The sequence below is a fragment of the Colossoma macropomum genome, unplaced genomic scaffold, assembly GCF_904425465.1.
Source record: "Colossoma macropomum unplaced genomic scaffold, Colossoma_macropomum, whole genome shotgun sequence".
NCBI classification, from domain to species: domain Eukaryota; kingdom Metazoa; phylum Chordata; class Actinopteri; order Characiformes; family Serrasalmidae; genus Colossoma; species Colossoma macropomum.
The window spans coordinates 19,830,309-20,118,666 of NW_023494808.1; the positions used below are offsets into that span (position 1 = coordinate 19,830,309).

General features: G+C 38.9%; 13 protein-coding genes, 1 long non-coding RNA gene and 1 pseudogene across 19 annotated transcripts; 5 read left to right on the plus strand and 10 right to left on the minus strand.

The window, feature by feature from the left end:
• Positions 1 to 8,626: 8,626 nt before the first annotated feature.
• On the minus strand, positions 8,627 to 11,174 carry LOC118797910 (thymosin beta-11-like). The gene is made up of 3 exons (XM_036557209.1): positions 11,045 to 11,174; positions 9,747 to 9,859; positions 8,627 to 9,563 (listed from the first exon to the last, which is right to left on the minus strand). Exons 2-3 carry the CDS (start codon positions 9,844 to 9,846, stop codon positions 9,532 to 9,534), a joined length of 132 nt encoding a protein of 43 aa, XP_036413102.1. The 5' UTR covers positions 9,847 to 9,859; positions 11,045 to 11,174; the 3' UTR covers positions 8,627 to 9,531.
• A 1,517-nt stretch (positions 11,175 to 12,691) lies between these two features.
• On the plus strand, positions 12,692 to 31,257 carry pwp2h (PWP2 small subunit processome component). The gene is made up of 21 exons (XM_036557138.1): positions 12,692 to 12,817; positions 13,005 to 13,117; positions 14,270 to 14,364; positions 14,512 to 14,611; positions 14,706 to 14,849; positions 16,098 to 16,233; positions 18,069 to 18,331; positions 19,188 to 19,331; positions 20,351 to 20,421; positions 20,594 to 20,730; positions 22,138 to 22,286; positions 23,017 to 23,164; positions 23,513 to 23,663; positions 24,704 to 24,884; positions 25,663 to 25,810; positions 26,093 to 26,201; positions 26,564 to 26,629; positions 28,209 to 28,427; positions 29,200 to 29,350; positions 29,562 to 29,636; positions 30,767 to 31,257. The coding sequence occupies exons 1-21, from the start codon at positions 12,800 to 12,802 to the stop codon at positions 30,945 to 30,947; spliced, it is 2,799 nt and encodes a 932-aa protein (XP_036413031.1). The 5' UTR covers positions 12,692 to 12,799; the 3' UTR covers positions 30,948 to 31,257.
• Positions 31,258 to 32,637: 1,380 nt separating this feature from the next.
• Positions 32,638 to 35,586, minus strand: LOC118797860 (indolethylamine N-methyltransferase-like). Its single transcript, XM_036557141.1, has 3 exons — positions 35,257 to 35,586; positions 34,974 to 35,181; positions 32,638 to 33,802 (listed from the first exon to the last, which is right to left on the minus strand). Exons 1-3 carry the CDS (start codon positions 35,408 to 35,410, stop codon positions 33,373 to 33,375), a joined length of 792 nt encoding a protein of 263 aa, XP_036413034.1. The 5' UTR covers positions 35,411 to 35,586; the 3' UTR covers positions 32,638 to 33,372.
• LOC118797861 lies at positions 35,175 to 38,090 on the plus strand. Its single transcript, XR_005005969.1, has 3 exons — positions 35,175 to 35,350; positions 36,241 to 36,391; positions 36,603 to 38,090. It is a non-coding gene; the product is annotated as an uncharacterized LOC118797861 (long non-coding RNA).
• Positions 38,091 to 38,394: 304 nt separating this feature from the next.
• On the minus strand, positions 38,395 to 42,386 carry LOC118797859 (indolethylamine N-methyltransferase-like). Its single transcript, XM_036557139.1, has 3 exons — positions 42,105 to 42,386; positions 41,822 to 42,029; positions 38,395 to 40,044 (listed from the first exon to the last, which is right to left on the minus strand). The coding sequence occupies exons 1-3, from the start codon at positions 42,256 to 42,258 to the stop codon at positions 39,615 to 39,617; spliced, it is 792 nt and encodes a 263-aa protein (XP_036413032.1). The 5' UTR covers positions 42,259 to 42,386; the 3' UTR covers positions 38,395 to 39,614.
• A 3,170-nt stretch (positions 42,387 to 45,556) lies between these two features.
• Positions 45,557 to 66,754, minus strand: gk (glycerol kinase). Of its 3 annotated transcripts, XM_036557429.1 has the most exons (21): positions 66,600 to 66,754; positions 63,256 to 63,329; positions 62,806 to 62,912; positions 61,416 to 61,493; positions 61,120 to 61,199; positions 60,616 to 60,753; positions 59,554 to 59,663; positions 57,673 to 57,739; positions 57,362 to 57,379; positions 56,199 to 56,234; positions 56,024 to 56,091; positions 54,635 to 54,677; positions 54,446 to 54,526; positions 53,975 to 54,053; positions 53,599 to 53,695; positions 52,451 to 52,535; positions 51,822 to 51,942; positions 51,293 to 51,436; positions 50,259 to 50,345; positions 49,703 to 49,789; positions 45,557 to 47,446 (listed from the first exon to the last, which is right to left on the minus strand). In XM_036557429.1, the coding sequence occupies exons 1-21, from the start codon at positions 66,690 to 66,692 to the stop codon at positions 47,436 to 47,438; spliced, it is 1,704 nt and encodes a 567-aa protein (XP_036413322.1). In that variant the 5' UTR covers positions 66,693 to 66,754; the 3' UTR covers positions 45,557 to 47,435. The 3 variants fall into 3 exon arrangements, with proteins under 3 accessions (XP_036413322.1, XP_036413323.1, XP_036413324.1); XM_036557430.1 differs by lacking the exon at positions 57,362 to 57,379; XM_036557431.1 differs by lacking the exon at positions 49,703 to 49,789.
• Positions 66,755 to 69,839: 3,085 nt separating this feature from the next.
• timmdc1 (translocase of inner mitochondrial membrane domain containing 1) lies at positions 69,840 to 79,126 on the minus strand. The gene is made up of 8 exons (XM_036557745.1): positions 79,063 to 79,126; positions 77,105 to 77,371; positions 76,582 to 76,747; positions 75,256 to 75,344; positions 75,095 to 75,162; positions 74,665 to 74,743; positions 70,960 to 71,070; positions 69,840 to 70,245 (listed from the first exon to the last, which is right to left on the minus strand). Exons 2-8 carry the CDS (start codon positions 77,344 to 77,346, stop codon positions 70,101 to 70,103), a joined length of 900 nt encoding a protein of 299 aa, XP_036413638.1. The 5' UTR covers positions 77,347 to 77,371; positions 79,063 to 79,126; the 3' UTR covers positions 69,840 to 70,100.
• A 3,092-nt stretch (positions 79,127 to 82,218) lies between these two features.
• On the minus strand, positions 82,219 to 93,643 carry poglut1 (protein O-glucosyltransferase 1). The gene is made up of 11 exons (XM_036557659.1): positions 93,540 to 93,643; positions 91,959 to 92,049; positions 91,654 to 91,797; positions 91,434 to 91,569; positions 89,003 to 89,124; positions 88,784 to 88,843; positions 88,526 to 88,625; positions 88,159 to 88,217; positions 85,739 to 85,906; positions 85,180 to 85,236; positions 82,219 to 85,080 (listed from the first exon to the last, which is right to left on the minus strand). The coding sequence occupies exons 1-11, from the start codon at positions 93,613 to 93,615 to the stop codon at positions 84,924 to 84,926; spliced, it is 1,170 nt and encodes a 389-aa protein (XP_036413552.1). The 5' UTR covers positions 93,616 to 93,643; the 3' UTR covers positions 82,219 to 84,923.
• Positions 93,118 to 109,257, plus strand: LOC118798257 (calsequestrin-2-like). The gene is made up of 12 exons (XM_036557658.1): positions 93,118 to 93,182; positions 95,950 to 96,193; positions 99,703 to 99,787; positions 100,988 to 101,088; positions 102,267 to 102,378; positions 103,473 to 103,546; positions 104,374 to 104,504; positions 104,578 to 104,623; positions 105,724 to 105,778; positions 105,911 to 106,011; positions 106,095 to 106,169; positions 108,736 to 109,257. Exons 2-12 carry the CDS (start codon positions 95,957 to 95,959, stop codon positions 108,952 to 108,954), a joined length of 1,236 nt encoding a protein of 411 aa, XP_036413551.1. The 5' UTR covers positions 93,118 to 93,182; positions 95,950 to 95,956; the 3' UTR covers positions 108,955 to 109,257.
• A 5,176-nt stretch (positions 109,258 to 114,433) lies between these two features.
• LOC118798038 (vang-like protein 1) lies at positions 114,434 to 196,140 on the minus strand. Of its 2 annotated transcripts, none has more exons than XM_036557348.1 (9): positions 195,959 to 196,140; positions 180,023 to 180,294; positions 161,982 to 162,111; positions 143,960 to 144,391; positions 142,350 to 142,525; positions 132,117 to 132,250; positions 122,562 to 122,712; positions 119,897 to 120,131; positions 114,434 to 118,623 (listed from the first exon to the last, which is right to left on the minus strand). In XM_036557348.1, the coding sequence occupies exons 2-9, from the start codon at positions 180,091 to 180,093 to the stop codon at positions 118,363 to 118,365; spliced, it is 1,590 nt and encodes a 529-aa protein (XP_036413241.1). In that variant the 5' UTR covers positions 180,094 to 180,294; positions 195,959 to 196,140; the 3' UTR covers positions 114,434 to 118,362. The 2 variants fall into 2 exon arrangements, with proteins under 2 accessions (XP_036413241.1, XP_036413242.1); XM_036557349.1 differs by lacking the exon at positions 195,959 to 196,140 and adding an exon at positions 194,762 to 195,676.
• An 11,946-nt stretch (positions 196,141 to 208,086) lies between these two features.
• On the minus strand, positions 208,087 to 212,332 carry LOC118798177 (helix-loop-helix protein 2-like). Its single transcript, XM_036557544.1, has 2 exons — positions 211,824 to 212,332; positions 208,087 to 208,593 (listed from the first exon to the last, which is right to left on the minus strand). Exon 2 carries the CDS (start codon positions 208,499 to 208,501, stop codon positions 208,133 to 208,135), a length of 369 nt encoding a protein of 122 aa, XP_036413437.1. The 5' UTR covers positions 208,502 to 208,593; positions 211,824 to 212,332; the 3' UTR covers positions 208,087 to 208,132.
• Positions 212,333 to 257,159: 44,827 nt separating this feature from the next.
• Positions 257,160 to 263,285, plus strand: LOC118798000. Its single transcript, XM_036557295.1, has 2 exons — positions 257,160 to 257,170; positions 260,666 to 263,285. The coding sequence occupies exon 2, from the start codon at positions 260,724 to 260,726 to the stop codon at positions 263,283 to 263,285; it is 2,562 nt and encodes an 853-aa protein (XP_036413188.1). The 5' UTR covers positions 257,160 to 257,170; positions 260,666 to 260,723.
• Positions 263,286 to 264,223: 938 nt separating this feature from the next.
• On the minus strand, positions 264,224 to 275,411 carry LOC118798275 (toll-like receptor 13). 3 transcript variants are annotated; one of them, XM_036557685.1, is made up of 4 exons: positions 275,297 to 275,411; positions 274,868 to 275,050; positions 272,645 to 272,709; positions 264,224 to 269,482 (listed from the first exon to the last, which is right to left on the minus strand). In XM_036557685.1, exon 4 carries the CDS (start codon positions 269,355 to 269,357, stop codon positions 266,505 to 266,507), a length of 2,853 nt encoding a protein of 950 aa, XP_036413578.1. In that variant the 5' UTR covers positions 269,358 to 269,482; positions 272,645 to 272,709; positions 274,868 to 275,050; positions 275,297 to 275,411; the 3' UTR covers positions 264,224 to 266,504. The 3 variants fall into 3 exon arrangements, with proteins under 3 accessions (XP_036413578.1, XP_036413580.1, XP_036413577.1); XM_036557687.1 differs by lacking the exon at positions 274,868 to 275,050; XM_036557684.1 differs by having other exon boundaries at positions 272,645 to 275,050.
• Positions 275,412 to 277,822: 2,411 nt separating this feature from the next.
• hpxb (hemopexin b) lies at positions 277,823 to 286,567 on the plus strand. Its single transcript, XM_036557688.1, has 10 exons — positions 277,823 to 278,028; positions 278,485 to 278,507; positions 279,350 to 279,463; positions 280,292 to 280,455; positions 280,580 to 280,733; positions 281,849 to 282,061; positions 282,163 to 282,246; positions 282,341 to 282,471; positions 283,816 to 283,963; positions 286,007 to 286,567. The coding sequence occupies exons 1-10, from the start codon at positions 277,964 to 277,966 to the stop codon at positions 286,234 to 286,236; spliced, it is 1,326 nt and encodes a 441-aa protein (XP_036413581.1). The 5' UTR covers positions 277,823 to 277,963; the 3' UTR covers positions 286,237 to 286,567.
• Positions 286,568 to 287,480: 913 nt separating this feature from the next.
• Positions 287,481 to 288,358, minus strand: part of LOC118798001 — a 1,075-nt pseudogene continuing 197 nt past the window's right edge.

Here is a 288,358-nt window from a genome sequence, read left to right on the forward strand (position 1 = left end):
AAAAGCAAACTGCTGGAATGTAGATCAGAAAGGTTATGGAGGGAAGCCAAGGAAACATCAGAGTATTTTATTGCAGTTAATGTCTGATTTAGGTTGGGAGTATTGCAATTTAGCTCTGGGGTGTCTTGAGCAATTCTTCATTAGAAACTTATTTGCTCACTATGGAATTCATAGTTTCAGATGCAACATGTTTAAAGAGCCCTCTACCTCTATTTTTATCAGCGATAAAGTGACACTTTTTAGGCAATAAAAGTGATATTTGGACATTTGCTCCAATATTGCCAAGGCATGCTTGGTGTTGGAAATTTGCTTCTGTAGCTTTGCATTAGAGCTATGAAACTAATGTAGCTAACAAGTAGCAGAAGATTATGACCACCAGTTAGCACTGTGCAAACTATATGCCTAAGTCATTACATATTTGCCTCAAGTGCTTTGAGCTGTTAAAGGGGAAATCCACTGATTTTTCAAAATCTCTGCATAAATAAACTGCCAAGATGCACACCAAGGCATTCAGAGTGGTCTGATGTGAAATGCTCCATTCTAGAGAAACTTGCCAACTCAGAATTGATACAGTGGTGATGATAGGAACCAGACGTCTGAAGAGTTTAATGCGTCTAAAAGCTACATCACAGCAAGTTATTACAAGAAATGATTACAGATGCACTGCCTAATGTCTCAGATATTGATTCATCATAATTTCAAGAAATTTTTGACCTAAAATTTAATTCCATGTTGGTGGAGTATATGCAGAGTGTTGGGAAGCGAAACAGTCCCACAAAGAACAACTTTTTTTTGCTGATTTATCACTATTGTACCATTATCAACATTCCAAATAAAGATACAGAAGACACCACCAGAAAACCATTGAATTATGCAGAAACTTTGAAAAATCATTGGATCCCTTTAACGACTTAAAGCAGTTGAGGCAGGTATATGAAGATTTAGTAATCTCAAATAGACTTGCTTATGTGGTTTCTGACACGGCATCAGTATCATACTGGTATATATAAAAATAGACAAAAATACATTGCATGGCTAAAACAGCGGTAGATGTCATCTTTAAGCCTGAATTTTGTGCATGCTTTTATCTTTATGGTAAGAGGCCATCAGGTTTTCTGCTAGACAATTTTCTGCTAATAATTAATTTGCCAGACAAATAGTAAATTTCCATTGACATCTATGTTGTATTATCAGTCATCAGTCAAATGCAAGTTTTCCCCAAAAATTCTCCTTCTCCTTCAGCACTAATGGCTGTTTTAAACAGGTGTGCTGTTTTAAACTGAAGAGTTTTAAATAGCAATGCTGGGGCTCAACCTGCAAACATGAATGAATTTCAGTGCATATTTCTGTGGACTTCTTATCACAACAGATAATGTCTTTAGGGATGATTAGATCAGTATAAACACGTGTTACCACCTCTAACGATCAGATAAAGTTTATCTGTTAGCTGTGAAATAGTCATTTGAGAGTCAGAAGCATCAGATTGGATTTTACACGGCTTTTTCAGACCACGTCATACGTCTTTACGTGCACAAGCACAGACTCAAAAAGAAGGTCCACCTTGATGTTTAGGCCTTAAAGGCAAAATCAACATTATATTGATGAAGATATTATGACCATAGAAGATTCACTCACATCCCCCCCGCTCATGAAGACACGTCCTTCACCCAGTTTTGTCTAAGTTCTCTTTGAATTCATTTTCAACTCGCTCACAATCATTAGATTCATCTGCTCAGGGAGGGGGTCCAAAGCACAACCAACATCACAAAATGTTCTTCTACATGCTGCATGCAATTACACATTTCCACCAGTAAGGTCTCCAAATCCCCAAATCTTTCATAGTGTTGCTTTAGACAACATTATTTGCTTCGTCATATACTCTTCCATTCATGATGAAAGACATGTGATTTTGAAGTTGTGGAAATGCAGTATTGGTAAAAGCTTTATTTGTGTTCAATGTCCAAGCGTGCAGGGCAGCAGAGTTTAGACTCACTGAACTTAAGCAAAGCTCCATCCTCCATTAAACGGTAGTAGTCCAGGGGGTGGTCTCTTCTCAGAACAGTGGAGGGGAGCATCACCACAGGATTATATTTACAGATTTATATATTGTAAGAATGGAAAGGGAAGTACCCATTAAGAAACGTGAAATGCATATAACTAAACCATACATATACTGTATTTTACCACTGCTGTTGTTAATTTACACAACAGAATGTAAATTCACAAAAATATTATCACCTTTTTTCATAGAAACTGTTGAATTACAGTAAAAGACAGCATTTCTAAGAAATTAAATGACTGTAATTTTACAGATTTTTACCATGAGAAACATACTTTTACTGTTAATTAAAGAGCTTTTTTCCATCACTCCTGCTGTTGGATTTTTTTTTCCAGTGTAGGTATTGTTTTTTTTTGACTGACGTTGTGTCTGGTAAGATTTTACCGGCTAATGGAAACACTGGAAACCACATAAGCAATTTTATTTGACACAACTTAACAGATTAAGTGTATCAAGAGTTTGATCATTTAAACATGTAGACACATTTTATTGCATCATACTAATGAATGACCTATAAGCTTTCATTACCTGTTGGCTATATTAGCTCTGTAGCTATAAAAACTAAAGAAAAGAACTTCAGACACCAAGTGCATCTTGGCTGATTGGCTACATTTGTGATAAGGGAAAAATTGTGTTTCTCCCAAACTATCACTTTAATAACAATATGTATATGACAGCACATCTGATACTATCCTGATGCAAAAAACTGAATGTGATGTTCTTCAATGAGCAGCTGTAACCAAATGTTTCTTCAAGAAGGAGATCACACCACCTTTGTAGCGAGACAGAAAGGTGATATGCATCACGCTCCATCGCCCGAGGGCTTCCTGTGACAGAGCTCTGTGCTATGACCAGGCGCAGAAGCGACTGTGTTTTTGATCCACAGTAAAAGTGACTTTAGTGCTGATGCTTTCTGCCCTGTGAGTGGGGTTGCCATGGAAACAAGCGCTCGGCGCTCTGTTTACCTCGGCTAATTCGGGACGCCATCATGATCAACAGATGGAATGTTCAGCAGAGAGTGGCGGGACAGATTATCATCTGAGGCGCGAGTGGTCAGCAACTACGAGAGTGATGCGCATTTATGAAAGACGAAGGAATGATCATGGCAGAGGATTGAATCGTTTTGAGCAATTTCAGGGATGTTATACACCAGGGTTCTTCAGCTGTGGTCCTGGAGGGCCAGTTTGATGCTTTTCCTGCTCAAACAAACCTATTAATCCAGACAGGTAAGTTGAATCAGGTGTGTTTAAGCAGGAAAAGGGCCAAACTGTGCCACCCTCCAGCACCAGAAATGAAGAACACTGTAAGACACATTGATATTATGATTAAAAGTACCATTCGAACCCCAGTACACATGGTCCATAAATGGAAACTTAGCTGCAAAAACAGGCCAATCTGAATTCACCTTTTTTGTGGTCACAAAAAATACAAGACATTAAACAAGAAAAATGTAAGATGAACTCTTTAATACATACAATATATTATATAATCTATTATACACTGTGTATTAGTTAAAAGTTGTCATTCCATATAAAAAGGTAGTATAATTTACTATGTTGTCAGTATAACCGGGTAGAACATATTGTAATATATACTACATGCCAAAAGTATGAAAGAAATTAGTTTTTTACATATCATGGGAAAACAAGTTTTCCTCAGTTTATTTGACATAACAGTTCAGAGTTTCAACCATTTACTCCTCATTCTATACACTCCATGTGTGAAACAAAGGCTGTTAAATTGATGTCTACATTACTTCCCAGACTCAGGGTTTACCAGCAGAACATCGCACAGAGCATCACACTCCCTCCACAAGCTTGTCTTCTTCCCACAGTGCATCCTGATGTCATCACTTCCCCAGGTAAACAGCACACACATACTAAGCCGTTCATGTGATGAAAAAAAAATGGATTTATCAGACCAGGCAACGTTTCTCCATTGCATAGTCATGTTATGATGCTTGCGTGTCCGTTGTGGTTGCTTTTGATGGCGGACAGGGGTTAGCATGGGCACTCTGACTGATCTGCAGCTACACAGCTCCATACGCAACAGGGTGCGATGCCCATTTTTCCTGCATCCAACACGTTGATTACGAAAGCTGACTGTTATATATCCCAGACCTTGACATGGCATGTGCTGTTTTTACGAGAAAATCAACTTTATTGGCCATAATGTTTTGGATGTATATCATCGCTGTACATCAGCCTGCAGTAGTTTTAGCTCCACCCATTCACACTGAAGGCATGAGGAGTGTTTTAGCCCAGACTGAAGCACAATACAGGGCAGCCAAACAGAACTCATTTACATATATCATTCTTAAAGGCACAGTAACAGAAACAGCCTTTTCAATTCTAAAGAATTAAGAGAGATGGGAAAATGGTCATGCAAACACAAAATATATGGCTGCTTTTGCTACATAAACCCATACAAATGTCATAAATGGACTTTGGGAGAAAAGAGAAAAATGTAGGATATGGTTGCTTTAAGTTAGTTTGTCAACATCCAACATGTTTTTTGACATCTAGTTTAACTGAAAAGGTTTTTTCATTATTTTGCCATGATATATATGAGACATATATGAGAAAAGCCTTGTGCCACTGTTCAATTTTAACAAATCTGATTCAGTTCATCAAAAACAAAAATCTGATTTTCACTTGTTTATAGTGTTGCTTCCAAACTTCTGCTTGTTATTCAGTATATCATCATTTGTTTGGAAGAAATCAAGAAAAGAGTAACTGTAATTGGTCAGCTTGCAGTTGTGCTATAATAACAGAGGGGCAGAAGTAAATGAATTAGACGTCTGCCATCCCTGCCACCGCGGGTTAAGTTTTTCAGAGCGTCTCAAAGGCTTGGCTTCATCTGGCTGTTTGGGCTAAAACATTAGACATGAAAGGCTGCTGACCCACAATCCTGTGTGCAACGGCTTGTGAAAAGCTAAATGGCCTCCCGTTGGCTTCAGCCAGCAGAATGATCGATGGACGAATCAGGGCAGAGCTCACTCCTAGATGCATACAATGGTTGAGCTTTTGACTAGTGCCCCATTCATATTCCTCATCAACTGATTGTTCGCTTGTCTGTGGTCGCTGAATGAAACCATCACTGCTGGAGATGAAGGTCGAGCTCAGCTAGCTGACAGGGGATTTTTATAACTTGATTACCAGGCTGATCTAGACACTACTACTTTGATTTGTAGTGAGAAGAGCCAGCATTGATTTGTCCTCTGTGATACGTTTAACCCTTAGAAGTCCAGACGTGTATAACTGCGTAATTATACAGTTAATTACATAGTTACTTATGCCATGAATTACATTTACATTCACTTTACATTCTGTATTGACAGCTACGTGTCTGCATTTTGTACCCATTTCAGTATCAAAATGACAAAAATGCAGCAGAAATGTAAACGATTGTTTTTCTTTTTGCAATACAAGACAACAACTTTTCATAAAATTCAAATCATAAAAAACTCCTCTACTAACAGACACAAATGTGGTGTCGATTGAAAGTTGAGAACACTTACCGCTATTTTACCATCACCTTGATATATAAAAACTACAAAGACACATGTAGCTTTACTGGTAATAAATAAAATGGATGTATTTGTGTTGTAAACATTGCAAACCCTGTTTCACCACTGTAAAGAAATCCCAGTAAGTTTCTCTAAAGTGCAGCATTTCACATCAAAACACTTTGCATCACTTTTAAAACACTTTAAATCACTTTTTACATTTCAGCCACTGAATTATATGGAAATTTTGAAACATCAGAATATTTCTATTATTTATTATTATTGTTGTTTTTATATATTTCTATATTTTCTGAGCATATTGTGGATATCATTAGTACTCAAGGTACACTGACAAACTACATGTGTGAGGGTGATTAGGCCTGTTTAACTAGTTAAATGGTCAGGGCCCATCAGCAGGCTCAAAGTTTTATTAGACACTTCTATAACCTAAGAATAGCTCAACTAGTTGCACTGAAGTCCCTGTGGTTACTAATTAATAAGCTTAAGTATGTAATATACCTGGGATTTTAAGGGGTTAACTGGACTGAATGCTGAATAAAAACCATTGATAATAATAAAACACTGATAGTGTATAACATTATTGTAATTTCATATCATTATTATTATTATTATTATTATTATTATTATTACAGTATTGTGACATCACATAGAATATGAGACTACAGGTTCTGTTTTGTCTGTTCCAAAGTTAAACACCATGTTGCATGTTGTGTATTGTAAAAATGTATCGTGATATAATATTTTTGCCATATCACCCACATCTAATCAGACTTTAATATTGGGCTGTCTTGAACAATTTACTAATAACTGTTTTTCTTGTCCTATGTTCTTTGGATCATAACAGGCAGAATGCATTGTTCTGCGATTCCTAATTTGGAGGACTGTTCATTGACTATGGTTTGTAATGTTATGTAACCAGGGCTCAGGGGGGCAAACGCTATATGCTTGGGCTCCTCCCTGTCGGCTGAATTCCACAGACACGCCTGGATCTGTCTGCATGTGCAGCTGGAGCATCGTTCAGATCTCTCGCAGCTTCCTCACCTTCATCGCGGAAACACATCTGCAGTGATTTGGCGTGTTATTATTTGATTTGGAACGTCCAAGGAGCTCCCCAAAGGCGAGGGATCTTTAATTAACGTCTTGTCTGAGAGGGAGGGTGTGCGCACGAGAGACAGAGAGACTTCTATACAACAGGCCTTTATTCATCCTTCTGCTTTGTGAGACTGCTATGTGCATGATGCACGAAACACACGCACACTCACACTCAAGAACGTTCCAGCCGCCACCCCCCAGCAAAACTCCACTCATGCAACAGATTAGTAGTATTACGAGCAACTGACTTAAGACCAATCCACTTACAGCGACACACAACTGACTGAGTGCAAACTGAGTGACTGTGTCAAACTGTGTTACAGAGCAGAATAAAAGCATTTGACATCATAGTCAAATAAGAGGAATGGGTCACTGTGTAGTGAGTGTAAATTTCATGCTGCGTTAGGAAGTCAAATGGTCAGTTTAATTTTTGCCTGGCAAACAGTTCTGTTCAAAAGACAATGATCACCCTTCATTTATTTCATTTCCAGTCAAAATTGCCAAATGGAAGTTATTAATTTTCCAGCATCAGGAAAAAAAGTAGAAAACATACAGTTAACAGAAAATTAGATTTAATATCAAATATTTAATTATTTAGTGTGTCCATTCTCTGACGTTATTATAGCTTATATTCTTATATAAGAGTTTTTTCCACACAGTTCAGTTTTAGAAGTTGGTTGTACTTTCTGCTTCAATCCAAATCATCCCAAACACACTCAGTGATGTTGAGGTCTGGACTCTGGGATGGTCAGTCCATTGTTCTGAAAACACCAGCAGCTTTTTTGATTGATTTGCAGATTTTCTTCTTTTTTGTCTGCTTCCTTTTCTCAGCTTCTTGACAGCTGCACATCCTTTCAGACTCATAGTGCTGAGTTCTCTTCTCAAAGTGGAAGGATGGACAGAAACTTTTTCAGATCTGAAGCGAGAGTGGAGCTTGACTGATCATTCATTTTTCTTTGACTTTCCCCTTTTTATATCTAATCTTCTTAGAAACATCTCCTAAAAAATAAATAATTTGTACTTAATGGCTGGTTTGACTGGAAATGAGACAAATACTGTACACTGTATGCAGTCCTATATAACTGTATTTTGATATATACGCATGGTTAGCCATCAAGGATAGCTTCCTGCCCTTTTTGATGACCATAATTCTAATTGCAATGACATGTGCAGGTGAACATCATCCAAAAAAACGCTTGGAAATCCACAACATGTCCTTGAAATAGACTCTTGCGTAGGAGTGATTAGCAATAGTGCTCCATTTATGGGATTAGCAAAAATTACCCTCTTTACCCGTTTCCTTTAGGTCTGTGCTTTGTCATGTAACTACAGAGAATGGACTCACATGAACTTTCATGTAAGCCAGTCAGTGCTTCGTCTTATAACTAGGGAAAATGGAGTCAGCTAATGCCATTAGGCTTTGCAGGCAAATGCTAATCTTAGCCAAAGGAAGAAGGCTTTGAGGCTCCCAGCATGCACGGCACAGAGCCGCAGGATAATTGGATGGTCAGATTGCCAAGTCACCACCTGTGAGGACCCCCAACCCTGGAGCCTGAGTCAGGAAGCCTCCCTGCCAGCTATCAGGATTTATTTCCATAAGCAAGAAATGTTTCAAAAAGATACACATTGATTATATTAAACCTGCCAATAGTAAATCTGTCAGTAAGAAAATACATGCAGAATACTTTAAGTGATTAAAAATGTTTAACTAATGTGTAAAACACTACATTTAAGAATTCTTAGAGAATGCTTTGGGTTCTGGAACAATGCTAATGCTAAAGTTAACCAGAACACATGCAAAATATAAGCTCAGGATGATCGTCCTAATGTTCTAGTTTGTAGACTTCACTGATTTCCCACAAATAAAATTTCCACACTAAATCCCAGACAAGTGACAAGTGATGGGTGAGTGAGAAAAGAAGTGAGCGTAAACAACGGGGCGGAGAGCCGTTTGATAACAAAGGTTTTATTACAACATTTGTTTTCCATTATTGATAATGGTTTGTGGCAATATAACATGGTTGCTGAGTTTGTACGAAACCCAAGAAAAAAAAATTTGATCTACAGCTGAAAGCGACCACATGGAATTTTCATTTCGAGAAATGATAGCTTCCATACAATAAGACAACCGAGATAGGGTGCAACACAAAAAGCTACCCCAAAAACCACACACTTACAAAAAGGGCACAATCAATTTTAAAAATAACCCTCATGTTCCTTAGGAGTGTTTCCCGATCTAGGTTGGTCCCACCTTTTTTTCCTCTTCCTCTTTTGTCTCGATCAAAAAAAAAAAGCATTCGCCTGAAGCAGCACTAACAAGTAGGTGTTAATCATTGACGACATAAAAACCAAACAATGTGCATTTTATCTTAAAACTCAATTTCTTTAAAAACAAAAAAATGCAACGCCTTTAAATTGGTGAGCTGGTCACATGTCGACATAAAGCCACGCCTCGATTGGTTGATGAAAATTTGGAAATGTCCACATTCCAAGGCCACGCCCCCCCTGTCCTTTGCCCTTTTCGTACTCTACGCCAATAGCCGAGGCCAACGTCGAGGTAGCCCGCCATGGACACCAGATGGATCCAAGATATGTGCTCCAAAAGTTGGAAGCATTTTCTTTCGCTGCTGGGTTGGAGAAGGGGGGCGGTGATTCTTCTGGCTGTTGACGGAGGGTGATTTCAATTCCATCCAACAGTGATGGCAGCTTTAGGTTTGCTCTCTTTTTTTCAACATTTTTTTTTCTTTTTCAACATTTCGGTTACAAAGTTATACAGCTAAAAGAAGTAAATGAAAAGAAGGCAATGCAGGGAAAGGGGGTGTGCACAGTGCATGATGGCGGCTTGGGGGCTTCATGATGCCGCCTGCTTCTCCTGTTCAATGGCTGTGGAGGAAGAGGAAGAGGAAGAATTAGATTCCACTATGTCCACACCCAGTCAGTTCTGCATAACTTAGCAGGCATCTTGCACAATGCTGCTGCAAGCAGCTTTAATACACCATCAGATATCCCCTGCAAGAGGCCCACAGTTATGTAATGTAACGGTTAAAATACGGGCTCTGGCCTTACTTTCTTTAGACGGCAGCGGGTTCTTCTCCTGGGTCTCGGTCTTCTTCAGCTTGCTCTTGTCGAAGCTGGTGACCTCATCCAGGTTTGGCTTGTCAGACATGATTGTTGAGTGTCTGTCGGGAGACAAGAAAATCAAATAAATCAGATTTAAATAAATAAATGCCCCCAAAATGACTTATTCCCTTCTTCCTTTTGTCTGAGAGACCTCAACTGCTCAAAGATGGTTCCTTCCTTCTAAACCTCCTGAGCTGCCCGCGGCTGTGAGATATTGAGCCCTTTTGTTCAGCAAGAGCCAGGGGCGACTTGAATCACGTTCCGTTGATTTAACTGACCACTGCCACGCTGAACAACGCACAAAAAAACCGCACCCTTTCTCAATGGCGCCCAAAAGGAAAAATGGCCCAAAAAATGTGAACATTTACATAACAATGCGACTTCCCACGCTGAAGGCTGCAAAGGGGAACCTAAAAGGAGACTGAATATGACACTCTGGAGGGGGGGAAAAAAGGCTGTGCTATGGGAAAAAGTTTATATAAAAATGTCCAGACATTGTGTGGGACCCCCACGTGCGTGCACAAAGATTTGAGCAGACTTGCCAAAGGCTCCAGGAACCACCGCCCAGCCCTGCTGCTTTATCTCCAGCACAGCCTTAACGTTCTTAATCACTCCCCAAAGCCTACTGCCCGATACAGGGCAAATACCCCTTATTACAGCCTGTTCCTTACCATTCATGGGCAGAAAGAGCCCCAAATGCCCTTAATGACTAATTATCATGCATAATGCGTTTGCAGCACAAAGGGGCGTAACAAAGGAAATATGTCAGGCAGACTAGCGCGCCAAAAAGGCGAGCAACTAAGAAACAAATCTGGTTTTAAGCATGTTATAAATGCACCTTGAGACATTAAATACTCGCAAAAAATTTCGCTCTTTAGTTATCACTAAGACATCCAACGACACGAAGCTGAAGTCAGCTTCTTGTTCGAATTTTTCCGTGCCACCTTAAATGGTGCAGCAAGCACATTCCAGAATATAACTGCTGCACCATTTAAGGTGGAACGGAAAAAATCGAACAAGAAGCTGGCGAATATGACGCCGATCTTCTAGTGAAATAAAACCAATGCCAACCGTTCGCACTAACATCAGCACAGAAGAGTCGAATAAGAGCATATTACAGGCCAGTGTGTGTGAATGTGTATATATATATATGTATATATATATATATATATATATACACACACACACATGTGCATGTGTACATATATGCACATATATGTGTCTGTGGATGTGCGGAGGCTTACCTAGGGCAGTCAGGTTAGCGTTGAGATTCTCCGTTAACTCTCCGTTGCAGCACTGTAGCGCGTCAATGCGCAAGCGCGGCATATATACAGAGCAGTATGCAAATCGGGCCGTGACGTCACGCCTCAGTTCCCCCTCAGACGGAGAGCGACGAAATCAGGTGATGCGCAAGCAAAGCTGTGAATTCCCGCATTTACCCGCCAACATATACGAGTTTAAGCACAAATAAACGCTTATAATAATCTGTTAGGGTAGTTAGAGATCATTCTGTTAGGAAATGTTTAAAGTCTTGAGTTTCCGCGATTTAGGAGGGTGCAATGGCGCCACCTCGTGGCCGTTGAGTTATCCAACTACTGACTGTGTTGGGGTTCATGATGTCTCAACTTTTCACTCTTTTTCCCCCCTCACACCTTTTTTTCATTCTTTGATTTTTCATTTTCATCCCCTTTGTTTTTGAAGTTTTTGAGCCTCTTGTAGTGTTTGTGTTCTTTCCTGTAGTGTTTGTGTTCTTTCCTGTAGTTTGTCATTTTATTCAATTGTTGGCTTTGTGTTAGACTGTTTCTTAAATATTAATTTAATTATTGATTATGATTTACACTTTCTTGAATTTATTTTTTTTCACCAACACTCACAGCATAACTCATGACTTATACAGAGCATGCACACAAATGTACGAAACTAAAAGATAGTACAATTAATGTTTTTTGTCCATATACTTTAGATATTGATGCATTTAGTTATTCTGGCCCTTTTTCAATTTGGTAATAAATTAATTTTTATTAACATATCACTTATTAAGACCAGAGCAGCCCAAAGTAGGGATGTTTGATTTGGCCAACCCTAACCCCACCCACTACCCAATGAGTTTTATACTTTACATAACTTATTCATTGTCATTAAAATTTATGTTTATGAAATTAACTTATTACATTTTCCTATTGAAAATGTGTATTTAAGGGATTTTAGTAACAAATAATATAACATATAAAAACTTGATTTAAAGCCTCCCTACTCTATTTATTTGTATACTGTTTGGTCTTTTTGGCCCTCTACTTAAAAGAAATATTGTATTTTGGAGACAAAAAAGTTTGGGCAGCTCTAATGCAATGTCACAATATATACACTAGAGTGTAATGCCCACTCCCAACAATGTACATCATGATAAAAAGGGGTCTATAATGAGGTTTGGAACAAAATAATTTAGTTGTTATTTCACTACAAAACAATTCTGTATGCAGGGCAATAAATTAATTAATTAATTAATGATAAATAAATAAATGAAGAAATCTGCATTGATGTCCATAACATTTTTTATTAAGCCTTTCATCAAATTTTAATAGCACTTTGACTTTAATCTTTTTACGTTTCTTATGTTTTTTATTTTGGCTTTATGTTTGTAAAGCACTTTGATTTGCCTCTGTGTATGAAATACGCTATATAAATAAACCTGACTTACCTTGTAAGTTTTTGCAAGGCTCTGATATATCTGCATGACAGTCTTGGTTAAAAACAAAACGTTCAAACAAACAAAATCTTTCATTTTTTAATTTAAAACGTCTTTCACAATGTACCGTGCTGTGGAGGACTTTTATACCAGCGTTTAATGTTTCAACTTTTATTTTGAAAAATGAAAACCCTTGATCCGGAAAGACTCCACGTGAGTTACACATGTGCGCCTCCTGAGTGAGAAACACTGGGTTTTCTGCTGAAGTCTTCAGATGAATAATGTAAAGATTTAAAAGACATTAGAGACCAAGATGAAGTTTGCATACAAGGTACGTGTTTTACTGTTAACCTCAGCCTTGAGATCGTTAGGAGCACGTTTTATTAGCGCTCCTCGAGCCTTAAAGTCTGCTGGTGTAAAATCAGCTCAGACCGCTGAGAGACTGTTCAATATGTAATCATGATCGTAGCAGAAGATTCTGAACACAAACAGACGATTTCTTGTCATTTTCTCTCCAGTTTTCCAACTTACTGGGAGCTGTTTATCGACACGGGAACCTTTCCTTCTCTAAAGATGGGAACTCCGTCATCAGTCCTGTTGGAAACCGCATCTCTGTTTTTGACCTGAAGAAGTGAGTGTCACAGCTTTGGCTGTATAGAAAACTAATCCCACCACATTCATCTGCTGTTAGTTTCAGACTCTGTGCTCTGTGTAATATTACAATAGAAGCCAACACGAGTGCTCAGTTTAAAACATCAACAAACCATTTAAAGCAGGTCATGGCAACCCCTATAGAGCTCAGATTAAAGGATCCACATCATGGAAAGCTGAATTCTCTGGAATCCGGTTTCCACCACTGGGAAATAATAAATAGCCGTTTAGTAAGTCATAATACTGAGAAAATTTCTCATATTTTTGACTTCGTATCTCATAATACTAAGATTCTACTTAGTGTCTCCTAAGTGTGACTTAGGTTACTTTTTCATAAGCGTGACTTAGTGTCTCATAATAGTGATTCAGTCTCATTATTATGGCTTAATATCTCATAATTATGACTTAGCATCTCACAGTAATGACTGCCATAATTATGATTTGGGATCTCATAGTTATGACTTACTTTCTTATAATTATGACAGTCATAGTCATGACTTAGTATCTTACAATTATGATGTGACATACTGGCTCATAATTATGATTTAGCATCTCATAATTTTGACTTATTTTTCACGTAATTCTGAGTTAGTATCTCATAATTATGACTTATTTTTTCATAATTATGAGAAAACCTTCCTTCACAATTGTGGGTAAAAAAGTGCACCATTCACTCCCAGTTTCATACAGTCTTCATATCTGGAGTCTAAGCTGTCTGTTTTAGATTCATTGTTTTTGTGTTGTCACGAAAACCAACACATTTACATTCATCCGCCATTCATCCTCCATCATGCTTTTCGAATGAAGCAAAATATAGGACAGCCAGTCAGAAAACCGCTCATTTCCGAATGTCAGTCTTAAAGGCACAGTAACAAATGTCATAAATGAACCATAGTGGGGGAAAAAATAATATCAATAAAATGTATTATATGGAGCTTTTAGGAGAAGCTGTGTAAAAATGCTCATCCAGAGTCCTAAACTAACTTCATACTAAAAAAAAACAGGCCCAGAGGCCCAGAGCTGCAATAAAACAAGTATGACAGTTTTATATAGAGATAACAGACATAGATGCATGCTGCATTTTGGTCCCTTTGGCCTCCAGTTATTAACAGAGATGCTTCTGTTATTTCAGCAATAAGTCAGAGACTCTCCCAGTGAACACCAACAAGAACATTACCTGCGTCGGTCTGTCACCCAGTGGGAATCTGGCCATACTTGTTGATGAAGGTATCCCAGTTGTATCTTGTTTTGTGCATTTTTCAGTGGTCTTTTCTGATTTTTGAGGTGTTGTGAGTGTGATGAGTGGGCAGAAGTGTTTTTGAATTGTTTCATTAGACTCAGGTGGTTATTAGTGTTTTATGATTTGTGTTGCAGATGGAGCAGCGATACTGGTCAGCTTGGTGACCCGAGCTGTGCTTTACCATCATCACTTCCACAAACCTGTTAACAGTGTCTCCTTCTCTCCTGATGGCAGGTCAGTTGTTCCACATATATGCACACACCCTTTACCTTCACACACAAATTCTAGGCTTATCAATTGCATACATTCTATTCTTCACTCTCTGTAGGAAGTTTGTGGTGACTAAAGAAAATGTGGCTCTGATGTACAATGCTCCTGGAAAGAACCGGGAGTTCAACGCTTTTGCTCTGGACAAGAGCTACTATGGACCTTACGATGAGACGACCTGCATCGACTGGACTACTGATTCCAAGTATGAGACTGCCAAAAAGAAATGCAAATGTTTGGGGACCTAGCTTTTCAAGGAAATTGTGTTTGATTTCAATAGCTTTAGATGTTAAACATGAATTCCACCTCTTTTGAATGTCAGTGTAATTGAATTGTTGAGACATGAACAAAGTCAATCAGACTCGCTTGATGTAAAATGGTTCATTATAGGAGAACCTACTGTCTCTCTCTACAGTGGTGGTGATAGGAACCAGGGGTCGCCATGACTGAAACACAAACATAGCCATTTTTTTTACCATCCAAATCAATTTGAGTGGACTTATACATGTCTTCTGAGTTGTTGCATGTCTCTACTGGTTAAATAGTGGTAAACTGAAAAAAGAGGTTTCCTGTAGGGACTTTTTTGCCTATATAACCATTTCACTGGACTCTTCAGACGTCTGGCTCCTCTCACCACCACTATGTACAATTCTGACTCAGTGTGTTTCTCTAGAACAGAGCAATTCGCATCAAACTACTTTCTTTACATCTTAACTGTTTAATTAGGCAGACGTTTTGAAAAATGTGTGAATTTCCCCTCTAACATATAAATCAGTCACACCTCTAATTCCTTTGTTGTGATGTCAGCACTTTTTAAAGCTGCTTTGGGCTGAAACATTTTGTGAATTAAACATTGTTTGGAAACGAAAACTGTCAAACCAGTATTTAGGATAAACCAGCTGTTCATAGCAAAGAAGACACTTTGATGAACGTGATAAGCATACTTGAAGTATTAACCAGTAGCTGTTTTATCTTATCAAAACCATCGTAGGTGTTTTTTTTTTTAATTGAAAAGAAAAAAAAATCAAACCTTAATTTGGGGAATTTCAAAAAAATGAAGTGTGCCCCCCATCTTTCCACAAGCAGTGTGGTGGCTGCATTTTTGGAGAAATGTAAAATGCTAAAGGAGCTAATGCAGGATAAAGTTTGGAGCAGTCAGTTAGCATCATGCAGCTTTTAACTGATGTTCACTTCCATTCATTTTCAGCATTGGTGAAATACTCGGTTAGTAACTGAAGTAGTCAGTGTCTAAAATCATTTCGTCAAGCTGTCTAACAGACCTTGACAGCTGATTACTGATCTAGGTTCAGCTCTTGTCTGTGTAATTAGACTCATTTGAATACAAAAGGCAACAGATAAAAATTCAACGTTCACCGTTCTGAGAAAAGTGCTTGACTCTCTAGAGGGACGTTTGTCATTGATAATCTGAATAATCTGTGTTTTGCTGTCTCAGGTGCTTTGCGGTGGGCAGTAAAGACATGACCACGTGGATATTTGGAGCAGAACGATGGGCTAATCTGATCTATTACTCTGTGGGGGGCCATAAGGACGTCATTGTGGGCTGCTTCTTCGAGAAGGACAGTCTAGACGTAAGTTCTCAGTGTCTCTTGCTAGTATCGAAGAATGAAGATTCACTGCTTACAAGGATTAATTATTTTCTTACACTATTTTGCCACTTTGTTGTCGCTGAGGTAGGCCTGCAGTGAATAGTTGGCAAAGTCAGCAGCGTCAATTATTATATATTTTTTAAAATGAACTTTTGTGGATATCGTCAATGCAGTGAGAACACTCAGCAATCAAGTTTACGACAAGAGCATAATTAGTCCTGTTTAATTTGATTTAGTGCATTGCTATATGTAAAATAGTTAATAAAATAATTGTACTCAGTTTTGATAGTATTTTTTCACTACTATTGGTACTTTTTTGTCTGTTCTAACTTATCAAATCAGAAAAACTAAATATTGTGATTGGTGTCATGCATTCTGAAAATGTGTTAAAATAATGAGTGTGTTTAGATGCACTTAATAATCCGATAACTGCAGAAAATCAGGTTTTGTCAGTAATCCGATTAACGCATTTACATGCACTTAAGTAATCAGATAGTGGGAAACTCCGGGTCTACACGAGTCAGGCAATAATTTGATTTCTGCCTTGCAACCAGCCAGTAAACTCACAGGAGAAGGCGTGACGTAAACATAATGTAAAACTCAAACGTCATGCCATGTTTTTAAACATTGCGCCACTGAAGATGAAACACGTTTCACATATTTAAATCCTTTATTTAGTCAAGAATGTAGTTGGTTTCACTGTCGCTCCAAAAGTGTTTTGCTGCGTCTCGCGGCAGCGCTGTTTGCTTATTTCCGGTACAGCCGCCTGTTTCGCACATGCGCAGCTTGAGAAATCTGAAAGAAATCTGAGTAAGAGTTTACATGCACTGAGAAATCTGATTACTGAGCTAAAATCCAGCTCTCTTTATCAGATTTCTCAATCAGATTGCTAGACCTTACTTTGGTCATAGAAATCGCAGTATGCTGTTCCCATGACTGTTTGAATAATCATATAACTGCAATAATGTGATTATGATTGGATTATTGAGTGCGTGTAAACACACTCATTGTGATGTATACTTGCCACACCGCCCACCTCTAAAAGGGACAGGAGCAAAAAAAAAGCATATTAGTTACATTTATTGATAAATGATGATAGTTGGTAAGATCATCAACTGCAACTCCAGATTCAGTACAGAATGTCTTTATGAATTGTGCACTGGCATACTGTCAATTCTCTTCTGCCTGTCTTTCAAACACATGACAAACATTTTAGATACACTATGCGTCCAAAAGTTTGTAGACACCTGCTCATATAGAGTTTCTTCTGAACTGAAGAAAACGAATAGGGAGTTTGTCCCTCTTTTGCTGCAGTAACAGCCTCTACTCTTCTGAGAAGGTTTTACACTAGATGTTGAGACATTGCTGTGAGGATTTGTTTGCCTTTAGCCACAAGAACATTAGATGACTTCGGGTACTGATGGTGGATGATCCGTTCTGGATCACAGACTTAACTCCAGCTCATCCCAAAGATAGTGGATGGAGCTCCATCACTCCAGAGAACACAATTCCACTGCTCCACAGCCCAGGGGGGCTTCATATCCCTCCAGCTGATGCTTGGCATTGGGTGTGGTGGCATAGGGCTCATGTCTGGCTGCTCCAGAGTGTCCCATTCTTTTGGCCAGTGCTTTTTCTATGGAAATTATGCAAGCTATTTGTGCACATTGAACACCTGTATCACCAACAGGTGCACTTTAAAGTAACTAAATTCACTAATTAGGCTGGAGTGTCTGGACACTTTTGGATGTAGTATAAATTATTGTATCCCTATCCTGTTAACTGCTGTAAAATAGTAAGCCTGTTTCCTTTTGGATCAGTTGTACACTGTGAGTCAGGATGGCGCTCTGTGCGTGTGGGAGAGCGACACGGAGCTGGACGGGTTACGCAAAGGTCCCAAATACTCAGAACGCAAGAAGATGGCTGAGGAGAGGAAGAGACAGGAGGAGGAAGAGGCTGAAGAGGATGAGATTGAGGAACTGGGAGAAGACGGAGAGCGCAGGGGAGAGGTGATTAAAGGCAGTGCGGATGCACCTACAGAAGTAGAGGGGATCAAAAATGTCCGTTATAAGCAGAAAAGCAAGTAAGTAACTGACTTTCATAACACTTCATAACACAGATTTTGTCCCTTGCCTGTCATTTGTGCTTTTCAGTCAGACTTTGTAGTGGAATATTTGCTTCATTATAACAGTTTTTTGCAGTTTTTTGCTTGAGTAATTTTAGTCTTTTGCACTGGCTTGTCTAATATTGGAATATGAGCTTTATTACCTTTATTGCCATTTTACTATACATTCAATTGATCTCACATTATTTAAATGCAGTTATGTAAGTACATAGTTTGTCTCAGTGAATTACAAGTAGGAGAGAGCAGGGCATAACCTAACACACTGTATTTTGCTAAACAATTGATTTGATCAAGATTATAGTGCCTATATCATGGAAAAATGTTTTCTTGCTCGCTATCATACGTTAACATTGTTTAAGTTTCTAAACATACTTCTGACGCCCAGTCAATACAGTCTGTATATGGAAACTGAGCTGCAAAAACATTTTGAATGGCTTGTTTTTGTGATGTCATGAAAATCTATACGTTTGCATATACCAACCTATTCTATGTAAGCAGTTTAGCTCCGCCAACTCACACTGAGTGAGAAATGCATATACAATTAGATATTACATATATAATATGCAATTACAACATTGTAATATTGTTTTTGTTATCTCAGTCATTTCAGAGGGTTATGGTTTTTGTGGTCACTCCTTAGTGCTTTAACTTTAGATTGTTTTCATAGTAAAGTAAATAAATTAAATAAATATGATACAAATGAATTACAAATGGCCTTAATGTGAAGTACAATTAAATTTAAAAACAATTAAATTTAACTTGGTCTCCTAAAACGTCCAAGTAGTAAGATGTACCAATCTGTTTTTTGCGACAGACATTTTTTCAACAAGGAGGGTGACTTCAATAACCTGACGGCAGCAGCTTTCCACAAGAACACACGCATCCTGGTGACGGGCTTTGCCTCTGGAGCGTTCCACCTGCATGAGCTGCCGGATTTTGACCTCATTCACTCACTCAGGTTGGCCTTCAGTCAAACCATGCTAATACTTTTACCTTCCACTGCTTTTATTAAAGCGATGATTTGGCCAAAAGTCAAATATAAACTGAGCTCAGGCACTGAAAGCTGATGGAAGTGTAAATCTTTTCCAATATGAGTTTCATTAAATCTATTTAGCTGTTCATTGTGATATTCTGGGCTGAGACTGAATCCTCTGAACTGTTCTAAACACATTCTTGCAGTTTGTTTCCACAATTCGTTGATTTTTTTTTTTCCCATTACACATTTAAGTGGGATGTCCTCTTTGTGGTGTTCATCTAAGAACTTACTGAATCCTTGAAACTTTAACTGATGACTAATTGCCATATTAATAATTGTGATTATCAGTTCAATTACCTTTACTTGTTCTTTGTCTGAAGTGGCCAGATTGGCTGATTAGCCAGGTTGCTTCCTAGCTGTCAATACTTAGTAGTTCCTGACTGACAATAGAAACATCTTAAGCACAAACAAACATTACTCACTGCTGCTCTCTAACTGTTACAGCACCAAATCAGAAGTTAGTTTTTATTATTTGTGAAAGTCTCAAGATGTTTCTCAGTAAATGTGTTTTCTTTATTTCTTTATTTTCATGCTTTTGTATCAACCAAGTAGATTAAAAAAACATCCAGTTCACATTCTGTTTGTTTCAACAAAAACTGTGGAAAATATTGCGATTAGCTCAAGGCGTAAAAGGAAAGTAGTTTGAGAAATAGGTTTTCAAATCTTAGTGGATGACACCCATGGAAAAATAGTGTTGCCCCAACTCTGAAATACCAGTTCAACCCATGCATGCATTAAAGCATCAAACTTACAGACACTTAAGTTGTGTAAATTAGATTTTTGGCCAAACCCTCGTTTTAAAAATGTTTCCATTGTTTCTGTCTTGATTACAAAACTTGATATTTTTATATCTTTGAAACTGGAATGTTGCTACAGTACTGAAGTATTGATTTGGCACTTATTAACTTATTCTTTTTATGATTTGTTTTTTTTCTCATCAGCATATCGGATCAGAGGATTTCAGCTATATCTATTAACCCCACGGGAGACTGGATTGGCTTTGGCTGTTCAGGTACAAATATAGTATTATCGTAGACATTTAAACACTTTGAAGTGTAACGCAATGCGTTTCCGTCAGCTGTAAATATTAAGTGAGCAGAAACACGTCTGTTGTTAATGCAAGGTGTAAACAGGCTCTTACACGTTGATGAACATGGTTACTAAATTGACTGCTGGTTTTAAAGGACGTGGACAGCTGCTGGTTTGGGAGTGGCAGAGCGAGTCATATGTGTTCAAGCAGCAAGGCCATTTCAACAACATGGCCTCTCTGGCTTACTCTCCTGATGGACAGTACCTGGCTACCGGAGGAGATGATGGGAAGGTGAATTGTGGATTTTTTTTTTCCATCAAATCTATGTGGTTAGATGAAATATGAGTTAAACCTTTATGCAACCCCTTTTTGTATCAAAGCTACTGTAGCTTACTGAGCTGAAAGGGATGTGCATACCCAATAAAACAGATTTTCCTAAAGAGTTACTGAACGTATAATTTTTAACTGCGTAGAAGAAAAAAAATGCCAAGAAAAGGACTTTCACTGAGATAAATGTAGGGCTGTAGGGTTACCTTTTTAAACGACATCAGAAATCAGTAGTTTTTTGTGTCAGAAGTTACTAGAGCTGAGAGGTACAATCTTGAATGCCGACAATGACTCGTTGTCTTCTATATTTGGTCTTTTCTCCTCAGTTGACAGCGTTTTACTATATTTCAATATATAATATATAATTTCAGACCTGCCAACCTTCACACATTTTGCGTAGCAGGTACGCATTTTGACATCAAAGTACGCTGATGCGATTTGTCACTCTACGCAAAAAGCTGGTGACGCCTGAGAGTTCAGTTGTGCACATGCAATACTCAAGTCTAACAGCAGTAGGCAGCAGAGTCTAGCCCTCTAAAAAACAAAAGAAATAGAAGAGTTTGACCGACCATAGAGCTAGGTTCGTTTGCCATGGAGGACAAATGTCAGTCATTTCAAAAGACTGCAAATCGACACAAAATAGGTTTCATCCCTCTCGCTCCTCACTTCATCTGGCTGGTTCCACAAAGGAGGACAGTGCTTTTAACTCCTTTGCAAAGGTAAATGGGCTGCATTAAAAGTAGGGATTTTAGGCTGTAGGAGCCAGAAATACTGCTTGCTTTTGCCCCCCCATGTGGCCGTGTGCCAAGTGAAGGTTTATTTTATTTTTATTTATTTATTTATTTTTTTTAACCTTACACTATTGTGCTAGGCAAAATATTTTCCCAAGGTTGGCAGGTCTGTAATTTCATTGTTTCTAAATCTAGCTATCATCAGCTAGAGTATGGTCTCATTAAGGCACTAATGGTTACAAGTTACAGACTCACAAATACAAGCAAACTCTCCACATTTTACATATCTATTAAAACACAATCAGCATTTCCCTGAATTCTTGGTCTTTATATTTTCTCTGCCTTCCTGAGATGAAATGTAAGAAATACCCGAACACTGAATACAGTATTTGAATGCTGGCACCTCAAACAGTTAACAGAGTACGTGAGTAACAACGCACATCGCTTTAAGCCAATTTAGTAACTGTTTTCTCTCAAGTACACGATGTACCAAAAGGGCTGTCATAGCAAATCCAATCAAGTTTTGGTGTCCATTATTTATTTTTGCAACATTAATTGGTTGTTAATTGGATTTAATCAATCAAATAATTAATTGGTTTAACTGGCCAGTATGAGGTTAACATATTTGTCTCATTTTTAGGTGAAAGTGTGGAACACCAACAGCGGCCTGTGCTTCGTCACATTCACAGAGCACACAAGCAGCGTCACTAACGTCACCTTCACCACCAGCGGCTTCGTGGTGATCAGCGCCTCTCTGGACGGCACTGTGCGAGCCTACGACCTGCACAGGTAACAGGAAGCAAGCCGAATTAACCTGACTGTGTTCTCTGTATGTGGTTTAAGACACTGTGTATGACATACTGTTATCTGTAAAAGTGGAGAAATATATATTGGATAGTTTAATACCATACCGGCTATGAGGGATTAAAGTAGTATCAATGCAAAGAGGCCCAGTTTTCAATGTTTTATTTTGAATACTTTGAATGTGTTTTAAACCTATTGTTTGTTTACCATAATACATTTCTGTGTCGTTCCACGAGATGGCGCTGTTTCTCTTTGGTGGAAACGAGTTCTGTCAGTAGAGTTTTTATTAGGACTAGTCAGACAGTTTAGTGGATTACATGCTGTCCGTGAATGCTGGAGAATGGGAATCAGTCCCATCATTCAGACAGGAATCATTAGAAAGGACCATCATTTGATAAAACAAACTGTTCTTTTGGAGCAATAATTTACCTTCAAAAGCAAATATATCGCTGTGTGGCATATTGCACTGTTTAGCGTTACACAAGTATTTAAAAATTACAATAGAATCATATCTTGGCTAGTGTATCGTGGCAGTATTGCATTGTGGGATCTGCAGTGACTCCTACTCCTAGTAACTCTCCTAAACCTTCAAGCTGAATTCTGTCCATTTTTTTTCCAGGTTTATAGAAATGACTTGCTGGAAGTCTGGAATAAAGTACCACATCGTAACATTATACTGGTTCCTACCTTCAGTGTACTTTCTGTCTGTTCTCAGGTATCGTAACTTCCGCACACTGACGTCTCCACGGCCGGCACAGTTCTCCTCACTGGCGGTGGACCTGAGTGGAGAGCTGGTTTGCGCTGGAGCTCAGGACTCATTCGAGATCTTCCTGTGGTCAATGCAGACAGGACGTCTTCTGGAGGTCTTTCTGAGCTTTGTTTTGTTTCATTTAAACTGATAAATGCTGGCGTAACTAATATTGGCTAAGGTCTTGTGGCAGCCAGTTAGCCTTTTTTCCCCACATAAATCGATATTTAGAATCACGTAGATAAAGCTTATTCAGTTTTCAGATAGAATCATAACAATTATGGGATGTTAATAAGCTTGTATTCATCAAATGTATCAGCATTTTAAAGTGAAGTGTTCATTTAAAGCTGTAGCTGAATTTAGCTGAGCACTTTTTGGGGTCTTTGTCTTTAATCTGTATGTAGCAGCCCAATTAGACACAACAAATAGCAGCTACGTAATCTATGTGTGTTTGTATGGGCAGGTGTTGAGTGGTCATGAGGGTCCGGTGAGTTGTCTGTGCTTCAGTCCAGTGCAGTCTGTGCTGGCCAGTGTGTCCTGGGACAAAACGGTCAGACTGTGGGACATGCTGGACAGCTGGCAGACCAAAGAGGTTCTGCGCCTCACCTCTGATGGTAAGCTGTTTGCTAATTTTATGGCAAGATTCACTCATCTGAAAGGCTCTTTTTAGGGGTGGGCAAACATCATACAACCCCATTTCCAAAAAGTTGGGAACGCTGTGCAATATGTAAATAAAAACAGAATGCAGAGATATGCAAATCATTTATCATTTAAACCATAGATTTAATTGAAAATAGTAAAAGGACAACATATCAGATGTTGAAACTGAGAAATTAAATTGTTTTTTGAAAAATATGTCAATTTTGAATGGGATGCCAGCAATACGTTTCAAAAAAGTTGGGACAGGGACAACAAAAGACTGGTAACTTTTTGGGAAAATGGGATTGTATTACAAAAAAGACTTTTCATGATACACGATATGCATCACAGTATTTTAACACAGTGCACCAGTATTGCCACATTTAAAAAAAACAGCCAAGGAAATCTATCAGTGACTTTTATTCAGCGTTTCACATACTGCACTGCACTAAACCCAAATAAACAGGGCTAATTATTCCTGTCTATAATGAAACATGAAGTTGGTCAGTGTTCTTTAGATATGGACGATACAGACAAAATATAATGTTTATCAAAGTGTATCTCAGTAACAATAAAACATTGTCGTATTGCCCACCTCTACCTCCGTTATATGGTAATGACACAGGTTGTTTTGGTTGTGATTTCTAGTTAAATATTCCTAAATATAAGTTTAATGATGATTTGGACCACATACATGTTTGACGAAACAGCTTATCGTGTCGAAAGCCTTTGTGCATGCATATTTATTATATATTTGTAATGATCTGCATCACTTAAGACTTGCATAGACTATTTGTCGCTTTTTTTTATCAGGACATTCAGCAAAGCAAGGTGCTCTTGTAAACTTGGTTGCAAGCTGAGATGTAATGAAGAAAAGCCCTGGTTATATGTGACACAGAAACAGCAAAATATTATCAGGCAGAGAGAGTGAGAACAAAAAAGAAGAATATTTGAAAGGACAGTGTGCAGAGCGTCTACACAGTAAGGATAAGTGTCCTTTAAACCTCTTTGTCAGGTCTGGTGGTGACGTATCGTCCAGATGGTCAGGAGCTGGCAGTAGCCACTCTGGATGGAGAAATCACGTTCTGGAATCCTCAGACGGCAGGCCAGACCGGCTCCATCATCGGCCGCCACGATCTTCAGATGGGTCGCAAAGAGACCGACAAGATCACCGCCAAGCAGTCAGCAAAGGGCAAGTGAGTATTACAGAGACCAACAAGATCAATGGGCTAAACAATTTAAAGGCTGTAGATGGTTGGATGTAGTAGATGGTTAGATGTAGTTCAGTAGTTTATAAACGTGAGCAGAGTTGAGCCATGAGGAAGTTTGATTGACCCACCAGAGGTAGCCTAGCCTCACCCCCAGTGAGAGAACAAACATAATTTAGACTATGTATAACTTATTAAACTCTCATTTTACTTTTAAAATTGTATTTGTAAGTATTTTAGTTACAAAACATAAAACAATATTATAAAAGACATTTTAAAAACCTGATTTGAAACCTCTCTACCTTCTGTATTTGTATATATGTGTATTGTTAGTGTATTGTTATTAACAACTTGATACAGTTTGAGGCAAATGATAATTTGCCATTTAGTTTGCATAATACTGTTTACTTTGTAGCTACATTAGCCTCTTAGCTCTAGTGCAAAACTTAAAAAGCAAACTTCGGACAGCAAACAGGGTCTAGATCAAAGATATCTTCTGTCTTTAGAGTCATGATCCACAGAGAAGTACTTTGTTTCTACTTTAAACATTAAAAGCCCAAAATTTAAAGGTGCTTAAATCATATAAGTCTTTACTTCCTCAAAGCCCAGCGAGGTGTGTTTTCCTTTTGTTTGGCAATTGCCGGTGTGACTACAGAGAATGTACATTTGTGGGGACCTGTTAGCAGGTGTGTTGTGTATAATAGTAAAGTGACCTCACTAACTTTTATTCATCATTAGTATATTTGCACTCACTTAATTTTTCCAGGGCCTTCACTTCACTGTGTTATTCTGCTGATGGTGAGTCCATGTTGGCCGGTGGCCAGTCAAAATTCGTCTGCATCTACAATATCAAGGAGCAGATCCTCATGAAGAAGTTTGAAATCTCCTGTAATTTGTCCCTGGATGCTATGGAGGTACGGTCTGCTCTGCTCATAGTGAATTCTAAACCAACTGTAACTTTCACACTGTTATTCTTAATTACAATTAAGAACCGCTATGCTGTCTTCTTAACTTTGACTTTATAGTCTATGTAGTCTCTATAGTCTCTATAGTCTGTATCTATTGATATCTGTAAAATCTGATAATATTGTTCTGAAGAGCACCTGCTCCTCTTCATGTTATCTTCTGACCGTATTTTAAAAGGCTGTCATCTCAGCTAGTTACATAACTTTGGCTTTCATGCGGCACTCTGGCAGGAGTTCCTGGACAGACGTAAGATGACGGAGTTTGGGAGCCTGGCACTGGTGGATGAGGGCGCAGGAGATGGAGACGGGGTTGAACTCAGTCTTCCTGGTGTCAGGAGAGGTGAGAGGACTTCATTAAGCCTTAGAAGGCATTTGGTTCTGTTGTTTTGCAGTACTATTACTACATAATTAATGACAGTTATGTAAGTAGTTAGATATATATTATGTTTACATTCAGTATTGACCAGTTTGTAACTTTTTTTTTTTATGTGTGTTTTAAAAATGACAAACATGATAAAAATACAAAGGACTATATATATATATATATATATATATATATATATATATATATATATATATATATACTTCTATTTCCAAACACATACATAGTATTAATTAACAGTTTAGAAACCACAGAATCTGTTCTGTGGTTTTGTTTGTGGGGAAATCAGCTTGAACTGTTTCTCCTGTTGCCTCCTCCAGGTGATATGAGTTCCCGCCACTTCAAGCCAGAAATTCGTGTCGCCTCTCTCCGCTTCTCCCCAACTGGTAAGTAATGTTTAGATTCTTATATATAAGCTTCATTTCTGAAATAAGCTGGTAGATATTTAAACAAGGGTCCCTGCAGATCCTTAAAAAGTCTTATAAGGCCCTAAAACAAATTTTAAGTTTGTAATGTCTGAAAATGTCCTTTAAAACTATTAAAGGGATATTTTAGTAGATCGGATATCAACTATGTTAAGTCCTGATCCTTTCTTTCTTTTTGCGCTCTGTTTACTGTCATAGAGGAGCTATAAACAGACATTATTCCATGACCTGCAGCAGTGAGAATACAGAATTTGCATAACATTTACATATCATTGTTTACCTAAAAAATGGCAAACAACACTATGGGCTCAAGGACACCCCTTTAAACACATAATGTTGTTTACATCATAACTCGAGGTAGTTAAATTGGAATAGAATAAAAAAAATACAAATAAATATTATGTCTGTATCGCTGCTCTTTCTCCTATCAGGGCGCAGCTGGGCAGCAGCATCTGCAGCAGTTTTTCAGAGGATAACAAAGCAGTTTAAATGCTAGCATTGTTGAACATTTCTATGGTGGAAAATTAAAAGTTGCAGTATCTGCTGCAGCTGTAGTTCACCTGTGTTTTGTAAAATGGGCAAGTGAAATGTGAGAGAGTGGCTATTACTGCCCCCAGCCCTGAGCGACGTACCACATAAACCATACGCTACACTCGCTCCCTCAGTGTTTGCCACCTACAAGCTGTGACCGGTTGAAAGCAAAACTATCCCAGGAACGTTCTGCTTTACCAGCTACGCTGCTTCTGGCTTTATCTGATCTCCTCATGACTTAGTAAAAACTGCTCTCAAGCAAAAACAGCATATTCAGACTGCAGTTGGTGTAATATGTTAGTATTATATGTTATTTTAGTATGAAATTGTAGCATATTCACAACCTTAAACAATGGTTATTTCACATATATAGTCCAATAAAACAGAATATGCCAATTCAGTTTGTATAACACTGTGCATAAATCAAAAATGAAGTGGTTTCACTGCAGTGTGTTAAAGTACCACATCATCTGGTAGGTCACTTAAATTTGATCTTAAGTCAGTAATATTAAAACGAATTATAAAATAGGAATTTTTAAAAAGTAGGCAAAAAAAAATAAACACATCAGTCCAGAATGTCACATTGTGCACATTGCTAATTAATACTACAGTAAAACCAGTTCATTTTTACAGAGTAGCAAAATCTTACAGAAATTACGCAGCTATCAGATTGGACTCGGATTCTGAGTCTGAGTCTGGGCAAAAATACAAATCGGGACGCCCTCGATTAAATTCTAGGGTGATGCTTAAAGAGTCATTGTGTATATTAAACGTATTCCGACTAGTCTGTTAACCAAAAATATCCACCTAACAGTGGTCTTGTGGTGAACACGTAGCAAATCGTAGCAAATTCACAGCCCTAAAAAATGGTAAACACTTTGGGCTCGAGGACTTTCTTTAAACACAGTGTTGTTGAGGTAGTTCATTAGGAGTGAGATTTGAAGAAAAAAAAAAGTTAATATTATGCTGTATAATCATATATTATTGCTGCTCTTTCTCCTTCAATCAGGGCGGAGCTGGGCAGCAGCATCTACAGAAGGTTTGCTCATCTACTCCCTGGACGCCTCATTGATATTTGACCCATATGACCTGGACATGGACATTACGCCAGTCAGCATACGTCGTCAGCTGAAGAAGAAGGAATGGACATCAGCCATTGTTCTAGCTTTCCGTCTGAATGAAACCTCTCTGATTAGAGAAGTGCTGGAGGCTGTGCCTTATGACCAAGGCAAGTACAGTTTATCATAGTCTGGGGTTTCAGACAGTCGTATGCAAAAGTTTGGGCGCCGCTGATCAGATGACATGTTTTGTTGAATGTGAGTTCAGATAATTTAACACATCCTCTACAGACACACTTCTGCACATTTTAATGCACAAGTACTGTTAACTTGCAGAATTTAATATAATGGGAAACAAAGCATAAAATGTGGCCTGTGCAAAAGGCACATTATATATTTTAATGTTTAATTTTTTTCCAGTATGTTAAACTATAAGAAGAAAATAAATAGAAATTCTGCACTTAAATTTGCAGAGACATAACATATTTAAATGTGTTCTTTGCAGAGGATGTGTTCATTTACTCCTGTATATTATACTACATTTACTTTTTAATATATTGGTTACTTTTATAATATTGCATAAAAGTATTTGGGCCCCAAGGAAATATTAAAACTTTTGGACAGTAAGTGTTTATTTGATCATAAAAACACTAACATTAGAATAAATACAAATGATCAATACATTATTATTTTGAGTTTGTAAAAATTCACATAATGGTGTATTGATAATTTGAAGCAGGTACTGGATGAAAACTCTAAACTGTGAACTTTCTCTGACAAATACTTCATTAAATTACACTGTAAGTTAAATTTAGGTGATGGTGGTAAAATTTTAAAACTACATGAGATGTGACGCTAAATAGTTTTAAAAAATGTTATTGTGTCTAAGATTTGTGTAGTACTGTGTGTGTAAAGTGTTCATTGTCTCTCTTGGTTATTTAGTGGCAGTGGTGTCCAGTTCCCTGCCGGACGTGTATGTGGAGAAGCTGCTAGACTTTGTGGCCTCGACCCTGGAGAATTCCAGGCACTTGCAGTTCTACCTCACCTGGGCTCAGAACCTCCTCACCTTACATGGGCAGAAGCTCAAGAACAGGTTTGGAGATCTCACAGTATAATTTTCAGTATATTTCATCATTATCACACTTAAACCTCAAGAGAATAATATCAGATAATAGGATTCAATGAATACTATCAAAACTCAAGCATTATAACTCTATTTAACTGTTTTATTACAAAAACTAGAGGATGTAGTGATACTTTAACTTTCGAGGTAATCAGGTTTTGCACACGTATTTGATTGACAGGTCAGGAGCAATACTGCCGACTATACAGCAGCTGTTGAAGAGCATCCAGAGACACCATGATGACCTGTCCAAACTGTGAGTCCCTGTCCACTCCATGCCCATCATATAACATACAGATTATAATGTTGATCTCTAAATCTCAAATCCCAGTCCATAGTCCAAATATGGAAACTAAGCTACAAAAACAGCCCATTTTGTGTTCGTCATGGTAACAATGTCACAACCACAAGCATATTTACCTATGACCATCCATTCAGCCTTCAGCAATAGCGTTATTACTGCATACAGTCTGCAGCAGACCTATTTAGTGGAAGGTAAAATGATTAAATGCTGTGCTGCCTCAGGCTGCTGAGCAGTAAATGTATCATTACATAGCATACATTTCCAAAGCATCCCAGAAGAACTTAATAGTTTGTTCTGTACATTTCAGCCTGGCATGATAGGATCAGACCATCAGAACAAAGGTCATATTAAAATCATATTAAATCATATTATCATATTAAAAGGTTTTAGGCACTTAGGACTTGTGAATTAAAAAGCAGTTTATCTGGACAGTAAGCATTTATTTGTTTGGAAAAACACTGATATTAGAATAAATACCAGTGTCAGTAATACAGTGAGTAGTTGCTTCATGTATGTCAGTATTTGTTCAAATGTATGTTCAATTATTTCCAAATCTCTAATCAAGGAAGCTCAGTATTATTTGTATTAATCATCCAAAACCTGGGTTGGCTAATCAGTACTTTGTCATACTAAACCAGGTGCTTTGGTGATAGAATTTAACAACTTCCTTGGACACTGGTGGCGTCCAGGAGACATGTGGAACCAAACTGTTCTTTTAGCTCACAGCATATCTGCTTGTTTTTCAAAACAAAAATTCCTGTCACTTTTTTAATGTATTTGTTAGTTTATTGTAAGGAGATACAGTGTTTAAGAACTGCCAAGATAAATGTGCTTAGGTGCACATTACTGTACACCTGTCTTACAGGCACAGCAATAAAAACGATTAATTTATTTCTAAGGGATTTTTGGCCCTGTAAAATGAATTACTGTTTTTGGTACATAAACCATACAAACATTATAAATGGACAAATAATTGGATAATTGTAAGTAGACAAAAAGGAAAGAATAAATCCAAGTACATACATTTTTCTTTAAAAGGTATAATGAACTTCTAACCTGATACCCCTTTTCCACCTTTCCAGCTGTGACTGGAACATATACACTATCCGCTACATCAAGGCCCTGTCCAAGCAGAGGGGGATGAAGAGGACGGCAACGGATTCACTCAGCGAGCAAGAGGAGGAGGGGGAGGGAGGATCAGTGGTCATGGGCTCAGAGGATGAAGAGGAAGATATGATGAGTGAAGCACTCATAGTAAACTGACACTTACATAAACCTGAACTTACACTGGAGTGGCACTGGGAACCAGTATCTAGTGGTGCAAGAGGAAAAGAAGAGTCAGACTGGAGAAAGATTCAGGACAATGTCTGGGCAAAATTCAAGAAGGAGTTTGTTGTGGCAGTTTCATGAACACACACCATCACTATCTGCTGTGAGAAGTGAAACAGAACCTGCTAATTATCTTTTTTTGATAACTTTATTGATGAAACCATCACGAATTTTATACTGTATGCTAAGTAAGACAAGTCTTTGTGTGAAAAGTGATTAAAAAAGATTTCTTTTCTAAACAACATATATGGCAGATTCCATCTGTTCCCATTTCAGTGTTTGTAACACAATCCAAGTCTGAGACTTAGGATTGTGAATCATTTACACAAGATCTTGAACAAAGGTATATTTCAAACAGATGAAACTCTAGCTGTAGCTTCAGCCCAAACAATGGAGCTATGAGACCACAGTGAAAGCATTACAATAAAAACATCAGCATGAAGGAAACGTTGTTTAGGGAACAGAGATGCTCTTAACTGCAAATAAAATCAAAATTACATACATCACTGCTGTCGGAACAAAACCTCTGTTTTTCAGTTGCCGACAGAATTTTAAAACGCCTGTTGTTCTTTACATTGTAAATTTCATGATGAATAGACAAAACAAATGGCCTAAAATGACTTGGAAAAAGTCTGACTTACATTAAAAGTAGGTTTTCCCTCTCCTGTTATGTTACCATTTGGGAGATATGAGGTTTTGTTCCAACAACTAAAACTGTATGTTTTCTATCATGAGTGTGTGTGTGTGTGTGTGTGTATGTATATGTATGTGTATATATATGTATGTATATATTTTTGGGAAAATTTGTGTGGTATTACTGTAGATCTTTTTTAAGAAGAGTACTGTCTATCAGTTTACTAAGCTAGTCAATAGACCTCTGAGAGTTTAACAGAGACCCAGGGATAAAAAAAAATTCTGTCCTTCTGTGAATCAGAGGACTTACATAGCTAAGGTAACTAACTGGCTACGTTACTTTATTATCTTGTTATTAAAACGAATTAACCTACAATGTGAGCACAAAATCCTGGTGAGCTTTGGAGCAAAATGGAGAACTATAGCAGCCTAATTACTGTTAATTTTTACAATTCGACTATTTACAATTTAAATAACAGTGAGTGTTCTGCACTGTTAAAAAGATGGTTCTTTAAATGTTCTTTCATAAAGGGAATGGTTCTAAATATAACCATGAACAATTAAAGAACACTTTACATGATTAAAGGGTTCTCTGCATGAAAGAGGCCTTCAGATTATGGACAATGTGTTTCAGATGGTTCTATATAGAACCTTTTTGAAAGGGGGTCTTCTATTGTTATGATGTCAAGCTTCTAACAATGGAAGAACCTTTTTTGCTGCTACATAGAACTTTTCAAAAAGGTTCTGTGTAGAACCATTTTCAACACATTGTCCATCAATCTGAAGAACGCTTTTATCATTCTTTATGATTCTATACAGAACCATTTTCCTTACTAAAGAACCATCTCATGCTTGAAATGGTTCTTTGCATGGTGAAATGGTTCTTCAGACTAATGGAGGATGTGTTGTATATGGTACTGTAGAGAAAGTTTTTGAAAATGGTTCTATATAGCACCAAAAAGATTTCTTCTATTGTTATAAACTTGACATCCACAGAACCACTTTCAAAAAGGTTCTATGTAGAACCATATACAAAAAAACTTGTATCTTCATTTTTGTCATGTTTCACTTTTTTGCAAGATTTGAAAACTCCAGTTACCTTCTCCAAGTTACAGTTGAATTTTGTTGGAATCGCACAATGACTGATCAACAGAAATGGTCTGAAATGACTTTAAAAAATCTTGTTGCATTAACTTCCATTATAAGTTAGGAAGGTTTTTCTTCTTCTGTAAAGTTAACATTTTGGAGCTATAATTTTTTTTTCTGACAGCCACAGTTTACTTACCCTGCAATACAGGAATAATGCTGCTTGTTTACTTCCATGTCATTTTAGATCAGTGGTCACCGGCCCTGCTCCTGATGATCTGCCTTCCTGCAGAATTCAGCTCCGGCCCAAATCTAACACAGATGTCCCCACTAATGAAGTGGACTAGTTATCTGGATCAGGGCTGAAAGTGAATTCTTCAGGAAAGCAAATCTCCAAGAGCAGAACTGGTGACCAGTGTTTTTTCGATGGATTGCTATTTGATAAGTCTTCTCACTTCTTGACTTAGCGCTGTTAGTCTGCTGAGAAATATCACTGTTATGTCTAGCATGCACATGCATTTTGGAGACCTTCGGTCTATTCTTTTCTGAAATTTTGGACACACGTTAAAATTTCACACAGTACACTGTCTTCCATTGCCATTGAATATTGTGGAGTTAACACGCTGAGCTCAATAGCTTGTCATATCTTGTCAGATTTCAAAGCTACAAGATGAAAAACAGCCTTGTGATCAGATATAACGTTGTTCTCCGGTTCGGGTGATGGAAAGATGTTGAGCTCCTGGATGGTAAAACCCAGGTTGTGGAGCTCAGCTTCAATACTCTCCTGGCTGAGCTGGAGACAGGAGAAGCGTGTTTGGTTAACACAGTAGAAACTCTCTTCTAAAACACCCACCATGACCAGAACTCCAGCAGGCCGCAGCAGTGTGGATAAATTGGCTAGTGCCTTCTTGTACGCCAGCATGTCTTTGCAGGCCGCCTCAAGACACAGGCATGTTATCATGCAGTCTGCAGGCTTCAAGGTTTGAGGGTGGAAAGGATTTTCCAACCGGACATCACATTTCAGCACCTGTTTCACCCTCTGCCTCACTTTAGCTTCCACCTCAGACGGGCTGGAGGAAGAGTTTCAACAGTCAGAACCGTTCACGAGACTTGCAATACAATAATTAAAACACAGTGAAGCATCTGCAACAATGCTGACTTGAAACATCTGCCCATTAGCTTCTAAAGCACTGCGAGGCAACAGGTCTTCTGTATTAGGTAGGTTGCTGCTGTGTGGTAAACCATGAATGCTGGTATGCTGGTAAACGAGCATGTCCATGCTGGGTGACCAGCTAAACCGGCACAGACCAACTTAGACCAGCATTAGATGGACTGCATGCTGGTCTGTGCTGGTTATTTCAGCAAGGTCAAACGGCTCACATTTAATTCTTGGTCCACTGCAGTAAGTGTTTTTTGCTACAAGTGCCATCATGGTCTTTGTTTTCAGCTGTACAAAGCTGCTGTTTTTGTGGGGTCTGCTAACTTCTGTTTTCAGCTGCTCAGTGACCACCATTGGCGTCAGGGGCTTTGGAGGAAAAGCCACAGTAAAGTTACTGTGTAAATGGAAGAGCACAGAAAGACAGTCAAGAATAATGAGGTCGAGATTTACGAGTGCTTTCAGTTTTGATTTTGTTCTTGGTAAGTTTATTCTTCATTAACATTACATTAACATCTGTGTATGTCCTTAACTCTGGATTCATAGTAAATGATTCCAGATGCATTTGATAGTTTTCTATGGAAAGGTGTCCTACAGGAAACTACTGGTCTCTAATGGTAACCAGCCAATTAGAAAGTACTAGAAACTATCAGGTTTCAGTCGTAATAGTTCTAATGGTCTTTTTCAGGTGGACTGCTATCTGGGGTGTGTTTGCAGGTTTTCCTTTCAAACAAACAGGAGCTTGAATCATCTGATTCCACCTGATTGGTCTCAGTCAAATTACTGGTCATGTGCGCTTCTACTATGTGGCAGTAAAAGCCTGAAGCGGATAAGCTTGGACAGCCCTGCACTGAGACACAGGGCAGTATGACTCCAACGATCTGGAGTCGGTTCGGGAATCGAGAGTCCAGCGCTGTGACTCGGAGCAATCAAGGAATCGATTCTTTCGGAGATCACCAGTGAAGTCGGTCAGACCGCCAACACAGTATTTCTGAGTCTTAAGACGTTAAATATGATGTAGATCCTCTGTTAAATCTGAATGTTCAGCGTCTGTCTGAATATTTGAAAACAGAAAAGTGTCTGACCTTTTTTTCTCCTTGTTGCAGACATACTGGATAACGGGCTTCCAGTTGAAACACGCTTCCTCATTCCTTAGCCATTTCTCTAGTTCCTGTCGATTAGCGTCTGCAAAATCTGACAGGACGATCTCCTGGAAATGCTCACAGGCGCTGAGGACGCTGTGGATAGTTGGTCCACTGCCCACGTCAATGAGGGTCTGGCCTTTATATCTGCCTGAAAGACAAACGCTTTTGTCAAACTGTTCACAGACGGTGTTTTATGGGTTGGAGGGTTTGCTGAGAGACCTACCTGCTGAGAAAGTCTTGCTGAGACAGTCTAAAACGAAAGTAAGAAGACGCTTCTCGCCTGAATGTCCCTCTGGTCTGGAATAGAAGTTATCGATGTAAGCTCTGGAGTCAAAATGCTCCTGGTAAAACTCCCCCTCAGTGAAACTGACCTCCATTACTCCCAGTCTGTTCCCAAACTCTCTCCAAACAGAGAAGGGGCGCTAACTTTCGATATGAGCCACGGACGGTTTTGCAAGAGGCTCTCAGGCAACTTTAAACTGTGCTGAAATGTTGGGTTAGCATAACACAGCTGGTTAGCTGGTAGAAAAATGACCAGGTCAAAGTCCATAGATGACTATTCACTTAGAAAGCTGCCTGATATGGTATGATACATTTGCATCAATTAATGTACTTTAATGCAATATATTCTATATAATTTAATGCACAAGTTTGCAGAATTGAATATAATAGGAATTGCACATGCCTGTGCAAAAGGCACATTATATATTTTAATGTTAAATTTTTTTTCCAGTATGTTAAACTATAAGAAGAAAAAGAAATTGTGCACTTGAATTTGCAGAGACATAACATATTTAAATATGTTCTTTGCAGAGGATGTGTTACTTATATAAGATTACGTAAAAGTATTTGGGCCCCAAGGAAATATTAAAACTTTTGGACAGTAAGTGTTTATTTGATCATAAAAACACCAACATTAGAATAAATACAAATGATCAATACATTATTATTTTGAGTTTGTAAAAATTCACATAATTTAATGGTGTATTGATCATTTGGAGCAGGTACTGGATGAAAACTCTAAACTGTGAACTTTCTCTGACAAATACTTAATTAAATTACACTGTAAGTTAAATTTAGGTGATGGTGGTAAAATTGTAAAAATACATGAGATGTGAAGCTAAATAGTTTAAAAAAATGTTATCGTGTCTAAGATTTGTGTAGTACTGTGTGTGTAAAGTGTTCATTGTCTCTCTTGGTTATTTAGTGGCAGTGGTGTCCAGTTCCCTGCCGGACGTGTATGTGGAGAAGCTGCTAGACTTTGTGGCCTCGACCCTGGAGAATTCCAGGCACTTGCAGTTCTACCTCACCTGGGCTCAGAACCTCCTCACCTTACATGGGCAGAAGCTCAAGAACAGGTTTGGAGATCTCACAGTATAATTTTCAGTATATTTCATCATTATCACACTTAAACCTCAAGAGAATAATATCAGATAATAGGATTCAATGAATACTATCAAAACTCAAGCATTATAACTCTATTGAACTGTTTTATTACAAAAACTAGAGGATGTAGTGATACTTTAACTTTCGAGGTAATCAGGTTTTACACACGTATTTGATTGACAGGTCAGGAGCAATACTACCGACTATACAGCAGCTGTTGAAGAGCATCCAGAGACACCATGATGACCTGTCCAAACTGTGAGTCCCTGTCCACTCCATGCCCATCATATAACATACAGATTACAATGTTGATATCTAAATCTCAAATCCCAGTCCATAGTCCAAATATGGAAACTAAGCTACAAAAACAGCCCATTTTGTGTTCGTCATGGTAACAATGTCACAACCACAAGCATATTTACATATGACCATCCATTCAGCCTTCAGCAATAGCGTTATTACTGCATACAGTCTGCAGCAGACCTATTTAGGTGGAAGGTAAAATTATTAAATGCTGTGCTGCCTCAGGCTGCTGGGCAGTAAATGTATCATTACATAGCATACATTTCCAAAGCATCCCAGAAGAACTTAATAGTTTGTTCTGTACATTTTAGCCTGGCATGATAGGATCAGACCATCAGAACAAAGGTCACATTAAAATCATATTAAATCATATTATCATATTAAAAGGTTTTAGGCACTTAGGATTTGTTCAAATGTATGTTCAATTATTTCCAAATCTCTAATCGAAAAAGCCCAGTATTATTTGTAATTATCATCCAAAACCTGGTGCTTTGGTGATGGAATTTAACAACTCCATTGAACGCTAGTGGCATCTAGGAGACATGTGGAACCAAACTTTGTTTTTCTTGCTCACAGGACTTCCTGTCACTTATTTATTGTATTTATGTGTATTTTATTGTAAGGAGATACAGTGTTTAAGAACTGCCAAGATAAATGGTTTAAATTAGTGTGCTTAGGTGCACATTACTGTACACCTGTCTTAAAGGCACAGTACTAAAACGATTGATTTATTTCTAAGGGTTTTTTGGCCCTGTAAAATTAATTGCTGTTTTAGTGATAAAAAAAAAAAATCTTTTCCCAACAACATATATAAATGTTCCATCTGTTCCTATTTCAGTTTTTGTAACACAATCGAAGCCTGAGACAAAATATCAGTTATATTTTAACTTTTTAGGCCAGTGGACAGCTCTCACAACACTGTCCTATTAATCTTTAGGTAGCAGACATGCTTTCATACCGAACTGCTTGGTAGATAAGGACTTCCCTTCAGTTTTAAGGGGGCTTGTGATTCAAGTAGTGACACTGGAGGACACACACACTCACTGCATTTACTTAGGACAGTTGGAGTATGCTTTATTGTTCATCTTAAGTGCCAAACCACAGACGTTCTTTGACATGAAAAATACAAACAGATGAAACTACCTGTAGCTTCAGCCCAAACAATGGAGCTATGAGACCACAGTGAAAGCAATAAAATAAAAAGTCAGCGTGGAGGAGATATTGATTAGGCAACAGAGATACTCTTAACTGCAAATTCTGCAAAAATTACATATATCACTGCTGTCGGAACAAAACCTCATATCTCCGGTTTTCAGTTTTTGACATAATTTAAAAAATGCCTGTTGCTCTTTACATTGTGTGCAAATTTTATGATGAATGGACAGATCAAATGGAAAAACATCTGGTTCCATTGACACTTACATTAAAATGAAAGTATGTTTTTTCCATCTCCTGTAAAGGTATCATTTTGGAGATGTAAGGTTTTGTTCCAACAACTAAGAAACTATACATTTTCCATCATTTGATATATATATATATATATATATATATATATATATATATATATATATATATATATATATATATATGATGTATATATGATGTATATAAACAAGAATATATGATGTATATAAACAAGAATTTTGGGGAAAATTTGTGTGGTATTACTTTGTTCAGATAGATAAAATAGAGCCCCATGGATCGAGAAATATCCCTGCCTTCTGTGAATTAGAGGACTTGCATAGCTAAGGTAGCTGGCTATGTTACTTTATTATCTTGTTATTGCTACTCCCTGGATTTAGAAAAACAGATTAATGGACGATGTGCTACAGATGGTTCTATATGGAACTTTTTTGATTGTTTCTATCATTAAGATGTCAAGCTTATAACAATGGAAGAACCTTTTTGGTGCTATATAGACCTGTTTTAGACCTGTTCTATGTAGATCCATCTATAACACATTGTCCATCAATCTGAAGAACTCTTACAATGTGAACCCTTTTATGATTATGATTCTATATACAGCCATTTTCCTTACTAAAGAACCATCTCATGCTTAAATGGTTCTTTGCATGGTGAAATGATTCTTCAGATTGATGGAGAATGTGCTGTATATGGTACTGCAGAGAACCTTTTTTGAAAATGGTTCTATATAGCACCAAAAAGGGTTCTTCTATTGTTATAAACTTGATTTTGTAAAAATAGAGGAATCTTTCTTGGTGCTACACAGAACCACTTTCAAAAAGGTTCTATGTAGAACCATATACAAAAAACCTTGTATGTTCATTTTTGTCATGTTTCACTTTTTTTCAGGATTTGAAAACTTCAATTACCTTCTGCAAGTTACAGTTGAATTTTGTTTAAATTTCATAATGACTGGATCAACAGAAATGGTCTGAAATTACTTTTGAAAAAAATCTTGTTACATTAAATTTGCTGTAAAGTTAACATTTTACAGCTATAATTTTTTTGTTTACTTCCATGTCATTTTAGATCAGTGGTCACCAGCCCTGCTCCTGATGATCTGCCTTCCTGCAGAATTCAGCTCCAGCCCAAATCTAACACAGATGTCCCCATTAATGAAGTGGACTAGTTATCTGGATCAGGGCTGAAAGTGAATTCTTCAGGAAAGCAAATCTCCAAGAGCAGAACTGGTGACCAGTGTTTTTTCGATGGATTGCTATTTGATAAGTCTTCTCACTTCTTGACTTAGCGCTGTTAGTCTGCTGAGAAATATCACTGTTATGTCTAGCATGCGCATGCATTTTGGAGACCTTCGGTCTATTCTTTTTTGAAATTTTGGACGTACTGATACAAACATTAAAAATTTCACACATTATCTTCCACTGCCATTGAATATTGTGGAGTTAACATGCTGAGCTCAATAGCTTGTCATATCTTGTCAGATTTCAAAGCTACAAGATGAAAAACAGCCTTGTAATCAGACACGTCGTTGTCCTCCGGTTCGGGTGATGGAAAGATGTTGAGCTCCTGGATGGTAAAACCCAGGTTGTGGAGCTCAGCTTCAATACTCTCCTGGCTGAGCTGGAGACAGGAGAAGCGTGTTTGGTTAACACAGTAGAAACTCTCTTCTAAAACACCCACCATGACCAGAACTCCAGCAGGCCGCAGCAGTGTGGATAAATTGGCTAGTGCCTTCTTGTACTCCAGCATGTCTTTGCAGGCCGCCTCAAGACACAGGCATGTTATCACACAGTCTGCAGGCTTCAAGGTTTGAGGGTGGAAAGGATTTTCCAATCGGACATCACATTTCAGCACCTGTTTCACCCTCTGCCTCACTTTAGCTTCCACCTCAGACGGGCTGGAGGAAGAGAGTTTCAACAGTCAGAACAGTTCACAATACATGAAACACAGTGAAGCATCTGCAGCACTGTTGACTTGAAACATCTGCCCATTAGCTTCTTAAGCACTGCATGGCAACATATCTTCTGTATTAGGTAGGTTGCTGCTGTGTAGTGAACCATGGATGCTGGTATGCTGGTAATCGAGCATGTTCATGCTGGGTGACTAGCAAAACTGGTGTAAATTCAGTAAATTCAGTTTCCCCTGTTCCCCCTCATTGCGCATGTCGAAAGTCTTCAGTTGCTGAAATAAATAAACTGCATTACACAGCACAGTAATTAGTCTGTGTTATTACTGTTAGACTACTTATCTCAGTGCACCTGGGAAGTTAGTTTCCCTATAGTCTTTGAAGCTGAAGTCTTACTGTTATGGTACTAACGTGACTTATTTTACAGTAACAATAATTTATATTATACCACCTTTACACTGAGAATACAGGGGGAACATCTTTAAGCAGAGCCTGAGAAAAGTGGTTCCCCCTTGTATATTACAGCTGGAGTGGATTTAAAGTACACAATGATGCTGAACAGTGATGCTGATAATCCATATCTGTGCATGATCATTTCACCCAGTAACTTTTATTCATATTATACCTACTTTACACTGAGAATACAGATGGAACAGAATTCTCAGTGTAATAGTCGATTACAGCTGTTAAAGATTTAATGCACTATTATCAATTTATCTTTTTTTAATTTTACTCCACCTGCTTCATTCTGTTAACATTGTTTTTGTGCAGAGAGTAATTGGTTGAACAGATTTACCCAGTGTCCCTAAAAAAGGTAATTTCCAGTAAAAACTGGCGATTAGGATCAGTTTAATATACTATAATGCTTTCTTTGCTTTTTCAGTTCCCCCAGTAACTGCAGTGTGTCCAACATTTTAAACTGTGGTGAATTAAATGGAAAAAAAAGATTATATGTTTTACCATTTTTCTCAAATTGAATGATTACTACAAGCAGGTGTACTACACTGTAATGTTTCTTGATACAGCTATGTTATCTGTTACCATGTTACCATGTTTAATGGACGTAAACAAGTGGGATTGAATTTGCTCAGTGTTCCTGGTAAATGGTTTTCTCTCCCTACACCACAGCAGGACAGGAAAAAGTACTATAATAATCCTATCATTTCCTTATAGTACAACAGGTTATAAAAGTTACTGAGTGAAAAGTTCTTGCACAGATTGTTACTGTTTTTTAAATCCACTCCAGCTGTAATATATAAGGGGGAAACCACTTTTCTCAGGCTCTACTGGTAACCAGCCAATAAGAAAGCACTAGAAACTATCAGGTTTCAGTCGTAATAGTACTAATGGTCTTTTTCAGGTGGACCGTTATCTGGGGTGTGTTTGCAGGTTTTCCTTTCAAACAAACAGGAGCTTGAATCATCTGATTCCACCTGATTCCACCTGATTGGTCTCAGTCAAATTACTGGTCATGTGCGCCTCTACTATGTGGCAGTAAAAGCCTGAAGCGGATAAGCTTGGACAGCCCTGCACTGAGACACAGGGCAGTATGACTCCAACGATCTGGAGTCGGTTCGGGAATCGAGAGTCCAGCGCTGTGACTCGGAGCAATCAAGGAATCGATTCTTTCGGAGATCACCAGTGAAGTCGGTCAGACCGCCAACACAGTATTTCTGAGTCTTAAGACGTTAAAATATGATGTAGATCCTCTGTTAAATCTGAATGTTCAGCGTCTGTCTGAATATTTGAAAACAGAAAAGTGTCTGACCTTTTTTTCTCCTTGTTGCAGACATACTGGATAACGGGCTTCCAGTTGAAACACGCTTCCTCATTCCTTAGCCATTTCTCTAGTTCCTGTCGATTAGCGTCTGCAAAATCTGACAGGACGATCTCCTGGAAATGCTCACAGGCGCTGAGGACGCTGTGGATAGTTGGTCCACTGCCCACGTCAATGAGGGTCTGGCCTTTATATCTGCCTGAAAGACAAACGCTTTTGTCAAACTGTTCACAGACGGTGTTTTATGGGTTGGAGGGTTTGCTGAGAGACCTACCTGCTGAGAAAGTCTTGCTGAGACAGTCTAAAACGAAAGTAAGAAGACGCTTCTCGCCTGAATGTCCCTCTGGACTGGAATAGAAGTTATCGATGTAAGCTCTGGAGTCAAAATGCTCCTGGTAAAACTCCCCCTCAGTGAAACTGACCTCCATTACTCCCAGTCTGTTCCCAAACTCTCTCCAAACAGAGAAGGAGCGCTAACTTTCGATATGAGCCAAGGACGGTTTTGCAAGAGGCTCTCAGGCAACTTTGAACTGTGCTGAAATGTTGGGTTAGCATAACACAGCTGGTTAGCTGGTAGAAAAATGACCAGGTCAAAGTGCATAGATGACTATTCACTTAGAAAACTGCCTGATGATGTGTTTGCATCAATTAATGTACTTTAATACTATATATATATATATATATATATATATATATATATATATATATATATATATATAGCATTAAAGTACATTATATTAATATGTATATGAATGTATATATATATATATATATATAGATAGATAGATAGATAGATAGATAGATAGAGCCTTCAGCAGTTGCCAATTTTGAATAAGGGGCAATACAGGCCAACCAATCTGGACAGAGATTATTCATACATCGGTTTTAAAGGCACAGTAACAAAAACAGCCTTCTTATTTCTAAGGGACAAAAACAAATGGTCATGTAAGAATGAATTATGACTGTTTCTGGTATGTACCACCACACAAACATCATAAGTGGACCTGAGGGATAAAACATAAAATACAAGAAAGATGTAAGACATGGGTCCTTTAAAGTTAAATCAAAACAGATCTTTTTAATGCTATTAGCTGATGTCCCTGGACACATTAAGCATGATTCATCATATTATATAACGTCAGGGGCATCGTGGTGCATTTTCCTTCCATATCGTGCCAGAATTTGATATCAGGGAGAGTCTTCGAGCTAGCCGAGCACTTTTAATCCATGACAGGTGAGGTTGGTGGGAGGGAGAGATGAAACAATAAAATTGGTTTATTAAAAAAAAAATTCTCACCCTCAGATGATGTTTTAGAAGGTGCGAGTACAGAACAGTATGTTGCATTTCTAACACACATTTTACATACATGTACACTATTTGGCTAAAAGTGTGAGGACATGAGCATGTTGGACATCCATTTCAAAACCATGGGCATTAATATGGAGTTGCCCCCCCTTGCATTTTTCTAGGAAGGCTTTCCACCAAATTTTGGAGTGTCTGTAAGAACTGCACAGTCAAAAGAGCATTTGGGAGATCAGACACCGATGTTAGACAAGAAGACCTGGCTTGCAATCGACGTTCTAATTCATCCTAAAGGTGTTCAATAGGGCTGAGCTCAGGCCTCTGTGCAGTCCACCAAACTTTACTGTTAGCACTATGCGTTTTGATAAGTAGTGCTCTCCTCGCATCTGCCAAACCAAGTTTCATCCATCCGACCATCAAATAGTGAAGTGTGATTAATCAATTCAGAGAACACGTTTGCACTGGCGGTCTGCTTTACACCACTCCAGCCATCGCTTAGCATTGTACTTAGTGATCTTAGGCTTGGAAGCAGCTGCTCAGTGATGGAGACCCATTTCATGAAGCTCCTGACACACAGTTCCTGTGCTGATGTTACTTCCAGAGGCAGTTTGTAACTCTCTGGAGTGAATAATGCAACAGAGGATTGATTTTGTTTTATGCGCTTCAGCACTCAACAGCCCACTCTACAAGACCGCATGGTCTACTGTTTTTTTTTTCTATTTCAAAATAATAGCACTTACAGTTGACAGGGGCAGATCTAGCAGGGCAGAAATTACACAGACTGACTTGTGGCAAAGGTGGCATCCTTTGACAGTGCCACATTTAAAGTCACTGAGCTCAGCAGTTCGACCCATTCTACTGACAGTGTTTGCATATGGAGATAACATGGCTACATGGCATGGGATTTCTAACACCTGTTAGCAATGGACACCCATTGCTGAAACACCTGAAGTCAATAATTAGGAGGAATGTCCACATACTTTTGGCCATATAAGGTAAAAGTAATGTTACCCATCCCTGACTATTATAATAACCTGCACAGCGGTAACCTGAAGCTAGGTCATTTTGCAAGTACATGAAAGACAACTTGGTGAATATTAAATATAACTAACGGACAGCAACGTTTTATTATAAAATCATATGAACACATGTCAGAACGTAAATACCAGTTTTTAATGAAGACAGCAAGAAAAATGAATATTAAACACGTAAACAAGTCAAACCTTTTTCTGTGTCCAGAGGTTAGTGATAATTGACCGATTTGTCATGCAACATACATTCATACCAACATAACCAGAGGTGAGGATAGACTTGCTATGCAAGTATCAATAATACTGGCCACTGCTATGCTTTATAACAGTGTATGGGTCAGTTCAAGTAAGGTAGAAAAAAATAAATAAAAATACAAATTCAAAGTTGAAAAATCAGCTCAGATCACACATACCTCCAAAATGTTCCTTTGCAAATCTACAGTAAACTACAAAAATGGACTTCAGTGATAGTACAATCTGTTGGCTCTGTGTAAAATGGAGTGCAGCACATCATTTTATCAATTTCTGATTATGATTCTTAAATATTGACATCAAGTTACTTGGCTTTGGACCTTGCCTAATGCTTAAATAAAAAATGAAGAGGAAAAAAAACTGCATGACACCAAACAAAGACAAAAAAAACAAATCTCTCTCCGAGATACGAACCAGCAGGTGGAAAAAAATCATGTAATGACATTGGTACCGTTAAGTTTGTTAAGGTTGTAAATGTCAAAGAGACGAAAAGTTCATTTTACCAGTGCAATTCATCTGTGTGCAGCTGAACGAGTATAATAAGTAACGTATTCATTTTTGCTAGCTAGTGCTATATTAGACACCGTTTATAAGAACCTTATTTCACAGCAGGACTATAGAATGGATAGAATGGCGTACTGAAAACTGACTCAGTGGTGTGAGGATGTCCTAAAACACAGACTGTACATCAGAGATGGCTTCTTATACAGGCATTATATCTGCCTGAAGTACCTCACATTCAACCAGCTCAGCTCAACAGCTGCGTTTCTAAAACAGTCTAATCTATGTTAAAGAATAACAAATGTGATAAGTGATAAGAACAGTTATGTTTAATTGTGGGAATTCTAGTGCCTTGCTGTGGTTCACATAGAAGAAAGAAAAGAAATGAACAATGTTTTTAAAATGGCGGTAAATTCATTTTTACAGGCACTGTAACTCCGTTACTCGTGACCATGTGCAGGCCTATACAGAATGTTTAAAAAAATAATAATAAACAGTGATCTTTACACCAGTTGTTGTACAGAAATGATTTGCTCTTTGGTCAGTTACATTAACTAAAGAGCCTAGAACTAGTGGTGACTCATGAAAACAGCAGATGTAATTATGCAAAAAAAAAAACAACAAAATAAAATACTACTTACAGAGCTAGCAATTTGAAAAAATGAACAAAAAAACAGCAAAAAAGGATGTACAAGAGGCACAAATAGCATGGGACTTACAATATGAGCCTACCAATTAATGCAGCGTGCAGTGTTAAAAGTTGAACCCAAACCTTACTGATGTTTCCCATCTTGTATAATGCTAAACTAAAGCTATCATTAGTAGACTGGTAGAAAACTGTACTTTGTGTCTGCACTTGTTCTTGGCACCTTGTTACAGAAAGTAGATGACATTGACCAAAAATACCAAAACAGTACATTGTCTTTGCTTCCTCTAGCATGGTTTATACATTAAAACAAAAGTATGAGCCATCTTGACAGTTAAAGTGTTGACAGAATCTGGCTCATGACCTGGGAACAGTTTTACTGCTATTTGTATAAATGGTCTTGATTAAGCTGGGGCAGCTGGTCCTAGATCAGTGCAGAAGGGCTTTTTTCTGCCTTATGATCCACAGTGATTTGGGTCAGGTTACTCTAATGGCCCCCTTGTGCACAGTTTTCTCGTTAGCATCACTACACAGCTTTGTCAGTAGGTAAAACTGTTATATAAAATTCTTTAAAAAAAAATCTTTCACAGTCGCCTACAGTGCATACATAAACTACACAACATACCTCATAGTAAAGTGCTCCAAAATCTTGGGCTGTTTCTCAGACAGAGTCATGAAAAATGGCAAATGTAGGGCCCAACCGATAAGAAAATGTTGTGACTGATACCGAAACTAAAATTGCAGTTTTGGTTTCTGTTGATGTTCTCTTATTTTTCCATCAGTTCTCTTCATAGAGGACAGTTATTCTCATGCTAAAGGTTAGGCTGCAATAAAGACGGCTCGTGATGGTTTGGTCACAGTCATGTGAGCAATAATCCATTAAGTCCGCAAAAGTGACCTGACCATTCCCGTCATGTAAGAAGTTCATTTATAATACAAGAAGAAACAGTAATTATCTGTGCTTTATCAGCAGAAACATTGCCAATACTAACAAGTCTGTGGAACCTTAATATCGGCAGACGTTATTAGTCAACTGGGGCGGGCAATATGACCTCAGTCATTACAGTGATAAATTACATCACAATGTTCTTTTCTCAGCATACTGTGGATATCAACAGTACTTAACGGACAACGAACAACTGCATGTTCCATTACAAAGAGGCCATTATCAGGTTTAGTTCGATTTAGTGCAGTGCAGTACATAAAACATTGTGTTAATAGTTTGATTATAGTGTTTTAAATGGGATATTGTAAAGCATGTTATGCACTGTGAAAATGTTATATTTTTTGTGTTATATATTCCTCTACCTCTTCAGCCAGCCAGTGTATCGGTCAGGCCCTACTCTAATGGTTGCCACCTTGAAATGCAAGTGGTGACCAAAGCTGAACCACACCATGAAAACCAAGAAGATTACTACTGTTTTCCTCCAACCAGAAAGCTATTCAGTGAAGACCAAGTGGCACAATAAAAAGCTGATGAAACATCGATGGTCCTGTAGAATTTACAATACAGCCAAAGCACGAATTTACAATGAACAGGGGACCTATGAAGAGAAGAGGATCCACAGCTCTGTCATGCAGGAAGAGAACAACAATGCTTTGCAGGTGCCCAACACTACGATTCCACAATTTGTAACTCTCACAACCTCAAAAGTGCTTAGCTTGCCAGATATTCCTTGGCAAATGAGGTTGGGAGAAAGTGTCTGCTGCTGGAAACTCGTCTGGCAGCTTAGTTGTTACAGCTGGAATGTCCGTGGGGGAACTGCATGCCATTGTGGCCGGACACTGGACCATTGTCTGAGTTGAAGAAGGACGTGCCCAAGACCCCGTCATTTTCTGTTATTCTCCAATACGGAAGAGGCTTCCGGAAATCTACTTGTGGCCTGTTTAAAAAAAAAATTCAAATTTACTTTTCAAATTACCTTAATGTTTTAGGTACTGATCAACAAATAAGCTCATTTTTAGAGCAGCAATTGCAGATATTCAATGGGACACAGACAGAAGAGAAGCACAGTGAAAACAAGGAGAACACTGCTTTAGAAGACGATATAATGATGCTGGGGTGACGTAGTAGAGAACAGAGAGTCATACTGAGGTGGGGCATGACTTTAGAAATCTTGCAAACACTTGAGGAGAAATGCTACTACATAGGTATTGAACCACTAGAACATGCAATTTAAAGATATCTCCATACTTAATCAAGGTACATATCGTCACTGTCAGAGCAAAACCTTGTATCTCCAAAATGGAAACTTTACCGGAGAAGGAATGATCTTAACATTTAATGGAAGTTAATGGGGAAATGATTAATTCCAGGTAATGTTGGACCATTTCTATTGGTCGATTTCTCAGGAAATTTTGATACAATGTAAAGAGTAGATGGTGATTTCAAATTATGTCTAAACATGAAAAAAGACAAAATGGAGATATAAGGTTTTGTTCCAGCAGCAACAATGAAAGAAATTAAATTGAATTACTGAAATAAAAATGTGAAAATTAACACAAACACAATGCAGTTTTGTCTAACAGCAAGGACATATTAATGACAGCTCCATAATTACTGACACCCATGGCAAAAATGGGTAAAGAAACTTTTAAAAATGATTTGACTTTATGTTTTAACTTGACGTTTCAGAGACGGGAGTATAAATATGAGGTGACAGAGAGGCCAAACTCACATCAATATGAGGAGTTTATAAGTATATATGTATACACTCTTGAAAACTCCCATTTCCACCGTTAAGGCCATAATTGAGAAGGAGCAGTAGCGAACCTTCCTGTAAAAGGACGCATGCTCTTCGTCCACTTTTACGTACAGTGAGGAGGACTGTTTGAGGCACAAAAATTTCTCCAAAGGTCAGGGCTGGAAATTTGGAGAACATGGAAGTATTTTGAGGTCACCAAGTCTCCATAACAACAAACTATTCGAAAGGCATGCCAGAAGAAAGTCTTTCCTTTCATTTAACCACAAATGTAAGTGCCTGGAGTTTGCTAGATACTACTGGAAATTCAACTGGAACCAGGTTCTATGGTAAGATGAGGCCCAAAAATAGGGCTTTTTGACAACACTCAAGGTGTGTTTGGCATTAAAAGAAGGATGGCTACACAGAAAGTAACCCCATCCCCAGTTGTAAGTATGGTGGAGGAGGATCTGTGATGCTTTGGGACTGTTTTTTCTCCAAAGGCCATGGGACTCTTGTTGAATACAAGGCATTATGGCTCCAAGAAGTACCAAAAGATTTTAAATGAAAATCTGCCAATAAGATAAAACTGGGTGGTGGTTAAATCTTCCAGCAAGATGCTGATGTCCAATGAAAATCTGCCAATAAGCTAAATTGCTAAATTGGCAGATTTTCATATACATACCTGGGGGAAAAAAAAAAAAAAGATCAAACTCAAAAACATAATGGTTTTTACTTATGGTTTTGGCCTAGTCAGAGTCCAGATTTAAACCTTATAGAGAATAACTGGTCTCCAATTAAACACAAACCCTCTCTTTCAACTGTTTGAAGCCAACAGGGCCGAGTTGAAAAATAATGACTGTTCTTTCTGTAAAATGCTGTCTGCAAATTTAGACATAAAACTTCAACAATTAAAGAAATTAAAGGTAAAAGCTATCCATACTAAGTTACTCTACTTGTTTATTGATTTGTTGTTAAGACTATTAAAAGCTTCATGTTTTGCCATTTTGGGCTTGGCCCACTTTTTTGCCCAGGAGTGTACAAAAAACAATTAACTGACCACATAATTAAGCTTTTGACATGGCCATCCCAGTCAAGTGACCTAAACTCAAAGTACTAAATGGAGAATTATTGCAATACATGGTTTCTGTAGACTAAATGTGTATCAATTAAAGGTTAGACTTTCATATTTTCAGTAGGAGACTTAGCTAGTAAACCCATCTTTACCAAAGGGGGCAATAATTATAAAGCCGACTGTACATTTCAAAGAAATGAATAATGGTCTTAAAAAAGAAATGTCCAGAAACTGAAGATAAACAGAGGTGAAGTTTTTTGTGGCTTTTTTTTTCCTGGTGACAAACTCAAAAGTAAAAGTCACATAGTATGCATTTAAACACAGCCGCCCATACATTCACGCAAGATTTTTTTTTTTCTCAACTTCACACAACACACACTGACCTGCAATGTATTTTGCTCCAATTAACATTAACATGCTACCGAGAATGTAAAAGCCCAGTGGAACACTACTGAAGATACTAGACTCCTCTGTAGAGTGTCCCGAACCAGGTCCATTTCATGCAATATCAAAGAGAAAGAAAAAACAAGGGGAACACATGAGCAACTATCGACATCATAAAGCTACATGGTGTACATGTTCCTGTAAACCAGGGGTGCCCAGTCCTGGAGATCTGCCATCTTGCAGTATGTGGCTGCAACAGACCTGGCTCTAATGTTCAGAGGCCCCTGAAGCCCTTCTTAGACCAGGTGTTTTAAATTAGGGTTGAAGCTAAACTCTGCAAGATGGTAGATCTCACGGATAATTTCCCCTGCCTTCAAATACCCTGCAACAAGATTTCTTACATTTTGGGCATTCTCCACAGTTAAGTTTTTTTTTTTAAGATCTTTTAGTTTTTGTTTTAATTTTTTAAGTACATTCTGACTATTTACTCTCTTTGGGTTCTCTTATTGTCTGGCTGTTAAATCACATGCAGGAAAGAGAAGAAAGGGCACAAACCATTTCCGTTCATGATTGGTTCTGTGGTCTCCCAGTTCATGGCTTTCTGGACAGCCTTCTTCCAGCGAGCGTATCTGAATTCACTCTCTGTTTGGGGAGAAGAGACACTTATTTCTCAACATCATGCAGAAAGAGTCAAAGAGAACTATAGCACAGGTAAAAGATATGAAATAATCATTAGCAACACTTCATAAACACTTCACATTTGTCCGACTGAAAGTGGCACAACCAGTGCGTGCCTTCATATGTTGTGATGTTTCCTGCTGTTGTACTCTACAGTCACTGAAAACACAAATATAATGCTAGCTGGCTAACAACTGCCAAATATATGGTAGACGTGTGAGAATGAACTGAACACATCAGAGCATATTATTTAATTTAATGAAATAATGACGACAGGAACGCCAACTGCCACGCTCCAGTCTAACAGTTTTAAGATCCATTTCATCATTTTATTCTTTCATCCTTTCATTCATTTGATGAGTTTTCTACTTTCACTTGAAATACATGAGTACATTTATGTAACATAACTAAATGTTATTTTTATAATATTATACAGGCTTATATTATACTGTATTAAATGTATATTTAATGCACTTTTACACCAGATTTAGGTCCTTTATGAAGTATTTGGGGAAACTGAGTGTGTAACAACTTCAAATCATCAAAAATGTGTTTTTATTTTGTATTCCTTTCATTTATTTTGTTAGAGGACAGTGTACCAGCACTGAAAACCACTGTTGATAAATTTATCTGGACCTAACCATTCTGTGTAGTGTGCTCCCTATGTATTAACGCATCATGGGAGTATTTATTATATTGTTTCAACTGAAGCATTTTGCCCTTTTCTATGTGTCCATCAGATTTACTTAATCGCAAAACCAAGTCAGTGAAAATAAAAAAAATCAATATTTGAGAGAAACCTGACATTAGATGCATTCACCTTTATTAATATTGCATTGCATCATTCTAAGGACTATGGCTCATTTTGCTGTTCAGAAGCAATTCAGTCAGAATGACTAAGGGTGCCTTACCCTCTGGGTTGATCTGGGGTTCAAATTTCTCTGAGGTGACCTCTGTAAGGTCGTCAGGGCTCAGACTCCAAACACTGACCCCTTCTGCTGCTCCCGCTGCCATAGCTGCTCCTAGAGCAGTGGTCTCTGGCATGGACGGCTTCACTGCACAAATACAAAGAGATTCATAAGTATTGTGGTTCAGTTCCCAATGGTGAAAGTTAGAAGTGACTTCCAAAACCAAAAACGAATCAGAGCCCTAAAAACTGTGTTTTGGGTGCTCTGCTGGGGTAAATTCCAGCCAGGCAAGGTTTACGATGCACCAATACAAACTTCCCTTAATAAATGTGAAAGAGCCACTTTTCTGCTGATCCAAAAAAGAAGAATATTAGTTGGGCTTAGGCTATTTATCATGTCAATGTTATGAGAAAGACAATAATGCTCTAGTTCAGCAGGAATGTACCCCCTGAAAGAGCGGATATTAGAAAGAATGAACAAGGATTTCATATTCCGGTTTTACTTTTAAGGGAAGCTTCATTACATCTCTTACCTACTGGAATGCAGAGTATATCTGCCTGTAGCTGCATGAGGAGCCTGTTAGAGGTCATGCCTCCATCAACCTGCAGCTGATTGAGAGGAATCCCACTGTCCTGATTCATTGCATCCAGGATCTGAACCAAATGAACCATAAGTCAGTAAGCAGTCTTTAATAGGGATTTTAACCATTCTTGCTGTTTGAATGTCTACATAACATTACAATACTTCAATGAGAACAAACTGATGAGATGTGATTAGAATAAAAACCAAAACCACAAAAGGTTTAACATTTATTTATTTATTTGTGTGTGGTTAGTAACCCACACCTGATCAATCGGGTGATTTAGGAATGTATTTTTTGTGATTTAACACTCTACCTGACCTTATATGACCTTAAAAGCACAAATGATTTGATTTGCAAATCTGGCATCTTTTGGTTCAAAATAGCAGCACATGTAGGTCACCAAAAACTTACTCAAAAACTACAATTAGATATTTGTGAACTGATAGCAAGATGAGTTTGAATATCTATTAATATATTTTAATAACCATGGCCTTCTCCAATTCTTACTGCACAAAAACAATAGTGTTTACAGAAAAAAGGTAGCAGTGTTCAAACACACAGCAAATAGCTGATGTTACCTCTCGTGTCTGAAAGCAGACTGCTTCAAGGGCAGCAAAGGCCAAGTGACTCTTGTTCGTGAACTGAGTCAGACCACAGATGATTCTGTTAAGAAAGAGGGAAAGAAAACTCATAATGTCGAAAATTCAAAAAGAAGTGCCTGCAGTGGAGATTTTTATTTTTGTTTCTTTAAATTCACTAATGTGTTTCCAACATACTGGAAAGTACTAGAGCTTGAAATAATTTTTCTAAATCCAAAGGTACCAACTGCTCATGTCTCATGTCTGACTCTCAGACTCTCACTTTCAGGAAAGTAGTTTTGCCCTTTATGTGGCCAAATATATTATTGTTATATGTTCAATAGGTTATATGAAACATGTTCTTTGTGTTGAAGAAAAATTTTAGGAACAAACAGGTGAAGCTAACATCTTACTATATCAGCAGCACACAGCATGAGAAGTACAGTATAAAATGTTTATCCTGACTAAAAACGTTTGAGATGCTGTTCAAAATCATTATATAACAAATACATTTGTTAAAAAGCAGAATTTAAATACATTTTTGGACATCTGATCATTTTGTAAAAGTGCATTATTTTTCATTTTATTTATCTGCACTTAATAATAGCTATTATGGTCACCACACAGTAACCAGCGCTATCTTGTCAGGTTCTGTTCTGCACTTTGGGTGACGACAGGCTGGTATGGGTCCGTTTCGGACAGAATTTTGTTATACTTTGGTCAGTTTTAAATTCAAAACATGATGATGTGGTTTTGGCTGAGTTTTGTAGGGACAGAATTTTGTTGGGCTATGGTCGGGTCTGGACTCAAGACATGATGCTATACGTTGGGTCAGCCTTGAACGGAAAATTCTCAGGCTGTATTCGGCTTCAGACCAAAATTTCAGGCGCAATTAAAGCTTGAGGAGATATATCCCAATATGCATACAAGTGCAACATATTGTTTTGTCCATAGTGTCTTAACCAGAACACCAAACTACTGCTCACTAAGAGTGATAATTCTATTTGGGAATATTTCATATGGGTAAAAATTTGACTATTTCTTGTTTTTCGAAACTTATCACAGAAAGCCAAAACACTGCATTGTGTCTTTTGCCCCCAATATCAATTCAGACCTTATTCTGACACTTCAAAGTTACTTTCACTCACCCTCTAGCGCTGGGTTCCCAGTAGGGGGCATACAGTCCGGAAAACGCAGGGACAAAGTAGCAACCGTATGACGTGCCAACACCAGCAGCCAGTTTCTCTAGAAGGGGAAAAAAAATAATAAACTACTGATTAACGCAGGTTCTACCACAGACAGCAGAATGTGACCTAGAACTTAAACTGTCTTAGGACAGTTCTTGATTATGGGACAGTGTTGCTCATATAATGCCAGAACATTATAAGGATGCACAGACTAATGTGTACACTGTGTTTACCATGCTGTGTGTCAGTTATGCTAGGGTTAGTAGGCTACTAGATCAGCCAAGGGGCTGTTTTGGCACTTCCTGATTAGGTCTAATTTATCCACTTAAGCACTCACCTAGCTCTGTAGAAGTCTGGATAATCCCAAGGTTATCTTTCAACCAACGCACGACTGCCCCGGCTATGGCAACCGAACCCTGAAGAGAACTAATTATAGGTCAGGGCTTGTGCAAATAAGAAAGAATAAAGACCCGCATCCATGCACGCAGCAGCTTATTCACATCTTATGCATTTCTTGTCAATGCAAGCATTTCCATTCTTTTAACATTTCAAGCAAAGGAACTTTTGGTCTACTGAAATAACTTAATTCAGTTAGAGCAATAATGGCTGAAAGTACAGGGATATAAGAGGACTCTGATACTGAACGAAGTTTCTGTGAAGGTGAGGTCTTCTAAATCTACAGTCTAACTAGTGCCTACAAATAAATAAAAAAAAGGCAAAAACTGATAAGCTACTTAATTCAGCTTTCAGAAAGAATATATATATGTCTAGCCGAGATATATTAAGACATGGAAACAAATATTATTACCTCCAGTGCATAGCAGGCTGGCTTGTCTCGACCCAGTTTGTACGCCACTGTTGTTAACAGGCCATGGTCTGACATCACTGGCTGCAGAAAACAACATGAAGGATACAGAAATTACATATATAAATATATGATAAAACATAATACTGGCAATTAGAGAATTTTCTAGTATTAGCAGTTAATGAGGCATACCTTTGTCCCTGTGTTTCTTAGGAGGAAACAGCCTGTCCCATAACTAAAGACAGAGAAAGGTAGAACATTACATGTACCTTCACCCAAAATGATGTGATGGAGGGACTAGAGCGCTGTACAAATGTCAGAGATCACCTTTCATGTACTTAATTTCCTGTCAAAACAGCCATTTAATACAAGTTACTAAATTTTCAGCTTCAGGGAAAGTATTAAACATATATTTAACTGAGAATTACATAGAAGTCGCAACAATACAATATGATATCAGATTTTTTAGCATTTAGTATGTCCCTTCTTTACCTTCATTAAAGCTTGTATTCTTTCTGGGAGACTTGCTTTCACTTTTTCAAAGAAATCTGCAGGGATATTTTCCTCCAAAGTTCAGTCTTAGAAGTTGGTTGTATTTTCTGCTTCTCACAATCGAAGTAATCCCAAACACATTCAGTGATGTTGAGGTCTGGGCTCTGGTGTTGTCTGTCTATTGTTCTAAGAACACCAGAAGCTTCTTTGATTTGTGTTTTTTAATCTATTTGCTTTTCTCAGTAACAGCTTCTTGACAGCTACACATTCTTTCAGACTCATAGCTTTGAGATGTGTTCTCAGAGTGGACAGATGGACAGAAATTGGATTTTTTCTGATATGAAGCAAGATTTTCTCCTATCTCTCAAAGATGTAAGCTTACTGAAAAGATGAAAGTACAGGATATCTGATGGTGACAGTTCTGGTGGTCTACCAGGCCTTGGATAGTTGTTAGGAGTACCGTATTCAGTTTTAATAATTTTTTTTTTTGACTCCAGTTTTAAAAAAAATTCGTTTTTTACTTACTTTTAACTTTCTTATGGAAGTGGATTATCTTATATCTAATCCCTTTAGAAAAATCTCCTATAAATGAATAATCTGGTCATTTTGACTGGAAATGAAAGAAATGTAGATTTTAGTATATTATTGTATATTGGTACTAGGTGTATGCAATACTGCAAAAATGTAAAAGACATGTATGTCACGACATTCAATCTTTCTGAGGTTTGTTAAAACCTGAAACACAGACAATGCATCAGCAAAACAGCAGTCTTAAATCAACAACAATAAAAATATACACAATAGTGTATCTGACTGTTGTTTAAAGTCTCTTTATACTTGGACTAAATTTCAAAATTTTCTTTAATGCAACTAGAAATATTGATATTGGCAATGTCCTCAGGTAAGCTAACTGTGACATAATTTATCACAACAATGATAACATCATCAAATCTTCCACCCCTAACTGAGACAGTATTCATTAGGGGTAGAAAGGCCAATGCTAATTTGGTTTTTAGGAAGCAAACAGGCTATCTTTAGCTAAAAAAAAAAAACTTCATCAGCATAAAGAAAAATAAATAAGAGCCTTACGTATTTTTGGCCTGGCCATCTTGAAAACACATCTGTCCTACAAGAGCAGCTGATTGGTCCCCCAGACACTGTGCCAAAAACAGTACACAATCACTTTAGTTTCATATTACATTATCAAGCCGTTTAGGCCTGTAATAGAATTTCTGTATGAAAGGACAACAAATGCTCAACTTACCCCTGATATAGGAACACCAGTGAGCGCACCGGATTTCTGTTGGGGAGTCACAAAATACAGTTAGAAAAGAAAATAAACACACTACATTAATCCTACCTACATCAGAGGGACTCAGCCAAGTGAGCTATCCACGCTCCACCCACAAATGCTTTCTTTCACAGCGACTGTTGGACAAGCAGCACAGAATGTTGTCAAAAATCCTACACAGCCTTATGATTCAAGTTTGCAGATCAGATTCAATATATAACGTTGAGTTTCTAGTTTGAAATGCTACCTTATGTTGTGGTAGCCAAGCAGAACTGGGCGCAATGGATTTGCGACTATGTTAACATTAGCCTGAAAAACTGAATTTGAAATTAACCGCATACCCCAAATTTCCAACAAGAGTTGTGTGCTACACATCCTACATTTTTGCCAATATTCTGTAAAGCTTGTCCAGCCTAACAAAAATTGCTAAGAACTAATCAATTTGTGGGCTGAGCAAGAATTGAGTGATAGTTACTGAAACACTTTTGATGATTTTATACTGTCGTCCAATGAAGTAACCTAAAACAAATAATATGCCACAGAGGTTATTGTTGGATGTCTTTGGTTGACTGCGTATAAAAAATGTCTGAAAACATGTACACCAAAATGAACATGCTACAGTGAGTGATGAAACATTACTACAGTCTACAGTTAAGAAGTACTTCACAAGAACTGAGAGAGCCATTCGGATTGGTTGAAGCATGCCACGTGAATGTTTGAAAAAGAAGTGAGCATGCAAAGGAGACGGGGTGAGAACCACAGCACGGCCCTTGGGACAGAAAGTGCCTTCAAGTAAGCGGAAAAGCCGCAAGTGCCGCGTCTAGTGGTGAAGTCAATAATTGTTGTGTCAAGGCAATACACTGTGTAAGAATAACACAAGTACAAAGCCATCTAGTACATTTCCAACAAGAGCTACAATGTCAGGACTATACAATGGTGAGACTGTTGATGTTCACAGTTGTCAAAAGTCACAACGGATGACTAAAATGGATTTACCTAGTTTTCAAATTGGAAATGCACTGCTAGATGGAGTGATATCATAGAGACATCAAAGCCAACCAGGGGAGAAAAAAAAAAAAGACTAGAATTCTCCAGAGGTGACAGCAGTAAAAAGGGTACAGTCAAGGCCTACTCACCAGACTAGAACTGATTTTCTATCAGTGAGCCCAAAAAGACAATAACACACAAAGTTTTGACTGTGATAAGAAAGGACCTTAGACAGGACACATCATTGCTCCAAAAACCAAATCCAATCAGGCAGAAGGTTTTAGATTTTAGACATCTAAAACTTAACAGTGGGATTTCAAAATGAAAAGTCTCTCTTAATCTGTAACACGCAGTGCAGCATTCGTTTTGCTCTTCCAGTCTTCCATTCGTTTCATACAGATTATGCGGCATAGAAAACCCAGTGACATGTTATTTCTCAGAAAAAAAAGGCTGGACTTACCATTAAACCGTAGATCTCTGAAGAACTCCTCACTTTTGGAAGAATCTCCATTGGTATATCAAAATAGCTTACAAAAAAAAAACAAAAGCACACACATCACAAACAATACAGAACTTTATGATTTTAACCCCTTAAACTTTAAGGGTCTGTATGTGGACCCACACTTCAATTCATCACCCTCATAACTTACACATTAGTTTCACATTAGCTACCAGAGATGTTCATAAGGCACTTTATCCAAGTTTGAGTCAAGCCTTCAGTGAACTGTAGTTAAGTCTCAGCACTGCACATACAATCTGCTTAAATATTTACTGGTTCTTGATTCCTTTCATTTTGAGTTGAAGATGTTGAATTGGAATGGACTCAGTCTGGTTTACTGGAACACAGCCCTCTGATACCTAACTCCACCCCTCCGCACTCTCTTAGAGAGCAAACAAAGCACATGTACAGCCCACCTGTTTGTGTTCTCTCGTCATTTTCAGAGGTAGATTCCTGATTACTAACGCTTAATGCTGTATATTGTGTCTCTAACTGACTGTGAGAAAAACAGGAATGGAACGCATCTCTCTTTCTCTGTCTATGCATCAGTAAGCAGATAACGAGAGCTGACCAGTAGAAAGTAACCACTTGTTTCTGTTGGAAAAGGATACTTCTAGAACATTCCCTGAATATCTTAGTGAAATACTGCATGCGCTCTTATTCACACACAAACAAATGCGATACAAAAAGTCTAGTGTTTAGATTACTGTTCAGATGCTACATGACCTTGTGTTGTAATCCATCATATGCTTTGTTATTATGTTGTAACTGATCAGAAAGGAGAAGCACTCAACTGTACTGACTTGTTTGGTGTTTTGTCATCACGATTTTCCTATCAGGCTTGCCATAACATCAAACTTTAGGTCACTCAATATTTCTTGGTGTGTTTAAACTGTATTATAAAATTCAAATTCAAATACATTAAATTGTCTGGACAGTTTCCTTTAAACGCTGCATTTACTGCACATAGCACTTTAAGTACATCCATCAGATTGAAGACTTTTGTAAAAGCAAACTTGGGTAGGACAACAGTGTAACGCTTAGTTCACATACTTTCGCACCACTTTACTTTAGCACACGATCATTTCCCCACTCACCGCCATATCAAGTTTACTCATTCAACATATAGATCGGCTATGAAGAAAGCAATACAATCATACATTCTTGAGAAGAATTCCTTTAATGAAAAGACATTTACATTTATGATCTGTTCCTCTTATTACGGTTACGGGTTTGGCTGCAATAGTAATTCTGAATACTGCACTCTGAAAAGACACAATAAACAATCTACGCGGACAATATAGGGGTATAGGGATAAAAGGGATAAAAATATTTACTGTGGCTATCGATTTGCAGATTCTTGAAATGACTGACATTACATTGTCATCCTCGCTTGGTATTTGAGGGATTAAATTTGAGGGAAGGCTAGGCGCTGCTGCCTCTCGGTGTTAGGCTTTAGTGTTACAAGTGAACTCACAGGCGTCGCCAGGTTTTTGCATCGCTTAGAGTGACAAATGATACCAGCGTACTTTGAACTCAAAATGCGAACCTCCTACACAAAGTGCATACAGGTTGGCAGGTCTGAAAAAGGGTTGTTATTTGAAGTCATACAGACTCCGACATCGTAAGGGAATGGCACTGTAGTATATGATCCCACATGACGGTCGTAAAATTGACAGGCAAAGATGTAAACTAAAGATTGTATTAATTTACTGCGTTAATTTAACCTTCTTTCCCCTCCCAGGGTTAAATTTCACAGTCTTCAATACACAGTCTGAGTCAAGTAGTACAATTATTTTGGATGTAACACGACCATGATTCGACTAAGTGTTTAGACCTTACTTGCAGAGATCTGGATCCCAATCCATAGTGTGAATATTGAAGAGCATCGTTCTGCTAGCATTGGTCACATCTGTACAATGGACACCTCCCTTCTTTCCCCCAGTCAGGCACTGAAAAAGAAAGAACACAAAATATAAGCGAAAGATCAGTATGTTGAGGATGCATCACCGCTCCTTAAATTATCAGTGTACGTTGATTTTTTTAATCAGTATTGCAGTATTGGCCTCTTGTTTTAAGCTACATGTTCCTGTTTCCAGTTTTGTGCATAAAAGATTGCAGATTTAAACTTCCTTCCTTAGAAATGAAGAGTTTGAGAATGAACTTCAAGTTAGTTTCACAAATCCAGCTAATAATGTTTCAAATGTTAAAGCAGTTGCAGAACAATGCTTATTGTTTTTGATAACTTAATTGGGTTTATTTGGTATAATAATATAATAATAGTATAGTATGAGTATATAGTTATATATGGTTTATATAGTAATTCCAGGTTCCAGTTGCTATGGTTTTGCTATGAAGTTGCTATGGTATTTCAGCTTGTTGTTAGTGTGTTGCTTGGTAATTGTTAAGGGGATGCTAGGCTGTTGCTATGGTATGCCAGTTTTGTTGCTAAGGTGCTGCGAAGCCACTGCTATGGTAACCCAGGTGCTTGCTAAGGTGTTGCTAGGTCATTGCTATGGTATTCCATGTGGTTGCTAAGGAGTTGCTAGGCTGTTGCTGTGGTATCCCAGGTGGTTGCTAAGGTGCTAGCGAACTTTATAGTGATGTAAGAAGAGTGTCCAAAAACATTTGGACAAGTGTACACTGGCTGCGGTGGAATATGAGGTGAAGCCAGAAGCATTATATATTATATAAGTGGGACTCAATTCTATGAAAACAAAAACGTATTTAAACGAACACTGTAAATCAAACACAATACAATCGAAAACGCACAAGCAACTAGTTTGGGTTTCATGGTTGTAGCTCGAAAGCCATAGGAGGACTAACATCGCAAATCTTTGACTGTAGAACAATAATTCAAAGAAAACGAAGAACAGCAAGTTGTTTTTTTCAAGCCAGTCTTACCCATATAAGCCAAGAGTCAACGGTACCAAACATGGCCCTGTGCGAGAGGACAGCCTTATGCACCTCTTCCACATTGTCCATTAGCCAGCGAAGCTTCACTGCACTGAAATAAGTGCTAATGGGAAGGCCTGTCTTATGCTGTAAAAGAAAACAGAGATAAATACATACAGGACAAAACTGTAGTAATGATTATAATGACATGCACTTCCTATGTAAACATGTTTATAATTCTTATGAAACAGATTTCAGTAGCTATCTGTGGTGATTCAATAGAAGTCAAAGACATACACAGAGAATTAAAAAGCATCAGCCAGCACATGATTGATGTCCAAAGCTTGCTTTGCTGTTGCTAGTTTTGCACAGGACTATGCTTTAAATGATAATAATTCTAAGCTGAGACCAAGTTATAATCGTGCAGGATTGTACTGAAGTATTGTTTAATGTTATGTTACAAATAGATTCATCTGTATAGTGCTTCTGTACTTGACATGGCAGTCTTCTTACCTTCAGGTGGTTTTTGTTCCTGCCTGGGGTTTTGTTAATGAGTCTCTCCACAGTGGACTGTGTACGCAGGTCCAGCCATACTACACAGATAAAGATCAGTATTTGAACTAGACATTATCATTCATTGATTTGGAAACAATGTTTTAAAAAATATGTAGAATAATATACACTGCATTTACTGAGGTTCTGTAGAGCATCGAGAATGAAGTACTAATAAAATTAACATGCAGAAAGCCTCATGTTTATGTTTTAAGCACAAATTACAACAAGCAATCATAACTGTCATATTGCCTCACCAATTGCATTATAAAGTGGCTCGCCCGTTTCCTTGTCCCAGACCAGTGTGGTTTCTCGCTGATTGGTAACACCAATGGCTGAAAAGAATTCCAATATGTTATTCAGGAAATGCTACAATGAGAATCAGATACGGACAAAACATCTTCCCAATAAAAACAGGATAGAAAGCTGCTGGTCGGAATGTCGGAATGTATCTGATATAATGCGGTGGCTTCAGCCTTTCTTTCCCAAATCCTAACATTACAGAGAAACTTTCTTTTATGTTAAATTCAATCAACCAAGAGAAGTTTGGTGGCTGAAGTTTTCTTCTTTTGTTCTGAAAAACTGCAATAGCCATGAGGCTAGGATAGCTATCAAATGAAAACATTAAGAAGCTCATGAAAATGCAAACCAATTACCATTGCACAAGACGCATTCCTAAATCATCACAAGCTTGCCTCAACCTGTTGAGCAATATCGGTTAGAACTTATGTGGTTTCTGACAAACTGTCATTTATAAAACGTGCTTTGTACAATGCTAACTGCTGGGCTATATGCCTCAATTACTTGTTAGAAACATTAGCCTTGTAGATTCAGTAAAAAAAAAAAAGGAAAAAAAAGGAATATTTCAAACAGCAAAAGTCTTGACTGATCAACAGTGGATTATGGGGAACATTGTGTTGCCAAAAACATTCATTAAAGGGAAATTCCATTTTCTAAACTTCTGTGTAACTCAGTGGTTGAGATATTACAAAATCATTCAGAGTAGTTTGATGTGAAATGATTCATTTGCAGAGAAACTTATAGATGCAGATCTCTTTAGAGTGCCGGTGATAGGAACCAGGAATCCCAATGCCTACAATGCAATTATAGCCATTTTATTTACTATTCAAAACCACCAGTTAACTTACATGTATTCTGAGTTTTAATGAAATGTTGGTGATGGTAAAATAATTGTCAATATGAAGTTTTCTTTAGGGACTATTTTGCCTGAGAACGCCCTTTATGTATCTCTCCACCATGAAGGGATTAAAATACGTTGATTAAAATACATTTTAGACCAAAGCTTTATTACAAAACTATTGTAAAACAATGTCTCAGACATCAGGTAATATATTCATAACCATTTCATGTTATAATTAAAAGCGTCAAGCTTAGACATCTGGTTCCTATCTCTACCACTGTGAACAATTCTGACTCGGTAAGTTTCTGTAGAACAAAGCATTTCACACCAAACCACTCTGAATGATTTTGTGGACATGTTAACACCTCTTCTTATTATTATTTAATTAATTATTTTATAACGCAGAAATTTTGAAAAAATCTTTTAACGTTACTGAATATCAGACACTCTGCCAAAGAACTTATACCACCAACAGAGAAAATACATCAAGTAGTGACATTGGAGACCTTTGATATTGGAGATGTCAATGTTGAGTTGAGTCAGTTTCTCGCAGGTTCTGTCCATGCACTCGTATACGGACTGGAGGATCTCTTTTGGGTCTTCTTCCACCCAGCTGAGAAGAAGAAGTAAAATGAAAAGTATGCTCTAGCTTACCTAGCTTACCTTTACATGAGGTCTAAATATAGCATGACTATAAGCACTGTAAATGTTACCATTTCCACAATAAACTGAAATGGCAGCACAGCTCCTCCTGAACAGTAAATACTTTTAAATAAATATTTCATTATAACTACATTAGTCTCATTATGACTACATTAGGAGTGATCAATGAATGAAAGCTAGGCATTATTTCATATGCACGGCGATAACTAACAGCAAATTTTCGTTCACTGTTAACAATATTTCTTTATTTCCTCTTACTTTCTCTTATTGTAAGGACATCTGAATGGACTCACCCCTCTTTAGGAAAACTTTGCTGAATCTCGACTTGATGGTGGCTCAGCAGCTCTGCTGTTTTAGCATTAAACACCTACATAAAAGAAAATTTGGGGAGAGAGGATATTTCATGATTATTTGTTAGTTCAATATGATTTCAACATGATGTATTACTGCAATATGATTCATTATTCAGCCTTAATTAAATGTTCTGTGAACCTCTCAACTGTTCCGTTAAATGTTTTATTATAAAACCCATTCTTCATCAACAACAAGAACAACAACACTGGAAAACAGTCTGACCTTAAACAAACATCATCACTGTCATTTCAAAATCTTATTTGAATTTTTTTTTGTTTTTTTCCTTTGGGAAAAAACCCGACTGCACACTCCTTTTGAAGGTGAGCTGTTACAGTCTTATACGACCCTCTATTTCCTCTGAATTGCTTGAGGAAGGACTATAGGCTGAAACCATCCCCACTCCCACTAGCCCCTAAATCACAGCCCCTCTCTCTTTCCTCAGCCATTACTCTGCTCGCACAGCCTTTATTATCTCCTGAAGCCATTCTCTTGACACAGGCCCAGCCACATTCACATTCAAGAGGTGGGCTAACAAACATGCTTAGACTACATCCAGGAGGGATTTGCTACCTACAAGCTCATCGTAAATCCATGCGCAGGATTAAAATTAGCCCTGTGCAAGTCACGGTCTCCCCAGGAGACACAATCAACCCTTCAACCCACAGACACTATAAATTAGCAGGTTGCTAAGCCAAAACTAACTGCAATTAAAGCCTCCAATATCAGCCACAGCCATTCCACACGCATCAAACTTTCAGTGAGTGGACTTGGTTCAGACGTACAATCCTGGACTAAATCTTAGGTGTTTTAACAGAGTATTTATCACACCTAACTCTTTATAGTGATTGTATACCGAACGGATGGATGTTGGATGTACAGTTTTTGGGGAAAAAGACTCTCTTGCTGTGTTCGGCATCAGTTTGAAGCAGTTTAGGAGGCCCACGCCTCAGCAAAGTTCTATAAATACTATATTACTATAAATGTATTCACCTCCTACACACTTAATTGCTGGTCTGTACTGACCTATTCAACAAGCACAGCGATTATTTTTACCAGATACTGTAGACACCTGCTCATCCATCATCTCCACTGAAATCAAAAGGTATTAACATGGTTTGCCCCCTCTTTGCTGGAGTAACAGACTCTACTCCTATGAAAAAGCTACACTAGATGTCAGAACATTGCTGTGAGGATTTGACAAATTAGCCACAAGAGTATTAGTGGAGGTCACGTACTAATAGTTGGGTGATCAGTACTGGATCACAAACTCCACTCCGAATCATCCTAAAGCTATTTGACGGTGCACCATCACTCCAGAGTACACAATTCCACTGCTCCAAAGCCCAATGGTGGGGGGATTTATACCCCTCCAGCCAACGCTTGACATTAGACATGCTGCTCCAGAGCATGCCATTCTGTTGGCAGTTATTTTCTATTGAGATTATACAAGCTGTATGTGCACAATCAAATGCCTGTGTCAGCAATGGGTGCACCTTAAAGTAGATGGATTCACTAACTATGAATAGTGTCTGGACACTTTTGGACATATCAGGCCTTTTGGATGAATCTGAATGGGCAAGCAGATTACTTAGTATGTTCTTAGCAAAAAAGTTCTATATAGTACCAAAAAGGGTTCTTTGGCTTGTAACAACAGTGGAACCCTTTTGGTTTCAAAAAAGGGTTCTATACAGAACCATCTACAACATTCTCCATCAATCTGAAGAACCCTCTAATGATGCAAAGAGCCCTTTAATCATGCAAAAGGTTCTTTGGGTATTCATGGTTTCACATAGAACCCCTGCCCCTACTAAAGAACCCTTGAAGACCCATCTTTTTTACGAGTGTAGTGAACATGGATTCCAACTGTAACAACTGCATTACTCACTTGCAGAAAAGAGGTTTATCAGCAGGCCGAGGATATTTGAGGCTGGCCAAGTCAATACCACCAATGCCTGAACTAGGTATATCAGTATCAGCAGATAATTGCTTAAAAAACATTATCAACTTAAGACAGATGTTGAGATTTGACAGATATTTTAAACCAGTATTTGATGCCGTAATGTTTGTACTCTGGAAAAGCAGAATGCAATAAAAAGTCAGTATTTTATTAAATGTACTGCACTGTAACACGTCTGAACAGAACTATTGCTCCATAATTTGAACCCAAGATGTTGTCCAAAATTCTACATTGTATAATATGTTTATGTATCAGGATCGGAAGATATGTACAGGAAAAATGTCGGCTATTGGCATCAGCTCACAATGCCTGTATCACAGCATCCCAAACTATAATCAAACTATTAGTAAGCTTTTAGTAGAGAAATAACATTATTATAAGGAAGACTAGGCACTTCCCACCAAGCATTAATACGTCTACACTGTACAGAGCAGCTATGAAGAAACTCAAACCTGGATGGAGCTTTTGTTTAAAGCCCCCTCTGGTTTGTTGTGGGTAAAAGTTACTGAGGTGGGAAAGCAGCCCTACTTTAACTGAGCTGAGCATCACTGCCGTACAGTACATACAGGCTTAATGCGACGTTAAAAGGGTCTGAAAGAGAATTAGCTACGTGTTCCAGCAACAAAACAAAGCCTCCTTTCTCATTTGAAGCGTGTGCCATTATGCAACTAGATAAAACGCATTATTCAGCTGAAGCCCCACTTCATTTAATTGCACAGCTCACCAATCGGACTGCACAGGAAAAGAGCTATTGAGACGCATTATCTTCACTAGCTAAGTGGAGCTATCCAAACCAGGGCTCACAAAGACTCACAGACAGCCATACAGACCCACACACAGCCAGAAATACCCATAAATAGTCCCATAAACTGCACGCTGCTCTCATGGGGCTAACTTACTGACTCGCTAGCTAGCGTTAGGTTAGCTAACCTAGCTGACGTTAACCGTTTAATTAAGCTTGCTGGTTTTGAACAAGAGGGAGGCTTTAAGACGTTTATTAAGTGAAAAACACTTTTGTGACTGCGCCGAGATTAGATTAAGATAACTAAATTAATCGAGTTAAAACCAACAGTCTCAAAATTCAACATACAGAACCGCCAACTGCCAACGGCTGATGACACGGGCGAGTCTCAAACGACTTCCTGCACCCTATGTAGCGCACAACAAATGTCGAAAATTAAACAGCTTCTGAAATCAATTAGTGCACTATAAGGAGTCAAAGAGAGAGCACATTGGGACGCGACCCGTCACCCCATTGGCTGAGCGTGAGGCGTGCACGCCGGACAAGGACACCAAGGACTCTCCCTCCCTTCTCCAGAGACTCACCAAGAAACGCGTGGAGCTTGTGCCTTGGTCGATAGCGGCTACGAGGGGGCCCAGCATGATCCTGTTGGAGGACGCGGCCATGGTGCCGTTCATTGGAGACGAGGTCCAGCAGCGCCGTGAAACCGTCCGAGGCACCGCCGCCGTCGCCCACGACTCAGACACGGTACCGGCTCACACACTGCGCATGCGCTCGTGACGTGGAGCCCAGCCTATGGAGTGGGAGGGGTTATGCAAATCAGCAATGATTCGGCTCGAAACTTTGAACTGGACAATTCAGTGATTCATTTATTCACGATTCACTATAAGTAAAATCTTTCATTCTATCTGAGAATCGGTTCAGTGAATCTAATGTCGCTTCTGCTTACACCGTTTTTCGATTCGATACCAAATTACACCAAGGCTAAAAGCCTTCATGTGCAGGTAAAAGGAATTTTTTCATGTGCAGGTTTTTTCCTCTAAATTTCCCTAAACTTTTGTGTCAGCAGGATTTACACTGTTTGGTTTTACGACCTTATAAGAATTATATTTTTATATTATATTATAATTATATTTTTTTAGCTTTTAATTTACTTTGATAAAATGGCAGTATTTTCATTTTTCTGAAAGGCTTCTCATTTTGAAGATTGTAACAAAACGGATCAAGCTATGGTGACAATGGGAAAAAAACAAGACAATGTATGTTATAAATGTATAGTAAGTTAGTGTGCTAAATCTGCAAGATTTGACCATAAGGTGAATCATAGCGAGGCAGGTCATGAAGATGTTTTAAAGATTTAAAAAAACATCTTTATAAATGTTTTTTCTTTACCAATATTTGACTCTTTTCTGCATGATTCAAGTGTAACAGAGTTGACGTGGTTTGTCTTCATGTGTGAAATGTCGTCAGCGTCGTGGTCCCACCCACTAATTTCACCAATCAGGTCATCATGTGGGTGTTTCTATGTATTTGTAAACTATGTATGTTTTATTTATTAAACTGCCAAAGGGACTGAGAATATCCTTAAATGCTGATAACGCTATAACAGCCTCCAGTCTTCTGTGATAACTCTGTACTAGATTCTGGGACACGGCTGCAGGAACTCTGGAACTAAGGGGTGCAGCCCAAACCATGAACAACAGCCCCAGACCATCATTCCTCCTCTACCAAACTTTACAGTTAGCTCTACTGCTTCAGGCAATGAAGTGTGATTCTTCACTGGCACTGCACATAGTGATCTTGAGTGTAGCTGCTCGGCCATGGAAACTTAACTCATGAAGCTCCCAGTGAACATTTCCTAATGAAAAGGCAGGAGATACACTGCACATGCATGCACAATGTGGACACTCAGTGCCTTTTGCATTCAGCTGTGGAAGTATTTGTTTTTTTCTCTTTGGAGACTGAGCCCCTCTAAGGGAAAATCCTGCTGTCTACAAACAGAAAAAAATAAGCAATTTTTTAAAAGGATTTATTAATATGTTACCATAAGGTATTATAGCTAATCATGGTACATATGCTGCAGATTAGCAGCTACTACTGTTAGGTGAGTAGCTTAAACCTATACTCAGGTAAAAGTACTGTTCATTCAATGAAATAATAAGTCAAGTAAAAGCAAATGCAGATATGACAACAACTTGAATAGGAAAATATCAGCTCAAAAAACTTAAGTGAAACCTCTAAGTACATCCAGAATATATCAGCACAGAAGCTGAAGATTAGCAGGCTGCATTGCTCTCTTTTTGGGATCCTATTGGTCGATAAAAGAGCAGAAAGATATTACTCGCCCTCTCCCTAGATGAATTGGAAACTAAATGGTTTCTAGTATAAATAAGAGAATTTCATAGAAACCTGCAAAACTGAAGGTCTAAAAGGTCCCTCAGTTATTATATGGAATGGCTATGAAAACCATTTCTCACCTGAGCTAAGGTTGCAGCCTAAAACACATGCTTTAAAATACAATTATAGTGGAGAGGTACATGCAGAGTGATGTGAGGTAAAATTGTCTTCAAAGAAAATGTATTTTTTCAGATTTACCACACCTTTACCATCATCAGCATTACATATTAAAACTCAGTAGACACATGTGGGCTTACTTAGGGTTTTTGACAAAAGAAATTGCTATATTGTGTTGTAGACATTGTAAAGGGTTCAGACCACTCTGAATGACCTTCTCACAAATTGAAAACAAAGTTATGGAACAAAGCCGTGTTAATGTTGTCCTCTTGGTGGTGCTGTTGGGCTGTAGCTGGTTGTGCTTCCCTCTCGCTGCGCTGTGTTGGTCCAGATGTCGGGGCCTCAGCTGCTGCCACATCTTGTTTACAGAAGGGGCAGGAACACTGACCCAGCATCTGACGCATGCAGCGCACCATCTCCCTGACACTCACTCACCCCTTATGTTCCATTAGAACTACAGGGTAACTGTTTATAATGCTGTAACTTAGATAGACTGTTGTCTTTTAAATGTATCAACAGTTTGTGGTGCAATAAAAATGCTTGCCCTATTTTTTTCCCCCCAAAATACTGTAAAACCATTAAAGGAAAATGCCAGCATTTTTCAACCTAATCTCTATCTGCTACTTTTGTAGTGCGCTACTCATTACCACTCAATTTCTCTCTTTAAAAAAATAAAAACAATACTTAAAACTCACTTATAACAGAAGCCAGTGGGCAGCTGCTGAAATACATAATAGACCTATTTTATTTACCTATTAAAGATGTAATTGTGCAGAACATTTTCATGAATTCCTCAGTTTAAGGTATTTGTAAATAAAGCTGTAAATCTGTATGCTTTCAGAGAAAAATTTATTTTTTTTCATTGAGATGAATTTGTGTTAATTCACTATCAGCGTAGTGGCGTTTTCACAGGCTCCTACCTGATTGTGCATTGATACCAGAAATCCTTAGCGAAAGCAAAAGTAACCGGAACCCCTTTTTTACCGTGTTGCTCCAGTGTTCGAAAGCTTACTAAAACTTCTATAACTTTGATAACAGATTCTCTTATGGCTGGCTCATTTCTGAAACATGAATTGTTAGATGAACAATTCTAGTTTCAAATTTACATTGTGTAGTCACATATTTTTTGAACGTTTAGTCATGAAAATATACGTCTGTCAGTTTCGAGTCAATAGGTTTTCAGTTCTTGTATAACAAAATGGGGAAAAATTTTTGTACATACTAAATAATGATACAATACAAATGCAGCAGAGGTTCTGTTGGGATCTGCTGGAACTTTCCTATAAGTTTATAAACCACATAATAATGAATAAAATCACACTGGAAAATAAATTATATTTGAAAGTTTTCTTAAACATACATGTAGACACACAAAACAAGTCTTTAAACATAGTGTAGAGTTCTACATATGAGGGCCAAAACAAACCACTGGTGCTCTGCTGGAGGCATATTTCCCTTCTGTTGGTGAGGTTGGATATCATTTACAGAATGAAAGTGAAGCAGCACATTTCATTTTTAACATTTAATGTGTTATAACCTAACTGAGTCCATCACTGAAGTCAGGCTTCTTGTCACTGGCTGTCAGAAGTCTTGGCTGTGCCTTCATTTCTTGGTTGGCTAAGCAGCTCCTCAATTCGCTGAAGGTCAACCTCAGCGTCGTGGTCCCGCCCACTAATTTCACCAATCAGGTCATCTGTAAGCTGTAGACGGGCGTTCCTACAAAATATGAAATGTTTTAGGGAAGTAGATCGCTTGCAGATGCAAATACAAGGAATACAAATAAAGTATTATTTGAGTTGGATTAGTTTTACAAGAGGAGGTTCTTCGACATAATTGGATTTGACTGGTCAATTGGTATGGGATAAACTATCAATCTAATTTAGTCAAACTACCACAGAAAACTTGTATTGAAACACAGCTCGAATGCACATGTCAGCTTTACAGCAGATGTGACTGTAACAGGCACACAGCCTTGACTATTATTAAATTTTGATATTATATTACTGTTATAACATTTATTATTATATGCAGTATTCTGTAGTGCGACACTGCATTCCTCATCTTTACCGGTTTGACAGAACCTCCAGCACTGTGACAAAAAAAATCCACACTGCTAGAGTAGCCACTCATATAGCTGTAACTAGCAGTCATGTTAGCGGTTTGGCTTCTTTCAAAATTCACCGCTAGTGGGGCAAACAAAAACCTTACAGCCCCAGTACAGCTGTAGTTTTTGAAAAGTCCTCCCACCTTCAAGATACATCATCAGAAGGGGGTTTTCCTAATCCTTAAACCGGAAAATCTCACTCGTCAGACTACTGTGCCATCACTGTAGGTATGTTTACAACGGATAAAGCAATGGTTGCATTTTTCATTTTGGCTGCAGTGCCCTTTAAGACTTGCTGGGATTATTTTAATGGTATAAGAACGTACCATTCAGCCACCCTCAGCTCGAAAAGTTCTCTCCGTTCTCGCCGTCTCTTGTCTCGCATCGTCTCTCCACCCAGCTTCTGTAGGCCAATGATCAAAGCCCCAGCAGGCACGCTGAAACAACAACACGGTGTCAACTTAAATCCACAAGATTCAGCTTTTACAATACAGACTGTCCATTTAAAGTTTACCTTATTTGGAAAATGTTTGATTTTCATTGTTTTCAATTAGGAAAAAAATATCTGCAAACAGCTGTTTGCTAATACATTGGGAACATTTTGCATAATCAGTCAGCTTCCTGTTCATCAGAGTGGCTTCCTTGTTATGAAGAGGAGGTTCTAAGATTTGACAGTTTTCTATCCACTATTGTGAAAGCATATGTTAAACATATTTTAGGCCAAACGTGGTTTTAAAAGGTTAAAAAGATCTGAGTGCATATGCAAACATACAAAGACATTTCACATAAAAAAGCTATTAAATGCTTTAAAGAAACTTTTTAAGATGTGATGCCATGAAGTCCAGAGACTACATCTCGCTTCGTCACTGTGCACGAGTGCAGAGAACTGGCTACTACTTCTTTTCTGTTGAGCTGATAAAATCCACTGTGTGATTAAATGATGTTCTTTGGAATTTGTTAAAAAGGGATAAAATGGAACTCAGATACTGTTAAAAAAGGGACATAATACAGAAAATATGCTGGGGTTCTGGAGAATAGCTTATATAGGGAAAACACTGCTTTAGGTTTTCACCATAGAAAGTTATATTAGCTGATATTTTGGGTGATCTGAATTTTTAGCTCCCTAAAATCGGCATCAGTGAGAAAATTTTCATATTAATCAAGTCCCTCCTTCCCAAAAAGTTTTTAAAAAATGTGCAAAAAGGTGACTCAAGGCTAAAACTGGGCTAAAACTGCTGTAGCGCACAGCCGGCATTGGTGACAATGGCACCGTGAATGGAGATTGAGTGCGTCAGTGCTGTCAGTCTCTCCTGAGATGTGTTTGCCTCCAGGCAGTTTTCTAGTCACTCTCTCTCTCTCTCATACAGTCACCCTTCAACCCCCTCGCCCGTCCCCTCTTACTACCCCCCACCCCCGACTCTTTCTGTGGGCGTTGTGTTGGCCAGCTGCGCCCTTCCCCACAACCCTCTGTGTCCATTTACATCCCCCCCTCCATCTCTCTCTCTCTCTCTGCCAGAGGAACCCATGTGTGGTGCAGAAGGCCCAACTCTGGAGGGCAGAACGGCGCGAGTGCCTAATCCAACAGCTGCACTGCATTTTTTTTTTTAAACCTCTCTGTCATTTTTCCATTTCATTTCCATCCATCCCTCCATCTCCTCTCCTCCTCCTGGCTTACCGACTCCCCCAGATATGATACCACTCCCTCTCTCTGTCTCTTGCTCCTTTTTTCTACTTTCTCTCACTCATTTTATTCCTTTCTTTTTTACCTTTGGTTTTCTGTTTCTCCTCTTTTTTCCCCCCCTCTCTTTTACTCTTCTCATTTTCTGTCTCTTGCTACTCTTTTCCTTTCCTTTTCACTCATTCAACCCTGTTTCTCTCTTCTTTTTCCTTTCTCTCTAATTTTATCACTTTTTTCCTGTCTTTTTCCTCTCCTTGTCTTTTTCCTTCTCATTTGCTTTCCTTCTCTCCCTCCTTTTCCCTCTCCCTCACTCCCCAGTCTTTCTCATCCTTTTATTTTTCCCCCTTTCTCTCTCCTTGTCTATGTCCCTCTTTCTCAGCCTCTCCCATCTTTTTCCCTCACTAACTCGCTTTCATTCTCTCCCTCAGTTTACAGTTATGGCATTTAGCAGACACTCTTATCCAGAGTGACTTACAATTTGATCATTTTGCACAGGTAGGTGAAGTTAGTGTTGGGAGTCTTGCCCAAGGACTCTTATTGGTATAGTGCAGGGTGCTGCCCAGACAGGGGATTGAACCCCAGTTTACAGCGTAGAAGGCAGAGGTGTTACCCACTACACTATACCAACCAAAAAACACTACACTCTCCACAGTCTTTCTTTCTCTCCCTTTCTTTTCCCCCTCTCTCTTTAGGTCTTCTTCTTTCTTTCACAGTTTTTATCTCCCTCTGTCTGTCCCTCACCCCCCTTTTCCTCACTCTGTCTTTCTTTCTTTCCCTCCTTCTCTCTCATTCAGTCTGCCTTTCTCCTTCTCTCTGTTGCAGTCAGTGATGTTGTCTCTGTGTTAGTGTCTATGACAGAAGGCTGTTGGAGGCTCTTCTCTGTTGGACTGAGTGTCTGTGAGGCTGTCGTTGGCATTGGTGTCGCTGACTGGCACCTGTGTGTAAACAGCCTCAGTGCCCGGCCAGGTGCAGCAAGGCGGGCGGCGAAATGAAACCAGGCAGCTAATCCAATCAGCACATCACGCTCTAAATAGCGCTCGGCTCGGGGACAGAAAGCATCTATGACTTCTTATGTGCACTGTTAATGCAAAAGTTTGGGAACACCTAGCTTTAAAAATGTTCTTCATATATGAGCCTGTTTTCTTTACCTGTTTGCTATAGAACCAGAAAGTTAACTGGGAATGAAAACAGAACAGAAAACTAATGTTTTTTCCAGAACGTAATCAAAAATAAAGGAACAAAATCACAATAATCTCCACATGTTAATAAAAGCGTTACTTTAACATTTACACATTACACATTTATATACATTTATACAGTCACTGGGAGTCTTGCCCAAGGACGCTTACAGTGGTGTGCTTTCCTAGGCAAGGAATCAAACCCTAGCCTGCCATGTGGAGAGCTGCTGTATTACCTGTTACACTTTATCAGGGGTTGGCAAATGTTAATTAGAGCCATTTTGTCAAGTTTCAACAAAACTATGACCACATTGGGAGCCACAACACTACATATCCATTTTATTGAAGTAACGTTTCACCATTTTGGCTGTAAATATGCCTCAACATGTGTTAATGTACTACTATAGACTGAAAATATAATGTAAATAAAAACACTGACTTACTTAAGCTTAAGCTCAGCTACAGCCGCTTTTCTCGCATCTCCAGCAGGAAACTTTTCCCCAAAGGTAGAACAGTTTTTGTAAAATGTTTCTTAACGATCAATCTTTTACGAAGCTGAAGTCAGCTTCTCATTCTCTATTCTTCTGTAACTGTTGCACCATTTAAGGTGGAACGGTAAATTCAAACGAAAAGCTGACTTCAGTTTCTCGTCTTTTTAGTGTTTGATAGTTTCTTGTTGCAGATTAAATGCATCAGAAAACCAGCTTTCAAGACCATTTATTGTTAAAACTGTGTTAGAATCAATCAGGAGAGCTTTATTTTACTGCAAAGGGGGATTATTTTATTTTTTACCTAAAAATCTAATTCTGCTGTGGAGCTGCAACAGGACAGTAAAAGAGCCGCATGTTGCCAACCCCTGCACTATACCAACCTCTAACTGTTTTGTTCAATAAATCCGCATAGCATGCAATATCAGAAGAATGCCATCAAACATTTTTTATTAGTTCTGACCACAATTTAATAACTGTGTTCATTTGCAGTCTATAAAAATTGTGTTGTTTTCATTCCTTGTATTGTTATCTAATATTCAACTAAATTACAGCCTAGTACAAAACTTTCATCACCGATTCTAAGGAGGTAAAAGTTCAGATAACAGATATTACATGCTCAAAAAAAAACAGACTCTAAAAGTAGTTTTAGTGACTGAGAGTCAAATATAAAATTCCTCTACTCACCCCAAAGCAGCTCCGATTGCTGTTCCTGCCACCAATCCCCTGAGACCCAGGTTCATCCGGAACACGCCTCCAGTCACAGCTACACACAGAACAACAGGTCTCACTGATGTCATTTCAAATCAGGACTGCATAAGTATTTGTAAGCAGAAGAGGAGACATTTTATATGATTTAAATTTGATGAAACATTATTGTTGTGTGTCTTGTTTTCAGCAAAAAGAAAAACTTTCCTTTGCCATTATTGGAAACATCAAACATTGAAACAAACAGAAATAACAAGAGAATGAAAATCAAATGTAAAAGTAATTAGTTATCTAACTAATATAGTAATTACACAATTACATTTAAACAACCTAGCAAAAGAAACAAATAACAACTCTTTACTTCTAAGGCTAAAGGAGTCCGGGGGAGAAGACGTGTGAAGGCACTGACCTCCAGCCACGGCGAAATGACTCATGGTGTTTTTGTCTCTGTACACAGACAGTCCAGTGCTGACAGAGCTGTTGGAAACAGAGTGAACAGCAGTCAGAATGACAGTTTGGACTTTAGAGCTGTATTCACTCGTTTTGAGCACATTATGCTTAAGAACTCACTTAAAAAGGGTAACAAAGGCAGCCACTCTCCAACTCCACCTCCAGCCGTACCGCACAAACCCTCTGATCGCTGCATTATGGGCCGAACGCTGAAGATCCAAAATCAAAAATAAAACAGAAACATCAGGGTTTCTCTTTGAGGATTTTTGTGGAACTTTTTTGTTGCTAAAACGTGCAAATAGGTTTAGTCTAATAATAGTGTTATCTGTTCTATCACTGTATTTAATAGATCACTGGCATCAATCACCTCAGCTGACATGTGAGGATGTAAGAGTTATCCTTATATAGCCTTTGAGGTCACACGAGGTAGATACTCACTGATTGTTTAGCAGCAATGTTGTTTTTGTCACAGATTGGTTTCATTTTACCTACCATTACAGAAATAAGCTTTTGAGTAAGAATGATTGTGATACATTAAAATGTACATAAAAAAGGACAGAACCTGCTGTCAAGTGCTTTAAACAACTTTTCGGTATATTTGTTGACACAAAGAAAAATGTAGGCAAGGGTGCTGTAATCAAAGAATCAGATAATTGGGAAAGAGGACTGATAAAGAACTACAGACGACTAATTTAATTTAATTTTAAACAGCGTGCTAAATATTACCAAATAATAAAAATGTAAATGTAATGTTGTATGGATGTTGTAATTGATTCTTACGGGGCACTGATAAGCCATAAAACTATGGTAGAATAAATTCCCAGGGTTTCCCAGAGACATACCGCCTGAGGACAATTTTCCGTACACCTTAAAAAGTCCCGATGGTTCAGATGAGTCACCATGAACCCACACCATGCAGAAATGCATACATTTACAGTAATAAATTCAATACGTGAAACAGTTTTCAAAAATGTTGAGTTACTCAGTATTACATTGTTTAATATGTAATTTCCATGAAAGATTTTTATTAAATCAGTTAACATTAAACCTGTGAGCTGCAGTGGACTATTTTTAACAAGACAATGTCGTGCTACTTATTTTTAGATGTCACCCAGGCCTAAAAATGAAGCACTGAAATTTAATTTGTTCTCAGTAAACAGAAATTTAACAATACAGTACTGTGCAAAAGTTTTCCGCATCTGTGAAAGTGAAACGTAATAGGTTTCTGGGAGGTCAGTGTTTATTTATTTTAAAAACTAGTATTATATAAATACAAATAAATAAGTAAACAATACGTTCTGCCCAACATTTACAGTTACCACCCAATTCTAGCTTCAGCTAAACAAGCCTTTAACAAAGACTTTTGCATAGTACTGTTTTTAACAATCAATAGTACTGAATACTGGTCCAGATGTATTTCCATGTTCGTTTTCCGTTCCTCCTTACCACTGCTTCCACTCTGTTCCTGAAGATCTCCGCTTGGCTGAGCTGGATGAACCTCTCGCGGGCGTGGCGGGCTGCAGGCAGTCCTCCATAAAGCAGACCCACCACAGCTGCCGTTACACCGCTCTTCACCACACTCCTCAACTCCTCTGGGTACGCCTGTCCATCTCTAGCGAGAGAATGTGATTAAGATGAGGGAGACTTTGCAGCCACACAAGTTGGCTAAATTTTCAGTGAATCTTAAATCAAATGGAATCCTACATAACCAGTTATCCTTTACATCAACATTAGATATGGCATATCAGTATCAATGGGTATCACATATTAGAAGAAAATGCAGGATCAAATATCCAAGGGAAAAATGAACAGCTAATTGAAATGGCACACACCCACATAGTGTGATGTTGTCAGCTGTGTATTTCTTTCAGTGGAAGGAGTTTCAGCATAATAGCTATCTCTACGAACCTGCAGGCACACTAGAAATTCAGTCACTCTAACGTACAGAAGGAGCAGAGGCTGAACTAACCCTGGCTGGAACAGGTCTTTAATACGGTCCCATCCCGTGTCTGGAAACTCTGGCTTGCCCACACGTTTGGGCAGGGAGCCGAGATTAGTCTGTGGATCTGCGCTCTCGGCTGCATGCACTCTGGGCAGGGTGAACCTGAAAAGGTCCTGCAGCAGTCCGGTGTGGAATTGCCTGGGGTGGACTGCGTCTGTTGCTTTTACCCCACATGTGGATGTGCATGTAAAGCGGCGTTCAGGGTGCATCTCGCTCCGGCGGGCTGTTAAATCACTGGGAGGAAAACACATGGCCAGGGGTTAAGATATCTTCATGTACTCAGAAACGATCACTCCAACAGGGGAGGCCTTCGGGGAGAGGAATATGGAGACAGGCTGGACGCTGACACCTAAAGCAATGCAGCTGTTGGGTGAAGAGAAGGAATTTATAGATCATCAAGAGGAGGAGGGACCTAAAGAAATATATTTAGCTGTGAGGCCATTTTTTATTCCTGCAGTTAGGTTAAATGAGAATTCCATCGTTTTTTCCAATTATCTACATAATTCAATAGTTGTAATAAAAATACTGTCATTCAAAGTGGTTTCATATAAACGGTTTACTGTACAGAAACTTACCAACAAAGCTGGTAATAGGAATGTATATGTAATGTTGATAATGATAAAATAGTAGTAAATTAGTTTAAATAAAAAGTTTTCTTTGGATACTGTTTGTCCTGCATGTACCTTTTCATCACGAATGTATTTTAAAAAGGACATTTTAGGCCAAAATCTTACCTCAGGACTATCGTAAAACAATGTCTGAGCAATTATGACTGTAGGTGTCACAGAACATTTCACAGCAAATCACTCTCGATACTTGATGTGTTGACATAAACCACTTAATTATGCAAACATTTAGAAAAATATGTGGAACTCCCCTTTAAATGTGTATTAGGCTCTATCAGCATGGCACCTACCAACAACACTTACCAACTCACTCAGACGCTCAACAATAACAGACTCCAGCTGAACAACTGATTCAACATCTTCAGCTTCAAAAGTATTCAGTATTAACTGACTAAATAAGTTTTAAGCCGAAAAACAGCCGTCTTTATTACAGACACATTGTCTTCTTGGCCATGGACCCTTCAGAGAGAGCTGATAGGGCTCCTCTTTCTGTAAATGGGGAGACATCATCACAGGGTGTATCTGACTGACCAAGCCTTTTTGCACTCCAATCTCTCAGTAATATGTTTCTAAAAAACAGTTAATCCATCAGTATTTTAGCATTACTGAAACACAGCCCTTCTGAAAGAAACAGCACAGACAAGCATGAAGTCATGCTGGTGTATGCCGGTTTAAATGGTCACCCAGCATGGTCATGCAGGTTGACCAGAACACCAGCATTCAAAACACAAGACGTGCTGGTCTTTGCTGGTCTTTCTAGCAGGGGGATATTATTGGAAACGTTGGAGAAGGATTTTAAAACACAGCACCAACCAACAGAGGGGCTTATTGGGACAAAACCTCTCAGGAAACTAACGTGTAGAGAAGCACTACCAGACTACAGCACTTGAACTTTTGAACGCTGGTGCACCTCAGTACTCTGACTCTACTCCCTATGTAGTGCGCACTATGTAGGCAATGAAATAACGACTTCTGCACACAAATAACGCGACAGATTACAGACACAGACCTACGACTAACAGATTAATAGACAGGATGTAACGTTTAGTGCGGTGTTTTGTAGAAGTCACAGCCTCATGACTTGCGGAGCGCCCTAAATAGGGAGTAGTGGGAGATTTGAGACTCGGCCTTAGTCGAGCTCCCTAACCCGGCGAGGTTTATTCACCATTAACTTCACTTCTTTTCCTGTAACTCTGACCGATTTCCTGCCTCCACAGAACAGAACTATGAATTAAATATCATGTGAAGCGCTTCAGAGACGGACAGCAGCGTGACGAGATTCATCTACAGAGCTTTTACCTGCAGCCCGCTTTGACGCTCCTTCATCCTCCACCACAATGTCAGCGCACGCCCAACGATCCTGCAGCGCCACTTAGCGGTGGAGGACCGAGCGGTGAAACCGCTGGAAAACTTAAAGGGATGTTTCACCGAAATATCAAATTTCCCTCTTACCAAAAATGTAGTCGATCAGCCAAGGTAGACAAGGTATAGCTGGAGCTATAAAGCTAATGTAGCTAACAAGTAATGAAAGCCTATGTCACTTTTACTATACTAGACTCGCAGCTCCAGTGCAAACCCTGGCTGATTGACTGTGTTTGGGCCAAGGGTGTGAAAATTCTGCACATTTTCACTGAAATCTCTGCATAATTCAGTGATTGAGATGTGGCCACAGTCATTCAGAGCGGTTTGATGTGAAATGATTAACTGTTGAGAAACTTACAGGCTGAGTTATTTACAGCGGTGGTGATAGGAACCAGGGGTTACGAAGTATACGATGCAAATATAGTCTTTTTTATTTACCATCCAAAATCACCAGGGATCCTGCAAAGTTTTTATATGTAATGTTGACAATCAAAATAAGAGTAAAAATTGAATTTAATAAGGAAGAAATTTAGAAAAAATGGTGGAATTCCCCTTCAAGCTTTCTGGCAACAACTAAAATGTTGATTTGTGAAATGGCCACTTATTGAAACAAATAATTTAATACCATCAGTTAACACTAGATGGCTTAGTCGACAAGCTAGGCCCCACATAATTTAGTCCGCTGACCCTTTTTCAACATCACTCTACAGATTATCTTGTGTTGCACTGGCTCCATGTTAAGGCATGCTTTGTCTCTGTAGCTGCCATCTTAAGATTTTCATGATATTTCTTGATACTGGCTTTTCGGTGGAAACCACAACAATCCATCAAGTTCACCCTGAGGGGGATTTTCCCAAAGCAGGATTTCTCAATTAGCCAGACACACCTGGTTCAGCTGAAGATGGACCGTGTGGTATAGTGGGAGGACGGGACAGGATTGACCACAAAGAGGGTTTAGAGAAGTTCTGGAAAGGCCGCTGGTGATGCCTTGCCAGCTGTTGATGACTTCTGTATTTCCTGTCCTAAAATAAAGCCAACATTGTAATAATGGACCCTAAAGCAGCCAACAGACCTGTTTCCACTCTATGGTAGAAGACACTTAACAGCAGGGTTAAGAACTGTTTGTGTTGCCGTCCTCTAGTTCCTCATCAGTGGTCAGTCTGACCACACAGCTGCTCTTGGCTGGATATTTTTGAGGGGTGGAGCACCGTCAACCTCAACAGTGACACTGACATGTCTGATACACTTATATCAACGGCACACAAGCCACCGCGTCAGCGTCACTGCTGTGTAAAGAGAGATCCACCACCCAAATAATGCCAACAGCAGCCCTGTGGTCAGAAGCTGATCAACGATGATTGAGGCAGAAAAGGACCAACAAATTGTGCAGCAACAATAGATGGGCAACAATCTGTAATTGAAGAGTTTTGTTCCAAAACTTATGAACCACTTTTAAGAATTTTCTTTTTTTCATGATAATACATTGTTGTTACTGAGCTTTACACATACAAAAAATATCAGTGCTACAGTTGTACGCAAAAGTTTAAACACCCCTGGACAAATTACATTTAGTTGATTCTCTAAGTGAAAATATGCACACATCCACTGAAGAGAACGCACTTAAAAATAGTATTTTTCGCTATTTCTGTTTATTTGCAAAGCTGAACATGAGGATGTATTAACTTACTTTCACTTAGAAATCAACAAAACACATCATTTGACCGAGGGGGGGGTCCAAACTTTTGCATACAACCGCATATAAATTGTTTTTTGGTGACATCACAAAAATAGCTAATAAAAAAAAACAAAAACTTTTTTGCAGTTTAATTTTTACTGGGTAGTGAACAGTTTGTTTTGACATGCTGTATACATGCTACATCAAGCTTTTAAAGCAAGACATGTTCCTTGACATGGGTTTTAATAGTAATCAGGTGCAGAGAGTATGTCCTATTTTCTATTTCTGAAAGAATGAACAAGCACAACTTTTGAAAATACAATTTATTTGGTCTCAAAAGCAAAGTATCTTCCAAACATAATTTCAGCAATAAGTATGAACATGAGTGTCTGAATGTAAAAAAGCACATTACGTGGTCATAGTGCTGGCATGCTTGAATACGCATCCTGTTTCAGTTCATCGTTTATTGTTCGATGTCAGTTTAACTCCACTGCACTTTGGTCAATGAACAAAACAGAGCACAGTGTAAATCCACTTAGGCTATAGATCTAAACACAAAATAACAACGTATTGCTAACATACTTTTAGAATACTAGAACATATTCAACATTTCAGTGCCAATGTGGCTCTAGATCATAACCTCTAAATGAAAGAGTGCAGGTGGAATTTGCAGGATGTTGTGGATGGCAAAATAACTTTTACATTCAAATATTTCTGTGGCACTTTCGTGTTGAATTTGGCTACTCTACTTACTGAAAAACCCACGTGTCACTAGTACTGATGATAAAAACCCTCCTACTGAGGTGAGGTTGATTTGTCAGTAGTGTTTCATTGGCAACGACAGCACAAACACATGAAAGGAAGCTGCAATACATTCTTAAGACCCTGGTTCTCCATTTAGTGGACAGCAGAGGGCAGCATAGTATACACAGGTTCTCCTTTCTGGCTCTATTAAAGGGGAGTTTCACAGATTTTTCAAAATTTCAGCATAATTAAATCATTGAGATGAAGTGATTCAGAGTGGCTTAATGCAAAATGGTTCATTGTAGAAAAACTTGCTGACTTGTATTTCTTTACAGTGGTGGTGACAGGAACCACAAACACAGCCATACATAGGCCCATCATGATCATAAAATTTTTGCCAATGTTTACTGCTTTCTTTTACTTATGTCCATTTGCCCCAACCCTACTGATAAAAAAAGCACCAATTGACACTCTGTTTGTTGCAACATTAATATCTCGCTGTTGTCGGAAGAAAACCTCATATCTCCAAAATGATAACTTTACAGGAGTAGGAAAAAACATACTTTATTTTTAATGTAAGTCAATGAAACCAGACTTTTTTCGAAGTCATTCTGGGTTGTTTCTTTTGATCCATTCTTCATGAAATTTACATACAATGTAAAGGACAGTAGGCATTTTCAAATTATGTCAGATACTGAAAAACAACAAAAATGGAGGTACAAGGTTTTCTTCCGACAGCAGCGAGATAATTGTGAAAGATAACAATAGTGGCAAATCATTGCGATCAGCTAAAATAATTTTAACTAGCTCAAATAATTATGATCTGTGATTATGTAATAACTGTGACAAGCCTATTTATAAGCAACGTTGACAATAGTAAAACAGTGGCGAAGCTGAAAAAATATATTTTTGGGGAACTTTTTTGCCTTACAATACCCTGCATCTCTAGAGTAAATAAACTAGTCATTTTAACCCTTAACCTTCAGACTACCATGTAATAACTTTCTGTGAGGCAGCTTTTAAAGACATTTAACTCTTTGGCATTTCTGGATCCTATCACCACCACTCTGAACACTTCTGACTGCAAGTTTCTCTAGAAATGAGTATTTCACATCAAACCAATTTGAATGACTTTATGTTTATATTTTAATGATTGAATTATGCTGATAAAATGGTGTCATTCCCTGTTAAGACCACCCACCTCCTAAACGGTCTTCATGGGGGAAATAATGGAAAACTGGTCAAAGATCAGGTAGTTATGAAAAGGGGTGAAAGGACAGGGTTTGTGGCTATTTACAAAAATTCAAACCGATATTCAACAATATTTTGCTTAAAAGTACAAGTGTCTCTGAGGCAGCTATATCTAGGGCCGTAGACAAACGAGAAAGAAGCAATAACCTAACATGTGAATTCGTCTGACCTCAAAACATAAAAGCACTGACAGACTGTACAGAAGGACTAAAGTGTTGAGAGACTAACAAACAAATCACATCGCAACTTAGACAAAACATGGACTAACTCGTCTCTGGTTCTATAACTGATGACAACTTCTAACTAAACTGAATTAAGTGCGACAGTGCTGACTCGAGTGAGTTCAACACTATGATGTGGTGCTCAGTGCTGAGAAAACATTTTTTCAGTGATAGAAAACGGTTCTGTCAATCGTTTTAAACTGCTTAAAGAAACAGTTTGGCAAAAAAGTACACTTTCCCAAATGCAGCCAATCAGCCAAAACATGTCTGATGTCTTAAGTTTACTTTTTAGTTATGTGCTAAACTGAACACCTTAATCATCACATGCTTACCTCAAACTGCCTCAAGTTGCTAAATGATCTCAACCAGACTTTATGTAGTTTCTCACACTGTATGACATGCTGTTGCCTATAAAAATGGACAAAAGTACATTGCATAGCTAAAAACAGCAGCAGCAGCAGCCTTGAAGCCTTGAACCTCTGCAAAACTGAAAAAACATCAGACTTGTTTTGGTTGATCAACTACAGCTGTGGTAAAAGCTGCACAAATGAGATTTTTTTGCAAAACAATCACTTTAATATTAACCATTTTACAGCTGAGCGCTTTAACATTTACGAAGGTTCTGAGGGAGAAGAAAGAGAAACTGCTAAAGTGCCAAACATCTGTGCTGCTAAAGTATTTTTCCCCCCATTCAAAACTCTAATCATAACTGTATTGATAAGAGAATTTAAACCAGAACAATATAGATGATTAGCAGGAACATTATATGTAAAAGAATTACAAGCTGCACTGATCAGTTGTAGTTATTGTGACACGGAAAGCAAGACATGACAGCTGAGCTTGACTGAGAAAGGAGCACTTTGGAGCATTTTAAAGCTGCAGGTTCAAGGCTGTAAATCCACAGATTGAACAGTTGCAGAGAAACGGCATCAGTGACGGAGCTGCCTTTACTGAGTATGTAGAGACACATGTGGAGCACTGTGTAACTGCCTAACGTTCTCTAACAGATCTGCCCGACTGATTTTCGTATCTAACTCATCACTTCTTGGCTACTAATGACCGTATTAGGTAAAAACATTTAACTCATTAGACAGAGATGTCTTCAATACTGCTTCGCCCCACAGACGTTTAAATGGAAATTCCAAAATTTCTGCATAATTTAACTGTTGGGATGTAAACAAAGTCATCCAGAGTGGTTTGATAGTGCTAGTGATAGGAACCAGATGTTTGAAGAGTTTAATGTCTTTAAAAGCAGACAGTTATTATATGAAACGGATATAAGTATGCAGTCTGATGTCTGATACAGCATTTTATGATAGTTTAAGAAGGTTTTGGTCCAAAATGCATTTATTAAAATACACTCAGGGTGAAGAGGTACATGCAGGGTTTTGCAAGGCAAAATAGTACCCAAAGAAAACATAATTGTTTAAATTTATACCTACTTCACCATTATCAACATTACGTGTAGGATCCATAGTGGTTTAGATAGTAAGTAAAATGGCTGTATTTGTGTTGCAGACATCCTGACCCCTCGTTTCTATCACCACCACTGTAAAAAGTTAATCAGAGTTAATGAATTTCTACATAAATCACTTTGTTTGCATCTCAACAATTTAACTATGCAGCAAAGTTGAAAAATCGGGGCAATTCCAACTCAAAAGTGATACATTTTTAACCTCTAAACTCCAGTCTTACTTTCAGTTATAACCTTAAATCTTATTATGCCGTGACTAATAAGAACTGTTTACTAACTACTATGAGACTAATATGGAAGTCTGTAATCGCTCACCATTCTTTAAAATGTTGTTAAACCAGTGACAAAGCCAAGGAGAACGAATGGCTAATTCATTTTCAGGATGACGGACAATCATAACGGTCTGAGCATTAAGAATGAAATGGTGCTCAGGTCAAAGCTCGGACCTGTTGGGTTTGTGGGTGACCTGCTTGTAACTGGACTTGCGCTTGGGCTTGTATGTGAGCAGCTTGCTGAAGTCAGTGAGGAGCCTCTCCCAGTAGCAGGACACATCTTCCATACGAAGGTGATCTTTGATGAAATTCTGACCTCTAAAGGAACACAGAATAATCTTAGCAAGGCCACCTCACATACAGTAAGTATAAGACATTTAAGGCTTTAATGTGCTTTAAACTGCATGGTTTTATTACCTTATCGCAATGGATTCTGCTACTTTGTCGTTTTCCTTGACAAACAGCAACAACTCCCTGTATAAACACACATCTGTAAGAATAATTCAGGTGGATCTACTCCCAATTTCTACATTTTATAAATGTTTTATGCAACACTTGTTGCATGTATGTACACATAAAAGAAAAATATTGGATATTGGCACCGGCCCTTAATTCCTATACATCTAATTACAGTAATATTCATTTAAAGTGGTTTGACTGAAATACTGCACTACACAAATGCTGAGAATGTGAAGCTAGGTGTATTGTTTGTACTGTCTATAGTACAATACTGTGTAAATAGCTACTCCAGTCACATTTGAGCATTCAGTGCATTTGTAATAAAAATTCTGAATTTTACCAACATATTCAAACTGAAATTTGAGGTTTCATGATGTGCTGAATCGTTTCATAAAGCGTAATTTTATCAAATCACTGTAAGGTTTAGAGATTTACACCCCTGATCCTAAGACTTCTTGCACTCTACACTTGTGCCTCAACAGGAAGCAGATGGACGTGGGGGTTGGGAAAGGGTCACCTGAGGTCAGAGAGGTCCTGTTTGACAGGGATGTAGTGCACCCAGGGCCGGAGCTGAGGGTAAAAGAACTCCACCCACTCCTCCCCTACATGGAACACCAAGGAACCGCAGAGGAACAGGTGCTTGAAGCGGAAACTGGCTGCTACCCCACGGAAATTAAAGAGGTATCTAATATAGAGAGAGAGAGAGAGAGAGAGAGAGAGAGAGAGAGAGAGAGAGAGAGAGAGAGAGAGAGAGATATGACAGATGGTTAAGATAAAAATAAAGCTTTTAAGTCTTAACTACCATCAAAGAGCTTCTAAACCAATTTCCACGCATTATCACTAGAGAGTCTGTTAATTATGTCCAGGGTCTGATTCAGAGTCGATTTTTTCCTCACGACCTTAAATAATGAGGCAACATTTTAGAAACCAACATGAGGCAACAGCAACAAATGTGTTTTTTTATTATTATTATTATTATTATTATTATTATCATCATTATCATCATCATTATTCCTTTGGTAATTTTAGGGATCTAGTTCAGCTATTCATTCTTTTTTGCCAAACTACATTTAAAAATCCTAATTCAAAAATAAAAACAGACAAATAACACATGTTTAAGGAGCTACATTTAACCAAAAATGAAACATAGTTTTCCTTGTGGTAAAACTCACAACTGTGGTTATTTTTCCATGCTAACCAGCATGAAGTTTGGATGAGAATAGTCTCCACCTCCTCAAATTTAAACAACTTGACCTCCAGCATTGCACAAACACCCTCTACATTGAGCAGTTGACAAGAGACCTAATCCTAACCCGCACCAAACGGAGGTCTGCCATGACAAGCTACTCCAGTGTTAAAGCTGACAAACTCCTTGAAACTTCTTCAGCTAACAAGGACACGTTCATCCAGATCAAAGTCAAAATGTCTTGCACCGGTTTGGTGGAAAGGTGCATTAGATGTTCAGCTAGGAATCACTGCTGTGAGTAACAGCAGACTCTCAACAAAGACTGGTGTGCTGTGCTGACATTTAGCTTGGAGCACGGTGTCAGGAATGACATGCATCATTAGCACTCTCAGACCTTGACAAATGAGAAATGAGTCACTTTCAGGCAGTTTAACATCAGTGTAGCTTTGTGACACAACAATCAAAATAACATTTTTTTGGTCCCCCCCCGGTTACAGGACAAAACCTCAGACAGTTTTGCCACTGGGCAGCTCAACATGACGTACTATGTTTAACTAAATGACAGCATTACAGGCTAAACTTTTGAATCTGAAGGCAAAACACTGTCATGGTAGGTATTTCAAAAACAATAAACAGAAACCAACAGCACAAAACATTCTGTGTAGCTCCACCACCTGAATTCCTTTTGTTTGATTAAGTATGAGAAGTGTGATAATTGAGAACTGACAATAATATCAGTAATTAAATCAACTAAACCTACTGGAGTATAATACAACTATATAATATTTTAGAATATTAGAATTTTGATCCCTAAAATCTGGATCAGCCACAAAATGTTCATATGTCCAGGCGATAATTCGACACCAGTAGCCATTCACATTTTGTGACAAGTTTTTAAATGTTATTTAAAAAGGTGTTAAAAATGTTTAGTCTTAAGGTTACCATTTCATACCATTAGAAGACCTTTAGGACACATTTCTACGTTGTATTCCTTATGTCAGATCTAAAATCCCCTTCCCACGCACACTTTTACCTGAGAATATAATGGTAATAAAACAGGAAAGCGTCAAGTGTGAACTCAAGCTGGAGCCAAAACCCTGGTGAAGCTGTAGAGCAATTTACTTGCACAAGACCTGGTACATTTGCTGGGAAATTCCCCAGAGTGTTCAAGTGTGAACAGAAGCCGAGACATTACCGAATAAATACAGCTACATCTACAGTACAGCCAAAGCTGAATGTTTCACTGATGCTTTTGTGAATTTTTTATTTTTCAGTTTTGTGAGTGCAAACATCATGAGAGTGTTTTTTCTATATAATTCTAAAGAAGAGATCATTTGTGTTTTAACCGTTGAGTTTTCAGTTTTTATGAGAAAAAAAAAGTTGCAGAACCATTTTTTTGTTCACGATTCAGAAATTAAGGCCGTTCATGCTGAGGATTTCACCTTCTGTTTACTAGGATTTTCATGGGATGTTTCAACTGCATCCTGGTAGAATACTGTTTAAGGGCTGCATGTGCAAATAACGCAAAGCCTGAATGTTACCAGCAAAACCAACCTAACTTGGGTTTAAAAGCGCTGCAGAAACGGAAAATGTGGATGATAACTGATAACAGCTCCTCAAAGAGCTTCACACTAATGTCCAGTAGCACACTCAAATGACATCACATGAAAAGTAAGTAGCCTAAAACTGCACCACTGCCCTCAATTGCCTATATTTCCACTGAATAATTCTCAAAAGAGACAGGATCTTACTTGTATTCACAGTGGTCAACCAGGGGAATTTCTTTGGCTGGGGGTCTTCCCAGAGTGTCCTGTGACAAGGGGGAGAGTGGGAGAGAGAGAAAGAGGGAGAGAGAGTGGATGGAATATGAAATTAACATTTCAAAGTCAAAATGAAAATGAACCAGGTCTGCTTGTCTTACTCTGCTGTAGAATGTAAAAATGCAGAGCTGCATAAATGCATTGAACTAAAAGTGCTGATTCTCCAATGATTTTGGAATTTAAGAGGAGATTATAAGCAATTCCAGTATATTCAACAGTGCATGCCGTCAGTTTTTGGCTAATAAAAAATCTGAGCTATTTTCAAACAATTCCCATAATCCCCCAAAAATAAACTGACCTTCTCTGACTTCCAGGCCTGGTTCTTGGTATACTCTGCGTCCACCAGGTCAGGAGCCTCTCTGGATAGCAGGATTAAAGGGTCTCTCTCTGAACTGGTCCTGGCTCGGGAGCAAAACAATTCAGAGCCTGCACTCACAAAGCTCCTCCATATACACACACGCTAATCTAGGCTTAGCCTTGCTATTTTCCAGTGCATGTATGATCTACTGAAGCTGCATGATATCAAACAAGCCTAAAGAACAAATACCAGACTGACCTGGAGCCTCTGAAGAACCCTTTGGAACTTTTCTTTTTCCAGGGCCACCGAGCTGCTGATCTAAAAGTAGGGGTGAGAGACACAGAGAGACTTAAGTGGCACTGAAGTGTCTCAGTGACTTAGTTGTTACTGATATCTATTTAAACCATTGGTGCATTCTACCTGCTACTAATACTGTACATGTTTAGTTGCTGATTATAGCAACTGGACAAAACTCACTTTTTCAGGTCATCTCTCATCAGGTCCCAACGACCCAGTCCGGTGGGATAAATTGGCCACACTGCAGGACCTCCCTCCCAAAATGTCCACGCAGGGTACATGATATCCCGGTAGTCTGGTGTCTGAAAACACAGGAGAATCAGCATATTTAAATATAACAGCTGGGTGAAAAATCATATTTTTCTCGTTATCACTTTAACTGAAAATACTCGATCAGTCAAGTCATGACTTTTCCTGCTTAGTTTTGCATCGGAGCTATAAGACTAATGTAGCTTATATTTATAGCCAAGTGCAAAATTCTGAACACCTAGTTAAATTATGTTTGTTGATTATCCAAAATAAAAAGAAGTTAACACCTCCTCAACAGGGAACAAACTTACATATGATATTTTTTCTGTAAATTTTAGTATACAAATTCTATTCATGTGCTGAGTTTATTTCTGGAAAAAAAAAACAAAAAATAAAAATGTGCCGCATTTTATGTATATACTATATATTTTTCCAATTTGTTGAAATCAACAAATAAACAGCAATTTTGGATTAAAAGGTGCAGAAGTGTTCTCTGTAGAGGATGTGTTTTCACTCAGAAAATCAACAAAATGTAATCTGACCATGTAATTTGAAGACTTTGTTATAAATGATCACTGTTTCATACAAAGTCAGATTTAAAAAAAGGTTAAATTTCACGTCTAGATTATAGCTTGGTTCGTACTCATAGTAACAGAGGTTAAATTTTGTAACTAATTTAGTCTAAAGCAGCAGTTTCTCTAGTTGAATTTGATGTATAGATATATGCAAGTTCCAAATATGCATGTTAAAATATCTAGCAATGTCACAACTGACAAAGGCAGGGTGGGTTGTAACACCCAATAATGTAGAGAGACCAACTGACCCACTCACATTTCTTACATGAACCTACTTCAGTACATCCCTACTTAACTGTCAAAGGAAATGCAACTTCCTTCTGTTAGAAACGAACACACACACACACACACAGTGTTACATGTTAAAAATGTTTAAATACAGACTAGGTTCTATGTCAGAGTTTCTCCTGTTTGTTTTCTTTTTTTAATTTACAGATGTACCTCAATAAATACTTTTATATGTCATCTACAGTTACAACCTATCTCCATGGCTGGTCAGGCATAATAACAGAATTTTCTTCCACAGAAAGTTTTGTGCGTAAGCTGTAGATTTCTACAGTATTGTTGTTTCTAACAGACAAATACGGGTTATATCAAAGTTATGTATGACACTATGGTATCTACAAAAAAAACTGACAGAAATTGAACCTCTTGGTTTAGAGGAAAATTACTTAAATTTGTTTTTTAGTTAAACCATTACTTTAATTCCTAATGTAACACCAGGTCAGCAATTTGTGGGGTCCTGAGTGTCTCAACTACTTAAGCACTGATCCTACTGTCAGGGGATCATGAGATTAATCCCCAGCTCCACAACCATCTGGGAGCCCAAGGTCCCTTGCAGGTCGCTCCCACCTACCACCCTACCATGCCCCCAGCCAATGCAAGTGTCTGTTAGCTGATGTAAGACATTTAGCAGATAGTGTTCTCCAAGTATACTGATGCTGTCTAATAGACTTCTGAAGTCATGCATTACTCTGCAGTCAGCATCATGCCCAAACTTGGAACTATAGGCCTAAGCTGTCTTTCTCTATGACAGAAGTGAGCAGCACTTTCGAGAACTGCTGCTATCATGTCCTGTAGTGAGCAAAACCGCTCCAAAGCCGACAGATTTTCTGTATGGACATTTTTCCTTCAAACGCCGCTGGATCCTCTGAATAACAAGGTCATTAAGGAGCCAAAACATTGCTACATGCAAGCTAGCACTTCTTCGCACGGAATTGACATCATAAGACTAGCAATCTTACCAGAATACCTCAAACAAACCAGCAAGCTTCGTCAAATGTGGTAGTTCAGAGGCTTTGGTAGTTTTAGGTTTGCAGTCAGCTGCTATTGGTATAGAATTGAGTTGAAGTTTTGTAGTAGACTGTAGTAGACTTACTTTCATGCAGCATCATTTCAGTCTGCTGGAGTGTTAGCTTGCTAGCATGTATATTGCATGTATTTATTATTTATTTTGACTGAGAAACAACCTCACAGTTCAGAGGATTAACATCGGACAAAAAAAGGCTTTGTTTACCACAGGATGCCATTCATTTCTGTTATAGGGAAAACCAGTTGAGAGTCGGAGTTCCTAGTATGGCCATGATGCTGCCTCCAGAATGAAGCACAACTTCAGAGGTCTATAATGTTGCGAGACATGTAGCTGGCGTCACATGTCTTGAAGGAAGCATGTGCTAACTTTTACCCTCCTAGTAAGGTAGGATCATGTGACAGGGAAGACCTACCTAGCACTGGGAATTCAAGTGGAAAAAATTAGTAACCATTTGTATGTACGCAAAACTACACACCTTGCTGAAGGAAAAAATAGGCAGCAGTGGCTGAGACCATCCAGGCACCTGAGGGTAATCACGCACATTAACGACCATCTCCACATCAGGCAACCGGTCAATCACTTCCAGGATAAAATGCTCTACTCCGCTGCACCTGCACACATACAGGACCAGAGCACTGTTAGCACTCCTTAAATACATTACACACATAGAAATATGACCACTGTATTGCACCAACCTGGCTGGGAACATGCAGTCCTGTTCTCGGTACAGCTTGTGTCCGATGATCTGGTAGTGTGTCCCCACACTACGCTGCACCGTGTCCGACATCAGCTCCTTTGATATACCATTTCTGAACGGCAACAGGTCACTTTTCAGGACACTGGAACCACATGATGGGAAATACAAAAAATACAGATTCAGAACATTCATTGCAATGGGAATGATGTTAATTCTGCTACAAAGACAAGGTAATTATACCTAATTCATTTACTAATTAATTACAGTTTACTAAAGTAAACTGGCTTTTTAAAGAGATTTTACCTGATGTGGCAGCTGCAGTTCTCCTGGCTGCATGGCTGGTACTTCTTGGTTGCTTCAGCAATGTTACTGAGATATTTCTGCCACTGTGTTTCTGGTGAATTTAGAAAAGAGGAGATTTTGAATCTTGGTATCTCTTATAAACTTTTATTATCTGAAACAGTAAGATTTTTTTTGGCACTGCAATGGGACCCAAATGTCCTGATACCACTACAACTACAACATACAAAATGTTTAAAAACTATTCATTTTTTATTTCATAAATGTTTTGAAAAAAAAAGTTTCTTATTTTCCACAACCAGTCCCAACCTTAGTTCCCTTCAGCAAAAAAAACTGAGTTTTCCTCAGAAAGTATTTTAAAGTAATGTGTACACTTTGTAAATGTTTAAAAATCTAGCACTCTTCAGTCCACAGGGTCTGTCTATGGAAAATAAGCCACACACAAAAAAAAAAAGACATATTCCACCCATTCGACCTATGGTAGTTTAGCCCCACCCATTCACGCTGAAGTTATAAGGGGTGTTTCAGCCCAGACTACTTTTTAAATGAGGGACAATACAATGCATTTACATATATCGATCTTAAAAGTACAGTACAAAAGAGCAGCCTCTTTAGGCTGATTTTGGAAGATATCATACATAAAATATCACTTACGTCGTAAACGGACCAAGAAAATTTAGGACACAGGCCCTTTAATAGTGACGACTAACTCAATTCTACACATGAAAAATGCTATAACGTTAATAGTCATAGGAATAACAAACATATCGCTACAGGATATTCCTAACGGATCCACACTCGTGATTAACGTAGAAACGTTTCCTTTTTCAGCACTTTTAGACTGAAATTCCTGGGTGGCCGTATTTCTAAAAAAGCAGTAATATCAGTATTTCAGCATTACTGAAACATAAAAACTCTAATGGAAACGTCTTGAAGGGTTTCACTACTCTTAACGCTACATGCTTTGCTTGTTTTTGTGCATTTCAGAACATAACATCGTGAGCCTCCCTGCCAACCTGTCTGTCGGTTTATTTATTTGTCGTGAACAAGTTCAACGCCAGGTGTTGCGCGAGGCTGAAGTTGGCTTCCCATTCGAATTTTCCGTTCCACCTTAAACGGTGCAACAGTTACATCCATTCTGCACAGGCGCCAGAAGGGGACTGCCGCGCCATTTAAGGTGGAACGGAAAATTCGAAAAGAAGCGGGACAAAAAGCTGCTAACTTCAGGTTTGTGGTGCCGCAGCTTCACTAATCGAGCTCACGGGAGAGAGCGGGTTTACAAACCTGCTGAGAGCAAGCCTTTCCTAACAGTTTACCACTTCCTAACAGCACAAAAACGTTCAAATGATCCACAATCGCGATGTAAACAGACCCGTATTTCATTAACGGATAAAAGCAGCCAACGGGAATAAAGTTGACATGATACAAAAGTGGCTAATGCTAACCTGTGTAACGGAAGCCGGCGGCCGGCTGCCTGTGAACGGGTCATTCGCCGCTTCGGTGCGTAAAGAACAGCTCGAACCAAATTACCGGCTCTGATACAACACTGTAAAAACTGCTACTGCGACATTATAAAGGTCTTACCTTCATCAGCGAGACTGAACTCAGTTCCAGTCAGGAGCAAAAGGAAAAGCGTCGCAAACAGCCACGGCAGCTCCATTTTCTATGCATCGCTTAGTCGTGACTGACTGCAGAGTAAACTTGATCGCGTCTGCCACTGTCGATTAGTTCTGTCTGACGGATCTCAGGGCACATTTGCAGTGCGAGTATCTCATATCCTAACATCCTAATACAGCGGCCCGAGGACATACTTAAAATGTATTATTAAGTTCATTGTGTTTGGAAACAAAATTTAGTGGCGCCTGTGTTAAAGGGACCATGCCAAGACTGTAATTTTGTTCTTGGTAAAGTATTCTTTCAAAAAGCAGCTGTGTTTCAGATCCTTTCAGATCCTGTGTATTAAATGTTAATATTATGGTTGAAGTCTGTCTCTCTCTCTCTCTCTCTCTCTCAAAAATATATATTTTCTTCTGCAATATACATAAACACTTAAACCATTTAAGCAGTGAAGTCTAAAGAATAATGGCACCCTTCATGAAAATGAACTAAATTCAATATATAGGGTGTCCCAAAAAAATTGACCTCATTTGAGATGTGAATATCTGAGTAACTACAATAGGCTTCATGTTGATCAATACAAGATTTATTTGTCAAAATTCGAACAAGAAACTCAGAGGGATGTAGATTTTATAACCGATTTCACAAAGCTTCACAAATGTAATGTACTGTACTGGTGGTTGTTCAGATCCCTTTGTCCTGCACAGACAGCCTTCCTCTTTGGATTTTTTGTGCCATGTCCAGATCTGCTTTCCAGTTGGTGCATTTTTATTGAATTTTCTCGAAAATGCGCGCTGCACACTCTTGTTTGACTGTGTTCGAGCATATTCTAACACACAAAATGCCTTTTCATTTCTAATGAATGCCATTCTTCAACCTGAAAAAAAAAACATTAAAAATTTAACTTTTTACACATTTTGTTAAAATTTGAGATCATTTGAGGGAGAATTGTTATTAGACTACAAAATGATGTCAATTTTTTTGGGACACCCTGTATTAAGTAACCCACATGGGCAATGAGTTATATTCCAGGCATAAACAAATGGGTAAGCTGTATATTGTTATATTTACATTTTTGAAATCACAATTTTCAAAAATATTGGCTCCCCCATTGTTAATATCCGGTGAAGCCTCACCCACCCAGCGAGAGTGACGGTGGTGAACATGACTAAAAAGTTGTCTCATCTGACCACATCACATGATTCCTTTTGTAGTTCCAATTATACTTTGCAAATTTCAAGTGCTGCATTTTGTGGCCTGCTGTTAGGTGTTCTGTGGAACTCTTCCAAAAACGTTTCGTGCTTGAAAAACCAGCATAGACCAGAATGGTTGGTCACCAGCATGTGTTGTGTTTTGATGTCATGTTTAAACCAGAACCAGACCAGCACTAGTCCAACATAGACCAACTTAGACCAGCATGGAATGCTTGCTGGTCTGTGCTGCTTTTTTTCTGGTCATGGAGGTGGCATCTGACTTTAAAAACCCTGCAATTCAACTAAACTGTGCATTTCAGAAACTGTGGTCTTTGGGTTCCACTTTGCCTGTGCTACAGTCCTCCTCACAGTGGAGTTCCTGGAGGCTAGGAGCAATAAAAAAGATATGCATCTAATATTTTGAAATAAAATCATATAGAATGTTTCTGAATCCAAACTTACTTGTAAAACCTCCCTGCTAAGTGAAGAATGAGGTCGGTAAAAAGCTTGTTATATATTACGTGTTTTTTCTAAAATAGCATTAAAATTATACAATGAAGTTTGTGAGGAAAATATTTAGAACAAAGTGTGAATGACATCAATGGGCATCACTGATGTTCTCCTGATTGTATGAAACATATATTTGTTTCTTAGGGCTCCTTGTCGAACGAAACTCTGTACTTGTCAGTGCAACTTCTATGTTGTAGTTTTAAAGGCCACCAAATTTCATGCTCTACTCTTACTTTAGGCTTCTTCTTCTCCCTCATGAAGTGTCAGAGTGATTCCCAGTGGTGTCCCTAATGTCCTCATTTTCATCAGCACATCATCTATATTTGTCCCTGAAACAAAGGGGCTCCTAAAAATGTCCTTCAGACACAGGGGAATGGACACACTTGTGTGAGGCAGGCCTATCTAGTTATCTGTTAAAGCAGATGCTTCCCAGCATCCCTTATCCTGGTCTGGAAGAGGAGAGAAAGAGATGAGAGTTGATTCTAAAGCTTTATTACAGCCGTTTGTGACTGATGAAACACAAGGATTTCTAGCTGAATTTCCACATTTCTGAAATTTCTCACTCTTTTCACAGGGTGACTTGTCTCACTGGAGCCTCACTGCCCCTCAGGGACTTTGCATTATTATTCTGAGCTAGCTAACTTCTTTGCCTTCTTCTTGGACCCATTCTGCAGACCCACCATGTTGCCTCTTTGGCTTCTCCTGCCTCCTAGCTTGACTATTTTGTCCAGCGGCTTTGCAGAGGAAGGCCTGGAGTTCCCTAGCTTTGACGGCAAAGACCGGGTGCTGGACATCAATGAGAGGAACTACAAGAAGGCACTGAAGAAGTATGATATGCTGTGCCTGCTCTACCACGAACGCCTTCCGTCTGACAGGGAGCTCCAGCAGCAGTTTCACATGAGGGAGATGGTGCTGGAGGTAAGGAGGGCTGGGTGAGGATGGAGATAGATGAAGATGGGAGAAGGATTTATGTTCTCTTACCTGGGCATGACATTTTGGCAAATGGGTGTCCTTGTAGAAACCAAAGACCTGGTATTTCTGATGGTTCAGAGATAAGCAGTATGAATTTATTAATAGTAGGTTTGATCTTTTGCTGTAGTGAAAAACAGGAGACAGTAGAGTTGCTGGACATTAGCTGAAACTTGTATATACAGGACTCTTAAAAAGTTTGGAATCACTTGTCCTATATTTCAAGGTTTTGGGAGCATCAAGAAGTTATTAATTGATAAATAATCAGGATGAGCATCACCCTACAAAATTCAAAATGGGCATATATTTTTCAAAAAACAATAAATTCCATCAGTTTCTACATCTGATGTATTGTCTTTGTACTATTTTCAATTAAATATTGGGTGTAAATGTTTTGCACATTGTTGAATTCTGTTTTTATTTTTAATTTTTCATTTATTTTTATTTAATTTTAATTTCTGCACATTATTTGAAATCTTTGAAGCTTCACAGTACAAATAAGAATCATTTAGTCATTTTCTAAATAAAAGAGTTTGAAGTGATATGTAAGCAATGTTAAAGTTTCAAAATGTACCGTTCATTATCCAGTTCATGCAGCCCCTACAAATAAATTGAGCTGCAAAAACAGCTTTTTTTAATTTATTGTTTCTGTGATGTCACAAGAAACAGCTCATTTACATATATTCACTTATTCACACTATAGCAGTTTACATTTACATTTACAGCATTTATCAGACGCTCTTATCCAGAGCGACTTACAAAAAGTGCTTTGTCTATTGAGAGAAAGTATCTTTGCTAGTTACCAATAGGTTAGAGAGAAAGTCAGTCCTGAGCTCAGATACTGCTAGAATCAGCAAGTCATTATTGACACCTAGAGAAAAAGGAACAGAGTTAAACACAGAGCAGTGCAATACAATACAATACAATACATAAGTGCAGTACAATACATTACAATCAATCAATCAATCAATTACAATCAATCAGTTTAGCTCCACCCACCCACACTGAAGTTATAAGGAGTGTTTCAACCTGGACTGCTTTTTTTAAAAATGAAGTGAAATACAGAGCAGCGAATTAAAACAGATCATCATTTTCTTAAAGGCACAGCAACAAAAACAGCCTGTTTAATTCTAAGGGAAATGATTATGTAAAAATAAATTATGACCATTACTTTTTTTTACATAAAACCGCACAAATGTTATAAGTGGACCTCACAGGAAAAAAAGAAAAAAGAAATATGTAGGGAATGGCCCCTAGAACAGTCGTCTATGTTATTAAAAACATGATTCCAAACTTTTGAACTTTCAAGTGTAACTCTGTTTCTACATGTGCATTACACCAAGAGAAAATCAGACACAGTCTGCTGCTTCCTATAAGCTTTTGATTCCTGGTCCCTGTATTATTTGGTAATTGAGCACATGTCCCATCTCTGAATAGCAGCCTGGTCAAATGATCACAAAAGCGGCCTCAGATGAGCATGAAATGATTGGTTTCTGTGAACTCCATCGTGTAAAGCTCAGGAGATGTTCTCTGAACATGCTGTGAAGTCGTGGGAACAGGAGAACAAATCTGAACAGTTTGCACACGCTGGTCTTCTGGGTGTGAAGAATAATTGGTGTGTAACTTGGTAAAGGAGTGACCTGATTTAGAGGCTGAAAAAAGACCTGAAATCTCTCCAGAGGCTTCAGTCTGTGCTCCTCTCAGCTCTGAAAGAGTGCTTTCTTTTAGTATCCTCTCTATACTCAGCCAAGAAGCAATACTCTCTGAAGCATCACTGGTCCAGAATAGTTGATTTTCCCTGGAGAATCGATCGGTCAGTATGATGCCTGCCACTGACTTAACTAGCATAACTAGTAAGCTTTTAACCTAGTCTTTAGTCTTTTAATCTAGTCTAGAGACTACCCTGTCCCTGGGGTAGTTCGGTTCCAGAAAGTGATGGGAATCAATTTCAAAAGTCAATGTCACATACGTTTTTTCTCATTCTCGATTCCAAATTATTACGTTCAAAATACATCTGCCTGATTTATGTTATGAATGACAAGGGACCTTGATTTTAAATCCGTGTATTAATTACCTAACCCATCACATCTTAGGAAGGCAATTTGGAGCGCTAACACTTTGCTAAATTAATTTGGCTAACGGAGGGTAGCTAGACTGTTACTTTCCATGATTCTCCTCTGTCAACTCCTTCAAATGAGGAAATGGTTCAGCACTGGCAAAATAGTTTTATGATAAGGCAAATTTTTTATCACAAATTAGACTTTGTTTACAGTAAAACACAGCCAGTTTGATGAGAATGCTTTTTCATGCTGGATGTCTAAAGCTAAGCAGGGGCAGGCAAACCTGTACGGTCACTGTACGGAATAAAGTCCAATGATTTGGATTCCCAAACGCCTGGAATCAGAAAGTCGACATTTTTGGGACTCCCGGCTGTCCCTGCCTGAGGATTTTTGTGGTCAAGCAAAAGGCCTGATTTTGGACTAACCGTGACTACCCACCCCTGAAAAATGCTAATAAATAAATAAGATAGAATACAAAGTAGTGTTGTAGTCAAAACCACCAGAGCCGGATCTGAGTCAAGACCAAGACCTGGCTGAGAATGAGACAATGTATAGCATGTATATGTGACATATATACACATTTGGAAGCAAATTATTGTGAGCTTTTTCTCTGATCCTTCTTTATTCAGATTCACCACCTAAGGTCAACAGAATATAAACCAAACAACAAAAAACAATTTTTATTATTAAATGAAAATATAGTAATAATATCATTCCAATCTGCCCTCAGGAAATTTGGAATTTTGGAACCAGTGAACATCAACAAACAAATAACTCCATCGTCATAGAAAGACCAATGAAATCTTCAACCAGCAGAGAACAGATTTAAGCACGTAGTGAAGGGACTGTTTTATTCTGTTTGAAGATATTGTTGATATTCAGTAATGATAGAAAAAAAAATTCCTGTTACCTCTGATGAAGGCATCACACTTGGCTGGTCTTGAGAACAATTTCAACCTTACCCCAAGCCCAAGACAATACCAAGTCTTAATAATGTCAAGACAAGACTGAGATCAATACTGAACTCATGTCCTACAACACTAATCTGAAGACACTGGCTAATTTAAAATTACAACTACTTTACCTTTAAATGAAAGCTTTCGTTTTGCCATACTAAGAATGTAATGCAGATCCCCAGTGACCATTCTGCTGACAGAATGGAAATCTACTCTGATGTTTTAATTAATTAAAATATTTTCCCCATAACTTGGTTATCAGATTATCCAGAACACTGTTGGCTCTCTGTGTGAAATGTTGTGACTCTGTGTTGAGCTGCTAGTGAGCAATCAAGGCTAAAATAACTTCACAGTGTTTACTTGATTTTGTCAGTACATGGGCGTGTACACCTGTATTATTTCTGTCTATTGTTTTCTTTTTCTTCCTTTCTTGAATTTATAGCTCGCTGCCCAAATCCTTGAAGACAGAGACATTGGCTTTGGAATGGTAGATTCTCATAAGGATGCCAAGGTGGCCAAGAAGCTTGGTAAGGTTTGCCTTGACCCTTGTGATTTAAACATAATGGCTATTCTTTGTTAATAGAAAGCAATCTTTCTCAAAAATTATAAACTACTTTTTATTGATTTAATTTCCAGTCAAGACAGCCAAGATGTCCATGTTATTCATTTTTTCAGTGTCAGAAACAAAAATACACAGAAACTATCAACAACTAAATATAATATCTTTTTTTCAGTATTTAGTGTGTTCACTCTTTGTCTTTATTACAGCTTCCATTCTTTTCAGGAGACTTGCTTTTAGTTTTTCAAAGAAATCTGCAGAGAAAGTTCAGTCTTAGAAGTCTTAGACAGGATCCAAATAATCCCAAACACATTATAAATGTTGAGGTCTGGACTCTGGGGTGGTCAGTCCTTTGTTCTGAGAACATCAGCATATTCCTTGTTTGACTTGCAAACTTTCTTCTTATTTGTCTCTGTTTCCTTTTCTCAGTAATGGCTTCTTGTCAGCTACACATCCTTTCAGACTCACAGTGTTGAGTTGTCTTCTCACAGTGGAAGGATGGACAGAAACACCTGTGGATTTTTTCAGATCTGAATCAAGAGTAGAGCTTGATTTTCTCCTCTCTCTCAAAGAGGAAAGCTTTAAGTTCTGTTAATCTGATGGAGACAGATGGTGGTCTACCAGGTCATACACGGTTGATAGGAGTCCCACTTTCTCTACATCTTTGAATATGTTTATATGTTAATATGTTTATCTGGAAACTGGAAAGTATTATTGCGTTTATTTTCCTTTGACATTCCCCTGCCTTTTGGAAGTGGTTTATTTTATATCTAATCTCTTCAGAAATGTCCCCATGAAAAATGAACAACTTGTACTTAATGGCTGTTTTGAATGGTAGTGAAAGGAAAGTGAGGATGAAGTGTGGTCTCTTTTGCACAGTACTGCAGTAGAATATTTTTTAAATATCAGGTTAAGCACTTTAATAGCATCAAAGAACATGCCCTAAAAATGAATCCATGCACTAATTTACTTGGTTCACACAAGTCCATCATTTCCAAGTGAATACTATATATTACATCAACACAGTTACAGTCAAAAGTAAGTAAACTGAAAGATAAAACCGCATTGATAAAATACATTTTATTCAATTTATAGAAGTTATACATGTATTTGTATCATGTAAATGCATCACTTTTTCACTTATATCAATCTCCTCTTAACAATGTAGGTTTGGAGGAAGAGGGCAGCATTTATGTCTTTAAGGACGAGCGTGTGATTGAGTTTGATGGAGAGCTCTCTGCAGACACGCTGGTGGAGTTCCTGCTAGATGTGAGTACAGAGACTTTTGTAGGCTATTTTCCTGTATATAACAATTATGCTGGACATGCATCTACTTGACATACAGCTACTATTCTCAATAAAGAACCCATATAAAAAAAAATTTGATTATTGTTTTAAAATAAGAGTCTGATGTAATATGTAAACTCTCCAGTTCATACAGTCACATTGAAACTAAGCTGCAAAACCAGCTCATTTTGAATTCATTGTTTTTGTGATGTCACAACAACCAGCACATTTACGTAAATCCGCACATCCATTCGGCCCACAGCAGTTTAGCTCTGCCTATTCATGCTGAAGTTATAAGAAGTGTTCCAACCTGGACTAATCTTTTAAAAGGGGTGCAATTAAAGCAGCCAATCAGAACAGAGCTCATTTATATAGATCTGTTTTAAAGGCACAATAACAAAAACAGCCTGTTAAATTCTAAGGGATAAAGAGAATGGTCATGCAAAAGTATGTGGTACATAAAACCACACAAACATCACAAGTGGACTTCAGCAAAAACAAAACAAAAAAAAAACATGGTAAATGTGGAATATGGTCCCATAACTCAATAACACATTACTTATATACATGCATACATAATATTAAGCTTTGTGTATGCTGTGCTTTTATTTTTAATATATGGATTTAAATTAAGAATGTGTTGTGCACAACACACTGAGACTAATTCCTAATACATGTGCATATGAAGGGCTAAAAACATCAGATTCTGAAATGATTATAGTTGGATTTTGCTCATTTATTTCATCTCTGTATCAGTAGGGGGCGTAATTTTATATCTCTAATTTTGATTTTTCATTTTTTACATAATTTTAAAATTTCATGACGAATGGACCAATAGAAATGCTCCAGAATAAAACTGCTACATTAATTTACAAGGAAATTTAGTGTCACTGCAGTGCTGAGAATGATCCACCACCCAAATAATACCTGCTCTGTGGTGGTCCTGTGGGGGTACTCACCATTGAAGAACAAGGTGAAAGGGGCTAACAAAATATGCAGAGAAACAGATGAACCATATTCTGTAACTGTAAAACAACAAAGTGAACCTACATGGTAAGTGTGTGTGGGTATATGTGTGTGTGTGTGTGTGTGTGTGTGTGTGTGTGTGTGACCACACATTCTGACACTGTAATAAAACAAAGAGATGTGTGTGTGTGTAGCTGCTGGAGGACGCAGTGGAGCTGATTAGTAACCCCATGGAGCTGCGGGCCTTTGAGAGAATGGATGAAGATATCCGCCTCATTGGCTACTTCAAGGGCAGAGAGTCAGAACGTGAGTCTTTTACCTCCAACTAATTCATACTAGTGTGTCTAGAGTTTGCCCCACCATACAGTGTAATAGGTATTAGGCAAATACCATTGATTAGCCAAGACATGTTGGGTGTCTCAATCTTGTTTTTTTTATTTTTGCACCGGAGACAAAATCAGGCTTTTTGTAGATAATTGTTTGTCATGCAGGATCAGAAACCACATAAGCAAGTCTATTTAAAATTACTTACAACTTCATGCATTTTGTGGCAAGCATTTGATATGGAGCAAAACTGATGATGTCCTTTCTTAATAAAAATGATGCATTGCTACAACTTACTGTGAGAACAGGATCGTAATACACGGCCACAACTAAGTAAGGCATGAGTATGAGATAATTAAGTTATTCCCAAGTTGTTGCCACAACTTAACAAGGTATGCAACACAGGCTTTTAGTTTTCACACTGCTAACTAGTGAGATGTAAGCTTTGATTACTTGTTAGCTACATTAGCCTCACAGTTCTAGAGCAAAACTAAAGAAGCAAATTTCAGACACCAAATTTCAGTTGTTTCAATGTGGAGCTAGACCAGAGCTCCACCTTTGCCAATTTGTTGTTCCAGCCATGCTAATCTCCTATGTTCAAGGGAGTCTACAAGGTCTAACTCGAGGAAACCAACCATGCACGCTTTCACATTGTTCCATGGCAAATGCCAGTCAACTCAACAGACTATAAATAGGTCTTCCACTCTGTTGTATGGATCAAGAACAATCATAGAGCTTTCCCCAAATACAGAGGGTGTAGAGAGGAGAAAGGTATTATCTTCCTCTTTTTATGACTGCACCCCAGCCTTTATTAAAAATCCCATTTCAAGAGAGGAAGATTGAAGAGGCCTCTGCCGTGACCTCCAGACATATTGTTGGGGCAAAGCCCCACAGATACGGTCTTGTAGAGCCATTTGACAGCGTATCGCTTTGAGATTTTACTGTGCCATTCTTCCCTTGCAATTTTCCACATTATTAAAGGGATTGATGGGGGCACGTGAGTGCCGTGGTCTCTCTTGTTCTCTGCCTGCTGCTCTTTCACACCGTTTACATCTAAACCTTCCCTTTACTTTCAGACTACAAGGCCTTTCAGGGAGCTGCAGAGCGATTTCAGCCATACGTGAAGTTTTTTGCCACCTTTGACAAAGGGGTAAGTGCACTCACATTACAAAATGCTACAGAAACCTTAGCAGATGGATACATATGCAATATTAAAAGGGAGAATCTCAGACAGACAGCCTTTTTTGGCACCTAAATAGCTAGTGTTGATGCCCAACCCTGGTAGCAGCCCAACTCTGCACTATATACATATACATATATATATATTCTAGACTACACCAATAACATTATGCTAAGACCAATCAAAACAACATCATACAGCATCTTGTGGCTGTGATGACATTATGCAAGTTTGAAGTTAATTAGCTTAAACAGGTAAAAATAACAGGGACAGATCTCCAGGACCGGCACAGGCCAGATTTTCTGTTTATTATTTCTTCCAGTATGTTAAATTCGGTAAATAAACAGTAATTGTGCATTAAAATGTGCAGAAGTGTGTTCTGTGTAAAGGATGTGTTAACTTATTTCACTTTTTTGCTTGTATTTATGACTGTAAGCCATTTAAGTACATTGGTGGTCGTACACTTGGAAAAAAAGCTTGTGAGGGTCATCTAGACAAACCATAAAATGGCAACTCAAGAAGAATTGGCTAATTGGTTGGATCAGGTGTAGCAGGTGAGCAGGGAAAACACAACAATTTGCAGGGTCCAGGATTGCCAATTCAAGTGAATGATGTGAAAAGCAAGTGCCCAAAACAGCTCCTTACATTCCTCTGCACATTTTAACAGGTATTGAATTGAGCTCTTCTACAGAATTGAAGTAAATTAGCTGCAAGCAAAAAAAACTGCAAAGAGTGCCTAATTAAGAATAAAGGCTGCAGTGCGTCTGAGCATGTTGTGTGGCTGTGTTCTGCTACAGGTGGCGAAGCAGCTGACTCTTAAGATGAATGAAGTGGACTTTTATGAGCCCTTCATGGACGAGCCCATCACCATACCCAGCAAACCCAACTCAGAGGATGAGATAGTGGACTTTGTCAGTCGGCACCGAAGGTGAGCCCAAGACTGTTTGGGTTAGTGTCACTGGTACGCGTGATTATAAGTCTACCAATGTGTTTCTGTTCAGGCCAACCCTGAGGAAGCTGCGTGCAGAGGATATGTTCGAGACTTGGGTGAGTAGAGTCTTGAGTATGGAGCCACTAGGTGTCTTGGTCAAAAAAATAAAGAGGTAATGACACTGTGTTCTCTCGTAATAATTTTGCATTGCCTTGCAAATGCAGTGGATTTTGCAAGGGATCGCAAAAATATTGCAAGGGGATGCAAAAAAATTGCGAGAGAATGCAAACATTTTGTGAGGGAACACTTTGTTGTTGCAAATATTTTTTGCAATGGCACGTTAGGTGTCAGTACTTCAGCAGCCTTAAGTAGAAGTGTTATTTTTCTAAAAAAAAAAAACCACTCAGTTTTCTTCTTACCTCAAGTGCAGTCGATCCACCAAGATATGTTGGGCCCCATGTTTTGCTCGGGATCTTTGAGGCTAATGTAGCTAGCATAATGAAAGCTCATGCTTTAACAATTAGCATTGAGAAAAGTGCCCCTGTCATGTAAAATCCAATTTAGTATGTAAACATTGTTGAAGTTTCTAACCGTACCGTTTACTCCCCAGTCCATACAGTCTGACTACACTCCAAAAACAGCCCACTTTTGAATTTACTGTTTTGTGATGTCACAAAAACCAGCACATTCACATATACCTGTCTATTCAGCCTCCAGCAGTTAAGCTCCACCCATTCGCACTGAAGTTATACATTTTAGCTGGGACTGCTTTTTGAATGAGGCACAAAACCGGGAAGCCAATCAGAACAGAGCTTATTTACATATACAGTGTCGATCTTAAAGACACAGTAACAATGACAGCATGTTCACAGGAATCAAGCAAGTTTTGGAAAATAGTGAATTCTAACTGTTTTTGGCAAATTAAAACCAAACAAGTCATAAGTGGACCTTAGGGGAAAACATAAATCACAAGAAAAAATGTAAATCATTCTTTTTATCTACTGATTTATGTGTTTTCTGACACTGTATGAGACACTGCCATCTATAAAAATGGACAAAAGTATGTTGCATAGCTAAAAGCAGAAGCAGCAGCTTTTTTAAGGCATCACAACTACATTTGGAGTGAGGAGAAAATTGTATATATTTCATTTTTGAGTGAAGTAGTCCTTTAAATTAAATACATAAAAAACTGAGAGTTCTTTTATTTGATTTACAGGAGGATGACATGGACGGGATCCACATTGTGGCTTTTGCTGAGGAGGAGGACCCAGGTTTGTCTTTGTTTCATTCTTCTAATGAATGTACGGTTCTGTCTAAACACATACGGTTATGAGACTCCACGACAGGTTACAAGTCTAGATACCTCAGACCAGAGCCTTCATACAGCGTATGTTCATTTTTAGATGGATATGAATTCCTGGAGATCTTGAAAGAGGTGGCGAGAGACAACACCAAGAACCCTGATCTGAGCATAGTGTGGATCGACCCTGACGACTTCCCCTTGGTGAGACCTCAGACTGGTCATGACATCATCAGACTCATCAGGAGTCTTGTGCCAGAACTCTAATGCCTGACCTCTCCACACAGCTGACCGCCTACTGGGAGAAGACCTTTAAAGTGGACCTGTTCAGGCCTCAGATCGGTGTGGTCAACGTGACAGATGTGAGTTTCCCTCAGTACTACCTTACACTGATGTAATGGACTTGTCCATACTCCACCCACACATGTTCTTTGTAGCAGCTGTTGCTAGGTTGGACAAACTTTACAGAACTTTGGCTAAAATTCTCAATCAAAATATTGAAACTAGCACACAACTCTGTTTAATATACATTATTCACACTAGACCACTACAGTATTTGTTTAGAAGGTTTGCTCACTACATAATATTGAGTTTTCAGTTTAAAATTCTATGCTATCACAATGCACTGTGTTACTATAGCTAAGTGAAACTAGGCAGCTTGGAAATGTCAACACCATAAAATTTTCCACCATGCTGATGTTAGCTTGATTACAAGCCCAAGCCAGTATATTTATCTTAACAGCATGACCTCTCACACACACAAAATACATTCATATGCAAACATTCCGCACATTTTAATGCACAATTAAACGTGGAAGTTATGGCACATTTTAAATTTGACACTTTTTTCCCCAATATGTTAGAGGATATGTTATCTTTTCCTCTTAGAAACTCAACAGAACATGTCATTTGACCAGGGTGTCTAAACTTTTGCATACGACTGTATGCATATTAGTGGTGGGTGGTATAGCAATTTTCACGATAATCGATATGTCACGATATTTATTTTTTCAGACATGTAATCAGTTGGAACTGAGAAAAAAGAACCAGTAGGGCTACATTTTAATATTTATTCAATATTTGGCATTAAATCTAGTTAAATGTGATTAATTTTGCTCTCTTTATAATGAAACATGCAATTGCATCACGTTAACAAAATACATTGTCATATTGTCCAGCTTTAATGTGTATAATTTAAAATTAATAGCACACACTAAATTGAGGTTTTGGAGTTACAAGCTGCAATTTTTCATTATGCTGAATGAGATTTTTGCCAACATTTTGTCTGAACTTGCAACATTTGTTCTGAAAGAACTCATCTGTGGGCGGAGCATAGATAGGCCAGTTTTGTTCATTATTTATTCATGGTGTTTAGTGTCTGCACAATCAACCTAGTTAGGTCCAATCTGAGGTCACATTGGACTACAAATAGCTCACATCACAGTCAAACTCCTGGAGGTCCTGGATGGACAGCTCTGCAGAGATTAGTAAGGGCTTTAAGCAATGACAGCAGTAGGGATGGCTACAGCGGGCAAAAGAAAAACAGGGTCATTGCTTGCTATAAGCGTTATAAGTGGCTGTTTAAGGCTCCCTAGCCAGCAGGGGGTCCTATGAGGTTGTAGGTTTTTTGACACAGCAGGTTGATGTTCAGGCACCACAGACCTCTCAAGTCATGTCGTCATTCTGTAGTTGACATCCTGTTTATGTCAAGAGAGAAAAATAAATGACGTTTTTGGAAATCACTGCTACCACTGTTCAGACACCTCCGAATTACGAGATCACTAATGACTGTGGGTCACTAATGGGCGTGACACTGACAACAGAATGATGCACATCTTCAGAAGCCTGTGTGCACAACCTCCTTAGCCTTACTGTAGTTCAAATGAAATGAAACGAAAATTAGAAAGTTAGTAAGAAAAGGCTGGCTAGCTAGTTTACACTTGTTTATGAACAGCAGCCTGATGGTTGACTGTGTCACACTACATGAAACGCCTATGTGAAGATGAATAACAAAATGTGTTTTTTGCACTTTGACTGTAACAGATTGATCATGTTCTGATTTTCAAATGTGGGTGTTTTGCATTAATTTATTTACTTAAAGCTGCACTATGTAATATTTGGAGACCTCTCTGATGGAAATGTGTAATTGCATGCAACGGGCAGAAGAGCATTTTGTAACATGGGTCATGGTTTGGACCCCTTCCCTGAGAGGATGAATCTTATGACTGTGAGCGTGTTGAAATCAATTTGACGAGAACTCGTCAGAACTTGGTGAAGGACGCGTCTTCTAAAGATGTGAGTGAATTAGCTATTATTGTCATCATATCTTCATCAATAAAATGTTGATTTTACATTTGAGATCTAAACATCAAGCCGGACTTTCTTTTTGAGCCTGTGTGTGTGTTATGGTCCGAAAAACTTGCATCCGGCCCGACGCCTCTGACTTTAAAATCACTGTCAGGTCAACTTGCAGCAGCGCATACATTCCAAATTCTCCTGACTCAGTAATGCTACTTCTTTCAATTTTAACCAAAACACTTGTACATAGTGCAGCTTTAATTAAATCTGGATCAAAATTTATTTATTTATTTATTTATTTATTTTTTTTTGCATGATTCGGGCATGATTCGAGTTTACAAAAGGGGCAGTAAGGGGGCGTCTGCAGTTTGCATAATCATGCATATTCATAGATCTTCGCATTCTTAATGAGTGTTGAGGTTTAGGGACACTCCTGCGCCGTTTTGAGTAGTTTCTTGGGAATAGCAATAAAACATGAAAGTATTTAACAATTTATTGAACAACTTATTCGGAATGCTAACATGATTAGAATGCTAAGCGCTGCAGCCCTCCAGGACTGGAGACTGACAGCCCCACCGTAAAATCTCATGATTAATGATGATGAGTGAGCGGATGTGTGACTTTTCACAGGCGGACAGTGTGTGGTTGAACATGCCCAACGATGAAGCTCTGCCCACAGCTGAAGAGCTGGAGGACTGGATTGAGGACGTTCTCTCAGGGAAGGTCAACACTGAGGATGACGATGTTGATGATGATGATGACGATGACGATGATGACAATGATATTGATGATGATGACAGCGACGATGACGACAGGGATGATGATGATGATGATGACGATGATGACTGATTGGTGGAGGTGTAGAACATCTAAAAACTAATGATTTAACCCTTTTTTACATATTATGCAGTATTTAGCATATGTGTCAATAATAATATGATTCCATTGGTGCTTTTAGAAAAAGTGAAACTCATTGGATCAACTGGTTCATAAAGATGTCATCTGAATTATGTGTTTCAGTAGAATATCCTCCACACATTTCTGTAGGAATTCATTCATTGTAGCAACTCGGTGGGCAAGACGTAGCAGATCCTGTATTTGTTCTGAGATGGTAAAAGTAATGGTAATTAAACTCTGGACTCTGTGGTGACATTTGCATTCTGTTTCGTATTAAGAGGGCATAATTAATGATTATTCTCAATCATGCTGGTAATATTGTGATCGCTACTGAAGGCAGCTTAGTCGCTTGGGTGAGATTTGGATGCAAGGCACACAGATTAGAGGCCACTCTCCAGTCAACTTTATTCAGTCCTTAGATACAACAAACAACTACAACAAACTTAAATGGATCATTATAGCAAACTGTTTTAACATGTTTGTGATGTCAAAATTCAGATGTTACTCACAGGAATTACATATTAGCATTTCAAATAACATTAGTTAGGATTCATGTCTTTTCCCAGTTCATTTTAATGTGATGAACAATTTTTATTAGAATGAATTAAATATTAACAGTAATTCTGGCTAATTCAGTTTTAAAAAAGGAATTATTAGAAGTTTGAATTGATTTTTGGTGAAAACTGAACTGTTACATGTAATATTTAGTTCTTGTTATAATGAAAGTTTCTCTAGCAATAAATCGATTTGAACTTTTTTTTGTACACTTGCATTGACATTTAACAAACACCCTTCTCCAGAGAGACTTGCTTTGTTTTCAGCTTGGATAAATAACCTTAAAGGGCAATTCCACCAATTTTCCAAAATTTCAGCATAATTAAGTTGTAAAGAAAGTCAACAAAGTGGTTTGATGTGGGATGGTCTATTCTATTGAAAATTACTGAGTCAGAATTGTTCACAGTGATGGTGATAGGAACCAGACATCTGAAGAGTTCAAGGCCTTTAAAAGCTCCCTCACAGAAAGTTAATACACTGAATGGTTCCAACATGCAAGCCTAAATAGTCCTCAAAGCATTTTAATTTTTTTTTCAGAATTACAGCTATTTTGCCATCGTCAACATTCCATATAAAAACTCAGACACATGTAGTTCACTGGTGGTTTTGGATAGTAAATAAATTGGCTACATTTGTGTTGTAGACATTGTGACCCCTGTTACCTATTACTACCACTGTAAAGAAATCTGACCCAGTACGTTTCTCCACAATTGATGATCTCACATCAAACACCATCACTTTGAACTATTCTGGCTCGGTAAATTTCTCTAGAATGGAACATTTCACATCAAACCACTCTGAATGACTCAATAATTGTTTTCTGCAGAAATGTGAAAAAAAGTGGTGGAATTCCCCTTTAACTTATTGCACTGGCAGATACAGGAGTGAGTGCTGATGCCTAGATGGACACATAGATTCGCGGAGATGACAAAACACATAATAACTGCATGATTAGTGCTTATTTAAATGGTTTTGAAAGAGATGGGTTGTTGGATGGTGTTTGAAGATGGATGTTCGGACAGCTGGGGGAACGTTCGTTCCACCACCTGGGTGCCACAACAGAGATCATCAGGCCAAAAAAATCCAAAGCCAATTCACCCCTGCAATGTAAATACAGCCTAATATGCTGTTCAGTTCCTCAGAGGACTTCAGTGTGAGTTTGCTTATGCGGTGAGTCAAGCATGGAACTGATTATTATTAGTTTCAGACTGTGTATGTGTGTCACCTCCTGTGTCCACATTCTGGCTCCCTCATTAATGTAAGGTCAGCTCGCTCTCACACTCTCAGTACAGCACCTCTGTGCCCCGGGCCCTGAATTATTCACGCCTGTTTCAATTATTTAGCATCATTAGCTTGCGTTATGCATAACGAGTGGGTGAAGGGGGCATCCCCAGACAAGAGACGTTCGAAGCCTGGCTAAAATCTGTGCCACCAGTGCAGTCGGTCGCCCAGGAGACGAAATGGAAGCGTCCAGCGATCAGCTTCTTTCCTGAAAATAGGAAGGCAGAGGCTGTGGGCAGCTTTGTGTGGAGGTGAAAAATGTGCATGTGTCAGGGTCGCTTTCATACAAGATTCTAAAGGCTAATTAGGTCTCTGCAAGGAATAGACGGTAGGATAATTAGGGCATCGGAACTCAACCTGTCCTCTGGAAAACTGTAGATTAACCCTTAGAAACCTGGAGGTGTTGTTTTATTATTTAAATATAATTAGATAATTAGATACACCTAATTAATGACATACACTGAGTGTACATTTGATTTACATTCCGTATCAACAGGTTTAAGTTTTACCCTCTAACTTTCTTCTGTTAGTCAAAAAATTACAAAAACGGATGTTTTTTCTTTCTGCAAGATAAAAATGTACAATGACAACAATAACTTTTCATCACTTTCTAATGATAATACAACATCTACTTACAAAGATAAACTTGGTATCAATTGAACATTTAGAATCCACACAATGGACAGAATTTCTCTTTTTCTTTCAATGAATGAGTGAGAAATAATTCATATGAAATGAGTAAACATGCTTTCGTTACTGCCATGATAACCACAACTTCTATTAAAGGGACAAATTGCTTCATTTGTTGTACAGTGTCACAGTAGTCTCATAAGAGAGATTTCCTGGATTAAAGACTAAAAAACCACCCCTTCTAATGATGTAACATGGAGATTTTGTGCTTTGGGGCAGATGCAGGGGCGTGCGGTTTGATTATTTTTATTTTCTTTTATTGTTTTTTTGCAATCTGGCTAATTCTTTCATTGAATTATTTCCTTAACAAAGAAAAAACAATTGAGGTTAGTGCTACATCACTAATGCTAGCTAGCATCACAGATTGATATAAGCTTATATAAGCTTAATTTAAGATTATTTAACTTATTTTCAAACACTTTTTAACTTGTTTTAAGTGATTTTATTAAGTAAAATGATCTCACTATAGTGGTAGATCATTTTGCTTGTTTTAAGAAATGTGTTTAAAACCAGCAAAATTATCTGCCACTATAGTGAGATCATTTTACTTAATAAAATTACTTAAAACAAGTAAAAAATGTTTAAAAATAAGCTAGATAATCTTATAATAAGTGCACAACCATCTCAAAATAAGAAATATTAGATAAATCGACTAGATTTAAGATCATTTCACTTGACACAATACTATTTTTTCCAGTGTAGCAATCAGGATTTGCTGCATCATAAACATTCCCAATGGTTGTGTAATGTATTGTTTGTTGACGGAGGTAAGAGTTACACTAATGCAAGCTTGGTTGTATTTATTAGCCTATAGATCAGCAGCTAAGCTAGCAATCACAATTAGTTGACACCACAAGGATTTCCAGTGGTTGTATAATGTATATGTGTAATGCATGCTGGGTATTGTAATAAAAGAACCCTGATGGATGAAAACACAAAAACAATGTAAAATCGTGAATTCAGTCACACCGATGAGGCTGAGGCACACGCTGCTGTGCTACGGAACACTGATTAACATAAATACTATTTAAACATTACTTTTAGGCCAGAATGCCTGTTTACTTCTACTTCAGCCGCCCCTCAAACCCTTACTGCCAAGTCAATCTCAGTACACACTGTGGTTAAAAGCAGGGAAAAAAAAATGTGATTCATCCAAAGTAATGAACTTAGCTCTTGACCACTCACCCTGACTTGCCATTACCTTCCCATAAAAATCCTCTCTCTGGGATTTATGACATGAAGGTCAAAAGCCAGACACATGACTCACTAAGTGACGGGGGCGACCTGGCATGTTTGATGAAACCTTTGAAAGCAGCCGACCCAAAGCAAGGCTCAAATACTAATCCAGTGTGACAAGTTTGTGATAGTGAGTCACACAAGTGCCTACTGCTTTATTGTAATAACACACATTATGTGCAGGAGGGTTAAAGCTACAATCAGTAATTATGAAAATTAAGTGTAAGTAAAAAGTATAAAAGGGATTGTAGTTTGATGTTTGACTGCAACATTTTGTCAATGTAATAATTTTGTTGATCATGCATTGTTTCCTTAAAAGGGCAATTCTGAGTTTAATGTGTTGTTTTGTCATGTTCTGCAGTTTTCTGTGACACATTATATCCCTCAGACTCATCCGTTTGACAGAATTCATGATTTTGTGTTGTTTTCATATTTTTATTTTCTCTCTCTGCAAAACTCAGCATGCATTATTCAACTAATCCCTGTGGGGTCAACCAATCCTGGCTGCTAAAGAGGCCAATAAATACAACCAAGAGAGCATTAGTTTAACTCATTTAACCTCATAAAAAAAACTGATTGTCTTTATTAAGCACAAAACTGACAGAAGAAACTAGTTTTTTACCCTTTCAGCCAGAAAAACAAGCCTCATTGAGGTAAGATTTCTAGATAGCCAGATACCTAGCTAACGTTAGCCTTTACCTCATTTCTGTCCTTTGAGTCACCCATTGTCTTTACTGTAAAGATTTCCCAGATTTCACGGTTACTATAGTAACAGAGCTGCGATAAGACGTTCAGCTTCAGTAACGTTAGCTAGGTAGGCAGGGCTACCTTCCCTCTGTATTCACCAGCTGGCAAAAAAAGGCCTCTCACTTTCAAGATCCATCAATAGAAGGAGGTTCTTAAGTCTTTAGACTACTGCAGCACTGTTGTATAATGTGAGTAGGGATGTAGCAATACAATGTACTGTACTGTACCGAATTACATCACAGCACATCATATTGTATTGTATCGTGACTAACTTCTTAGCTTCTGGCTGGTGTTAGCTTGGGGCTAATCGGGACACTATAAATCACTGCTTTTGTGGTAAACATTGCACTGTTATAATGTTAAATGCTCATATGACCTGAAAATGGAAATGTACACAGTAATGTAAAGCGTGGTTTCAGGTACTCCTTACGTTTGCTGTATCGAATTCTAATAAACTGAGACACCACTGTATCATATCAAATCAAATTCAGAATTCTGTGAATCGTTACACCCTTAGATGTGAGTAAGCACGTTCTCAACAGTAGGAAAGGTGACATTTTTCATTTTGGATGGACAAACATTTAAAACAAAAACACCAGTGTAACGTCTTCTGTTAGTTAGCCCAGTCGATCTACTGAAAGAAAAACAGTCAACAGAATAGTTTACCCGACTATAGGAAGAAATGTTAGTTGCAGTCTTACTTTGAGGATTTCAACAAGAATGATTTTCCAAAAACTAATATGCTAGTTGAAGCAATATTATCTAAATACTGCAACTAGCTTGCTATTCTTCCCCAGAGAGACTTTCAAATAATAATGCCCCAGGGCTATAATCTCAGGGGTGGTGGGGTTGGGGGGTTCTTCTCATGCACCAATTTTCTTTTGTGGAAAACTGTGAGAAAAAGAAAATTCCAAAGCCTTACCAATGTTCATACAAATGTTTATTTCATACAAATATCTTGTGTTGTGAACTCAAACATATTCATTACAACGTAACGTCAGGTATATAAATGTTGGCCTTTCAGAGCGACAGGTGAAAAGTGTGAGCTGTAACGGAAGTGTTTTAAGCAGGAATGACTTAATTATGCACATATACAGTATAAATACAAACACACTGTGTAAAAACAGAGGCACGGTCACATTGTGAGAGAGGTTCATCTAAAACGCACACACCAGTCATCACCATCATCACTGTTGTCATCAAAAACCGTCTGAATGATATTAAAGGAACATCTTTTGTTCACGAAGGGTAAGAAAAATAACATTTGCATGGTTTAATTTGATGGCAGTAAAACACTGTACTGAAAAAATCATCCCCTTTGTAGTTATAATTAACATTAATTTGGTGCTTTGATGCCAATCAGAGGGCCGACACATTCAGTGACTTCTACTAGAGGGCACTAAGTGGTTGTCCTTTTGAATCGACAAGCCTGATTTGAATGCATGACTATGCACTGTGTTGTTTCACCCTGAGGTGAAATGGCTTGCATATTAATCCTGCTTCAAAAATCGCTTACTCATGTTTCCAAATCAAAAAATGCTTTTGAATTGATGAGTGATGATATAAAAATGGCTGCATAAGAAAACAAAAAATGTGCAAATCATGATAAATGGACTTGCGTTTCATTCATCATTGTTAAAGCAAAAATTGAGTTCCACTTACGACTCACTACTCGCTACGGCTTACACATCTCTCAAAGCTTTGGTGCTAGAACTCTTCCGCAACACAAAGACGGTTAGCCTCTACTAATGTTCTCTACAAGCATCTCAGTGCGTTTTAAGTGCTTTCTCAGTGACCACATTATCACAACTACTGCGTTTTCTCAAAAACCTCAGAGAGTTTACATCATTATCTTTGGTCATAGAGTTAGCATAGACCAGTAGTGGAAAGAGAGGCACAAACTCTCATTTCTGAAAAAAATGATGCCACATTAGCATTATTGATCAAACTATCCTTCTGAAATGAAATGTCTACACTCACAAGGCCATTCCTTTCAAGAAATATATAAACATGAAACAATTAGCGATGCTTGATATAATGTTAATAAGCTCCAAAACAGAATTAAGATGAATTCAGTGTGTAAATGCTGAGTAGTGTTCTGATAAGAGTCTGACTGGCTCATTTTTGCAGTCATGTGAGATTTTTTGCCTCAGGGGTTTTGTGTCATTTTACAACAGGTGTCTAAGCCATTTTTTTCTCTATGGGAACAAATAATGATGTTCAGTGTGTTCAAATGTTGCAGTTTTGTCCAGCATACATTTTTTGACCACAGTGTCACTGGGCCCTCTGAATTATGAGGGCATTAAGGAAATCAAAATATTACTGCTAATTATGCTGCAAGCTAAGAGTGTTTTCACATGTAGTTCTTTTAAAAAAAAAACAAAATTGGTTCTGTTTAAGTGAATCTGACAGGGAATCAGCTGCAAACGACCTCATTTTTTGTGTTCAATGCAAGTGAACTTTAAAGCGGACTCACTTCTCTTTCTGGTCCTCTTTAGCATTCTAGAGATCTCAGACCACTTCTTGTTCTATTATATAGTTCATTATATACAGATCTGATTGGCTGAGCCATTATAAAGTTCTGAGGTGTTCATAGAATTAAAGTTATAGTATTTCTTTTATTGAACAGCGTATTTTCTTATATTGTTTGTCACTGCAAAAAGCCACTTGAGGCCATGCATTACAGTGATTTCACCACAAGTTGGGGGTTTAATTCCATGTTGCGTCATGTATAACGTCATCCTTTAACCATGGTAAAAACATTGTAACACATGGCCTCTAATGGCTTTAATATGCCAGAGCTGCTACCCTTTGCTAGATCACAGAATGAACCACAAAGTGTACTGAGACCGGTTCATTTGTTGGTCTGGTTAAAGGGGTCTAAGTTCGTTTGGCGGGTTCACATACGCACAGAAAACCATGACTCACTGGTCTGAGACCACTTTTAATAATAAAATGGTCCAAATGTAAAAAACGCTGTAACTCTACTGAGCAATTAACTGAAGTCACTGCATTGAAATCATAAAAGTAAGGCTACAACTACAACTCTACACTATTTCAACACTATTATATAACACTCGCTACTCAAAGTGTAGCCCACTACTGCCAAAACCACTTCACAACCACACCAAATAAAGCTTGCTGGTTTGTGCTGGGTATTTTGGTGAGGTTGCCAGTCTTTCAGGGTCAATTAAATGCCCAGAGGTGTTAGCTTGCATGTTGCATACACAGTTGCATACGCTTTGTTGATTTCTTAAGTAAAAATATGTTAACACATCCTCTACAGAGAACAAAACTAAACTAAAATATGCCATTTTTCAACAAATTGTAAAACGTTTTTTTTTGCTACATGCCATAACTTTTGGTTTTTTATGTTTTCTTTTAAGTTGTTAAATTCGGCAACAGTAATTGTGCTTTAAAATGTGCTATAGCGTGATGTGTTAACTTATTTTCACAGAAAATCAACAAAACTAATTTGACCCGGAGCACCCACACTTCCTTATGACTGTATGTAGCAGTATTCCTATTTTGACTACTGAATGACTTCGTAATTCAAATAACAGTGATAATCATGGGAAAAATGTAAAAAGGACAAAATGTATAGGCTTTGGAATTCATTGGTTAAGCACAGAGCAATTTTTGAAAACAGCATTCACTTTTCCCTATAGAGAACAACTAATTGAACAAACAATGACACCTTGGATGAATACTATGCTCTTCCACTCTTTGATGGCACTGGCAGCAATATGTTGGAAACAGGCTGGGTTTTGACTTTTTATCTAGTAAGTACCTAGATATTGGTGACACAGTAAAAGCTAGGCTGACTGTATTTGGCCTTTGCTTTATACTCAAAAAGCAAAGCAGTAGCGACCTTGAGGGGCTTGAAAATTTTTGTTAGGGTCCTTTTTGATGAATAAACTACAAAGCCCAGAAGCCATTCAAATGTAGCTTCCAAGGAGAGTTTAAAATCAAACAAAATAGTGTAAAACCAAAACTATTGGTTCCATTCACTGAACCGGCATGAACATAACTCCATTACATACATAGTGACGCCTCACATCCGTAAAACAATGTTATGTCAATAGAAAACATGATTATGTAGTGTATCATCAGCAAAAAGACAGAGCAAATGTGTTGATGGAAAAAAGAAGCACCAGTAGAGTTCGTACGCACTTACAGTAGAAAAAAGGTCATCACTCAGACCGTGTGTCATGTTTGCCAACCCTGTGGAGCAAAAGCCCCGTTGCTATAACAACCTCTGCTGCAGAGAGAGCAAGTATAGCGGCCTGGGAGCGCACAGCAGTTCAGGTGTCCGCTCGCACAGAAACATGTGGCGAACAAGTGGAGAAATCCAGTCCAGAGGGGTTGGGTTTGATTCACAGTGCGCTTGCCTGAACATGTTCAAGTCTGAGAGTCTGAGCTGTGAGAAAAGAGAAACGAAGGACTGTCTCCTCCTTTAGAATGGGTGCTTCCACCATTTTGAGTGGTCCGCTGGACAGTTATGAGGGCAGTTACATCTCCTTCCACTCCTCTGTATTGTTTCTGGGTTTTAAAAGTGAATGTAGAGTCTTGTGTACTATATTCTCTTTAGTTACACTTGCATGTCTTAGCACACTTTGCATGACTGGAACGTTAGCACGCAGCATCCTGCTAATGTGCCTGTCCAACCCGATAAAAAAAAAAATCCAAGAAGAAAAAGAAATATATTCAAATATGTGATATATAGATTCATATGTATATATTACATAAAAACGCAAACCCAAAAATTAGAAAATTTCAACCAAAAAAATTAGCTTGTGAGCGACTGAAAGAGGAAAAAAAGGAAAAAAAACAAACAAACAGATAACATGTCTACACCGAAGTCTCCGACTGTAGTCGCAGGACAAACTTGTGGGACTTTGGGTCGATGAACTCTTCAGAGAGCTTGATGTAGGGGATCTTCTTGGTGGTGACCACCAAGCTAAAGTCTATGCACTTGAGCACAAATATGGAGCCCTCCTTCAGGCCGCTGGTCACCGAGGCCTCGCTGATGAGGGTCCACTGGCGGGCTAGCCAGCGCTCACGGCCATACTGCAGCGTAGGGCCCGGCGTCAGGTAGCTCTCCAGAAACGCCTGCCACAGAACAAGCACAAGTAAATGTCTTATAAACACTGGCAGACACATGGACTGGCTCAGCTATGGTACTTTAATTGATGATGACAGCTTCTTAACTAACTTGTTAACTAACCTGAATTAAATCTGACAGTGTTCACTTGAGTTAATTCAGTGTTTAGGAAAACATGCTTGCAAGTGTAATAAACACAGTTCTGGCAATCATTTCAAGCTGGTAACAAGGAACAGCTCAACGAAAGTCAAATTTACACAATTTTTCCCATTACCCAAAGCATGTTGGGAGTTTTCTTCTTTAGTTTTGCACTGGAGCTACAGGGCTGAAGTAGCTCAGAAGTAATGGAGGCTTAAACGCAATTATGCACAAAATTAGCATGGTGGAAACTGCACACCTGACTCATCACACAAGCCTCAAACCACATCAAGATGTTAAGGAATCTCATATAGACTAAACTGTTATGTATAAAAATGGATAAAAGTAACCTTTGGCCCTGTTTACACTTGGTATTAACATCCATACATTAAGTGATCTGATCACAAATGGACAGTGAGATGTATAGTTGTTCACACTTGGCATTTCAATGTCTTGAAAGCATCTCCAGTGACCACATGTGGTCAGATTTCATGACAAGAGGAAGCGTACCACACACATCAGTCTCTCATGGTGTTTGTTGCCAGACAAAAATGTGTTACATCTCCTTGTTCACATCCAAGTATGAGCTGCCAAGACAGAAGCTGCACAGTGCAGCTGATTTTGTATATGTTGTAAAGAGGGAGTTCATTAGGTGGTCTGTTGTTGTTGGGACAGTGAGTGTTCACGCGACAAATGTTATGTGGTCATAACCGTCCACCCCTGAAGGTGGTTTTAAGTGATCGGATCACAATCACATTTCCAGGACACATTGGACCCAGCTGCTTAGCGTGTGTACTTAGTGCTGTCCACTTATGATCAGATCACTCAAGACATGTTAATGAATGTCCGAACATTTGGAGACACGTTCTCATTCAACATTTCTTCTAAAATCAAGGTTATAAGGTATTATGAGGAGCGTACTCCCCTTTACTGCAATAACAGCCTCTACTCTTCTGGGAAAGCTTTAGACACGCTGTTGTAACACTGTTGTGAGGATTTGATTGAAATCAACCACAAAAGCTCTGGATCACAAATGCCTGTGTCAGCAGTGCATCTTAAAGTAGCTGAATTTATTACAAGGGGGCTTTGGATACTTTTGCACAAACAGCGTATGTCGCCTAGCTGCACTTTCGGACTTTTTACCTTAGGCGTCATGTTGTGCATGATGCAGAAAGCCAGATGCTGCTGAATGCTCTCCATGCTGTGGCAGTGCTGCTGACGGGTGGTGCGCAGGTACTTCTGCAGTGCACGAGCCATGGAAGGAAAGATGGCCTGTGCCGCTTCACGTGGATCCATCACATCCCCGGGTGACTTCTTCTGCTCCTCCTCTTGGATGCGACGGATGTGCGTGAATGCCTCCTCTACTGCCACCACCAGCCTGGAGAAGCAAGGGCAGTGTTTTTAAGATTACAAGAATGGCTGTCAACTCTCTCTGGACAGACCTACAAGGTGTCATAGAGGGAGGAGGTCTCTAAGTCACAGCGAATAACACCTTGGGTACCCCTGGGATCGGGGCTTTGTCTCCTCCTTTTCTCACTGTACACAACCTCTTAGGGCCAATCATCCACTCATGCAGCTTCTCCTACAACTGCACCTGTCCTTCCCTCTGGACAATTCCATGATCTCGACTACAATCTCAGGCTGCCTCAGTGACGCTGCTACCTTAATGAAAGAATTTGAACTCAGCCTCAGGACTTCCTGTCATCCCCAGTGACCCTGCAATGCACGGCATCGCCATCAAAATCAACTCATCAATATCATCTGCAACGAACTTCAGCTTAGTGATAGATGACAAGGTGGTCTTCATGGACCAAACTGCTGTGGCCTCCCAGTCATGCAGATACACTCTGTAGAAGACCTGGAAGACAAGGCCTTTCCTGTTGGGAGTATGGGAGTACACCACTGGTTCCCAGTAGCTGCTCGAGGACAAAGCCGTAACGCTTCATGCTTTATATTTCAGCGGATACCACATACCAAGAGTCACTCATCTGACTCTATGCTTTATTCTGTCCACTACAATTTGCAAATGAATGGCAGCCAGACCTGCCATCATTACATGGCTTGAAGTCTCACTCCAAACATTTCTTATTTATGGTTCCTTGATGTTGGAATGAGTTATTTACCTCTATTTATCTTGCAATCTTCAAGAAACTTTGCAAGACACTGCTTGTCTCTGAACATCTAATCATTTGACACACATACTTTCTCACTGTTTTATTCACTGTAGGAATTGTATTTACTGTATGCTTTGTACATTATTGGGATTCTCTCCATCTCATTGTATATTGCTGAACAGTACTTTGCACCATGTCTTCCTGTAGATACTGTATTTACACTGGAGTTTCCTCTCTTACCGCCCTCATCTGTCTTGGACTATTCCTCAAATGGAAACACAGTATTGTCAAGGTTCAGTCAAAGTTGGCTCTTATTACAATAATGAAAAATATCAAAATATTTAACAGACACAATGGTGTTAGTTTGGACACTTTGACACAGCACTGCTGCATTTTTAATCAAAGCTGCACCAGAGATTTTTAGACATGCAGAGCAGCTCTGGTTTCATAAGCTTCCATTACACTGTCATATTGTGATGCCATGCTTTATTTGATGTTTATGCAGCTGTTTTAGTGTATTATTGTTCTGAGCACCTTTACATTGCATGGTAAAGGCTGCAATGCTATCCTTTCATACTCTATGCACCAGCTAGAGGGTTTACCACACAGCTCGAAAAGAAAAAAAAATATCCAGAAACCAAAACACACCCATTAGGACTGTTTAAAAAAAAAACAAAATTCCAGAAATTAAAGAAGCCTGCCTGAAGTGTCATCAAACAAAGAGCCTTCAGGAAAGTTTTTTTTTCAATGTGAAATGTAAAAGCACAAACACATTCCCATCAATAAAAATAACATTACTTATATGTACATATATTATCTAAAACACATACTGTTTATTTCCATAATACAATATCATGAAAACAACATGAATCATGACAAAGGTTTAGGTAATTATGGGCACGTGCATACTCATAGCTGTATGCTTGGATTGTACTTGACTAATTTGCAAGCTACTTTAGATAAAAGCATCTGCTTACATGGATAAATGGGGATGTAATGTAACAGTATGTGAAGGTTGCTTTAAAATGTCTTGCAATCACCTGACGCACCCACAACAACCATTATTTACTCTTAAAGTCTCAGACATGATGTCTGTCTGGATATGGGACATCACTGCTATGGATCTGGGGAAAGCGACTTGGTTCCATGCTGTTTGTGTGAAGGACGATGTTCACCAAATTCTGCCGTGTCATGGCTTTGTGGTTTTTTTCATTCATTACAATGAAATGACTGGGTTACTTTTGAAACATGTGGCCCTTAAATGACTCATATAGGGAGGGCTGATTTTTTTTGCTGTGAGTCTGCTTACTCAGATGATCAGGAAATAGAGTCTAGACCCTATTTATTGAATAGGATCAGGTCCCCCTGTCCGTTATTGCATTAATTAGAAAGACAAAGAATTAGACAAAGTTAGAAGCTCCTATCACAGTCTACCAGCATTCCTTTAACCACCTTTTATTTATACATTTAATTAGTGAGATTAGTGAGGTATCTGCCATGATAATTGTCTGTTTAATCCATTCGTCTGCGTTTATCTGACTGCTCTACCACCTTAATGAAATTCCTTTCTAAACCATCTTTTACCTTCAGTAAATTCCCGAGGGCTGGTTTATTTTCCCAATAACCGGCTCTCTGAATTTAAATGAATCTGCATTTAATTACTGCCCACCTCCTCTAGCATCTAGCTCTCTCACCTGGCTTTGCGTTTCCGGACGCGTCTCTCATGCTCTGCCTCCTCGTAGTAAAGCTCGTTGTGGCTGGAGTCCCGTCGACGGGCGGCAGCAGCGATCATGGCACGGGACTGTGACTGGGCAATACTTGCTCCTGCGTTATTGCCTCCAGGACCTGAACACAGGACAACACCAGTATTAGCCACAAAAGTCCACTGCCTAGGACAATAGTATGGTAGGACAAGTATGTGCATGAGGGCACTTTGGTGTCTGCAACATATGCTCATCATGTTGATTATCGTAAAAATAACAAATATTCAGTTCATATTTTATATAAAAAATAAATGTAATAAAAAGCTATGGAAATGCAAAACTGTATTGACGACAAGCTAATACATCCGTTCATGTACGGTGTTCTTAAGAACTGTGAGAATGAAGCTTTAGCATTAACTAAACAGTCAGTAGGTTATAGCAGCCTTAACCAATAGTCAATAGTGGTATATAAAGTTAACATGCAATTAGGCCAGATACAATGAAAGCCTTTGAGAGAGAGAGAGAAAATCAAGCTCCACTCCTATTTCAGATCTGAAAAAATCCACAGGTGTTTCTGTCCATCCTTCCACTGTGAGAAGACAACTCAACACTGTGAGTCTGAAAGGAAGTGTAGCTGTCAAGCAGATGTTACTGAGAAAAGGGAATAGAAAAAAAACAACAACAACAAAAAAAAACAAAGAAGCTGCTATTGTTCTCAGAACAATGGATTGGCCACCCCCAAGACTGAACATTGGAGGTGTGTAAAAATATCCCTGCAGATTTCTTTAAAAAAACAAAGTCAGTCTCTTGAAAAGAATGGAAGGTGTAATAAAGACAAGATGGATGTTTGAAAAATTTGGTATTATATTTAGTTGTTAAGGCTTTTGGTTAAATATGTATTTCTGCTGTTTTTCTGATGGTGTCTTACTGTTTGCAAAGCAAACGTGGTTCTATATAGTACAATAGTGGAACCCTTTTTAGTGCTATATAGAACCCTTTTCAAAAAGGTTCTATACAGAACCATCTACAGCACATTCTCCATCAATCTTAAGAACTCTTTCATGATGCAAAGAACCCTTTAATCATGCAAGATGTGGTATACATATGGTTCTTCACAGAACCATTTTCTTTACTAAAGAACCCCTGAAAAACAAGTCCTTCGTAGACTGGTACGGTTGAACTTGTGCCCACTGTAAAAATATCATGCGGACCACTGGTCCAGGCTGATGTAGAGCACTTTCTCCTCTGTAGTGCGATCGTGAACATCTGGGACAGGTCTCAGTGGGCTACACTGGAGGGCCAACATCCAAATTTGACCTATTCAGCCTTTGTTTGATCAGTGATCAAGAGAAAGTGGATACAGGATTACTTCAGAGCATTAGGCCCTAACTGCATACAAGTGTTGTTGCAGGCATTTCCCTGAATGTGAATAAGCTGAAGTTGCACTATACAGACAAGCGGAGGCAATGAGCAGCAACAAAAAAGGCCCAACAAGCCCAGCAAATTCATTCTAGAACTACGTTCTCCTTCCCTAAATACAAGCATTCATGACGAAACAACCTGCAAATCTGAAAGTCTAAAATACTTTCCCCAAGTTCCTTCCCTCGCCCACACGACGAGTCATTAATATTCAGCTATTCAAATTCCATTTCTCCCTGGTACCTAGTGTCTTGAGGCGGTGCCAAGTGTCCGTCTTCATAAACATCCTCTCCAACATCAAAGATATTGTTTTGTGCATGCTGATTAAGGCTCCATTAATATGCAGCAGGGTCTGTGTCTTCCTGAAACTGATGTTAATGTATGTTAAAAGAGGGCTGGGCATTGTGAATAAGTGATGGACGAGCTGGGCCCAGGATTCGTTTAATTACTTGACTCCAGACATGAGGGGGTTCGGTTTCGTAAGAGAATGCAATAGCTGACTAGGATTAATAGAGTGGCCTTTCTGCGCTTTCGTACCCCCTGTTCTGATTCAACCCGTCAGCTTTTTACCAAACTCTTCATGAGTTGAGGTCAGGTGTGTTAGAGAATGGGCAGTAAAAACATAATAAGCTGAATATATCGCTGTTGTCGGAAGAAAAACTTGTATCTCCAAAATTATAACTTCACAGAGGAAGGGAAAAACATACTTGACTTTTAATGTAAGACAATGGAACCAGACATTTCTCCAAGTCATTTTGGGTTGTTTCTTCTAGTCCATTCAACATGAAATTTACACACAACGTAAAGGGTAACAGGCATTTTCAAATTATGTCAAAAATAGAAAAACGTCAAAAATGGAGATATGAGATTTTATTCCGACAACAGCGATATACAAAATCATCATTTATAAGGTACTATTGGGAGGTGGCTATCCCAATCTTATCCTTAAATTTCAGTTTTTTTTTCTTTCTGATTCATCATGAGTTTTTAAATAAAAATTAAGATGAGTTTTTAAATGAGTTTTTAAATAAAAAAAAACTTGTCTCTTGTTTTCATTCGGCGAGGATTCGAGAAGAGGGCGACGTCAGCAGAGGAGCGAATGGCAGCTGAGGAGTGCACTTTTAAATGTAAGTGGGTTCATACTGAGTTGGATAGCTAATGATACGAATGTTAAAAAAAGCCAATGTGGTCTGAAGCAAAACTTATGCTGACGTTTTGTTTTGTTTGAGGGAGTAAGGGGCGGACAGAGAGAAGCACCTCCAGCACTAACAAAAGAACTTCAAAAGAACTTGATACGAGCAGCATGGGAACATCGGTGCTGTGATGCAAACAGGAAATCCAAGTTCACTGTCTTATTTCAGTTCATTCTTCGTGGGTATACGCATCCTTCGAAAGACACGTCTTCGTAGACCGCATGCTTCGAAGGATGCAGCCCTAGAATTGGGACACAGCTACTGTGTTGCTGAGGTGAAATCATGGTTCTTTCATGCCTTGTGCAACTGCCGTCACTGTCATACCAAAATCTCCTAACACCTTTTTTTGGCTTTTTGTCGTTTTTACACCATTTGAAAACATCCGCTGCCCTGTGCACTGTGTGAACACTTAATGACGAATGGATCAACAGAAAAGGCCAAAATGACCTACATTCTCATTATACTGACTTACAATAAGGTTAAGGGGTCATTCCGGCCTGAAATAGAGATTAGTACCACATCTGTCATATATGCGGTATTCTGTAGCGCAGCATTGTATTCATCGGTTTCATCTGATTGGCGGAATTATTTTACATTGTTCTCTTGTTTTTCTTCATTAACGTTCTCTCACTCCAATACCCAGCATGCATTACATAAATATCATACAACCATGGGGATAAAGACATTCCGACTGTTAGCATAGCCAGTCATGTAGAGGCTAATAAATACAGATGCGATATTCTGTTCACTACCAGCTAGAAAGAAAAATCATTTCAAACAGCCTGCCCTCGAGTATCCGCCTCAAAGCACTTGTAGTTTTCCGAAAGCTCCTCCCGTTTTCAAGATGCATCATCAGAAGGGGAGTTTCTTAGTCTTACTCTGTAGAGGGGATATTTTCCTAGTCCGAAAAATATCACTCTACAGAATACTGCATGGCATCACTGTAGGAGGGGAGTAAGTGTGTTTACAGCAGATGTAGCAATGAATACATTTTTCATTTTGGCCAGTGTGGCCCTTTAAGAGCACAGTGTAAATTTATTTCATTAAAAAATGTTTAAAAATCAAGCAAAATGAAACGGGAAGAAATTCAATGACCCCCATCCTTCTGGCTTTGCACATGCTGCTAGCATAACGAGCCTGACTGAGTGGAGAATGCGAGAGCGAGAGAGAGAGAGAGAGAGAGAGAGAGAGACTCTTCTTCGGGCAGTGGATGTCTGCTTCCCCTGGGCCGGCTTTGGAGCCAAAGCATCAGAGTGGCAAGACTATTGATCCAACACTACTGCTGTCTCGCTCAGTCAGTGAGAGAGAGAGAGAGAGAGAGAGAGAGAGAGAGAGAGAGAGAGAGAGAGAGAGAGAGAGAGAAAGAGTCCAAGAGAAGAAGCAGACAAAAGTCGTTAGGTGGCTGGGGACGCCCGCAGCCAGCCTACAAAGCACCAGGATTTGAAACCGCAGATATGCCGCCCTCTTCAGCATTCCACTTCAGTTCCAGAGGCGTCAGAAATCATTGAGTTTACCTCACTTTCCCTCAAAGGGCCATTTTATAAGAAAAAAAGCACTGCGTGGAGCCACTGACTTGTTAAATCTGAAAAACAACAGGGGAAACCATCTGAATAGACGTCAAGTTGAAGACTGCCTGAGAAAGTATGAATGAGGGACTCATTCAAAGTACTTTTTAAGTATGAAAGAGAGGACGAGTCACATGAGGTCATAGGAGAGATACTGAGCAGAATGTCAAATCAGCAAAAAAGGGAAAAAAAAAAAAGGTAAAACCTGCCAGAAATACTAAATAGAAACATTCTTACAGAAGAATAATTCATGCCTTCGGCTTAGTCCCATGTGCTACCACAGGGGAGACATTTAAACTCAGTATGAGAGCAACGTGAAATCTTCAGAAAAAAGAAAAATCATTTTCTCAGGCAAGCCACTCAGCTCTTGAATGCTAAATTATTCAGCGCATATGTATGATTGCCTTACTGCACCCCCACCCATATGTGCAGTGTTTTCATGAGTTCCTTAATGACATCATCCATGCCGCATCTAATAACACAAGAAGCAGAGTAAACCTCCTTACCCATGGTCAACACATGGCCTCAAATGGCTTATTGCGTTTATAAACTGATGAAAAAATAAAAAGATAAACCAATGATCAACAAATACTTTAATTTATTAATAATAATAAATGCAATACACAGTTCTTCCTCTGTGCAATGTAGTTTAACAGTAGTTCATGGTTTTCAAGCAGCATAATAGACAAAGATTGTTCCATGAATAGCGCAATAGGCCTCTGAAGTTACGCGTCATGCCCATATTAAGAACTGTACAGCATTAATCTGTTTTTCTCTGTGATAAAAATGAACAGCGTTTTAGAAATCTGCTGCTATTGCTTTACATTATGCGGCTCAAGTGCAATTTAGTTTCATATTCACCAATAACGCATCACGTGATTATATCAAATATCACTATCTCAAACGCCTGATTTCACTGGATCAATAGACAAGAAAATAAAACAGAAGATGGTTTACTGGACAGTTGAAATGAGATCCTTCTGTCAGTTTCATGACCCATGATGGCAAACAGCCAGCTAACGCTAACAGCTGTTGCACTGTTTATTCGTTAGCCTGCTGTAATTGTGATTTATGTAACTAGGTTCATTTTCTCTTCTCTTAACGCAAACTTATTTCTTTGAGATCAAAAAGATGACAATTATTACAGAAGGGGAGACTGAGATGCTGCTCTCAATGAACTTGCAGTGCTTCTAGGACCAGATGAACAAGACATCAAATGACTTGCAGCAATAACAAATACTTTAATATTAAGTTAAGGCTTAACATACACAGAACATATCTAGTGGAGTTGCCTGCAAGATATGTACTGATTTTTATATGCATTTATGTAACTGTGAAATTGTGTTGCATGCAACTCACAACATGCAACTAGCTGCATGAAAGTTTCATAATGTAAGCCAATCTTATGATGTCAATTTAGCATGCTAGCTGGCATGTAGCAATAATCATGTTTCGAATCTAATCTTTAACAACCTCATAATTCAGAGGATTAGAATGTTTTTGTTTACCACAGGATGAGATAGCAGTGATTTTCAAAAACACCATTCATTTTGACCCCATAGAGAATATTTCTTATATTCTAATATGGGCATGATGCCTACGAAAGAAAGAAGACATGACTTCAGAGATCTGTGGTTTTAATACACTGCCACATTAACACGGAGATCATTCAACGTGTGCAGTCATATGTGCATATCTAGAGCATTCTTCAGCTCTGAATGTGACTCAGGCAATCAGATTTTAGAACCAGCACTATCAATTTTATAGGGAGTTCTTCCTGTGTGAGCTATTCCACTGATTCAATTCAAAGTGACTCATGCAACAGGTAGAGGATGTCAGGCCTCTGGACAGTGATTGTATGAATTGTGCATTAGGAATGTTTCTGGAAGATTCAGCCAGTGGGAGAGCATGCTTCACATAAAAGTGCAAAGCCGCTGTTATTAAAGACCCATTGAGTTAACAAAAACCAGATGCAATCAAGCAACTACGGTGGAAGTAGGTCTGGGCGATAAAACAATAGTGATAGTTACTAAAATCGGACATTTTTCACATATTTACGATGTAATGATCATGCCATCATATTCCTTAACCCAGCACCCTCAGCAAAGGCCTGAACTCTGAACAACAGCTGCTTTTACAATAGCGCATTTCACTCAGTAGACGAAGAGGGTGAAGAAGTCTAGCCATTCACTTGCAACAAAACAAATCAAGACAGTTAGGAGAGTTAGACAGCGAGCTATTATTAGTGTTGAAATTACGTAGAGTTAAAAAAGGTCATGACTTTGAGGAAACTGTCTTGGAATAAGAGGTGGGTCTTTCTCAAGAACATGACAAATACTGGAAGCCAACTTGAAAAAATTAAAATGACTAAAACTTGTTTTCTTTCTTTGGACATACAAACACTTTTTGGAATAATTAAAACAAATAATAAACTTGAACTGAACTAATTGTTTCTTTTCACGATCTGGATACTGTTGTTGGACTAAACATTTTAATGCTAATTACTGTTTCGCAATTTTATCTAGTTACCACAATACACTGACAACCACTGCGATTTTTTTTCCTCCTTGTGCCATGTAACATTTTGTTGTTCTGGTTCACTTCCTTAGAGTTAGCATGAAAAATATTAAAGTAAAAAGATTCTATATTTAAAATGAATACACACTCATTTTTTCTAGTTATGAAAAGCAAAAAAAAACAAAAAAGATGTGGCGAAAAGAATTAGGGAACGAAATGGCAAAAAAAACCTTTAAAATAGAAAAATAAACTACACAAACATTTTGCTACTACAAAGAGCTCTGACTGATCTGCTAAATGACTGAATATTTTTTATCTGTGTGATGCTCATGATGCTCAAATGTTTATGGACATGTTTTGAGATGGTTTTGTAAACATTTTGGCTCTTTAGAGCTCAAATTACTATTCAAGTTGAGGATTATGAAATGCATCTAATAAATACCAAAAGTCATCAATATCAAGTGAGAAAGAAAATATATATCAGAATAGAATTTCTGTCTATATCGCCCAGCCCTAGTGCATTCCTGTGAGGTGTCATTCCTGTGAGGTGTCATTCCTGGGAAGGTGTGTGAGGATGATTACTGATTTCCAACTTTGTTTTAACAAGAAGCAGAGTGCTCAACAGTGAGGAATGTGTCAACATAGCTTAATATTTCACTTACTATCCAAAAGGTAAGCTTTCAGCTTAGCTTTAAAGACGTCTTTCAGAAGCAGGGACACAACAAACAAGAAAAGGTACAATGGCAAATCTGAACAATCAAACTGTACTGGAAACAACATGCAATGATATACTGTAAACGAGGGATGTCCAGCTTTGCCCCTAGAGATCTTTGTTTCAGGAGATTCAGTGCAAATCCTAAAACAAACATGCCAGGCCCTAATCCTGAGACCCTCCTGATAAGCTGGATGATGTGTTAGTTTGGGGTTGGAAACAAGGGAAGATCTCCAGGAGTGAGGCCAGACACTTCTGTTATTAACATTTTAGTAAAACTAATGAGATTAGTGTAATGTGAAAGGGCATGTTCTAGCATAAGGTTGATCATTTTAAAGGAACAGTTTGGTAAAAGGTTAAAAGGGCAAAAAGGTATTTTTAGTGGTTACTTCAAATAAAGTATATCAGCCAAAACATGTTGGGTGTCTGAGGTTTGCTTCTTTAGTTTTGTACTGGAGCTATGAAGCTAATTTTGCTAACAAGGCTAACCAAGTAGGGCTGCAATAAATATTCAAACAAATTTGATAAACTGATTAATTCACCCGTGTTTATGAAAGCATGTGCACTTCAGTGCATCGATTCATCAGTCCGACAGAACACAAAGTTTTGTCTATGAAGCTAAATGCTAGTTAGTCACCAGTACAGTGCATTAGCAGCGCATCTAAACAGAGCAAGGTAATCTGCCTGCATGTCAGGTAAAAACAGTGACTTAAGCTTAGCTTTTTTTCAAGTCAGTCAATTGGCTCTTTATGGCCGAAGTCACGACAGTAGTGATATCTCAGCAGTAATCAGAGGTAAGACTGTCGATGCTAACTGTCTGTACTATTAAAGCTCTCATTTGAGGTGATAATGGGCCTCATTCACCAGTTTCTTCCTAAGTTTTTTTCCTAAATCTGTTCTTGAGAAAGATCCTAAGAAAAAGTCTATGTCAGATTCAGGACGTGTTCTTAAACCAAAGACCTGTTCGCATCTTTGCATTCTTGAGTGTGTGTAGACTCTGTTCTTACCTAAGAACAAATCCCAAATAAGACAACACTGATGAATGTCAGGATCTTTGTGAAAACTGCATAGGTGGGACTTAAAAATACATTTCGCCTTAAGCACAGCTTGTGAATGAGGCCCAATGTCTGTTTTAGTTGAATGGTTCAGTCCAAGTGCTTTTCCTGCTGTGGACTGCTAGCTAGCCTGCTGTGCGCCGCCTTTCTTTTTGCTGGATAGTGGGCTGAGTTTGACAGTTGAGTTTAGCATGTACTCAGTTATAAAGCGGTTTTTGAGCAGCTTTTGTTTGTTGTTTTTTCCCCATGATAAAGAGCTATTCTTATTTATTTTCTCGAAATCACGTGACGGCAAAAACGTAAGCTGTTTTCTGGAGATCTTGAATTATTTATATCATGTTCTCAACATAAACATTGTTTTATCGAGACAACATTTGTTTTGTTGTGATACTAACAATCAGGATTTTTTTTTTTATTCAATCATTTAAGTGAAACACATATCTTTAGGTTTTCTAATTCTTACAGGATTCTTGAATATTTAAAATAATATTTGATTGAATATTTGAAAATGAAAATATTCGATAGTTGCAGCCATATTAACCAGTAATGGAAGACACCACCAATAAACACTATACACATTGCATGTCTAAATCACGATACACTTGCCTCAAACTGCATGGAGTTATGTAATCTTAAATATACTTGCTTATGTGGTTTCTCATTGACAAAAATATAAAGGAAATTCTAGATGCCTGCTAATGCTTTTAGCTACGCATTGTACATTTGCCCATTTTTATAGACCACAGTACATCACAGAGGGTCAGAAACCACATAAACAATCTATTTAAGATCACTCAAGTTGGCATAGTTTGAGACAAGCGTACAATTAAGGCATGTAGCGTGCATCATGCTAATCCCTGGGGTATAAGCTTGCGTTATTTCTCCATTAGCTTTGCATATACAGAGCAAAACTAAAGAAGCAAACTTCAGCCTTGGCTGACAAACTACATCTGGAGTTCAGGGCAAAGCTGTGTACACTTTATATGTAACTTGCATAAATTTGTTGCCAAACTATTACTTTAAGAACATGTAGGTTATCTTAATAAGGAGTCTCTACCTAAACATAAGAGGGGTTGTTCACTCACCATCTACGTTGTAGACCTTGAGTCCAGCCAGGTGTTTGGCTGCGCGAGACTTGGAGGCTGTAAGTAGTGCTGGGTTGTGTACAGGGAAATCTCTGTAGTAGTTCTCCAATATGGCTATAGCTGCCCTCTGGATACTGGAAGGAAGGGAGGGGGAAAAAAAAGAAGAGAATGAGTGAGTGTTAGAGGCCAAGATCTAAAACACTCACTCAGAACAACGCTGCCACGGTTAATAATGAACGAAAGCCAGCGAGATGAGTTAGCACAAACTCATTTGTGGAATTTTCCCCAGCTGCTTTTGAATCACCATTAGCAATGCTAGCATTATGAGGAGAAGTATTCCTAGAAACATTTCTAGATCTCAGCAATAGCAGGCTTCTGGGGAACTGACGGAGCTAAAAGAAACAAAACGAAGGGCAGGGAAAATTGACTAGAAATGTCAAACTGTCAAAATACTGCTAATCTCTGAGGCGGTCTCCCTCAATAATTCACACAGTGCTTCACTCTCCTGTCTCGCTCTGGACACAACGGCTAGATTAAATCTCAGAGCACACAGCACAGTCGTTTTATTTATTTATTTTACTGTCCAGAGAGTAACGCCCCGTGATTCAGCATCTTCTGCTCAGTAAACCTTTAAGAATTCCCCAAGAACCTGTCACGTCTTTTGAGTACTTCATATAGTGTCCATAAAGGATCTACCAATGTTAATTACATCAGTGACTGATGCATCACATCATTAACTAAAAGCAGCCTACTCCTATTTTATTTCTTTCCCACTTACAAAAACTGCATGGTTACATGTACCACAAACAGTCGTAATTCACGTTTACATGACCATTTTCAAACACTCTTTATCCCTTTGAATTAAACAGTGTTTGTTACTGCCTTTAAGACTGATATGGACCATTCTACTCAAACAGTTCAAACCGTAGGCCCACAGTTAAAAAAAAGAAAAAAAAAGAATTAAATACACAGACCTTAAATATTTACAACAATTATGTCTATTTAAATGCAAGGCATTAATTAAGATAGTAATAAGTTAAATATATACAAAAGCTTCATCTATAAAGTACTTTCTATTGGGAGGGGGCTGTCCCAAACTCTAAGCCCTAAATTGTGAAAACAATACTTACATTTTTTGCCTTTTTTATGTGTTTTTAAAAGATTAAATAAAAAAACTTAAAAAAAAAAAGTTTTAGTGCATAGGTGAAGCCTTATTTTAGCCACACCCCTGCATTTGAGAGTATTCCTGTCCCTCATGGCCACATGGTGAGCAGTTAGATCCTATTGTTTTGAAGTAAATGTGTCCCAGCGTCTGAAAATCAGTGCGTAACATTAAAAATTATCACAACCGAAACACATATTTTAATATAATAATATGTTAATTAAACTTTTTGTGCTCTAATAAAAATATTATGATTGTATGTGTGTAGAACTGTTAAAAGCAGTGTTTGCTAGTCATGTACTGGCAGCAATCTTTACACTACCGAAACTTCACCAATTTTTTTGATTGTTTCGGTAAAGATTGTTTTGCTAGCGACAAAAAGAAATGCTCAGTCATTCATTTTAATAAAGTAAACATAACTGAGGTACAGAGTTACTCAAAGCAAAATGATTTTAGTTTTAAGTCCAAGTCAGTTAAAAGACCAAAATGGCTTTAGAACCAAATCAGTAATGACCCATATATGTAAATGACCTCTGTTCTGGTTGGCTACCCTGTATTGTATGTCACTCAAAAGGAATCCAGGATGAAACACTCTCTATAGCTTCAATGTGAATGGGTGGAGCAAAAATGCTGTAGGCTGAATAGACGAATGTGTTTCAACGCATTGTTTTTTGTGACATCACAAAAATGAACGGGTGAATGAAGTATCTTTTTTTAACTGAACAACGCTTACATACTTCATAAAGCTCTAAAGAGGTAAAGATCCTTTAAACATATTTAACAAAACAGACCTATTACAGAAGCCGATGGAAAGGTGTTTCAAGCCCCACACAGCCAAATAAACAAATACATACTGAAGTGAAATTAGTTTGTAGCCTTTTCTAAACAGCTTCAAGTAGACAGCATGAAAGAGACACTGAAATGAACACTGTATATTCTATGGAAACAGCTACTTACTATCTACTGTAAACACTTAAAGGAATCTGACAGCACTGAGACAATGACAGTTCAGGAAACACTGATGTAATCCTGTCCAATTGAATTGAATTGGATACCATTTGCCTCTTAGAATGAGCCCTGTGTCCCAGCCAGAGTCTAAACAGTCTAAACATAGCCGTTTCATGGACACTGAGACAGAATGCAACACACTTACCCACAAACCAAGAGAGCAGACTCCTTTCACAGTATTTAATGAAATACTCCAGCACTGTTCAACCAAATTTCTAGCTGCCATGTTTATTGGATGGTCAGTTACCATGGAGAATAACTCTGACATGCTTCTCTGTACTTTCACGTTTACTCAAGACTCACATATAATAGAAGCCAATGAGCAGTTGCTAAAATCTATCAGGAAATGTTTATGCAAAGCCCTTCCATGAGTTTTTCCCAAAGCTGCTTGAAAATTAAGCTGGACTTCTTTTTTCATTTATTATTTTTTAAAACAGATCTCTGGCTGACCATGCAGAGATACCAGAAAACTGAAAGTGAAAGAAATAAGAATTGCTTTTTTTTGTCCACTGAGTAAAACTTCACATATACAAATGTTTGTGTGCCGCTGGTCAAATGACCTTTTGATGTTTTTCTAAGTGAAAATATGCAAAAGCCTCTGCCAATCAAATGATGCCTTTTGTTGATTTTCTGAGTGAAATTAAGTGAACACATCCTCTACAGAGAACACACTTATTTTAATGCACAATTACTGTTCATTTGCTGAATTTAACATATTGGGGAAAAAATAAAAACATAAAATTTATCCTGTGCAAGTTACAGCACATCCAATATTTTAAGTTTTATTCATTTCCATTATGATAAACTCAGCAAATCAACAGACACTGTGCAGTAAAAATTGCAAAAAAAAGCCATATATAAGTTTGCTCTCTGTAGAGGATGTGTTCACTTAATTTCACTCAGAAAATCAACAAAACATGTCATTTGACTGGCAGTATTCAAACCTTTGACAGTATTTTGTAAAATTGTGAACTTGTGTGGCCAAAGGTGGCATGCAGCCATCTAAATGTTATCCTTGGTGATCGCAGCCAAAAATGCCCATTTAAAAAATTACAAAATGTACAGATGTTGTGGGCAAAAACACTGTTTTCGTGCATTCACATCTAACAAAGCCTTGGATTACACCATTTTTTGGCAGACGTTATCACCATTGCAATGTTTACATTGACCATGCCACCAGTGACCATGCAAAAAGGCAGAGAAAGATGCTTTGCCCAATGGCAACATGTAAACAACAGAATTAGCTTGCCGCACTTTCTCATGATGAAAACTTTAGCTCCTACAGGCTACCTAGCTAGCAGGCAGTAGTGCTTGACTATGGCAATGAAAACAAGCTTCAGTAATGTGGTAACATGAAAAAGCAAAGAGAACGTTATAACCACTGTGGTATTCTATCAGTTCTAAAAGCAACTAACACCAGCCTGTTCAATGCAAGGACTCAATCATGAGTTTAACATTCAAAAATGTTTTTAGCTGTAATGTAGCTGTCTAGCTGGTGGATGTTATCCTCACTCTAGCACTGTCTCTGGGCCTTGTCTCTGGGCCATGCATTTCACACTTTTAATCATGGAACTGAGCCACTGCCTCCTGAGCTTCAAGTCAACTGTTTTTCAGTTCTTTCATAACTGCAAGGAAACGCTGCAATGACCGTTTGCTGAAAGCGACAGCACCATACAGACACGGTACACAGATTCGAAGGAAATGGTCCTTTATGTGCAAAAGAGCAGCTGATTCCTTAGATTTCACAGTTTGCACTGCTATGTCTGAGCGTGTCTTGAAGAGTGGCTTCAGTGTTGGGCCAGATGCCCCACCCAGAAGCTTGTGTCATGCTTTAAGGGACACTAACTCAATTCTGACAAACACAGCATGTGCCTGGAGCATGTGCTCCCTATTTTCACCAACACACATTCACTTACACACACAGCACAGGAGCTGCAATGTGTACCCTGAGGGCGAGAGAGAGAGAGAGAATACAGAGATAAAATGGGTCAAACTGGTCATCTTATTCATGGCATGAGTGAATAAGAGACCATTCATGTTAGTCAAGATTCCTTAAGCTTTAATGGAATAACCACGACCCACCCACAAGCTTTCTGACTGAAAAAACAAATCCGTTCCATGTGAAATCCTTAGAACCTCCACCCCTTTGATTAATTATTCACGTTATGAGTGGAGCGAATCAAGCAAACGAAACCTAATTGCTGCTGAATTGTGTTGCTGCTGGCTGTGGTTGCTCTTGTCTTTAGTTCTTCAGTGTGTGGAGTTCTAATTTGGCCTAATTATATATAACGGATTCATCTCATGGGCGACTCCTCCACTGGAAGCTTAGCGAACAGAGTAGCGACAGCTGACTTTTGCTGCTGATTTAAGCCTGGTTTTGCCATTTCTCTCATAATGTTAAATACAGCACTAATCAGGATAAATAGACAGTTTTACAAGAAATGACATCTAGTTGTCACCAATTAGCGTACTTGATAATGCTTTTTGCTGCTAATCAAAGATCAGTTTTGACCATTCCTTAACAATATTCAGCATAGCGCTCTCAGAATGGCTGGTTTGTTTTACAAGAAATGAGACATAGTAGATAAAATTAGCATAGAAATTGATAATTCTATTTGGTTACTGTTAGCTTGTATTGGTTATTAGTCATGTTAGCACGCTTAGCTGACCTTCGCTGCCGAGCAGAGACCAGTTTAGCCATTTCTATCAATTTTTGGTGGCCGCCATCACCATGGCATCATTTACATGGCTGCATGCCACCATTGGCCGTGTACAGTCGCAGTTTTAAAGGCCTCAATAAACCTTCAGTGAAATCAAGCTTTCAGGGAGCTTGTGTACTTTCTGAGGTTTTGTTTGGCTGAATGTACATAAGCTGTATTTATGCTTGTGTTTACACGACTGAGTTGAAAAAAAAGCACTGTTCTGTGCCTTATTGTAGAGTTGGCAGAAAAACTACAAAAGTACGAGACCGATGGCAGAATGCAGCCATGTAAATGTTGCCATGGCTGAATGAAGCATAGTGAAACCAACTCAAAGAGCTTATAAGCTTGTATATTTTCTATGCTTTCGTTTGGCTGAGAGCCGATCCCCAATATCATCCAGCCTTGAAAGATGACACACCTCTTTTGCACCAACCAATAGCTGTTCATTCATGGAGTTTAACCAGTGGCCATGTGTCCGTAAAACGTCTACGGTTCTCTACAACTATGTTATTTGTTTACCAAAGCCAGGTGTATGTCGTCTACACATAAGTATACTGAGGCTTTTGCCATTCTTGAAAATTTCTCCAAATTGTGGTAACTTAGCTGAGCTGCGCTATTTCCTAGCTTACTTACTTACTAACTTACCTAGTTAGTGTATTAGGTAAACAGTAAATTTGACCAACAATAATATGGAAAAAACCACCCTGGACATCTATGTGTAGTAGACACACAGGCGTTATTAAGTTACTGTAAAAGAAGGCACTGTAAAAGTTTTTTGCCTTTACCTGCTGTGGTATTCTGTTAGCTGTTATAGTAAATACATAGTAGCAATTGTGTTTATATTTTCATTTTTCTGTCTGATTATGGTAATGGGAGTACTTTTCTACCAACTTAGCTACAAAGAGGTAGTGAAGTACGCTACTTGCCAACCTACAGCGGTATCTCTGTGAGCTACTGCATATGAGCTGGCCCCCCAAAACTGTAACCAGCCCCCCACCAACCCTGAACTATGGCTAACCTTCACTGGTGTTCTGAGTTTTCCATTTCTCTCATAATGTTCAATGTAGTGCTCATCTCTCATGATAGCTACACTGTTTTACAAGAAACGACACCTAGTGGTCACCAATTAGCACAATAATCGATAATGCTAATGGGTTGCTATTAGCTTGTATTGATTAACATGCTTGGTTGCGCTACTCAATTCCGGCCAATATTTCAAGGGAGGAGGCAAAGCTTGGATCAGCAGAAAAGAGGAGAGAGACATCAGGGCTCAGGAATGAAGACAAACAGGCCGGAGGGTCCGGGGAGACGCGTAATTATGATAACACAGCAGCCGCCAGGGCAGACGGCGAGCCAGAGACGCGGGAGTGTGAGCTCCACACCGCCCTGCTAATGATGACAGAGTGCAGCCCAGGAGTAGCGCCCCTCTGCGGGATCCACTCGAAAAGCTGGGCTCTTCTGCCCTCCAGGACAGCTTCTATATAAATAACAGCAGCATTAGCAAAAACGTTAGTGCCGTTAGAGACTAGGGGTAGATTTATGGATCCAAAGCCTCTCATGCTTGGAGATCTGGGTCATTTGGGCTGTATAGTTAGCAAGTTTATTTGAAGACAAGAATGGAAAACCAAAATAGAAAAACATGTGGAGGCTTAAACACATTCTGAAGGAATTTCTGCCAGTGAAGAAACACTATTTCAGCTCTCATGCAATCTTTGTTTTTGTTTCTATAGCTCTATTTTTTAGCTGGAGCTGAATTACGCCCCTCTAGAATGTTTTGATGGAAATAATAATGTCTTAAGACTGCTATCTCTTCCTCACTGAACTTCCATTTCTTCTTCATCTTGAGCTTGTTGATTGCTTCACTACTTCGCTGCACCTTTTAAACCCTTTGCTTAATTGCACCTAAGTGTGTAATTAGAAGTTTATGTGATTAGCTGCAGCCTTAGTAATCTGAATGTTAATTTCAGGCGCATTACGAGTGCATGCTGTGATATCAAAGCACATTTTGTGCCGCAACTTTATCTTTAAAACTTAAAAATCTAGTTTTGTTATGCCATGTTATCATTTTTTTTATTTTATAACAATAACTTATAGAGTGTGGTTTTAAACATTATGAATTATAAAATCTATTTGCAGATGTTTTATTCAGTATTTCAAGAATTCCAAGAACTCCATGAACCAGAAATTATTGAATGTTAAATAATATACTTCAACTACTTACATGAACTTTTTTTTTTTCACTCCCTTGACATTTGATCACCAGTTTTAAAATACAATGAATTCTGGACATTTATTACATAAAAAGGCCTATATCACAGAAAACTAAATTTCCCTTTGCTTTTTAAAATAAAACACTTTGATGTAGTTTGTAAATGCTGATAAAGTTTCACAAGTAACCATTTACGCCCCAGTCTATACAGTCCACATATGCAAACTAAGACACAAAAACAGCCTGCTTTTAATTCACTGTTTTTGTGATGTCACAAAAAACAGGACTTTGATATATATTTGCATAATCTGCTTATAGCAGTTTAGCTCTATCCATTCTTGCTGTAGTTCTAAGGAGTTTTTCAGACTTGACTGCTTTTTGAAAGAGGCACAATACAATGCAGCCAATCAGAACAGACGTCATTTACATATATCAGTCTTAAAGGCACAATAACAAAAACAACCTGTTGAATTTAAGGGGACAAAGAAAGGTTGAAAATGGTCATTTAAAAATAAATGATGACTGATTTTGGTACAACTACAAAAAACTTCTCAAGTGGAAGGCAGGGAAATGAAATTCAAGACAAATTCAGGACCTTTTCAGGACCTTTTAAAAACCTCACTGCTGTACAGCTTTCTCTGTTGTTTTAGAATTTTCTATGCACCATTCTGGACACATCTTAATTTTTATTTACAGGTTTCTAGTGTCCTATTCACTATATGAAAGCTGTTAAATTGCAGAGGACTGACATATTAAAATCATATGCATATTGGCTCCAGTCGTCGAAAAATCAAGAGTTCAATCCCTGGTGATGCCACAGCCATCCATGGCCCGGGGGTCAAGAGAGCATATGTGGCCCTGCTCTTTCTAGGTTGCTAGGATCCCCACAGCACTACATATATATATTTATATACTTGTCTGAAACCAAATTGGTTTAATGTTACTGAAAACATTGACTCAAAACATTTGAACAGTAGTGTATACGTGGCCCTAGGTGCCAAAAAATGCACATAAATGGCCATCAGGCTTTGTTTGGTACTGGGGCAGTGGGACACCTTAAAATATGTGTACAGGCAAAATGCCAACTAATCACTGTCTATTCATGAAAAGGTATTTTTTTTTTTTTAAATACAGTAATCAAGTTCAATTGAGTAATCACAGCAACCATAATACAGAGAGAGAGAGAGAGAGAGAGAGAGAGAGAGAGAGAGAGAGAGAGAGAGCGAGCACAAAGCAAACATTCTGGCAATGACAGCCCCCCTAGGGGGAAAAAGCTACAACACTGGCTTGAACTGCAGTGTGGGGTTCTAATGCTGTGATCCTAACAAGCATCAGCATGACACTGCACCTTCTCTTCATGCTGAATTTCAGCACTGCTTCCAGCTAATGAGCGAAAAAGCTACCCACTCATCATCTAAAATCCCTCCGTCTCTACTTCACAGCAAGCTTTGGAATCTTTCCCGAAAGACGGCTGTGCTTTGTCAACATGACACTTACAGCATGAGCCAAAAAATTGGGAAACCAACAAGCCCACACACCAATCATTCGTCAACAAGAAAAGACACAGAATATCACACCAATGCTTCTGTGCTCTCTGTCAGCCAGTTTTTCCAGCCTGACCGTCCCCTCGCTAACACGTTCAGTACTGTTCACATTTTCATTTTCAGAAGATCTAGTCAGAAATAGGCCTGTCAGTACGGGTGAACAACATGATCTTCTTCGTTGTTGTGATAATTACATGACATTATGTCACAATAGGTTTTTCTGAGCATATTGTGGGTATCATCAGTACTTAAAGGACTCTGACAAACTGCATGTTTCATTACAAAGAGAGCATAATTAGTTAACTGGATTTGCACTGTAGTATGTGAAATGTTGAATAAAATCTTTGTACTGATATTGTCTTGTTTTTAAAAGCTGAGCATCAAATCATTTTGTGTGTCGTGAAAATGTTCATGCTGAACATTGTATGCCTTTAAATGTAATGCTCTTGTAATGACTGGTACAAATCTTCAAAATAAACTAAAAGGCCAAAATACAGCTAAGTGGATTTCAGTTAATGAATACTCACATCAACATACAGAAAAAGTATGTCCCATAGTTAAGAATAGTCACAGTAGCCCTCTATAAATATAAACTTTGTCTGTACAAAGTTAAAATAACAGTATGTCACACAGTGTCAGAAACCACACACAGACAGGATAACTAATGTGCAGTGAAAAGGTGACAAGTTTGGAAACCAACCCCCTGTAGCAGGGTCCAGCCTTCCCAGGAGAGAAGTTTGGTGATCTTAACATGAAAATTCTGGCACAGCCTGAGACTGAAATAAGGGGAACCTATTGCAGAATTATTTCGTTTACCGAGTACAACAACTACACAAGTCATGTCCAGAAATTGTACTGTGTTTTTTTTTTGGCTAAAATGTGTTGCTTACCATACCAAGGCCAGAAATCATCCTTTGAGATATCTCTTATAAAATGAGGCCATTTTAACAATTGCTAATTATTTGTATTCTACTGATCCTATAATTGTGCTTGGACCCCGATGATCACCACCTGTGGTGTATTTGCATACAGTCACTATGCTCTCACAACATCTGTGACAGTTCACAGAAATCAATGTTTCACACTAATTTCAGAGCAGCACAGTGTCACTAGCAGAGCAACGCCACAAGGGTTCAGTGATTTGCCCAAGAGCAAAGCAGTCTGGGATCTGAACCCGCAGCATTCTGTTTGCTCACTTCTCCTACCACTAGCTGTGCCGTATTTGGGAGTAAAAAGGGATTTTAAGTCATTCTAAAAGAGCTGTTTAATCATTGGTAAGTGCATATAAATATGTATGTAAACATATGTATGTGTATAAGCCTGAAAAGTGTGTATAGCTGTACATTATGAAAAGTTAACTGACTGCCTATGGCTTGGTTGCAATGTGGTGAATGTTTCTGCAAACCTTTAATAAACAATCAGTTTAAATACTAAAGCTTCTAAGTAATGTTCTGTTTGTCGTGATGTAAACATACAATTGTGAAATCTAACAACTGTGAAAATGACCACCAAATAACCACAGGCAAGTGACTGCATAATAATCATGACAGGTCTACAGAGAGAGCAACAGTTAAAGAGTAGTAAAAGAAAGCACGGGCTTCGGCTCACCTGAGCTGTCCCAGGTTGTAGTGTCGTGTCTCCCCGTCTGTGGAGCGCGTGACGCAGACAGAGAAGCAGGGCTGCAGCTGTCTCAGCTCTAGCAGCACTATGGCCAGGTAGTGGATGAAGAGGAGAGCGTCCACCAGGGATACTGCATACTGCACAATGCCCTGATAGTCCTCATCCTTGAGGAGAGAGAGAGTAGAGACATGTTATAGTAAACAGAAGATTTAATAGGTTTATTAGTGATGTTTTTTATAGGTACCGATGTCCAGACACAGATTAAACTTGGTCTGGGATTAACCACATAGGTCTCTTCATTCAGTGACCAGCATAAATTATTCAGTAACTATTATCACTATTATCCACTTACGACTATAAGGAATGGAACTAACAACATAATAACATAAAACTCAATCACAAGACAGTCCATCACTGCAGCAGCACTACAATGAACAAACTTGCAGTACAAGCCTTCATTACAGAGACTATTTGTGGAGGTCAGTTGGCAGCTTGTCAGCTGTTCATGATTATAGAGAGAAAGTGAAAAAAACGTCCCTCTGCTGACTACAGTCACTGTGGTTGTCTATTTTATTTTCCCCAAGATAGATGCTGCTGACCTGCCACTGACACTAGAGGAAGACAACAGTGATGTGTGCAAGTGAACCTAAATGTGCAGTCAAAACAAGAAAACACCTTAATTCAGGCCTGACCAGTGTCTAGGATCACATTCAGAAAAAACTAGGACAAATCTGCTTTAAAATGTCAATTTTATTGTGTTCACACTGCTGTAAAACATCAGATCTGTCTCACATTTGTTGGAAAAACACTTTATGCCACTTCAACCTTGCAAAATGACTACAGCTTAAAGGATCCCACTGTTTTTCCAAGATTTCTGCATAATTCAGTCATTGAGATGTAGACAAAGTCAGAGTAATTTGATATGAAGTGGTTTGTTGTAGAGAAATGTATTGACTTTGATTTCTTTACAAAGGTGGTGATGGGAACCAGAGATCACAATGTCTACAACACAAATGCAGCCATTTTATTAACTATCCAAAACCACCAGTGAACCTACATGTGTATCCCGAGTTTTTACATATTTTACATGATAATCGTAAAATAGTGGTAAATCTGAAAAAATACATTTTATTGGGTACAATGTGCCTTATAACACCCTCCAAGTTAATTTCTAGCAAAAATACATAAAAAAAATAATAAAAAATGTTTTAGGCCAAATCTTCTAAAACCGTTCAAAAAACAATGTGTCAGGGACCAATTAACATATATCATTTAACAGCTTCCTGTGAAATAGCTTTTAGAGGCATTAAAGGTTTCAGACGTCTGGTTCCTATCACCACCACTGTGAACAATTCTGACTTGATACACTTTTCATGAATGGCGCATTTCAAATCAAACATCTGAATGAATTTGTTTACATCTTTATGATTTGATTATGCAGATATTTTGAAAAAAAAGGTGAGATTCCCCTCTAAGTTAAAAACAAATAAAGGCAGTTACAACTCCTAGTATACTTATTTAGTTTAAGATCGCATTTAATTAGTGTCTGGAAAAGGCCTCATGGCAACTTTTGCTTTCACAATCTTTTGACCTCTCACCTGTGTGTCCAAGATGCGCACTCCATAGAATAGCCAATAGGAGAGCACAAACAGGAACACCAGCGTAGCCAGCAGAGCACGGAACACGAAGACCCGAGGCATGCCTGCTCTGGGCGGCCGGAAGAACAGCGCCCACACCGCTAACAACAAAATGAGCAGCTTGAAGGCTACCGAGATGAAGAGGCCCTCGCAGGCTGTGCCGCAGCCCCGTAGCCTGTCCGGCCACAGCAGGTGAGGCAGCACGAGAAAGGCCAGCGGCGTGAGGAGCACCAGCAGGCCCAGGATGATGGACAGGGAGACGGATAGATAGCGCTTGCAGTCCAGACCCACACTGTCGTCCAGGTCCTTGCTGATGCGGACGATGTCCTCCTGAGAGAGTGAGTGCTCAGAGGTGCCAGTGACGGCTGTGGTGGTCTCTCCCCAGTTGTCATCCTAGAGAGAAAAACAATCTCTGCTTAAAATAAGAACAATACTAATGCAGTGATACAGTACTCAGACACAATTACAAACAATGTCATTTGATTTTGAACTTATAAATATGAAGAAAAAGCTTGTATATATATAAGCATAAACATCCACTGGGTTAAAAATAACACTGATAGAAAAAAAGTTTTCAGACACTACAAATTAATAACATTAGTACTTTGTTGCAAAGCGTTGTTGGCAGGTACAGCTTTAGTAAAAGTAAATATATGCACTGGCGGTATATTAAATAATAAAACAAAAGTATCTGAATACCTCTTTACTCTAACTTGCAAGAAAAACCACCACCAAAACTAGCATATGCTGTGTTTTGAAGTCGGTATGGTGGTATCACCAATATAGGTGATATGGCTAAACCAGCACCAGAAAAGGACAGATTAAATAGCAGAAATAAACTAGCGTTAATGATTTATTAATTGAAAAACTACTAGAGTAATTACTTTGAGTTATTTTAAGGTTATAAGGTTCAACTGTCAAGGTTTCACAATGTTTGCTACCTAAGGTAATCCATTATCTTACCTTTGTAGGTAAGATAATGCTTAGCTAATCGAGATGTTAGCTAATTGAGCTAGCTGAAAGACACTCGCAACAGAACATATAACCAAAAGCTTTATGAAAGAGCAGTTATTTATTTTAAAATGACATAATAAAAAGAAAACGGTAAAAGAACACAGAAGCTAAGATTTGTTAGCCAGCCGGCAAACTGCTTAGCCACTGAGTTGTGAAAAGCATAGATGTTTTTAAACTGGAAATACACAAAATATCCAAGTTAAATATTGTATTAGGAAAGAATTCATGTAATAGTTAAGTTACAATAATTATTATAGCAAAAAAGGAACTGTTACAGGGAAAAACATACTCAAAAACTCTAGTGTGATCAATAGCCTCAAATAACCACTTCAGTTACCACTGAAAGCTGTAGCTGAAGTTTAACCTTGGTAAAGAGTCGTAAAAAGCTAAAAGAAATATTATTTATAGTCTTATTTGAAAGGCACAAAGCCTACAAAATGGATTACATCCAAGAAGGAAATCGAGGGAAAGTGAGGGAAAACCTTTTTTCTTTTTTTTTTCTTTACACCTGAAATTGGACAGATGTCTAGACATAATAAATGTATCTCTGAAAACACTCTGTCCGCTAACCTAACAGAAGCTTTCTTCCATATTCTTCCATATGAAGTGCATCTGGAAGATTCAAAAGATATAAACGAACAATCACAGAGGACCGAATGGCTGCAAACTGTAACGCAGCCCAGTCAACCTTGCACGTCTACCGAGCGAGTTCTGTATCTGTTTATTTTTCCTCCTCACAGAGCGCAAAATAAACACAGCCTCCCTTTCTGAGGTCAAGTCGCAGCAGCAGCACTCAGGAGAAAAAAGGAGGGAAAATGACAGTCACTCAACCGGTTAGCACCTCAGGCTAACACTGTTGCGCTGAGATAAACACCAAAACGCATTAGGGAGGATGTAGTTGCAGGCTGTTTAAAAGAGGCACTGATCGCGTGTGAAGTGGCATTAATAATACAGTGTGGTATGCATATCTGCTTGTTTTGTATGCGATTAAGACACAAAGGAAAATCTGAAATCGTGTAGCATGTTTAGCCCGCTAGCAAACTGTTCCGCTTCAGGGCAGATAAAGTGAAATTCAACTCATATACCCAGATGTAGCTTCTGTAGGGACCTTTTAATTCTATGAAACTTCAACTCAAGTTTCGAATGAGGCCATTTGAAACAGCTCATTTTGCCTGATTTGCAAGAGCTGAGATGATTTCACTTGTTTCTCCTGAGACCTGAAGCTCGTGTTGTGGTCTGCTAGAAATATCAGCACAGACCTGCATGTTCACCAGCAAAACCAGCGTAGGTTGTGTTTTGGATTACTGGCACAATCATGAAATTTTAGCTGACAACTGTCATATAAATAATTGCAATTAACGATCGAATCGTGTTTTCTCGTTCAATGCGTTTACAAATTCACCCCTTAAAATTCCAGACTTGTGACATACTAAGGCATATTATTCAGCTACTACAAGGACTACAAGGCAAAATAGCTGAGTTACTCTTAGGTCATAGAAGTGGGTAGTAAAATGTTGGGGCTGCTGGTGGGCCTTGGCCATTTAAAGGGTTAAAATACTAGCCTAAAGTGGCCAAATTGGCTAATTTACTTGCTATATATGTTTATGCAGTAGCTGGCTATACTGGCGCATCAGTACTGAGTACACACTCAAATGTCAGCAGTTACACAGAATTATGAGTAGCTTAGCAAAGCTACATGTTCTTTACGAGAGTGAAAATATAAGTAAAATCACGTATTCTGCTAGCATACGTGCTAAAAACACTACGATTAGCTACATTAGCTACAGTTAACAGACAAAAGAAGCACTCAGCGCTGCCCTCAAGTTAGTACCAAGTTAGAAGTCAGAAGGTTTTCTTGTAAGCCCTATGATTTCTCAATGAATGCAATCATTGCTTTCTTTTATTTACATTTATTTGCCTCAACCCAAAACACCCAATTCACATTGTTTGTTGCAGCATAATATGACAGTGGCGGCTAACAACTGTGGAAAATGACTGCAATCAACTTAAATAATTGCAATCAACTGAAATGATTGCAATTAGTTGATTATGTGATAATTGTAACAGGCCTATTGCTGGTACGCTGGTTAGCAACAATGGAAGCCGATATGCTGATCACCACAGTAACCACCACCATTATAATAATAAAAATAATAATAAACAATAGCTATAAAGTGCTTTTCAAGGACCCAAAGATGCTCACAATTACAGCAGCATGCAGTACGTCAAAAACAAACAGGACAACAGTAATAGAGATATGCAATGTTAGAGAAGACAGGGAAAACCACATGGAGGAGCAGTTTGAGGAAGGTCATAGGCAAGAGAAAATAGGTATGTTTTAAGGTTAAATTTGAATGTGGGGAGAGAATCAGACTTTCCCCCTGCACAGAGTTCCAGAGACAAGGAGGAAATCTAGAGAATGCTCAATCACCAAAGCTATGGAGGTTGGATGAAGGAACGGTGACTAGCCCATCTGAAGACCTGAGAGTACGAGTGTGTTTGTAGGGAAAAAGAAGACAGACAGATAAAAAGGAGCAAGATTGTTGTGATGATGTGTTTTGGATGCAGGTATGCTGATATGACTATGCTGGGTAACGAGTTAAACCAGCACCAGACCAGCCTAAACCAGCTAAGACCAGCATGGAATTCACACTGGTCTAAGCTTTTTTTTCTTCAGCAGGGTGTGGATGTCCTAAAATGTACAGCATAACATAGGCAGCCTTTTGTACAGGCATGGTATCTGCCCGCCAGACCGAGCATGTTTAACTAACACGGCCATGTTTCTACATCTCATCTACATTAGATACATTAAATGTGGTATTCATGCAGGATATCACATCACATATGTTTACAGTTATGTTCATGTAAAAGAATGTGCCTTGCTATGGTTTGTATAAAACAGTTCAATAAATGAACGTATTACCAGATTAACTCATTGACCTGCCGCCAGGCACAGGCCTAGTAAGACCGTTTAGAGGCTACAAAGCATTATAATAAGAGACAGAGAGGCCTAAAATAAAGAGCTGCCTTAGTCAGGGCTGTTCAACACTGAGTAATAGGTTAAGACAAAGAAAAAAAGGTCATGGGTCCAGAGTGAGTGCTAAAATAACACAGATAATGCCTCCCAAATAGCAGTCATAACACAACACTCAGCGCTAGCCTCATACGTACTTACAGAGGGCCGAGCGCACTTCCTGCCATCCCTGTGTGTGTGGTCCTAAAACAACACTCATGCACAAAAGGACTTCATCATGCTATATGGATGTGTATGTGTGTGTTTGTGTGTGTGTGATACTGAAATGACGTCAGGGAGAGTGAGACGGTGGTGTAATGTGCAGAGTTGGCAGAGCTCTTTGTCTGGCCTGAGGGCAGCAGAGTGACATCGGAAGGAAAAGAAGACAGAGAGAGAGGGGAAAAAAAGAATAAAGGGAGAACAGGCAGAATGGAGGGATTGGCTTTTCATCATGACACACGAGAAGAGTCCAAAACGGACAGAGCACATCGCCATATCAAGAGCGGCACTGTCGTTTCAATCTTACGGTCAGTTTCTCACATCCAGAACAAGCCTAAATCTAAATAAATCAGGTTTTTTAATTGTGAAACACAACTGTCAGTTTTGTAGGTTTTATAGGACATCAATAGCATCCAAACAAACTCTGGTTCTGCACTGTTTTTGTCTATTAGAAACCCAGCTAGCTCTGCGTGACTTAAGCAGTACTGGGCCACTTTGAGTAGAAGTGCTGGATAGTTACAGGAGAAGCCTTACTTTCACATAACTCAGCACGTACGTAGCAATATTCGTATTTCAATGACATTTGCAGGAGAAAATATACACAGGACAAAATGCTTTGAAACACTTTTTCTTGTCACAGAGCATCACAGGAGCAATTCTAAAAAAGGCTATTTTTTTCTTACCATAGACAAAAAGATGAGTCCTAAAGTTCCTTTTAGAGTAATGTTGCTTTCTACCAAGTGATGACCTCCGAGGTCTACTGCAATTCTATCCAAGACTAAGTCTAGTGATGTAGTTCTAGGATAAAAAGTGGGTATACTATAAACACACATACATATACACATGGTATAAAGGGAGTTCTATGTTTTTAGATATCAAAACATGACATAAATAAATAGGCGTGTAACCAGCTTATTGTACAATGCTGGAGTAGATACCAAACTTTTTCTTTAAACTTAATGTAGTTTTATTATAACTGAAGTTTATAATAAAAACCCCTGAAACCCCTTCTTCCCTCCTTGACGAAAGGTTCGCAATCCCCACGACCACGACATCTCCTCCCTGTTACTCAGTCCTGCATCAGTCCTACTTCAGCTATGGCAGGGGGGTCTGGCTTTCCAGCTACAGGCAGAAGCTGCCCAGAACTCCAGCCCAAGTTCTCAGAGGTCTCCCCTCTCCCTCAATCAGTCTTCCCTCATTCTACCATCATGGTGAAGGCATGGTATGAACTCACAAACAAGTGTTTACACTGCTGTCAGAGGCAGCCTGATCCATGAATTCACATAAGCTGAATCTAGAGAGCATTCAAAGGCACATTTTCCTCAAAACATAAAAGGACCTAACTATTATACATGAGAATATCTATACATGAGAGTTTCAAATTTGTTGGCCTTATTTGGAAGCCACAGTCTGAGTAGCTACTAAACTGCTGCCAATTTTGAAACCTACAAATTCTCCCTGATTTTACTGGAACATAAAATGATAAATGGGTATCAGAGTATGTGAGTGGTGCAGAATGAGAGCAGAGCAGGGAGTGGAGTGGTGTGATTTTTTGACTACATGACATGAGTGATGTGGCAGCATGACTGCTACAGTTTAGACGTGATGGCCATACACAGCGTTTGTGCTGTTCAGCAGACCAACATACTGGGAATTGTCACTGATTGCAACAAAGCTCTATAAATATTACATACAATTAGTCCCATATCGACCACTGTGCTGAGAGAATAATAAAGAAGACTACACATGCAAAAAGCACCCTTTGCAGCTTTCTGGCTTGGGATTGAGCCATTGTTTCAAGTCTACCAACCGGAAAAAGCCTGTGTAGCACGGTATGTTTAACTAGTTTTTCGCTCAATAACGCCCATAAAACATATACTTCATAAAATGAAGTGCATGATATATTGGCCATACGTTCAAGACATAAAATAAATATCATAAGAATGAATCATATGGAGCGGAAACGAGTTTTCTCTGATGTGTGAGTGAGGAGCGAGCGAGGAGCAGGAAGTAGAAAACCCGGAGCGGAGTTGAAGCAGAGTGATTACAGAATGTTTTGAGCAAGGAGCAGAAATGTCTCCCACTCCACTTCACTCCACTCACATACTCTGGTGGATATACAAATAAATTCATAAACAGATGTCAGTATATGGAAACTGCGAAGTGCAACAATCAGAATACAGCATACACGCCTGACTACACCACTAAGTCTAATCTATGTCTGAGAAACCCACCCTTGCTGTCGAACACAGTAAGACTCAACATCAGCAGCAATATACAGATCGGACTCACAGGCCACAAACTGCCCAGCAGTGGGCAGAGATCAAGTTAGACTGTAATGAAGAATAATGGGTCTCAAGCAGAGCCTAGAGAGGAACAATACTGCTCCTAAAATGAATCAGTATGAAAAGCAAGACGTGCTTTCAAAACATGATCATAAATTTATCTGCTTATATGCTGGAACACGTGCACTTTATTTGTCATTTCATAGCAGTCACTCACTGCATTGTGTTTAATCTGCTTCTAGAATCCTTTAATAGTGGGTCACTGCTTGTAGTTATGTTCTCTAAATTAGATGTATTCAGATCTGCAGAGAATTAAGCTACTCAATCATAAAGAAGTGGAGGTCAAGTAAAGTTTATTTTATGGTATGTATTGCGATAGAGACCTACAACAACAGAACTATTAAGATAATAAATTCAGACAAATACAGCCGAGCCAAAACATTATGACCACTCAAAGATGAAGTGAATAAAGTTGATTAGCACCAGAATAGTCAAGCTGGTGGAAGGAGTGTGATGTTTTGGGTTCTGCTGGAAAACCCTGCATCCAGGCATTCATGTGGACGTCAATTTGACACCTGCCACCTACCTAAATATCGGTGACGATCGAGTACACACTGCACACACTGTTTGGGAACTGACTGAAGAACATAATGAGGAGTTCAAGATGCCTTGGCCTCCAAATTCCCCTGATACTACAGGACACCTTCAGAGGTCTTGAAGAGTCCATGCCTTAGTGGACTGGAGCTGTTTTTGCAGGACGCGGATGGCTGACAGCATATTAAACTGGTAGTTAAAATGTGTTGGCTCACTGATTTATGGGCAAGATTGATGTGGATTTTGCACAGTGACAGGCCAGTGAAAGTTCTTTGGCACACATTTAAAAAACAGGCCAGGCCACGGCCTGTGTGACCCCCCTGTTCTGCAGCCCAGGATACACATAAGTACAGAAACCTTTACAGTCAACAAGGTGTGTTTTCTTTTTTTTTGCTATGAGTAATGCTGTGAAAGCTGAATGTGCTGAGGGTCAACACAGAGCCACAGGAAGAGCAGGAAGAGAGTCAAGTTACAGAGAACTCACAAATCTCTCTCTCTCTCACACACACACACACACACACACACACCTGAAACATACAACAAAACAGATGTAGCTTTCCATTCGCATTGCTACTGATTACATGTTACATTGAGTTTTAATAGGACACACAAAAACTGATGTCTTTAAACATCATCAGGATGTGGCATCACACATACGCGCTATATTTATTAAAAGGACTAATATGTAAGAATAATTTCCACTATGAATTACACAAAGATATTTAATGGCTGTTTTGGCAGGAAATTAACTAAGTGAAGGTGGTCTCTGATTTTTAGTAATGTAATAACAGGATGTAATATATGTATTATATATATTTAGGTAGTAACAATAACAATAATAGTAATCATCTATAAGTCTACATATACATATGGGGCATACTAGTACATACAAGTGAATATATACATACAGTAAAATAAGAATGTTCTAAATAGAACATTTAAATAGAATTTAAACAGAATAGCCTAGAATTAGGCTCATGCTAAACCTAACCCTAACCCTACAAAGCTCTATAATGAAACCTCAATCAGCAGTCATATCCACTGAGCTCCTGATGATGCTCAAACAGATTGGACCTTTCTGCTTAGAGCTGTAGCTGAGGCACTCTACAGACTCATGGGAGTTGAAAAAGTATGGAAGAGAATGGATGTAAGTGCTCTCACATGTAAGAATACTGGCTTATATATAGCACAAAGAACGAAGAATGGAGCAGAAAAACTAGGCTGCTTTTACTTCCAGCAAGAAACAACAAAGCCCCATAATGATACCTCCACTAACAGGCAGAGAAGCTGAAGAAAAAAAAAAAAACAGACTTATTAACATTTAATACTGCCAATATGAGGTGGTGCCTCACTAAAGAACCATCAAGCTCAGGAAGTCTAAATGAAACCTGCCAAAAACAATCCTGAGAAAGAGATTTAAGGCATAATAGTTGGTCAAAAGGCTGCGTGTTTTTCAAACTATGATAATTTGGGCAGTGGCGTTAAAAGTGTTGCCAGTAGGCCTGCAAGCAGTACATAAAGCACAAGCTTATCTTTTTTTCATTTAGCATTTTTTAACCCTTAGCAGTCTACAGGTATTACTGTCTTGCTATGCTACTTAAATGCACTTCCATAACTGATTACACTGTTAGCTACACAATGAATTCCTACATTCTGTATCGACAGGCTCGTATCTGCACTTGTTTTTCTTTTGCTTTTATAGGTCAAAAATGTAAAATGTGCCTTTTCTTTCTGCAAAACAAAACTGTACACACAATAACCTTTCATCAAATTCATATCATAATAAAATCTCCAATGCTATTTACAAAGACAAGGTGGTAACAGTTGAAAGTTTTGAACCTGTATTTCTGATAGAATTTCTCTGCTTGATATAATAATGAGCTACAGGTGAAAGGGCCCATATCATATCGCTTCATGTCTTTTATTTTTTCACCTAGGTCCATTTATAATATTTATGTAGTTATATGTACTAAATCACATGTGTGAAGCTCCAGTCTTAGTGGACCAAAACACTGCAGACTTTAGCACACTGACCTATTAAACACACCTGATTCAGCTCATCAGCTAATTAGCAAGGCCTTCACAAACTGAATTCAGAGCATCAGAAGAGGGTAAACGCAAACCTCCACAGCACTTTGGCCTGAAAGGTCCCCAGTTTGACATTTCTGTATTAAATAGTTTCATAATTCATATTTGCGTGACTATTTTTCAACTCTTATACTTTAAAAAGGCTGTTTTTGTTAGTGTGTCTTTGTAATTGAGCCCTGTTCCTAATGGCTTTCCTGTATTGCGCCTTGTTCAAAAAGCAGTCCAAGCTGAAACACTCCATATAACTTCAATATGAGCGGACGGGGCTAAACTGCTGCAGGATGAATAGGTGGATACATGTAAATGAATTGGTTTTCGTGACATCACAAAAACAAAATTTCATGCAGCCTATTTTTGCAGCTTAGTTTCCATATATGCACTCTGTACGCACTGGGGGTTCGTCTTGAAACCTTAACAGTGTTTATATACTACAACACACTATTATTTTAAAAAAAGCTTTAAAAAAAGCATGACACAACACCTTTTATATCAAATTACACCACACATCATCACTGATGATATCTGCAACATCCAAAGGTTAAACGGGAAGTTAGAAATTGGAAAGCATTCACATTCCTAACAAGCACAGGCTGAAAGTCTAGTCATTCATGGGACTAGTGAGATACACAACATTCTGTCCTGAAAAACAGTGATGCACTGAACTGACACGATTCATATGTGTACATAATTTCCTCATGAATAAAATATCCTACAGCAACACAGTTCTGTCTGTCAGTTTACTTGCTTTTGACAAATGTGTTGACGTAGTATATTTTATTAATGTAGAAATGATGTACACATATGAATCAAGTCAATTCAAAGCATCACTTTTTCCCCCCAGTGTCACAATTTCAGAATTCTAAGAAATATCTTTTAGTTATCTGCACACTGAAGATGCTATTCAGAGGTGTTCAGCTGATGCAATGACAGATCTGTTACATTCAATGTTACATTCAATCCTGCTGCTGCTTCAAACAGTCCTAATAAATCAATCCTGGTTTAAAAATATGGCCATAATGTTCTTGCTGGAGGTCACCGCTTCCAGACAGGCCGTGTAGCTCACACTGAGAGAATAATGACCTTTTCCTATCTCCACATATGTGTCCTACCTGCTGCAGGTCCGACGGTGGCGAGCTATGCTCCTGTGCTGCAGGTTCACTCTCTAACGCTGGCTCCTCCATATCCTTCCGACTAAAACCTGGAGCATACGAGCATGAGAGGCAAGCGAATGCGCTGTGGAACGCAAGCGCTGGCTTCACTGCTTTTTGTGTCAGAATTTAAAAAAAAATTCTCCCATCATGCATTGTGTCCTATACTCATGGGCACCGTGGTTTAATGTAAGGGCTTTCAGTGGAGGCGAAGAAGCGAGGGGGCAGGTCACATGGGACGTCCGAATGGCAAAGGAAATGTGTGTTGGTGGGGGGCGTCCATTAAACAAACAATTCTGCCCCCCAGAGAGAGAAAGGGCAAACAACATAATCAACCAATTAGAAGTCTTGTGGATACCCGTGATATACTCGTATCCATTATAACAAGAAAGGATCTAAGGGTGACCCCTGAGGCACTCCCTCTCTATCTGTCTATGTATCTCTCTGTCTCTTTCTCTCTCCCTGGCTTTCTCCAGTCCCTTCCACTTTTGCTCCACTTCTTCCAACTGAGAGAACAGAGTATGTTACAGCATCACTCTCTCTCTCACTCTCTCGCTCGCCCTCCCTTGCTCAGCCAGCAGCAGCAAAACACAACACAAAAGGAGAAAACGTTTGACACTGCCTGAACAAGCCATCCATAAACAGAGAGAGAGAGTGAGTGGGAGTGAGTGAGAGAACTCTTCTTGTGCAAATTAATTATGAATGGAACTACAATAGCAAAGTGAAAACCCCTGGGAATGAATGAGCGAATGAATACCAGCAGGGAGGAAGGACAAAGCAAGACAGAATTTTGAAGGAACAAAGTACAGAAGCAATGATCTTGCATTATGCAACACACAGTGTGTTCTGACAGAGGTGGAATTTTGGGAGCAAAAGAGCCAAATTCCCAACTTAACCTTCTAATCTGCCTATTAGAACAAATGAATATGAGCTGAGGATGATGAGCTCAGTTCCAGGTGGCTTCCCATCAGCTCAATACTAATAAGTCTAGAGTTATTACTCTCGGGTTGCCATAGTAGCCTAGTTTATTGGTTTATTATAATAGTTTAGAGTGTAATTATGTAAATAGGAAATTAATTATATGTACATTTGATTTACATTCTGCATAGACAGAATCAAGTCTGCTCTTCTGACTTTTTTGGTTTTGTTTTCATATGACAAGAAATGACATGGGAAAAATGTAAAAGAACAATAACCATCAAATTATCAAATTCAAATAAAAAAAAAGATACCTCCTCTTCTACTTACAAATGAACATAAGTATCTATATGTAATAATGATAATACTACTAATAATACTACTACTACTACTAATACTACTACTACTACTAATACTACTACTACTACTAATAATAATAATAATAATAATAATAATACTACTACTACTACTACTACTAATAATAATAATAATAATAATAATAAGTACCACATGTATCCTACATCTTTTAAAACTTTTACTCCAAAATGCTGTATATCCATTTGTAAAATCTGTGGATACAATGAGTTTTTGAAAAGAGTAACATCTGATGTATAATGAAAAACATATTTTTATTTTTCTAATAAAGGTGATGTTAATTATAGAATAGCACTGACATTTCTTATACATATTCCATATTTCGCTGCTGTCAGAACAAAACCTTGTATCTCCAAAATGGTAACTTTACAGGAGAAAGAAAATACATACTTTACTTTAAATGTAAGTCAATGGAACCAGACGTCTTTCCAATAATTCCAGGTCATTTCTTTTGGTCCATTCATCATAAAAATTATGAACAATGTAAAGGGCAACAGGCATGTTCAAACTATGCCAAAAACTGAAAAACAACATAAAACACACACACGTATTATATGTACTCCACACACACACACACACACACACACACACACACACACACACACACACACACATATATATATATATATATATATATATATATATACACACATAAAAACACACACATTCAAGTTAACACACACAAGCTAGGAGTGACATATAAGCTACTAAACACAAAATTACAACATGCTTTTATCAGTGCCTGCAATAACTGTGACTTCTAAAGGTTACCCCTGCAGTGAAAACCATTCATGCGCATATGCGCACCACAGCTTTACGGTTCACTTTCAGTTCACTTTCAAAAAGCAGACACAACACAACAACTTTCACACACGTATGAACACATTAACTGCTCCTGTGTGTATTCAAACACAAAAAAAACTGCTCACACACACACACACACACACACACACACACACACACACACACACACACACACACAGACACACTCATCTCTGCTGGAACAAATGTGTTCCAGCCAAACTATCCTCATGATTGAATTGCCTTCCAGCTGAACTCTGCTCACATTGTATTAGGTACATTAATTAAAAATGCACAATCCAGTTACACCCACAGTGTCCCGCTACATCTTCTGAATATGACTTTGAATACAGCTGTCTCTTCTGCCCCGCGCATCACCCAACAGTGACAAAAGAAATACAGGGCGGCACTGTTTGCTGTTGCGAGTTGCTAAGCTGCTAAGCTGCTAACTGATCAGCACAACATGCTATTTATTCCATCACAGCGGGTCGTGGCCACTCAGCCAGATCTCGTTTGGACAGTCTGGCGCACCCTGCAAAACTTGACCTTTTTACACTGATACAGGGCAAGCACTTCGAAACTTAATTCCACAAACAAAGGGGAAAAGGTGGCATCCATTCGTCCACCAGTAGATAAAGCATATACATATTAATTCCACTGATTTTTGAAAAAATCTTGCTCAATTGTTGAGATGTAAACAAAATCATACAGAGTGGACTGATGAGAAATGGGTTAATTGCAGGTAATAACAGTGGTGACAGGAACCAGGGGTTGCAATGTTTATACCACATGACCTGTTAACCCTACACGTGTCTTCTGAGTTTTATTTGTAACGTTAATAAGAGTAAAACAGTGGTCAATTAAAAAAAAAAATTCTTTGGGTACTATTTTGCCTTACAACACCCTGCATAGACCTCTCCATCATTAACGGATTTTAAAAAGTACATTTTAGGCCAAAAGCTTTTTTGCAAGACTATTGTAAGACAATGTTTCAGGCACCAGGTAACATGTTTAGAATTGTTTTATATACTAACTTGCTGTTAGCTTTAGAAGCATTAAACTCTTCAGACGTCTGGTTCCTATCACTTCACTGTGAACAATTCTGACTCAGTAAGTTTCTGTAAAATTAAGCATTTCACACCAAACCACTCTGAATGACTTCATGTACATCTTAACAACTAAAGCATGGTATAATTTTATATGAATCATTTCTTATTTGTGATTCTGTGGAAAGTGTGGACTTACACAACACCACACTTGAGGATGTAAATAAAAGAGGAAATATTTTATGATTTAACATTGATGAAGTCATTGTTGTGTATATAGTCTTTTGCCATGTTGCTGCACAATTTTAAAATCAAATCAATGCTATTTAATACTTTTTAGGACCCTAACAAAAGAGAAATGATACTATTTACAGTCCATACAGAAACTTCCATCTGTTGCACTCCACTTCCTGCACTCAGCCACTTTAATGTGAACCTTTAACCTCACGTACTTCATATGCACAGTCACTTTCAAGTGTACATTGTCTGCAAAGTCATTCACCTTTGTGGTTGTGTTATTAAAGTACTATTGTTATTGTTTATTATCAGTCCATCAGTCCACAAAACACACCCACAACTATTACTGCTGCTGTGGACCAACAGCTGGTCTATTATCTCTACTGTCCTGTCTTAATAGTTGTATAGATACTGTATATTCTACAGAAGATTTTATTGTATAGTGTTTGTATAGTCTGTCTTTGTCTGTTCACTGTTATTCTTTGTTAAATGTAACACTGTGTCTTGGAGAGACTACATTTCATACCTCTCAACACATCTGTGATGGAAAAAATCAATAAAGCTGACTTTGATTTGAAAAGAAATACATGTAAAGAATATTAAATCATATAAGTTTGAAAATGTATGAAAATGGCCAAAAAATGTATTTTTGCTTAATGTATTTTAGTGTTTGGAACGCAATTTGGAACGAAAATACGTTTTTTTAAACCTATTTCACATATAAAAACAATTATATGTCCAGGAAAAAAAGTCAGAAGTGCATGTAAATGGAATTTAAATGTAATTCACCACTGAACTATGACATTTAATATCCAATTATGTAACTGAATTTAAGCAGCTCAGTAAAGTGGCATTGATCACTCTAGACTTCAAAGGGTTAAAGGTTTCTTCAAACCGAGTGTTGATAGAGTGTCAGTGACATAGTATCAAGAGGCACGACACACTTGATCCTTATAGGAGACAGACTTAAAGCGTTAGCACGTTAGCATTGGCCTTGGGTTTTGGAGCGAGTCCCAGGCAGGAGCTCCACAGCTGCGTTCAGACACACACTGTACTCCTGTGTGCAAACACAGCACAGCCAGACTCCTCAGGGAAACCCCACAGCACACACACACGCACGAGTGCACTGAGTACTGGGTCGAGTACATAAAGATTAAGGGCATCTACAATCATCTGTCAATGACACACAGCCTACACACAAACTACAGCCACGCATACACAACGCACACACCCACACCCTACGGCATACCTGTGCACTATTTATTTAACAGCATATACAGTATTGCGCAAAAGTCTGAGACCACCCATTATGTGCACAAAAGCCTCAACTACTTATTATGATATAAATTTTTCAGTATTTTCAGTACGTATTGTGTCCAGCCTTCCATTCTTTTTTGGGAGATTTGTTGCTTTCTGCTTCTCGAGATGCATGTGTTTACACATTTACACATGTGTTTACATTCTTATGATGCAAACAATCCCAAACATATTCATTGATGTTGAGGTCTGGACTCTGGGGTGGTCAGCCTATTCAGAGAACACCAGATTTGCAAATGCTCTTCTTTTTGTCTGTTTCCTTTCATCAGTAACAGCTTCTTGACAGCTACACAGCCTTTCAGACTCTTAGTGTTGAGTTGTGTTCTCTCAGTGGAAGGATGGACAGAAACACCTGTGGATTTTTTCAGATCTGAAACAAGAGTGGAGCTCAATTTTCTCCTCTCTCCTTCAGCACGTGGATTATTTTATGTCCTCAGAAACACCTCCTGAAAAATTAATAACTTGCATTTAATGGCTGTTTTGACTGGGAATTCAATAAAAAAAAAGAAGAGTTGTTTCTGACCTCTGAATTCATACAGCACCATATCAAGCAGAACATGCTGAACATACCTGCATCCTCCACCACTCAGTAAGAGTGAATGTGTCATTCACGGCACTTTCTTTATAGTAAGCTTTACTGGGGTCAGAGACACTTCTGTTCTGTCAATTTAAATACTAATTTACACTATAAGAGGCACAATACAGAATAAAGACGACATATTAGTATCAATCGGCTGATTTCAGCAGAAAATCCTGAATCGAATATCGGGAAAAAAAAAGAATGAATCTGATCCACTCTGTAACAAATCTAGCCTGAAAAGGCACAGGTTCATATTAAGCAGTGCTGGCTCTACCTAATAAGATGCTTAGAGCCCTGCTGCCACCTTCAGGGCTCCCTAACAACTGGGTTATTACTGTTTCACCATGTTGTCCAAGATGCTCGAGTGAGGTGAAAAAAAAAACTGGTTAATCATGCCTCAAAAAGATAGATACTCAGAATGTGATTACTCCTAGTTTAGATATTTAGGCTGTGATTAATCTAGGTTTAAATACTCAGACTATGATTAATCCAGGTTTAAATACTCAGATTGTGAGTAATCCAGGTTCAGATACTCAGAATGTGATTAATCTAGCTTTAGATACTCAGGCCGTGGTTAATACAGGTTTAGATACTCCGAATGTGATTAATTCAGGTTTAGATACTCTGAATGTGATTAATCCTGGTTTAGATTCTCAAACTGTGATTATTCCAAGTTTACATACTCAGGCAGTAAAAAAACACCAGTAAAAAAGCAGCACTAATACCACTGCCATACTCCAGGTTTCAATATTGGTGTTAGTATCGGAAAAGATAAAGTGGCACTGTTTCATCTCTAATACAGAATGTATACTTGCATAATACATTTACAATCCAAAAGATGATTAGCATTCAAACATCACTCAGTGACAAAAATAACCCTGAGAGGAACCTAAAATGTTCAGCAAGAGGGAAAAGCTAAACACATTAATATTACAGAAGCCCCTGTGCCTGTCACTAACTTCAGCACAAACTTGAACTCTCAAGCAGAGACTTGCTGAGCGTCCACAGCAGCCAAGTAGGTCAGAGAGAGAGAGAGAGACAGAAAGACAGAGAGAGAGAGACAGAGAGAGAGAGAGAGAGATGTGATAACTGTGATGTCATCACCACTATCTTCCCGGAATGCTCCACAATAATTATATAAGCAAAGCAGTCCCAACAAAACAGAACAAAGTTGACTTAACTCTTTGGCTGCTGTATGTGTTCCACTTATTCTTGACCCCTCCTGTCTTGGGTGGGTCTTAGAAGGAATGATCTACACTATTGTTCTAAAGTCAGAGACCGCCCTTCACTTATTTTTCAGGAGATATTTCTGAAGAGATTATATAAAATATAAATATAAAATAATCCACTTGCAAAAGGAAAGAGAAAGTCAAAGGAAAATAAGTGTCATAAAAGGAGTTTCCAAAACTGGTCTTCAAATAAATATGTAATGATGTAGAAAAAAAAGAGACTCCTAACAACCATGCAAGACCTGGTAGACCTTTAAAACGGTTACCATCACATAAATAGTACTTAAAGTTCTCATCTTTAAAATTCGAAAATCAATGCTTCTGTCCATCCTTCCACTGTGAGAAGAGAACTCAACACTATGAGTCTGAAAGGATGTGTAGCTGACAAGAATACGTTACTGATAAAAGGACACAGACATAAAATAGAATAAAGAAGCTGCTGATGTTCTCAGAATAGACTGACCACCCCAGAGTCCAGACCTCAACATCACTAAATATGTTCAGGATTACTTGGATCATGAGAAGCAGAAAATGTAGCAAACTTCTAAGACTGAACTTTGGAGGTGTGGACAAAAAATCCTGCAAAAGGTGAAAAAAGGGTAAAAGGTGGACACAATAAATACTGAAAAATCTGGTATTATATTCAGTTGTTGACTGTAATTTTCTGTTTTGGTTTTCTCCTTTTTTCCCTGACACTGAAAAACTGAATAACTTGTACTTAGCTGTACAAACATAGCTGTTTTCACTAGAATTTAAATAGATTAAGGGTGGTCCCTGATTCACACTATACTGTACACCCTGATTATCCCAGGCTGGATACCTAATTTTGGTTTTAGAAAATTACATTCTTAAGCTGGTTGTTGGTGGTGCTTGGACCCCTACAGTAGCATTTATTGATATTCACCATTCAGCTCAGTTCAGTTAGTTCTGACAATTCAATTTGTCATTATATGTATACATGAGTGTACAAGTGTACCAAGAAGCTCGTACATGAGGGCTAAACTAAAAGCTCACCTAGCTAGGTCCATTTTGGTGCAATAAATAGCCATCATATACAGCATGTAACATATAGCTGCAGTATTATATGATAAGGTAGAGACCCATAGTGATGTATCTCACCTGCATCTCGTCTCCGCGAATCGACTGGTCTCCTAACAAGGGCTCTGCAGGTGGAGCGTTAATAGTGACAGATTTCTCTGAGCGGCTGCTGTCCTTGCTGCGGGACTTGTGTCGATCCCGACTGCGCTCTCTGAAATTCACAGAAACAATCACAATCTTTTAATAACAAGACATACAATTTCATTATAATATAAACTCCAACAAATACAAAAAAAGAAAATAAATATTTCTTTGTTAAACTGAACATACTGTGATAAAAATAAAACAAATTGTGAACTGTGCAAAAGTTAAATTTTTTATTTTGTATTTTCTCCAATATTTTAACTCGGCAAATAAACGGAAATTGTGCACGAACATTTGCAGACAAGTACCATATTTAAGTTTGTTCTCCGTAGTGTATATGTCCACTTATTTTTGCTTTTCACTTAAATCAACAAAGCATGCAATTTAGCCAGGGGTGTTCAAACTTGTGCAAACAACTGTATATTTGTGTACAAAAGAATCTACATTTAACTCACATTTTAATGGTTAATATTTCGTTACTATTTCCTTTTTCGTATTTCTTTATGTTACGATGGTGGCAGCATCTCTAGTGTCTTTCAATTCATCACATCACTTATTTTAAGGGCTTCATCATTTTACTTCATGGGGCAAAATCAAACCTGTTCTATTGTGTTTGGATCTGTAGCCTGTTTGGCTAACTTAATGTTAGCTTAGATAGCAGGCCCAAACAGTACCACACACCACAGCACAGGTTAGATTCTGTCTAACTGGTGTTCTACTGAAACAGGTGTCCATGATAAAACCTAATATTCCTGTTAGAAAAAAACAGCTTAGTATTTGTGTTGGCATGACTGAAAGCGAAACGTAAACCTGTTTTGTGGTGTTTGGGACTGTGGCGATTTGGCCAAGCTAAAAAAAATGGTTTAGTCAGCAGGCCAAACATGCCACACATCACAGCACAGTCTTGGCTCTAGCTAACTGATGCTCAAACAACACCTGTTTAGAGGATATCTGAGAGCGCAAATTCGAGCAACTAGTGTTAAAGTAAAAGCTAAAATCAACCATGTCCTGTGTTTTTTGGGCTCTTAGCCCTCATTAAGCTACTACCATGCTTAGTTTTTCTATGGTTTTACCTGCCTCTGCTTTTTCCCTTCTTTTTATCAGCAACACCTATTGCAACATATTGCACATCACCGATCACTGAGGCCCTCTAAAACACAAATGTGTGGAAAGTGTTTATTTGGCTTTAGAGACGTGGAACAGCAATTTGACATCATAATTTTGAAAGGCCAGCATAATTTTAAATATCGGCATTATTTTTAAGTATACCTTCTAACTGTTATACCACCCAATCCTGTTAGCAAGGAATCAAGTGAAGGCAAAAAGCTGCTTAGTCGTATGATACACTGCATCAGCAATGTTAGTATGGATGTTAGTAAGAGTGCTGCTTTGTGTTGCTTTCTGCCTCCTAGGTCTGTGATGATATTGCATAGAAAGACCAACATCAGCTTACCCCAATAAATGCATTAATTTACCCCAATAAATGCACCTTTAATCAACACAAAACTTAAACTTTTGCTTGGAAATGTTTACTGGGCAGCTAATGAGCAGCACAGCAACTGTTGAATGCATCTCAATGGCTGATCTAATGCCACGTCCCAAACCACACACTTTATCTGCTACACTAATGAGTGCACTTCTAATATTATATGCACTATTTTACAAAATATTTAGTTTGCTAGTACACGGTTTGGGACGGGGTGCTAATAACGCACCGGGAAATCTCAACCATTTAGATTTCAGCTTTCATTATTTATCACTACAGCAACAAATCAAACAAAATCAAGGCAATACACTCAAAAATATCAGTTTATACTTTTGGTGGAACAATTACCTTTGGCTACACAATGGTAGCCATATTTATATGCAGCCTGATAATCCATTAATAATCAGACTAATAGCTCCAAGTGGTACTCCAAGCATGTGCGTAGTTTTGGATCTGATTACACATGTAAACTGATATTTTCAACAGATTGTTGAGTAGAGTGCGCATATAACTGGACTGATCTCAATGAGATTGGCAAAAAATCTTGTAAACACAGGCAGTGTGGATGGAGCTGCTAGGGGAGGAAACTGCACTGTACTTGAATGCTTGCCATTGTAAAAGGGGACGGTGTGCGGATAGTGAAAAGAGCTGAGGCAGTGGTTACAGTTGTCTGCTTCTTAATGGACTTGTTTTTTATTACTGTCCCACAGACAAATTCTTTTTGTTTTCCTTTCACACACAAATACAATTTAGCTAAGATGGAGTAGAATGCAAACTACGCTGCGAGCAAAAGCCGCTCTAATCCTTGAGGGTTTGACGTTTCATCTAGTTGGTTATTTATTTATTTACACACTGCATCACACAAACACACAACACAAGCACACACAGGGAGCAGCTGTTCAAACCAGATAAACAAGAAAAGCAAGAGGAACCACTCAGATTCTGGCCCCTCCGCAATCACCCTTTTGTGACCCCTTAGTAGAAAAGCCAATATTTAATCCCATCTTCTTGGTGACCTCATGACAGACAGACAGCAAATTGTCCACTGGAGTAGTCTAAGCTCTGCCTTCTCTTTTAATCCAGCCCATTCTCCTACTGGCTTACTGTTAGGCCCCTCCTCCTTTCGTCTTTGCTACTCAAACCTCCTCTTAAACCACACCTACTCTCAGCCACATATGAAGTACATAAACAGGGTTGAGTTCATACCTGACCTCAGCTCTTTGGCTCCAGCAGGGTTTAATCCACCACCTAGGCCTGCTCTGTAACCTACCACCATATGTTCACTCCGACATGCTCAGCCGCTATCACTGGCTAATCCCTAAGCCTGTGAGGTAGTCTGTGTAACTGCTGCCTCATCCACACGTATCTGGATACTTCCAAAAAGATTTTTTATACTTCATTTAAAAACACTTTTTAAATGCAATTTTTATTAGTTTTTATGATGTTATACGTTCTCATGTTGAACAACGATGAGATGTCTATATACTTCACTATAGGGCAGTGAAGAGACTGCATCTTAAGATTTGGTCACTGGTTCAAATTTTTTAGGCCAAAACTAAAGGAAAAACTAAAGGAAGCTAAAGGAAACAGCACACTGGAGGGTCTCTGGAGTACCAGAGAGTACAAAAAGCAACAACAGCACATGGGAAGCACCAATAAACAAGAAGCTCAAGTTCATTTTACACTCTACTCGTACACTTTTAATGTAATGATACTTTAAATCATTGGCAATTTATCACATTTGGTAACAGCTCACTCTTCACAAACCGACTGTTTCCAGCTAAAAGGTATGAGGTAAAACACAATGTCACTAGGCTAATAATGTCAGCTGAAGTGAAAACTGTTGATCAGCATTTCTGTTTGTCTTAAAGATGAAGCACATCATTTACAACAGATTTGTGGTCTGGATTTGTTATAGTACAGTAATAGTAAATTCCTGAGCTGCATTTTGTCCACCTAATACGTCCAGCATGTGGTACCCTGTAAAATAATAATAATAATAATAATAATAATAATAATAAATAAGTAAATAATAATAATAATATTTTTTGAATATCTTACAAATTTAATTAACAATGACTAATATGCCTGTCCCTACTAGTGTCTTTTCTAATACTTGAAACTCATTCTAACATGAGATGAAAAGGTTTCTAGGGCAAGATAAGAGACCAACACCTTATTTGAATGACCTTTGATAAGGATTCTGCAGCTGTCGTGTAGAATTAACTCGAGAGTAGTGACTGTACACTAACAAACTGACAGCAGAGCCCAGCTGTCTTGTGCCATGTTCAGAGAAAGCATTTACTGGCACAAGACTCTCTTTCATCTTGCCTCAAATCCACAAAAAGAAAAGAAAATCATGTGAAATCTATTAAAAAGAAAAATGCTAATTTTACTTCTCTGGTTTTAAGCATGAGCAATTCTGCATAATGCAATGTGACAGCTAGATGACAGTGGACCGTCATTTGTTTTAGACCAGATGGCTTTTTGGGGAGCCATAACGCAGCCCTATATTTTGATGTGTTGACTTGTAGTTTTCCACCATGAGGGTTTAAGTCAGACGTTGGCCCATGTAACTTGTAATCTAGAGACATATGACCACATAAAATGTAAACCTCCTGTAAATGGAGGGTGTAAATGGAGCTTGGTTCAAGCGAATGTTCAACAAAGCATTCCGCACGTCAGTAAATACGGAAATCCCCACAGTAAGGAAACAAATTCTGGCGCTTAATATAAATCCTAAAAAAAAGAAAAAGAAAATCACAAATGGCAGCTTGAGGATATCCTGGAGTTTTGACAAACACAAAGCTTTTTCAAAGAGGTCATGTGACCCTCAGCCATGTGAAGGGAACTCTTTTAAATATTGTGGTTTCCATCACCTGCTTCCTTGTACTGCAGACACATTATTAGGACAATTGCTGGATCCAGTTAAGGTACACATATGTGTATGGACTTGGAGAAGTGGTTGTTTGGTCTAGATTTGCAACAAATGACAGGACTAGTTTGAATCTCATATACAGCGCCCTCCACAAGTATTGGCACCCCTGGTTATCATGAGCAAAATGAGCTGTAAAAAATATTATTAATTACTTAGCATTTTGAGCTTTCATTCAAAATATTAGCAAAAATCTACCCTTTATTTATATAATAATGATTGAAAGAAAAAAAAAAAAAAATCTTGTCATGAAATAAATCTTTTTTTTTAAATATGTGTGCCACAATTGTTGGCACCCCTAAAAAAATTTCACCTGAGTGATTAAGAACGCTTAAATGGTCAGCCACGATTTCCTGATTTACTGGGAATATTTATGAAATGAAACACAGGCTGAATTCCCTCAGCCATCCATCACTATGAGAAAGTGCAGAGAAAACAGCTCATCTCAGAGCTGTTATCTTTGCAAAGGGAGGCTGCACAAAGTATTAAATCAAGAAATAAGTCATTGTTATTTTGTTCAACCCTTATACATTGTGTAGGCCAATGTTTCCCAACAGATATTTTGGTCTGTACATTTTGGTGATTGGTATTGAGGCGCTAACTCGCCTGATCCAATTAATCATCTAATTAGCAAGCCATTCCCGAGTGGGTGTCTAAAGCCCTATTGAAGCTGGATTAGTTTTACTTGGGGAGGTGCTGTAATTTGAGTGATTATTGATGAGATCCCTGATTTTAATCTAGTATGAATCTGCCATGTATGCAGTTATTACAAGTCTGCTAAGCAATAATTCTGGAGAAAATTACCTTGTACAATTCATCAAACGCTAAGCTCCTTCAATTATTGCAGTCATCTTCAAATCTACCTCACGGTAATGTAATAACAAATCCTCTGTTTTTGGCGACTGGGAGACGAAGCTAACCTCTATAATAAAGCTCTTGGCACAGTTCCTTTATCCTCAAGTTCAAAACATTTTGGTAATGGGCTAATTAGAGAGAGAATGACATGAAATAACTGGTACCTCTTGCAGGGCAGAGTGATTTCTGTCCTGTTAGGCCGTGTTGGTTAAGTTGAGCGAACCCACTTTGCAAGTCTAATGGTACTCTAGCTGGTATTAACTGGAAGTTTGTTTTTGTTGTTTGTTTGGATCCATTAAATCCCGTACTAAATGGTGAAGTGAATGTCTGGGCTGTGACGTTTTGATCCGGGCAATCTGGGGTCATTTGGGAGATATTACAGATATGAATCGGCCAGTCAACTCCTCTCCAAATTACATTACTGGACCTCCTTTGGTAAAACTAGTTCAGCGTGAACAGGACAGGGAAAACTGTAAAATGTGCAGTACTTGGGTACTCCAGGACCACCGCTGTACGGTATGCATTTTGGCAAAAGAGCCCACTGACCTAAAATGCAATATAAGCAATTTAAACTAGTTCCTCGGTGAAAACACACACATTTTCTTAAGTCAGAATGAAGGAACTTCTAAATGTCTTCTGAATGTCTGATTTACCCTCCATACGCCACATCCACACATGAGAATGTCTCCTGTGTTTGCAAACAATTAACACAAATCATCTGAAGCATGGAATATTTGAGCTCTCGCATCAAGAGCTCCATCTAGAAAATCTCGGAGGGGAACACCAGCTCCCGTCTCTCATGTTTAGAAAATTCAGTGCCTGGGCTATTACTCTGTGATTCTAGAGTACATGCTCATGACTTCAAATTAGGCTAGCAAAGTAATGCAGCAACGCCGAGGTTTAAAAACCGAAACCGAGCTATAAATAAAGTATGTGTGCTGGAGAAATGTCACTGTAGTTTTTTATTTTTTTAAACAGTGTATGACCATTACCATCATCATTCATCTGCAGACTCCTAGCTGGGAGAATGACTGTGACTCACTTTCTAGCTGCAAAATCACAGATTACACAGTGCATCAGAGCGGAAACTGAATTATACACAATAAGAATGAGATCAGATAGATATTGGTGTAATTAGTGAAACAGAACCAGAGGCTACAGCATGGGGAGCCCAGAATGAGAGATTATCTTGGGCCAGTACAAGGCTGTGTGTTCACTACTTGAGTTGCAGTTATTAATGGAATAACAATTTTAATACAGTAACGAAAAAATAAACGTTTTTATCAGTGTATCACAACTACATGTATCACCCAGATACATAACACAATATTTTGACACACCAACACAATCCGCTAGTAGTGCTACATTTGAAATTGTCATCAAAACTCTGGGCACAATCATTTTTCTTTGTACTTAATGATTATTATATTTTATATATTGTCCTGCACTAATTCCAATTAAACAGGTCTAATTATGCTGTCTTTATAATAAGACATGCAGCTGTTTAGTGTTCTTTAAGTATGGATGATGTCCACAATGTGCTCAGAAAAACATTCTGTTTATCAGAATAATAATAAAATATCATCATATTACCTTAATATAATATTAACTCCACACTTACTAATGATAGAGCTTATATCTGAAGTGGCTTTGTTAGAGGGCTGGTGCCCTAAAAAGTTCAATTTCACAATTTTTATTTTATTTCAGCCAGACCAGTCAATGTAGTTTATAGTTATAGCTTTGTGGCATCAAAACATACAAAATTAAAAATCTAATAAAAAAAAAACAAAAAAAAACAAACAAACAAAAAAAACATGTTCACTGAAAAAAAAAAAGGTATGCCAGTTCAACCTTAAAATTACTATATGTGGTAACAAATAATTAAACTAGTTGTATTCATCTTAAATAAATAATCTGAATGAACCAATGTTTTATTCAAAGTATTTATTTGAGTTTAATAAAACTATTTAACTTGCTTGGTACCACATAACGTATTTTTTTTAAGTTACCATTTGTTACAGTGTTGATTTAGTGTTCGGGCTGTCTTAAAATTTTACGTTAAACAAATAATTATGGGCCCAGGGAAGGACTACATGAAGCAATACTTCTATAGTTATGTGCTGCACCTACAAGGCTAATATAGCTAACAGGATAAGGGAGCTTAACATGAGCCATTAACATAATGCTAACTGCCTGCTGTTGTTAAATAACTTCAAACAGACTTGTTTATGTGGTTACTGGCACTCTAGGATAAACTGCTACCTACAAAAATGGACAAAAGTATTTAACATACTTAAACCACTTCATGAAGCCTGAATTTGGTCATACTTTTGTCCATTTTCATAGATCTGTGTCAGAAACTTTATTAGCAAGTCTTCGAGATTCGAGACGAGCGTGTGATAATTACTGCGTGCAGTCTGCATTATGCTAATTAGGGCACATAATTAGGGTACATAAACGTCCATTGTTTCTTAGCTGCATTAGCCTTGTAGCTCTAGTGAAGAACTAAAGAAATGCACTTCAGACACCAAAGATGTCTTGGCTGAACGGCTACACTTGGGCTAAGTGGAACATTGTGCATCTTTGATTTCTGGCTTTAATGTCTGAGATCAGTCACAGTTGTCTGTCTTATCAGCCTAAGACCAGATGTAGTCAGCTATGTCTCGTTACACACTCAACAAGACTCCTTGCTGAGAACCAAGCCAGCAGTCTATTTAATAGCAAAAGTAGCAGACAAACTGGCACTCAAACAGGGCTACCTCATTTTGTATTCTGCAGGAGAGTGAGCAGCAGTTTGATTAATGGCAGTTGACTTCCAGCATCGCTTCCAAATGCAGGTATTTGGGTGAAGAGGATGGGATTCCTGAGGGGGTCTGACTTCCTGCCAGTCTTTCACAGAGTTTGAGCCAACGTTCTGAGGGCTTCCAGTTCTCGAAGCTTCGCCAAACGCCAATCCATTATCCAGCGAGCAAGTGAATGAATGGGCATGTCTCTGTGTCTGGTCTTGCTTCAGCTGAGTTGTAGTTAGTTTTCATGCCAGCTAAAGCTTCTTTGCAAGACCGCTGTCCACTGAAAACTGCTATTAGCGGCTAATTTATGCTGAAATACGCTAACAGCTCTTGAGGCATGCTCTGGTCTGCTGCTCAAAAATGAATGAGAAGCCCATTTCGACCTCACTATGTGTCTCACTGTCAAAGAAAAAGGTTGTGTTACTGCAGAGGTAAGTGCTGCTTTTACTACCTGCACATATTAAAAGGTAGCAAATACCTGGAAAAGGCCTAGAAAAGGTCTTAGAGTTGAGCTGTACTATACTTCTCATTGTCATGATTAACCAATTGAACTTGATTACTCAGTTAAAAGGTAACTTACCGATAAATGGGCAGTATTTAGCTCAGTTTGCATGATGTTGTGCAAATGATAAATAAACTTGAAACTTGAAAATGTATATTTTTGCATTCTCCTACCGGTCTTTCTTATAATAAGAAGGTCGTATGCAAAATTTGGAACAACCCCAGTCAAATCACCTGTTTTGTTGTTTTTTAAAGTGAAAATAAGTTAACATGTCCTTAATGGAAAACTAAGTTCTGCACATTTTAATACACAATTATGGTTTATTTGCTGAATTTAACATCTCTGAAAAAGAGTTTTTCTGCCCAATATGTTACACTTAGAAAATCAATGGAAATTGTGCACCAATATTAGTATGGAAATGTCATATTTAGGTTTGTTCACTGTAGAGGATGTGTTTTTATTTTTACTTAGAAAATCAACAAAACATGTAATTTGACCAAGGGTGTCCAAACTTTCGCGTACGACTGTATCGTATTTTTGTATATATTTTTAAAAGTTTATATTTTTCTAAAAAGCATTTTGGAATCTTTTAAAGGCTATGCATGGTTTGTTATTGTCCATTTTTATTGTCTGGACTTTTAAAAATTCAATTAATGACTAGATTAATCATCAAAACTCTCAGTATATTACATAATTACTAGTATGATGATAGCAATGGCCTCAAATTTTACATTAAGGGCATGCTTACATTTATAGCTTGGTTCCCGTAATCTAGACCAAAGCTCAAAATGATAGATTGTTACATTTTAGTTATGGCTCAGTTATACAGATAAAACACACAACTGATTGACTGATACTGTCAGAGTTTGTGACAGTAAATGTGCTATGTGACAGTTACTGGGACAATAACCACTGAACTTTCTGAATTATGCTGTTTGCTGGACTAACTGAGCTCATGCTCCCTGGGGGTTATTTTTCTCGATTTCTGCATATCTTCTTAAATTCGCCTTTAAAGGCATTTGCTTATAACACGATAATCATGCGTTTCATACCAAAATCCTCCGTTATCTTTACTGCTACTTTCCAAAACTGCTGCAGCAACTTCAGCAGCTGGAAACTCTTTGCACACCATTCCATACGTCTCCAATGTCAACTGAACGACGAATGAAGGGTTTCTGATGTGATGGGGAAGGCCCTGAGTGTCCATTGGTCAGTTTTACACAAAAAGTAGACAGACACACGAATTCACTAAAAGGAAAATGGTATGCATCTCAACCCTTCTTCATAGCCTCATAACTCCGGATGTGAATCACATACGATCTTGTGGTAAGACAGAATGGAAAGGGCGACTCTACAGATTCAGGAAATGTTTGAACCGTATTTCTGTGCTGTATCATCACAAAGAAAGAGAAACATGCATACAAACATCACATTTTGATTTGATTTGTGCGTCTGTGAACCCCAGAGGGTTAAATGTGTATTTTATTTTAATATTTTATCTACGTCTTGTGATATTATAAAGCAAGAAGCCACAAGAAGCCAGCATCAGAAAGTGCAAAGAAGGTCTACAGAGAGGACAAAGATGCTTCATTCAGTGTTCGGTATGTACAGACGTATTTAGTTCATTTTGCATTCATATTTCAAACAAAGTGGACCAGAGTTTGTTTGGAAGTAGACAAAGAATGACCTCCTCAGGAGGTATCAGTCCACCTATTAACAAACCAAACCAACAGAGCAATCACACCAGTGATGATTTTAATCAAACCAACCAAACCACCTGCCAAGCATGAACACGCCTTAGAGAAGATAACACAAAGACAGAAATCAAGAAAATCAAGAAAAGATTTAGGGGTTATAAATCATCACTTTTGTCATTAATTCCAGTTTTGTATGGCTAAGCGCCACCCCCCCACCCTTTAGTCCTGAAATTGACTAACCTAAACCCGCCCTATCAATTCCAGAGTGCAGCATGCTGCTGACAATATGACATAAAAATGAAATGGGGAAAATTCAATAAAGTGGGCAAGTTTGATATTCAGGTCAGGTCAACTGTTTCCTTCTCATTTCTTCTGTGAAGGCCGGGGGGGGGGGTGGAGGAGAAAGGCTGCAGCACATATGACAAACTATCATGAAAGTAGTATAACATGACAAGCAATTACAGAGCAATTACAGGTAGCAGAGCAGAATGTAGAAGTGTAAGGCATGGACACGGACACACACACACACACACACACACACACACACACACACACACACACACATAATCCCATATAGTCTAGTATTCCCTCACTGAAAGTCAGCTAACCCTTACAGAAGAGGCTGGAGGACACATCAGAGCCTAATCCAGAGTTGAAAGGGAGAACATATTTCAGGGAACTTTTAAGCCCCCCTTGCCAGTGAAGGATTAGTGCTTTTGGCATGAGGTTGCTTAATTCATTCAGTACCCTGTGTAAATCAAGTATGGTACCATATAATTAGAATTAGGCAAATCAAAAGGCCCAATTTTCCACATGAATGAGTGGTTATATGGGACCTAGAACACAATACGTAGAGAAGAGTCTGGACGTGCATGAGGTTACATAGCCATAGAGACTGTACAGATTCTGTCACAGACTATGACATTTAAACAATGTTCAACTCCTTTTTAATACAACAGTTTTGCAAAATAACAAAAAAGTAAAGCAAAGAAAGATTGCTTCAAATATGAGTTTTAATATTGGCAATTTCTTCCACTCAAAAAGTTCCAGCACAACAGGTGTGTTGCAACCACTGTTGCTATATAGCAACTGCTAATGAACATAATGATAAAGGTATTGTGAAAAAACGGTGGTGTTGTTAGATATAACCAGAGAATGTGCCACTCAGTAATGTCTTCTGGGTTTGTCAGACACCAGGAGCTTCTGTGAAAAACCATAGTTTGTAAACGTTTAATTATTTTTATAGAGAAAATTACATTAATGTTCTGAACTTTTCTGAACACAGGCTGCTACTGCCCCAAACCTGTTTGCTGTAGAAAAACAGAAACATATGGGTGAGTTTTCTTTTTTTTTTTAATGAAATACATCCTTCTCCTTTCCAAAGTTAAAGAAATGTCCTGCACAAATTGTAAAAAACAAATTGAGGTTTTAGCTGTTTCACCCCCTTCCACTGAGGACTCACTCACAGACACCCTCTGGTGTTTTGCAGTCATGTTTTTGATATAACAGGTGAAAACAGGAAATCACCAGGCTCCCCTTAAACTGGCTATTTGATTTATAAAATCCAAAATTGAATGTCTATAGAACGAAAAATATGCATCAATACAATTTTTCTCTAACCAAGTACGAATACAATACTGATACCATAAAGAGTAACCTACATAGATTTAAGTATTAGTTGGTGTAGTTGTAAATGAGTGCACCTTAACAGTTAAATCCTTACACTCTAGCTGATTTTAAAAGAAGCTCTTCATCTGTCTCTTTCAACAACAGCCTCTACAGCACAGTGAGAGCAGGAATCAAATCCAAGGCTAATGCATCTGAGCTCATCTGTCGAGTTTTATGTCTTTTGATTGGCTCATTGAGCTGTAGTAGAATGTCCTCTAAAACCAGACATACACTGATTTTAGAAATCTTGGTGACTCACACTGTAGGGTTGAATAGACCGTCATGTACACACAAAGCCTACGATTTAAAGAGGATATGCAAGTGATGTCACAGTGGGTGAGGGTCAGTGCGGTTACTGAGTAGCAGAAAGACTTACTGAGTGGCAGTGTTAGCTCTTTGAGTGAAAACACGGAAAATATTAAAATGGGAACAATCCAGGTCCACTGAATTCAAAACCTTTCTACTCTTCTACTTCTGGGACAGGCCATATGTATGGAAGACAGTTTCGAGCAGCAATAAGTGATGCGTCATTGGACATAACTGTCTAGAGTAACTCCCATATGTAGTGGGACACGATGTCACCAGTAGTGTGAGACTACGAGTAGGAAAGAAGCTTCAAGTAATGTCGCACACACGTCCAGGTAAGTTCAAGTGCTATCAGTCATTGATTAAGTGTTGATCGCCCAGAAATAAAGATTTTTACCTATTTACAGCAGTGTTGGAGGTTTAAAAAACAAAGCTGGCTCCTAAGATGACTCCATTAGCTCCTCAGATAATATCCGGCAGCCACTTGTACTCACAGCCTAAGCATCAGCCTGTTGCACCTTAATATGTCTGGAGGCCACAAGGCCAAACAGACTACACACTATGGCTCCCTTGTGCCTACTCCTTCAACTTCCCCCAGGTAACTCCTACGGTCTGGCTTTATACTCTAAGCCCCACCCTAACTGAGGCTAGAACACACCAATACAGATTACAGAGGCAACAATACACCACTGGCTTATCATCAACCAATATTATATGTAAATAAAACATCAACAATATTTACATGGCCATTTCTCATTTCTATACCGGTAAGTACATTCACATTCAGCTATAGCTTTAACTCTCTTTTCTCTCTAGAGGTTTTACTCTGGCTTTGCTCCCCCTCAGGGTGATTTCCATGGAATCACCATGGAAAGGTAAGTGTGCACATTTATTCATGTCTTGCAATATCTCTCTCTTATGTGGTGTAATGTCTTAAGCAGTCTTGGCGATGTGTCCCAGCCACTGATATCAACACACATGTACACTGGGCTGCCAATGCTGTCCTTGTCTACTCTGCAGCTATCCAAGGTTTTGTGTATTGTGTTTTACCCACACAAATATGTAAACAACTGTACAAAGGCAAATGACAGTTGGTGTTCGCTGTTCATTTGTACACCCCAGACTTACATTGTAATTGTTGTTGTTATAAAGGAAATAAATAAATGAATAAATAAATAAATAAGGAACCGCCTTAAACTCCAATGTTAGTCTCTTCTTTCCTAAAATATAAATCAGCACACCACAGCACGTCCATTGGACAACTAAATGATGACAAATTTCCATCTTAAAATTTAATTTATAGTGATAATAATCAATTAAAACTGACTTGGTGATAATCTCAATGCAAAGTGTACTCCAATATATGCCTGAAGCCCCCTAAGCAGACTCTTCCATCAGGCATGATAGCGCTGCTGAAAACAATGGCTGGTTGTTGGTACAGATCAGACAATGTTAGCCACATATCAGTGGCGTCACATACACTGCTTGCAATATCCATTGCTATGCACTGAATGTAATGTGTATAATGCAGCAATTCATTAGACTTCTACCACAATGAAAGCATTTTGCACGCCAAAAATGGAGCACGATTTAAAGCACAGAAAAGGCATGAAACTGAAAGACTGAGCAAAACTGAAACATCTGTTATCATCAAATTCATCTCATGAAATTGGGCACTAAAATGATGAGGGACATGAAAAAAAAATCAACTAGATAACAAAATTAAAACTGGACATTTCTGTGCAGTTTTGCAGGATTTTATGCAACTTTATTTTTGAAAACTTACAGTTAAACTGTACATTTGGAAGTTAAACCCTTTACAATTGTGTACACTCGATTGCACATTCTTCTGTGTTTTTTTTGCAGTAAATAATGTGAACCAGTCAAGTATGTTTCACTTAAATGTGCATTTGCAGGGCTACCCATCAGTCTGTGTGTTTCATATCAGTGCCTTTTAGCTCGGAAAGTGTGAGGTTATTTGACCTAATAGCATAGACGTTACCACAAATGTTTCGTTTTATACATTTTTTCCCCCCTATTTTTCCTCATATTTAGTCATGGCCAAATCCACCTGCTCACTAGGTCTCCCTCTATCACACATAATGCTACCAAGCTGGGAAGGTGAAGTCCAGCATATATCCAATATTTTTAACATATGTAACAAAGAAAGCAAGGCCAATTATGCTCTTATGGACTCCCGGCCATGGAGAGCATCACCGGAGTCTGAACTCACAATCTCTCAACAATAATTCCAACGCTTAAGACTGTGGCTCTACTCTGGAGTCCCTAAATGTTTCATTTATGACAAATGCTCATCATACAAAAAAATGGCTGATAGGTCTTCTGTAGTCATTTGAAGAAGTCACCCTTTCACTTTGCCTTTATTAGTAACTCTCAAATAGAGTGTCCGACACAGGGCTGAATGGAAAACTACTGTGGAATTTTTGTGACTGTGATAAAATTGCAGCTCTTGCGATTTGAAAATTGCACTCTTTCAAACTGTGATTTCGATATATAAACAATTAATCAATTAAGATTAGTTTCCAAATATCATTCATATGTTTAACTTTCAGACAAGTTAGTTTGCTATACTATTCAAAAGCCAATTATACAATATAAGATCGATATATACTCTAGTCTATAATAGAGTTTCAGTGTGATATACGTTATTATAAAGTTGCATTGACTTCATACATCCCCCCCTTGATTCTTTTCATTTTTCTGTTTAAAAAAGGTAAGCTATGAAAAGATACAAGCACGCCCCTTTCTCCTGAGAAGGTGAATGCCGTGTACTTTCAACACTCATTTATGTTACATAGTTGGAACCTAAAGACATTACTGTATGTTTACATTGTTTGTACCTATGGGGACAAAAATATACCTGTGCAATAGCTTTATTCCTACAGTGTACAATGAGTTAAACAATGAATTACATTTATAATCGATTTACTTTCTGTAGTAACAAGTTTGAGTCGGCACTAGTGAGTTTTTTATTTCAAAAACATGGCAAAACACTAAATACAATAACTTTTCATAAAATCAAAACAGAATCTCTTCTACTTACAAACAAAAATTAAAAGTATAAAATCCGTACTTCTGAAAGAATTCCTCACTTAATCCAAAGAGAAATAACCCATATAAAATTACACCAAGCTCTTGTTATCACAGAGAATAACTGACATCTAAGGGTTAACATGTGGTGCAAGCACTAATAATTTTTTTTCACTTGCTTGTGGTTGTTTATGATCACCTGGCATAATAAGGTAAAACCAGGATAACCAGTTTCAGGTTTCAAACGCAGGCCGCTTTATATTCGACTCAGACAGTAGCACAGAACTGTGACTCATGACTTCAGCATTGGAAAGTGTCATGAAAAGAGTTAGAGAGAGAGAGAGAGAGAGAGAGAGAGAGATAGAGAGAAAGCGCTTGTGTGTGAACGTTCCTGTAGTGGCAGTCACTTAGGAACGAGCCCCAAAGGAGCCTATTATACTCATGGCAGGCTTGTGAGAAAAGGTAGATTTAAAGCCTCTTAAATTCCTTTAGTCTCCGGTACGAAGTGTATGTTCCTTCTATGTCGACATGAGTGACAGGTCAGCGTAGAGTTAAGAGTGAATTCTCAGAGTCTAGGGAGGCTTCCTTGATATTTCCCATTGCTTTTGATCTTCTGCTCTATATCATGAAATACATCTGAGACTGAGGGGTCTCTGAGGGGAAGTGAACAGAGAGCTACAGCAAAAGACTCTGTCCTCTAAACTTCAAATACATTCAACAGCTCGAGTGCAAGTGTTGAAGGGGAATGAGGTATGGAGAGGGAGAGAGAGAGAGAAATAGATGAGAACTGAAGGAGTGCAGCTGCCAGAAGCTTTAGCATGTCTGGTTCAGTAAGAGAGTTCTGAATGAGAGAGAGAGAGAGAGAGAGAGAGAGAGAGGGGCTGTGGTGACTAGTGATAGGCATTTCAGTATGGCTGTAGTACTCGTGTCCAGTCTTGAGACTGTAAGTTAATGGGCTCAGTCTTGTTTGGTCTCTGCATCATTTGGTCTTGTCAAGTTTTCGGGTTAAGATGGTTAAGATGACATTGTTCTTAATGTTTTTTACAACATGTTTTTTACTCCTTTCTGGAGTGAATGTGGTATGTAATTCAGAAGCCACTCCCATGTGTCATTTATCCTGAGCTTTCTTGTCCCTTGCGAAACAGTCATGAACATTACAGACGTCCTGTGCTAAACTGGCATTACCCAACCTCCCCAAGGAAAACTAATCCCATCCAAATAGGGCTTAGGACACGCAGCCAAAACCAGAGACAAACTCAGACAACAAGCAGGAGGAGATCCGGCAGATTTTTAGCATCATAAGACTCATTTGTTTTTTCTGAATTCACAAAAAAATAAAAATAAATAATAATAATAAATAAAAAAACAAATTTTTATAAAATGTCTCTTCAATGTGAATTAGCTCCCAGAGAGCTGGCTCAAAGTGATCACTCATTCCCAAACTAGTGGTGACTAGTGATTTCAACATCACAATCTTCTCAGAATACACCTCACTAATTATAAGCAGCGCCCCACTACATACATACATAAATAAAGGGAAACGTTGGGTTAACAACAGGGGTAAGGCTTGCACAATGCATTATGTCTGCACCCCCCCACCCCCACAAAAAAATTCTCTTTTCAATTTGAATTTTTGTACAGCGCTTGAGCTCAACAGTGTTTCTCATTGTGTCAAAATGTCGTGATGAATGGACCAATAGAAATGTTCCAAAATTACTTCACAAAAAAATCTCATTACATTAACTAACATTTAAAGTTAACAATGTTTTTGCCTTCTCGTGTAAAGTTACTATTTGGACATATTAAAACACATTAGAGAAGTATTGTGTTACAGGGTTGATGATTAAGGCCTGTATTTTTCTGACCAAAAGTGTTGTTTATTGGATCACATAAAGCCCTTTATTCGTTGCTCTGTTTGGCATTAAGGTCTTGTTTGCTTGTTTGCAACTAATTGATAGCATTAATAAAAAAAAGAACAAGAAGTCCATCGAAGCTCATGTGGACCATCAGAGATTTGGTCAAGAGGCTCACAACATTCAGTAAAAAACTGGTTAGAGGGTTCATTTGCATATTAGAGCCTTCTGCTATACCAGTATTGTAAAGGCCAATACCACAGTTACACTTAACAAAAAATATTCTACAGCCCTGAGAGAGAGAGAGAGAGACAGAGAGAGAGAGAGCGAGAGAGAGACAGAGAGAGAGACAGAAAGAGAGACAGAGAGAGAGACAGAGAGGGAGAGAAAGAGGGAGAGAAAGAGAGAGAGAGAGAGAGAGAGAGAGAGAGAGAGAGAGATCACTACCCAGGGCACTTCAGCACCTGTCTCCAACTGCCTTCCTGAACCTGTCAGTCAGAGCAGTTCCCCTACTGACAGACAAATAACCCAAACAATGAAAGGAGAAAGAGCACGAGAGGAAGAGAGAAGGGGAAACAAGACACTGACAGAGCTTCAGTCTCAATGGAAAGCAAGAACCTATTTTTGTCATAGCAAAAACATAATGAAGTGAGAATTTTATCTATGTTTTTTTTGTTTTATAAATAACAGTATGTCACACAGTGTTAGAAACCACACAAACAAACTTCGTTCACCAAACACGTCTTTGCTGACTACATTTGGGTTACATGGGAAAAGTGTCAATTTAGTCTCATCGCCACAGTATTTTGAAGTGTAAAAGAGAACTGGGATCTTACCCATGCCTGTGGGACCCCCTCGACCGGCCAGAGTGGTATGAATAGCCGGAGTAGGTGGACTCAGTGTCCATGGCGATGCTTTCCTGCCCCAGCGATTGGCTGAGGGCGTTTTGGAGGTTGCTGGGCTTAGGAATGGGCAGACGTAGTGGGAGCTTGTGGGCGGTCTTATCTGGCAGGAGACGAAGCTCACTGAGGAGATTGGCGGAGACCGTGCGCTGTCGAGTGTCAATCTTGGATGCGAGCCTGGGGGCTCCCAGCCATCAAGCATCAATCTGAAAAGAGAGAGAAGGACTTCAGTTTCATTTGCTTTTATTAGCCCACGACTTGCCTTCGTTTCCCAGCAAACAAAAAACACAAAATCAACAAAACCGCTCACGATAAAAACGGAAGAGAGCTTTTAAATGCAAACAAAATGCATTGCATTTGTGTGTTACTGAATGCATAATTAAAACTATGACTGGTCAAAAAATGATATTTAAGCTAGTCGAAAGGACTTAATGTAGTAGGGGGCTGGTCTGCTGCTGATGGTCAGGGTGAGTCACTGAGTGCATGTAAATAATGTAATAACCCGATCATAATCAGATTTCTGCAGTTATCTGATTATTTAAATGGTGACGTAAACAGCATACTCCGATTTCTGAGATCAGAGTAAGGTCTTGAAATCTGATTAAGAAATCTGATTAAGAGAGCTGGATTTTAGCTCAGTAATCAGATTTCTCAGTGCATGTAAACTCTTACTCTGATTTCTTTCGGATTTCTCAGTCTGCGCATGTGTGGAACAGATGGCGGTGCCGGAAACAAGCAAGCAGTATTGCCGAGAAATGGCGGCAAAGCACTTTTGGAGCGACGTTGAAACCAAATATATGCTTTACGAAATGAAGCATTTAAATATTCTTCATCTTCTCGATGATGTATGTTCATATTTTCAGGTAAAGTGGCACAATGAGATTTACGTTAGGTCACATCTTCTTCCGTGAGTTTATTGGCAGGTTGTAAAGCTGAAATCTGATTACTGCCTGACTCATGTAGACTCAGAGATTTCCAATTATCTGATTACTAAAGTGCATGTAAACACATTGATCAGATTAGGGTATTTCCTGCCTTCTGCTCAATGAACACTGGGATAGGCTACAGCATGTTCGTACCTGACATTGGCCCTAATGGGCTGAAGTCAGCTTAGTGTAGTAGCCCTGTTTTTTAGGTTATATTCCACAAGTCTCATGCTCTCCTTTTTCCTTTAAGTTTGAACATTTTAAAAAGTTTTTCCAAAAACCCCAAAATAAAAACGGAAGTATGTGGTTTTGTTGGTGACTGCAACACCACGAGGTTGGGCACGTCAATACTTCAGCCCTACTTGTCCCATATCCATTTCCCACAACACAGCCACCTTTGTCTCACCCCGTCTAACATTTTTGTTAAGAGCTCTGCTGCTTGAAGAGGAATACCAGCAGAATGACGTTCTGGCATAGAGCCCAAACCAATCGGATTCAGCTCCAATCAGCTCTACTGTGAAACTGCTGTGGACCCAGGTGTCTGGAATCATTTTGTGGAAGCTACCCATCACTACAGCTTTATATAAACACTGTTAACGCTGACATCGTTAAAAAACATCTCCATAAGGGGAGCGGTCATAATAAAACAAAAGACCCTACTGTCATTCTTCTCAAAAGTTCAGACGATGTCACCATCAACTTATTGACTTCACTTATGGACCACATCAACCCATCACCAGAGAGAAAGAGAGAGTGCACGTCAAGACTGACAGTTACTGAGTGATATCCCGAGGTTTCATTGAGATCAATGGCGACGAGAGCCAGAGTCAGGCTAAAACTGGAACACTCTCGTTCCATCTGCTACCATACGCAGGGCAGCACTAAGAGGATTTTGGAGAGAGAGACTCCGTCAGAGCATGATAAGATGAGGTACAGGGAGCTGATCTTAAGTTGTAGATTTGAGTTTTAGAGCATGATCAAATAAGCAAGGACCCTGTGGATCAAAGAGTCAGATGTTTAAGGAAACAAACTGCAGTTTCTTTGAGAATAGGTTTCCCTGTATTGTTGACTCATTCAAAAAGCAGTCCGGTCCACTCCTTAAAGAAACACTGCTATAACTTCAGTGTAAAATGATGGAGGTAAACTGCTGGGGGCAGATCCCATTATACCAGATACATATATACTTTTTTTTATATATTTTTGTGCCATCATAAAATCCATTCCAAGACCACTGAAAGGTTCTGTAGGGAACCAAAAGTGGTTCATCTATAGCATCAATTATCATAGCGCTCCAAAGAAATTTTTAGGACCGTTATGGGCACCTTTTTGCACCTTTCATACTCTTCACAGATGCGTGGAAAAGTGATGAGGGTTTCAATTTTAACTCATTACAGCACAATTTACTCCTCGTTCCTATTACACTGTATTCATGTGAGGAATGGATAATTGTGGATCGTGCATCATTTTGACCATGTGAAACTTTTTTGTTGCATTAAAAACATCACATAACTACCACACCATTAATAATTGCTTGGTTTTGTGGTAATTATCTGCGAGGACAGGGCCGGGCATCCATCGGAGTAGAAGCAGTTACACCTGGAAAGTTTCTACTGAATAATCCGTAAGTGTTAAAAGTCACAATAAGTGATTTCGCCACGGCTGATTTAGTGCGAGCTCTGTGTATGTGTATGCCCGTTTCTGGGTGTGCAAGTATGGGGTGGGGTGCGAACCCTTTTTTGGCCTGAGGTACATTACCAAAGACGTCTCTGTGATGTGCTTGCATCATGCATGTACTCAAATTATGATCATTACTCTTTTTTTCAAAGGGGATCCACAGAGCCAATTAAACAGGAGAGAGGGAGACCTGAAACAAGCTAAAGCGTCTTTGAGGATGTTCAGCTGTCTAATGAGTCTCAGTTTATGAAGAGAGGACAGAAATGGAAGACTCCAGACTCCAGGAATGAATGATGGAATCCACTCCTAGATAGCATGATACATGACATTAGTTTCAGTCTGATATACAGACTACAGCTGAATATGAAAGATTCAGGCAGGAACTGACAAGCTGGGCCTTGTCAAAACACTGAGGTGTGCAAGGTTTTACTGCGTCTGTGTGCGTTAGCCTGCCACTTACGTCAGAGAGATCCAAGCTCATCTCTCTAAGTTATACAGCCCGAGTCTGGAGTTAAAACTGAATCAGAATGCAATCATTGTGGATGGTGGATTGGATTGTTACAGAGACGACGGCCCAAAGTTGATGGAGAAACAATGTTCATTCACTGTTCATTCATTCTATTCTCACACATAAACATAGCTGGACTTTTTAACACTGGGTGCCGTTGCAGCAGGCAGATATCATGAAGGTGGAAAAAGCCGCCTACGCTACAGTTTACATTTTAGGACATCTTCAGACCACAGCGTCAGGTTTCAGACAAGAGACAAAACAGCTTCAGGTCTAAGGAAAAACAGCCTTGCCTCAGCTTTCCCACAGTTGGACATCGGGCAAAATGTCCTTGGACAAACGGCATCAGGCAAAGCGACCAAACACACCATGGTTCCAGACAAAACTGCATCAGACAATAGAGTTTGTGTGACACTTATTTCATACTAGATTAATTTAGCCCCAAAACTGGCAACATATACCATTTTACCAAACTCTGCTATTATCATTTTCTTTTATTTGGTGAAGATTAAGCTCACCAGATTTATAATTTTATACATTTTTGCAAAACATTAATAATATTGTAATAGTCTACAAACCTTGGAAATCTGAAGTTATTATGGTCATTTTAATTTATTTAAAAGTAATTCCACAGTAACATAATTGCACATCTAGCTACACCATTACAATGCAAATGGAGTTATTTCCATACTCCATCTGCATTGTGTATCGATAGGTTCAAGTCTGCTCTTCTGACTTTTGTCCATTTGTTTTGATGGCAAGAAATTACAAAATTTGGAAAAACAAAGGATGGATTTCCTTTCTGCAAAACATCAAATTCCACTTATAATAAAATATCTTCTCTTCTACTTACAAACCCCAATGTGGAAGCAACTTCTCTGCGCGTTTCAAACAGCTACAAGTAAGAAATAATTTGTATAAAATTACACTGTTTATTATCATCAACCCACAAACACTGTAACTTCTAAGGGTTCAGCCTTATTTATGCTTTGCTGACCCTGATTTGTTCGAAAGTCAAAAGTCAGGAGGTGTTTCACAAGCTGAACTGTCTGGATAGCCTTCTAGCTCAAAGTGCTGTCATAGCTCCAGATCTCACTTTGCGTGACTCATTCTGTCCCCTAAATGCAGAAAATGACGTGTGTGTATGTGGGGTGGGGTGGGGTGAGGGGCAGAATTTGGTCTGCCCTCCAGCTGTCACCCTTTCTATTCTGTGCTTTCCCATCCTCCTATAAATAATGGTTCAATTAATCATATGGTAACACTAAATACTGCCCAACACAAAAAGTCTAGTATTATTCTTACCACAGAAGTGCTTCACGATACTTCTGATGCCAGGACTTTTTTAAACTAGGCTTTGACAGTACTAATAACAATAAATAAGTCAGTCAAGCTTTTGTGGTTACTACAAACATCATTAAGCTAAGTATTGTTACTAATCACCTTGTTGCACTAATGGGTACTATGATGCTTGATAACTTCTTCACTGTGGCCAAGATTTGGTAACATAATAACCCTAGCGCACAGACAACAAAGCTGGGAGCCTGGATTAAAGAGCTGTCGTGTTTGGCCTTGTTTATGCTAAAGAAACATAAGAGCAATGCCTGATGACTGCAACCACAAGATTCATACTTCATTGTGCAGAGTGAGCAGAGAGTGTGAGACAGATACGGAGGCTGCTGGGACCGTGGGGTGAAGAGATGAATGTGCTTCATTCTCTACTGACCTATCCACACGCCGCCCAGAAATGCATTCTTTTTCATAGCCAGGTCAGATTCAGCAGAATGTTGGCAGAAATCTTGTTTTAACCTAATAAGAAATTTGAGCACTCAGGGTTTTTCAGAATTACCTACATTTCATTATTCAAATGGTATTTATTCTGAATGTGAGTGAAAGGTCACTCTGCTAGGAGAGGTCAGGTGTAGTTTTCACTGTTTGTCCAGTCGAGCTAACGTTACCATGGAGGCCAATCCATCATTGTCCAGTGTGTCTTGTATTGACTAGTATTCCAGTTTGGTAGCATGGTTAAACTGTAAACTCTACATAACGTAGCCACTGTAAAGTAAGGTGACTAAGACTGCTCATTAGGCGGAACTGAATGTTTTGCCAGTGTTCTGTAAAGCTTGTCCAACCTAGCAACAGTAACTAGGAAAGAACAAAAGCGCTGAAAATTAAGGGCAAAATGTTGAGTATGGTTAGGATAATTAAAAAAGACAATGAGAGAGCACAGGATAAAAGGACAAGAGGGATTGGATGTGAAAAGAAAAAGAAAGTGAAAGGTTGCACAGACTCCCAAGTAGTAACTGTTTCTGCTTTACCCCTTTTTTCTCCACTGCTGGCTGTTATGTCCCCCTTAGAGATTAGCTGTGCTTTCAGGGAGAAAGAAAAAAAATGCTCAGAATGCTCTTTGAAGAAAACGGCAGCACACCTACTCAGTAAGTAGTGTGTGTGGTGTGCGTACATTCGAAAGTGAGAAAGCGTGCTTTTACCACATGAATTCCAATGGGGAATCTCACAGTGTCCACAAAATAATTTCCCTTCATGATTTTTTTTTTCATTCTCCATGTGTCTGCTCCACTGTGACGCCCGCAGCCATAGATCCTGACTGAGATTACAGTAATGAGGATCGGTTGCATCCATCCGGAGGGACGGTATGTGTGTGTGTGTGTCGAGGGACGATGTGTATGGTGGGGGTTGGGTGGCAGCTAGGCGCTCCACTAAGCTCTGCTCCACACATCAACCACTTTAGCCCCAAATCCCCATAGCAAGACATGTTACGTGGAATACTATACACAGATTTCATAGAAAAGAAAATTGATAAGCTTCCTTTTATATCCCAGAGTTGATAGCATCTACTTTTACACAATCTCTCGAATATTCTCTCTTTACTAATCTGCTAAGTCTACATGACCTACTGCTGCTGGAGTAATACTGACCTAATATGGACAAAATACCATATTGCTACATACACAGATACAACTGACACTTTATATTAAACATTACGCTGGTAAATCAAAAATGTGACACGGTTAAAATGTTATTTTCTACAGGGCTCATTTGGATATGCATACAATGTCAGTATTGCAAAGTCCTGATCTGTGGCCCTTATAGACAGCTTGCCAATCACACCAAAAGAAAGCAACAGTAGTGCATCGATTTGTCAGTCTCACACAATGTGTATGTACTAATGAATACCTATACAGAATAACACAGCGATGCACACAGGCCCATTAGATCAACATTTTATTTATTTAATCTCATTAGACTAATAGATCACCAAAATGCACTGCTTTCATAAGCAGACACCATGGTTTCTTTCTGGTAAGACCAAGTCAGTGGAGTTACTGTTAGGTAAAGGTAGATAAAGCAGTGGTTAACAAACTTGCCTCACACACTGGAGAACAGGGTTTGATTAAGGCAGTAAAACGTTTGTAGCAAAAAGTATCAAAACAGCAATGTATCCCAACAACATATAGCAACATGTCAAAAACCTTCAGAGATTCCTATCATGGCTCAAGTATTGTGACAATATCATATCGGATATGGGAACGCTCACAACAAGTAGGGAGCAATGAGAAAAACAAAATCCTAAAAATAAACCAAAAAATGCATTCAAATCATACTCAAAATACATGACCTGAAGCAATCAACCATAACCATACTGTGAAGCTGCAGTTTTTCCATTTGCATTATGGTGTACTATGCCCTTTTAGGTAAATTCTTAAACACAAAAAAACAAGATAAACTCTTGCTGAATCCCATGTGACAGCTAGAAATGGGGTGAAGCACTCATTCACCACTTAAGAACTGCTCCGTCCATACACTTCCATCCATTCCAACACTCCAAGAGATTATGCAAATATTACCACTGCTCATTAATAACAACTTGGGCCACGAGGGATTAAAACAGCCCCTTCAAAATATTTAAATCCAGAAAATTTCATGCTCATATTTCTAAGGTTAGCCCTAACATATCTGAGATTGGTCAGGATGCTCATCTGCATTCTGTGGTAATTTTATGGCTGTGGAAATGGGTTCTCAGTAATGAGCAGGCTATCTGTGTCCGATGTGTTGTAAATCTAGCCGCTGCCACACTATCTGTGTAACTTGCAGCCTTGTGCCAGTTAATTAAACCGCAGTGAGAGGTTTATGAGCGAGGAGCAGACTAAAGATGGTGAGATCAGAGGCCATGCTTATAAAGGATTTGCAAGAACTGTTTCTGGATCAGCTTGGCATTTTAGCTCATAAGAAGGTGGAGACTGATCAGAAACAGATCAGCACTAAATTAAGAGAAAAGGATTTGAGGATCAGGGGCTCATCTGCTGCACTAGATAGTTAATAGTTTATTTAGGTGAAACAAAAAAGCAACATCTTTACAATAACCAAATTCAAGTTTATATTATAGTATAGTGGTATAAAGGCAAGGGGGAAAGGATGGAATTTGAGAGGACAAAAGAGAAACCATCCTCCTCTGAGTGACATCTGATCTAGTGATAAAAACAAGCAGTGAAAGAGTTGGCCGATGATTTATTTCGCAACAAATCCATTGATTTTTTTTAACCACATAACACTGTTCCAAAAAAAACAAAGAATCTTGGTAGAGACGCTTCATTCATGACAAAAACAAAACTGGTCACCATAATACGATGTATTTTGAGTAACTCAACAGGCTTAAGATTTCATAATAGTAACTCAATTAACTGATAAGCATTTAGAAAAGCATTATTGAGAAGTATTAAAGTACTTCATATAACCAGTGAAACTGGAAAGACACACGTTCACTTTTGCAGTCAGGTCCACTAAACAACTGCTCTCAATGGAAAATTCTGTAAAGACCAGCCTTAAAAACACTAACATGCAAAAAGATTGCCTTATGATAAAAGACTTAGCAGAAGAGATTATTAATAACAATAAAAATAGGCTTATTGCTAAATCCCTGAATGCAATATGAGCAATTCAGTTTATGAGACTGCAACAAGAAGAGAGCAGCATGCCAGTGAGTTAACTAACATGTACATGGCAAAGAAAGTGACTTTAAACAATGCCTTTGCAACATGCCAATCCAAGGCAAACTAGTCACTTAAATGCTCCCTTTTGTCTCCAAGTTGACACAGCTGGATGCTGCTTTCCCAGTTCTTTCTCTAAGAAACAGCTTTGTTGTTGATGGCATCACTGTCAACATACAAGCTGTAAGCCATCATTTTCACCTTTAACATTATATACATTTCCTTTCAAGTACAAAAAGGAAGACGAGCCTGTTCTTTGCACTTTTACTTAAGTTCAACTCTGAAAAGTAAATCCACAAAGCAGAAAGCATAACAGCCAGCAATGAGTTGAGTTTTCTTTAAAGCAAGAACATTTTGCAAGTAGTTAGTCTACTATTTGGCCCAACAATGTGGTTTTTAAATACTCCAACAAACCAGAATTTTCATGGCTACTCCTAATATAACTTATAAGATACGACATCAGCTACAGAAAAAACTATTACAAATGGTAAAACTGTGAAGTTTGGGGGGGGGGGCATGCCTGAAACCCCTCCTTCTTCCAGTCTAATGCCCTATAAATGCACATCCTCACCTTCCGTTCCCATGACAAAAGGTTTGCAATCCCCACATCTCATCCCTACATCAGTCCTACTACAGCTATGAGGGATATGAGATTTGGCTTTCTAGCTACAGGCAGAAGCTCTCTCAGAGTTCTTCGAGTTCTCTGCCTTCCCTCATACTACCACCATGTTGAAGACATGGCCTGAACTCACAACGTTTCAGTAATTCTTGCTTATAAATCAAGCTTATCAAAACCTCTTGCCTCTTCACATTTTTTTAAAGGGTTGCAGGTTCTAATGCCAGCCCACCCACTGAATACTGTTGTTGCTCCACTGAATGCTGTTGTGCTCCAACGCAAAACACTTGACCCCAAGCTGCTGTAACATGGCACCCCGCCCCCCCCCCTTGCTCCAACACAACTGTCTTGTAAAAGAGCAAGCCTTTTTTGCTGTGACCTACAGGGGTGCGTGCCAGCATTAAGTGTCCAGTGATAGAGTTGAGTGCCTCTCATACCGGCACCCAAGCACCCGTATCAAATCTCTCCCCTACACTTACCCACACTCAATTACACCGGGGAGTTTAATACACACAAGTCAGAATGGCTGAATAAAAACAGACACACTTACAAAGTCCATTTCAAGTCTTTTTCTTTCGGTCTTTATTGCTTGTTTCATCACAGACCTTCCAAGAAAGAGCATTCCGAGAGATAAACAAGAGACAGAGGAAAAGAAGAAAGAGCGGAAGGAAGACAGGCTGAAGAAAGTTCTTATACGGAGCATGACTGGTATGCCTCTCAAACGATTAACCTCTGGGAGAGATTTTGCCTCTACAAAGTACTCAGGACTGAAACAGAGCGGTATTTTGATTAGAATGCCACGCTGCTGCCTTTAATACATATTCTGTGAAGGACATAGAATAGACCAAATCCTAAGAGAAGTCCTTATGTGTGATGAGTGGTGAGGTCAGTCACATGGAAATCTTAAAGTAGTTAGTCCATAGTGTGTCACATCGTTTGTGCCCAGACTCGATTAAGAAACCACCCGCCGGTTAGTGGTGGCCTTCGTCAAACCACTTCCTTATATGAACCTCAGCTTCCAGCACATAAAATCTAATGATGCTTCACTGCATGAGGCATTTCAGTCATTCTGTAATCCTCAGCTCAGCGTATGACTCAAAAGTTTCAAAATCATGAAAAGGCAAACACGACAAATGTTAAGCTTACATGACCTGCAGCATTACGTGAACTTTTAACTGCCATACTTTGCCCTCCAGCTACTCAGTCAATCATAAGCCCAAAACAATAAGCTTCTTTTTTTGCAATCAGGAGGTGAGAAGTGGTTATATTTTGGGCTTTAAAGACTAAAGGGATGTCTGTTCAGTTGCCATCATCATCAGTTAAAACTAATCCTCTTACAAAAGAAGATGGGATCCAACAGGGATAAATAGGGTTAACCAGATGTGGGAGGAGGTACAAGGTCAGAGAGAGTGTAAGGATGACAAATAGGACTTTAAGAAGGAACTGCTATCAGGTTTTAGTTTAAACAGTGCCAGTCTGTGATAGCCCTCTGAAACTAGTGATGCTTTTTTTCCTTAAAACCAAAGGAACCCAAAGGAGAAGAATAACAGGACAGTTATGGAATGTGACTAAGCCTTGCTATTTAATAAACATTAATAAATTAAATGTTCTAAACCTGCAGTACGGCTACCTGAGCATCAGAGTAGAACCATGTAAAGAGCAAACCAGTCACTTCAAATCCAAGACTACTACTGAAAATTTACTGTTTCATCCAACAGAGAATTTCACCAAATTGTTCCATCAGACAGTAATCAAGATAATGGTGCAGTGAGATTCACTGGAAACACGCCAAACTTTTCCACAGCGCTCCATGTTTATTGTCTTATATCCGTTCCATCACTTCCGTTTTATCCAGGCATAAACATCCTCCTGTAATCACCTGCCACACCCATTATAAAAACATTCCAGAACTCCAAAGGAGCTCTTCCACATGGCTTCCGAATAGAGAGAGTCCGAATAGACTACTGGGGAACTTTTTCCACAATGCATTCCTACTACTTTTAAATCTAGTCTAAAAGCCTAACACTGGACCCAAACATCTCAGTCTAAAACCTGACTGCATGGCATTAATAGAGAAAAGTATGTTTATCATAAAAGTCACTCTCACTAAGCTGCTAAGCTTTGGTTATTTAAGAACAAGGAAAGCTTGTGAGGAGAGAAAAGAGAACAAGCGAACAAAACAAAAACAAAAACAAACAAATCAGCCCACTATGGATGAAAACCCAAAAATCATCTGCATCACAATCATTAGCAACGCCTCATCAAGCGTATGCAAAACGATTTAGTAAACAACTAGACAAAACAACTGTCGGTCCCCCTGCCCAGAGCAGAACACTGGTAACAGGATGACAACAAAAGAAACAAAAGACACAAGCCTCAAATAACAGAGGAGATGAAATGCGCGAAGGCAGAGGAGGCAATCGATTCGCTGTGCTTCGTATTTGGCTGACACTTAGGAAGAATGTGCTGTGCGCAAAATGAGAATCCATTCATGATCATTCAAATCAGGACTGCATTACAACAGCTAATCTCGGATTTAATCTTTGTGCCCTTGAATCATGGAACTACAGGCTAAATTACCAAGAGATCAGCCTTCACAATCCTCTGTGTGAACAAAGGGGTAATGGCTTTGACAGTTTAGAAGTAGAACATGTTAATGAACTCACTGTTGTGTGTATTTTGCAATGCCAATCACGGTGAGGGAAGTCAGAGAGGAATTTTCATTGACTTAGGGCCAGTTCCTGTTTGGGTACCAGCATTGTGGGTGCTGCTAAACCGGACATGTGGAATCAAGACCTCAACAGAGAGGGAGAAAGGTGGGAAGGGAGAGAGAGAGACAGAAAGCGATAGAGCGAGAGAAAGGGAGAAAGGGAGAGAGGCAGAGACAAATCACTATGGGACACAAAAGAAAAGGCATTGGCTCTCTTCCAACAAGAACTTACAACATCGCTGGCTCCAGAGTGTCCATGAGACCAAACTCACAAACAAAGAAAAAGGAAGCGTGAAAAAATAAAGGGCACAAGTATACCCAACTGAGATGTCAAGGTACAGCATTTCTTATACCTAAACTCTTCAAGAGCCTGGACGATATCTACAACAAAGGCTCATGACAGTGTCTGGATATTGCAGTTCAGTAAAACTTAAACAACTGCAGTGATTGCCAGTGACATAATACAAACATACATGTACACGCTTGAAATAGAACCTAAACAGTTCTTGTATGAAATGGGAAAAGCTTTGTTTGGTATAGAAAATTCACATTAAATGGACGGTCTTGAAACCTCACACTGTTTTAAAAAAAGCCTTTTCACTGAAAGGTTCCTTAAAGAACCCAAAGGGGTCTGTCTATTGCATCACTCCACAGAACCCTCTTTGGCACCTGTAATCTAGCTAAACCACAGCATGCCCGAGCAAAACCTGGAAAGTGCAGGCTGTGCAAGTGCATGAATATATCCTTAAGAATCACATGGTCACCCATAAAATGATATTAGTAGGAAGCACACAAGCAGTGCACACAGGGAAGAATAACAAGTGAGCAACATGTCAAGGCAACAGGCAAATGACTATTACACACAAAGACACTTACAATAAGCTCTTCTTACATTACTACAGCACTACAATGATGCACAATACCTTTTGATCAACATTTGACAGATTCTCAGGAACTTAAAGACACAAATAAGGCCTATTATTTGGCGTATCACTTGTGGACAGACGTAACATTACGCTACATCCAAAGATAACACGCATCATAGATCACATTCCTCTGAGAGCTGATTACAACTGAAAGAGTAATTAATTTTCCACCTTCTCGAAAGGATACAGATTCAAAAGGCTCTATTCATGGCATTGTGAGACAGGTGAGAAGCACACTTTCCTGTATGGGAGGAAGGAGTAGGGCCTTCAAATCCCATGCGTACACCAAGCGTAATAATCACACGTTTGCCTTGCCGTCAGATTCCCGGCTCAGACAAAAACTATATAATTGAAGGTGTTGAATTATTCATTGAACAGCAGGGGAGAAAAACCTTACCCTCCTAAAGAGACAAGCATTTTTTTCCTTTGGTGCCAGGGCATGTTTTACCACAAAAACGAATATAAATGTTCAGCATTTTCCCAATAGTTCCTTTTAAAGTGCAATACAGAGGAGAAAAAAGACGCAAACTGACTGACAAGATGCACAAAGCAGCCTTTAAAGAAAAGAAGTGGATAGAGGATCAGAGGATAAATATCACAGGTGCAAACTTTACTCACTCAAGCATGGTAGAGAAACAGCTAAAAATCACAGCCTGCCCCAAACGGCTCACCAGATAACATCACTGCTTAGTAGTGCATGTACTGACCATACCACTGGGATTCCACTGGTTGAGTCCCAAGTGTGCTATGGGCCTTGGTGTTCAATAAACAACATAACAATTCCAAACATGCAAAATTGTCTTCCAATGTCTTGATGTTAAACGTGATGTCCATTTATAATACAGGATGATTAAAAAAGATTCATCCGATTTCAAAGTGCCATATTTCTACAACCGTGGAGCACCTAGGAACCAATCACATACCAATTGAAAGAGTGGGTCACAGAGTTTCTGTCACCAGAAAATGGCTCCCTTCAGTCTGTGAGGAGATGCAACCCCTGAGCAGAAAGCATTTTATGTTCTCCACTTCAATAAGAGTGAATCAGCAGTGAACCTCCAACAGCTCAGAGCATTCGTCGTTGGTTCCGCAACACTGGATGATCTCCAAAATCGCATTGAAAAAGCCATGAGCACAGTGACACTCGACATGCTCAATCGAGTATGGGATGAATTTGACTATGGTGTTGATGTACAGCTGGAGGAGGTTCATATTGAGCACTTGTAAAATTACATAATAAATTTTGTGCTTACTTAAACTACTTACAATTTACTGTATTGTTCTGCAATGATTTACAAGCAAAATGAATCATTTTGAAATCAGATAAATCTTTTTGAATCACCCTGTATATGGTTTGATTATCACATCAACAAAAAAAAACTAGCCCTACATTTACCTTCCACAACCGCTAAAAATGTGGCACAAAAAAACTGTGCACTTTAATCTAGAGATGGCACCAATCTGATATTGGGTATTGATATCAGGCCAATAGCAACAGAAAATGCTGGATCTAAAAGAAAAAAAAAATTACTGGAAGCCAATCCTGTAACAAATCTATCTGAAATAGCACACACTCACACTGTGTGATGTGATGCTGTTAGTTTTTATTGCTTCCAGTGGTAGTGTTTACGAAGTTTGAGCATGATAGCCTACTTTTACAGTCTTAAGTAGGGTCATCACCCGTCCAGGATTTTCCTGGATCATCCTGGACTTTTGCTGTCTATAAAAAAACAATTAATTCAATTCCAGATCACAAAATGTCCTGGAATCCATGGGCTTTCATGTATTACCATTTCTTACGAAGTTTGAACTGATTCTTTTCATCAAATCAAACTATTTGCATGCAAAGAATGCATTTAGTTGGTTCAGATTACCTTCAAAGTAAGGTAAAGGTGCACCACTGGTGACGCGTTTAGATATTAGGCAGTACTGCAACACACTAACTTAGAAGATTAGGTTGATATAACGCATAATGCATATAATGCATCTACCTTAGACTGCATCATGAGCATATCTAACCATCCACTGAATTTAGGTGTAATTTTACAGGGCTAAGTTAGGCAACTCTAATCTTACGTGAAGTGACTCTGATTTTAAAGGCATAGCTTTTAAAGAGGAAACCTCAGCCAATTTTCAAGGTCTTAAGATCAGTGTCGAAAAAAGAAATGAGTGCTAAAGCACCATCTTTATTATAATCCCTGTGGAACTGTACCTGCGCTGGTTCCTTGTCACCGACATTGCAGTCTCGACGCCTCACCTCAGCTCTCTCTGGTCCTCTCACGCTGAAGCTACCTCAGCTCATCATAAACTCACCTGACGTTTTGTCGTTGACTGTGCAGGAGAACTGAAAAACTCCTCGGCTGTCACCTCACTCTGCTTCTGCGCTGTCTCAGAGTCTGTTCGCCAACTCCCAATCTACCTGTAGCCTCCCACAGCCCGAATAAATGGCGGACGCGGTAGGAAACTCCCTGGTCTCCTCAAGGCCTTAAGCGCCAAACCCTGCTCCATAAACCAGGCACGATCACTAGCAGACGCCTCCTGACTAACCGGTACAGGCAGAGGAGGAGTTGGTGGGGAGCGGGGAGGACACGGCTGTGGAACAATAAAACCCTGCCCAAAGCCGGAGGAGAACCAGTGTGTTTAAAGAAAAAACGAGACCAAAGTTGGATTCATACCCGCCAGCTTTTATTCGAATTTCGAATTCCACCTTAAACGGTGCGGCAGGTCCACACGTTCAGCACGAGCGCCAGAATGTGACCGTCGAGCCATTTAAGGTGGAACGGACGAATCGAATAAGAGGCTAACTTCAGCTTCAGCTCTGTGGTGAAAGAGCGAACGAGTGTAGGTGACATTAACCTTTTATCACACCTCACGGCTTCCCGCTGGAAATGTCCGCAGCACCCACAGAGGACAGTGCTCAGTAGTAGATGTAGTTGATACAGTGTCCAAGTAATGTTACAAGAGGAAGAAGTGCTGGAGCAGCTGACAGTTGGGGAAACTTAAACTTAACTCTTATTTTCCCCCAGAAAATAGACATTCGGTTCGCCTTCTGTGCCAAAGTTGGTCGTATATGAGCCACAAAACGACATCAAAAATCCCATCTCGCGTCAGCTTCCTTAATTAAAGCGTTTGTGAAGATATGTTGCTAGCTGGTGGTCAGAGGAGCAGAGAAGTAAGATGTGCTAACCTGCAGGAATTCTCCACCTTATCGAAACCGTGGCTGTGTAAAAGCCCAAACAGCTCGGGGGGGAGCTGGGTAAGAGTGTCAGCAGTCAGTGGGGCAGAAGAAATGTACTGTGTGAGACTGAATGTAGATTTTTCACCTCAGGACTCAGAGCTAGCCTGTGTAGCACTCACACTCACATAGCCTGCTAGCCAGCCAGCCGCCTCGGTGCAGTAGTGCTGCCGTGTTACCGGGCGGGCAGCTCTCTCTCTCTCTCTCTCTCTCTGTCTCTCTGCCAGTCTCTCTCTCTCTCTCGATAAGACACCGTGAATAAGTCCACAGCTTACCTTTACCCGAGCGGGGCATTCCCACAGAGACACAGGCACCTCAAACACTGGCGCTAAAGTAATCCTGAGGCACGGCTCGCCTCTCAAACCGAGCCGGTTTCGTTTCCGAGCGCCAGCTGCGGAGTCGCCTCGGCACATTAGGAATAACAGGGGGGCAGTGTTTCGTTTGGAAGTGAGAGAGAGGGAGAGAGAGAGGGAGGAAGGTGTAATGCGACTGTGCCGCGCTAGGGGAACAGGGGGCCGACCATTCAGCACAGCGTGGTGATATTTCGTAACGCTGGTGATTCTACATTGTTGAGTTGCACAACTGACTGATGCGTTAATCTGAATTTGTGAAGGGTGCAGACAACATGGCTAACAAGAGACAGAAAACAACAGCCTTTGTATGTCTGTCAGCTTTGGGGAAAGAATAAGAGGACGGGGCTTTGGTTAGTCATATTCTGAAAACCAGTATCATGTCTTTTTTTTATCTATTCTTCCTCATTAATATGAGGTTTTGAAGGGTGTATGTTTCTGTATGACAAACAGAAGTCACAGCAGCCCCCTTTATATGTGTGTCTGTAAGAATTAAAAGATGGGGATTTGGTTAGTTCTATTCTGATTTCTGAAAAAAAAAAACAATGCCATCTCTTTTTTGTTGCTCTTGTTTACATTATCCCAGATAGCAAGCACATATAGCGTATCCAGTGGCTTGATAAGGTCGGCACCCTACTGACTGTGTGCCACTGCTGATCCACTCTCGGACCACCCATATTACTGTCCTGCATGCAAGGTCTAACTAGTTTTTAATCTGCTCAAACCGATGTTGAAAGCACACAGACTTTTATTTTGGACAACAAACTAAGACAAATATTACAAACAACCGAAAGGAAAAAAAGGCCTAATACACAATGATTTTGTTGAAAATGTTGTTGCTGACATTGTGCTGGATTAAATTTACTAAACTAATTTACAAAGGATAACAAAAGTAAGAAATGAAGTATAAATAAGTAATTTGGTATATGTCTAACACTCTGCTTAACCACCTGTGGGCCACCTGGAAAACGCTAAGCAAAAGTGGTCCGCAAGCTTTGCCATCAGTGGGCCAACAGTGGCCCACTATCCTCTTGCTATCTGGGATCTTGCATTTTAAAGGATGTATGTTTCTGTATCTGTAAATATGGATTAATTAAACTTCATATGTCTGTCAGCTTTTGAGATAAGAATATGAAAACATGGGGCTTTGGTTTGTCGTATTCTGAAAACCAATGTTTTTTTTTTTTCATTATTTCATTTTTTCATCATTTCATTTTCTTCATTATTCTGAATGAGTGTGTAGGCTTATTTCTGTATCTGGCATTGTGGCAAACAAATCACAAAAACCTTGTCTATCAGCTTTGAGATAAGAATAAGAAGATGGGTTTTGGTGAGTTGTATTCTGAAAAACAATTTCATGTCTTTGGGTTTGTTTGTAAGACCTGTCCAGGGTGTTTCCTGCCTTCCGCCCAATGGCCGCTAACATAGGCTCCAGCACCCCCCATGACCCAGAACGATAAGTTGTTTAGATAATCTGTGTGTGTGTGTGTGTGTGTGTGTGTGTGTGTGTGTGTGTGTGTATTTTCAAAGGGTGTAAATTTCTATATCTGACAATATAGAAGAAAATAGTCACAGAAAATCTCTGTCAGACAGCTTAGGTAAAAATAAGAATAAGCTCTGGTTATTGTCATATTCTGAAAACCAGCATCATGTCTTTTTTTTTTCTCCTCAATGCTGCATGGCTGATCTTTCATGAAAAGCCATTGAGATGATGTCATGCAGACAATGCAGACATATGATATCCCAGCTGTACAGTCAAAGGGAGTTATGTGCAAATTAGTTTTCTATGTAAAAGTCATTGTTGTGCTTGTGTCGGTGCCGTCTTGTTAATAATATATTTCCTAAACCTGGGACAAACAAAGCAGTGAGGGAGTTTTAAAGGGGATCCGTGGGCCTGTTCGTCAGGAGTGCAGCTTAACAAAAGGATGGGCTAGCAGCCAAGAGAATAGACTTGAGGACTTTTGTAGTGCTCTCTTTCTCTCTCTCTCTCTCTCTCTCTCTCTCTCTCTCTCTCTCTCTCTCATATCCAGCAAGTCCACTGTAAATGTAGGCAGCCTACTGAGGGGTGAGGGGGTGGTCCCACTGAATTGGGCAGGGCTTCAACAATTCCCACACATGCCCTTTCAGCCTCTCTAGGAGCTGGCAAGAATACAGCATGGTCAGTGAAGCAGTTGCCCTGTCCTGCCAAAACCTGCTTGAAGATGGCAGTTTCTTAGATTGTGTTTGAGTCAACCTTTGAAATGACTTTTGAAGTACATTACACATCCATTGGCTACTTTGTTAAGTGCCTGTGTCTACACTCATTGTCCATTTTGTCAGTTTGTAGTTCTACAATTACAGACTGTAGTCCATCTATTTCTCAGCACAATTTGTTAGCCTTTCTTCACCCTGTTCTGCAGTGGTCAGAACCCCCACAGGACAACCACAGAGTGGGTATTATTTGTGTGGTGGATCATTCTCAGCACTGCAGTGACACTGATGTGGTGGTGGTGTGTTAGTGTGTGTTGGGCTGGTACAAGTGGATCAGACACAGCAGTGCTGCTGGAGGTTTTAAACACCTGAGTGTCACTTGGACTGAGAATAGACCACCGACCAAAAATATCCTGTTGGCAGTGTCCTGTGACTGCTTATGAAGGACTAGAGGATGACCAACACAAACTGTGCAGCGACAGATGAGCCACTGTCTCTGACTTTACATCTACAAAGTGGACGAACAAGGACAGTAAGGATACACAGTATTTAAGAGCTTCAGCGGCACTGCTGTGTTTAATCTACTCGCATGAGTGCAACACACATTAACGTACCACTATAAAGTCAGTGTCACTGCAGTGCTGAGAATGATCCACCACCCAAATAATACCTGCTCTGTGGTGGTCTTCTGGGGGTCCTGGTCATGATGAACAGGCTGAAGAAAGGCTAACAAGTTATGCAGAGAAACCACCTGTAATTGTAGAACTACAGTTTACACCTATATGGTAAGTGGACATTTATTGTGCACAATTATTGTACCTAATAAAGGTCAGCGAGTATATGACCAAAAGTATCAAGGCACCCTTCCTAATTAGTAAATTCAGCTACTTTAAAGGGCACCCATTACCCATAGTGATAGGGGAGAAAATGTAGTCCAACCAGGCTAATTTACAAAACTAGTAGCATAGAGACTGTTTATATAGCATTAAAATATATGTAGTACTTTTTGTATTTGTTGTAAAAAATATATTTAATTAGATATACTTAACAGATAACCGACTTTCTTATTCCTAGCCATTTTTATTTTCCTTGCCAAAGTTTTCTCGATAAGGATTATGCTAATCAATGTTTTCCATCTAGCCTTATCTATTTACTCCTTATTACCAGCATAGACATTCAGATTCAGTGGATGAGAAAAAACAATGCTGGCAAAGGCAAAGCCTAGCGGGCTGTCAAAATGGAATGTAAATAATTTTATCTCTCAGCGTCTCTCGAGCGCTCAGAGGTTACAGAGCCTCAGGAGCTACCTGTCTGCCTTTATGTCTGCATGAATACCCTGGGTTGCTCTTTTATGCTGACCTTAGATCAGTTGAACAGATATCATTTATGAATGGGTGTGAACATTGGGAAAGGAAAATGGTCCTGGATCAGAGTAAAAAAGGCCCCTCAATTCCTCAAAGCTCCACACAGGCTTCAGGTGTTATCGCTGTATTGATCTTTACGTCTTACTGCCAGCTTAACAATCCACTTTCTCCTCTTTTCTCTAGTGAGGTGATATGAATGCGGGCAGAATAATAATGATTTAAACCTCATACTGTATTCAGTCAAAATTCAGTATATTCAGTGAAATGAGTGTCTTCTATTCTGAGGAGGTCTCTTTTGCAGACATCCTGAAAGCACCGGACCATAGAAGAAAATGATTATCTGGTAATTATTTATTTACCATCAGTGCATAACCTATTACCCTTCTATTTTTAACCATATTAATAAATATTTCTTCAAACTGTGTCACTGCTGTCAGGGCTTTTGCCACTTCGTGTGGACCCCCTACATGTTATTTACGACTGGGATTTAAAAGGGGTTGGGGTCAAACAGAGTGCATGACCTCTGACATTTCTTTTCTTCTACCCCCAAGGGGTAGACAAACATGACGGGCCATTTGAATTACCACCACTGAGTTAATCAGTCTAGTCTCTTGACTGGAGAGAGGGTAATGGAGACATTGGATAATAATTTGGGGGGGAAGCTGTTAGAACACATAAGGTAACCAAGCCATTTACAGGTTTTCCCACACAAACTGCTTTTTATATATGCAGTATTATCTGACTTGGGCACAGCCAGCAACATAGGATTTGCTGAGAAAGGCATACCGGCCTGAGCAGAAATAACCATAGTCTTTTATCACAATTGACTTTTTTATTATCAGAAAACACCTCCCCCGTGTGGTCAAAGGCAGATAGTGCATGACCTTCACAAAACCAGGCAGACGGGACGAGATTGAACTGGTTCATAGAGAACATGGAACCGACATGAATCTATGGAAAAAATATTCCTGGAAAGAAAGATGAAAGAGCCCATATCATGGAAAAATCACTATTTTCCTCATTTTTTTTTAAAATAAAAGTGTTTGATGTGGTTTGTAAACAAGCTTTAAAGTTTATGAATGCACTGCTCTATTTCCGGTCCAATTGTTTTGAATTAACTGTTTTTGTCATGTGGCGGAAAACCGATAAATCCACCTATTAAACCTACAGCAGTTTAGGCCCGCCCACTCACACTGAAGTAATAAATAGTGTTTGGGCCCGCACTGTAATACTGGACAGCCAATCAAAACAGATTAATTTACATATAAGTCTTAAAGGCACAGCAACACAGACGGCGGTATAAAGAGAGGTTAGAAAATGATTATATAGGAATGAATTGTGAGTGTTTTTGGTGTATAAAAAACGTGCTCAGGGGAAAATAAATCACTCTCATGATAGAAAAATACTAGAAAATGTAGGACACGGGCCCTTTAAAAGACGATGTACAAAACAGCGCTCATGCTTGACTTCTGCATTACCATTACTGACCGATAGGGGGAGGAAAGCTCCACCAGATAGGCTGCGCGTTGGCAAGTTTTTACACCTCAGCAGCGGAAAATGAGGTGTTTGAAAGACACATTCAGCATTTCCTTCATCGCTTATTTGACCTAACTCTCCAAAATTAAACTGTTATTGTTTTTGTTTAACGAAATCATTAAGAAGTCATGCACGCTGTTCGCGAGTCCCGGCAGAATGAAATGAAATCCGCTTGAGGAAATTAGTTTTTGAGTTTTGGGGATGAGAAGGCGTAAAAATTCAGAGTAAGCGAGAACAGCCTGACCGCACACATATACACTGACCACCGGGCCACTGTCCTTATTTTAGAGTTTTTGCTTTATCCGTTACGTGGAGAATTACAAGACATGGTATCATTTTTATTAGAAGCCGAGAGCTGGATTCCTATTTTACCCATAAACATTCAGTATGGAGAGTTTAAAGAATTTAGACTGGTTTATTTTTCATGATTGAAGCAGTTGAGATAAAGATAAGGTCATTGCTGCTGTGAGCCACTGAAAATTACAAAACCACTTCTACCTTTTAATAAAACTCCCCTCCTAAATTCCAGACTCTGTGCAGCTGTCAAGCAGATTTCATGAACTCTTTCACATCCGTTTATGATGGGATGCATTAAACAAGACAACTTCAGCCGTACGGTTTGATCGAATTTGAAAAGTTCCCTGTGATCATGCAAACTCAGAGAAGGTGTGGACCAAAGGGAATTTAAATGGGGAATCCCATCGATTTTTCAAATTTTCGGCATAATTAAAAGGTTAAAAAATAAGATATAAACAAAGCCATTCAGAGAGGTTTGATATAAAACGCTCTGTTCCAGAGAAACGTACAGAGTCAGAACTGTTCCCAGTGGTGGTGATAGGAACCAGGCGTCCACCTCTAAAATCTCCCTCACAGATCGATATCACACGAAATGGTTATGAATACACCGTCTGTTTGTCTGAGACGTTGATTTACGACAGTTTTGCGATAAGATTTTGGCACTGGACATAAGTTTTAAACCCGTACATGGCGGATGGATACTTGCAGGGCGTTGTGCGGCAAAATAGTCCCCAAAATAGGCAAAATAGTCCCCAAAGAAAACGTTTTTTTTTCAGATTTATAATCTGAAATGATTTTACCATCATAAACATTACATATGACAACTTTTGGAACTGTAAGTAAAATGGCTCTATTTGTGTTGCAGACACGGTGACCCCTGGTTCGTAACACGGCTACTGTGAAGAAAACATGGATGGGTAAGTTTCTCTACCGTGAACCGTTTCACATCACACTACCCTGAATGACTGTTTAGATCTCAGTGACCTCAATTCTGCAGAAATTGTGGGAAATGGGTAGAATTTCCCTGTACATGTTCAACTACGGACCACTGATTCGCTTCACAACTTGTATGTGGGGTCTTTATTTATTTATTTATTTATTTATTTATTTACCTACCTACCTACCTATCTGTGTATCTATTGCTTATCAGGTATAAACAGCGTGTTAAGCCCGAATGCTACATTTTAAAATAATGTATCGATGGCTGGGAGTAAATAAGAACTCGAGACTGAATTGGTGCGTATATGAGCGTTAATCCATGCATGCACCGTATGACCGGTCCAGTGTGTACAGATGGGCCGAGCGTGAGCTTGAATAAGGCCGAGCCTATCGCATTGTGAGCGCCTCTCTCTCAATATGCGAGTTAATGAGAACAGACTGACTTCTCCTTTTTTTTCCACATTCTCTTTCTTCTCTCTCTCTCTCTCTCTTTCTCTCTCTCTCTCCCTCTCTCTCTCTCTCGCCCCTCTCAGTCTATTTCCATCTGTTTGGAGACAAAGGGCCGTGAGCCAGCTCCAGCCTGGGTCCCTGCTGGTGAAGTAGGCAGGCATAATGTGGTCCATCCCGGGGGCCACATTTCAACACATGGATCTGCCTTTGTGTCTTGCTGCTGGCGTAACACACACATGCACGTAACACACACACGCACGCGCTCACGCTCTCCAACAACACACACCTCTGATGGCTATCAAGAGGACGAGAAAAGGGGCGGGTGGAGAGTGCTCTGGGTGGGGGGGGGGTTGAAGGCATTGAGGACCAAACACACTTATAATGAAGGTGCAGAGAGAGAGGAGAAGGGGAGAAGGGGGGAATAGAGGAGCAGACTAACTAACCCCCCCTCCCCACCTCCACCACCTCCACCCTCACTCTGAGATGCTTTTTCTAGACCTGTGGACATATGGCTGCTTGTTGTCATGTTTTCTTCTCCAGCCAGAAGACAAGACGGTCCTCCTTGGAACAAAGGGGAATGTGTGTATGTGTGTGTGTTGTCCCATTTCAGGATTTTTTTTTTCCACCAAAAGTCTACCTGAATGATGAGAGAGAAAAAAAGGAACAATGGTGATTGCGGTTCTGGGCCCGTCTGTACACTTTCTGACATATGGTCACTTGTAGGCCTTTGCCATTACATAATCCATGGTGAAAAGAGGAGCAATATGGCTCTTTCTCACACACACACACACACACACACACACATCGGCCACACTGACAGCCTGTTACTACCCACAGCAGGGCTACAGCTGGCAGGAGCTTTGGGTTGGAATATATTGAGACATGATAGTGGAGGAGTGAATGTATGGGCGAGTCACATATGGCCAAACAAAAATAAAAGCATTAACAGTTAAAGGATAATAAACATGCTGAGTGGAGATCAACTTATCTACAGTAGATGGGATGTTAACCTTATATATTTAAAGTGTTACACTCTTATAAAAGACTGTTCTTCAAGGGTTCTTAAATAAAGTGAATGGCTCTATTTAGAACCATAAGTTCTATGCAGCACCATTTCATGCTTAAATAGTTCTTTGCATGGTGAAATTGTTCTTCAGATTGATGGAAAATGTGTTGTAAATGGTTCTCTGTAGGGCCTTTTTGAAAATGTTTCTATGTAGCACCAAAAAGGGTTCTATAAAGAACTTGTGGTTCTAAATAGACCAGTTTCTTTGACTAAAGAACACTTGAAGAACTAGAAGTAGAAATAAATAAAAGAAGTAGAAATAAATGAAAACTACATTTTATAGTAAACACCATCACTTTTTAAAACTTTATTTAACCAGGAACATAAAAAATGTATTCTTCAGTTCTAAGTGAATTGAACTGGTCAGCTGTGCAGACTGTGCGACTGTAGCTGACCAGCAAGAAATGATAAGCAGTACTGAGTGGGCTGTGATGGTACCGTTAAGCAAATTATGCTAGTGCTGCCTGATTCCATTCTGTACGGTTGACCAACAAGACTATTAGTACTGTACATTGGATTTTTTTAACCCCTTAACTGGCCAGGTCTGACACTTGTATAACCTAAGAATAGCTCAGCCAGTCTGCACTGAAGTCCCTGTATTTACTGAATAATAAGGCTTAGTATGTACAAGCCTTGGATTTTAAGGGGTTATATAACATAAGGAAAACCTAACATTGCAAGACACAACAAGTGCTCACAATTGTAAATACTCATCCCTCATATTGTTGCCTTCAAAGGAAAGTTAACAGCTGTGCTTACTCTTCATCTCAAAAATGACTTGGAAGCTAAGAGAAATGATATGGCCTTTCCATAAACAGCCCCTTTTTTCATGAAGGACCTCCTCTTGCAAATAGCGTCAGATTTTTAAATTTCTACATCTGCAAGGGAAAGTAAAAGCTCTTGGGTGTAGACGTAATGTAAACATCTCTTCTTTACAATGGACTGCGTGGTTATACTTGTTAATGTTTTCTCTCAGAAAGATTTTCTGTCCTTAATGAATAATACAGGCCATATGGTGTTTTCTGTTAATAAATATCTCAAGCAAAACAGAATATCTTTGCTGTCCAAACAAAACAAATCTCCAAAAGTGTAAGTTTACAGGAGAAGGCAAAACCATTCTTAATTTTTAATGTATATTAGGGTAGTGAGATGTTTGTTCTAAGTCATTTTGGGCCATTTCTGTTGGTCCATTCATCATGAGATGTTCACCCAGTTGGAGTTTTCAGATGATATGAAAGTGGGAAAAAATGGAGATACATACAAGACAAAGATGATATTATTCTCACAACATGATGACTCAGTTTGGAAACATACAATGAAATCAGAGTTGCTTCAGTAAAATCTTTGCTTGGGGGTCTGATGTGGCTGTGGGTTTTTGTTCTAAGTGAGCAGGAGCACACCTCAAAGAACAAATCAGTTATCTGAGGGCTGAAACCAACTGATTAAAGAAGTGGAATCAGGTGTGCTTCTGCCTTATTGGAATGAAAACCTGCAGCCCTTGGTGAACATACAGGAGACCCTGATCTAGAACTCACCAGAGGTTCTGTCTATGAAAATGATGACGCAGTGAAAAGTGTCTTCAGTCTTCTAAGAACACTTAATCTTTATCTGTAACTACCCTGTTAAAAGCATGTAAAGCCTTGAATTAGCAGGGGAGCGCTCTCAAATCCTCTGTGGTGGTCTTGTGCATTTGTGGGAGCTAGTGAGTGAATGAGTGAGTGAGCGAGCGTCTTGTCACAAAACAAAGAGCTACAAAAGAATTTGGCTACTGAATCAAAGAAAAGGGCCACTTCAGTGTTGGCACTCTGGAAGTATTTGTAAGTGAGCTTCCGCGTAATCGCAAAAGTATGAATGAAAAGGAAAAGGAGGAGACGGCTGTTAAACGAGAGATAATTACAGTATGAACAATGTCAGTGGAAGTGGCTGTTGTAGGCTTAATCTAACCTCATCCATAATGCTAATGGCTTTGACTTGCTTGACCGTTCGTAAGGTGAGGTGTGGGGCAGAATGGGGCTGGTGACAGTTTAATGGCTGTTTCCCTCAGGGCGACACCCACATGTTTACATTCATGTTGCATAATCTGCATAAAACATTTATGTACTGTAATACTAAAAACAGCAACAGCAACAACAAATACTCTAAGAATACTCTCAAAGCAGTTTATTACACTGTAATAACTAGATCATTATCATTGTCATTTTATTCCCATCTAAATTGGTCCTTCAATTCCAATTTAAAACAGAAATTATGTAAGGATAGATGATATAATGCTCTTTCCTGGACATAAATTTCCATCGTTCCTCTCTCCCTGTGTGTGTGTTTCCCACGGGAGGTGCCAGACGGCCAGTAATTTGGTTGTCTTGGCTCGTCTGGAGTAACACCTGCCCCCTCTCTGGGGAAACGGCCTTTCAGCCAAGAGGGAAGATGAGGAGCAAACACTTGCTGGGCAAAAATCACACTCCTGAGCTACACACGTTGAGTGACCACCACTTTCAGTCCGCATTGTTTCCATTTCTCTGTTTATACAGAGGACCTGGTCAGCATAACCACACCACAGGACTAATAGAAATAGCATGAGTCTACTTGAAATGGTCAAAGATCACCAAAAACACTGGCTATTGTAAATTTCATTGGTTATTTTCCAATAACTATGACCAATAAATCTACTGAAGCTTTAAGAATAAAGACCAGTTAAACAAACAATGGTTAATATCAATGCACACACGTCATCATTTGTAAAGAGGAGAAGACATAAGACGTTCGTCAGTTTCTCTTATCATTGTTTTTATTTCAAAAAAACAACTCACCAGTAAAATATGAAAAAATGCCTTTGTTAAAAACCAGCTGTCACAGCGACTCTACTACAAAATATGTGCATAAAGCAATAAGGGCACGACCCTGAAAAGACGAGAATTTCTTTGGATAGCAGATATTTTTTTTCCCTCCACTATAAAATAACTTATTGTAATTATCTGTTTCAGTGCGGTGATGAATACACAAATAAAACATTTCAAACATGTAAACACCAAAGAACGGAACAAAACAACAACAATAACAAAAGAAGATCAGACTTAAGATGTCATATTTGGTCCATCAGGAATGTTCTCTACTCCCTCCATCATCTCATAAGTCATATCATCTCACAGGCTCTAGCATGGGGGGCATTACTGTAGGCAACAAGTCTTCATTTTCCTTAATGTTTCCTAAACAAATGGTCATGATTACAGCTTCAGTGTGGTTTATTTAAGCATCAACCTAGGCTACAGCATTTCTCTGGTCATGGGCTGATGAAGAAAAATCTCACTTTTCATAATAGCCTATCTCTAAATTCATCACAAAATATATCCAGTAGAAATAAACATCGAAAAAAAAGTGCAGTTGGACTTTTTTTTTGTTTGCTTGTTTGTTTTTCATGAATGCTTGAATGTCACAGTCTAACACATATGGTAACGTTGCTTATGCAGTAGGCTACATACAAACACCCAACATACTGTACATTTATCTAAAAACAAACAACGCCTTCTGAACATAAATCAGTAGAAAAAGAAAAGGCAGAAGCAAACAGAAGCAACTCATTCATAAATAAATAAAAAAGCAAATAAATAAATAAATAAATAAATAAATAAATAAATAAATAAATAAATAAGGATGGTTAAGGTCACAATGTTATATATTTAAGTGGCACTTATACGTATTTATTTAATTTTTTTTTCCTGACTGGAAAACTACTTGCTAGGCCTAAGGAGCAGCTAATGGGGATGGGGGTTCATATTCATATTCTAGTTCATATCCAGTAAACCTTCCTTCAGTGCAGCTGATGATCTACAGGCTATCCTGCTCTCTCCACTTGTCCATACTGTTGTGGTCATCCAGAACTGCCACGACGAAGGCTATTCGAGTTATTTTAAAGTCCCTTTCGGCTTTATTGCATCTCTGTTTTGTTTCGTTTTCCCACACACAGCCTACATCAGGGACCACAGTCTTTTTTTAATGGTTTACGACTCTTGGAGTTCTCACCATGTTTAAAGGGGACTAAAACAAAGTTATAACCTTATTAGCCTAATGCCTAAAGTCTGACCAACACTTGGGTGATCGCTATCAAGTGGTATCAACCCTCCCACCCCGCTTTTGGACAACATCTCAGCTCTGAAATGCCGCCGAGTCAAGATTTCACCCCAAAAACTGCAAAACAACGACGCCATGTTTGCTTATTTTTTTTTTTAAAAAGACGCTCCTTCCGCCCGTCCCCGGAAGCCGCTAAACGTCCAGGACGTGGTTCAGGTAGGAGATGTAGCAGATGGCCAGTCTCAGGATCTCGATCTTGGACAGCTTCTTGTCGGGGGGCAGGGTGGGCAGCAGCTTCCTCAGCTCGCCGAAGGCCACGTTGAAGGCCTCCACGCGGATGCGCTCGCGCGTGGCGTGCGCCGACCGGTACTTGGCTGTGGCGCGCCGCCGCCGCCGCTTCTCCTCCCGCGTGAGCGCCTGCGGGGCCAGCGGCTTGGCCTTGCCCTCTCCCTCCGCCGCCTCGTCCGAGAGGCAGCTCGCCTTGATGTCCCCGAGCACCGTCTCGGCGTCCGACTGACTCCAGGGCAGCTCCGGCTCGCTCTGGTCCGGGCTCAGCATCATTTTTCACTCTGCCGCGAGCTTCCCGCCCAATCCTCGGATCTCAGCGCGGGACCTGGGGGACTCAGACCACCAGTGACGTCGCACCTTTATCCCTGCATAACACAGTGAGGAGTCAGAGGGAGTCAGTAGAGTCACTACACTATACACTGTTAGAAATAAAGGTTCTGTGCAGGTACATCTCGTTCATCAGGGTACAAACAATGTTCCCTCAAAGGTACAACAGTGGTTTTAAGGTTCAGTTGTGTACCTTAAAAAAGTTTTTCCAGGTAAAAAAAAACGTATTTGTACCTTTTCATAACCTAATTTTTGAAAAGAGGACAATAAAAAAAAGCCTGGAGGCGAGACGGGGTGTGTGGAGTCAGTACAACTTGGAAAATATGATTTTAATGGATTATGGTACGGTTATGTTCCCTGACTACTCAGTGTACTCAGATGCACCCTCGAGGGGACCACCCCCGTGACAAGAGGGGTACTGCCCCAGTTTTCATTAGCTTTTTTACTTACTTACTGCACACCACACTCATGAGGGCACCGCTGGGGGGTCCAGTGTTGAAGTGTGCGCTTCTGGAAGCAGCCCTGGACTGTTTTATTAATTTATTATTTTTAAAAATAAACATTTCCTCTTTTGTCTTCTTAACAGAACGTATTTAACCCATTTGTGTCCGAATTGTCCAAGTTGATAACATGTCGACATTAAATAAAGGAATTGTGCTGTTTTTAAGTAAAATTAATAGCGGAAGATTTTAATGAATCAAAACGCGTGTTTACGTTGATTCAAAGAGATTTTCATTCCAATGAAACCCGAATAAATGACGCTGAAATGTCTCCATTTTGCCTCATTCACGAAGTCTGTTACTGACTCTGCTCTGTTTGACTGAATGGGAATTAAGTTCATTCAACAGTGTTTTTTATGTACACTTACTCAGCATTGGCTTTATCTACACAGCCTCCTTCATGCATTTGTACTCTTTCATATGTGAGTATTAAAAACGGTGTATAAGCCGTTAGATTATTATTTTTAATAAAGGACAGAGGGGCACACATGGTGTACTTTAGTTTCCAGTCCATTTAAATGCGTGAACGGTGCGCTCAGATGGCCTAACAACAAGGTATATTTTACTCGTTGTTAACTTTGAATCTGCTGTTTGAGGTTCACCAAACTAAAAATGTAGGGCTGCTAGATAACGCAAAAACAAGATCTATTTATTTATTTATTTGATATTTATTTGTTTATTTGTTGTATTGGTTTATTTATATGTTTGTTGGTTTGTGTCTTGCAAAATGATCAACAGTAACACTATTAGAAAATCAGTTTTTTTTTGTTTGCTGTTTAACACTTATAAGAATCTACAGTACTTTTCTCATGTTCTTGTCTAATATTTGTGTTGCACCCTTTAATAAACCACAGCTGTTCGTCTGAGTTGAACATAAGATCCTTATAGTAACTCTGTAGAAATCAGACCCCAGTAGATCTTCGTAATCGTAACACCAACAGAGTTCAGTTCAGCTCGGTTCAATTCAGTTCAGCCCCTTAAAGTGGCCACGGGACTGTTAAATAAGACCCTCCGCTTTGCTGTGTCCTCCTAATTATCAGTGATGAAATGCTGGTAAGCAGTGACATGTGAAATCTTTAAGGTGCTCAGGCTGACACGAACTCCTCAGTGCTGATAGCTCTGTTGTCTGAATGTATATGAGTGAAAGACAGACAGAGGGTTGGAAGCAGCTCGAGTCCAGTTCTGCTCTCAGCCTTTGTTTGGACGGTTGTAGCCCGACAGATGCCGAGCAGAGCTCTGCTTTTCTGTTGTTTACTTGTTGTGCCCCGAGGCTGCACACACGAAACTTACTGCTTCGGGTCATTTCGGCCTCGTATTGTAACCGATCAGCTCAGCTGATGGTTAAAAGGACCGAACTACTGTAGGCAAGTCCTGCTGTTCACACTAAAGCTTTAAAACCTAAAGATGGAAATATTGAGCCTGTGTGTAGCCCACTGATGCCGTTTTCCTGTTTACTTTATTTCACTGGAGCGCGAGCAGGAAATGCATTAAAACTAAAATAAGCAGCTGAATAATATCATGGCTTCAGGAGTGTGAGCTGCCTTCCTTCCCTCCCCCTATTTCCATCCATATTGTTCCCCTCCGCACAAAATGAGTGCAAATATGATAATTTTTCGAGTCATGTTCCGTAATTAAAATCATCCATCTGTCCCACTATAGCGCTTGGCGCGTGCTGCCTGACAGGACAAAACGGAACTGGAATAATAAGAGGCTCCAAAGGTTAACATCTGTTGGTGCAACTTCGGGGTTGGGAAGCAGCAGCTTCTCCCACATCGCCGTTTCATTTCATACACAGTTTAACAGGCTGTGCATTTAACTATACAGCCTTAAAAAGGGCTTCTTTAGTGGTTCTTTAGTAAAGGCAGCGGTTGTATGTCTAGGAGAAAGACAATGCAGAGTTCACTGTTTGCATGGTTACATTGGTTCTTCACTATCATAAAAAAGACATATTTTTTTTTTAAAAAATGGTTCTATATGGCACCGACAACGATTATTGTATTGTCATGTGCTATTGGTATCGTATAAGTGATAGAACCTTTTGTTGTCGTAGAACCGTTTATTTTTCTGTAAAATTTATAATGCACACGTTTTCTGTACAATGTATAATATATAAAGTATAATATGTGATGGCTTATAATATATAACAGTTGCGTTGCAATTAAAAATAAAAGCACGTTGAAATGGTAAGACTGACATATGAGTCACAAATCACACGTATGGCCTTTAAATAAATAAATAAATAAATGTTATGGAAAACGTGATTTTTTTTTTTAAAAAGTGTATTTTTCATATTTATTTTCATTTTCATATGTAAACATATTTGGCGTTTTCCAATTTTTGCAAGCAGAATTTAACTTGTCAAAACAGGCATATTTTTATGTTTTTAATTTATTATCTGTAGCCTATATGACATACGATGCCTGTATGTATTTCATTTTCACGTGTAAACTTTGTTATTGTCCAATTTTGCAAGTAGCATTTAGCAAAATTGAAAAAAGAAATACATGCAGGAAAACTCTTATTTTATATGTTTAATTTACAGTCAGTATTTGCCATATAATGCTTTATACATGAGATATGATATTATATGTTGGGGAAAAAATATGGGAACATGTCTTTGCCTGGTTGTGTCTCCTAAACACGTTTAGTAAACTTTATTTGCAAAACAGCAAAATATTCTATGGGTTAAAATAAAATGCAAAGAGGGCAAAATCATGTATAAACGGGAATTAATTACGTATATAAGAGCTGACTGTATTTGAACAAACCGTGATGTGCTGACGGGTCCAGTAAAGTCTACTCCTGATGTCCTCTCTGCTGTCCAACTAAGCGCGCGCGGCTCCGCGGCTTCTTTCCTCAATCATCCTCCTCTTCCTCCCCTCAGATCACTTCACTCACTCCGACTCCGCGGACTGAGCGATCTGCGCCTTCACTTCAGTGCTTTCTGAGGAGGAAGTGTCCACGCGCGGCCTCGCGCTGATGGAGATCTGGCGAGCTGTTATCTGGTGACCCTCTGGCTTCAGACAATAGAGGCGGCAGATCAGATCAGATCAGATAGGAAAGTGCAGGGAAGCGCTGTCAGTCCTGCTGAAGATGGACTGGCCTAGAAGAGCAGCGCGCCGAGAAGACGGACAGTCCTGGAGTCCAAAAGCATTTCAGCTCAGTTTGTTTTCCTTTGTTAATCTCTCTCGTCCTCGCTGTGTAAGCGCTGCTCTGCGTGTCCGGCTGAGGACAGATCGGATGTGTCCGCTGTCCGGAATGACGGGGAGGTGGCATATATTTGTGGGGTGGTATTGTCTAACACCGCCCCTTCTAACATCACACCTCCTTCCCTCTCTCTTTCTCTCTCTCTCTCTCTCTCTCTCTCTCTCTCTCTCTCACCCCCACTACCCTCCTCCTTAGTCCGTGGACAAGGATGCTGAGCAGAGATGGACAAAAAACCCAGAAGGGGCTACTTTTACTTGCCATTGTGCATGCACCTTTCGCATTGGTCTGTAAACATGTCAGTAAGAAGGGGGGGGGGCATCATTGCCTTTGTGTGTGGGGAGCTGTAATTTGGTATCAGACCAAGAATTAATGAGGTGTAACTTCTGTTACTGTATTTGTGATATATTTAGGGATAAAAGTTGCACAGAGGCTTTTATTTTGCATTATGATTAATGATTAAAAACCTTTCTAATGCTGACTCTCACCTTTTCCAGAAATTCTGCTTAATTAAATGGTTGTGTATTTACATACACTGTTAGAAATAAAGATACTGTGCAGGTACATTTTTTGTTCATCAAGGTACAAACAGCGTAAATGTTCCCTCAAAGGTACAGCAGTGGTTTTAAGGTCTAACTGTGAACCTTCAGTTTTTCTCAGTGGAAAAGTTCATATTTGTACCTTTTCATAACCTAATGTTTTAAAACAGAGCAATAAAATAAAAAGCCTGGAACCAAGACGGGGTGTGTGGAGTCAATACAACTTAGAAAATATAATTTCAGTGGATTATGGTACAGTTATGTTCCCTGACTAAAGGTACTGAGATGTACCCTTATGGTTACCACCCCAGTGACAAGAGGGATACTGCCCCATTAGATTTACCACTCCTTTATTGTTATCAACATTACATATAATACATATACATATGTTTTATGTACATATATCTACAACATTACATATGATTATAACTCAGAAGACGTGAAGGTTCACTGGTCTTTTTGGATTGTAAATAAAATGGCAATGTTAGACATTGTAACCCCTGGTTCCTGTCACCACCACTGTATTGAAACTGGTCAGTAGTGAGTCAGTAAGTCTCTCTACAGTGAACCATTTCACACCAAACTTCTCTGAATCACTTTACATCTCAGCATCTGAATAATGTCGGATTGGTGGAATTCCCCTTTAATTAAAAAAACAAAAGGGTTGTTGCAAAAGATCAAACTTTTGCAACATATTAAAACATCCATATAATTGTTATTGATAACTAAACCATCAATATGTAAACATCCGCAATGAATAAACTGTATTACAAGTCTGACATTATCAACACTGGTCACTTGCTGTATGTGCATGCATTTATTAACAGAATTGCTTGTCACAGAAACAAAACAAGGTAAAAGTTTGTTCATGTTTCACACAACATTATCGAAACCATTAGAGCCTCTCAAGGCCTCCCGTCTATCAGATCACGGAGGAGCCCGGGGACAGGCCGGAGAGGCCGTCAAACTGTTGGAATTAAAGCGAGATGTCAATCACGAGGAAAGACGGGGACAGAAGGGTGGGGGGTGGCTTTCTGCTCCAGCTGATGCCAGATCTGTCCCTGCTGCATCTGTGACCGCAGGGAATTTAGTGGGCAGGTTCAGGCTCTGCACCGCTCCTTACACCGTCCCTGAGAGCAGCCTGAATGTATGAAAAGGTGTCTGAAACTTCTCAGCTTTAGAAATGATTTTGCATTTGTTTTTCTTACTCATAACAAGGCCTGTTATTATTATTACTGTTAGAAGTAGTATTATAATTGTCAAGTCGATTTAGACTCTTAGAGATCCTATGGATGGTGTTTCTCTGAATGATCCTGTCTTCTGTTTGGGTCTTTAGACTTCTTAATGGCTTGTTCAGGAAACAAAGCCAATTATCTGTTATTGTGAAATATAATTTTAGTACTTTCAACACACTGGTGTAAATTCGGGCGGGGCAGGTATGTCTTTTCCACTTTTAGAAATGATGCAAGAATATTTTGAGGGCTGTGGGATGGGGATTAAACCCAAAATAGATTGTTGTTTTTATTTACTTACTGCACTAATCACCAGCAGCAAACAGGTGAAACTGTACACTCTCGATTTATTTGTCAGTTATTTCTGAAGCTGTTCAGGACCCTCCGCTCTCTTCTCTTTCCCCAGATCTTTCCACATCAGTGCTTCAGTGTGATTCTTGTGCATTCTTGGCACACAACTGGCATCCTGGCAGCAGTCGGATCAGTAACGTGACCCTGGTGTCACCCTGTTCCGCGTCCCACCCAGGGAGACCAGTAAGTTCAGGTCAAGGCTGCGGCGGTGGTCAGGGAGTGTGTCGCGGCGGCCGACCGTGCCTAACGAGCTGATTAAAACGATGAGGGAGGCTCCACTGAGTTGCCGTGGCCCCGAGCCACTGCATGGTGAGTAGGGGGGGAAGAGAGAGGGGCCGGCTGCTGCCTGCCGCCATCACCGCGAAAGGGGAAGCAGCGGGGGAAGAGTGGAGAAGTGTAAGCCAGAGGGCTGATGGAGCAAAGGAGGGGTGGAGACAGAGGGATGAAAAGGAAGGAGGGAAGGAGTGATTGATCGACAAGTTGCCTTCAGCTTTCTGTTGTCCAGGGAGATGTGACACGGAGAGACTGGAAAATTTGGGTAGGGGGGCCAAAAGTGTACGTGTCAGAGGTATCGGAGACATGTCAGGGGAGAAGAGGAACGCCACACTGACAGGGAGCACACATGGGGTCACTCTAATTGTGTAGTGTCAGTAGGGGCAAGCAAGAGCCTCCTGTCCTGAGACTCCAACCGCAGAAGGCTTGTGTCTGACCACAGCAATTACAGTCCACAAACTGGTCTGCAACAAGCACATCACTCACATTCTGCACAGAGGTCACAAACGGAGCACTGACCCATGCTTTCAATTAGACACTCGTTGATTCTGCCCCTTTTCCTCCTACAAGTCTTTACCTCATGTCCCAAAGACTATCTGATGGCCACTCAACAGGTAATACCTCCCTGTAGGTTGACAACACTGCCACACATTGATGCCGTGACCTTCCGTCCTTCAAGTCTTTACCTCATGTAGACAGCCATGGTAGCCCTAATGCAAATTGGTTGGTGTAGCATAACAAGTACTATTTTCCTTGCAGCAAGCTGTGGTTCAAGTCCCTTCCTGGGTAAGCATACTACATTACCATTAAGAGTCCACGGGCAAGACAGTCCCAAACAGATCCAGATCATCAAGTTATAGGCCCCTGGGTACAAATGTTTGGCAGCCCCCTACTTAGTTGCCTATTATGGTGGTCAAAAAAAAATAAAAAAAGAAGAATGTTTTTGAATAGTCTGACCTAGCTGCGTAGTCTGAGGCTTGTGTTAAACAAAACTAAAGCCAGGTTGTCTAAGTAGTTCTAGATACAAACCGTAACCTGCCCTGGTTGCTTAAAGACATTAGTGAGTTGGCATCAGCATTAGCATGTTCCAAACACACTATGGTATGATATGAGGTTATAGCCTACTGCTGATAGCAGTACAGTCATCATTGTAAAACAATGTCAATTTTATGCACACATTATCAAGAACGCAGATTAACATAAACTAAATAACCAATGCAACACTCAAAGAATGTATTGTCTCTTGACAAGTACAACATTTTTCCCAATGAAGATTATATAAATTGAAATCGGACAGTTGTAATGTACGCAAAAAACATCACCAGCAAAAAATGAATAAATAAATAAATAAACTAAGCTAATCTAAGCTAAGCATACTGCCATGGTGGGCTTGGATAAGTTTTATGGACCATTTACATCTTACCTTTGCTGAATTCATGCACAGAAACAGAAAGTTTGCAAATCATTGACAGCAACGACACAGTAACTTTTTTTAACTTCGTGCTGACATTTTTTAAAACTTGTGTTTGGCTTTTAAAATTGACATTTTCTTAAGACTCTCGAGGTACAAGGTCATGCTTATACAGATACCCCAGGCACATCTTATTTATTTAAAAAGCAATCCAGGCTGAAACTCTCCTTACAACTTCAACTACATTGGGTGAAGCTATACTGCTGTAGACTGAGTAGGCTGATATAGTGAAATCACAAAAAACTGGGGAGTGAACATTACATTTAGAGACTTTAACAATGTTTACACATTACATCAAACTCTTTTATTTAAATAAAGCAATGAACATACGTTTTTCCATGATATGGGCCCTTTTATACCAGTCTACATTAGAGCACCAACTTGCTCAAGACATAGCAGTTTTCATATAGGGGCCCCATAAGTTTTATTCATACAGGGGCCCCAAAAAAACCTAGTTACGCCACTGATCTCATACACTATCCAGTGGCTGTTCAACAAGCAAAACCTTCCTGTAGGATAATCAACTCACTGCCTGACGTCAGAAGGTCAGCACAGGCCTTTAATGAACCCAGTATGCTCAAGCTCTTGACCAGTTTGCAAGGACCCGAAAAGCCTTGAACTCTGAGAAGCAGCCTACCCTCTTGATTCCTCTTATGTTCTACCCGCCTTCTGCCACTGGAGCTCCCTCGCCCTGCCATTGGTTCCTGCAAGCTCTGAGACGAATCGATGAAATGGAGGGACTAGGCACTCAGTCAGTAAGACGACTAATGGTCAAGGAGTCTGTCTGGATTCACCAGAGAGAGAGAGGTGGATGTTTTCTGATGCACCCGATAAGCTTAGTCACGGTGCCGTGTCATTGAAGGAGGAAGCAGTTGTGAGGGAACTACAGAGCAGGTGCTTGTTTACACATCTATTGGGAGCGAATAATTGAAAACTGAGTGATAATGTAGTGACAGCCATTTGGGATCTCTGTTCTCATTCTCTCTCTGTTCAGATCTTCACAGTCTATAGTTGGACTCAAGAGCTGACAATGAGTTTGCAACCTGTCAGGGCGCAGTCTTCACAATCCGAGGACATCGACATCGCACGTCCAAAAATGAGACAACAACAACAATTTCAGTTCTACGTAAAGCCACTAAATACTGTGTTGTGCTTGGGTTACAACCTGGCATCTCCGCAGTCTCTGTTCATTGCTCCTGGCAAAGCGCGTGTGGGTGGCAGGAGGCTTCCACAATGACACTGGAGCTGGCCAGTAATGAACAGGAGGTGTGGGAGAGAGAGCAGGGGGCCTGTGGTCCCATGTGAGAATGTGGCCATCACCGAGGCCCCCGCCAGCCTTCTGCACCATCTGTAGTCCCAGCAGGGATCCCCCCCCCCACCACATACACGTACATAAATGAAGCCGGGCGCGCACACACTCACACATGGAGGTATAAGGAGGCATATTGTGATTGTTGGTGAGTTCCTGTGTCTACATAAAAACAAATCTGCTTATTTCAATATGTGGGTGATTCCATTATTGGGATGCCATTTAGCCCATTTATCTTTTGAAAAATGAAAGTTTATTTTTTGTCACTTTCCAGCATTGAATCTTTTTTTAATCATTCTAACCCAGGAAGGTTTCTTTGCTGCCAGTGACTTAAAGGGTTGAAAGTAACAAGGCTGAGGTTTTTACCATAGAATTAGTAAATACACAAAACATGGTTAACTAGTATCCATGCTAATGTCACAAGGGCATTAAGGACGTTCTATTGATTAGCTTAAATGTGTTTTAAGTTAAGAATTTACTTTCATTCAGTAATTTGGGCAACAGGGTAGAATGTTCAAACCGACCTTATCAACACCATCACTGAAAATGAAATATAAGAACTAGAAAATGTACTTTTTTATTTTCCATGATCTTCAGAACATACCTGTTCCTGTTGAACCTGTGTTTTGTGGAATATTACAGATATTTCATAGGAGTGAATGTGTTCACCTAACAGGGCAGAATGAATGTTTGGGACAAACTAAAATGTATGAGTTTCATAACCTATAGTGGATAAGAAAATTGCATTACTGTTTTTTTTTTTCAATTTTATATAATGGATGACAAAAGTGTTAATTCTAAATCTCACTTGTTAAATTATGTCACTTTTGTCTATCTACACTCAACACTTTATCTATCTCCAAATATTTTGAAAAAGTCTTTTTTTACACTTTTCATGGGTTGCACTTACTTCTTCACATGTCTATATATTGTAGTTAAAGACACTTTACCTGTGTTTTAAAAATGTCTTTAATATATATATATATATATATATATACTTTTTTTCAAGTCATTTTGGGCTGTTTCTTTAGGTTACATCGTCATGAAACTTACACATAGTATAAAGGGCAACACACGTTTTCAAATAACGCCAAAAACTGAAAAACAACAAAAATGGAGATGGGTTTTGTTCTGACAGCAGTGATATATATACATGTTTGTAATTAAAGACATGATGACACAAATGACACAGAATTTGTGGAATCACCCGCTTGCCTAACTGCCTAATAATTGGAGCAATTATGAACCATTGGATTAAGAGTTTGGCATATAAATATAAGATACAATATCATGCAAAACTCTTAGGCACCAAATCACATTGTTTAAAACCATCTGGGCAACAAGCGTGTTTGTGCTTTACAGCACCATATAACATTAGAACAAATGCACATAAACACACAAACAAACATTTTTTTTGTTAGGTGATCTCTTGTGAGCTTGTTTTAAGAAGAAAGTTTGGTTCCAGATTTCCCCTTCATGCCTCCAGCCATCCAATGGATTTATTAAATTCCATGACCAGTACACCTGATTTAAAATACTGAAGTATTGATTAGCCAAACCACGTATTAAATTATAACTACAAATAATATTGGGCTTCCTTGAGTTGGAAAGGGTTAAACAAATGCAATTTCATACATAAAATCATTACTTATTGTATTAATATTACTTGTATTTACCGTAATATTATTGTTTTCACTGACCAGATAAACAGCTATTTAAGTGTAATTTTCTCAAGTACCTAAAACTTTTCCACAGTCCAATATATAGTAGCATTGTTCAGTCCTGGAGGACCACAACACTAGACAGGTGAAGTGAAGTGTTATTTAAGAGTCCCTTGTAATAGAGCAGGAAAAAGAAGTGCTGTGCGTAAAGCACACTGCTATACACAGTGAGCCAGTTTCCCAAACCCTGACTGAACTTAGGCCAAGGATTTTTAATGCTGAATCATCATTTCCATTACAACTGGTCCATATTTGTAGCCTCATAATTCAATTTAATATGACTATTTTCATGACCAACTTCTCTTTATCATGTGAAATTAAACGGGCTGCTTTTATTACTGTGCCTGTAAGACTGTTATATGTCAATGATCTTGGCTTTGACTGCCTGCCCTGTGTTGAGCTTCATTGAAAAAGTAGTTTGAGCTGAAACACTCCTTATAACTTCAGTGAGAAAGGGTGGAGCTGACCTGCTTAATAGGTGGACAAAAAAATTGCCGCATGCATCACCTCCCAGAGGTCCTGTGTGCCTACTTCAGCATTTCACCTGCTTTTTAATCCGTCCCAGTGTTTCATCATGTCTGATGAACCATTCACATACACACAGACACCCTATAGTGTCACCCTGGAAGGTGGGACTGTAATGCTGTCATTAAAGCAATTTGATGCTTCTTCAAGCATTTGAGATGAAATGATGCATGTGGCTAACTTTGTCCCAGGAACTGACATCACAACATTGTGATGTGTGCGACATCACAAACATATTGAAATGAAAATTGGCTGTTTTTGCAGTTTAGCTCCTAAATATATGGACCGAATGACACATTTCAAACTTTCAACAGTGTTTACATACTGTGTAAAACTCTTTGATCACAAAACAAAAATTGCGAAAAATGTCAATTTTCATGATATGGGCCTTTTGCCAAATGGACAGATATAAGTGCTTAGGGCTGTCACTCAAACGCTTTCCATCCATGTGTGGGTCCTAGAACTGACTCCACTCAATTCTACTGTGAAATTGCATTGGACCCAGATGCTACTGCAGAATTCTTGGCTTGAACTGAGGCTCGAAAGGAACAAAGCCAGCGTAGCGTAGGGTGAGACAAACAGACAGACAAAGATGTAAAGCATCAGTTGGGGGGGTGGGAGGGGGGTAACAGAGTCAGGTGAGAAAAGGCCCCATTAGTTAGCTAGTGATTCAGGTGGGTGCAGATGTCTCAAACATCTGGGTGCAACAACGCATGATCTCCCTTCCTCTCTGCTCGCTAATGCTTCTGCCAATCGCTTCCCCTCTCTCTCTCGCGCTCTCTCTCTCTGTCTGTCTCGTGCTCCTGTCTAACATTAAGGCTTTTCACATCAGTATCAGTAACTCTGCCTTAACCTTTAGTTGTCTATTTCTTTAGCCTTTCAATCAGTCCTCTTAAGCTCTTTTCCTCCCAACCCTAGGTCACTGTTCGTGTTGCTTCTCTTCATTTAACCCTTCACATCTAACTCACCCTGGCCTCACCCTTTCTCTTTCTCTCTCTCTCTCCATCCTCCCTCCCCTCCCTCCTCTTCCACCTTTTGGCCTGTGTTTGTATGGCAGCGCAGGCCGCTCTTTAAATCGTTCCTCTTTTGCTCCTCCAGCTGGCTGATGGGTTCATTAGACAGAAAGCCATGCCAGGACTCCACGATGCTCCAGTAAAACCACAAGGGTGGGTGCGCGTGCAGACATGTGCGATTTGCAGACCCCTCGCCGCTCCCTTGGCATCTAGGCTGGCGCTGGGACGAGTGAGCAGGATGACCACATGGTAGTATGGAGAGCGGGGGAGGCCATTTTGGGCGAGCTTGGACTTGGACTTGGGTCTCTATGCTTTAATGAACTTGTTTTGTGCGTTGGCTCATTCATTAGTTCCTGAATTACAAGGATCCAACCAGCCTCTTGGCACCTAGGCGGCCTGTTTGTCTGCAAACCGGATGGCTGCGTGGCACTGGCATTGGGTGCTCCGTTCAGATCCTACATATCCTTCTGTACAAATGAAAATGGCACAGGATTGAAATAGGAAATGAAGTGTAATGCTGGAAGTATGCAAGCCAAACCTGAAATCACATCGCCTGGAGGTCATGAGTGGGGGCGGGGGGGCCCTGTTAAAACCGTAGAGCTCTAGAGACGATGGCAAGGTTGGTCCTTTACCTTAACAAACACCTACGCGACAACACATGGAAAGTACACGCACGTCTGCTTCTCTCACAGGACACTGGGAGGCATCTCTTGGCATGTTGATGCAGAAAGTGTTGTTAACACTGTTAGGGAGATGGGGATTGCAGCTTGCGAATGTGGTAACAGCCAGGGCTGTTTGAAGGCGAGCCTCCACCTCAAGAGATATTTCAGTCTGTTTCTCTCTTTGTTTATCAGAGCCATAAAAGTCTGACATTACACTTTTATCTGACTTCATTTCGACCAGCCTGGCTCTGTGTTTCTTTAGCTACTCATGAAATAGCCCCACTGAACCCTTTTGCCTGGAGTCTAAGGCCCTCCTTTCATTATGCCCTTTGTAATCATATCATCTTATGAGGACATTCTTTTTTACTTAGATATTACTTACATTTACCTTTTTAGAATATGGCTTAGACTCTTCCATTCAAGCTTTCCATTTGGTGATTATATTGATTAAGCAATAACTTTTGCTTATAAACAGTTGTATTGTTTCTATTGTATTATTGCTAGCCTTGTGAGATCTTATGGAAGGACTCAGTGAATAAATCTGTAAGGCTTGCTACTTCCTCGCAGCTTGTAATGGCTCCATTTAAACAATTGAATTGCTGATTTGCTACGTTTTATTAAAGACTCAGCTAATTGCTTTGGTGCAGATATATTCTCTATTCAACTATCTTTGAACCAACCATGAAAGACATTCAAAATTAAAGCTAACTTGAGACCTTTTATACTGACGGACTGACAGATCAGCAAGTGGGCTGAATATCTGTTGAATACTGGTCTGAATGCCTTCAAATTGAGACAGAAGTGGATCTTACTGCCATCTATGAACTTGTGTGAATTCTGATGTGAGAGAAACATTATACTTGGCATGTCCAACATTTTTAAAATGGATAATTATGCAATACAAAAGGCTTTTAACTATGACAAAGGTGTACATCCCCAAGAGCACACCCTCAGGAACTACATAGACAACAAAGCAAAGTGTTATTTGATCAAGTAATAATGAGTAGTGAGTTATAGAAGTCAGAAACAGCAGATCCATGAATGTCAACAAAAACAATGTATGACAGTATAAAGTGTTGAAGAAAGAATGACAAAAACGAAGTGCAAAACTGGTTTCATGGTTGTTTTATTATAAAATACAAACAGTCCTGGAATGATCAGGAATTAGAGTCCATCTTGCACATTTACTGTTAAACAAGGAGAAAAGACCCATTTGACAAGGTCTTCATTGTAATTTTGGGCTCTCAAAGTTAATGCATTAATAGTGCATTAGTAACAGATTAATAACATGTTAGCATCTTCTCAGTGCTAATAAATTATGTTATGCCATTAATGCAGCTTCCTAGTTTGACCCTTCAAATCATCTGTAGTAGTCCAAGCTGATGCCCACCTGCTCACATGTTGTATGTTGCTATAATAGAATCTGTGATTGTAGCCCTCTCATTCATATACAGCTTTTAAACCATCTTTAAAGCAATACCTTCAGCAGACTACACTGGGCAGTGCTCACAGGAGACCTATGGAAAAAATCAACAAGCAGCAAACTAACAGAAGCAACATCAAAGTGGAAAGCTACAGTTCCCTTTATGAGATAGCTACTACAATCACGGAAGAGTTGGAATCATTAACTATATACACTTGTTGGCTGGAATGTGCAGCCACTGTTGCTCTCACTGGACATCAGTGATAAAAATGTGAAATTGTGTTCACTCTATGGATTTTCACATTCAGCTTCATTTGAACCCTGAAGTCACATGATGAAAATAATTGAAAACAGTAAATACATTGTGATGAAGCTTATATCTTCTTATATTGCTATAAAAAATGCACTGCTTTTTAAATGGGGAAAAACATTCTTCAGGGTCAAATTTTAGCACATATGACAATTATAGTTAATGACAAAACTCTTTGATTATGTGCAATGAATTATTTTAATAATTTAATGGCCTTATATGGATAAAAGTCTGAGACCACTCTTCATTTAGTTAACTTCCAGTCAAAATAGACTATCCATCCTTTCACTGAGAGAAGACAACTCAACAGTGAGTCTGAAAGGATGTGAAGCTGTCAAGAAGCTGTTACTGAGAAAATGAAATTGACAAAAAAGAAGAAAATCTGCAAATCAAACAAAGAAGCTGCTGGTGTTATCAGAACAGACTGACCAGAGTCCAGACCCCAGCATCGCTGAATGTGTTTGGGATTACTTGAGAAGCAGAAAATGCTAAACCAACTTCTAAGACTGAACTTTGGAGGTGTGGAAAAATATCCCTGCAGATTTCTTTGAAGAACTGAAAGCAAGTCTGCGTAAAAGAATGGAACGTGTAATAAAGGTAAAGAATTGACTGAAACAAAAATAAAGAGTCTATTTAGTTGTTAAGGCTTCTATGTTATTTTTGGTTATGTTATGCTTTTTTTTTTTTCCTGACACTGAAAAATAAATAATGTATTTAAATGGCAGGAAATGAAATAATTGAAGGGTGGTCTCTGACTTTTGCACAGTACTGTACACCACTTTCAGAAACTCAGCGGCCAATATTTCTGAAACACAGTGAAAAAGGCTGAGTTAAAAAGGTCTCAGTCAGTGTTTGTTGTGTGACTGTGTTTCAGGTACAGCAGCGGGCTGTAATGAGCACCACTAAACTAATGAACCTGCACAGCGAAAGTGACCATAAACATAACGATGCTAATCAGCATAACTCTAAAACCAGATAGCAGAACCATGCTGCTAGTGATTGCAATTATCACTCTCTCTCTCTCTCCCTCTCTCTCTCTCGCTCACCACCCCAACCTCACTGTACATAAACCCAGTTTGCTTTGATTCTCCTTTCTCACTCCTTTATTCAGCCACACAAGTCTACACACAAGTCTTCTCCACACCTCCTGGTCTTTCAGGGTCGCGACCTTCTGCAGTGGTCCTCAGGTGCGGCTTCAGCTGAGTGGGGAGAACGAGAGATAAAAAGAGAAAGAGAAAGAGAGAGAAAGAGAGGGAGAGGGGAGGTTAAGGTGATGGTTATCCGAGCAGAAACATGAAGAGAGATGCGAGAGCGGATTGAAGTCTAGAAAAGAAGTGAGAAGCAAGGCTGAGGGGCATTAAAGGAGAGAAGGATGCCAGAATCTTGGACAAACGAATCAGAGTCATTTATTAGCCAAATACATGTTAACACACAAGAAATCGGCTCATTCTCACAAAACCGCCTCAAACCATGTTCATACATATTTGAGGGTCATAAGCGCCATACAGATAAACAACATTCATATCATTTATTGGATCTACTGAAGCTCTAGGTGGTGCAGCAAAAAGTTACATCATTCATTTTTCTATTTGGAAAGCTTTTGGGGTGTTTTTTTAACCTCAATTCTCATTACCTGAATGTGTCCTTGTATCTGTTTCTCATTACTCATACAGTTGTATGCAAAATGATGCATACAGTGGTCAAATGATGGTACAATGAAAATAAGCTAACACCTCCACTACAGAGAACACACTCCTGCCCATTTTATTACACAATCACTGTTTAATTACTAAGTTTAACATACTGGAAAACAGCATGAAGCATGAAATATGCAAAAGCTATGGCACATATTTTATGTTTGATTTTTTCCCAAAATGTTAAACTCAGCAAATAAACAGAAATTGTGTATTAAACTGTGCAAATGTCATATTTAAGTGTTTTCTCTATACAGGATATCTTAACATATTTGTACTTATATGTAAATATATGTAATTAGATTAGGGGTGTTCAGACATTCTTTTTACTCTAATGTATTTCTTGTTGACTCTAAAAAAGTTAACCAAAACAATGAAATGTTATGTGACACAAGTAAAAAGAAAAACCTGGTTCTAAGTGTGTTGAGGTAATGAGATAAAATTACAAAATATTATATAATATGTACAAAATATTTTTTAAGAATTAGCTTTCAAATACTGCCACAACAGTGTAGAGATTATGAAAAATATGAAAAATATATGAAACATTGGGTGAAAAAGCATTATTTATAGATAATCTTCAAACCGTACTGTGTTGCTATAATGTGAATTTGGGCACTTAGATAAGAAATGTTGCTAAAAATAAATTTAAAATCAATGAATTAATTCTGATCTGTTTTTTTCAACTAGGCATCTGACTGCAAACAGTCATTCAGATCATTATATGTGAAATAGTCTGCTGTAGAGAAACTTAGTGAGTCAGATTTCTTTACAGTGGGTGCTGATAAGAACCAGAGGCCAGGGTGTGTATAATGCAAACTTAGCCTTTTTTTTTATTATTTTACTATCCAAAACAAGCAGTGAACCTACACATGCCTTCTGACTTTTTACATGAAATGTTGGTTATGGTAAAATAATAAAAAGTTTTCATTGGGAACTATTTTGCCTCACAACACCCAGCATGAATGGATTTTATAAAATCTCAAATTTATCATAAAGCAAGATCTCAGGCTACATGCTGTGTATTCATAGCCATTTCATATAATAACTTTCTCTAAGGGAGTTTTTAGAGGTGGACGTCTGGTTCCTATCACCATCACTGTGTTTACATCCTGAAAAACTGGTGGAGTTCCCCTTTGAGTTTCAGTCATTCTTACGGTTTTCAAGGTGGATCCCAGTATTTAATATGTTTGTGCGAATAACAAAATTGGTTCTGGCGATGTAGCTGGACAGAGCAGAACAAGAGAGGAAAGGAGAAGAGAGAAGACAAAAGGACTGAGAAGAGAGGAGAAAAGAAAGGACAAGCGAAAAGAGAGGAGAAGAGAAGCGAGAAGAGGAGAGGAAGAGAGGGAAGAGATGAGAAGAGAGGAGAGAAGAGGAGAGGAGAGGAAAGGAGTGGAGAGGAGAGGAGAAGAGAGGGGCAGGAGGGCAGCTTTGTCCCTCTCTCCCCCTTCTTTCTCCCCCTCCCCTCCCCCTCCTGTGTGTGTTACCCCTGGGACTGCCCCGGCCTGGCTCGGCCTGTACGCCATCTGCTGCATAATGTAACGGGATGGAACCCCAAATCCTTCATTTACACTCTCTGCCTGTCATCTGAGTGAGTGTGCGCTCATGTTTGTGTGTATTTTGCTGTCTATCTTGGTGAAAATGGCCTTAACAAAACCCCCAAAATGGGAACCTTGTAAGCTGTAAACAAAGTGGAAAAGTGGAAAATGTGTTTTTGAGGTTTGAACTGATGTAAAACATCATTTTTGCTTATCAAAATTCAGAATTTTGCTTGGCATTGTCGAATTCAAAGTCTCTTTTTCAGTTACGCCAGTTACATTGCATGTTACCACATGGGATTTTTTAGGAAAGCTATGTTTAATATGAATGTAACAAGTGATCTGAGATTAAAGTAAACAAGTAAAATTGCTTCATTTGCCATAAAATGTTCATACGATGTTTTGAAATGGTGTAACAAAAATAACAAATATAAACAATGCTGTTTCTGACATGACTGCAATAATAGCATTTATGACATCATCTCCTTTATGACATCATTCATGCACTTTTAAAAAAATATCTTGCTATGTTTCTGGCCACACAAACGCGCACACACACACAGACTTATTAAAACCCTCGCTGGCGCTCATAACCATAGGTGTGGCGAGTCATCCCCTGTATTCCCCCGGGTCTGCTGAATTCGGCCATCTGTTTTTCCCCTAATAACATTTTGTCTTCTCCTTCCTTTTATCCTCATCTCCCCTTTCTCTGTATTTGATTTCCTTCACACCATTTTGCGTAATCACACCTCTTTAGCACTCAATTACGTTATCCGAGTATAATCTGCTGTTTGTTTGTTTATTCACTGTTGTTTGTCACCGGCTTTGGAGCTGCTTTGCTACTATGCTAGCATCATCTGTGCATTGTTGTTGTTGTTCATATGGTATATCTGACATCTGTATCCGATCCTGCCTCACAGAGTAGCTGGAGACAAAGAAAGCACTGATCTATTTACTTATGGTGGTTTTTATTTAAGGAAACACAACATGCTTTTTAAATGATGACTTTATTTAATGAAGGAAAAATGCTGTTCAGCCCTCCCTGACTGTGAAAAAGTAATTGTCCCCCTGGCTGCTGAATCAACCAATTAACCAAATTCAATTGACTACTGGGTTCAATTTCACTAGCCACACCCAGGTATGATTACTGCCTTCTAAACATCACTTAAATAGAACGTGTCTGGCAATAAGAAGCAGGCTAGATGGTCTTAAAAAGCAGCACACGATGCCACGTTCTAAAGAGACTGTAATACAAATCTAAAAAAAAGTCATTGAAATCTACCAGTCTGGAAAATATCACAAAGCCATTGCTGAGGCTCTGGGACTCCAGTGAACCACACTGAGAGCCATTATCCGCAAATGGAGGAAACTTGGAACAGTGGTAAACCTTGCCAGGAGTGGCTGACCTATGAAATTTTCACCAAGAGTGCATAGACGACTCATCTAAGAGGTCACAAAAGAACCCAGATGAACATCTAGACAACTGCAGGCCTCACTTGCCTCCATTAAGGTCAATGTACATGATTCCACAATGAGACTGAGGGTGCAAACGACTGCTGACCAAAAAGAATACAAAGGCTTATCTCGTATTTTCCAAAAAAACATCTAGATGACCCCCAAGACTTTTGGGATGATATTCTGTGGACTGATGAGTCCAAGGGGGAACTTTTTGGAAGACATGGATCCCGTTACATCTGGTATAAAGCTAACACTGCATTCCACCATAATAACATCAAAACCAACAGTCAAACATGGCGGTGGTAGTGTCATGTTATGGGGCTGCTTTGCTTCTGCAGGACCTGGACGACTTGTCATAATTGTTGGAACCATGAATTCTGCTCTATATCAGAAAATCCTGAAGGAGAATGCCCGCCCATCAGTTCATAACCTAAAGCTCAAGCGCAGTTGGGTTATGCAGCAGAGCAATGACTCAAAGCACACAAGCAAGTCCACCTCTGAATATCTCAAAAGAAACAAATTTAAGGTTTTGGAGTGGCTAAGTCAAAGTCCTGACCCGAATCCCATTGAGATGCTGTGGCAAGATCTTAAACAGGCAGTTCATGCTTGAAAACACTCCAATGTAGCCGAATTAGAGCAATTTTGCAAAGAAAAGTGGGCGAAAATTCTTCCATACTGATGTAAAAGACTCATCGCAAGTTATCACAAACATTTGATTTCAGTTGTTACTGCCAAAGGTGGCACACCCAGTTATTAGGTCCAGGGGGCATTTACTTTTTCAAACAGGTGAAAAATCTTTATCTTCAATAACTGGAATGACAATTTAAAAGCTGCATTTTGTGTTTACTCATGTTGTCTTTATCTTATATCAAAATTAGTTGGATGATCTGAAACATTTGTGACAAATGAGCAAAAATAGAGCAAGTTGGGTGAGGGGCAAAAACTTTTTCACAGCACTGCAACATTTTGTGTTGTATCGAACTGTATCAAAATATCTCGAACTGTATCATTGTATTTTAACTAGCATGCTAGTTTGTGGCTAGTGTATTAGCTTGGGACTAACTTAGCCTGTGGTCACTATAAAGCGCAGATTTAGTTTCAAATACAAAATCTTTAAATAGTTTTATTATGTAAAAAGCTCTAATAAAAAAATAAAAAAATAAAAAATTAATGTAAAGCTCATCCACTACTTATTTTTGCTGTATTGAAAAATGTATTGAATAGAAACACCACTGTATCGTTGGAAACTGAATTGTAACATTGCTAATGCTTATACAATAAAGATGCCAGCAATTTTTTAGAGCAATGCCACAGTAGAACCACTTTTGGTTCCCTAAAGAACCATTCAAAGAACAATTGTCATAAATAGATGAAAGATGTGTTAGTGTGAAAAATCTTCATTAAGTTTGAAGAACCTTCAGATAATTTGAAGACACAAACATCCAAGCCAAAGACTATTTAGGAACATATATTTTTTGATGATTTGAGGAAAACAGCTCATATTACTGAGAAGCGTGCTGGTCCATTCAGTACATTAGTGGATCAATTTGTTTCTTCTTTTATATAACCTCAAGGGCGTACCAAGGACCACAGATACAAAACATCTAGTCAATCACCACAAAATTATTATGCTTTTAGATACAAGCTGGATTTTGAAGAGAATTTCATTCCATCTTGGGTTATTCAATTTGTTTTTGTTTAACATTTCTTTGGATTGGTTAAATTGCCAAATATTTGAGTTATCTCCAAAGCCATTCCTTGCTATAAGTGTATAAACAGTCATTTAGGGCTCTGTAGCCATCAGTGGGCTCAAGTATGTGCTTTTAAAATGTATTAAAACTATCTGTGGAAAAAGTGCAGTGAGTTCAGAGATGTTTATTGATTATTTTTTCATGGTTATAATTAATGAAGTCTTCTTTTTCTGCTCTTGCATATGAAAAAATGTGTCTGTGTGGACCCCCAAGTAGGATGCTGTTTAGAGCCCCTAAATATTATACTTTGTAAATACTTGCAGTAAGAAAACATATTGTCTTTAAACGAAACACCATTAATGCTTACTTATTCTACAATCAGCACACTGCCAAGACACTTGTTTGATAGACTCTAAAGAGGACACACAGCTTTTTTGCAAACACTGTTCCTGCTACAGCCTGATTAGACTGATAAAACAATGTGATGATCAGTTATTAATCTCAGTGTTACTGAGCTCTGCTAAAGTCCTGAGTAGACTGATAAATCAACGTAATGATCAGTTATTAACCTCAGTGTTACTGAGCTCTGCTAAAGCCTGAATAGACTGATAAATCAAAGTGATTAGTTATTAATCTCAGTGTTATTGAGCTCTGCTAAAGCCTGAGTAGACTGATAAATCAATATCATTATCAGTTTTTAATCTCAGTCTTACTAAGCTCTCCTAAAGCCTGAGTATACTGTTAAATCAAAGTGAGGAGTCAGTTATTAATCTTGGTCTTACAATGCTCAACTGACAACTCGCTGCAAGCATCGACCTACTGTTTTTGTGATAGTGTGAGGTAAGTTTTGTCCACAAATGTTGCAATTTGCTGCTTAGAAAATATTTGACAGCTAAGTTTAAAAAGATATTCTAAATCAGCTAGCTGGCAAAAAACAGAGCTAAAACTTTGCTAGCTAGCAAATTTTACTAGCTAACAGTTTGCTAGTTAACTAGCTAATGAGTGATTCATTAGTGGATTGAGGGAATAAGTAAACAAGCAAGCAAACAAACAAACACACAAATAAATAAACAAATATTGATCATTCATCAGTCATTAATTCTGGTGCTTCTTTGTCGAATAAATTGAGTCATGCTTTCTAGGGTTAAGTGAATGCAGTCTTGTCTTGGCTCGAAACAGCTATGTAGAGGTCTTGGTCTGAGTTCAGGCGAATTGGTGGCCTCTTGTCTGGATGAAGAAACAGCATGTGACATGTGCCTGTGAACGGAGCCCTGAGTCCTGCAGGCATGCAGCCACAGAGACACTGCGAGAGCCTCCGCCAGTATGAGTCCATCAAGAAGACCATACGGCTGGGCACACACAGAGTAACTGAACCCCACGACATTTGGATTATGTTACAGTAGGACTTCCGTATGAGTATTAGTGCAAGCGTGGGTGTTTGTGTTTACATGTTTTTATTTTCTCATTTAAACATGTTATTTACGTGAATTTAAGAACTTGTCTGTATTTTAACGTGCATACCATGATTCCCTTTAACCCCTTCAATCTGGATGCATCGCTCTGATTTGATTTCCCAATTAAATGCATTCTCTTAATCTCCATAAATTAGCTGCAAACAAGTCAGTCTTTGTTGTCAAGTGCATCTTATATCACCTCGGTTACAAAACGGTTTGTCAACCAAAATCTCAAGTCTTCCCCTTCTTATCTTTTTAGTAATTCAAGGGGTTTGGCATCAGATGGCATTGGATCGATCAGCATTGTTGCCATGGCTACAAGGGCTTTGGGGGGCAAGTTAAAGCAGGGAGCGAGAGAAGGAAAGTGCAAAGATGAAATGTGCAGTACACACACACACACACACAGACGTGTACACACACACACACACACACACACACACACACACACACACAAATCTGTTGTCATGGAGCATTCCTCAACCCCTACCACCCCACCCCACATCTTCCTCTATTCCAGGCATAGACTATTCACTGCAATAAAAAGGAGGAAGAAAGTTTGTCCTTGTTTGCAGAGAAATATCAAAGCCCGATCATTAGCGCAATGTCCTAAATCGGCTCACGCTCTAAATACCCTCAAACAGCTTTATTCAAACATAATTCTATACTGTCGCACACAATTCAAACCCAATACAGGGGTCATGAAACAGTGAACAATATGTTAAAAAAATGTTCCCACAGTTAAACTATAATGAGACATTGATCAGATTTACGTGGCCATGCTAAAATCCGATATTGAGGTTGAGATAGCCCATATTGTATCATGATTATGGTTTCTACAGACGGGACAAGGCCATTTGCATCTCATTTCGCCCAGACCAAGTAGATCGATAAATCTTGCCAGTGTGCTAGACGTTTGTGGAGGATAAAAGTTGTCGAGGTTGGATTTTCAAGCTGTAATTTTACACTCAGCCTACATATAGGCAGTCTTACACTTGCGTAAAGCATCTTACGCTCAGTTGAGAGCCTCACGGTTAAAAAGGCCCTCTGGCCATAATGAAAAATATAACCATGGCTATTTCCTATAAATATGCCTATTTGTGTCCTAGATCAGGATAACAATAATCCAGAGAGTGAGATTTTCCAGTTTAAAGTTAGCATAAATCAGAAATAATAATCATAGCACTCTTCTGAGTGAAATGCAGTATGAGGGAGGGTCTCTGAGCTAGCTCAGTGTTTTGCTTGATGATAGGTGGGGGTGGGGGGTTGAAATGTGATATTATTTGTTAATATTATTTTTCCCCACCTGCTGGTGTGCAGTGATATTATCAAAGCAGGAAAAGATGATCAAAAGTTAGGGGAAAACAGGAATTTTGTCACTGAAATAGTCTGAATGATGAATCTTGCTTAATACCCATACAGAAAAGAAAGATATTAACATGCTTTTTTGGAATATTCCCAAATGTATTGCAAACATTAAAACATATTAAGAAAATAGAGCATTTTCAAACATTTTTAAATATTTTTGATACATTTTACATATTATTGCTGTTCCAAAAAAAAGGTATCTCCAAAATAATAACTTTACAGAAGAAAGCGACAATATATTTGTCATATGTGTATAACCAGGGACATGAACTAATAACATTAAAATTTTGATTCAGGTTGACTTTAAAGACTAGGAAAATCCTCTTCTGATGATGGATCTTGCAGGTGGGAACTAAAACCTACAAGCACTTTGGGGTGGATACAAGAGAGCAAACATTTAGGTTTTTTTTTGTTGTGCCTACCTTCCGGCTAATATAGAAAGAATGCAGATAGCGATGTTACCACTACCAGGCTGAATATTACTTCCATATTTATAAGTATCTACATGAGTGCACTCCTTCATGGCTGTGGATGGAGATTCCCAATGTTTATCTGACATATTTGCGCAGCACACTCTAAAAACATATGTGTTAAATCAGAAAACAATATGACACAAAAAGTGTTAAACGGCTAAGACAAATAAGTGTGCTGTTGTTTAACCCCTTACTAAGCCACACACTTCTACAACCTAAGAAAAGCTCCATTAGTTTGCACTGAAGTCCCTGTAGTTACTGGATAATACACCTGGATTGTAAAGGGGTTAACACATCACATTGGATTGTGAGCCCGTGGCACCATCCAATCTGGCCTTCGAAACTGTTTTGATTTTCTATTAATATTTGCCCATTTCACAATGAGCTGCACTACAAACCCCAGCATGCATTGCAACGTAATCAACGACAGCAGTTTTTTACCCAGTTGCACACCTTATATCACCAAACACACCAACTGCGTTTCAGCTGCCGTTCAACCAACATAAACACTATAAACACTATAAACATTGTAAACACTCAACAGCTCAGAAACTGATCCCAAAAATTAATGAACTTGCAGCAAAGAAAAGATGTCAGGTGTGTAGATCCAGCACACAGGTAGGTTTAAAAGACCTACATCCTTTGGACATTTGAAGAGATTTAACAGTTTTCTGTAGCTCACGTAGCCATTAAATCACATAATCTCATGTAACATTTGAAAGTTTCCTACAAGGGGCTATATTTTGCTGTTTTGGCCTATTAAAACATAAACACTCTCTGGCCCACGGATTTGTTGAGGATTTTTGATATGGCCCTTTTAGTGGTTGAGTTTGACACCCCTGTTTTACAGTGTAAATGGTGTGTATTGTAGTGAGAGAACACAGTAAATTCTGCTGAAGACTGATGGGGCTGCTGGGGCACTGACGAACCTCACGAACTGACCCTCCCGATGCTGCTGCTGCTGCTGCTGCATAAACTAAACTAATCAATTTAACCATTGTTCCACCTGTTTTCCATATTGTGAACTACAATACCTTATACTAACAATGTTTGCTATCTGGTGTCAACCAGAGGAGGATGGGTTCCCCTTCTGAGTCTTGGTTCCTCTCAAGGTTTCTCCCTCCTGCTCTTAGGGAGTTTTTCCTTGCCACTGTTGCCACTGGCGACGCTCATAGGGGTTTGGATCCGGATTTCTTTCTGTAATGCTGATTTTTTTTTTCTGCAAAGCTGCTTTGTGACAACACCTGTTGTAAAAAGCGCTATACAAATAAACGTTATTTACTTACAAAACATGCTGGTTTTGGGTCAGAATGCCCCTTTGAGGAAGTAGCGTGTGACGTCAGTAGCAGTGCGCAAGCTCTGAAAAAAGGTGCAAAACCACAAACGGGGCCTAACGGCAGCTTTTCCTGACGGGATTAAACATCCTGACACGGTGTGGGTTTCATACTGTAGTCATACAGCAGATATAGTGGGTATTTGAGCTTTAGAGGATATTTTAGTCGTGTGGATTTACAGATGTGGAAACACACCACCGTTTCTCTTCGTTATATTCGACCCCCTGTTTCTCTGAGGTAACTTTTCTCTCCATCTCTCAGCCTGTTAGACTCCTATCTTTCCCCTCACTCTCCTCTCACTCTCCCTCCTGTTGGACAAGTTTCTCGTCTCCCCATTCGCACCTGTCAGCTTTAATGTATTTTTTCTCCTCCGTTTGATTGCTAAAGGAGGAGAGAGATGCTGTTTTCTAGTGCTCCCTCTCGCTGGTGAAATTAGTGTGCCTGATGAATGCCTATCCTTTTTTTTTCTCCCCTCGCATTCCTTCCTTTCATATTTCACCGAGGGTGGGTTAAGGGTGCGAGTGTAATGCTCCACTCTCGCAGACGGATATTAATATTGATTTTCATGGAAATTACTTTCCGTCGTTGTGCTGCCCAATTTACAGAACATCCAGCGCTGCGAGCTGATTGTGAAGGATTCTCTCCTCTCGGCCGTTGCATTTTTTCTTGTGTAAATTGAGACTTAAATCAAACAGAGCATGTTGGACCAGGAAACCTTCAATCCTTTTCTGTGAAGGATAGATAGTACATGTTTCAGCATCACACTTAGTCATCATGTAAAACTTGTTTCACTGCAACATCAACACAAGTAAGGCTAGACATTACACACAATCTGAAATATAAATGGTTCTTGGCTTGAATCTAGGGTTCTGTAATGTGTATAGAACCTGAGGGTTCTTTAACTCTCTACTGCCTGGTGTTGCCATATGGCAACAATGACTTTTTTCATTTTTGTCTGGACTGCATTAAAAAACACCTTTTTCTTTTCCCTTTGGGAAACTGGTTGCTTTCTAATTAACTTGGTATGTTTTGATCTGACCTCATGCCTTCCTGTTGCAATCTGCATTTCTGTTTTTCAGACACACATCTCATGGTAGGGCCAGGCCTCTGAAGGCCTCTCTAAGTGTATGTACTCAATATTCATACACCAGCTTCAAGACAATAATATAAATAGGTTCTGTGGAAGGTCACAATTTCTTTTTTAATGAATGAAACCAGTTTAAATTTTACAGTTCTATTTAAAGTTATAGAATATAATTGTTGCCTTATGGCCACAGCATGTAGCAATGGAACTGCAGCATTGGGCAGTACAAGTTCCATCAGTATAATCATTTTGAAATTCCTTTTTATATCCTTAATTTTTTTTTATAATACACGAATGTGGGCTTTTTTGTTTTTTGTTTCTTTTTTTTTCATGCCTGGAAGATGAATGTGGCTTTATATTTTAAAATGCAAAGCACCCCTGCAGAGATGTTTTTATTTTTTGGTTTCTTTTAAAAGAATATCCTGTGCTAAAGCTATCATTTAACATGTTGTATAGTATTCTTGCATCATTGTACCCCTCAGCTTCATCAGTTTGACAGAAACCACATCTTTGTATCGTATTCATGTTTTTGTCCATCAGCGTTCCCTCAACTACAATACCCAGCATGCATTACATAAAAACATCACACAACCATTGAAAATTCCTACAACGCTCAACCAATCCTGACTGCTAGCCACTGATCTAGAGAGTTGCATTAGTGAACAAACCTCAGCTGGTCATCAGACTTTTTTCTTCGTTAAATAATAATTCAGTTGAAGAATTAGCCAGTTCAGATCTCAGTTCAGACAGCTCTGCTATAAAAGGAAAGCAAGCATGTCTACAGATGTGGTGGTGGTCAAATGTTTAATTTTGGTCAGACAGCCTTTTTAATTTGGCCATTTTCAAAAAGAAAACATTCCATAAAATGTTTTTTTCCAATTCATTTCATAATTCAGGCAGTAAAGAGTTGAACTTTAAAAAGGTTTTTCACAATCACGTCACAAAAATGGTTCTTCAAAGTACCATCAGTTGAAAGGTTCTTTGGGAAACCAACAGTGGTTCTTCTATGACATCACTTCAAAAGCTCTCTTTCCAGCAGCTTTATTTTAAAGAGTGAATGTACTGTACCATGTACGTAAGGGATTAGAGGTTTCTCTCTTTTTCTCTCGCACACACACACACACACACACACACACACACACACTCACACACACACAAGGATGAGTTACATCACATTAATTTAATGCCTCATTCCCCTTATTAATCTGAGCTCGCGTCCACATATCTGACTGTTTTGAAATTAGGGGGCAGTCACACGGTTTACTGTAGACAATGGAGCTAGATTTATTCTTCATCCACGCTTCATGCACAAGCACACATACACAGTTCATGCATGGACATTACCCAGCACCCAGCCCCTAAAGGAAACCCTCTCTGCCAGCTGCCACCCATAATTAGCTAGCCCTGTGTGGCTGAGCTGTGATTGTGTTTGACCTAGCTAATAAAGTGAGTGTGAGGTGTGTGTGTGTGTCTATGTGTGTGTTGTGTGTGGTAAACAAAGGCTCACCAGTGTTTGCATTACTAAACTGTACAAGCTGCCACTACTTACAGTTTTACTATGAATGAGGTCTGTTAACCTTCTGATTGTTTATTATGTGTCATTTAATTGCTCCCTCTCATTTTCGATTACACAGTTATAGGGAAGTGGAAGGCTGATATGTTTACTGTGATAAGATTGATTACATACTAAAAAGCAGTGGCATAGCCAGAATTTCATTTTAGGGTGGCCTGGTTAGAGCTTGGGGGGGCAGCTAGGAAGCATTAGGTCCCAGAGGCATTGCCAGAGTTAGGTTCACAATCACCCAGCTAATTACCCTACTGCACTATAGCTTCCACAGTCACAGACACAAAAAATATGGAATTTTATACTTGCTTTCTTTGCATTTAACTGCCAAGTTACTACAACAATAGACAGCATACCATGACAGATAAACGCTAAGAGTTCTATCATTATCAACACACTTTAAAAAGATGGTTCTTCAAGCGTTCTTTAGTAAAGGGAAGGGTTCAGTTTAGAACTTCTGTGCAGTCCCACTTCAAGCTTAAATGGATTTTTGCTTGGTGAAATGATTCTTCAGGCTGATGGAGAACATGTTGTAGACAGTTCTATATAGAACTCTTTTAAATATGGTTCTGTAGAGCACCAAAAAGGGTTGTGCTCATGCTACAAGCTTGGCATCACAACAATAGCAGGCCCCTTTTTGGTGCTATATAGCATCATTTTCAAAGGTTCTATATAGAACCGTATACAGCACATTCTCCATCAATCTGAAGAACTATTTTACCATACAGAGATCCGTTTAAGAATGAAATGGTTCTATATAAAACTCATGGCTGCAAATAGAGCCATTCCCTTCACTGAAGAACCCTTGAAGAACCATCTTTCTTTAAAGTGTGTATGCCTGGGGCAAATGGACTGCAGTTTCTCATCATTTTCTCTGTAGTATCCTAATTTGTTTTCCTCTCTGTGGTTAGCCAGTGAGCTTGGTAAGTAGTAGCCCCTGCTAGGAATGAGCACAGCCCCCACAGTCTGCAGACCAATTGGGAAAACTTTGATGGTCATTATTTAATTAAGACAAAAAAAGCAAAACATTAGCATCTTTAGGCTCATTCTGTATTTTAAGAGTGCAGGATGAATTACATTTTAGAACATTTTTATTGTCATCAGAAGGCTTTTTTTGAGCAGTTAGAAATTCAGCAGGGCACTGGCATCCAAGTGAGAGCCTAGGCCCCACCATAGCTGCTCCCTGCTAAAAAAGACTCAATTCATGAAGAACTGGACAAGGTTTTGTCCTTGAGCTGAGAAATCATCTGAAAAACTGGGTTGGAAAATGGGTTCATGGGATGACTGAAGGCTCTGTCAATTGCACTGATAGAAACTGCTAGAAGGATGTACACCTGGGCACAACTCGCGTTTTCATTTGTAGGTTTTGTGATCTGTAGAAACAAATATGAGGGCATGTACATAGAACATATAATAATATGATCATTAATTGATAACCAGGATGTTTATGTGGTCATGTAAAAAGCAAAAAAAGCATACTATGATATATCTATTAGAAATCTGATTTAAAGAAATCCAATAAAGGCACTTGAATTTTAGACCAATAATTTGGTAACTCTGCTCATATTTACATTTATGCATGTACACAAATTTAATAACCAGATAGAGAAGAGGTGGCCTGGGTGCAGCAAACATTGTATATCAGATTTTAACAGTACAATTATATAAAAATTATACATCATGTTCTTCTTACCGACTTGGATTTCTTTACAGTGGTGATGATAGGAACCAGGAGTTACAATAGCTACAACACAAATATAGCTGTTTTACTTACTATCCAAAATGAACCTACAGGTGTCTTCTGAGTTGTTCTATGTAAAGTTGATGGTGGTAAAATGGTAAAATAGTACAAACATGGGCCTGATGATGATTATTTTGCCTTACAATGCCCTGCATGTACCTCTCTGCCATTAATTAATTACAAAAATCCTCTCAAAGCTATCATAAAAATATCTCAGTCCTTAGGTAATGTATCTGTAATCATTTTATGTAAAAGCTTTCTGTGAGGGAGCTTTTTGGGGCATTCAACTCTTCACATTGCTGTGAACCATTCAGACTTGGTAAATTTCTAAAATTCACATCAAACCACTCTGTATGACTTTCCATTTTACAGAAATGTTCATATGGAAATCAATGTAATTCCCCCTTTAAGCACATGTTAACACCTGACTTTTCACGTTGCTACTTATCATTATGTTCTTTATACCTAGAACAGATGATCAGGCCCATGGTAACCTTGTCATGAGATAAATTTGCTTGATACATCATTATCTTCTAGAATGCTCTTCATCATGATGATATAAGTTTGGTCAGTGGCAGTGCCTGGAGTGTGACATAAAGCACAGTTGATGGTATCAGTGTATCCCGTGTGTGACGGACAGCTCCATTGATTGGCAGTGACCTCCTCCTCTCGATCCCTCCCCTGCGGCTGCGGAGAGAGGGAGATGGGTTCACAGCGGTGGGGAAGCTGGTGTTTTGCCGGAGGAGCCCAGGACGTGGACCCCCGCCATTGTTCCACAGCTGCCACCCCTCCCTCCCTCTCCCTTTCTGTGTCCCTTGGTCTCTCTCTCTCCATCCTCTCTTCATCCCTCCATACCTGGAAGCTACGCTTTCCCTCCGCCCCATAATGAAGAGTGACAGTTGCTCTGCAGACGGGTCGGGCTCAGTAACGAGTCCCACATCGTCTCTCTCTCTCTCTCTGTCTCTATATCAGACTCCATCTCTTCCCCTCATGCTGGTCTCTCCTGTACTAGGCCTCTCCCCATAACCATAGTGACGACGAGGCAAATACCCAAGTGGCTATGGTTTCCATCGCAAAGGGCCCAGCGAGGGACTGCAATTGTATGAATCATGAGCACCTAATTGTTTTTATTCATGAGCTGTGTGATTGATATGATGGAAAATGAAACTCACTAATTGTCCCCTGATATGAGGCCCCGTCCTGTAGGACTGACCGTAGCATCACCAAACCAAGATATTAAATAGACTTTTCCCATAAGATGTCTTTATCAAGACAGTCCTTAAGGCCCACTTGAAGTCCACAAGGCTTAAGTTAAACACAATAGAGGACAATCTGATAAGATCCTATCTGGAGAAGGGGGCCTTACAGACAAGTGGGCCGAGGGGACTTTGCAGTGAATATGATCTTGCATTGTCTTTGACTGTGATTGATATAAAAAAAAAATCACACAAAAGTCCAAGACAGTAGGACTCAGCCATCTCTGCAGGCTATCTAGTAGCTGTAGGCACCTTTTCTTGGATTTTTGCTCACAATGGAAAGCTCTGTGCATTTTATTCTGGGGCTGTGGAAAATTGCACGCTACAGCGATGATGTGCAAGGCCTTTCTTGTCATGCTGATTCTCTCTCTCTCTCTTGCTCATCTCACAGTCTGTCCCTTATTCCCCATGTAATCCTGCACATGAACCGTAATTAAAACTCAAGTGGAAAAAAACCCTAACGATTAAGGTAAGCGTGAATTGGAGGGACTGGGGAGGAGGAGGGGGTGGAATGCAATGGGTTCCGGCAGAGTACATATCTTCTGATACCATCTCCCTAAAGAGCCAACGGGCCTGTTTGTCAGCTGCTGCTGCTGCATGCTTTATTAAAAATCCCATCCGCTTCAATTAACTGCGACTACCCAACACTTTAACTCCGCTTTAATCCCGTCAAGTTGTTTAAACAGGCGTCGCTGAGGATGGCTTTTTAAGCATTAGGGGTTTTTTTCGCCTCCAATGAGGGCCTTTAGGGATTTTGGCGGGAAGTGTGGCTTTTTCAAGAAGCAGTCGAGGCCTCGCGCTCGCTCGTCACGTGTGACTTCCGGTGGGCAGTTTATGTCCCACGAGTGCTCTTCTTAGGGGGGCTGACAGTTGACGTGGTGCTGTCGCTGAGGGGAATCAGTGTGGCGCTGACAGGAGAGAAGAAGGTGTAAATTGGGTGAGGCTGGACGCGACACTGCGAGTGTTAGCCTGGTGAGCATTTCTACAAGCGGCGTTTCTTTCTCTCACACCCTTACCTGAGGGAGAAACAGTGTGAGAGGGAGAGAAACAGAGCGAGAGATGGATGGATGTGCGGCGAGTTAACTAACTTTGAGCATAATTGGACCGTAAAATTGAAAGTTGCGCTCGTCCTCCTAATTTGAACCGAGAAACAGTGAACGGTGCGAGAGTTAGCGCTGCCGCCACTCCACACATGCGAGTTAGCCTAACAAACTTCGGGCGCAACATGAGCCGTAAATAAAAATGGCATCCCTCCTCCCTTGATTTGATATTAATTAATTTGCTGAGGGTGAAATAGGCAAAGCTCTACCAACAGAAGCGTGATTTAACGGAGAGCAGGTGTGCCTTGCCCTTCATCATCACAGCTCCCTGGCCCCTTAATTATGCTCGCTACTACGCACTGCCATCAGGAGGCCAGTTGCAGTTGATGTATTTTTAATCAGAGCTGTTAGCATCAGTGATGGATGCCCATTGACTCAGCCTCCACGTGGAGAGAGCGGGGGGGCTGTGTTATCATGGCTGCCAGCCCACTTCTTCTTTTTTTCACACACGTGTTCTTGCTTGTGGATGTACATGGCAAATGCGGTCTTACATAGCATGCTCTCACCTGCCACCTTTGTGTCTTGGCACAGACGTATGAAGGAAAACCTTCAGAAGGAGGTCTAAAGTGACCCTGACATGCTGTGGCACACTCACACGACTGCACACTGTGAAGGCACACATGCAGCTGAGATCTGAAAAGCTCAGCTTTTACTTTACTCCTATTCTGAGTACATAGATCAGAATAGTTTAGCGAAAAATCAGATTTCCAGAATTCTCACCTGAGCCAAAGTGTAGTGGGTAAGCCAAACACATTTGATGTCTGAGATTTTCTTCATTACTTTTGCACCGGAGCTATAAGGCCAACGTAACTGACGTGTACCACAACAATTAGCATTATAGAAATAACATTCTTAAATCATTTGTTAACAGATACACACAGTGATAAAAACATCTTAAACCCTGACTTTTTTCCATATATTTGTCCATTTGTGTCATGATTTAGTATGCCATTTGCCAATTGACGTGTGAACCTGTGGAGACTTCACCCCTGTAATTCCAACATGTCAGAAGTGCTCACAAGACCACAGCACTGGAAACCCTGCTGATAAAACACTAATAACATATATTAAGAAATTGCCACATTGCATAATGTGCTTAATTTGAACAATAACCATTAAACCATGTTTTTGTTTTGTAAAAAGCAGGGATATATGCAAGGCTCTGTGGAACACAGGCCCAACATTTTGGGGACAGGGGCTTAAGGGGGGGAAAGGCCACCTTGAACAAGAATTGAACTTAACTCCTTAAAATTCCAGGCATATTACATACTAAGGCTTATTATTCAGTGGACTTTTTACTACAGGGACTTCAATGCAAACTGGCTGAGCTATTATTAGGTTACAAAAGTGTGTTAAGAACTTTGGGCCAGCCAGTGGACCCTGGCTATTTAAGAGGTTAATTCAATTTACTGTATATTTCAAACACACTAATCAAGAGAGCAAGTAAAATAATATTTCAGATAAAACCAAAACAAAAGATTTTTCCAAAGGCAGTCACAAGCACTAGCACTACTATCTATGCAGGGATTTGAACCCCAGGCACCATCTTGTCATAGTGTTACTCTTAGTAGTAATTTATTTTAACTCTGCTTATTGTTGACATGTTTGGTCCTTGATCAAAGTAACCACATGGAATGTGATGCTTTCTTAAATTGATTGTCAACATTTTATTGGTCAGATTTCCAATGCTGTGGTAGGTCAGAGTCACACAGGAGAAACACAGGCACAGATACAGTGGGCCGTCCAAGAGTGATCTAACAGAACCCAAGCAAACCCACAAGCCCTATTCCTAGGGTGAGGCTGAGACTCATCTCACTGAAACAGATCTTGAAGAATGGCAGAGGCAGTATAAAATACAGTTATTATACACACCAAGCAATAGGGCACTTGTATAGTCTGGGGGCAAAGGGATGGGGACCCAAGCCCCCCCTAGGGACTTTCTGTGCAGGTGCCTGCTGGAGCTCTTAAATAGAACTATAACTCTGAAGTTCATAGCAGTTAGAATAGTGGGTTCAAATCCTGTCTGAGCGGTAATGCCTCATTGTATGTGTTATGCCTTGGTTAATTGCTTAACACTATGATTGGTTTGCTTTGAAACAAAATTACAAACAATTTGTTTTGCAATGTGCCGTAAATTGCCCTAAATGTATGTGCACAAGCCTGCAGTTTGCACAGTGCTAATGGATATGGTATGAGCTTGTATTACCTGTTAGCTACATTAGCCTCAAAATTCAGTGCAAAACTAAATAAGCAAACTTCATACACCAAAAATGTCTTGGCTGATTGATTATAATACTCAACTATCACTTGAAGAAGTCTATTACAACCAATTTTTTCCTTGCTTCAGTTTCAGCTGAAACTTAAAGACAGATATATACCTCACCCAGCCTGCAGCAGGATCCCACAGTCCCACTGATTTGTACACATCAGATGGCTCCTTCCCTGGTAGAGAGCACCGTATGTAAAGCTTAGTTCTAGGGGTTTGCTCCTCTGGGGCTCTGGGAGAAAGTAATGTTCATCCATCTGACTGGAAGCTCAGAGGTTAGGGGTCTGTGTTTTGTCCTGTATCGGGTACAACTGTGCCCATAGGGCAATATTCAGGGGTCCGCTTTGTAACTCCCTCTCCCCTCCCCCCTTTCCTCAGGCTCTCACAGCTACTGTAGGGCCTGGCGGCTCTCAGGGTGGATAAGTTCCATCTAATATGTGTGTGTTTGGCCAGCATATAACACCTTCAGCTGAAGGTGATCCCTCCTATACTGGGATTCAAAAAAAGGATCTCAGTTTATCTCTATTTTATTATAGAAATATAACCCACATCTGTGTTTGAAACAAAACGCATTCACTTCCTACAGACAGTGGCTTGGTACAGTCCCCTACAATCTCTATTTTTCTCATTAGTGCTGGCCTTTCCCAACGCAAGTTTCGGCTTTTTTACATTAATGTTAAAAGAAGTGTTCAGCAAAAAAGAGTTTGCTTCTTTAGTTTTGTGGCTAGCAGCTGATAAAAGTGTGGACAAAATTCACAAAAGGGAATTCCACCAATTTTTCAACATATTTGCATAATTCAGTCCTCTGAGGTTCAAAGAGTGGTTTGAAATGCTCCATTCTAGAGAAACCTACTGATCACCTCAGGATTCTTTACAGCAATGCTGATATGAATCATCATTTCTTCAACACAAATTTTATTTGCTATCTAAAACCATCAGCATGCAAATGCATGTATTTTATATTTAATGCTGATAATGGTAAAACAGTGGTAAACGTGAATGTTTTGTTCAGATACTCTTTTGCATTACAGTGTTTTTCATGTAATTCTCCACCATGAATGTAAAACACACTTTAGGCCAAAGTCTTATTTCAGAAGTATCACAAAACAATGTCTCAGGCATCAGTGAACATAGTTATTACCGTCTCATGTAAGAACTTTCTGTGTGGTAACTTTTAGAGTCATTAAAAGCTTCAGACATGTGAACTGTGAACATATCTGAATCTGTAGGTTTCTCTAGAACAGAGCATTAAATGTCAAACCACTCTGAGTGACATCTTAATGTTTGAATTATGTGGACATTATGTGGGAATTCCCCCTTAAATGACATGAATCTGGTGAAAAATCTAATTTATATAATTTCACACTTATTCTAAGTTAGTTAATAATGTCTGACATTTTAAGGTTGCTCCTTTAGTTTTTCACTGGGACAAATGTATGGACAAAAGTACTGGTTTCAAGATGGCTGCTACTACTATTTATGCCATGCCATGTTATGCATTTTATATGTAACAATATGTCAAGCAGTGACTAGATCACATCTCAGTGTGGTTTGAGGCACAGATTGTGATCAGGCATCCAGTTTCCACAGTGCTAATAAGAATCTCTATTACTTCTTAGCTAAGCTAGTTTTGTAGCTCCGGTACAAAACAAAGAAGCAAGTCTTGGAGACCATATGTGTTTTGCTGATTGACTGCATTGGAGGTAAGGGGGGAATTGTGTAGATTTGATGCTTTGCCAAAATATTTATTTAAATTGTGGCACAGTGGCACAGTATGTAGTTCTTTGCCTTACACCAAAAAATAAGGTCCTGTGTTCGATTCCCAGCCAGGTGACCAGGGTCCTTTCCGTGTGGAGTTTGCATGTTCTCCCCGTGTCTGCGTGGGTTTCCTCTGGATGCTCTGGTTTCCTCCCACAGTCCAAAGACATCCGGCTAATTGGACATACTAAATTGCCCCTAGGTGTGAGTGTGTGTGAATGTATATGTCCGTCTGTCTGCCCTGCAATGGACTGGCGACCTGTCCAGGGTGTTTCCTGTCTTCCGCCCAACAGCTGCTGGGATAGGCTCCAGCTCCCCCTGTGACCCAGAAGTATGAGCAGTTTAGAAAATGTGTGCGTGTATAAATTGACACTACCGTTGAACAGTGGGGTCCAAAGGCCTGAGTCAACTAGTGAAAATGCATTCTTTCTAAATGAATACATAGTGTTTCATTACAAAATTATCGCTGTATTATCAGCAAACTAATTCAGTGGCAGATCTCCAGGACCAATATTTATCACCACCTAGCTCCGGCCCTATTCTTATCTACCTGATCTAAGTAATGAAGGCATTCAGGGGCATCTGAACTTTAGAGCCAGGTGTGTTGGATCTGAATTTTCCTGGATAGTAGACCTCCAGGTCCAGGATTGGGCACCCCTGACTTACATGAATTTCAGAATTTCTTAGTATTTGGATATTCCTCTTTTGCTTAAATGGCTGCATTCACTCAAGCTCCACCTCAGACGAGTAGATCAACTCCACCAGCCAAGCTTTAATGGATCCGATAAAACTAAAAATTCCAACCCTTTCTACAAAGGCCTGAACATCTTCAGTGGCACAAATTTGGTTAGAATTTCAACAGTGACCTAGAAATACTGAGATTATAGAATTAGAGAATACTGAGAAGATTCTTGCAATATTTCTTCTATATTTCACTTGTCATGACTTTGTTTTAAAAATCTGAAAAAATCTGTTGTTATTTTCAGGTTTAAATGAAAAAAAAATATATCCCAGATTTTCAGTGTGTGGTCTCAAACTTTTGGAACCCACTGTTCTGGACATATGTTTTCGACCAATGGGTGCTGAAGAAAGCAATATGTACTCGTACTCGCTGTATGTGAGTAATGTACCTTGGGATTTCAGTCAATAAACATGCTGATGCATTGTTTTTCACTCAACAAGGCTGCACACTGTTCTGTTTGTGTATTTAAAAATGGATGGGCTTCAGTCTATCTGAAGCAGGAGAGGATGGAGGTCCACTGGATGCTCAGGACCAGCTATGAATCAAGATAATGGTCCAAATTCTGCTCCTAGCTGAAGTCTGACAAGTGCGTGCGCACACAGAGGCAGTGGCAGCTCTTCCCTTTAGGTATTTTTCAAACTCTTCACTTCTCTGTCTGCTGTAACATATGAATTATAAGACACAAGCCTTCTGCTGCTCTCCTGCAGGAAACAATCAAGACGCAATCAAATCAGACATGTCTGAAGTCATCTTAACAGCACAGATTCAGGAATATTGCAGATGCAGCGGAAATAAAAGGATGCCTTGATGATGTGCGCTTGAGTGTGTTGTTGTTTTTCCTGGTCGTTTGTGAGCTCACCTCGAGCGTGCACTAAACACACGCAGCTGCCTGACTCCACAGAGACAGCGCACAGGGCCACAGAGGCAGCTCGTTTCTGAATGCAGGGCACTTTAATTCACGCAGGCTCAGCCTTCACGGCATGGCTGACATGGCTGATATAAAAAAGCCATTAAATAGCCTTATCTGATCTTATTAGCACTTAGTGGAGCATTTATTAAAGTATCTTGTTGGTTTGGTGGCATCATCAGCGTATTGTCCTTATTCAATTTTTTTGTTTGTTTGCATAATTTGAAAAGTTACTCTTCATCCTTTACCTTGTGTTAAAATCTTTTGGTGAATGGACCAATAGAAGAGATCCTATATTACATGGGGAAAATCTTGCTGTACTGATTTCCATTCCATTGTTTTTCCTACTATAAAGTTATACGTTAGCGATACAAGGAAATACAAGGTTTTTTCATGCATGTATGAATATGAAAAACTGTGTAGTGTTTGTGGTCAAATGGCATGTTTTGTTGTTGTTCTAAGTGAAAATAAGTTAACACATCCTCTACAGAGAACACACATTATAATATACAAGTACTGTTTATTTGTTGAATTTAACATATTTGTGAAAAGAAAATCATAAAATGTGGCATGTGCATAAATTACATAAATATTTGTAGAAAAATGCTGTGTTTTAAGTTTATTTTCTGTAGAGAACTTCAACAAACCAGGTATGATCACTGTCTTTGTATTTGAATGTTGATGTTATACATGTACCAAAATAGCATAGCATTATTATCCATAACTTAGTGTGTTAAATGACCAGTTGCCTCTTCTAATTCAAATAAAAAATATGATTTGAAAAGATCTAACAATCTTTTTAAATAGCAATTTGTCATATTGAATGTGTATATATATATATATATATATATATATATATGTGTGTGTGTGTGTATCGCTATTGGCGGAACAAAACCTTCTGAAAACATTTTTCCAAGTAATTTTAGGCCACTTCTTTTGGTCCATTGATCATGAAATTAACAAACAATGTAAAGAGCAACAGGCATTTTCAGATTATGACAAAAACTGAAGAAAACGTTTTTTTTTTCAAGTGAAAATAAGTTAACACATCCTCTACAGAGAACACACTTCTGCACATCTTGAATGTTGAATGTATATATATATATATATATGTGTGTGTGTGTGTGTGTGTGTGTGTGTGTGTGTGTAGAGTTTATATTGTAATATTAGTGTGTATTATGTATTCATTTACATCATATAGTGCTTCAGTCTAAAATAGCTAATTTGTCTTGAGGCAGTGTGTTATGATTAAAACCCGCTGTTTGTATGTTGCTAATTGATGAGGTATCAGCCTTTACACCAAACCATCGCTGTAAATGGATAAAGAGTAAATATAGATAAAGAGTTAAAGTTTTAGTCCGTATGTGGTCTTGTTATGCTCTGTTCCTCAGCTCGCTGCATTAACACGCTTTGAGGAAACAGCAGAAGAACACTCAGGCCTCTCCTAACACCCCTGTCACTCAGAGAAACGTTTCTTCTGAGTGCGTTTTCCATCCGTCAAGGGTCAGTGAGTGAAGATGCCCCATCCTCAGCCCCTTCCCCCTCCCATCCTCCTAGATCCTCCTAGGTGAATCTCTACCTTGTGCTTCTTCATCTGGGCATGACCTGTTGCTAGGTAACCCTGGGTCACAGCTGTACGAGGAAAGTGGAGCCTCTTTTTTATTTATCAGGGAGTTATAGGGGAGGCAGGATGTAATTTATTAGTTTGATATTGCCAGGCAGCTCAAGTTTGGGATTATAAAGGGGTCTTGCGCAGAACAAAGCATATTCAGGATGCGGGTTGAATTTTAAGAGCACTCTTTATGGTGTTTGTGATGTAGACCACAATCTACAGAGACTGACAAGTGATGTGGCCTTGGGTTGTGTATTATCCTGCTTCTGGTCACTACTGTCACTGCTAATAGCAAAATACAACAACAGCAAACATTCTGAAACGCAATTAAATTTAATATATATCTATATCTAGTCACCAATATTTATATATTTGTAATTTGCATTGTGTATATTATATATATATATATATATATAATTTTTATTATGCAGGAATATTTTTCCACAGGTCTTAGAAGCTGGTTGCATTTTCTCCTTCTCACAGTCCAGGTAATCCCAAACACATTCAGTGATGCTGAGGTGGTCAGTCTATTGTTCTGAAAACACCAGCAGCTTCTTTGTTTGATTTGCAAATGTTCTTCTTTTTTGTCTGTTTCCTTTTCTCAGTAACGGCTTCTTACCAGCTACACATCCTTTCAGACTTATAGTGTTGAGTTGTCTTCTCACAGTGGAAGGATGGACAGAAACTCCTGTGGATTTTTTAGATCTGAAGTAAAAGTGGAGCTTGATTTTCTCCTCTCTCTCAAAGATAAAAGCTTTAAGTGCTGTTCATCTGATGGTTGTTAAGAATCGTTTTTGTACTCTGTTGCTTTTTGTACGTTTTGTACTTATACAAATGGATTATCTCCTCAGAAACATCTCCTGAAAGATGTATCACTTGTACTGTGGCTGGTTTGACTGGGAATAAATATAAATTAGATTAGATATTATTGCATATATTTAAAGCTATCTATCTGCTTCAAAATGACCTCTAATTTAGTTTAAGGCCTACATATTATTTATGTTTATATTATTCCAACGTTATTTAGTGTCGTTACTGACAAACACTCACTTGTGCTGAGATAAATAGTTTGAAACCACTTTCATGAATGCCCTGCACTGTATACACAGTGGTCCTAAAACGTATTGTCACCATTGGCAAACCTCTGATGTTCTTTAGCTTGCTTCATTAGAAGTTTAAAAAAGTGAGATTTCGTTAAGAGAAAAACACTCTTTGTGTGGAGAAGAACTCCAACCGACTACACTGAGGAGGAAACGACTCAGTCTGGGGCTGTTTTTCTCACAGTTGTGTCAGCTACACCCTGAGCTCATTGATGGGATCATGAACTCAGAAGTGTACAAAACCAGTTTGGATGTGAACCTGCAGAAGTACACAAAGCAATGACATGTGAAACACGCCAGCAGATTTTTGAAAGAAAACTTAACGAAAAAGAAAAACAACCTTGCTGAAAAAATCGAACTATTAAAAGTTTCTGTTGGTTTCTGCTGCTGTCTAATAGTCACTAACCACATTTTGTGATGGGTGGTATCACACACTGTTAGAAATAAAGGTTCTGTGCAGGTACATTTTTCGTCCATCAAGTTACAAACAATGTAAATGTTCCCTCAAAGGTACAACAGTGGTTTTAAGGTCCAGCTGTGTACCTTAAATAAGCTTTTCCAGGTGAAAAATACTTATTTGTACCTTATAACCTAATGTTTTAAAACAGAACAGTAAGATAAAAATCCTGGAGACAAGACGGGGAGTGTGGAGTCAACACAACTTAGACAATATAATTTCAGTGGATTATGGAACGATTATGTTCCCTGACTAAAGGTACTGAGATGTACCATTGAGGGGACCACCCCAGTGACAGGAGGGGTACTGGGAATGAGATAATTAAGTTAAGGCCACGATTTACTAAGGCGTGGGAACGGGATCATGCCTTATTAAGATAATTAAGCGAGGCTTAATTATCTCATTCCCACACCTTACTAAGTCGTGGCCATTTTTTTTTTTAATGAATATGAGATGTCAGCAGCAGGGCTCCGTACATAAGGTCAAAAAGACATCAAACGTGTTATGAGTTCGTGTTTCACAGCCTTTGCCTGCTCTTCTCTTTCTTTAGGCGTGTTTACAAACGTTCAGATTAACACTGTTTGGGAGAATCTGGTTAACGAGCCATTACTTCATCATTCATTTCTTGAAATGCATTTGCACCAAAACTAATCACCCCCATTGTTAGACTGCGCCGACCCCGAGGGCACGCAGGCCTGCGCTCATCCCGCTTTATCTGCATATTATTACTTCTACTATTATTTTATAAAAGTTCTACCAATTCTGTGTGATCCCAGCGCGAGTGGTATTTCGTCACGAGCACGAGCTCTTCAAACGTAGAACTGTAAGGACACAGGGGAAAAACGTGTTGTGTTGCTGTTACTGCGCCCCCCCAATCCCCCCTTCATCGACGTGCCCCTGATTCATCTCTGCACGGTGATGCGGCTTTAATTCGTGCCGCATCTGTTGCAGTTTTCTCGCGCCTGTCGCGCGCGCACTCTGCCCGTGTTCGTGCCTCGTTGGCCTCTAATGAAAGCGCTCCGCCTTCATCCCGAAACGCGGCGCTTTGTTAAACTCCCACCCCACCTCCTCCTCCTCCTCCTCCTCCTCCCTCTCTCGTGTGCGCGCGGTGCATATTTTTTTCAGATGCCTCCTTTAGGCCATCTTAGATCAAAACAAATGCACCTGCACTTTTTTTTTGCATCTGCCACTCCCTCGAGACCTGTAAAAATTGACTCCCTGGCTTCCTCCACGAGGCAATTATGGGCCATCTGTTCCCGACTCGGTAGTTCCAACTCGTTTTGTTTCTGCGATTGTTCCTATAATATTATACGCTCTGAATTAGAATCAGGCAAAAGCGGAAAAAAATCATTGGAGTGGAAGCGCTGGATTCACTGTGAACTCGCCAAACTGTCAATATTTGCACCAAGAACTTGATCTGTCACTTGAGACCTACACAGTTTGGACAGTTTTTGGAATCACTGTCCAGCCCACCTAAGCAGCAACGCCTTAACTATGTTGTCTAACAGTTCATCCTGCCTGACCCCTCCACACCTCACCACCACCACCCTTTGGCATTAGGCACAATATTTGTTTGCTCCCTTGCCCCATTGTTCACTGTCAAGAGCATAAGGCAATAAAACATCTTTATTGGATCGTCAGAGGTGCAGGTGCTTGGGAAAGATTATTTGAAACCAACACCAACAAGACAATATTTGGGAAAACAATACTCAAAATTGGCCATGGCAAGCAAATAATCTCAAATAATTGCTTCTGTGCAATATGCAATAAATGGGAGTTGAAATTTTCCAATTGCGCTCCGAGCTGCTGTTGTGGTTCAGTGTAGGAAGATTCGTTACAGCCTCTCTTTTTGTCTTAGGAGTAGGAGTAGGAGGTTAATAACCTCGACAGCAGTAACGCTTCTCTGTCAAAGGCAGGGGGAAGATGACCCGTATTAATGGAGGGAGGGAAGAGTGGTGGGAGAGTATGATGGACAGATGCAGAGGAGGGAAGAGGGGAGGTGTAGGGGGTCTGGACTAAGATAGTCAGGACGAAACCCAGAGAAAGTGAAAGTGGGTGCTGAGGGAGAGTAGCAGTCAGATCTGTTTGTTGTAACTACATGAATCCTGAATCTCTTCCCTCCTGTTGGTTTGGAGTTGATGCATCAATGCCATTGATGATTCCTTCGACTGTGTAGATTCAATCTGCACTTTTAAAAATTGGTGCCAGAAAAGGTCGGGTCAGTGTCGTAGTAGATCCACCTTCGGTTCCCTGAAGAGCCTTTTAGCAGATCATTATTTACAGAACCCTGAAGGGCCTTATACATAATGTAAAGGTTTTATAGTAATTCAACAGTTAACCTGGAATTATACCTCCAAGCCTTTATTTTTAAGGAGCCAAAGCTTGTAATACAGCTGTCGCATTCTAATATTCTTCCCAGACTTAGGGTTTCTCAGCAGAACACTATCTCCATCCCTGAATGCATCCTGGTGCCATCACTTCCACAGGTAAACAGCACACACATACTCAGCCATCCACGTGATGTAAAAAGTACGTAGGACTCATTGGACCAAGTGACCTTCTTCCATTGCTCCCAGGTCCTGTTCCAGCACTCATGTGCCCACTGTAAGTGCTTTTGGACAGAGGTTAGCATGGGCTTTCTGACTGGCTTGTGTCTTCACAGCCTCATACACAACAGGGTGACATGTATCGTGTGTTGTGACACTTTTCTCCTGTAGGATCATTAAAAATTTCTGTGCCTTGTTCCAGAGTAGCCGTTCTGTTGTTTGAGATTAGGCGAGATAGCCTTCGTTGTCCTCGCTCATCAATGAGCCCTAGGCGTCCAACACCCTGACGCCGGTTCGTGGTTTGTCCCTCTTCAGATCACTGTGAGTAGGCACTCACCACTGTTGACCAGGAGTATCCCATAAGCCTTACTGTTTCAGAGATTCTCCAACCCAGTCGTCTAGCCATAATGATTTATGGCATAATGACTCTTGTCAAATTCATTCAGAACTAACTGTTTGCACACTGTTGTTACAAGAGAACCTGCTTTATTGTCTTCATCTGTGAGTGGTCATAATGTTTTGGCTGATCGGTGTGTGTGTGAAAAATCTAAATGGATTTGTCCATTAGGATCAGCCTTAATCTGTGTCCAGAATACTTGCCCTTAATTCCTTTTTCTCTTGTGTTACTCAAGAATCATCTGCCACACTACGCTGAAAGTCTATCTGCTAAGCTTACTGAACTCTGGCAATATAAATATGACATAGTGAGTATGACCTTTCCCAGCAAATTAATCTGCTAAGTGCTCATGTATTAACTGATTTAAATTCAATTTAGATTGGTTAATGTAAGCAGATGATATGTGACACCATATTATGTGCCCATGTGATTTAATGTGATTTAATAATGTGTTAATGTGAGTGTGATATAGTAATATATTAAAGGCTGTTCACTCCAGGAGAAAATCACGTGTAGGTTTAAGCCATGAGCTATTCTGTCCGTAATTCAAAGACATGGTTCCGGCACAAACTTGATGAGGGTGCAGTGTTTGGTTCCAACTATTTAAATTGGAATACATCAGCTGGAATCTGAAGAATTGTAGCATTACTGAGATTATTAAAGTGATTTTTTAAAGTATTTAGGAGCCTGTGACATCAGAATAGTGCCTCAGATCCATAACCACAAGGTCAAAAATCATATCCGTGGTAAAACTAAATCAGGTAAATGTTCTGTCACTGTAATTTATTACAAAACAAATATATTCACACTTTTGGAAAATGTTATTTGAGAACTACGCAAAGCCCATTTATTCTTCCTGAAGGCTCTTCAGTGGCAAGCTGAACTAGCTGAGTGTTTCAGTCAGGGGTAGTTGGGGTGATATATTTGGTTAATATTATTTTAAGATTATGGGAAAAGAATTTTGTTCTAATTAAAATTAAATGTAGCCTTATGCTTAAAATGACCATGGACATGAACTAACAATGTAACAAGGATACAGACTGTAATTGATGTGAAGCACTGATTGCTCTTATGAAGCTTCAAAAGCGATTTGACTGCTAATGGTGCCCCCTTGTGGGGATTTTTCAACCTGCTTAACATGAGGGAATGAGTGAGTAAATGAGTCAGTCAGACAATCAGTCAGTTAGATAGTAAGTTAGTTAATTAGTTGCCAAGTTCATGAGGTGCTTCATCTCTAGGTCAGTTTTGATTTCAGGTTAACTTTAAAAATAAACATGTCTAATGGAAGCATAAATGGTTCTTGGGAGTGATGCCAAAAAAGAATCCCTTTATTTGATTGTAATGTGTATACAAATTGTAAAAAACATGACTTACTTTTGTCTCTGTTAATATAAAAATGGCTTGAGGTGACACACAGAGTCCTTTGAATTTTGTTAAAAAGAAATGCTAACACTCTCTAAAAATACTCTTTAAAGGTGCCAAAATGGGGTCTCTGCAGTGATGCCATAAAAGAACCAGCTTTGGCTCTCGAAGGAACCATTAGCTTAAATGAGATTGAACTATTATAAAGTTTAAAGAATCTACAGATAATGTAGAGCTTTTATACCAATTATTTGTTTCTCCTACAACCATACGTAACAGCCCAGAACCATTAAGGAACCTTTATTTTTAAGACTATATTACAAGTTAGAATAGACTACTGTGAACCTGTTTGTATTCCTGGTATAAATGCTTTGGGCACACTGACCAGATGGAAAAGAATGATGAAGGAGTCATCATTCACATGCAAATAGTTTCGTTTGATACGGGAAAAAGCCAGATTGTGAGTAAGCAAGGCCCGCTAACCTCCTGCACCCTTAAAAAGTGACATGAAACGTACAAATGCTGAATTAGATGAAGAACAAATGGTTTAATCTTGTTTGGCTGAATGATGCCACAGACTCTTATTTTAACCATATGAGTCATATTCTTGCCTCTTCATCAAGAAGCCTGCCAGATGGACAAAATAATTAGAGGATGAATAATGAATGATCCTGATTGATGATTTAAAAGTTCACCATCACATTTTTCCAAAAAGGACCATACCTGAGAAACCACACCATCTATAATGTAGACAGACTCACAGAAGCATTTAAGTTCTAGGACATCTACTTAAGACAGACTCCTCTAAAAGCATTGAAATGTATACTGCAAACTATTTTAACATAAATAGGACAATTTTCTATGAAGTTGTGCAATAACTCACCATATTAAAGGCTAACCATGTTTATTTTGAGGAAAACAATCTCAAATGTGTAAATATTTGTGACATTTGTGCATTGGGAGGACTGCCAAAGCCCACCCATGGTATTCTCTTGCTGTGATGTCAGCACCCATCTCTGTTTCCACTCATTTTCACTGCCTCCTTCTTCCCTACAAGTGTCATTTGGCTCTTGCCAGGTCCCATTGTTAGATAGGAGTTTGTAAATAGCTTGTTTGGTTGGGATAAAGGTTAAATACCTACATACATACATATATACAGCACTCAGCTTCAGCTGTTTAAACCTGCTTTGGGCCAAGAGATTTTCAAAATGTGCTTGTGTAGTTTGGAAAAGAAAACTGTCTAATTATTATTTAGGGAAAACCTGCTCCTCATAACAAGGAAGACGCTTCCCTGAAGTCACATTTCTTCTAGATGTCATACACCCATAAAAAAGTGGTTTTCAATTGTTCTTTAGTAAAGACAATGGTAATATGTAGACCCATGACAACTCAAAGAACCATTCAAATGCATCTCTATGATGGAAAACCTGTTGTATATGGTTCTATATAGCACCAAAAAGTGTTCCACTGCTGTTGTAAGACAGAACCTTTTATTGGCACTATTTTATTAGAACTATATTTGCTATATAAACATGCTCACTTCTGGTTTCTTATAGAAGAATCTTTCAATATAATCAAATTTTCAAAGTGATGTAGTTATAAAGAGTCATGCAGGAAGTAGAGTGCCTCTTCAGAGTGTACCCATAATAGAAAAGCTGAAGAAACTTTCATGCATATATTAGAAATCTTAAAACAGAATGAAATACAGTGTAACACGAGTTCAAATATTGAACAGAAATTGGATTTCAGCATGACAGACCTGGAGGCTAACCTTGCTGAACCACCATCTACCAAACAGACAGTGGATGAGAGACAGCAATTAAAGAGGCAGATAGATTAGATTCAGCTGCTCTGCAATCACTGTGTCTAACATCACAGTAGGATGCAGCTGCCCTCTTCTGGAAACCAGAGGTAAGAACGGGAATTCAGTATCATTGGGAAGAAGCAAATGATAATCACTTTGCAAACTGTCTGAAGTAGTAATTTCACCCATTTCTATCAATTTCACCCATTTACAAAAACATAAACCAATTAAATCTGTTACACTAAATATGGCACTAAATATTCACATAACAGAGCGAGGTGTGAAAGGAATTCTGTTGATTTTCCAAAATTCTATATAATTGAATCTTTGAGATGTAAACAGAGTCATTCAGAGTGGTTTAATATGAAATGGTTCATTGCAAAGAAACCTATGAGCTCAGATTTCTTCACAGTGGTGGTGATAAGAACCAGGGGTTGTGATGTTTACAAGTTTACAACACAAATATAGCCATTTTATTTACTATCCAAAATCACAAGTGAACCTATATGTCTTTTAAGTTTTTTGGGTACATTTTGCTTCACAGCAGTTGGCGTGTACCTCTCCAACCTGAATATATTTTAAAAATACACTTTAGGCCTAAAGCTTATCCTAAACTATTATAAAACCATATCTAGGCATCCGACAACATATTCACTGCCATTTAATGCAATAACTTTCTGTGAATAAGCTTTTTAGAGGCATTAAATGCTTCATATGTCTGTTTGCTATTATCACCACTGTGAACAGTTCTGACTTGGGCAATAATGCAACAGAGTTAGAGAATGCCTACTGTTTGATGCCATCTAGTGGAGAGTCTGTTAAAACAAGGGCTTTTTTTATGAACTGCTGCACTTGTTGACAATGATTGCTGGTGGTAGTCTCAGTCTATCGCTCTATTTGGAAGGAAATGTACAGATTAAAGGGGAAAAAACATTCCAATTCAACATATTAACCTCTTAAATATCCAGCACCTGCTGGCAGGTCCAGACTTTATTACACACTTCTACAACTTAAGAATAACTCAGCTGATTTGTACTGTAGTCCACGTAATTACTGAAAAATAAGCTTTAGGTTGTAATAAGCCTGGGATTTCAAGGAGTTGGTGATAATGTCCTTAAAGACAACAATACTAGACAAAAGAAAACAAATAAAGAGGATCAATAAAGGAATCACACTGACGTCTTATACAGCACAAAACAGGAGCTCTAAATGACTGTAGGACGTGTACAGGACAGTACGAGGAGAGGAGGTGTCTGGGTAAGTAATATGAGAGTTTGTGGGCGGATGCAGAATGAAAAAAAAGAAGGCGGAGTTTCTAATGTGAACCCAGACCATCCATCGTCTGAGTGGCGCAGGTGAGGGACACCTGTGATCAGGTAAGAATGTTTTGCTCTGCGCTGATGAAAAATGTTGTGCTGCATGTTTGCATATATTTTTGTATATTGTTAAAAATGCCTGCTGCTAAAAGGAATTGTGCCAGCTGCAGAGACTCATGCCATCTGTTGAGCACTTCCGACAGAAATATCTCTTTGTACATGATTCTGTCACTGAATTAACTGGTGCATGAAATGCCAACAACTGCCTGTGTTAAAAAGTTAAAAAGCCTCTAGAAAAAACTGCTTTTATTGAAACGTTATTAAATTAAAACCAAAAGATGGCTTCATTTCTGTTAAGCAATATTCCATATTGTTTGAAATGGTTGCCTAGGATGCTTATAATGGCACGTTCCCCACAGCAAAGCCAATGTTGATATTTTCTTTGATCCACACACTAATGCTATGCAGGCTGTTTGGTACATTAGCAATCCGAGCCCTCATTCATCTTTAATGTGAAGTAATCTGATCGGTCACTGGTGGCTGTGCTGGAGGTGCGGATTTGTTTCAGTGGCACACAGTGGCATTTTAACACAGAGAAAAAAAAACAGACCCATTTACAGAGTTAATTATTCATTCAACACAAGAATTTGCAAATGCACTTGTTCCATATAGAGATACAAACATACTTCTATTACCTTATTGACTCTTAATGCGTTACTTACTATATATGTTACTGGAGAGAACCAAATGCACTGAAACATTTTCTCTGCTAATATTTATATAAGCCTGTCCTCTTCTTGTATGGGATTTTTCTTTTTCTTACAGTCATATCCAAAAGTACGAGCGCCCCCAGTCAAATTACATGTTTTGTCGATCTTCTAAGTGAAAATACTTTTAAAAATAAAAAAATAATTTTTATTGGCGTTTAACCTATTGGAAAAATGCAGACCATGTTTTTAAAATATATTTTATGTTAAATTAGGGTACATAAACGGTAACTGTGCATTAAAATGTGAAGAAGCGTATTCTCTGTGGAGAACATGTTAACCTCTTTTCAATTAGAAACAAAATGTCATTTGACCAGGGGTGCCAAAACCTTTGCATACAAGTGTAATTATCTTTTGGTAATACAGAACCCAGCATAGGCAAGTCACTCTACATTGTTCTTATCTATGAAACCCATGTGTCAGGTCTTCATTATGAATATACCTATACAGACATAGTGGGGTCCAAAAGTCTGAGACCACCAATGAAAATGCTTCCATTTTGCTTTTTTTGTCATCTTTGATACATTTACACACATTTCAGAAATTCTTAGTAATTAGTATATCATCTTTTGCTTTAACTCCTTACAATCCCAGGTTTATTACCTACAAAGGCTTATTGATCAGTAACTACAGGGGCTTCAATACAAACTGCTTAAGCTATTCTTAAGTTATACAAGTGTGTAATAAAACTTTGGGCCTGCTGGTGGGCCCTGGATATTTGAGGGGTTTAATGCCAGCATGCATTCAAGATCCACAAGTTTGTGCAGAAGCTTCTGATGAGTAGATTAAATCTACCTGAGAATCGCTTTAACGTGAGCTTCAATGGAAGAGATGAGGCAAAAAAAAACAACCGTTTTATGTAAAGATGTAAAGATCTTAACATGGTCAGTGTCACAAATTTTGAAAAGAATTACAGATTTTCAATGTGGTGTCAGACTTCTGGACCCCACTGCTGGTACATCCACCAATAAACAGTATTTGAGAGTGTTAGAGAATCAGGAGTGCAAGCCTGCATGAATTAGTTGATGTTTTCGTTCATTCCGTATCAGGGGTCATGTGTTTCCAGGGGGACTCTTTTTGTGAGAACACCTTGGTAAATTGATACCACCCACCTTTCATCACTGAGAAAGCTCTGTTGTTGCAGACCCAGGGCAGCGCTTTCCAAGTAGGGCATGAGAGAGATATGCATAGTACATTCCTACTGTTTATGAGATGGATCTTAGAACGAAGGGGAGATTTTATAGTAGCACAGCCGCATGAAGTGAAAAAACTGTTCAGAGAGTCACTCATCAGTCAACACCCATGGTATCACTCAGGGGGTTAAGTGCCTTTCTGTGGGATTGTCCTAGATAAAGGTGCCCCCAGTGGTTAGCAGAGGAGATTGTGTGACTTATTAAACAACAGAGGACTGTTCTCATGAAAAGATACCTTGGAGCTTTGCTGTCACAGAGTACTGTGTTGGACAGTAGTGGACGTTACAGTAGAATGCAACAAGGAAACCAAGATAGAGGACATCACTGTTCATAATGTCCACTGTACAAAAACTAGTGTAGTCACAGCAGTGTAACTAGGACCTTATGGGCCCGGGTGCAAAGGAAAAAAAAACAGATGGGCCCTCCTTATGAACATTTCATTGAATTAAAAAATGAATTTGTAATATGTAATTGCTATCTTTGTGCCTCAAACATAGACTAGCATCTAAGGTTAATCTGTATGTTTGTGTTAGACAACCTGTTAAAGATTTTAAAAGAAATATAATGAACATATCATGTTGCAGGTCGTGATGAATGATCATGAAAGATGCATTATGGACATGAGGGAGATAAATAGATGATAAGATATTGGATCTTGGTTGCACAACTGTGTCAGTATCAACAGTACTGTGCAAAAATAAGAGACCACCCTTAATTTCAGTAATTTTAAAATAGCCGTGTAAGTGTAAATTATTCATTTGTCAGTGTCAGGAAAAAGCACAAATATAAATTTGGCAGAAAAATAGACAGAAACCTCAATAACTACATATATAATATGACTATATAGTTTTCAGTATAAAGTGTGTCCACTCTTTGCCTCTATTAACAGTTTTCATTCCTTTCTGGAGACTTGCTTTCAGTTTTCTGAATAAATCTGCAGGGATGTTTGGTTAGTTTCATTTCCTGCTTCTCACAGTCCAAGTTATCCTAAATACATTCAATGATTTTCATGTCTGAACTCTGGGTTGGTCAGTTCATTGTACACTAGTACACGAACAAATTATTTTTTTGATTCATACATTTTCTTCTTTTTTGTCTATTTTCACAGTCATGGCTTCTTTATAGCTACACATCCTTTCTGACTCATAGCATTGAGTTGTCTTCTCACAGTGGAAGGATGTTTTTTTCTGTTTTCAGATATTTTCAGTCTTGGAAACTCCTGTTTTTTCAATTATTTATTTTTTTTTTGACATCTTCTGAAATAGAATCACATGCTCATAGTGTCCGTTTTGACTGTAAATTAAAGAAATGTGTGGTCTCTGACTTTTGCACAGTACTCTACAAGAGGGGCTCAATAAAGATTTTAAGCTTAGTGGTCTTTGTGCAGTCTTCCCCAACAGCCCCATCCTTATTAGTTATGCCACTGTAGTAATGCTATGTACTACAGTAAAATGTATTAAATACTTATTGATATCTTCATCAAGCAATGTAAGTGTTCAGATGTAAATGTTCAGTTTTTGTATATATTTATTGTATCAATTAGTGTCATCTGTCAAAGTTGTCTAATATATTGTTTTTTAATTGCTTCAATACAGAAATTTCATTGGTGGAGTTCTGAGGCTGGTAATTATTACTGATAAAAAACCTCTCAAAATGATGCTCCTTGGATCACACTTCAGTAGGAAATCCTTCTCTGGGACAGTATCTCAGCCGGTGCACAGCAGCCCTGTGCGACTTCCCACTGCATCTCCAGAGAAATCTGATCCTTCGTCCTTATGCCTAAGCTCACTTCCTACCTGGATAACACAGGCCTTATGTGACCTAACACAAGGTGAGCAGGAGCTCCAACGTCTTAGAGAACAACAAACAACAGAAGTGGATGAAGTGAACCAGAGTCTTGATTCTGCTATTCTTGGTGCTCAAAAAGAAGAGCGCCGCCTGTTGGAGAAGGTGGAGAAAGACCATCGAGAAGCCCAACAGAGATTACAGCAGCTCAAACGAGAAAATGCGGCAGCAGCTCGAGTGGGGCAGTCCCTGGTGGATCGGCAACTGCGAAAGATGAGCCAACTGAAGGAGCAAATTCATATGTGGGGTAGATGCCCCAGTGGACCCAACAAGAGTCAGTTACTGAGAGGAGTTCGAGAACTAATGCAACCATGGGAGATCTCACTTTCCCTGAAAAAAGTTACTTTCCAGCCCAGTCCCCAGCCCAATACCGTTCCCTTTGGAGAGATTAATGTGCAGGAACACAGCTTGACTTTTCCAGTTGGTGTTTGTGGACCGCAGGGGCAGAAATGCGCCATTCACACTGGTGAGATGGCACATGAGAGTCATGTGGCTGTGTCTGAGCAGATCCCTGCCTCTTGTAATGGTGGTGGGGACAAAGAATCTTCAAGGACAAACAGTGGGAGTAGCCGTGTTGTCAGGAAGATTCGCATATCAACTGCTGAAGAAGATGTGTTAGGTGATGAAGTAAAGTTACCCAGCCCCAAACCACGTAAGCTTTGGCCACATAAGCGAGACACCTCAGAGTCCTCCCAGGAGGAGGATTTGGATTCACTTGGCTCTGATTCACGTGGAGAGGATCTATTTCTTGCAATCCACCCATTGTCAAGCCAAGGAGAATCAGAGGGAGATAGCCCTGGATCTGGACGAAACGGCATCAGAAGACGTTCGTTCTCCAGAGGTCACAGGAAACAAAGGACCCTTGTTCCAGTTTCAAGCCAGGAGCCATCCTGCCCGCCAGAGGAAAGTAGACTCGAGGACTCTGGGAGAAGCCGAGGATTCCAAAGAGGAATGTCATCTCCTGCCACAACTGGCTCAGAGCATCACGCTCCTAAAACAGATTATGCTAGATCTAAGTCAAGTTATAGCTGCTTGGATCTCTCTTCCAAAGAGCAACCACAATATGGTGCAACATCGTTTGCTGTACCAAGGCGATCCCCTTCTCCAGCAGACAGCGTGGACTCCAGCTATACCTTCACAATCAGGTCAGCAAGTAGTCGCTGTAGCTCTCTGAAAGGAGAAAGCCGACATTCTATCTCGACAGCTGACCTATCCACCAGGGATCGCCCTTTAATCAATGGTAAAGAAGAGCATCAGAAGAGGTTAAATCAAAGTAACTTGTCAACTCCCAAGTCAAATATGGTAGGCTTTAAAAGATCTGAGACACCTCAATTAAAAGATCAGCCTCTGAAAAACACCTCTGAGGGTTCCAACAGAGTATGCCGGTCTTTGTCCATGTCTGCAATAGAAGGGAGAGCTTTGCGCTCAACCAGGAATGACCAAAATGGAGACAGAAGAAGAAGAGAACGGGCAGATTCAGGGCTGCCTAAGGTTGAGGAAGAGAGGCGTACTCTAAAAGTTGGTCATCTGGTCAAGAAATTTGGCAAGCAGGGCTCTGGACGCACTGACTTCACTTTGCCCAGTGGAGTTCATGCCACACCTCAAGGCCAGCTGTTTGTGGTGGACTGTGGAAATGTCCGAGTGCAGGTAACAGACCTGCAGAGGAATGTTGTGCAACAAGTGGCTCCACCAGCTTATGATGGTAACTCACGACACTGTCGCAACTTCTTCGATGTTGCTGCTAACTCCAAGGGCCTGATAGCACTTACATGTGCTGCGGAACGGGCTCTACTGGTGTTTAACCGCCATGGCCGCCTCCTCCAGACCTATGGAGCATCAGGTTCTCAGCAGGATTTTGAGGCCCCAAGAGGTGTCACTGTAACAAGGCTTGATGACTTCCTAGTGGCGGATATTCGACGTGGTACATTAACAGCTCTCAAACTTGATCCTAAGACAGGAGCCAAGATGGAGCGCACAGTAGTCACGGGATTTCACAGGCCTTACCTGGTTGCAGCATGTCTAACTACAGGCCTGATGGTTGTGTCCGAGAGGGGCAATGAAACCGGACGGGCGCCTTGTATAAGAGTGCTAGAACCTGGTTGGAACACCATTCGCATCTTGGGTGTGTGCTCTGGTATGGGGCCTGTCCTCACAAGCCCTTGGGGTATTTGTATTGACACAGATGGAGATGTCCTGGTGGCTGACTGGGGCAAGCAGCATCGTGTGGTGCTTTACCCTGCTGTTGGGGTGGGTCGATCAATTATTACCCAAGGCCTCAGCAGCCCTAGAGGTCTTGCTTTGTTGCCTGAAGGTCATCTTGTGGTATCAGATAGCATGAACCACTGCATCAAGATTTACCGCTATAAGTAAGGCTTAAATTATGTAGTACTCAGACCTTAAAAAGTAATGACAAAGGCATGTAACATACATTGAGATTGCAGCTATTAAATCACAGTAATCCACATAGAATTTTAGGAAAGAGATTTGCTGCTTGTTGAATTACTGACTTTTCCAGATTAATAACAATAATTACTTGAAATAAGTCATGTTTAGTGTCTTTCTCAGCGAAATATTCAAAGAGCTTAATAAAGAGGTTTGTTTTATGTATGCATATACTTAAATCAGTGCTTATTATGTTTAATATGTATTCTTTGATGTTTGGATTTGATTCATAACTATTTTTAAGTAATTACTGGAAGAAAATAAAACATATTACAAAGCATTGTATATTTTTAATATTTCAGCTGTAAAACTGTCACCCCCCGTCCCTGGACATTTATATTGTTTTCCTTGCTATTATACATTATAAGACTTTCATCTAAGGTTTGTTAATAGATGATGAGTTCAATCAAGGGTATTCGGGGCAGAGAAAAAGATCAAAACGGGCAGTGCAGAGGTTCCAGCACAAGTATTGTGAAGAAAAATGTTGTGAAATGCTATGTCAGTATCTCCTGGGCATAGTCTAGCTATGGCATATTAAGACATACATTTAAGTATATAAAATTTCATTTTAACTTCTCATTGTTCACTAAGGTAATTATAGTGAATTATAATATTTTGTTCATTTGTGATCAATATTTAACAGTGTTATGTTACCTTTTACTTAGTATGAAATAAACTGAGTGTGCTGTTCAGAGTCTCTGGGTGACAAGTGCATTTGTGTTCTCAATCACAAAATGAAGCTTAATATGACAAAAATACATGTATCACTGATATTTGATATTCCACAACTTCTAACAAAGTACATCTGAGTAAATAGGTAAAAACAGTGCTTGCTGTTACACACCAATAAAATGCTTGTACCTGCCTCCGAGTCAGAATCACTTTATTTCACCAAGTATGTTACACATATGAGGAGTTTGACTTAATGTCAATGTGCACACAAGTATTACATATAACATACTAAACAGACCAGACACATACACAGAGTATTAACTAATATTCCAAAGAAAATAATATATATAAGTAAGAATAACAAATAAAAATAAAAATAAAAAAAAAGAATTAAGAATATAAAGAATAAGAGAGTATATATTGTGAGGCCAATGTAAGAGAAGAAAATGTGACATGTACATATGTGCAGGGCCTGGGGAGACATATAATAATTAGTACTTATTATAATATTTTACAGAATGATATGAATATTTGTTATAAAAAAGAATATTGTACAGTTGTGCAAATAAGGATTATGGTACAGAGGAGTACAGCCACACAGTAAGAGACATTTGTTGTTTCAATTTAAATCTTAAATTACAGTTAACATCTGTAGAACAACAGTAGTAAGTGGTGCAAGCTTACAAAGAAGAAAACAGACATTTTAGTTTTGGTACACAACATTTGGTTTGGTCATCAATAAGCTTTACTGATCAAGTCGGGACATACTGAGTGCACCCTGAGGGACAGAAGGAGAGAGAGACCAGGGCCAGCTGTTGCTGTTGGATTCCAAGTTATAAATGGCTGTGGCATCACCGGGGATCGAACTTAGCGTCACAATGAAAGGGCGAACCCTTACACGGTTGCATCACCAGATATTCTTACCACAAATAATGGAAATGTCTGAAACTATTTAACCAGCCCAGCCCAGCACACAAATACAAACCAAAGGCTAGTTAGCATAATGGATACAGTTATATTTAGAATGCTTATTAATACTTATTTAAATGGTTAAAAAGTTGCCTAATATATAAGACCATTCAAACGCAAAAATGGCTCACATGTTGGGACCAGTCCCTTTTGAGCATATATGGTACCCCAGCATTCAAAAGTTTGGAATCACTTGTCATATTAATGATTGCTATCATTTTATTAAATAATCAGAAGGTACTTTAAGATTCTTTTATTCAATATTATAATTTTTCTGGCAACCCAAGAAGTTATTAAATGGTGAATACTGTAATTATCTAAAGGGTATTAAATCTATCTGTCTATATGAGTTATCTGCCTTGAGATCACCTCTTTTAAAATATGAGACATTCTGACTATGCTTCCTTGGATCATTTAAAACAATCTACAGCTCTGTCCATCATTCCAGACATGTCTTTATTTTTACAGCTTTAATTAAAACTCATAAAGTGTTGCAGTCATAGTCTCATATTAGAGTTATATGTATCTTTTAAAAAATGACTTACATCATTGAAAAAGTGATTCTGAACTTTTACAGCTGATGACAATAGGCAGTTGAGCAACTGCAGAGGCAAACCATTAACAAAATGTATTATTTAGCCAAGAGTTAAACAACCAGCAGCAATACAGGGCAAGTAGTAGAAAACCAGGTAACAAGAGATGGGTAACAAAGATAACAAATGGCAACAATGACAACAAACAGTAATCAAGTAAATGTGATAGGCACAATGATGCATCGTCGATTACTTACAATCAACAAATAACAGCATTTTATTCACACCTTACACCAGGCGTGTCAAACTGGGGACCTTCTGGGCCAAAGTGCTGCAGAGATCAGTGTTTATGAAGGCCTTGCTAATTAGCTAATAAGCTGAATCAGGTGTTAATGAGGCAGCGTGCTGAAGTCTGCAGTGTTTTGGCCTACAAGGACTGGATCCTGACACATGTGCCTTATACCCTTCAAACAATTTGAAACACACAGTCCTCACAGTACAAAGAACAGGAATTTATGGCATGCCACATGGAAGAGTAACATCAAGAAAGAAAAGGATCAGAAGAAAACAATTGCCTTTGATAGCTGGGCTCACATTTGCAGTCAAGACCACATCTGCCCTGGGTTCAGAGACCACTGTAGTGTAAAAATCTTACTAAATGAACCCAAATGTGCCCGTCCAAATCCACGCAAAACAAGATTAAACATGACATGGAAATACTGAAGTATCAGTTTTATTCATTGTTGAAGCAAATGGTCAGTGCTGAAGGTCATGGACCCTCAGCTAGGAACATCTGTGGTCTAGCATGATGCAGGGTGATGGGCTTGCCCAGGCAGAGAATCAAACCCCACTCTGCCACTGGAGGGCAATGATGTCACCCAATACACTGTCTCAACTGCTATGACCACTATACCAAAGTCACTGCAGTTTCCTCACATTAAAATAACTGCTTTGATCACTGGCCCACTAAAATTTACAGAATAAGATTCTCTTCTTCAGCCCCTCTGGTCTCCAGAGCCACTCTCAGTTTCTGCCAGAACACTTGAGAGTCCTTTCCTGGTTTGGGCCAGCTGAGGTAAGTCCGTTTCTTTATAAGTCTCCTCATCCTATGAAACGGAGACAGCTGATGCATTGGAATATCCTCCAGGAATACCAAGATGAGAATGTCCTTCTTTTCATCGAAGATTCGGAAACTGGCCAGCTGGATCTCACTGGAACACCACTCACTCTCTAGATAGTGGCGACTGATCACACAGATAGTTTTGTGACTGCCATAAATGCTATCTACAATATTCTCTATAATTGGCTTGCCTGGCTGGAAGTCCCTGTGATGCAAACACAATCTCCAACCCTGCTCTCCTTCTAGGTGAGGTAACAGCTCACTCATGACCCACAGTTCATCATGGGTATTGTAGGAAATAAAAGCATCATATTGAAAACTGTGAGCTTTTTGCTTTCTCTGCCATTTGCTGTCATAGACAAATGCTAGGAAAGTGTAATAGGCATAGACAGCTTGCGATCTCAGAAAGTGGTAAAGCAAGGCACTAATCATTGTTAGAAGGACTGAAGTGGCAGTAGAAATAAAAAAGGAGAACCCTACATGTACAATGCATGAACTGAGGTCAAGCTTAATAAGTTTACTTCCTCTGAGTTTGGGTGGATAGTTGCATTTGAACTGATCTGCATTTAAAACTTGTGTATTATTGTCGCTTTCTGCCCAACTAATGAACAGAGCGTTGTTGCAATCACAAGAGAACATATTCCCTTCCATGCTGAGGTAAACTAAATTCGGAAGGGAAGCTATCACACTGCCATTAATGAATGATAAGGCATTCCTCTGTATCGTCAACATCTGAATCTCAGTGAGTTTCGCTTGCCTAAGAAAGTCAATCGATTGCAATCCAATTTTGCTCATAGAAAGTCTGGTAAGATGTTGAATAGGCAGAAAAACCTCTGAGGAAAAAGAAATCAGTTCATTTCTACTGAGGTCCAGAAATGTAAGATTAGGTGTTGGAGCGAATGTGAGAGGATGTAGAGAGTCAATGTTGAGATTTCGTGCCTTGAAAGTCCTTAAAGAATTCAGTCCTTCCAAGAAATTTAAAGGGATATTCATCATCCCTTTGTGGCCTTGATTGTAAATACTCAGAAACTCCAAAGAGGTTAGAGATGTAAAGGGTGGTTTTTTCAGCCTCTTTTGGCTCACATAAGATATGTAATTGTTGTTTAACTGAAGAGTTTGTAAACTTTTAAGTCCTGAAAAAATGGAAGAACGTATTGATTTCTGGGTGATCTTATTTGATTGTAGGTTTAGGAATTTTAAACAGACTAAACCATCAAAGGCCCCAGTCTCTATAATTTGGATTTGGTTATCATCTAGATCTAGTCTTGTCAAGCTCTGTAAATATTTAAAATCGCCTTTCTGAATCCAGCTCAGTTTGTTACTTGCCAACTGCAAATACTCCAATTTACGAAGGCCAAACCAGAGATTGCCATTTATATTTAGCAATTTGTTCGAACTAATGATGAGGGACCTTAAGTTCTTAAGGTCTCGAAAGGCAAAATCTTCTACAACTCGCAGATCATTTCTGTAAACGTGAAGTGTTAACAATTTCTTAAGGTTTGAAAAATCTAAGCGTGTTATTGTTGTCATGTTATTGTAGCTGATTTCTAGAATTGCCAAGGTGGAAATATTTCTAATGGCAAAGGGAACAGCCTTCAGTTTGTTGTGAGACAGATTCAGAATTCTGAGTTTGGTCATTGATCTGAATGCGAGTATACTTACATTTTGGACATTGTTGTCTGAGAAACCCAGCATTGTCACATTAGTGCAGAACTGTAGTTCTTTTTCTGATAAGGAAGTGATGTTGTTGAACCGCAGCTGAAGAGTTTTTGGTGAGTTAATTATACAGGCAGCTTCAACCAGTGATTTTACTTTCTCTTCTCCAATTTGTTCAAGTTTCAACACACCCAGTGAAGAACTAAAGGTTTGCAGCAACACTTTCATCTCCTCTGATGCCATTTTTATACCATTTAAATTGAGTCTGTTGACATTCCTGAAGAAGCTGTTGTCCTTCACATCCCATTTCATACTTCCACGGATGAAGGCCAAGTCTAAAACCTCAAGGTCAGGAAAAATATTAGAAGTGACCTTGAAGACTTTCAAAGGATTTTGGGACAAATCCAGAGTTTTGAGTTTTAAGGATGTGTTGGACACTTCCGTTGTCTGAAAAAAGGAAAATCCATTGCTCCTGATGCACAAGTCCTTTAGGCAGGGTAATGTGAAAAGAGGTTGCACTTCTTGTATATGGTGTAGGCTATTTCCAGAGACATTTAACATTACCAAACTGGTAAGAGGAAGAAAAGCAGAAGGGTTGATCTTTGCAATGCGATTTTCATCCAGTCTAAGGTAAGTCAGGTAAGACAGATTCTGAAAGAGTCTATCTGGGATTGTAGTGAGTTTGTTGTAGGCAAGATTCAGCTGCTGCAATGCCACCAAATTGTTGAATGCATTTTCCTCTATGACCTTAATCTGGTTGTGTGACATATTCAGATTGGTGAGAAAGGATAAATGCACTAAATCGTTATTCATCACCTTAGAGATCTCATTTCTGGAAAGGTCCAGGACTCTTGTTCTGTAGGGTAGTTTTTCTGGTACAGTGTAAAGTCCTTTCCTAGTACAAAGTACTTTCAAAGTATTGGATTGTCTTAAGGAGCCCACAACCTTGCAGTTTTTCACAAAGAATCCATTTACGTGTATGGAAATGGTTAATAGAAACAGCAGGCAAATGGACATTTTTAAATGAAACCCTCCTATTAAGGATTGCATGTTCTTAATATGATAATAATTAGCAAACGAGACAGTTAGACCAGTCAGCTTACTCTAAAGACCAAGATATCTAAAGAGATGATGTTGAATATTCTTGCTGAATATCTCGTCCCACTTCAGTTCATCTATAAATGAATGGAAATAAACAGAACTGTCAGCATTTTGAAAATAAAGACATACCAAAATTCATCTGTGCAGATGTAGCATACACAAATACATACACGTGACTATTAAAACGCATTTTCTTTCACAGCAATCCAGCAACTAGTAATGAATGAAGTGCCTGTTAGTGCCCAGTTAAGCACTGGCACTAAACATTAACGTACAGTACTGTGTAAAGTCGATGACCACCCTTAATTTTTTTTAATTTCTGTATTATATTAAGAAATCTACTTTATGTATTGATGTTTATTACATGCCACCTGCAAATACTGTAATTTATGAAGGGCAGTCCAGTGATGGCCATTTATAACCCCGTTTCCAAAAAAGTTGGGATGCTCTGCAAAATGTGAATAAAAATTGTAATGATATGCAAACCACTCAAACTCTAAATTTTATTGAAAATAGTACAAAGACAACATTTCACATGTTGAAACTGAAGAATTTTATTGTTTTTTGACAAATATATGACCATTTTGAATTTAATACCAGGAACACATTCCAAGTTGGGACGGGGCATGTGCTGCATCACCTCTTCTTTTAACAACACTCTGTAAGCGTTTGGGAACTGAAGAGACCGACTGCTGTAGTTTTGAAACTGAAAATTTTTCCTGTTCTTACTTTATATAGGATTTTAGCTGCTCAACAGTTCAGGGTCTCCTTTGTCGTATTTTCCGTTTCGTAATGTACCAGATGTTTTCAGTGGGTGACAGGTTTGGACTGCAGTCAGGCCAGTTTAGCACCCGGACTCTTTTACCACAGAGCATTCTGTTGTAATACATGCAGAATGTGGCTTGTCATTGTCTTGCTGAAACAATTAAGGCCTTTGTTTAGATGGCAGCACATGTTGCTCCAAAACATGTTTATATCGTTCAGCATTAATGGTGCCCTCACAGGTGTGCAAGTCACTCTTGCCATGTGCACAATTGCCCCACCAGACCATCATGGATGCTGGCTTTTGAACTGTGCACTGATAACAAGCCAGATTGTCTTTAGCCTGGAGGATGCAGAGTCCATGATTTCCAAAAAGAATTTCAAATGTTGATTTGTCAGACCACAGGACACTTTTCCACTTTGCCTCAGTCCATCTTAAATGAGCTCAAGCCCAGAGAAGGTGGTGGTGTTTCTGGATCCTATTTATATACGGTTTCCTATAGTTTTAACTTGCATTTGTGGATGTAGTGATGAACTATGTTCACAGACAGTGTTTTTTAGAAGTGTTCCTGAACCCATGCAGTGGTTTCCACTAAAGAATCATGTCTGTTTTTAATGCAGTGCCATCTCGGGGCCCAAAAATCACAGCCAGCCAATACTGGTTTTTGGGCTTGTCTCTTGATTTCTCCATATTTTCTGAATCTTTTAATGATATTATGTACCACATATGATTAAATACACAAGTTCTTTGCTATTTTACATTGAGAAATGTTTTTCTTGAATTGTTCCACTCTTGCCTGAGCAGCCTTTCACAGAGTGGTGAACCCCTCCCCATCTTTAACTCTGAAAGACTCAGCCTCTCTGGGATGCTCTTTTATGTCCACATATGTTACTGACCTGTTGCCAATGAATCACCACAACTTTTTTGAAATGTGCTGCTGGAATTAAATTCAAAATGGGCAAATATTTTTCAAAAAACAATAAAATTTCTCAGTTTCATCATTTGGTATGTTGTCTTTGAACTGTTTTTAATTAAACATAGGGTTTAAATGATTTGTATATGATGTATAGCATTCTGTTGTTATTTATGTTTTGCAGAGCATCCCGACTTTTTTGGAAATGAGCTTATACATTTATACAAAATACATGTACAAAAATATGTTAATAGGTGATATAGTGATACTAGGGTATAAAGCATCCAAAAAAGGCCTAGTCCTTTGTGAGCAAAGATGGGTCTACAAGAGCCACAAGCCATGAGCCAAAAATGCAGCAGCAAAACTCCATCAGGTTTGAAATAATGTTTCTCAGCCATGGATTACAAGTATTTTAGGTACTTGACCCTCTAAAGTTCATTATATCATCACATGATTCAGGGAATGTAGATGAATCTCTGTGCATAAAGGAAAAGGCCAAAAACCACAAATGAATGTCCATGACGTTTGATCCGTCAGACAGCACTGCAATAAAACCTGGCATGCTTCTGTGATGGATATCACCACAAGGGCTCAGGAATATTTTGACAAATCATTGACAGTAAACATTGTCCGTCACTGCATCCACAACTGCAGGTTAAGACTGTACTATGCACAGCAGAAGTCACATGTCAACAATGCTGGCGAGCTCATCTGAAATGGACTGAGGCATAATGGAAACGTAAAATGGTCTGATGAGTCAACCTTTCAGACTGTTTATGTAAATAATGGATGTTGTGTTCTTTAGGCAAAAGAAGTAAAGAAGCATCCAGATTCGTACCAGTGTAAAATTCAAAAGCAGGGTCTGTCAGGATTTGGGGGTTATTAGTGGGTAACTTGTACATTTGTGAAATCACCATTAACACATTTTGGAGCTGCCTTTTAGGCACTTTCACAATGGAAACATTAACGTCCATGCTTATTTCAACATAACAACACCAAACCACATGTGACCCCTGCATGGCTGAGTAGTCAGAGATTGGCCTGTCTGCAGTCCAGACCTGTGTCCTATTGAAAATTAGTGCCTATTAAGCTCAGAATATAACAACAAAGGCTCTGTATCATTGCACAGTTGGTGACTTCTACAAAAGAAGAATGGTGAAAAATTACGCTCTCAAAACTGGATCAGTTTATGGCTTCAGTCCCCAGTTGTTTACTAAGTGCTGTTAATCAGAAAGGCGAACTAACAGTGCTAAATGCTAAATGTCCCAACTTTTTCGGGAAACATTTTGCAGGCATGTTTTCAGTTTAATCCAGACCAAACAGAGTTGACTAAGCATTTCACATTCTGTACTAAATGTTTTGGAATTGAGTTGTACTACTCGCAAATCATTTCAGCAAATATGAAGTGTTCACAATTTCTCAGGGTTTTAAAGATCTAAGTGTGTTTGTTTTGTAATGTTACTGTGGCTGATTTCTAGAATTTCCAAGGTAGAAATATTTCTAATGACAATGAGAACAGCCTTCAGTTTGTTTCATTGATCTGAATGCGAGTATACTCACGTTTTGGAGATTGTTGTCTGAGAAACCCAGCATTGTCACATTAGTGCAGAACTGTAGTCCTTCTTCTGAAATGAAAGTGATGTTGTTGAACAGCAGCTGAAGAGTTTTCGGTGAATTAATTATAGAGGCAGCTTCAACCAGTGGTTTCACTCTCTCTTCTCCAATTTGTTCAAGTGTCAACACACCCACACGCCCAGTGAAGATTTGCTTTTAAGCTACTCTGATGCCATTTTATACCATTTAAATTGAGTCTGTTGACATTCCTGAAGAAGCTGTTGTCCTTCACATCCCATTTCATACTACCTGATGAAGGTCAGGTCTAAAATCTCAAGGTCAGGAAAAATATTAGAAGTGACCTTGAAGACTTTCAAAGGATTTTGGGACAAATCCAGAGTTTTGAGTTTTAAGGATGTGTTGGACACTTCCGTTGTTTGAAAAGTGGAAAATCCATTGCTCCTGATGCACAAGTCCTTTAGGCAGGGTAATGTGAAATGAGTTTGTAGACAGTTAGCCCAGTCAGCTTAGTCTAAAGACCAAGATATCTAACAAGATGATGTTGAATATTCTTGCTGGATATCACTTCTCGCTTCAGTTTATCTATAAATGAATGCAAATCTGACATTTGAAATTTCAAACTGCAGCAGTAACGCAGTGCAAACAGTGTGTATTGTTCACATATGTTCACACATGATTTTTTACCAATTCTAGGTAAAACAACAACAAAAACATCATTGATCATTGGTAGCTGGCTTATTAGGACGAATATGCATGACTAAGCTAAAATGTAGTCTAATACACTCATTAGAACTTGCATGTAGCCAAAAAAGTCTTAAATAAACTTTGAACTTTGAATCATGAGTCATTAATGATTCATTAATGAAACTGTATGTTCCTCAACTTTTGTACAGATATATTCAGAGAGGAATATGCAGACTTGAGTATGTGTAACAGTGTTGCATAATTAGGTCACAAAAAAATGGCAACTGTATTTCGTTACAGTAACAGAAAAAAGGCAGTAGTTTGACTAAATGCAGAACACAACCTTTAACCATGGCAGCTGCAGAGTAATAATCCTGTTATATGGCCTATCTAGCCTATACATTACTTTAGAGATAAAGATAGAATCCATATCTGCAAAACAAAACTGCTCACCAAATGTCAAAATGTGATTTCTGCTCGCTTTTTATTGTGGCTTTAAAATCTTGTTGACAAATTAAAGATAGACACAAGATATTGTATTATATTTTGTGTCCTGAAATGAAATAGCTGCAGCACTTACCTTAGCACAGTATTTAAAAAATAATCCATTCAACTGGATAAAATTAAACTACTGGGGAAAATGATTAGTTATTAAAATATATTTATGCTCTGTCAATAAAAATAAAAGTGCAAGACTATAGTATGAAGAATGGGAAGGTGAAAAATGCTGTTGACAGAATTTCACTTCCTTACATAAACAGTCAATCTGAAACTGCAGTAATGCTGACTGAGGATCTGAGAAATAGATATCCAAGAGGAAGTCCAATGATGTAATGAAGCCATATTTAACATAGATACATACATGCATATGTGTATACCATAGTAATGTTTACTGTGTACTATATGTAATGTTCCTCACTGGTATATTGCACTATGTCTGTGCACAGCAATGAGTAAATATGTCTCTGTTTTTTGTTTGTGCACTGCTGTGGCACAGATTTCTCCTGAGGGATTGATTCATTAAAATCCTAGGCTTAAGACATACTAAGGCTTATTATTCAGTAACTACAGGGACTTCAATGCAAACTAGTTGAGCCATTCTTAGGCTACAGAAGTGTATAATAAAACTTTGGGCCTGTCAGTGGACCCTGGGTTAAGGGGTTAAAAAGTATTTCTCTGTCTATAACAAGACACAAATGATTTCTTGCCAATACAGAGAAGGGTAGAGCAACAGATGTCGTGGTGCATGGAAATATAACTAATGGTAACTACTAACGCTGCAGGAATTTGTGCCTCCAAGCTTTCTCTTCCTGAAAAATCAAAGCAGAATTACATTCTCTTCTAACATTCTGCTAATGCTAGTCAGCTTATAAGCACAAAAAATGCATTTAACGTGGCAGAACATTAATCTCAGCAGAGATGTAGCCTGGACTGAACCCAGTTTGAAAGTAACAAGTGGTACTGTGGTAGCCTGTAGGACACCAGAAAGTGCTGTAGAGACCAACACTAAAAAATTGCATCAACCTTGGCACAAGGTGGCAGCACTGAAGCAGCCAGTTTGTTAAGTCCACATGTTTGCAAGTCCTGAGGAGACCAGAGATTTACACTGGGCACTAGACTTCTTTGAAGTATTCAGGCTGGGTGACTTGGGACTCCTGAGATGCTTGAGTCAAGAGGCCGGCAACCATCTGGCCTTCAGTGGAGAACCTGGAAGAGGTTTGGAGGGGTTCACTTAGGGGTTGCTCTCTGTTTGAGGCCTGAGCACTCTGGTTCTCAAATGTAAAGAGGTCATGCCTAGAATCTGCCTTGTTATACAAACTGACTTCAGCCTGGGTTACTAACATAGGCATTAATGATGGGGTCTAGACTAGTAGCCCTTTACAATGTGGGCAGAACAGATGGTGAAAGACAAAAGGAAAGAGAGGAACAGTACAGTTACCCAAGACCACAGACCTGGTTGCTGTCCCTGGACAGTAGGAAATGGAGTGAAGCGTCCATAGATAAGCATCTTGTGAGACTCTAGGCGGTACCAGCAGACAGCCTGGTGATTCTCTCGAGAACACCCAACAGCACTATCAACAGAGGTAACATGTCAGACAACAAATAGTGATGCAGTAGTAGTGCACAGCCTCAGCACATGGTGAAACCTGACTCTATATGGGAATATCAGGGACATTTCATAGATGTCATATAGGAATCACTTCTTATTACTTATGAATAAAAAGGTCTACAAAGGTGTATTTTAATGACACTTGATGGAAATAGTCCACTGTAGTTGGTTTGCAATGTATATAATTTCAAAAAAGCTGAATAAATAAGCAAATATTTATATCCAAATGTGACAAATACATGCTGGATCTAAGGGAAATGCATTTATATGCAATATATTTGAAATATTGCCATATATTAGATTTCTGTATGGGTTCTCAAAATATTTTTGCAGTTTGGTCTACAAATTTGGACTAAACTGAGTGGGATTCAGGTCAGGGTTTTGTGATGGCCACTCCAAAACTTCCATGTTGTCTTTAACTCATTTTGTCACAACTTTGAAGAAATCAGTTGTTCTGAGGAAAGACCTGGTTGTGACCCCGATCCTTACGGGTAAACAGTTTTGTAATCTGATCAGACAACACAACACTAGTCTGGCTTTTTTGAGCTGGTCTTGAAATAGTGGCTTCTTCATTGTGTTACAGCCTTTCAGGCCATGGGGATGTAGGACTCTCTATATGGTGTATATGAATACTTTTCTGCCTCCAATTCCTTCACCAGTTCCTTTGTTGTTGTCATTTGTGCCTTCTTTCCTGAACATGTCATGTGGTCCCAGTTTTTCATATTTACACATGATTGTTTGTACAGATGCTTGCGGTATCTTCAGTTGTTTGGAAATTGCTCTATGAAGGAACCAGTCAGGTATGTCACAAGCTCCCCCTCCTGGACCTGCATGGTACTGTTTCTGTTTTTCTTGTCCAGTTCCTCCTTGAAACAACCCATTAATTTAACACACCTGCAGCTCACTTTCTGGACTCATTACCTCCCACATGTATACTCCTCTGCTTCTAGCTGTCTCTGTGAGGTCTTTGTTTGGTTACATTATTTAATTCTTGGTTTGTGTCACAGTTTATCTTTTTCCAGTCTGTATTTTCTTTACTTTGTTGGAATACAGCCAATGCTGAGAATACTATGCTGGGGTTGATCCGCTGATTCTCCACTATGAAACTCTCTCAAAGAGTGAACAGTACCTCGTTTGTAACAGTGGAGGTCAACATTTTTTTTTTCTGAGGCCTTGGCAAAAATGAATAGGCTCCCCAGGACACCTTACTCTGATTAGTTTTTAGGGGTACAAATATGCCTTTCTCATTTATTCGGTCTGTTAGATAAAATCTGTTGTTAAATCATCCAGAGGGGTATTCTGTGATACTATACAGTAGTTGTACTTTATGATTGGTAAGCCCGACTCTTTTATTTCCAAGTTATCATTTAATTTCACTGGTTCTGGAAAGACTGTTGGGACAGTGTCAAAGAAGATGTTACATTAGCTAAAAATGTCTAATCTAGCTGGATCTAGCAGAACACCAGGGGCACTAAAGAGGAATGGTGCTTTGCATCAATAACGGTATGTTTGTGTTTGTTTTCTGCATCAATAATCATGATTAAGACTAAAGTTTAATTAGAGATTCAGTGACACTTTATTTTAAGTGGTCCTTTTGGAAGAAACAAACACCCAACGGACTCCCATAGACGTCATAAATATGTGAGGGTGAGGGTTAGGTTTTGTGTAAGGTTGGGTCAGGTTAGGGTTAGGGTTAGGGCCAGGGTGAGGGTTAGGTTTCGTGTAAGGTTGGGTCAGGTTAGGTTTTGTGTAATGGAAGTAATATATAAACAATACATCTACTCAATGTAAGTAGCGTATGAACAGTACGTCTACAAGATATTGACTTCAATGTACTCAGAGGCTTCACTACTGCTACTTTACTGATATGTTGTTGATGCGTAACTGATAATCTGTTAAGAATTTATTAATAATCAGTAAAGGACCACTCCGAATAACGTGTTACCACAGATTTAAACACTGTTTGATAGAATATTTTATGACTCAGCAGGTCATAAAAGTGGGATTTACTGGGATTGCACCACCCTTGACTCAGTGTAACAACAGTACACAAAAGAGCACTGTGTTCTGTGGCAATGAATGCACGTTTTTTTTTTTTTTGCTCGTTCCAAATGAGCATTCAGGGTCAGTTCAAGGTCTTGGCAAACAATAGGAAAGCTCAAACTTCCCCAATCTGTTATCCCTAATTTATAAATAAATACTTATTTGTGATAACAACAACATTTTTTTTTCATTGTGACCATAACTAATGCCCATCCTCTAAAAAAATGCACTTTGACCATTGGCATGAGAGTTGATTGCCTAATCCCAGAATTTTTTGTAACAGGGCACTCTTTACCCTTTGTCTGTTGGGCTCTGTCAGTAAACTGTGTCACCAAATTCTTCTAGAAACAGAGACGGCCTCCTGCTGCACCCTCCCATCCAGAGAATCAATATAAAAGTTGGGTCTTTCTCCACTTAAAGTACCTTTTACTGCACACAGCTGATCTGGTTCAAACGGACGGCTGATCATGAAGCAGCTCTTGGTGTTCCTCTGCGGGTGCTTGGCTCTGGCTCCAAGCTTTGCAGCTCCAGCGTGAGTATCTCCAAATGCTGATAGTGATTAAAGAAAGCTGAGATGTATTGCAGATCTATCCCAGATCTAACCCCACACTTTTAACTTGACTTTTCGTGTGCTGTAAAATAAGTGCAGGGTTTTCTATTTATATTTGTTCATAATCCTCTGTATACAGCCTTTGGTTCTCTATGTTTGCTTCTCTTTCTGTCAGTGTTTGTATTCTCTTGGTTAGTTTGCAGAGTACAGCATCAGATCAATACTGCAGATGCACAGTGGTCAAAGTCAACTGTCTAGTTCAGCATGTTTTTTCACTGAGTCATGTTGTTGGCCTTCAGCTTATGTTCAGCCCCCCTATGGTTTACCTCAAATGTATTGTCTTTCCGTTCTTTTATTTTGCTTCATGTATAACAAGCAATTTATCAACTGTATTTTAACTAATAAAATCCTAATGTGGTCTTTCTCTTTGTATTACAGCCACCATGATGTTATGATTGCAGGTATAAACATGTGTACCAGTTTTTTCCTTTTTTCTTTCTTTTTTTCTCTATTTTGTTTTTATGCCAGATTTATTGTTATCTTTGAGAAATGATGAGGTTTTCTGTATAATTCAATCATATAGATGTAAGTAAAGTCATTCAGAGTGGTTGATATGAAATGCTTCATTCTAGAAAAATTTGCTGACTTGGATTTTTTTACAGTGGTGGTGATAGGAACCGGGGTCACCAATATCTACAACACAAATATTGTCACTGTCAAATATTGTTAATTTTCATTTTTTGATGTGATTTGAGAACATCAGCTGCCATTTACATGGTGTAAAATTTTAACGGTGAAAGGATCAATCGAATGCAAAATTGCTTGAAATACAATCTCTTTGCATTAACTTACATTAAAAGTAAATATTTTTGCTTTCTTGCAATTATGCTTTTTTTTTATAATAAAAAAATATAGCCATTTTATTTACTGTCCAAACCACTAGTGAACCTACATGTGTTTTGTGAGTTATATGTAATTTTAATATTAGTAAAATAGTGGTAAATATGAAACATTGGGAATTATTTTGCCTTACACCACCTTGCATATATCTCCCCACTGAGAATAGGGCAAAAATAAATATATATTTTGCCAAAATACGATCTGGTTCCTGTCATCACCATTGTGAAAATCTCTGACTCAGTAAGTTTCTCTAGAACAGAGCATTTCAGTCAAACCACTCTGAATGACATTGTTTACATCTTAACCATTTAATCATGCAGAAATTTGGTAGAATTGTCTTTTACATATGAAATATACTGATCTAATTTATAATGAATTAATTCAGATAAATGCTCCTTTTTAGATCATCCACATGTTCAAGAAGATTCCCATCACCATGCCAAGCTCGACCGCTGCGAGGGCATCGAGTTTGATGCCATTGTCCCTGACGAGAAAGGACAAACATTCTTTTTCAAAGGTTTTTAGCGACGTTACACAACCTTTAATTTAATGCTCTTATTTTTTTTAAATATATTTTCTTTCTCAGCTTAGTTAACATGTCCATTCTGTGAGGTTGACCGCCACAATGCACCCAGAAGCCAGCACTTCAGTTAGACAACTATTTAGACTATTGAGCAACTAATAGAAGCAGTTGTACTCTTAGAAATGAAGGGGTTCTTTAAATGTACAATGGAAGTTTTTTTTTTTTGCTTCCCTAAAGAACCTTTCAAATGTTTCATTTTTTATGAATGAGATGTGGAAATACGAAAAAAACTATTTGAAGTTTAAAGAACGTCCACTTAAAGGAGCATTCTGGCCTACAACTAGCATTTAACATGTTATTTGTTTGTTATTTGGCAGAATTTACGGTTTTGTATTGTTTTCATGTTTTCTTTAATCAGTGTTCTCTCACTACAGTACCCAGCATACATCACACACATTATACAACCATTGGGAATCGATAATGCACTGATCACATCCTGGTCTAGAGGCTACTAAATACATCTGTGCTAGCTAGCATTAGAGATATAGCATTAACTTCAGATAGTGATCAAACTTTTTCTTTTTTAAAGGAATTATTCCACCAGTCTTACTCTCTAAAATATATTTAGGGCAGGGGTGGAGTTAGTGATTCTGGGGCTCTAGGCCAAATACAGTAATGGGGGAGGGGTGATTCATTTCAGTTTTCATGGGCCCTTGGCTCATGGGGGCCATAGGCAGCAGGCCTGGTGCAAAGACCGTCTCCTACCATGCATGTCTGCATTTGTTGTAATTTGAATAGTGACTTTCATTTCAACGTTGACAGGTGACCATTTGTGGAAGGGTTTCTCCGGCCCCTCTGAGCTCGCAAATGGTACATTCAAGGAACTAGATGAATTTCATCATCTGGGTCACGTGGACGCCGCTTTCCGCATGCACAATAAAGATGGCGATGCTCTAAAAGACCACGACCACATCTTTTTCTTCTTGGTACAGTGGAAAATGTTTCATGTTGAATAGATACTTGCATATCCTCTTGTTTATATATAAAAAAAGGAAAAGGACAGGGTTTTATAATCTTTCAAAAATGCCTCTATGTTTGAATCTGTTACAGGATGACAAAGTCTTTAGCTACTACAGCCACACTCTGGAGAAAGGTTTTCCATTAGAGATCCAGCAGGTGTTTCCAGGAGTGCCAAGTCACTTAGATGCAGCAGTGGAGTGCCCTAAAGGAGAATGCGTCACTGACTCCGTTCTGTTCTTCAAGGGTAAATACATTTATAAATGAAAACTGATCAAAGAAATTTGATTTCTCAATGGTCTTAATCTTCAGTCTCCAGTATTGAGTACTACTAAGAGGTAGTACTTATACATATATACGTAGCCAAACATATAGGGCTGGTTTTCCAGACCCAGATTAAGTCTAAGCCTAGACTAAAAAGAATTTCCAAAGGTAATTCTCTATTGATAACAAAAATTAGTCCAAAATTAGGCTTAATCTGTATCTCTGGGAAAGTGGGCCATGGTTACTGATGGCAATAATGACTTTTTTCTTGCTTTTTGTTTAGCTTCAATACAAAAGAAGTACATATGTGTTACTTTCCTTTGGGAAACTGGAGGCTTTCTGAGTAACATGGTATACTTTTATCGCATACCTTGCTGTTACATTCTGTACTTTTTTCACACACACACACACAGAGTCCGGGCCTCTGAATCCTTCGCAATGAGTGGATAATTCGATAGTCATAAACAACCTCAAGAAAAAATCAAAACATAGTCTGTGGAAAGCTAAAATTTCTTCTCATAAATAAAATATGTTTAGGTTTTATTGATTTTTTATAGAAAACAATATAATCATTGCCATTTGGCAACAGCATGTGACAATAGAATTGCATTCTGTAGTGCATACGATAGGTGTAAATATAATTCCATTGGATATTGATTTTATCAATATAATTATTTTTCGTACTTCTTTCTACACGCTTAAAATATGTCTACATATTTGGCTGTTATGCCATTGTTTTTTATGTCTGTATGATAAATATGGCCTTTGTTCTCTGGCAGTGTACTGACTTACAATTTATACAGACTGAAGATCACATGCTGTTGCCATATGGCAACAAAATGCAAAGTATACAAAGTATCCACAATAATCTACCATGTTATATATACTTAACATATGTCTACATATTTGGTAGTTATGCCATTGTTTTTTATGTCTGGATGATGAATATAGCCTATGTCTTATGGCAGTGTACTGACCTACAATTTATGCAGATTGAAGTTGGCATGCTGTTGCCATATGGCAACAAAATGCAAAGTATGCAAAGTATCCACTATAATCTACCATGTTGTTCTAATGTGTTTCACATACTTTCCTCAGGACATGAGGTGTACAACTTTGACATCAAGACCAAGACAGTGAAGAAGAAGGTGTGGAGTCACTTGCCAAATTGCACCTCTGCATTCCGCTGGCTTGAACATTACTACTGTTTCCATGGCCACAACTTCACCAGATTCAATCCTGTGTCTGGAGAAGTGGAAGGGCATTATCCCAAGGATGCTAGACATTACTTCATGAGATGCCAAGATTTTGGTGAGCGGTTAATTCTTGATCCTTGAAAAAACATTGTCTATTTACAGTCTTGAAGATTTATTTTATTTTATTTCTGTTGGTTTTGTGAAACTGTGCTGTAGGTCATGGGGGTGGACACAAAAAGCCACGGTGCAAACTTGATGCCATCAGCGCAGATGACACCGGCAAAACATATGCATTTATAGGTGATCATGATTTGCTACAAAAGTATGTTTGTGTAGGTGTACAAGGGACATTTCTTCATTTTTTCTCTCATATCTGCATCCTTGTTGTACACAGAGAGCATGTACATTAGGTTAGATTCGCACCGCGATGGAAGTCACCCCTTCCCCATCACAAGATTATGGAAGGAGGTCTCAGGACGGGTAGATGCCGTCTTCGCTTATGGTGACAAGATGTACATTATTCAGGTACAAAAAAGCATATTTACACCTGATTGTCTTTTTTCTTGTCAAACCTCACCAAACCATGAGAAACTATCACATTATTGTTTATATAAAACAGATGAAGCTGTGATTAGTATAGTGGGTGGTTGGTATACTGTAGTGGGTAACACCTCTGCCTTCTATGCTGTAGACTAGGGTCCAGTCCCCAGGCAAGCACCCTACACTATACCAATAAGAGTCCTTGGGCAAGACTCCTAACACTACATTTGCATAAATTTGTCCCTTGTATAAAATTATCACATTGTAAGTCACTCTGGATAAGAGCGTCTGCCAAGTGCCATAAATGGAAGCCAAGATGTTTTTGTACTGACTCCTTCAATTCATTCTTTTTAAAAGAATGTTTCAGCGAAAAAAATCCACGTACTCCAGATGTAGTTGATCAGCCAAGACATGTCTGGTGTCCAATTTTTGCTTATATACAAAGGTCATAAAATTTCCACTTCCAAAACCTCCAAAACTTCCACACCCAAACAGTGCATTATATGCCTAATAAAAATTATTTGGGATTCGACCACAGGGTGCACAACCTTCTCTTTATTAGGTAGTGCATTAATTGGGTGGATTCTGTAAATATACGCCTAAAAGCCATCCAGGTATTTATTAATGCTGTGCAGACTAATTGATGTGGTTTAGGACACAGTATGACTTTTTGTCAAGTATAAAAATGAACAGACCTTGTGTAGCTGAACACTGGGGGCAACAGGTGTTGTGCCGAATCCCCTGCAGAATCCAACTCCCCTTCACGCTCACGTGCATCACGGGTTTCTGTTGTTTTCGAAAAAATTAGCAGTTGACTAGCAGTTATTTACATAATGAAACAACAGAAATTGTGAACATAATCTGCGGTGTCCATATGCCCACATGACGTATATGCACAAGAAGAGGAGTCAAAATTTGTCAAAACACTTGTCTAAAGTGGCTGCCCACTGCATTCAGCTACACAATGAACTTCTGCTCATTTTTGTCGTTCACAGTAAGTCATACTGTGTCCTAAACCACATCAACTAGTCTGCGTGGCCTTAATGAAGACCTGGATATGGTTTGAGGATAAATTTTGGGGGTGAATTTATAGAAAAGATATCGGTGACTTTTGACTTCTTGTGTTTGTTAGTTACTTTAGCCTCATAGCTCCAGTGTTAAACTAAAGAAGCAAAATTTGGGCCCAGAACATGTTTTGGCTGATCAACGACATCTGGGGTAAGTGGAAAACTGTGTACGCTTGATGTTTTGCTGAACCATTCCTTTAATGTCATCTTGCATATGTTCTGAGCCTGTGTAATTAAACATAAAGTTTTTAATGTCTGACAGGGCAATCAAATCTATATCTACAAATCAGCAACACCTTACACTCTGATAGAGGGCTATCCTAAACCCCTGAAAGAGGAGCTGGGCATCGAGGGACCCGTGAATGCTGCATTTCTCTGTGCAAATCAACATGTTGTCCACATTATAAAAGGTTTGTTTTTCAGTTTGACTTGACAAAAACATTCTTTTAAATGAAGGAAACTGTACTTTTAAATGTGATTGCATCATTTGATAATGCATGTTTTTAATGTTTAAGTCTTCCAGCTGAACAGCAAGTCAGTACTGTACATTAAATATACAGATCCAAATGTTAGTGAAGTTAATGTTAGTCGATTGTATGAAATTAATGGACAATAATAATAATACTACTTCTAATAATTAAAAATATGTACAACCCTGTTTCCAAAAAAGTTGGAACACTGGGCAAAATGTAATGATGTAATCACTGAAACACTGTGTTTAATTGATAATAGCACAAAGACAATCAAATGTTGAAACTGAGAAATTGTCTTGTTTTTTTTTGTTTTTTTTAAATATATGCCCATTTTGAATTTGATGCCAGAAACATGTTTCAAAAAAGTTGGGACAGGAGCATGTTTACTACTGTGTTGCAACACTTCTTCTTTTAACAACACTCCGTAAGTGTTTGGGAAACTGATTATACCAACTGCTGTAGTTTTGAAAGTGAAATGTTTTCCCATTCTTGTTTCACATAGGATTTCAACTGCGCAACAGTTCTGGGTCTCCTTTACCATATTTTTTGTTTCATCATGTGCCAAATGATTTCAGTGGGTGACAGATATAGACCAATTTAGCCAATTTAGCACCCAGACTCTTTTACTACGGAGCCATGCTGCTGTAAAAACATGCAGAATGTGGTTTGACATTGTCTTGCTGAAATAAGCAAGGCCTTCCCTGAAAAAGACAACATCTGGATGGCAGCATATGATGCTCCAAAATCTGTATATATCATACAGCATTAATGGTGCCCTCACAGATGTGCAAATTACCCATGCCATGTGCATTAATGCCCCACCAGACCATCATGGATGTTGGCTTTTGAACTGCGCGCTGAAAACAAGGTGGATGGTCGCTTTTCTCTTTAGCCTGGACAATGCGACATCTGTGATTTCCAAAAAGAATTTCACATTCCACGCCATTTTTCCACTTTGCCTCAGTCTTAAATAGCTTGGGCCCAGAGAAGATGGCAGCATTTCTGGATCCTATTTATGTCTGGTTTCTTCTTTGCATGGTGGAGTTTTAACTTGCATTTGTAGAAGCAGTGATGAACTGTGTTTACAGACAGTGGTTTTCAGAAGTGTTCCTGAGCCCATGCAGTGATTTCCACTACAGAATCGTATCTGTTTTTAATGAAGTGCTGCCCGATGGCCTGAAGATCGTGGCCAGTCAATGTTGGTTTTCGGCATTGTCCCTTGCATACAGAATATTCTCTGGATTCTCTGAATCTTTTAATGATATTATGTCCTGTAGATGATGAAAACACCAAGTTCTTTAATATTTTACATTGAGAAACATTACTGTTAAATTGCTGCACTGTGCAGTCTTTCACAGAGTAGTGAACCCCTCCTCATCTTTACTCCTGGAAGACTCAGCCTCTCTGGGATGCTCTTTTTATACTCCATCATATTACTGAGCTGTTGCCAGTTAACCTAATAGGTTGTGAAATGTTCCAGCCCTGTGTTTAGCATTACATAACTTTCTTTTGTTGTTTACATAACTTTTGTTGCCCCGTCCCAACTTTTTTGAAAGATGTTGCTAGCATCAAATTCAAAATGGACATATATTTTCTCAAAAAAAGAAAATTTCTCAGTTTCAATATTTGTTGTGTTGTTGTACTATTTTCAATTAATTTTAGTTTAAATGATTTGCACATCCTTGCATTTTGTTTTTATTTACACTTTGCACAGCGTCCCAACTTTTTAGGAAACGTGGGCCTATTTTTGTATAAGAGATGTTAGACTCTTGCTACACAAAGTAGTTTTTCTATAATTTTGTGCACATAACTATTTGTGGCACTTTTTTAAGAATGTAGTGGTTAAAACTGGCAGATACATAAAAAGCATGTAGTGGTGCAAAAAATATAAAGCTAGCTAATCTCTATTAACCGTTATCTATTTACAGTTTAAGTGAATATAATAGACAAACTTTAGATATGTTTTCATTTCTTCTACAGGTCAAAAAATGATCGATATTGATCTGGCTGTAACCCCAAGAGCTGTTAAGAGTGAGTTCCCACTCCCCATTGCTAATGTCGATGCTGCCATGTGCGACGCTGATGGTGTGAAGGTGTATGTTGGTGCAAAATACTACCTTTACCAGAGCCCCAGAGTTCTGGCTGTGAGCAAGATTCAGCCAGCACCCCATAAGATCTCACCTGAGAAGTTTGGATGTGAAGAAGATTAATCATGTTGTCATGCTCACATGAAGTGCAGCAAATGCTAATTTGCTGCAGTTCTTTCTAATTTCTAACATTTCTCTGCATGGTAACAAAATTAAAGTAAACAATGTTGTTTGTAATTTGTCTCAATTTTTATTGCAATGATTTAACAATTAAAAAAGTGTTAAGCATGCACTGATTGAAGCAAAAATACAGGTGCAAAAATGACAACCATGTTCAGGGCCAACCTAATGTTTCTTTTACCCAATTTGTAAAGCAGGTCATATGCTAAACACATCATGCAACATGCGAAATGTGGAGACAGATTAAAATCACAGCACTTTGCACATCCTCAAACATGCTTCATTGCATTATTGACTCAAATTAAATGAACAGAATAACAAAATACAGTGGCCCCAAAAAGGATCTGAGGAGAAAGCCTGGAAAACTCCAACCAGACTGCACTAAAAAACTGCTATAGCACAAACTGCAATGTAAAGTACTGTAAAGCATGTTGTAAGAAAGCAGCCCCCACAGTCTGAGGCTTCTTTTCTTACAATGGTGTCAATAAGCTTGTGTTCACTGATGGATCATGAACTCAGAAGAGGCATTTTAGATGCAAACCTGCACAAACATACCAGATGCGTTTTAAAAGAATATTTTACCAAAGAGAAAATGACAATCTTGGAATGGTTTAAAGCTACACTATGTATAGTTTGGGGATCCTCTCTGGTGGAAATGTGTAATTGCATGCAAGGTGTGTAAGAAATTTTGTAATATAGGTTGTGCTTTGAACCCCTTCCCTGAGGGGATGAATCTGAGTATTCAAACTGAACTCAGTCAAAACATGGTGCAGGACACATCTTCTGAGGATGTAATTGAATTGTTTACTATTGTCATCACATCTTCATCTGTACAATATTGATTTAGCATTTAATACATTTTCACATTGAGCCAAGCCTTCTTTTTGAGGCTGAGTGTGTGACCTTAATACATAAAGAAGTCCTAAAATTGGACCTGACACCTCTGACTTTTAAATTACTATTTCAGGCTTTACAGGGCGACTTGCAGCAGCGCACCATATTGTAGTGTCTTTTTTCCTTAACCCGAGTGCAGCTTTAAAAAAATGTCACTGATTTTTTGTTTCCTAATACAATGAACTTGTAAGAAAATGTCCTAGCACTTTTTGGGGAGATAATAATGAAAGATCAGTCCAACATATTTAATGAATGACACTGTCAGATCATCCTAACCCAGAAGAACTGTTCTTCTAGGCTGAATTTTCCCTGGTTTCCAAGGCAGCTCTGAGTTTCTGTCAGAAGACCTCAGTGTTCTCTCCTGGTTTAGGCCAGGTAAGGTAGGTACGCTTGTTGATCCTGTAATCTGAGACTGCTTATGGGGTGGAATTTCCTCCAGGAATACGAGGATGAAAACGTCTTTCTTCTCGTCAAAGAGTCAGAAACTGGCCACCTGGATTTCTCTGGAATACCACTCACTCTCCAGGTAGTGGCAACTAATCACACAGATTGTCTTACAGCTGCGATAGATGCCATCCACAATGTTGTCCATGATGGATTTACCTGGCTGGAAGTCTCTGTGGTGCAAACACAACCTCCAGCCCTGCTGTCTCTCCAGCTGTGGTAACAGCTTCTCCATAACCCACAGTTCATCATAGGTATTGTAGGAAATGAAGGCATCATACTGGAAGCCATGTGATGTTTGCTTTCTTTGGTGCTTGCCATCATAAAGAACAGCAAGGAAAAGACAGTAGGTCAGGTCAAGAATCCTTAGGCTGGGGGTGTAGGTAAAAGTCTCAAGATTTAACGATTTTATGTTGAGACTTCCAGCCCACAGCACATGCAAATCCGTCAGCCCCTTAAAAAGGTTGGAAGGAACATTCCCCATCCCTTCACGGCCTTGACTGTGAACTGCCAAAAAATCTAAGCATCTTAGAGATGCAAAAGACAAATCTTCCAGAATCTTTTGGGTGGTAAGATATGTAGTTGTTATTCAGAACAAGATGCCTGAACTCTGGAAGTCCTGAGAAAACGGAAACCCTTATTGAAGTCTGGGTGATCTTGATGGATTGCAGGTCCTTTAAATTGTAGTATTATTTTTACTGCCCTTGTATAGAAAAAAGTGTGTTCC

What these genes read in the sequence shown, in the direction of transcription:
- LOC118797910 (XM_036557209.1), bottom strand. Translation starts at nt 9,846, where the DNA reads ATGTCTGACAAGCCAAACCTGGATGAGGTCACCAGCTTCGACAAGAGC. An exon ending in CCCGCTGCCGTCTAAAGAAA is followed by an intron (nt 9,564 to 9,746) that starts GTAAGGCCAGAG and finishes CTTCCTCCACAG; the next exon opens with CCATTGAACAGGAGAAGCAG.
- pwp2h (XM_036557138.1), top strand. An exon ending in CCGGAGGAGATGATGGGAAG is followed by an intron (nt 20,731 to 22,137) that starts GTGAATTGTGGA and finishes TCTCATTTTTAG; the next exon opens with GTGAAAGTGTGGAACACCAA. An exon ending in TGTCCCTGGATGCTATGGAG is followed by an intron (nt 25,811 to 26,092) that starts GTACGGTCTGCT and finishes GCACTCTGGCAG; the next exon opens with GAGTTCCTGGACAGACGTAA.
- LOC118797860 (XM_036557141.1), bottom strand. Translation starts at nt 35,410, where the DNA reads ATGGAGGTCAGTTTCACTGAGGGGGAGTTTTACCAGGAGCATTTTGAC. An exon ending in CAGCAAGACTTTCTCAGCAG is followed by an intron (nt 35,182 to 35,256) that starts GTAGGTCTCTCA and finishes TTTGTCTTTCAG; the next exon opens with GCAGATATAAAGGCCAGACC. An exon ending in TGCAACAAGGAGAAAAAAAG is followed by an intron (nt 33,803 to 34,973) that starts GTCAGACACTTT and finishes CTCTTCCTCCAG; the next exon opens with CCCGTCTGAGGTGGAAGCTA.
- LOC118797859 (XM_036557139.1), bottom strand. Translation starts at nt 42,258, where the DNA reads ATGGAGGTCAGTTTCACTGAGGGGGAGTTTTACCAGGAGCATTTTGAC. An exon ending in CAGCAAGACTTTCTCAGCAG is followed by an intron (nt 42,030 to 42,104) that starts GTAGGTCTCTCA and finishes TTTGTCTTTCAG; the next exon opens with GCAGATATAAAGGCCAGACC. An exon ending in TGCAACAAGGAGAAAAAAAG is followed by an intron (nt 40,045 to 41,821) that starts GTCAGACACTTT and finishes CTCTTCCTCCAG; the next exon opens with CCCGTCTGAGGTGGAAGCTA.
- gk (XM_036557429.1), bottom strand. Translation starts at nt 66,692, where the DNA reads ATGAACGGCACCATGGCCGCGTCCTCCAACAGGATCATGCTGGGCCCC. An exon ending in TTGACTCTTGGCTTATATGG is followed by an intron (nt 59,664 to 60,615) that starts GTAAGACTGGCT and finishes TTTCTTTTTCAG; the next exon opens with TGCCTGACTGGGGGAAAGAA. An exon ending in TGGGATCCAGATCTCTGCAA is followed by an intron (nt 57,740 to 59,553) that starts GTAAGGTCTAAA and finishes TTTTTTTGTAAG; the next exon opens with CTATTTTGATATACCAATGG.
- timmdc1 (XM_036557745.1), bottom strand. Translation starts at nt 77,346, where the DNA reads ATGCACCCTGAACGCCGCTTTACATGCACATCCACATGTGGGGTAAAA. An exon ending in GGAACAGAGTGGAAGCAGTG is followed by an intron (nt 75,345 to 76,581) that starts GTAAGGAGGAAC and finishes TTGGATCTTCAG; the next exon opens with CGTTCGGCCCATAATGCAGC. An exon ending in GCAATCGGAGCTGCTTTGGG is followed by an intron (nt 71,071 to 74,664) that starts GTGAGTAGAGGA and finishes TTGTTGTTTCAG; the next exon opens with CGTGCCTGCTGGGGCTTTGA.
- poglut1 (XM_036557659.1), bottom strand. Translation starts at nt 93,615, where the DNA reads ATGGAGCTGCCGTGGCTGTTTGCGACGCTTTTCCTTTTGCTCCTGACT. An exon ending in GACTGCATGTTCCCAGCCAG is followed by an intron (nt 91,570 to 91,653) that starts GTTGGTGCAATA and finishes GTATGTGTGCAG; the next exon opens with GTGCAGCGGAGTAGAGCATT. An exon ending in ATGAGAGATGACCTGAAAAA is followed by an intron (nt 88,844 to 89,002) that starts GTGAGTTTTGTC and finishes CCCTACTTTTAG; the next exon opens with ATCAGCAGCTCGGTGGCCCT.
- LOC118798257 (XM_036557658.1), top strand. Translation starts at nt 95,957, where the DNA reads ATGTTGCCTCTTTGGCTTCTCCTGCCTCCTAGCTTGACTATTTTGTCC. An exon ending in CAAGGTGGCCAAGAAGCTTG is followed by an intron (nt 99,788 to 100,987) that starts GTAAGGTTTGCC and finishes TTAACAATGTAG; the next exon opens with GTTTGGAGGAAGAGGGCAGC. An exon ending in GTGTGGTCAACGTGACAGAT is followed by an intron (nt 106,170 to 108,735) that starts GTGAGTTTCCCT and finishes GACTTTTCACAG; the next exon opens with GCGGACAGTGTGTGGTTGAA.
- LOC118798038 (XM_036557348.1), bottom strand. Translation starts at nt 180,093, where the DNA reads ATGGACACTGAGTCCACCTACTCCGGCTATTCATACCACTCTGGCCGG. An exon ending in AGGGGGTCCCACAGGCATGG is followed by an intron (nt 162,112 to 180,022) that starts GTAAGATCCCAG and finishes TGTGAATTTCAG; the next exon opens with AGAGCGCAGTCGGGATCGAC. An exon ending in CAAGGTCTACAACGTAGATG is followed by an intron (nt 122,713 to 132,116) that starts GTGAGTGAACAA and finishes TCCTGTGTTCAG; the next exon opens with GTCCTGGAGGCAATAACGCA.
- LOC118798177 (XM_036557544.1), bottom strand. Translation starts at nt 208,501, where the DNA reads ATGATGCTGAGCCCGGACCAGAGCGAGCCGGAGCTGCCCTGGAGTCAG.
- LOC118798000 (XM_036557295.1), top strand. Translation starts at nt 260,724, where the DNA reads ATGATGCTCCTTGGATCACACTTCAGTAGGAAATCCTTCTCTGGGACA.
- LOC118798275 (XM_036557687.1), bottom strand. Translation starts at nt 269,357, where the DNA reads ATGCAATCCTTAATAGGAGGGTTTCATTTAAAAATGTCCATTTGCCTG.
- hpxb (XM_036557688.1), top strand. Translation starts at nt 277,964, where the DNA reads ATGAAGCAGCTCTTGGTGTTCCTCTGCGGGTGCTTGGCTCTGGCTCCA. An exon ending in CATGAGATGCCAAGATTTTG is followed by an intron (nt 282,062 to 282,162) that starts GTGAGCGGTTAA and finishes ACTGTGCTGTAG; the next exon opens with GTCATGGGGGTGGACACAAA. An exon ending in ACAAGATGTACATTATTCAG is followed by an intron (nt 282,472 to 283,815) that starts GTACAAAAAAGC and finishes AATGTCTGACAG; the next exon opens with GGCAATCAAATCTATATCTA.